Source organism: Pezoporus wallicus, unplaced genomic scaffold (assembly GCF_028554395.1).
Source record: "Pezoporus wallicus isolate ANWC-B61680 ecotype Strahan unplaced genomic scaffold, APGP_CSIRO_Pwel_v1 contig_4788, whole genome shotgun sequence".
Taxonomy (NCBI): Eukaryota; Metazoa; Chordata; class Aves; order Psittaciformes; family Psittacidae; genus Pezoporus; species Pezoporus wallicus.
Genome location: NW_026638769.1, coordinates 2,739,544 through 3,027,901, shown reverse-complemented (window position 1 = coordinate 3,027,901; position 288,358 = coordinate 2,739,544). Strand labels below are relative to the sequence as shown.

The 288,358-nt window shown below is 39.4% G+C and overlaps 3 protein-coding genes and 2 long non-coding RNA genes across 8 annotated transcripts; 4 read left to right on the top strand and 1 right to left on the bottom strand.

The window, feature by feature from the left end:
• The first annotated feature begins 22,052 nt into the window (after positions 1–22,052).
• TTK (TTK protein kinase) lies at positions 22,053–45,685 on the top strand. The gene is made up of 22 exons (XM_057412505.1): positions 22,053–22,253; positions 24,394–24,538; positions 25,855–26,080; positions 29,264–29,370; positions 31,420–31,563; positions 31,842–31,947; positions 32,036–32,111; positions 32,195–32,286; positions 33,097–33,196; positions 33,657–33,747; positions 34,220–34,401; positions 34,526–34,662; positions 36,174–36,300; positions 37,328–37,420; positions 39,550–39,707; positions 39,795–39,946; positions 41,154–41,278; positions 41,593–41,673; positions 43,028–43,204; positions 43,848–43,938; positions 44,174–44,271; positions 44,962–45,685. Exons 2-22 carry the CDS (start codon positions 24,394–24,396, stop codon positions 45,049–45,051), a joined length of 2,598 nt encoding a protein of 865 aa, XP_057268488.1. The 5' UTR covers positions 22,053–22,253; the 3' UTR covers positions 45,052–45,685.
• Positions 45,686–69,018: 23,333 nt separating this feature from the next.
• On the bottom strand, positions 69,019–81,047 carry LOC130600843 (uncharacterized). Its single transcript, XR_008972538.1, has 3 exons — positions 80,664–81,047; positions 79,015–79,181; positions 69,019–69,698 (listed from the first exon to the last, which is right to left on the bottom strand). It is a non-coding gene; the product is annotated as an uncharacterized LOC130600843 (long non-coding RNA).
• Positions 73,689–78,319, top strand: LOC130600842 (nuclear receptor subfamily 0 group B member 2-like). The gene is made up of 2 exons (XM_057412480.1): positions 73,689–74,304; positions 78,069–78,319. The coding sequence occupies exons 1-2, from the start codon at positions 73,737–73,739 to the stop codon at positions 78,317–78,319; spliced, it is 819 nt and encodes a 272-aa protein (XP_057268463.1). The 5' UTR covers positions 73,689–73,736.
• A 16,096-nt stretch (positions 81,048–97,143) lies between the features above and the next one.
• On the top strand, positions 97,144–213,619 carry BCKDHB (branched chain keto acid dehydrogenase E1 subunit beta). 4 transcript variants are annotated; one of them, XR_008972533.1, is made up of 12 exons: positions 97,144–97,362; positions 100,033–100,110; positions 103,781–103,849; positions 122,607–122,740; positions 123,386–123,541; positions 127,800–127,908; positions 137,048–137,145; positions 140,678–140,788; positions 168,482–168,568; positions 208,165–208,317; positions 209,714–209,755; positions 213,282–213,619. XR_008972533.1 is itself a non-coding variant. In XM_057412443.1 (11 exons), exons 1-10 carry the CDS (start codon positions 97,194–97,196, stop codon positions 208,303–208,305), a joined length of 1,152 nt encoding a protein of 383 aa, XP_057268426.1. In that variant the 5' UTR covers positions 97,145–97,193; the 3' UTR covers positions 208,306–208,317; positions 213,282–213,619. The 4 variants fall into 4 exon arrangements, 3 of the variants coding, with proteins under 3 accessions (XP_057268427.1, XP_057268428.1, XP_057268426.1); XM_057412443.1 differs by lacking the exon at positions 209,714–209,755 and having other exon boundaries at positions 97,145–97,362; XM_057412444.1 differs by lacking the exons at positions 168,482–168,568; positions 209,714–209,755.
• Positions 213,620–259,180: 45,561 nt separating this feature from the next.
• LOC130600858 (uncharacterized) lies at positions 259,181–266,614 on the top strand. Its single transcript, XR_008972542.1, has 3 exons — positions 259,181–260,624; positions 263,918–264,090; positions 266,449–266,614. It is a non-coding gene; the product is annotated as an uncharacterized LOC130600858 (long non-coding RNA).
• Positions 266,615–288,358: the final 21,744 nt, after the last annotated feature.

The following is a 288,358-nucleotide window of genomic DNA, read 5'->3' as shown; positions in this document are numbered from 1 at the left end:
GTCAGGCGCCCCGTCTCTGCTTCCTCCCGGCTTCCCCTCCTCCCTGGCAGAGCATGAGCCTCACAAAGTCCTTGGTCAGGGTAAACATCACTTAGCAACAACTGAAAACATTGACTTCACCAACACTGTTCTCAGGCTGGAAGTCAAAACACAGCACTGCACCAGCTAACACAAAGGAAAAACATGACTGCTACTGCTGAACCCAGGACAACCAGTCACCAGAACTATGCCCTTTTGAGATGTCATCAAAGAGGTAAGGAATGGGTAAAGCTGAACTGCAGCTTTTTAAGAAGCATTTCCCTGTGAGGGTAGTGAGACACTGGCACAGGTTGCCCAGAGAAACTGTGGCTGCCCCATCCCCAGATGTGTTCAAGACCAGGTTGGATGGGGCTTGGAGCAACCTGGTCTAGTGGAAGTGTCCATGCCCCTGGCAGGGGGGTTGGAACTGGATGATTTTTAAGGTCCCTTCCAACCCAAACCATTCTGTTACTCTTCTATGAGTGCAATACAACCACCTTTCTTAGAAATATGTTAAAAGGGAATTGTAACTGAATATTCAGTTTATTCCTTTAGAACTATTCTGGAGTTCTTGAACCTCTTTGAGTAATTTTGTAATGTAGCTTACTTTATTCTTTGGTTTTGCTCCTTATGATACAAAATTTTGTGTAGGTCTTGCAACAGTTATACATTCACTGTTCAACAGAATGGACGCTTATGAGAAAACTGCCTCTCAAAAGTCTCATTTTAAAGTTGTCTTTAGCAAATTTACCATTCCACAGATGGACTAGAGAAGAAATAGGACTAAGGTGCATAGTGGTAGAAACAGGACTGTCATATGAATTACAGCCCCTATACAGCATATGGCAAGTAATTTAGGAAGCAAAAAATAGCTAATAAAATAAACATGACAATGCATTTTATAGTTCTGGAAAATTTATTTAGGACAAAATAAGCCTCATAGTCAAACTACATTGTTAAGAATGCAGAGTTATGTACATGCACAAATAACTAGCCAACAATGACAAAAAAATGGACATAATTCCATTCTTTTTATACACACGGACTGAATAATTTTCTTTTGCAATACCATCATAGTTTTACGTTTGCTGTCCTTAAAAAATACATATATATCTCAGAGTTTTCCAGGGTACATCAAGGTTCTGGGGCAAGGAAGACTTTCCCTTGGTGGACAAGGATCATGTTAGGGACTAGTTAAATAAACTGGACATATGCTCTGGACCTGATGGGATGCATCCACAAGTGCGGAGGACCAACCAGCTGGAAAATACCTTTGCAGGAAAGACCTCTTAATTGAAGAAATTTGCCTATTTTAATCATGTGGGAAACAAAATATATTCACTAAAGATGTTTCAGCCATTCTTCCTGTCCTTGGCCTTATTGAGGACAGCTGATTATTGCTGGCATTTTAGTGAGACACTGCAGCTTCACAATAATGCTGTGAGGCACTAGACACATTATTTATAAATTGCACACTTCAGTTACACTTAAAATTCACAGACAACCACATTTTAAAATAAAAATGTGAAAGGTCCAACCTATTTCAGACTTGCCTGACTTGCCAGTGGGAAGCTGTAGACAAATGAATAAAGTGATGCACTGTAACTGGGTTGTAAAAGGGGATATGAATGGCGTCAGGGCCAAATGGTTCTGCTGCTACCATGTTTGTTAGTGCAGCTCCAGGTTAGCATGGCTGCCTCTCTACAGTACAATACAGCAGTACTCCTTGGGGTCTAGTGAAGCACGTACCTTATAAATCTAATTGTTTTCTCTGTTCTTAGGTATGCCACTACCTTCAGTAGCTTTAAGTACTTGATTTTAGATTTTTTCCATATACTGTCATTTAATTTCTTGGCTGTATTCTCTTGGTTTTTACATTTGTGTCCCTGGTTGGGGAGTTAAAAAAAAAGGCAACGTCTTGATCCTGCTTCCAAGTTGCAAAACTAGTATAGAACAGGCTGTTTGGTAGACCTGATGAGTTAAAGAAGTCTTGCATTGCCAGAAAAAAAAGAAAATAGAATGATTATCTCTTCAAACATCCAAGCACTCCAAGAAGATGTCTTTGCTGGCTTTTCCAGGGCATTCTGTAACACATTTCCCCCCCAAAAGAGTACTTTATATAAAAAGATCAACCTGAAAATCTTTCCATAGATACTATTAGAAAGTATTTCATTTAAAGTCATTTGATTCTGCAATCATTAATATGTAGCTACCTTTATAAAATCACAGGCTAATATGCTATCTCTGTAAATAAACAGGGAAGGGTTTTACTTTGTGGATGAGTCTTGAAATTCACCTTCCCATTTCAAGCTACATTCTGCAGGTTTTCTGAATGCAAATAATTACTCTTCTCAAATGCAGTTACTGTTCCTGCCGCATAAGCAATCAGACTTAGGAGAACAGCAAATAGACAGACTGCTAGGCAGTAATCTAGGGATCTGAAGTCCCCACATGTCAGCCACCAATGAGTATCTGCCTACTCTCACCTTGTGGTAAAAGTGAGTTCAGTGAGGGGTGATCTATTTGCCACATTCTTTGGAGATTAAACCAGTAATGCATGGTAACACTGGCAATTATGGGAGACCTGATGCATTGTAATTGCAATTGCATACCCTAATTTAGCCTGCAGTTAATGGCTGATGCATTTATCTCTGCAGTTTACTTTCCTGGTATTAATATGGTTTCTTCTCAGAAGACATGTAAGATAAAGACTAGGGCAAACCCACATGTGTTATTGGTTGCTCTGCCAGTCTTCAGGCCTCCTAGTACAAAACATTGTGGGATTTTTAGACATGGGAAGTCAGAATCCAGTGAAACAGTCAATGTGGAGCATAACAGTTTGGTATGTGAGAAAATTTTCCTATGTCTTTCTAACATTAGCTGAGAACTCAACAGATTTTTTTAAGGTGCTTTGTATTTTTTGTGAAGAAATGCAATAAATCAGATATTCAGCTGCCATGGACTTCAGAAAGACAGCAGGAACTTTTGTTTTTTGACAAAATAGGACTCTATTTCATAGAGCACTCAGAATAATGTAAGTTATAAGGCACTGGATTTGTTTAACTGTGAATGCTTTTTTTTTCAGTTTAACATGAAGAACAAAAGTTTTCCTCCTTATCCACTTTGATTATGTTGGATTTGCATTGCTGCAGTGAATAATTCACTACTCTTGCTCTGATCAGTTTTAAAAATTTAGTCTCTATTACTGTAAATTATGATTTATTTTTGGAAGGAATAACACTGGTGAATAAGACAACTTTTATTTGTAATCTTCTTTTCTAAGGCTTCTTGAAAGTATTATTTTACATTTTTGTATGAAAGCACTGGTACTGAGAAATGAGACATGTCTGTATTAGTGGCTGAGTAGGTGGGAATACCTGCAAACACTCAGATGTAGGCTTTATCTCTATTCTCTTTACAGAAACGATAATCTGTTGAAACCACTGTCAACATCTGTAGGGTAGTCTTCCTTTGCATTGCTCATTAATAGGTCAGATTAATTGCTAATTCGAATATACCCTAGTCATCTTCTCTGCATACTTCTCCTTTATGCTAGCTCAGTCCTTGATCTTTGCTGCTACTTTGTTTAACGCTCAGGCCATCTTCAACGTCTTTAGTACTTTATGCATTTATTAATACTTGAAATCCTGGTGGATTTCAGTATTAATAGCTTTTTGGCATTCAAGATACTTCATTTCAAACCACTTTTCATGGAGAGTGTACAGAAGCATACACCGGAGCGCCCTTTGGCTACATGAGCATAAGGAACCTCTTCGCTGAGAATGAGGCTGAAAGTGCCAATGTCCTGCCAAGTGATTACTGTAGCTAATAATCAAATTTTCCTAGTATATATGAAACGCTAGCACAGGTAGGGTTGAAATATCAAATTTTTTGCCTACCTGTGACTGTACTTCAGTTTTGCAGGATTTAGTATCAGCAATATTAAGATGATTTGCTCACAACAGTGGTATTAAGGTCCCCTAAGGTGTCATCAATTTTGGATTCAGACTTTCCAAGGGAATAAGGTAATAAACTGGACAACCGGTGTGGTTTCTCCCCTAGACAGCATCAGAAAAGTGCACTGCCGTGATGTCTCCCCTTCCTTTATTCTTGTATTTTTCTCCCTGGGGACAAGTGCTCTTGTGATACACTCTAAGTACGGAATAAGCGGTTATTCTCATATCTTTCTTTTCAAATAGATTTGTCTTACCTCTAGGTACCTATTTCATGCACAGTGAAAACAAGGGTTACTGCAGGACTACAGCAAGTAGATCAGCCCTTCCACTGAGTCTGGAGTTGCTTTGCCAAGTTTAGCCCTCTGGGTAGCATACCCCACTGTCTCCACTGGCCTCTCCACACACTGGCTCTCCAACAGCATTGGTAATTACCACTACGTGGGCTGTAATCTGGGTAGCTGAGTTAACAACAGCGCTGATAATCATAACATCAGCAGTAGCCAGGGCCTTACAATGAATACAGAATACATTGGTTACTGGCCCACATGCTGCTATGTCTTGACTGCTATGTTACCTCTGCTTACTGGATTAAAGTAACATGTGCATGTCTATTTATGCTGCTCACACACCCAATGGAAAGCAGGGTGGACAAAGCCTTCTAATCTTTTTTTTTTTTATCAATATTATGTGTCTGGACATTTACTAATTCCTAATTTTAGTTCTCATACCTTTGATTAAATCACTCTTGGTGGTTGGTTCTTTTGTGCCATTAATCTATGGGTTACTTTTCAAGTAACTTCCTTCCTTGAGAAACCCTGGGAGGAGGTGCTGCTGCAGTAAGTTAACATCAGTACAGTTTGCTACCCAAGCCATGTTTCTTTTCCTAATTTTCTATGGCTTTCTTACCCCATCAAATAGAGAAGACTGCAGCTCAGCATGTAAGATCTGATTTCCGAGGTAGTAACTTCATTTTTCATTATCAACCTTCTTGCAAACCTGTCAGGACAGAATAGAGAATATGGCTCTGTACAAAATCATGATCATCTCTTAAATTAGATTCTTATGGAGCAAGCAATACCTTGTATCAGGCAGTAGTCTCTACTATGCTATATATTACAGGTATTCCTTAAAAATTGCTATTTGGGTACCAGAAGCAACAGTGGCAGCATGTGCAGAATAGAGCACAGCTTCTCAGCTCAACAGTGCTCAGCAATGTATGGGAGCCCACATTATTCTCTGTTGCTCCTCTTGGACTGCTTTCAATAACCAGGTTAGCTCATTTAAGGTGAGCTAAAATTAAGAACTCTAAAGAGTTCTAAATATCCTGAGGTGGATCTTTTGGCTCTTGTGCTGCTATTTACAGCTGTGATAAAAATCAGTTACATATTTATTCCTAGTAATAAGATCTTAAAATGCACCTCATGTTTGGCAGGCTTAGATCCCTTTTTGTCTTCTAAGTATCTCCTGAGGCTCCCTTCTGGGCAATCTGCCTAGTAACAGTTTCCACCAGCTTCACTTCATTGTGTCATCTTGAATCGCAATTTCAGCTTGAAAAGTCAGTTCCTTTTGTGGGAATACATCATCCACAATCATGATTTTAGCCTTTTTTTAAAAAAAAACTTAGTATTGGGGAACAGATTTTCTCTTTCTTTTCAATTTTAATTTCCTTCATGCTTTACAGAAACAGAATTTCAATCAATTTTATGCCCACTCTTAAATTTCTGCTTGGTTTTCTTATGCTGAAGTTTAAAATTTTTTTTTTTTTTTTTTTATTCCAGCAATGGAAACAATCCCTGATATTGAAATCTTACCATTTTTACTAGTCTCATATTAAGAAAACAAAAAAGCTTTTTATACCTATTTCCTCGGGTGCATCCCAAAACCAGCCAAAGCAGCACCTGGTTTCCTTAGATGCTTATTCTTCACTTGACCAACGTTTTCTTTTTTTTTCATTAAACAGAAACAAAGCCTTAATTTAAAATCTATCACACTTCAAAAACTTGCAGAGAAAATATTTATTAATGTTCTCAAAACATTAAAAATCAAACCACAAACTTCAACTCAAGGGAACTACTGGCTATTTAGAACAAAATAAATTGCGAAAAATAATTTCACAACAGAGGAAATCAAAGAAAAAGGTTTCTACACTCTATGCATTTTGTGGAGGGTGCTGATGGGATTATTTAACTGTATGGGTAATTAAAAAACAATGTGCGTAACTTCGGCTTAAGCAGTATCCACCAGCAGGTATTTCTCTAAGACTGCAACAGTTTGTATCTCAAGCTCTGTCTTCCTCTCTGGCAAGGTCTGATTAATCCCCATTTCCTATATGATTTGAAATAACAGGGTTCACTTTCCCAACAATACTGATGAATAGTAATTACAATCTACCCCCAAAGAGTGCTCAACATTAACAACAAGATGGTGCAACACAAAGCTAACCTATCTGTACAGTACTAGAATCTGTTCCTTATGCATGTAATTTTAATTATCAGTCCAACTAAAAACTACAGTACATGGTTACTTCTTGTCTGGCTTCATAAATAAAATTAATGCATTTTTGTCTATGTTATTTTTTACCAACTGCCTGAATCTTTTAAACTCTTTATTTTTTTTCCTAAACTCTTTCCAATTTGTAAATAACTTTATGATAACGTAATAACTTTGTGATAATGTGGTAATCAGAAGCCGCAGTGATGCTTTTGATGCAGTCTTTCCAGGGCGGTTAAGAAAAAGAAGACTGGAAAGTCTGATCTCTCTGTTAATTCTAGCAGCAAAGGTATGTGAATTTATATCCCTGCCATCCTAGCTGAAATGACAGGCTGCTTTGTTAGCATTAATTTGTGGTGTAGTTGTGGTTTGTGCATGCTCACAGTTCATTTACCACATGAAAATCTCCTGTTGAAATGATTAGATGAATGCTTCATGCCACTGGAATCTCTCACTAGTGCGTTGAGACGCATTAGGTCTCAACAAACGTTGAGACAAACGTCAAATGCTGCATATTGCTAACATTTGAGTTATTTTCTCATTATTATCAGAAAAAAAAAAAAAGTGAGAACTTTCAAGGTAGAAATAAATTGATCTATTTCCAGATGTAGGAAATGATTTTGAGAGTAACTGGCCTCGATGTTTTGATCATGCTGCTGCGAAAGGAGGAGAAACAGTTTGAAAGGCTCCATTCATCACACTGCCTGAGGTTATTTTCCCTGTAGCTGAGTGCATCAAAAGGAACGCATATTTCAGCTGCGCATTTCAGTCAAGCATCCTGCTTTCACTGGGATTGAAGAAGTGCACTGCATTCCCTATCTGCATTATGGAAGTAGTAATCTTCAACAAAAGAGGGAGAAAAGAGGTAAGGGTGAAAAGCAAGATTCTTGAGAACTCTGACAAAGTCCTTAATTGCTTAAAATGGCAATTGTTTTCAGGGGCAGTTATGACATACATCCTTGTGTAACAGCACCTCTATTTCCCTTGCAGCATTACTGATTGCCACTTAGTCATTCTTTTTGAATGCCTGCATTTAACTTCTTTTTTCATATATAATTTCATTTTCTCTTCTGGTTCTATTCTCCTAACGTTCTTATAAATTACTCCTATTTCAACTCTTCCCATTCACTTATTAATTTCACTGATATTTATTTTCTATTTTATTTCCTTCTTAAGGTCATCAATAAATATAAAGATGGGTCAGAAGTGCAATCTCTGTGGCATAATACATTGTTTGGATGCACTGATAATTCAGAGGGTGGAGTATTAATGATTGCGTATTTAAATAAATTTTGAACCATACTTCTACTATTCATGAGGGGACACTTAATTTCAGAACAAATCTATTATTATTTATGCAATAATAACAATAGTTGCATTTACATACTTGTAATAATATCTTCCACATGAGGAACTGCAATGATTACAAATCCATTATTATCACCAGTTTTCATAGATAAGGAAGAAGCAAACAAAGTAAAGCCCTGAGCCTTAGCTAAATGCCAGTTAGATGACATTTCACTTTCATTTGCTTTTCTTGTAAACAAAATACAAGCCTTTTCCCTATTAGCTTTTCATCAGCTGAGTTCTTAAAAATTGTTGAAGAAGTAGTTGGCAAGTAAGAGGTGGCACAGATATGGGGTCATACTCCTGAGGGGCAGAGGAAATGTTCCCATGTATTGGATTTAGTGTCTGAAGGTCTGACCCTGCCTAGACTGTTGGACCTTGATTGTGCCTTCTTGGATGTAGTCATTCTCAAAGACTTTCAATCTCCTTAGGTTTACTCTTTTTCCCAGCAGATGATTTCTGGAAATCAATCCTTCAGCTGTTTGTTTTTTTTTTTTTTTTCTGTTACTAAATATCACAGTTACATGTGCTTATAGAAGCTGCACATGAAACCAGTCTGATAAGAACTGACTTCTTGGTTAAATATTTACAAATCACTTCATTCTCTTCTGGTTACAAGTAGCATTTAGATTACCCAAACCTAGATCTTGCCATCACATTTTCAGGATCAAATTCACAATTATGTGTTAACTTTTCTTGCTTTCACTGGTTAGGGTAAAGTTGTCATCAAAGTAGATTCTTAACAACCACAATGGTTTCAACAGTTATAGAGTCTGTGGAGCAGCATGCCCAGTATTTTATAGATCTCTCAACCTTCTAAAGACCCCACAAAGTCACACAGACTGGTGAATTAGCAGCAGCAAATCTGAACCCTATTTTCTCTGCAGGGCCCTATGATCTGATAATAAAAAAAATGTGTTTTGGTATTTATGGTTTTTTGTTGTTTTTTTTTTTTTGTTGGTTTTTTTTTAGACACAGAAGATACTACAGCTGTATGTCAAACTATAGCTATAATGGTTATTGCTGTTTAGATGTCTGTTACACTTCTTTTGAAAGGCAAATGTTAAAATGACTGATGCACGTTATCACATTATGGCCTTCTACACTTTGAAATACTCCATGAAATGCTCCTTGAAATAATGCACTGAACAATGGTAACATGTTGTAATAACTTTAGGCCATGATCTGGTATCAAGAAAAAGTTCATCTTTCACCCATGCACAGTCTTAAATTTGTTACTTTGAGCTGCCCAAGTTAAACTACTTTTACTGAGTTCTTTCTGATAATCCAATTTTCTCCAAAACTTAACATTGGCAAAGTCTCAAGTCAGTCATTTATGAGGAAAGATGTCAAGAACAGGTGTTGAGTAAACTCAAGTCTCAGATTTCTTAAACTGTAAGGCATTCCCAGATGATATCCCTCTGCCCACACCCCTTATTTTCATTAAAACATACACTGCAGTGTCGTAGGGCTTTATAAGGGAGTGGTGAAAACAGATTCAAGTTTCTCCGGCCAAGCTTAAGATAGTTGTGTAGAAACCGCATGCAATCTAAGGGCTGTAGAGAGGAGCACTATGCACAAACTAGCATGTGCTGCTTTCTCAGGAAGGTTTCAGAGGACTGTCTCAGTGCAATAGTGTCCTTTCTGAACTGGACCTTGTCCATGTACAACTGGACCAGAATATGGGCAGAAAATGTTGTAACTTGTAGCTGTTTGACTAATTGCCCTTAAATGGCCACTTCTGCCAAAGCTTTAACCAGAGAAATAGTAGTTGGAATTATCTACACTTTTACAGGTCAAAACTCATATTTAAAATGTTAGTAATGAACTGTTTAGCAGCCAGTGTAACAAGTTTGATCATTTTAATTGCAGTTAATAAATATTATCTGACAGTTTTTGAAATATTCAAGAATGTATGTATATAAAATATCCTGCAGTGAACATGGCAAGTGCACCACGTTTAGCTGCTATAGGGTGGACACTCAAAATGAAATTTCCAAAAGATACATATCTGAAAAATATGCTTTATTCTGCTGTTTTGACATGGACATCTAACAGAACCTATGGATCCAGCATGACCCAAGGTTGTGAACCTGCACAACAGGCTATTCACATGATTTCTCAACTCTGTTCTTTTCTAGCTATTTCCAGCCCACATAAGTCTGTAATTCAGTTTGGCCACATATGAAGCAAGCTGCTGAACAGCACCAGCTGGATCTAATGAAATCGATATGTTCAGCTGGGTATTATCTTCCTACAGAAGGCACCACAACTCTCATATCATCATGGATTTCCTGTATAGCCAGATAACAGAACAAAACACAGGATAACTCCAGTTGCAAAGTCATCCATGTCAGGTTCCTAACTACAGAGTATGCAGGTGAGCAGTCATTTACTGTTTGTTGTACTCAGTGCCAAGCTGTAGAGACTGACACTATAATAGGTCTACAGATATCACCATGGATATATATGTACTTTTCCTCAAAGATTAGTGCAGCTATTGAGTGCCAAAGAAATCCTCAAATGAGAAAGTTTTTAACGTGCTGGAATTGTTACCAGGATCTCTAGCGTTGATCACTAGATTTGGTTTTGGCATCTTGTATGACTTAAGGTGTGCCACTCACTTTCCCATGCCTTACTTTTCCAGTAGAAGATGTGAATAAGAGTTCTCAGTCTTACAAAGGTGCTAAAACCAGAATTCTCAGATATTTTCAAGGTATTCTGATGGGCAGGCAATGCACACAAAAATATCTGCAAATGAAAAGGCACTTAAAGGATTAATATGGGTGTTTGGACTGTGTAGCAATCCATCATTGAGATATACAGGCTGTCCTGCTACTTCCAAGGAGGGTAAGTTAAAATCTGGAAAGCAGCTGATCAGTTGAGTTAAAGCCATTTAGTTTTTAACTTTAAAACAAAATACATATCATCCAGTGAAGAAGTATACCAATGAAGGCAGGAAGCTAGTAACAGGTCGGGAGATACAGCAGAGGAAAGGATGATGGGGGTTGGAACTAGATGATCTTAAGGTCCTTTCCAACCCTAACTATTCTATGATTCTATGAGGAGAAATGGCATTGCTTGTCAAAGGAAGCAATTCACTTTACCATATTTAATTGACTGCAAGTTATGCATTTAGACTAAGATAGCTGCAGAGATTCCCTCAATAGTCAGTGAGAGGAAGGAAGACACCTCCAGAGAGTCCCTCACCTCCTCTGTGGTCTGAAAGGAGGTAGAGTTAGATGGTTTCCCCTGTGCTATCTATGAAGGGAACATGGATCACTAGCTCTGGCTATCTATCTTTCAGATAGTTCAGAGGTGGTAAAATTAATCCTAACCTCCTGCTTTGATTTTTTTTCAACAGTACCCAAAAGCTTAATGATAGCAGTTATCTCAGATTGTAATAATGAAAAATGCGACACTGCACCACTCCATGAGTAAAGACATATCCTTATTATAAAAGAACTATAACTAACCCTATCTTTTTGATTCTCAGAGAAGTAAAGAGGGGAGTCAGTAGAACTGTTACCTTGGATTTCTGGAGGGCAGACTTTGGCCTGTTGAGGATCCTGGTTGCCAAAATCCCTTGTGAGGCAGTGCTGAAGGGCAAAGCAGTCCAGGAAGGCTGGACATTCTTCAAGAAAGAAAACTTAAAGACACAGGAGCAGGCCAATACCCAGCCCAACCCAAGCAGTAATCTGGGCCTTCCAAGTAATTCACTCCAGTTTATATACTGGGCATGATGTGGTATGTGCTATGGAAGACCCCTTCGGCTAGTTTGGGTCAGGTGTCCTGTCTCTGCTCCCTCCCAGCTTCTTGTGCCCCTCCTCACTGACAGAGCATGAGACTGAAAAGCCCTTGGTCAGAGTAAGCATTACTGAGCAACAACTAAAACATCAGTATGTTACCAGCATTGTTCTCAGACTAAAACCAAAACACAGCACTGCACGAGTTACTAAGATGAAAACTAACTCTATCCCAGCTGAAGCCAGGACACATTCATAGAAGCCTGATCCACCTGTTTGTTGTTCTGATGTTCCTCAGTGGCCCCAACTCTTGGGTACATGAGCATCTACATGGTGTACCTTCACCACCAGGTTCTGCACCTGGGCATCAGTATCTTGCCACAGTGCAGCAGCCCATATGGGTTTACCTCTGCATTGCCAGTTGCTCTGCTTCCACTGCTGCAACCACCCCCACAGGGCATTTGCCACCATCCATGAGTCAGTATAAAGTACTGGCCATTTTTCTCATTCAGCAATGTCCAAGGCCAGCTGGATGGCTTTCACTTCAGCAAACTGACTCGATTCACCCTCTCCTGCAGCTCCACACAGCTGCCTTCCATCTCTGATGCTCTTCTACAATACCGTAGGACTCATAAACAAACAAGGCATATTGCTTCCCACTTTTTGGTAGTTTATTGTACAGTAGGGCCTCCTCAGCATGTGTCATCTCCTTCTCTGGTGACAGAGAGGGCTTATAATCAGACTGTAATTTGGGATGTGCATTGTCAAAAATCTTTGCCCTCTGGCCTAAGTCATAATGGCTTCTAGGATTCCTCCACTTTCTGCTGGACTTTTACACTGGCCACATGGGGCTATTAAAGGGTGACTCAGCTTATGGATGGGAATCAGGGAGTCTTGGTTGGTGCAGTATTGCTGCCAATGCATCACTGATCAGCACCTGTTGCTCTTTGGCCTTCAGCAGCTCCATAACAGAAGGGTCCTCCAAAAGCCCAAGCAAGGTCGACAGTGGCTTAATTTCTTCTGTCTGCAAGGCAGCTATACCGAAAGCTCACTAGTATGTTTTGGGGTCCTTGAAATACCTTCTCCTGAGATTTATGGAGCCTCTGGACCAGTCACAATGGGGTGCTTTTGCCGCCCCTTCCTAGTCAGGCTTACTTCAGCCTTCAGTACAGTCAGCTCTTGAGATTCCCCTATCACTCCAGAAATACAAATAGGTTCTGTCTCTTGATGGTATTACGGTACATTGCACCAGTGTCTACTATAGCCTTACATTCCACCTGATCCATAGCCAGATAAACCTGGTTGTCCCTCTCCTCCAGCTGGCTGGGGGCAGGGCTCCCTTTAAAATTCTCCACATGCCTCTTGTATAAATGGATTAGAATTGCTGATCAGGAGTAAGATCAACAACTCCAGTCTTTCTGGGAAACTAACACTGGAGACTGAAGCAACAACTCTCATGGAAGAACCCCCACTTGTTGTTGTATTTCCTTGCAGTTCATGTACCCGTGCCTCTAGGCTTAAGGTTTTTTAACCTTTCTTTCCCTCCCCAGGTCATGAAGGGAAGTATCTCCACCATGGGCTCCGAGGAGAAAAGGTGCAATTATAAATAGTTTCCGATAGATGGCTCCCGAAGTACGGAGTCGACGGCAACACCGAGGACAAACACCGGATTATTTTGTCGCCCAGCAATTCCATTGTATCATAAACCAGTGTTACACAGTATAACAACATGATAACCATAACCCAGTTCCCACAAGTGATAAACGCACAACAGGGAACAGCAAGGTATTACATAATACAACTGTTAAGAACAAGCACAACAACTTTGAGAGCAAGCAAGTCAACATTGTGCCAGTGACTACTGAACTAATTTAATGAATGCCTACAACAAATTTGTTGTAACATGCTCTGGTCAGATCTGTCTTTATCTCAACCCTTCATGACCCATGTTGGGTGCCCAAAAGGACTGTTGTGGTTTAACCCCAGCTGGCAACTAAGCAGCATACTGCTGCCTGCTCCCCCAGTAGAATGGAGAGGAGAATCAAATTAAAAAAAAAAAAAAAAAAAAAAAAAAAAAGGTAAAACCCATGGGTTAAGGTAAGACCAGTTTAATAATTAAAATAAAAATAATAATTGTAATGAAAAGTAAGACAACAAAAAGAGAGGAATAAAACCCCAGAAAGACAAGTGATGCCCAACACAACTGCTCACCCCTGCTGACCGATACCCAGCCTGCTCCTGAGCAGCAGTAAGTCCCTCCTGGCGCCAAGTCCCCCAGTTTATATACTGTGCATGATGTGGTATGTGCTCTGGAATACCCCTTTGGCTAGTTTAGGTCAGGTGTCCTATCTCTGCTCCCTCCTGGCTTCTTGTGGTCCTCCTCACTGGCAGAACATGAGATTGAAAAGTCCTTGATCGGAGTAAGCATTACTGAACAACAACTAAAACATCGGTGGGTTATCAGCATTATTCTCAGATAAAAGCCAAAACAGCACTGTACCAGCTACTAAGAAGGAAGTTAACTCTATCCCAGCTGAAAGCAGCACTTAGGGACATGGGTTTAGTGGTAGACTTGGCAGTGTTAGGTTAATGGTTGGACTCAATGATCTTAAGGGTCTTTTCCAACCTGAACAATTCTGTGATCTTCTTCACAGCTCACTCTCACATAACTGCTAGCTATATTCTAGCAAATAGCAAAGGTTTATATCCAGATTAAGCAAGTCTCACTTGACAGATTTTGGATATTATTTGAGACCAGTATTCCTTAAGCAGCAAAGCAGAAAGAACAAAGAAAAAGAACATAATGTGGAGAAACAAGAACCATAGATTTATACAAAGGGTAAGAAGATTAATCGGAAATTATTCCTCTGGCCAAGAAGCAGATGCTATGAAGAAGCAAATCTGACTGAAAGAAACATTTTTAAGATGAGACCCATACTTTCCAAGCGATAAAGAATGCTGGTTAATTATTGAACACCGAGGATATGTCTCTCCAAGAGTCTTGTGGATTCGTGAAGTTCAAGGTGGAAAGAACCACTGGATTATCCAGCCTGATCTCTTAGTACAGTTTAGAAGTTTTCATGTAGTAGCTCTACTAAGGGTCAGAGTAAGTTATGCTAAATATAACATACTGTACTACAAGCTCTACCTTAACTATGAAAAGCAGTAAAACATATGCATTTCTTTCCAGAGCTTATCACCTCTTTTCCCATTTCTCGGTGCTTTTTTCACTGCCCTTGTGCCTCCCTTTTTCTGCTCCAGGTCTCTCAAATACAGAACCTGCCTCTAATCTCTTCTTCACTGCTGGTCCCATAGTTTTGATAAATCTATATTTAAATCTGGTATGGCTAGCACTGTTACTAAAGCAGTGATGGTATTCTGTTACTACAGTGGTGGCGTGGTTATGGAGGTGCTCCTGGTGTTGTACAATCATACTTCACTTTTCAAAATATTCCACTTCAAATACCTGTGAACTTTGCCTTTTCTTCACGTAGTCCCTCATAACCACGTGAGATCCAGCCACCTTTCACAGTGTGATCTGTAGCTTTCACCAGCTTCTCACAATGTTACATTCAGCAATTTCTCATCACATGCTCAAGATTTCCATGACTCCTCCATCTGCTTAATCTCAGGCTGGGACCTAGTCAACAGTCCAACCATTTGCTCACAGCCTTAACACCATCTTAGTATCAACTTTATCAGCAGCCATTTTGTATTACCAATACAGTACTCAAAATACATCCGTTCAAGCCAATCCTCAAGGTATCCTTCCAAAATGAACAGCTCAATCACTTCTTACTGACACTTCCTTTTTGGGATCTGTTGATTAGCCAATTTCTAAATCAGCATTTTGTGGGCTGTAAAATGCACAGATGCGCGTACGTCTACCTCGTCTTCTTTCTCCCATTCATTTTGATTTTGCCAGGATTCTATGTGGTATCCCAATTTCTCACCATAGCCACAGAAATTAAATGACAACTCCTTGCACCATTATTCACTCACTAGAACAATGCAACTTTCTTGTTCTTTGACCCCACCAAAACCTCTGCTGATAAATAGTCTGTGTCCCTCAAGTGGAGACGGAAGCAGAGCAGATTCACGGAACTTGCACTACCTCTTTCAATTTTCACTAGAATTAGATTCTAATGGAGCATCAAAGCTCCAATACAACAAAACTGTCAAATCTCCCCCAAATATGTATATGCAAGGATGAACAAGGCAATGCACACAAAAAAAAATCATCTCACTTACTTGTAGCTGAAAGTTATAATTGCTTTATTCTTAGTAAAGAAACAGACATGTCCATGGGATCATCTACTGCATTCTAAAATAGGTGGATGGACTGAATTTCTCTCTTGGAATGTCTCTTTTCCTTGACTGTAGAGTGATCATAAATCACTACATTATACAAGATAGTTAAATTTCAGATGAATGAAGATGAGTAAGATAAATTTCAATGACAGACCAGTGTAAGTATAATATTCTTAATACATCATACGCATTATGTGCATGGAATGATAATGGGTAGCAATTTATCAAATTAGTAAGGCTTATATATATATTTATATACACATCTCACATTTTTTATAGTGTTAAGATTATTTTGACAACATAAGCATCAGAAGAACCATATCACTGTAAAGAACACAGAAATTAGTATGCACAGCCAGAATGCAAACTTAGAAGCTGTTCTCCCCAGTGCATTTGCATTACTATAATCCGACCCCGAGAAAGGCCAGCTCAGAGAAAGAGCTGCTGTTAGTAGCTTTAGACCGACTGCAGATTTCGGATCAGCTTATGAAGAATCCGTCTGAGAAAAAGGTAGTGGAAAGACACCGTCTTAAGGAGGCGATCAGGACATACAGTCCTGATATTCTGTCACAGCTAAATGAAGCTCAAAACTTATCCAGATATCGCTTAAGACGGAAATATTTTCAAACACATTTTAAGTAAGTTCACATTATACCGTTTCTGTGCTCTGCACTTGTATAATCAAGAACTGAACGCGGGTAGCTCACGCTTCCCTTTCCACCCCTATGGAATCGGGTATAACGATGGAGCTATGCCAGCTGCCCGGACGGCGTGAATCAGGCGCTGCTTCTGCCGCCCCTGTCCCACGTTGTAGCGGGAGCTTCGTCTCCCCGCTCCGCGAAGACCTCCAGGGGAAAGAGGCCTGCGGCCAGCCAGACAGTCGAGAAAAACCCGCCACCACCGCTGAGAGAAGGCCTTCCCGCGCCCCTCCGGCACGAGCCGGACAGCAAGGCGCGGCCGGTGCCCTGCGGAGCACCGCTACAACCCCACCCAGGCTCTCTTCTCCCGGCAGAAACGGGCTACTGAGCTAACCGAACCGCTCCCCTGCTCCCTGGGACAGCTAACGGCTGCGCTCTGCACCCCGCCTGCGCACACCGCCCCACTCCGCTGGGAAACGATGCATAGGAAGGAGCACCTGCCCCCGTAGACAACACTCCACCACACCTCCCTCCAATAGCCGCAGCCTTTGCTGTTTGTCTTTTTTCTTACCAATCAGCGCTTAATTCCTCCCCGCCCCTTGAGCCTTTCTGACCAATGGGAAGTGAGCTCTTTGAGCGCCCGTGATATTCAAACTGAGAGCGGCGCGCGGGTACTAGTTTGGCTTGTGAAGGAGCAGCCGCGTAAGCGGCGGTGGAGAGGGTAAGTGTTGCCGGGCCGGGGGCTGCGGAAGGACGGGGAAGGAAGCGGAGCGGTTCGTAGGGGGAACGGAGGTGTGCGTTCGGCGGAGGAGCACGCCCTGGGTAGCCTGTGGCGACGGTGCCCGCAAGGCAAGCCTTGCGCCTGCCCCGCCCTCCGCTCCGGCCCGTGCAGCCGCCGGGAGGCCAGCGCTGCACCTCGGGGAGCGGCGGTGCGTGGGGCGGGCACGTGAGTCTCCCGCCCCGGCATGCGGGGTGGGCTGCGGTGGAGAACGGGGCCTGCGGTTCCGCTGGGCTTTCCGCCCCTGAGGAGGAGGAGACTTGGTGTCGCTTCTCAGGCTCTTCCTACTACTGCTCACCGTCTTCCTCTCGGAGTTTCTTTGTTTTTGGTTAACCTGGGTTTCATGAGGGGTTTCGATAGTGGGTTGGTTCTTCTGGGTTTGGGTTTGTTTTTTGTGTTTTTGTTTGTTTTTTTTTTTTTAACTTATTTAGGTTCAGTATGCTATGAAACTAAACGCAGAAGAAATTCTGGATAATACAGTTGGTTGCAGGCTTGGCAACATACAAGAGGATGAGGATATCAAAGCATTGTGAGAGTTATCCTCATTTAGGCTGAGGAGCAGCGCTTTCCATAAATAGAATGAAGCAGAACTGAGGTTGATATTAACTTATGCAAGCTATTTTGGATATAGGAGAGGCCATGTGGGCAAGGAGAGAAGAATCTTGGCATGGGTACTCATTCACCTTCACCTAGTGCAGGTGATAGAACAACGGGTATTCCTGAAATGATACCCTAAATTAAAACTACCTGTTTTTTTTTCTTGTTGCTGCTTGGCTATATCCTTAAGCTTATATCTTTACATAAGCTTTCAGAACTTAAAATTGTGTGCTGCTCTGTTAGCCTTTTCTGCCTCTTGGTAACTTACCTGCCCAAACCAAGCCTATTTTGTTTATGCCACAGTAGCTCACCTACTTCTCTGCTGTTCAACCTCTTTCTGATTAGCCCTGGTTTGTATCTTTGAGTCTTAGCTTTTTCACGGTTAACACTGGAATTTATTTTTTTTCCCCTATTTCTTTTCATAATGTGGCAAACTTTTAAGATAATGATTCTTCCCCCAATGTTTGACATTTTTGTTTCCAGTTAACAAAATCCTGATTTATGCTTTAAGACTTCTAAACAAAACCAGTGAAGGATTATGTACATATATGGGGTTTATGTTTTTTTTTTAAAGCCTGTGTAAAAGCTTTAGAAACACCATGTTTCTTATTATTTTGGGAAATGGTTGCTGGATAAAGGGGAATTCCACTAACGGCTGCACTAGGGAACAGCTTAGAAGTGAGTTACGAAGTCTGTCTTATTAGATAGCTGGCTAATAATCTTGTGACCAAGTCTTGTAATCAGGGTGTCATATGGGGCATGAGGGGAGATGGAGATGATTTGGAGGGCTTTGCCACTCATCTGAATTTAGACTTTGATGTCTGCTTATGGGAAGCTTTAGCTTGATTTTTCCGGTAACCGTTATTTAACATCTGTCTGGAGTAAGCAAATGTGGGATTTTAGAGGGCAGGCTTTGGCTTCTTCAGGAACCTGCTTAGTAAGTTTCCATGGGAAATAGCCCTAGAGGGCAGGGGGGCCCAAGACTGTTGATTGATGTTCAAGGATCACCTACTGCAAGCTCAGGAGTGTTGCATCCCAGCTAGAAGGAAGTGCAGCAGGAGGGCCAGGAGACCTCCTTGGATGCATAAGAAGCGGCTGAGGAAACTTTGAAGGAAAAAAAAAGAGGCTTATAAAAGGTGGAAGCAAGGACAGACAGCCTGGGAAGAATACAGGGATGTTGTCCGGGAAGCTGGGGACCAGGTTAGGAAAGCTGAGGCCCAGTTAGAATTAAACTCTGATAAGGATGTTAAAGATAACAGGTATTCTGTAGGTACACTGCAAATAAAAGACAGACTAGGGACAATGTGGGCCCTCTCCGGAAGCTCTCAGGAGAACTGGCTGCCCTGGATTTGGAGAAGACTGAGGTTCTTAATGACTTCTTTGCCTTGGTCTTCACTGGCAAATGCTCTGACTGCACCACCCAAGTCTTGGAAGGCAGATGCAGGGACTGTGAATACCTTAGGCCCACTGTAGGAGAGGATCTGGTTCAAGGCCATCTTAAGATCCTGAATGTATGCAAGTCCATGGGACCTGATGAAATCCATCCGCGGGTCCTGAAGGAGCTGGCAAATGAAGTTGCTAAGACACTGGCCATCATGTTTGAAAAATCATGGCAGTCAGGTGAAGTTCCTGATGACTGGAAAAAGGGAAATATAGCCCCCATTTTCAAGAAGGGGAAAATGGATGAACTGGGGAATTACAGAGCAGTCAGTCTCACCTCTATGCCTGGCAAAGTCTTGGAGCAGCTTCTCCTGGAAGGCATGCTAAGGCACATGAAAATCAACAAGGTGCTTGGTGACAGTCAGCATGGCTTCACTAGTGGGAAATCCTGCCTGACCAATTTGGTGGCCCTCTCTGATGGGGCTACGGAACTGAAGGACAGGGGTAGAGCAGTTGATGTCATCTACCTGGACTTGTGCAAAGCGTTTGACACTGTCCGACACGATATCCTTGTCTCTAAATTGGAGAGACATCAATTTGATGGATGGAACACTCGGTGGATAAAGAACTGGCTGGATGGCCGCACGCAAAGAGTTGTGGTCAATGGCTCAATGTCCGGCTGGAGACCAGTAACGAGTGGTGTCCCTCAGGGATCAGTGTTGGGACTGGTCTTGTTCAACATCTTTGTTTCTGACATGGACAGTGGGATTGAGCGCGCCCTCAGCAAGTCTGCCGATGACACCAAGCTGTGTGGTTTGGTTGATACCCTGGAGGGAAGGAATGCCATCCAGAGGGACCTTGACACGCCTGTGAGGCGGGCTGATGGCAACCTTATGAAGTTTAACCATGCCAAGTGCAATGTCCTACACCTGGGTCAGAGCAATCCCAGGCACAGCTACCGGTTGGGCGGAGAAAAGTTTCAGAGCAGCCCTGTGGGGAAGGACTTGGGGGTGTTGGTTGATGAGAAAGTGAACATGAGCCAGCTTCAGTGTGTGCTTGCAGCCCAGAAAGCCAACTGTATCCTGGGCTGCATCAAAAGAAGCGTGACCAGCAGGTCGAAGGAGGTGATCCTGCCCCTCTACTCTGCTCTCCTGAGACCTCACCTGGAGTATTGTGTGCAGTTCTGGTGTCCTCAACATAAAAGGGACAAGTGAACTGTTGGAACAAGTCCAGAGAAGGGCCATGAGGATGATTAGGGAACTGGAGCACCTCCCGTATGAAGATATGCTGAGGAGGCTGCTCAGCCTGGAGAAGAGAAGGCTGAGTGGAGACCTCATAGCAGCCTTCCAGTGCCTGAAGGGGGGCTATAGGGATGCTGGGGAGGGACTCTTCATTAGGGACTGTAGTGATAGGACAAGGGGTAACAGGTTAAAACTTAAACAGGGGAAGTTTAGACTGGATATAGGGAAGAAGTTCTTTAGTGTGAGGATGGTGAGGCACTGGAATGGGTTGCCCAGGGAAGCTGTGAATGCTCCATCCCTGGCAGTGTTCAAGGCCAGGTTGGACAGAGCCTTGGGTGGCATGATTTAGCGTGAGGTGTCCCTGCCCATGGCAGGGGTGTTGGAACTAGATGATCTTAAGGTCCTTTCCAACCCTAGCTATTCTGGCTCATGTTAAGTTTCTAATCAGACCATAGGAGCAGATCTAAACAAATATTTAAGCTAACAGTGTAGCCACAATGGTGTGGGGGTATAAGGAAAATATAGTGAATAGGCTAATATTAATGTCTTTAACTAGGTTAATCTATTCACTTGGAGAGAAAAGAGGCTGGGCAAGCTTGTGGACATCTACTTCGTTTGCTGTCCTTTACACCTCCTTGGGTAGAGATTCACAATATAGGTAGATTTCAGGGGCAGGAAGAGTGTACCTTTTTTCAGTAATAGAAAGGTATTTTTACACTTTCTCAAAGTCTGCATATGAGGGAAGACTGCATTTGGCTCCATTCTGAAACTGAACAAATATTGTAACACTGCAAATCCAGTATTTCAAGACTGGATGTTATTATCTTTATTTATTATCAATTAATATTCTTGGGTGTCACCCAGCATGGACTTCTATGGCTAATCTGTAATGCTGCTTTGTTTAAAACAGACTGCTAATTAGTCTTTGTCCCTTGGCTCCATTTTTAGTGGGTCTGTGTGGAGGGGTGGGGGTTGAAGTTACTTAAACTACTACACTTTCTTAGAGGTAGTTCTGTATCTTCCTGATGTTCTCCCTGATCCTTGATTCCTTGCCCCCAACCTCCTTTCCTGTACTGGTTTCTAGATCTTGAGTGTGCTGCCATGGAGCTATTGCACTTGAAGCTCAGTTCCTATTGAGTGCATATACAGTGGCATGTTGCTGGTTTAGGTCTTTGCTGTCTTGTCAGATTTTGAATGCACTTTACACAGATGATTCACAGCAAATGCTTTTCTAAAAGTAAGGATGCAGCAGATTAAGTCAAAATAAGACTGAATACTTGCTTACAGTTAAACTTTGGCATGAGTAGAGATGTTAGTTGCAAATCATGCCAATACACAGCTGAATATGCGTTTAGTGTATTGTTTATCTGAGCCTCATAATAAGCAGACACACTTGGAAGTGCTTGCACTCAGTGTAAAAATTATCTTTAAGCTTTTTTGTTCTGTTTTTATTACTGACAAGGAATAGTTTTAATGATAATTATATTTCTGGGATTTCATGAAGTTTAGGCAAGCTTTCAGGCTTTACTGAGATTCACTTACTTTTCAGTGTCTAACCAGTCCATTTCTTATACAGATGAACTTCAGGATGGAGAGCTACATTTCTTGCCTTTGCTGGATTCTTGGGATCATCTGACATAGTCTGACCTGCATTCACCTTACCTTTTTGACAAGGCATATCCATTCTTCAGGAGAGTTTTTTCCGTATAGTACACATTGAACCTTGAATAGTTAAGCAGCACACCAGAAATGTAAGTCTGATGCATACTGATAAAAGTTAAGATCAAATTTATGCAGAAAATGTTGCAGGGTGGTTTTGTTTGGTTGTTTTTTTGTTTGGTTGTTTGTTTTTTTTTGCCTACTATGTTTGACAAGCTATCATTTGGAAAAAGAATAATGAACTTTTTACATTGGTGAGGAAAATATAAATATTGTGTTTAAAAAAAAATAAAATACCACTGGGAACTCTTAGTAATTACAGCTGTAATGAGAGATCACAGTATCACTAAACATGAGGTAAATTTCTCTTGATAGTCTTGGTGCTTCAAGTTCTGGAGAAGCTGACTTTTAAGTCTCAGCTCAGTGAAGCATAAGTTGTATTTCAGATAGTACTGATTTAGCATGCTGTTTCTAGCTTTCATATTGGTGGGTTTTTTTTTTGTCTGTGTAGGGCTTGCTTACAGCTGTATTTGGGGGATGTTTGCTTCTGCATGTCTTAGACCACTGAAAATATTTCATTTTGTGAAGGAAGGAAGGAACCATTTCCATAACTTAATGCATTTTTTGCTTTTCTGCAAAGATATTTACAGTCATGTCTTCAACATCTCGCCAGGCTCCAGTCGCTGTTAAAGTGCTCCTAAGACCGTTTAGTAGTGGTAATACTAATGGTGCATTTGGCAGACTACACAAAAGCCACCATGTTTTGAACCTACTAAAGCAGCAGTTCTAGACAAGATCAGACTTAATGTTCTTGATGGCAGTTTCTAGTACTAGTTCTAGGACGAACATGAAATATTCTTGCTCCTGCTGTATAAAAGCAAGTTCTGTAAAGATGACAGTCTTTCTGGTTTATGGTCTCTGCTTGGGGAAAGCTAGGAGTCTGCTCCATTTTAAAGAAATGTAAACTTGAGATGGCTAATGCTCTAAACTTATTGTGAGACTTACTGGAAGTGGTGCCAACTTTATTTTTTAGATAGTGGAATTAGAGATGGAGGAACTTTTTTATCCCACTCAATTACATTGCTATCAATCATTCATCTAAATCAGATCTAATCTTTCTGGGCCTTCCATCAACTTTTCATTGAGTTGTTATACCTGAGTACAAAAGGAACAAAGAACAACAATTTACTGTAAAAATAAACTTGATTTTTTTTGAACCTGTTTGATCTGTACAGAGTTACCTTCCCTGTTTCTGGGTTCAGCTTCACGTAATTGGGAAGCCAATTACCCTGGATATGTACTTAATTCACCACAGTTTTTAATATTAGAATTCCCTTGTTCATTAGATGTATGGGACATTGATTAACATGGAAAAAGCTGTGATTAGTGTCTTTTATGAAAATGCGAAAGACTTTCTGTGTAGGCAGAAAAAGATACACGATATAAAAATTTGTTTGCTTTTGGTCTGCAGATTTGGCCACATCACGTGGGATGTAGCTATATTTCTATAATAGATTGCCAGATGTGTATATGCAGTAAGGAATACGTAAAGAATTGTGTTAATGTGTTTTAGTATATTAATAGATTATTGTGATGGGAAGGGGATGTGAGCTGGAAAGGTGAAAGTATCAAATGTGAGAAAAATGACATTTTTTCCTCTCAGGTGCTTGGCTGTGCTGCATTTGTTGATATTGCCAAGTGTGTGTGTTTTCACAAGCTCTATTGGGTAAAAATCTTTAAGCTTGATGTTTATGCCCAGCAGGCATTTTACTGTACCAGTGGCTTTCAGCATTTATTCACTGGTGGAGCTTTTAAGTTTTCTAACAAAGTGCTGGGTAATTATCATTTCAGTATAGTTTTATTTGTTGTGTCTTTGCTAGTCTGCGTTAATCGGAAAAGTTAAACCCTCATATTCAACAGATCAGTCTTGAATACCACTGTGCTATGATGTATTGAGACTCAATTGCAAACTTAGATTTAAATTGCCATCTTAATAAATTATTGCAAGCACATCACAATAGCATTTAATAGCTCATTTACGTTGGCTTCTGTGGAGACATTTACTTGTATAACTACATTGACAAAGCCTTAATAGAATATTTGTTGCATAATGTGATTGATTCTCAAGCTGCAAAATGAGAGGCTTTCCCATGATAATTCCAGTTAAGGTAAGCTATAACAGGATTCTTCAGTAACTTCATGTTTTGTTTTTTTTTTAACTTTATGCCACAGATGGAGGAGGGGGACCTAAGTGAAAGAGGATTGCCACAAATTGCTTCAATCATGAGTAGAGTTAGAGACTTGAAAAGCAAATACAGAAATGAAGATAATATCACAGATGAGCTTAACTGTACTAAAATCTCAGCTGACACAACAGGTATGTGTGTTTTGTTACTCTGTTGTCACTTACGCAACGCATATTGGAATCATGGAATAGTTAGAGTTGGAAAGGACCTTAAGATCATCTAGTTCCAACACCCCTGCCATGGGCAGGGACACCTTGCGCTAAACCATGCCACCCAAGGCTCTGTCCAGCCTGGTCTTGAACACTGCCAGGGATGGAGCATTCACAGCTTCCCTGGGCAACCTGTTCCTGTGCCTCACCATCCTCACACTAAAGAACTTCTTCCCTATATCCAGTCTAAACTTCCCCTGTTTAAGTTTTAACCTGTTACCCCTTGTCCTATCACTACAGTCCCTAATGAAGAGTCCCTCCCCAGCATCCCTATAGCCCCCCTTCAGATACTGGAAGGCTGCTATGAGGTCTCCACTCAGCCTTCTTTTCTCCAGGCTGAACAGCCTCCTCAGCATATCTTCATACGGGAGGTGCTCCAGTCCCCTGATCATCCTCGTGGCCCTCCTCTGGACTTGTTCCAACAGTTCACTTGTCCCTTTTATGTTGAGGACACCAGAACTGCACACAGTACTCCAGGTGAGGTCTCAGGAGAGCAGAGTAGAGGGGCAGGATCACCTCCTTTGACCTGCTGGTCACGCTTCTTTTGATGCAGCCCAGGATACAGTTGGCTTTCTGGGCTGCAAGCACACACTGAAGCCGGCTCATGTTCATTTTCTCATCAACCAACACCCCCAAGTCCTTCTCTGCAGGGCTGCTCTGAATCTCTTCTCCGCCCAACCTGTAGCTGTGCCTGGGATTGCTCTGACCCAGGTGTAGGACATTGCACTTGGCATGGTTAAACTCAGCCCACCTCCCAAGTGTGTCAAGGTCCCTCTGGATGGCATTCCTTCCTTCCAGTGTATCAACCGAACCACGCAGCTTGGTGTCATCGGCAAACTTGCTGAGGGCGCGCTCAATCCCACTGTCTATGTCACCGACAAGGATGTTGAAAAAGACCAGTCCCAACACTGATCCCTGAGGGACATCTCTTGTTAGTGGTCTCCAGCTGGACATTGAGCCATTGAACACAGCTCTGTGTGTGTGGCTTTATCCACTGAGTGGTCCATAAATCTTAGCCTAGACTGAGTGAAAGAACCGTTAACCAAAATACTTTAAGGTTTAGCATTTCTTCAATATGAATGATCACACAATACATTTCATCTCCCCTTGTTTCTTTAACTGTAGTGCTCTAATATTTAAAGTCACTACTCATCTTGAATGAAAGCATATAAAAAGTGTTTTCCTCTGTTAATAGTTACTGGAGTTTTAATCCATCTCCTTTGTCGTTTTTCTGTCAGATAACTCGGGAACTGTTAATCAGATAATGATGACGACAAATAATCCGGAAGATTGGCTGTGTTTTTTGCTTAGGCTAGAGAAAAAGGGTATTCCTCAGAAGGATGTTAGCCTCCTAAATAGACTCATTGGTCGCTACAGTCAAGCTGTGACTGCATTACCTGCAGAAAAGTACAGTCAAAATGAGAGCTATGCTCGCATCCTTGTGAGATTTGCCGAGTTGAAAGCGTAAGTATGAATGTTCAATTTGAGAACTCATTATTAAGAATTCTGTATTTTATTAGAAGCTGATAAAAATGGCTTGTTCTCATTAGTGATTTGTGCAACAAAGTATTTTATGTGGATGTTTTCATATTGGCTTCTTCAAACTCTTGACTGGTTTTGACTCATCGCTTATCTGTCATCTCCAGAATACTTGCATTTTTTAATATATGCTCATAAACATAATTGTTCAGAGTTATTTGATTTAGAGACACTAACACTCCTTTGGGGGGTTCTGTGTGTGAGGTATATAGAGAAATAGTATGAGACTTTTTTTCAGCTTTATACTTGAGCTCAAAAAAAAACTGTGTTGATAAAATCTGATATAACTTTTGGTAACTATAATCTGTGTATTAAACTGTGTATGTGGTAAGTTAGCATTAGTTTCCCTGTGGTGTTCTATGTGATTTGTGTGTGAGGCAGAATACTTGCTATTATCTAATCCATCTAGTCAGACCTTAGTGGTCTTATGCATATCTTGTCTGCTTTATCCCTTACCTAAGACTAATCCTAGCTACGCTAAACTAGCTGCCTTAGGGTAGGAAGAATGTCTTGGAACATCATTGAGTAATTCCACACTTATAAAATTAGTTTTGGTTGTGGTCATTTATTGCTTTATTCAGTCCAAGTTTGAACAGTGTGGGTTGTTCAGACATTTTCCGACATAATTTTGGACAGGGTTATAACTTGATTCTTTGGTAAGCAGTTCTTTCGTCACTTGAAATATTACAGCAAGTATTTTGATGAAGAGCTGTGTTTTAACTTGCAGCAATCCTTAAAAATTATGGTTGAGCAGGTGATCTTCCAGTGAATATAGCTAGTCTTTCTCACATGTATAACTCCAGAACATGAAATGGTTTTTGACTGATCAAGTCTAAAAAAGAACAGCAGTGTTGCATGTCTGTAGCTTTTGGAGATTAATGTTATTCAGTGAGTAGTTAGTTGGATCTTCCGTGTTTGGCATGTTTACTTATTACTTGTAACTTCCTTGGTGTTTGGTTTTTCCCTGGTGTTTCATACTTGCCTTCTCTGTGCCTGTTTGTCTAGTACTATCTATTTTGTCTCTGCTCAATTTTAGTTTCTGTTAAAGTCCTCTCATCTCATGACTCCTTAGAGTGCTTCCAATATTTTTTTTTTAAGCTATTGCAAGTGGAGTAACGCTTTGATACATAGGTGCTCTCATGATACTCCCTTTGGTGGGAAAAGTGCTTTTCATTAGACTTGTTTGTTCTGTGAAATATTTCACTGAACAGAAAAAACAAGTCAGTGTCAAGATCTTCAGAAGCAGTGACAATGGCTTGAGATTTTAGCATCTATTGGCATCAGCACTTTTCTTCTGATCAAAGCTGGACTATTCCATTGTTCGCATTGGACCTATACCGTTCTGGTATCTTCTCTAGCTGCAGTCTGATTATGCCAAAACCTCTTGACCTAGTATGATACTGAGTTTGTTTAAAGAATCATTAAATGTACGTGAACAGGCAGCTGCATCTGTGTTTATCTGTATTGCACATTAACCATGCCAGGCCTGTTTTCATGCAATGCTTCTGGCTGTAGCACAGTGCCACCAAGTGTGTGGCACTTGATGCCTGTTGCTAACATTTAGGTCTTGTGTACATATTCTTATCCAAGTTATTGCTGCTATATACAGGAACTTGATTTTTTAACCTGCTTTTTGAAAGTGAATGTAATTAATGTTACAGCTTAATTTCTGTTACTCTGACTTGGCTGCAGATGAATTATTCTGTGCCTGTCCAATTGGTTTGGATGATCAGAGCTTACTGGAGTTCAGTAACATGCCTAAACTGAGGCTTTTGTTGTTCTTAATTCCAGAGAATTCTACTGGAAACACATTCTCTTTAGCCTTGTATTGTATTTGTCTTGTATTTTTTTTTAAGCTATTGTATAAATTTTTTGCTGTCCCCACTTCTATGTGTTGCCTTTGCCTGTTGAACCAGGGTGGAATTCTGGAAGAAATTAATTTATTTCTTGGTTGTGGATTTTACTAATAAGTGTTTTTTTTTCTTTGTATTAAAAGGGGGAAGGGAGTCCAATGAAACATGACGTTAATCTGTTATTTCATAATGATATGGATCCAGGCCTTTTGTATCTTGGCTAGTATTTACTTAAGCTGCAGATCCTCTAGAATATTTAAATGTTGTACTGTGATGCAAGCATCTCAGTTGTCCTCCTGTGCCAGCTATAGCTGAATGCAAAACTAGAGTTAAAGTTTAGTAAAACTGTTAAATATGAAGTATCTTGTCTGGATTTTGTGGCACAATCTGTTTTTGAAGTATACCATGTCTGCTACTGCTGCTTCTGGTGTGTCTGCAGAAAACAGGCTCAAATTCACCTTTGCTAACAAATTTTAATAAGACTGTTACCTAAGAGTATGACAAAAAAGGGTGTGAATTCTGTACATCTTCGAAGGAGTTAGTGTTCCCATGGAACTCTATCAAGGATTAGGTGTTGGGTGAATGCCCATGTACTAGTTTTCTATAGGTATGGTAGTACAGATGTACCAACAAACACCTTCCTTCAGTGACCTACATCTCTGCTAAGGGAATCTGACAGTTTGGGTGCAGCTGAAGAAGCTCTTTGCAATGTAGAAAAGTTTGTAACTGTTCGCAAAATTTTGGAGTTCAGTATTGATTTATTATAATGGGTTGGAAACCGTGTCCATATTGCTGCAGGATATAACTAAGTGTATATAATGTTTCTTCTGACTGGTGAGATACACTTTTCCACACTTCCTGTATCTAAAGTAATCTCCTCCCTGTTCTTCTGTCTTGCAACCTCCTTAGTATAGGAGTGGATACATCTAGAATAACAGAGTTTTTGCTCTGGATAGTGTCGGCATGTAACCTGGAAGGGCTACAGGTGGGTGTTCTGAAGAAAAATATCTATGTTTTGCAAACGAAGTTGTGACACTTAATCTTCCGGTTGAGCACATTCTGGGTTTGGAAAAGTATCTTTCAGAGATTAATTTAAGACTCCTTGCTTATTTGTACTTTACTGATGACTCTAAGGAAAAGGAAAACTTCAGTTATAGATGGATTGCTTTTCTGGAATTACCTAAAACCATCACCTAGCATGTAGAACTTCATCCTTCTTACTCAGGCTCTCCACCTTCATGTGCTGTCTTTACAGTCTTCAAGATCCAGAGGAGGCACGGGACCAATTTCATCTGGCCAAACTGAACTGCAAGAAATTTGCTTTTGTGCATGTGGCTTTTGCACAGTTTGAGCTGTCACAAGGTACGTAGATAAACTTGTTTGGTGTTCTGGGTTTTCTTGTTTTAAACTTCTGCACTGTTAAATAGTTTGCAAAGAAACTGGTTTTGAATCAGAAAAGAAAAATCTGCATTTTCTTTTTTGATTGAAGTTTAGCAGGAATATGTTTTTAAGCCCAGTTCTTGGTAGTGTTTTCTTTTTTTCTTTTTAGAGATAAGATGAAAATTAGTGATTTCTTTTTCATCTTTGATCTCATGGTGGAAGTTATGTGTAAGGCTCTTGCTGCGTTTGAAAAATGATGCTCAAATTTGGATGGTAATTTTCCTTTATATACTTTCCACTTGCTTGTGGAAGAAATTGTCTCATTCCAAAGAATCTTCTAACTGGAGATGTGTTGGGTCTATGTTGTTGTGGGTTTTTTGTGGTATTTTTTTTTATTTGCTTGTTTGTTTGTTTTTATTTGTTATTTTTTTTTGTAATTAAACCAAAATGTGCTGTAATTTGGTCCAGTTAAATTTTTCCCTCTGCTACTCAGGTAGCAATTGGATTTCGATTGATTCTTCTGTTTCCTATTCCATTGTTGAACATTCATGCTGGGACAGTGGACATGGTTCATATCTTCTTTGCTTCATAAATGTTGTGGACTGACTTTGACGGTGTCATTCCTGCCCTGTTCCAGCTGGGGGGCAGTTTGTCAGGATGTAAAATAGAATGATAAGTCTTTGCTGTATAGTGCCATACAATGTTTTAGGCCAGCCATTCTAATATGAGAGTGATGTGTCTCATATAAGATTCTGGTTTCCTACTTTTTTTCTGTTTGTCTTGTTCCTTGGTATACTGGATCTGGTTTGGGTGGGATTAATTTTCTTATATGATGCTGTGTTTTAGACCTGTGACTACAACAGTGTTGATAACACACCAGTGTTTTAACTGTTGCTGAACAGTGCTTGCACGGTGTCAAGGATTTCTGTTTCTTGCTTGGCCTCTTCTCTTCTTGAAGGCTGGGCATCGGCAAGAGGCTGGCAGGGGATGCAGCTGGGACAAAAGGGGTATTTCATACCATATAGCATCATGCTTAGCAATAAAAAACTGCTAGGGTATAGCCTTTCCTCAGCAGCAGATGTTTGGAGACTCGCTGGACATTGGCCTGTTGGTAGGAGGTGATAAATGATCAGTTTTGTACCACTTGTTCTTTTCTTCCTTTTTCCGTGTCTTATTAAACTTTGAGGTTTTTTTCCTTTGCTCTTCCAGTTCCCTAGCTAGACTATTCTAGATTGAGTTATGTTCTAATATATCTAGAACAATAGGTCTTCAATACTTTGCTTCATTAGTCTGCAAAGCTCACCTGGGCTTATATCACTTCTGTCCTATTGTGTGTAGGGGATGTGGCTGTGGTCCTTGGTAGCAGGGTTGTGCTACCTACCCACAGGATCATATTTTTGTGTGTTGTCTTAGTCTTCCTTCCGTGGGTGATTTGAGCAGTGATCTGTTTCACTCTGTTTATCTCCTTCCTTTAATAGCTTGCTGTATCCAGAAAGATAAGCATGTTCCCTTTTAGAAGCTGTTTTCTTCTTTGAAAGAAGCAGCCTTGATGGGTATATTTTGAGGTTTTTGTGTTTTTTCTTCATGTTTTTTTGTCAGTATCATGCAAGTTGTTATATACTGTCTGAGAAATTATCCCCCAAATTAACTATGATAAATAATTAAAGGAGATTAAACTTCTGTTTAATCTGTAGTCTGTTCTACACTATGTGAATACATCTATGTACTATATGTACTATATATGCATCATATACTATGTTCTACACTATGTGAATACATCTGACTCAATATTGTGTTGTTTACTTCTGTTTTTTTATAGGTAAACTCACTACCAATGGAAAATAGACTTTTGGTCCAGTACTTTTTTTAAACTGTATTTTAGGATACTTTTTTGATGTTCAAAGTGTCTTATGAATCAGAGCCATTTTATTAAAATCAATAACTAGATGCTCATTTGTCTTTTCAGGCTTTTCATTACAGACTTTAATCTGTTTTTATTTCCTTGATTTGTAACTGTTTTTTACCGCTTAGGAAATGCGAAGAAGTGTAAGCAGCTCCTTCAGAAAGCTGTAGAGTGCTCTGCTGTTCCACTAGAAATGTTGGAAACTGCTCTGCAGAACTTTGATTCACAAAAAAAGCAGTTGCTTTCAGATGAGGAGAAAGAGAACATAGCAGGTAATTGCAGTTACTGAAGATGTTGGTTGAGTTTATGCATGTTTTAATTCTGGATTGGAAAAAGTCTAATGTTTATCTGTTTTAGATAATTCATAATCGGCTATTGTCTAATAAGCAGATATATTTATCTCTCTTGATCTTACTCCTTCAGTGCTTGGTTCCATTTTCAATGCAATAGCCTGTAGCTTGTAAGAGCTGTAGGATTTTTTTGTTTTTTTCTCTTGAAATAAATACAATCTGCAGTATTATCTGAATAATCGTAACTAATTTACCTATAGTATCAAGCACACAGGAGTCTGGACTTCAGAGCATATTTGGAAATCACAGAAGCATAAAAAGGAACGATTGTGGTGAAAATTCTACTGTTACCAGACTTTTGCTTGGGTAATGGCTTGATTTCTTAACTTTAATTTCTCAAAACATCATTTAAACCAAAACTAAACAATGTTGTGTTCTTTTTTCTTGCTTTCAGGGAGGAAAAATCACAGGAGCTTGATGCTGTAGTTAATTACCAGAATCCATTAAGACCACTAAACAAATCTAACCAGGTAAAACATGTAACACTTTGTTTCAAAATCTTAAACTTACCAACTTCTGCTTTACACAATTGATAACTTTCAATTCCTCCTAGATCTGCCCCTTTGGGAGGGTTCCTGTTAAACTAGTAACTGATGATGATGTGGCGAAGACAGATATACCACTTACAGCTAGTGTTATGAAGAGGTATGGTTGCTGGGTTAACTACAGCACAAAGCACTGTAATACTCATTTTCAACAGTGTTTTTATTGGACAGTGGGAATGTAAGATGTTAATGTTAAAATTGATCTAAATATTAACAACAAGGTCTTGTAATGTCAAAAAATGTTTAAATGCTCATTTTTAGCATAATTGCATGATAATGATTATATTAAGAAAGTGGTTGTACTTGTTTAATTGTGAAGTAACTGTTCAGCGCGGAAGAATCTACCAATTAAATTAGCACTCTGCTACATGTTACCTGACTGTAACAGAGCCTGAAAGTAAACAGGAGAGCTTTTTTCCCCCCAGTCAAGCCTGTTATGCTGACTTTCTTCCTCTCTTAATGCTGTGTGATTAAATTCATGCTGAAATAGGAACTCGTGGGAGAAACATCTAGCTAAAGGGTAAAACCCACAGACTCAAACTCTCAGAAGGTAACTAAAGCATGATATTCTGAATCTCTGAAAGTAGTTTATTAAGGTATTTTGCATAATAATATTCTTCTGTCAGGATATAAAAATACCACACTATTGGGGTTTAGGATCCTAGCCCATAGCTTATTGCTGTTTTCTATGGAAGACAACCAAGCCTGTTACTTCCTAGAATGATGTTGGCAGTGCTACGAGGGTTTTTTTTGTTTTCTCACTTGGCTGTCAGAGTAGATTTGCCTTTCTGTATATCTGAAATTTGTAGCCAAAAGTCTTTGTACAACTGCCTTTTTAATCTGGTTCACAAAAGGTAATCACTACATTATATGTTGGCATGCAATGTAATTAACAATGGTGTTTCAACAGGCAAATATCAGGCTCCAGGCTTACAGCCTTCATTGCACCTTTTCCACTATCAGAACCAAAATCCAGTGGGAGTGATTCATATGACCTGAGAGACTTGCAGGTAACTGGAATCTTATTTTAAAACAGGTATAAGGAAATCCACCTGACTGTCCTATGGTATTGGAAAATAACACTACTTTTTTTTTTCTTCCCAATTCAAGTGAAAATTGTACCTTATTTCTATTGTTAAGTAATCCGTTGTGAATAGAAATGTTGTAGCTTTTATGGTTGAAAACTGTTATGCATAATAAAGTCAAGAATAGAAAGCACTTAGTTCTTTATTATAGAAACTTTATGGTGGAATTTCAGAATGTTGATGGATTTAAAAATACTATCAGTAATACTTGTTTGTTTATCCTGAACTGTTTTCTGAAGTGTATTTGCTTTGTGATCCATCAGTCCTTAATTACCACAAGGAAATGCCTTTCGGACACTGTGCTTAAGGTCACCTTTGATTAGTTTTAGATGCTTTTTGTTTTCTTTAGTCCTCAAACAAACAGAAAAAATCTTTACATTTGCAGATGTTGGATGAGAGCAGCTCAGAAACAGCTACCAATTCAACTGTAACTCTCAAAGCCAAAAATGGTACAAATCTTGCAGTGAACAAAGAAGGTAACTATTAATATGTGATGTTCTTGTAGTTCTTATAGGTTGTCCATATTTTCAGAAAACAGACTTAAAATTGGAAGTATTGCGATAAGCCTATCATCAGCGCTTTACAAACCTGGGTCGTGTCCCCAGGATGTTGTAGTGCAAATTATGAATATAATCTTGGTTCTGTGTGTTGAAGGTAATAATTGAGTCTCTGTTACAGTTACAGTAGTATCCTAAGATTTTTCTACTAGTATCCTAAAATTTTCCTAAGTTGCCATGTTACTACACTGAACTGAATGTGAATCCTGAAGATCACATTAATGCCTTTTAATGCATGATTCCAGTAAGTCAATGGTGTTTGTTTATTCTGACTTGAAAAATGAGGTAAAAGTCTTCTAGAGACTGTGTGAGAAATCTGCCAGAAACTTTCAAGTACTAAATGTCAAGTCTTTTTAATAATCTGATTTTTTTTTTTTCCTTCTTCCTTCAGAAAATGAAGTCCAGCATCAGGAGTCGAAGATACCAGAGCTAAGGAGTCTGGAAAGTCAACAGCAGCAATCTAGTTCTGGTGAAAGCTATAGAAAGCAGTTGGATCAGATTAGATTAAACTGTGTTAACAGCAGAAAAAAATGGTCAAGTCAAGAAGTGACACAGACAAGCTGCTATAGAGAGGTAAATTAACAGGAATATGTAGTGGTTTTCTGGCTGCAGTAGCCTTCACCTGTTGAAAAAATGATTTCTTTGTTCCGAGTTGTGCCTTCTTGTGTAGAATAATATCATGCTTTGCCCACTGTAGGGAAAACAGTCAAGCCTTGAACAATCTGGTCATCCCGTTTCAAAAGGATTATCACCGCCAGATGCTGTTACAAAGAAAGGTGATCTGTTACATGTCTGTGGAACACCAAGCACCAGATACAGGGATTATATGGACTGGTAAGCTACTTCTTTGAGCTACACACTCATGAATGGTAGTCAGTCTCTGGCAAGACTTTAGCAGTTTTTATAACAGAATTTAAGTTTCTCTTTAGATAGCAGATGGTTTCTGAGTGTTTCCAGTACTCGATATCAAATGCCTGACTTAAAATTCAGATTGCATTTAGGGAACTTTGCCTTGCCTGTCAGCTTTTCAGCATTTGAAAATATACCATCAAATTATTAAATCCTTATTAGAACATTTACCTCTTTAATACCTGCTATGTGACCCTGTCTTTTGGATGCCTTGTTTTCTTGAGGTTGACAGGCTTTTTAGATTGATAACTGCATATCAGTCTAGTTCCCACAATGCAAGTGTTTGTGGGCTTAAAAAAACAAGCATAAGGAGTCTAGGTGCTTGTGGAATTGAGCACTCAAGTTAGGAAATGCTAGCATTTATTTATCTATGTAATCAGAAATAGGGCATAAACCCCTGTGTGTGCATTGATGAATCCTCCTAATTATATGATCAGTTACTATTTTGATAAGTCTCTGGGATGAATCACATAGGTGAAGTGGCAATGAGTAACCGCTGTTCCTGTGGATATGACCTCTGTAGCTGTGGAATTTAAAATATAGTGAATAAAGTACATCATCTCATAGTGGAACTTGATAAAATCAGTCCTTGAACAGGTTCTGTTCTTGCTTCTTTCAAACTTCTGGTAATACATTTTTTTTTTAATTAAGCTATCATTACACACAGTATATACAGCCCATAGTTAATATGCACAATTGTTGAGTGCTTTTGTGTTCAGTGAGAACATTGCTTTTGACTTTTTTTCCAAAGTTCATCATTTTATTATCTACAAAAAAAGTCCTAGGCATATGAATTATTTTCCAGTTCTGCTCTTATCATCACTTTATGTACATACTGTAGGGGTGGGGAAAAGTGTATTTGGTAACATAATGTACAGTAAATACACCAAGGGTACAAATTAAAAAAAATTCAAGGATTTCTTGCAGTCTAATTTTTTTAAATACATGATGTTTCTGCTTATATACAGCATAGCTGCAGCTCTCAAAATATCCTCTCATGATTGCCTCAAAGTTGTTTGTCTCAATATGCTCACTTAAAATTCTTCTTCATTTAAAAAGGTTTTGAGGAAAGAACAGTAAGCTGGAGAAAACTAACTGTGGTGCAAACTGTCTTACGGTCTTCTAGTTATATGGTGCTTTCACTTTCCAGTTTGTGGGGAATATCCCTATATCCACCTGGTATCTGGATATAGGGATTTAATTAGTGACTATGTTAAGAAAAAATTCCCAAGTATGTTATAGTTGAAGTGTACTTCTAAAGGCCTTCTAAGTGAAGAAGTTGAAGTGGTCTTAATGCTGATTATTGAATGTAGCAGAGGCTTAGATTTTTGCTAGTCAAATAGGGTTTAACTTTTAAGGAGCACTGTAGCCTTAAATTTTCTTAGAAAAACGTAAAAATACAACTAAATGCACACATTGTTCACAATTTCTTTTAGTTTCAGAACGCCAGTTGTAAAGAACAACTTTCTACCAGGATGTCAAATTTCTACTCCCTACAGCCAGCTCCCATATTTCCTATCACACACTCCAGCAACTCCATTTCAAAACCAAGTTGGTTTGCAGGTAACAGTTTTAGGCTGTTTTCTGCCATTTTTCAGTATGTGTTTTTGTTGGAGACTTTTATAGGTTAAATGTATGAATGCATTTTTTTATCTAAAGTACTGTTCATTTTTTTCTGGGGGAAAAACTGAAATACTCTGCTTATTCTCAAGATAACTGTTTCTTCATATATTCTTCATATGTATTCTGAGTTTAGGTTAAAATAGGTAGCTCTTGAAAAATCAGTTGTGTTAAAATTCTGAAGTCTTTATGTCTGAAATTTTGTCTGTTTCATTAAATAAGATATGAGAAGGCTGAGAAGTAGAGTGGCTATTTTTGTTCTGTTATGCTTTTATAGTGGTACTACCCCCTGCAGTGGAGTATCTATAAAGAGAAACAGCCTGTGTTTAAAAACCATGAGTCTGAGGGAGGTAAACAATGAAGAAGGAACATAACTCTTCATTTTAATGCATTTGTAGTGGCCTGAGATTATGCAAAATTGGTTACCTTAGATGGGTTGTACGTTCAGGTAGACAGAATCGGGGATAGGTTTAATTTATTTAAAGTTTGTGGCTGTTCTACAGCTTGGTGTAGCAGGTGTGGGCAATACAGCCTATTTCAGTTTCACAGCAGTGAAGTTTACTAGTTAGTAGCTAACTTCAAATAAAATAGTAGGTGCAGTACAGCTCTAAATATGCTGAGATTGAAAGTCTCTTAAATAATCTAGGTATGATAGTTTCCAACACCTCCTGTAAAGAGGGAGGTGTCTCTAATAAACTGAGAAGTCTTCTTAAAGAAGACCCTTTTCTTGACTTCCAGTATGAAAAGCATTGGTATCTTTTTATAAGGTCAATGTTAGATGCCAAGTGATGATCGTTATACGAATACTTTAAGCTATGATGATATTTAGCTTTCAGTTAGAGTTTAGCTTTATACACTTTATCTTGCTCAGAAAGACCAAGTCAACTTACTAACTTAAAAAGTAGTTTTACCAAGTCCTGCTGCATGTATATCAATAGTTATTTTCTTACTTCTTTCTGTATTTATATAGGTTCCAGCTTCTGTACCTTCACATGAATGTCTTGCCATCAAAGGAAAAGTTTATACAATATTAAAGCAAATAGGTAGTGGAGGCTCAAGTAAGGTAAGATGATTTTCTGTCCTTTTACAATCTCTCATACACTTACATAGTAGTAGTTGTATTGTAAGCATACATGTTGAAGTCATCTAAAGACTGCCTAGTGCTAACAAGTACAAAGTGTTTTATCCAGAGAACCTAGGCTTTTTTTCAATTCTGTGCTTAGACTTTATCCCTCATGGATGCAGAAGAAACATAGCACAAAGATTAGATTTGGTACAATGCAGTATTATGTGAGTCTTCAGATAGCCTGCAATAATAACTGAATTAATGTATTATTTTGAAAACTATTCTTCAATCATTACAGGATGTTAAGCACAGTACTGCTCACTTTAGTGGAGAAATAAAGTAAATCCAGGGAGTAGATAAAGGGGGTGGTATTGAAGTAAAGGATGAACAGTTAACAAAACCCTGAACAGATGTGGTCAGAACACTGAATGGAAGCTACAGATCTGGGGAAAAAGTGATCACCCAACTGTCAAGAGCATTTAAAAACATTTCACTTAAATCAGTAAGAAACGGTGGGAGCCCACTTCCTTTTGCCTTCTGCATGAAGGCCTGAAGGTAGATGTGTTGAATATAATTTCTGTGGTGGAGTGAGTATTAAAATTCCTAATAAAATTGGTTTTTCTAAGATGTGCTGCATTATTACTGTACATCTTAATTTGAGATGTTGTTGTTTAGGGTGATGTGATTACATGTTGGGAAATACATGATTTGTAAGGTTGATTTTCCTGGTTTGGACAGACCATCCCATGTTACTTCTGTAATTTGTGTGAGAAGTGGAGTTTAAGTGTGACTGAAGTGGTGAGTTGCTTTTTGTAAAGAAATTTGAGGCCATAGGAGCTTGTGTAACAGTTTTGGCAAAATCTCTTGTTCAGAAGAGAGAACTGTAACAAAAAACCAACACAGTTTTATGTTACTTAAATTTCTCTTCTGCCTCCCACACTTCTGCTTCACCTATTGCTTCTGTCTGTGAAGACTGTATTACTAACCACATGCACAGCCTAAGGATTTCTGTAAGGGAAATTTGCCGCATGCATTGATTAATCCTCACTAACAGCCTATGTAGTGCTTAATCTGCAGTACATGGAAAAATCCAGCTGCCTTCTGTTCATCCTCTAAGTGGGTGACCCTATCACTGAAGGATATAAAATCGGCTAAAAGGACTTGCCCCTTGTCAACCCATGTTGACTGTGCCTGATGATTGCATTGTCTTAAAAGCCTTTCAAGAGTACTCAGTATGATCTTTGTAATTTTGCAAAGAACTGAATTTAGGCTAACAGGTGTGTGGTTTCCTGTTTCTTCCCTTGTGCCCTTCTTGTAAATTGGAGTAACATGGGCTCCAGTCAGCGGAGACCTCTGGGAAGAAAAGCTTCCTATGTTGGCAGCGTACAGTTGTAGAATGAGACAGGATGCATGTCAGTTAGTCCAGTGGTCTTAAAGCAAGGCCAAAATAGAGCAGGTTGTTCATGGCCTTTTGCAGTTGAGTTTTGAGCATTGTCAAGGATGGAGATGCCACAGCCTCTGTGGATGACCTGTTCACCTGTTTGTCTACATGATAATAAAAAATTTCCTGATATCTAATTTAAGTTTTCCTTGACATTAGCAATGCCTGTTGCCTCTCATAATGCAATGGTTTAAGAGGAATCTGTCTTTTACATACGTGTCTTTTGAGTAGCTGAAGACAGCAGTAAGATTCCCTCTAGCCTTCTTGTCTTAAGACTGAACAGACTTGGTGCTCTCAGCCTCTAATGTGCTATGTGGTCTAACATCAGTCATCTTTGGTGTGATGAAATAGATGTGTGGTGGCAGGTCAAATTGTTAGCTCTGTGGGAGGTTTTATTTTGTGTTCTTTATCTTAGGAACATTTCAGACTTGTGATCAAATATGCCTAGTGTAATATAATGTGGTACCAAGATGGTTTCTGATAGAGGACTGTTTGTTGTAACTGGTGGCTTCTTTCTTAATTTTTTCCTTATGCTGCCTTGTATGAACTTCTTTGTAAATTTAGCATTGCTTCTTCCTTTTGATAAGGTAGTGTTTTCTTTGAACCTCTGGCTATGGTGAGGTAAAGTACCATAGTAAGTCAGAACTAGGATTGAATGAAGCTATTAACTGATAATGTTTTGCAGGTGTTTCAAGTACTGAATGAAAATAAGCAGCTGTTTGCTGTCAAGTATGTGAATCTAGAGGAAGCTGATCAACAGACTGTTGAGAGCTATAAGAATGAAATTGCTCATTTGAGTAAACTGCAGCAACACAGTGATAAAATCATCCGTCTTTATGGCTAGTGAGTAAACAATTTTATTAAACTTGTATCTTTTTACATAAAGAAGTTGCCTTAAATTTTACCATAAATATATTTATTTAATTTCAGTGAAATTACTGATCGTCATATCTACATGGTAATGGAGTGTGGAAATATTGATCTCAACAGCTGGCTCAAAAAGAAGAAAAAAATTGATCCATTGGAACGAAAGAGCTATTGGAAAAATATGCTGGAAGCTGTTCACACAATCCATGAATATGGTATTAAATAATTATAGGTATTTGTATAGGTTACGGCAGATGTGTTTAAATTTTGGAGGTGTCACTGCTTTAATTTTGGTGTAAACTTGGTGATCTTCAAAGATGGGTATTGTCTTATGAAAAATTTTCAGTGAGACAAGTAAATCTTGATGCAGAGGTAGACTGATTTTGCAAACTCAAAGGGATCTCAAGGTATTACCCTTGTATAATACTTTCTATTTCCTTGCAATAGTGAGAAAATAATCCTTTTTTGTATTAGACTACATTGTATGCTCTAAACACTGCTTATTCTCCATTAAACTCAAATTTCAGCCACTCGTCCTCTCCGAAAAGCTATCATTAATGTCAAAGCTTCATACACAGCTCTGTTGTCTTTACTTTGATACAGTGTATCAGCTTTTTCTCACAGTTCTTCAGGTCTTCCTTTCTTCTTTACCTGTGTAATTGAAGTGCATGCATATGTATTGTTTGGCTTGTAACATGAAGGAGAGCAGATTTAGATCCTTTTCCTACGTAAGAAAAAAAACGAAGAGACCTGCACATATAGCAGAGAACATCACCTCGTTACAGCACGAGAGCACTGGAACATTTAATAATACAGAAAGATAGCTAAAACACAGGCTACATGCTATTGTGGTGTGTCCTTGAAGCAAACAGTTGTGCAAAATATGAAGATGGATTGGTTGATTATATGGGTAATAACCAAAATTCATAATAAATCATGTAAGTAGGGTGTTTGAGAGGTCAGTCGTGTAATCCTCAGTGAATGGTACCTTTGAGATAAGGAAGTAGAAAATATCTAAGCAATGTAATTCTTTTAAGTACCTGCTTAGCTGATTATTGAAGAGAAACCTACAGGAGTTTAGAATTGCTCCAGAATGGCAGTTCAGGATGGCTGTGTACATATACAGCCTGTCCCTAACTGAGAGAAACTATGCAAGTCAAGTCTCTTGGAGTTATTTTGGGGTTCCTGCCGATCTGAATAAGTAATAATTCAAACTATAAGCTCATGCAAGTCTTAACTCCTTAAAAAGAAAGGAAACACCTGTGAAATTTGCAAAGAATAATTTGGTTTTGACCTGTTAAAACTGATCTGCACCTTGTTTGTATGCAAGTTCCCCGTAAGGGAACTGATCATTAAAAAAGCCCACAGTGGTAACTTGGACTAACAACCTGCGTTGACTTCAAACTTTTCTTTTTTATACAGGCATTATTCACAGTGATCTGAAACCAGCAAACTTTCTAATAGTTGATGGTATGTTAAAGCTGATTGACTTTGGCATTGCAAACCAAATGCAGCCAGATGTGACAAGCATCATTAAAGATTCTCAGGTGAAATACTTCTGGAAAATCAATGTACACTTCTCTGTGGTGTATATACTACTATACTACTTGCTGATTATGTTAATGTAGTAACTTCAATAAATGCTGAATGCTTATGCTGAATGGTTTTTATATGTGAATATAAATATTCATATATATGAATTTTTACATGTTTTAATCTAAAAGAATAACAATGGCCTTCAGCCTTACTGGAAACAAATGTTCAGGATGCTTTTCAGTGCTTTGGGACAAAAATCTTAACTTTTTATTGAGTTAATTTAAGTGCATTCTTTACTTGAATATTTTTACATTTTTATGCCTAGGTTGGCACAATGAATTATATGCCACCTGAAGCAATAAAAGATATGTCTTCCTGTGGAGAAAATGGGAAATCTCGATCTAAGGTAACACATGATCTTTTTTTCTCCTATTCCCTTTCTGTTAAGAAGAAAGTGATTCAGCCATGTATTTTAAGACTTAATTTTCTCTAAATCTTCCACTGAAACCAGAATAGAGAAGATCCATTATGCCACAGTGATGGGCAGAGAGTGAAGGCTAAGTTTATTCTTTTCCCTACCTAAAAACATTTTACAGACAGTGTTTAGAAAAATAAGTGCTGAATTAATCAGTAAAATTGTAAGCAAAACATAGTCGTACTTTCAAAGTCTTTTAAGTGAAAGGCAGGTTTTGGAAGAAATGTGTGCTACCTGATAAGGTCTTTTAAAAGATGATGCAATGAAGTTTAGTGTTTTAGGGGGAAACATGTATGAGTTCTGGGTATCTTATTTTTCTGTGCTACAGAGTACTGTGTCTTGTAGAATTTCTTGTAATTCACAAGGGCAATGGAATGTGAATGATGAGGAAAGTACCGAAGGAAAGCAGTTTCACATTGGAAGTCAAACTTCAGTTAAGGGGGGTACATAGTTTTATGGAAAAGTATTTTAAAAAAATCTTATGTGCATATGCACACTCAAAGAGTGACTTTTTAACAGCTAAATAGAAGTATTACTATGTAGTGAATCACAATCTTGTCTTTCTAAATACAAAATAGAATGGTTTATAGATGGATTTCTTTTGTTAAGGATGAGACTTTTTTTGCCTTTTTTACGCTTAAAAATTGCATGCCAAGTGCAGGCTTGTTCTGGAGCTTGGCTGATGTAAGCAGAAATCAACCTAACCATTATGTTCCCTGTGTGCCTCTTTCTCCACCTCCCTCTTCACAGCTCCCCCAACCTTATGTGCTTTTCTTAACGTGCTTCAGCTTCAATAGAAGAAGTGTAAAGTCCTTCTGTCACAAATAGCACAGGGGTGGTGGTTGAAATATGGATCTGAATCCATTAAACCCAGAGAAACTGAACTCTGGCTTCCCATTTCAGGGACATAGCTGAAATATCTCACAGGTTTCTGAATGCTTTTATTTGTATTTACTCATAAATCTGAAATCAGAATTCTGCTGTTAACAACTAATCATGATTTTAAGTTCAAGTAAAGTGATTTTCAAAGATGATAAAAATAGGTTTCTTGCAGAATATTAGTGAATGAAGACACATCACTCTCTTAGTAGATAATGGCATGCTGTCTTGGTAATTTTTGTGTGATAGTTACCAAGATCTGTTATGTTTAACATACAGGGTTAAGTGAAATGACTGTGTAATTGTATGATAAATTAACTGAAGGGGCAGTTCCTTAAGTAAGAACTAATCTTTTTTGTTTGGTGTTTTTTTTTTTGTTTGGTTTTACTTGTTGTTGCTATATTAGATAAGTCCCAAAAGTGATGTGTGGTCATTGGGATGCATTTTGTACTGTATGACATATGGAAGGACTCCATTCCAACGTATAACAAATCCAATGAATAAAATGCATGCTATTGTTGATCCTAGTTATGAAATAGAATTTCCAGATATTGCTGAGAAGGATCTTCAAGATGTGCTAAAGGTAACTGTCCCTTAAGATTAATTTTGTGTCAAATAATGGCAAGTTTTTTAAAGCATATTTTCATAAACTGAGTTATGCTTGAGAAACTTCTTTCATAATTAAATGCTCACTGCTACTTGTAGTGACAGGCCTTGTTCCAAAAGAATTAAGCTAGAACTGCTTCATACAGTTTCCATGGTAAAAGTTTGGCTTAACTCCCTTGGCTGAACAACATAAAGTAAATACAGTAGCTTTTGTACTGACCATCCCTTTCCCTCACCCTGCATATCTGCCTGCTTTTAAAACTTGGTTCATGCTTTTACTCAAGCCCTTATTGTGTTGCTCAGCAGATAATAAACTGAAATCCATAAAAACTTACTCCCTTAACTCTCAAATCTGTGTCTTTGTCATTTGGAATAAAAGGCTGTTGTAAGTTCTGGTCTTCACCTTTTCTAACGTTGCTTGAGTAAAACAGGATTCTAAGCTTTAGAATAAAGATAATTGCTACTGGAAGCAATTAGGTTAATTTGGGTCTTTGAGTATGAATTTTAGCAGTAAGTAGTTCTGACATGCATCTACATGGTCCTTTAGAGATACTCACTGTTAATTAGTAGGAAAACTCTTAATTTATAGGCAAAGCATCTTCCTCTTTCTTCATTTGCAGCGCTGTTTAATAAGAAACCCTAAACAAAGAATATCTGTTTCGGAGTTGCTGGTGCATCCCTACGTTCAAATTCAAAGTCATTGTCAAACAGGTACATTTATTTTCAAGTATGCTTTTATTAAATAATATTTATAATTCTGTTTAAGAAAACAAAATGCTTTACTCTTACATGCACTTACCACCTGTTGGTGTAATGGTCTATTTTGTTTGCCTGTGTGTGTTTCAGAAAAAACTTCAGTATTTTAATTTTTAAGGCTCTTACAAACTGCCCTGGTAATTTATACATAGTTGTGTACAGCTTTAGCATAACTGTAAATTAATTGCAGGTGCTCCAAATGCAAAAGGAACAACAGAGGAAATGAAACGTATCCTTGGCCAACTTGTTGGCTTGAATTCTCCCAACTCTATTTCTAGAGCTGCTAGGGTAAGTAAATTGTTTGTGTGAGACTACATGTTCATGCAAAGGTTAGGATATTTGATAGTGAAAGCTGAAGTAATACATCCACCAGAGCATTAACTACAGCTGGAAAAAAATTGCACTCGTAGTGCTTTTGTTTACAAGCATGCAGAATCTTCACACCCTTCTGAATGGGAAGGGTGGAAAGGTTGATGGTAATTTTTTTTTTTCTTTTCCACCTTCTACTGCATCTGTAATGCTTTATTTCCAAGTCCCCCACTGCTCTAGCATCTCCTCGCTAAAACAGTCCTTACTGTGCAGCCTTGCTTTTAAGCTGCCCAAAGCTCTAGTAGGTCTTCTAATTTAAGAACCATTATTATGTGGAAATGATCTAGTGTGCAGGCTTTTGGACTGCAACTGTTCTTACTTCCTGGAAGTCGCTGAATTTTTAGCACATCACTATGTGTAGATCGGTCCCTGTATATTTAGGTATTCGAGCCTCTGCTTACTGCCTGAAAGTAAAGCTTAGTAACTTTTTACCAGCTTGGTTCTTCCCACCTAAGTTGTCTTAAGGATGTATACATTTTCTGATTTTCAGAAATTCTAGTAGGGGTCTGGAATATTTCAGTACATGGTGACTTATTTAAAGTGGCAATGTTTGTTATAAAGATACAGTTTGAATGCATATGTGATACACCTGTTTTGATTAACTTTCAGACTTTATATGAACAGTGCAACAGTGGTAAAAGTCTCGATGTATCGGCATTTGCAAAACATGAGAGTCAAAAATCGTGGACCACAAAATGATGTACTACCATTCAAGATGCAACAGAGATGTCTGGTCTGTTCAGAAGATATTTTGTGCTGCTAGCTTTTAAAAGGACACTCGGCATAAAGTTTGCGTTTTTAAATGTTCTTTGTATCTTCTGGTAACACTTGCAGATCATTACAAAGAATTTGAGTGAATGCTTTTTCACTGTGGGCTGTTTCACTCTTTTCATGCCGCAGTGAAAATTACTAGTTGGTGATTATGGTCTTTGTTACTTCCAAAGCACAACAGTATTTGGAGTACAAAAACTTGTATGAGAATCTTCAAGCTGTTATCCCCCTGAAGCTAAAACAAAGAAGTTTGTAAAATGCCAACTGGTGTACATGAAAAAAAAATCCAAGTGTGTTTTGACATATCTCCTATGGTATGAATGCAGGGTATTATGCTCTTCTGTCCTTTACCAGCAAATGTCTGTTTATATGGGGTCAGTTACAATGCTGATATAAACATGTAAATGTCACCTAGTTTTTGAGGTGTTCCTGTGGTTAAATGACATGGTGGAATTGCTGTTCTGAAGCTATATGAATCAAATGGCTTTTGTTCTATTAAAACTGCTGCTAAAAATCCAGTATATTTTTCAAACTTCAGAATAATAGAACACCCATCAAGATTCATGATGGTCAGGGATCACAAATTTGGATTTTTAAAAGCACTAAGTACTCTTTAAAATGTACCAAACAGCAGGACTGGTTTTTATGTGATTGTTAGTGGGTTGATTGGGCATTGTTTTAAGAGTTAAATTTCTGGTGCAAGTGTAAGAATTCTAAATTTACCTAATTCAAAGATGTTAAAATATCCAGTAGCTTGAAATTGGGGAACAAAATCCCTTGCCTTCAGTTTCATGACAGCTGCCATGCTGCCCTTTGCCTTCTAAAATGGAGTGCTCTCTATTGATCAAGCATTTTGAACAGTCTGCCTATCATTCATAATAGCCCTGCTTATAAAGAGCCCAACTTCATTATTAAAGTGTCTCTTTCATTGTTTATCTATGTGAGTTAAGAGTATGACATACTTCTTGATCAGTGATGGCAAAAGCTGGTCAGCACAAGGGAAACTTTCCTTGACAATTTCTGCCTCTTGGATTACTCGGGTCGTGTTACCTTACCTTCAGATGAACACTGAAATATTTTAAGTCTTTGTGATAGCTTCTGTATTTTGTGTTTAAGTTTGGATAACTCCAGTTGGGAAAAGATGTCATAATGTAATGCTTCACAGAGACTGAAGTTGAGGGAAGTTTGTCTTTTATTGTAAGCATGTATTTAAATAGTCACTTCCCCCTTATGAGTCATTTTTTTCTTTCAGTTTTTCTGGATTCACAGTTGTTTTTTTTTCCATTTTGATCTTAATGTCAGGTTTCACTGATGTGTTACTGCCAGTTAATTTCTGTACCTTTTGTTTCTGTGACTCGTGAAAGATTGAGGCTCAAAAATCTGAGTGGCTTGGTGCCACTGGTTACCTGTGAATCTGAAACTGGGACAGTACTGCAAGATCTCCATAAGGCCTCTGAGTAAGGGATGTAGTCTAGTTTACTCTGCCAGGTTTTGCTACCTGACATTATGCATCCAAGCACTGGAGTGCAAATCAAGTGCCTGGAAGTTTTTTCTGCCTTGGCAGTGGAGGTGCGTGTTCATAGCACTTTTGTCATCCCTATGCCATCGGGAAGGTCAACTTTGAGCATCACAAAACACTGGGTAGTTGTGGTTGATATTCTGAGCATGTGAATATTGTTCTTGAAAACTTTCCTTTTGACCCTGTGAAAGGTGAATTTACCCTGCCTTTGTCATATGTATTAGCAGGGCTGAGATACTTTTATCTTCGCTTTGTCTAGGTAAGCTTGTCTTACACCCAGAGTAATAAGCATATTGTACTGCAGGCTGTAGTCTACTTTCCCTTAGTGTTTATAAGGGATCACTCATTACTGACACCTTTAAAAGATAAAAAAGTACCTGGAATATTTGGGAAAATACTTAATTTCTGTGTGTTCTTGTTATCTTTCCTCCCATTGGTTTATCAATTTTTTTTTTACTTGGCTGCCCTATAAGAACTGAGGAATGAGAGAAGAATAGTGCACACTTTGTCAAATGGTAAAAGAAACTTGGAAGTATTGTATTCTTCCCCAGACTTTTGCTTTGATTTTTAAATAAAGACTTCAGAGCATGCTAATGTTAATAAAAGCACCTCTTCCTAGGTGGGAAACTTTGTTCTCAATTATCTCATATTCAAAGCAGCAAACTAACTCTTCAAATAATAAAAAAAGAGTTCTTTAATGAAGAACAGTATTTGTGTAATTTTATCAGGCCTCTGCTTAATGTCTGTGTTTTAAAAACCTCTTAAGCCCTCCCCACCTTCAATTGCCAGGTATGACTATCCTGCTGTGACAGAGCTGGCTCTTATAAAAGAGTGTTAAATATTCCAGGGTGTGTTCCCGTGGCTGTGCAACATGGGCCCTCTTTGTTTCAGGTTAGCAGTGGTTCTCGGGGTTACACAGGGATAGTGATTAGGGATGGGAACTCCTCCTGCTATCCGCCCTTCTCAGCCTGTCACCGGAGGAGGGCAGAAGCAGGGGCCAGAGAGTGTGTGCTCACCTCAGTGCTGGGGCACACACAGGAACAGCACATCTCTTGTAAGGACAAACGTGGAATGATAAACTTTTATCTAGTTGTTGTCAGATGAAATGGATTGTGGAGTCTCAATTAGTCAACAGTGGGGGCTATCCCATATTTCTAGGGGAAAAACTTAAAGATATGTTCCATGTACTGGAATTTTTTTAATACCCAATGTCACTACTCCCATGGAAGTTCAGTGATATTTCAAGTACAGTGGGCACATACACCAGTTGTACCCCACTTCCACAATAAATGCTAAAGCTTGAAGCTACTGAAGAAAAACTACTGCTGTTCTGCACCTTTCATTCTTGACAGTCTGGGAGACTACTTAATGGTGCAGGAACTGAAACACTACCTCTGGCTTCCTCTGGAGGGAGGTGAGAAGTATGAGCCTATTCAGAGGAAGATCTTTACTCTGCAGAAACACCTTTTTGTGAAGTGTTACTGAAATACGCTTCTGAGGTGGGCTGATGCCAACCTCATGGAGTTTAACCATGCCAAGTGCAAGATCCTGCACCTGGGTTGGAGCAATCCCAGGCACAGCTACAGGCTGGGCAGAGAAGAGATTCAGTGCAGCCCTGCAGAGAAGGACTTGGGGGTGTTGGTCGATGAGAAAATGAACATGAGCCAGCTTCAGTGTGCGCTCGCAGCCCAGAAAGCCAACCGTAATCCTGGGCTGCATCAAAAGGAGTGTGACCAGCAGGTCGAAGGAGGTGATCCTGCCCCTTTACTCTGCTCTTGTGAGACCTCACCTGGAGTATTGTGTGCAGTTCTGGCGTCATCAACATAAAAAAGACATGGAACTGTTGGAACAAGTCCAGAGGAGGCCACGAGGATGATCAGGGGACTGGAGCACCTCCTGTATGAAGACAGACTGAGGAAGTTGGAGCTGTTCAGCCTGGAGAAGAGAAGGCTGAGTGGAGACCTCATAGCAGCCTTCCAGTATCTGAAGGGGGGCTATAGGGATGCTGGGGAGGGACTCTTCATTAGGGACTGTAGTGATAGGACAAGGGGTAATGGGTTAAAACTTAAACAGGGGAAGTTTAGATTGGATATAAGAAGGAAATTCTTTCCTGTTAGGGTGGTGAGGCACTGGAATGGGTTGCCTAGGGAAGTTGTGAATGCTCCATCCCTGGCAGTGTTCAAGACCAGGTTGGACAGAGCCTTGGGTGGCATGGTTTAGTGTGAGGTGTATCTGCCCATGGCAGGGGGGTTGGAACTAGATGATCTTAAGGTCCTTTCCAATCCTAACTATTCCATGATTCTATGATTCTTTAAATGTCTCTTAACTACTTGTCTATAGATTACAGATCTTGAGATATTTCTGCATCATTATTATCATGTTATAGTTGTTAATTTTCACCACATTATTTTTATGGTTAGTGTGGAATACGCAGAGAAGCAGTGCTGCATGTCTTGGGTTTTTCTTGTTGGAGTATAAGATTTATCAACCCTTTCTCTGATTCCATGGTTGCTAAAGAACCCACAGGAAATAGAGCTGACATGAGAGGGAGCTTATGAAAGAGGACTGGGGCTGATGAGAGGCAGTGGGTTGTTATCAGTCATCCATTTGTAAATAAAAACTTCCTATTGCAAATAGGCAATTGATTTATACTCCTTCCCTGCCTCGGTGATGTGCTACAGGATGCATACCTATTCTGGCAGCTGCTGCTTACCAGCCCTTTGTCTATTAGTACTGGGTTTTTTGCTTTACAGGCAACCCATCACCCTTTTCAAAGTACAGGACAGTTATGCATGAGTAGCTTTAAAATTCAGAAAATACATATTAAATGTTGGGTAACAGGGGTTGCTGCCTGGCGCTTTGTTGGGATGACAAAAAATCCATCATCCATTACTGTCACCCTCAAGGCCACAGCTCAGGACGTTGTCTATGTAAATGGAGAGAGAAGATGTCTAATTAAATTACAGGATGTCTGCTGTGGTCACTGTTACTGGATACATGTATATGAGATACCACAACTGCATCAAGAGCGGAAAGGTAAATGAGAACACATCAGTAAATTACCTGTTTGAAATGGGATTGGAAACTTACACCTTAAAATCTAATCTTGTCATCCAGAAAGCGTTTAATTGGCAGCTAGCACTAAGAAAAGCTGAACTGCAGAGAGATGGCTTTTATTATCAGATGGATATAGCATTACTTTGTCTGAATAGCTGTATATGTAATTGGAATTCAAAGACTTAAGTTTGGAGGCTCTGGTGTTATAGTCTGACTTGGTGTACCAACATCCAGAACTGAGTTCTGGGCAAGTGCAAGAGGAGCCTGCTCTCTTATGTAATTCCCTGCTTTCAGGAGGCTTGCCCAAGGAGCACTGCAAGTCTGCCCCCATGGCCCTGCAAAAGTCAGACATCTGTATATCATCTGGCTTTCTTGAAGGCAGTCTAAGCTCCTGCTGCTGAACAAGTAGCTGGGTGGGAAGGGAACCACAGAATGGTTTAGTCATTTCATCTAACCTCCCTGTCAGGGCAGAGACATCCTCTACTGGACCAGGTTGCTCAAAGCCCTGTGCAACCTGCCCTTGAACACTACTGGGAATGGAGCATCCACAGCTTCCTTGGGCAACCTGTGCCAGTGCCTCACCACTCTCATGCTAAAGAACTACTTCATTGTATCTAATTTATATCTGCCCTCTTCTATTTTAAAGCCATTCCTCCTTGTCATGTCACTACATACCTGTGTAAAAAGTTCCTCTTCAGATCTCTTGTAAGCCCCCCTTTAGATACTGGAAAGCTGCTCTAAAGTGTCTCTAGAGCCTTCCTTCTCCAGACTGAACAACTGTGCTCTTGGCCTGTATTCATAGGAAAGGTGCTCCATCCAGCCTTCTGAACATGGTTAAATCCTCAACAGTAGAGAGGGTATAGCAGGGTGTGAGTCTGAAAGTAAGGTGTTAAATTGTCATTCCCTTTTGGTCCCTCCTGTGGGTTTCTGTTCTTTAAGCACCTGGTAGTGGTTTCATGCTAAACAGGTAATTAATTATGGGACTGGTGATGACCATCAAATTCAAAAATTAAACAGTTGAACTAAACCTGAGTTTTAGTCCACCTTGCACAGTCAGTTTGCTCCTGAGCTCCTGAGCAAGGATGACAGGCTAAGGTATCAGCTGTGGCAAGAGCTGAAAGCTATTTGCTGCTTCCATCCTGTTTACACACCTACTGTCTTGCTGCTCCCTCAGCAAGGGTAAAACAAATACTTTTAAATCATTTTTCTGTCTTGGACACTGTTATGACTAAGACACAACCTGTTCCTGCTAAGTATAACCTGGTAATTCAACTCTTCCCTTCCTGCTTGGTGTGTGCATCGCCTCCCAACTCGGTTATCTGTGCCCGCCTGGCAAGAGCCAAAGTCCGTCTGTCAGTGAATTTGCAGAGTACGTATGCCCTTATTTGCTCAGTGCTTCACATAAGAGAGGAATCCTCTCGCAAGATAAAGGCTTTAAGGAATGGAGCAGGCACTGTAGGGTGATTCCTTGTAGGATATGGAGGTGTACACCTGTATAGAAACAGGAGTCTTTATACAGCCTCCTTTCTCAACTCATGGGAGTTGCTGAAATGAAACCTGTGATAAAAATCTGACTTCTCACCTCAATTCCTCCCTTGGCAGCTGGAATATCCGTAGCTAAACAGTGATGCAATGCCAAGATGCCAGCTCTAATCAGATGAATTGCTAAAATCAGAGTGCCTTTGCAATGAGAGAGATGACTAATTTAATGAGGAGTAGTGGTGCCACTATTTTGAACCTTCAATAAACACAAGGAAAAGGTTAAAGCATCAGCCCATTGGTCTTGATTCTTACAGTATTGTAAAGACCTGTGGCCTGTTTCTGTACCCACTTACTGTGCACATTATGTGGTAAGTAAGTGCAAGTAAACTTTGGATACATGCTTGTTACTTTGTCTACTTACCCAGTTATTTTCCTGTTTTACATAGCTGTTGAAAACCAATTAAGATACAGCTAAGTAAGTATATTTAAGGAAACATGAATTAGGTTCTTGGCATTTAAACTTGCTTCCTGTGTGGTCTTGGAGAGGATAGCTTAGGTTGGAAAGGACCTTTAAAGTAGAGTTCAACCATTAACCTAAGACTGCCAAGTGAAGGGTGAAATACTCCTTTGAGTTTTTGTTCTTTACATTCCTTGTCTGCTTACAGTCTGGCAGAAAGCTGCTTTGTACCATGAGTCTGTGCTGAGCTTGTTGAATTTGGTGACTGGGGGATGGAGGTCTTTATGGTGCTATTGCAGAGTGGCATCAAGCTCTGAAATACTTAGAACAGGTATATAATTCATCATCCACGTGGCATTTGGATGTTCATACAATGGGGGTCTGATTTACAGAATCACAGTTCTGTGCAGCAGATGTCCCCCCATGGTGGCTGAGGGGTGCAGAGCAGGAACTCCTGAGCCCTCCACCAGGAAGCACTGACCAAACTCTGCTCCTCAGGCAGAGGAAGGCCTGCAGCCTATGTGTTTCACCCTGCTGCTGCATGTTAGCTTTTGCGCTGTAATGCAAAGCACAGCTTCCATGGCCACCTCTGCTACGTGCAATTTGGACACAGCTAGTGGCCTGGGCCCTTCAAGGGACTCAGCTGCTGAGACGGCTTTCAGATTCATGATGATTTGGGTGAGAGGCAGCCAGGTGCTCATTTCTGACAAGCCAGTGACGCCTGTTGGCACAGGCAGTGGTGGCACTGTAGTGCACCGGTGAGTTACAGGTGAAAGTGCCCACAGACAATAAGGTACCTCAGTAATGAGCCAAGCAGGAATTTTAAGTCTTGATCAGGACTTGGATGCTTGACTCAAAGGTGAGTGTCTGCCTACTTCCCATTCAGTCTGATCTTTGGACTTAGCAGAGGTCTGGGCAATGGCAATATGAACAAAGAATCTCTATTAGGGAGAGCAGATGAAGACATAAAGAAATCTTGGCTTTTGGTACATTGATCACCTTGAGTTAGAGAATGCTCCTGCTGCTGCTCCTACTGCCCATCTTCTCTTGGAAGGCTGTGACAGAAAGGCAAAGTTGTTTACCTGCATCAGTGTTCAGAGCAGATGAACTCGAAAGTTTTCATGTCAGAGCCTTGCTCTGTAAGAGATTAGTCCAAGGAACTATTTGAAATTGATGTGCCAGTAACAGCTTTTTAGGGCAGTTGATAAACTCCAGGCCCAGGTGGTATTGACTGAAGGAGTCTAAAGGAGTTTGCAATAGCTGTGCTAGACATTTACTGTGTGATTCTTAAATTAGCTTTAGGAACACAGAAATGGAAGGTAGTAAATGGGGTACTGGTCTTCAAGAACGCTGCATCCTGCAAATTGGACTACCAAGTATGACTTCTGTAATAAATAAATCAAAGGGAGAAATACAAAGAGAACAGAATGAAGGGAATGGCTTATGAATTGAGAGAGAATCTTTTGTGAAGAGATAATGTTTAGAAATCTTAGTTCTTTCCAATGAGTTCATGAGCCATGATACTTGTATATCATTTATTTGGGTTTTCAAAAGCTACTAATGCAAGGTCCTTCAACAGCTTTTAAGAGAAGTTAATATGCCAAGACAAGGCAAAAAATCTCGAGGCTAAATGGGTGGGAGAAAGCTATGGAATAAGTGGTCATTCTCACCTAAGGACAAATAACAGTAAGGTGCATCAAGGAGCCCTGGTAATGCGCATTTCCAAGTGACCCTAGGGTTAAATAGCAGATTGGCTGTTGATACAGGTCAGTTCAGAAAGATGAAACTTAGAGCTTCCTGTGGGGAAAACAGGTAGAAGAATCTCATATTATTGATGAAATGGCAGAGGAAAGCCTACATTGGCAGAACACAAAGGCATTTACATGAGAGGAAAGAATCCTAACACACGAGTAGCACAAGCAGCTTCAAAGGGTATTTGGGGAAAGATCTTCTGCAGTATGCATAGTTCTCTGAAACCATCTGCCCAACCCTTGTACTAAAGGAGTCAATTAGAATATTAATTAATGGTAGAGAACAAACCAAGACATCAGTGTGCTGCTATAGAAATGTATTTGGTTTGAATGTTGCCTGCAGCCCTTGAAAAAGATCTAGTAAAACCAGAGAATATGGAGAGAGACAGTGAAGGTGTCCAACGAGATGGAGCCACTTCCACACAAGACTGCAAGCTGTGTGACTCACTTAGGAAACTATCACTGTGGCAGAGTGCTGGAGGGGAGAAATCAGCATTGCATGGGGCCAGGAGCTGATGAAATGGTCCGTCAGAATTATCAAATGGATGAAAGGAAGATACTGGGGTTTAGTGTGCGAATGGATTACATGTGAAATAAAGCTAGTGGGGGATATTGTGGAAGCCAAAGGTATATGCATGTTCAGAAACAGATTACATGCATTGAAGGAGGTTAGGATGATCCTTGGCACTGAGTAGAAGTGGTGGGGATGTAATCTCTGGTTTGGGAATTCCCTTTAAGTATCTGATCCCAAGTGCCTGGGATGTTTTGCCAGAAATGGAATTGCTTACCTTGCTGAAAGGGTTCATGTTGGAAAAGAGTATCAGAGCACACCTCCTCTTGCTCTGACCCACTGTGGCAACAATTTCATTCCTTCATCAAAACCCCACATTCGGGTTTCTTTGGGTACAGGACACTTGATTTCAATCTCCATGCCTGTCAACATGACAATTTCTGCAAGCAGCTTTCAATTGCATTTATTCAGGTACATCAGTGTCAACTGGAAAGCAATTGTGTTTAGTAGGCGTTTTGTGAACTGGCAATAGCTTGACCATACCTGTATGATGTTATCTGGCATCTCACCTTCACCTTCTACCTGAGCCACTGCCTCAAGTACTCATGCAGGTCTGGTAACTTTGCTGCTGAGATCTTTTACGCTGTACCTCAGAAGGGCACCTGGAAGCTAGGATCACAGCAGAGGCACTTGCCTGGATGCAAGCTGGGAGCAAGGCTACAGGAAAGCAAGTAGCAGAGTAGCCAACTACCATGCTTTGTAGTAGGAGCAGAGGTTCTAACAGCCTCTTGTTAGAGGTTTGGTCTGCAGGTTTGCTCTTATGGGTTTGCCTTTATGTCCTGTGCATGCACTATCATTTTCTCAACTCAGCTTGTAACCACATACTGACATAGTTGGCACTAGGCCTGCTGATAGTGCCGGCAGCAATTCCTGCTGGGAGCGTAGGTCTGTGCGGGTGGTGATGTTCCAATAGTCAATTTGGCACTCTGGTGGGTTTTTTCTACATGGGTAGGTCTATAACCAGTCCTGTGAAACTTGTTTAACTAGCCCCTTCCTTTGCATTGTTACCCCATAAGCTCAGCCTTCCCACAGCGCCTTGCCTCACACTTTGCTACATGCAGTCCCTGTTCTAGGGCAATACCTGGAAGCTTTCTGGTAGCGGTTTCATGGGGAAATGCCAGTTCAAGGAGTTTACAGTTTTCCTTTGAAATGCCTCTGGATTTCAATTTTGATGAGTGTCTGGTACACCCTGCGAAGACTCCTGCATAGTTCCCAGCATGAGGCCTCCATGTCCTGAAGTTTAAGTCCTTTCAGGATCTGGAGTAAGCCTGCTGGGAAAAAAAAAGCCCCACAGTGTTTCCTCACTTTGTGTTCCTTCATTATATTGGAGCACTAAATCTTGCCCCTTCAGCCTCTGGGCAGGGGTGTTTTTGAATTCAGGGAGGTTCTGGTTCATGGAAGACTAATGGAAAATAAACTTTTGTGCTTGTTGGACATCCTTCTTTTGACCATGTCTGGAAACCTCTATCCTCCCAGAAGAGATGTGCATAAAGACTGGTTGTGTAATGAATTGATCCATAAACATTGCTAATGCATGAGCTGTGCATCCAAAGCTACTGCATCCAAGCACATTTTCTGTAACACTTTATTTATCTTACTTGCCTACAGTAAACAGTAGTCATTGCAAGTGGTGACTTGCTCATTCGGATCAAACAAAATATTGTATCTTTCTCTCTTAATTTTTCAATTATAATAATAATAACTTGAAGCCTATATTGAGGTAAGTTATCACAGAGGTTAATTGCTTTTCATCTCAAGCATCCCTTAGAACATGAGTCTAAAAATGAAGAATTTTCTTTCCCTGACACAGGACAAACATAAAAGAAAGATGAAGGTATTAATGCAGGATTAGATGCAGCATCCACTTCCCTCTGCCCATAAACCGTGCTACAGTACCGTGTTTACGGTACCGCAAATGGACCCAATTTTAAACAAGGGGCACACAACAAAACAAACAGAGAAGTCCAGCCAGGATCAGGGAGGTGCTGTGTCTGCATTGTTCTGCCTTGTGAGCTGCTGAAAGCCTCCCTGGAAGGGTGAGAAACCATGCGGTGCCCTCCTGCTTTCTCCCAGCCTTCCATTTGGCTGAATGAGGCTTTTCTGTGAGCATTTTCCTGACCCACACAGTAACCCATCTTTGCCCTTTTGCACATCCTGGTTGTCCGCTTTCAGAGAAGATGAACTGAAAATGAAACCCTCAGAAGTCCCACCAGATGCCTTTTAGAGGGAATTGTTAACAGCGCCTTGTCTTTTCAGTGAACACAGAGTACAATCCCTAAACTGCATCTTTTTTATTGGCTTAAGCAGTCATGATCAATAACTAATAAAAAACAATTCCCTCTTTCACCTCTGACTGTTAAGCTCACAGCACACAGGTGAAATTCTTTGGCTTTAGTTCTAGGTGCTTGACCTGCTCCTTGTACAACTGAGTTTATTGCAACTTATTTTTACTCCTACCCATGAAAACAACCACCTAGACCTGAATTACTGATCCTGAATTGAGGACGATAAAGGCAGAGGTAATGGTAATTTTCATTAGAATGCTGGTCATTTGTCACTGATAAAATGACCTTTTTGTCACTGATAAAAACGTGAGTTGTGATCCTTAACCTCGAGCTCTAAGAGCCTCTTTTCAGCCTACTGAAACTGGTCTTGCTTTGCACCAAGCTCTGCAGGCTTCTGATTTCCTTATGACCAGCAAGGTGACATCCAAATCCACATGATGAGCAAGACCAACGTTAGTACTGTTGTATTAGATGTACGTTCTCATCTGTCTTAATAGTTCACTTTTTCCCATGTCAATCAGTGAGAAGCATGTTGTGCCAAAAGCTGTATGTGAAGATATATGCAAACACTTCCTGATCACCTGACTGTCCAGAGGAAAGAAATTCTATAGTGGGTCTGATTTGTCATTAACAAGCCCAAGCTGTATTTTGTGTCACTTCCCGCATTAGTATTGTTGCATATTTGTAAATCTAGATGTAGTTTTCAGATCAGACTAATTAGTCTTGCATATCTCAGCACATTTTTGCTTTTTTTTAAACCTTGGCAGTCTTCAGACAGGTAACATTCACTTTAAAATGTGTCTCCCTCACCTGCAATTTCACATGCCAATCCACTTGAAATTACCAAGGAGCAGCTTGTTGGGGTCAGAATTCAGATCCATGTAGTCTATACCTTGTCTTTGACCAATACTGGATATTAAGGAAAGAATTGCCTAGGGCAAGTGTGCAGTGATGTTTCTGAGATGGTGACCAGTGCCTTCCCTTGAGCACAAATGAAGTTGCCCTTCCAATTCCAAAATAATGGAGTTGTGCAACACCACGTTCAGTTCCAGTGGCCCTCCTGCCTTTGCTCCATGGAGACATTATGGTCCTCACTGAAAACTGAGGCACAAAATTGGTTTCTTTGGGGGTTATATGTAAAATTTTCTTTTAATTGCTTAATGTTACATTTCTGCTGTAACTGCTGCTTCCTGGATGTCCTTGATTTAATGACTGCCAGCCTTTGATGTGTGTGGTTTTGACCATACCAAAATCAGATCTGTACCAGCAGCAGCCAGACTGAAGGTTTGCTTTCTTTGTGGTTATTTGACTGTCCCAGTGTCATGGTCAGAACAAAGCAGTGCCAATGTGTGGGGTGGTTTTCTCTTCATAATGTTGTCAGGTACTGTCCAGGGGTATGTTATGGTCAGCAATGATGTTCTAGAGCAATAAGTCATTGTCCAGTCAATGTCAAACTGATACCAGCACTGGTATCAGAGCTGGTATGCCACTGCCACCATTCTTTTCTGCTTTGCATGGGCGTGTATTTTTGGCATAAACTTGGCAGGTCTTGATAACGTCTTCAATCCACCTAATTCATTTCAGGCTAAATCAAAATGATTTCTACCCTTCTTAGGTCTCTATATGTAAAACGATTTTATTAGTCAGAGTTGAGGTGCCCTTAAACAGGTTTCTACCTGTACGGACTGTTTCCTCATATGCCAGTAGGAGGATGTTCATCATCTTTTGTGTTCATAGCTCTACCTCTTTTGGGTATGGTTTTGTTTTGAGTTCCAGCTGTTGTAATTGTTGTCTGAGCTGTACAATACTTCATTGACACACCACTGGGCTCTTAGCTGTGTTTTAGGTCACTTCTCATGGATCATTAGGGAAAAGCTTCTGACATTGCCAAATCTCTCCCAGATTGACATTTGAGTTGCAAATTACACTTGTTGATTTCAAACATACAGAGCCTTTTGATGATGTCTGAAAGGTATAATTCTTCTGGCCATTGACTGTAAATGTGGTTTTTTGTCCACAGTCAGACAACAGTGGTCTGCCAGTGAACAGGCCTAAAGTTTGTTATGGTTCTACACTGTGACCAAACCTACTGTTTCTGCTCAGACACGCTGGTCACTGATACCTATTGGTACCTAGTCCACGTACTTCTAACCACCCCCCTTGGGCTGAACCACGTGCTGCTGGTGTTTTAGGAGTACAATGCCCATGCACTTCTTCAATGTCTCACTGTAATCAGGTTCTTTAACTCCTTCAAAAGTTAAATCTTTACAAAGACTTGTGTCAGTGTGTTGGATATTTCTTCATGGAAGTGCTCTAAAGTAGCTGATTTGGAGAACTAAATGAGGTACCTGTTTCTGAACTTATTTTACTGTTTCAAATAAGTTTGTATTCCTTCCTGCTCTGCTAGACAGCTGTTTCTGCTTGACTCCTATTGACCATGATTTCACTATATACCTAAGAATGCTCCTTCTAATAAATATAGTTTGCTGTAGCTCTAGTATTATATTTCTAGTTCTTTCTACAGCTGCTCAGAAGATTAAGTCACACTTGAGCAATCTGATTACCTTCTATAATGAAAAGATTGGATATGGGGATGAGAGGAGAAGAAGAGGTGACGTTTACCTTGACTTTAGCAAGCAAGGCTTTTGACACTACCTCTCACAATACTCTTGTATCCAAGGCAGGATATTAGGGACTGGAGATTGTTCTCTTTCTGCCCATCTTCTGCTGTAATTGTGAAGAGCTGTGATTCTGGCATCTGTTTCCAGTTAGATGCTGCAGTGTCTCCTGATGACAAGCAGCACACTTGGCTCAGGACTCATGCTGGTTTCACAGATCTGCTTCATGCAGTCCCCAGCTTGCACCTTCACCCTTATTATGTGATACAGACCCCCCAGGGGAGCAGCTTTGCCTCAGTGGCTATGTCTGCTCTGGCAGGTAGAGCAGCCCCAGGCTCCCTCCCTGTTCCTGAGGGCTGGGGCACTGCATGGCTTGCATCCATACACCTGAACCCCTTTCTGTCCTAGTCTAAGGTCATCTCATCCAAACTTCCTCCCCTGAGCTTGTGCTGTCCCTTGAATCTTCTGGGAAGGCAGTAGTTGGCTCCAGCAAAGCTTCTGCTGTGTAGTTTGCCACCTGTGAAGCAGTAAGGGCAAAGTAGGGTGTTCCACTGGCACAGTGAGTTGACTGGATGGTGAGGCTGGTGTCAGGCAATTCAGCATCAAACACTGCATTCCAGAGGAAGGCAAACCAAGCTGCATCTGGGGGAGGCAGAATCAAGATCTTTGGCACAGGGTCTGTGGTTGGGCCCCAAAGCCTCTTGGATTTCTGCTTGCTCCTTGCAAGCATCAGGAGGGTCATGCCTCAACCATGGCGCATGTTGGGTTTTGTCGTAGATCAAACCATTTCTTGAAAAAGAAAGTTCTTTTTATGAAGTGGGAAACTTCTGGTCTGGCACTTCTAATGCTGAAGTGCATTTATGCCTCTGGCCTTGCAAAGGGCTCTTAGGGTGGGTTTGCAGTCTGGGGTAGCAAACCAGAGAGCGGGGACCACCCTCAAGAAGAGGACATGGAATATAGCACATATCTAAGTGTTTTGCATCCACTTGAGGGCACCACTGTATTGCGATAGCAGATTTTTTCCTAACCACATAGTTGACTGTTCCCTGCATATTAAAGGAATATTTTTTGAGGAAAAAAAAATACAAACCAGTTAATTTATTTAAAATTACCACTATCTTTTAAGAATGCCTGCATCTGATCTGTTTTATCTTCCCCCAGATTATAGGCATCCTGTGCTAGCACACAAGACCCTCTGTTGTGGTACATATCTTATACCAACCCTTTCAGTAACTCCAGACAGGGAGATGAGCTTTGTGGGTGAACAGACTCAAAGAAAGAGGAAATGAGGAGTAACTTAGCTCTGAGCTGTTGTGAGATGTGACCTTTGCTTGGAGAGCCCGGGTGGTGACTACTCATTCAATTGAGAAGGGCAGGGAAGATGAAGGCAGCTGCTGTGCCCAGCATTGCAAGGTGGGTCAGGCAGGCAGCCCCCTGCGCTGTTGCTCTAGCAGGCAAAGCCTCCTCCACTGAGATGCTGAACTTCTTCCTTCTTCTCTATCCCTCCTTTCCCATCCTTCCTCTCCCTTCACTGCTCTAATCTCAGCCTCTGATGCTTCCAGCTGCAACCAAGCTAATGCAGTCGTGGTGTTTATTACCCCTGCAACATCCCCTGCAGGCAGGGTTGAGTCCAGAACTGGGTGCAGCTGCATCTGCTCAGCAAAGAGTCCCTTATACCAAAAGGTCACCTTCATGTGGCTGCTCAGGTACACCTAGTATTGCACAGCTCCTGAGAGCAGCAGAGGATGAGCAAGCCCCAGGACCTTGAGTCTCCCTGCTTCCATCTGCTCTTGGTTTTGTGACTTGAAGGAGGGGGATGCTGAGGGTGGCTGATGGACTTGCGGGTTTTAAGGGAGTCTGAATTTTGCCAGAGAGGGTTAACTGGGGGTCTAACTAAACTGGAAAGGACAAAAGAGTGGTCTGCTCTTGCCAGGGACAATTGCTAACCATGCAGGAGTGCCTCAAAGCACTGCAGAGAGCCGCCTGGGGGAAACATGCTGAGGGGTACTTCAAACTTAAGCGTATTACCTTGGAAGAATAAAAAGGAGGAGGTGTGTACTTCTCTGGCAAGTGCTACAGGCCTTGGAGTTGTGCCCCAAAAGTGTTTCTGTTGATATTTCAGAGGCTGGGCTGCTTCAGGCTTGTCAGCACAAGAACAGGCTCTCAAATGCATAAAGCTTCAGTAGGAGTGTTTTGCCCTACAAAGCATGAAAGAGCGTGAGTAGATTTAATTTGTGGCTCAGTCCAAGACTCCAAAGGTCCCTGGCTGGCAGGGCACCAGGCAAAGATCAGGAAAAATGGTTCTGAGCCTCAAATCTACTGATGGGCTCTGTGGCAAACTGCTTGGCTTCTCTGAGCCTCAGCTTCACTGCACTTCCTTATGCTCAAATTCAGTGGCCTAAAATGCAAGGGTGACATTGCTGCCTAGATTTGTTTTTGTTATTTATGGTCTTGTTGAGGACCTTATCTTTCTCAGTGACTCATCTCTGCCATGCAACAGATGAAATTTCACCTGGATAAAAGGCTTTAGGCAGGCTGGCATTGCTCTAAGGGGTGGGAAAGATGAACGCCTCTCCTTACCAGGTCAACTGCTTGCTCACCAAATATTTATCTCTCTGAGATTTTAGCTTTGTTGAAAGAGGTTGGTGATCAGGCTGTGAGATTTGGGTCTGCCAGTTATTCTGGTGAGCTTGTGCCATCCAGGGGTGAGGTGCATCCGTGTTCTCTAAAGAGGTTGCAAATTGGACAATGGCTGATTTTTATGATGTGTTTGGAGAAAGAATATTGATAGGAATAAATCCATGGCTTTCCGTGGTGACAACCCAGGTGTCTCCCCCTTACAGGGCTGTCAGACTGGGAAAGCTGCATGAAGGTCCCTCGCCGACCCAGTCAGTCTGTGGTACCAGGACTGTCTCTTGCTTCACATGTTCCAAGACAACCTGTGGTTTGAAATACCAGGGATCAACTCCACAGGTTGTCGTGTCCATCATCTCCTTCCTCTGTCAGGCTAGCTACTCAGTGATTTTCTGTAAAGAAGTCAAACTATGAACTGTGAACGCTGACTCCAGGAACATTTCTGGGTCACCTTGTCCTTGTCAAAGCAGTTTGGTATTGGTGTCAGAAGAAAATTGTTCTTGTTCACCATTATCTAAGAGATTACTATTTGCAGGCACCTGCACAGTTCAAAAAGGCATTGAGGCTTGACTGTATGCTTTTGTGGCTGTTTCTACCACCTTTGGAAGCCTGTAGGCCCTCCTCCAGCTGTCTATGAACTCTGCACTCTCCCTTCAAGGTGCTGGGTAGCTCAGCTCTGCTTCTCAGTCTTCAGATCTTTTCCTTTCCTGCCCAGTTGTTCCATCCATGCCATGAGGAGTGCTCACCTGTAAATCCCTCTTGATCCTTCTTTTCTTTCACATGACAGTCTCCAATACGTTTACACCCCATTTTCTCTGGTGCACGTTTTTCACATCAGTTCTTGCTTTGTCACTGGAGATCCTCCTACCCACCACCTCTGATGCGGTGAGATGAACATTCCATCTGTGTTGCTGCAGAGCGGTCTTTGCAAACCTGGTTTGTATTTCTGACTCCACCTCATATGGCAGCACTTCCCAAAATAACCTTTGCCCCCCCCCCCCCGTTTTTGCATGGAAATCTTATTAATTTAAACTGAAATATTTACATGCAGTGGAACAAAGGGATGCAGGATTTTGTCAATAAATTTAGGTGGAGATACACAGTTTGCCTTTGGGTTTTTTCTCTGCCATATGCCTTTTGCGAGTATAAACTGAAAAATTATTATTAGAATTGCATCACTGGTAAGGCATGCAGCAAGAAGGAATCAGTCATAGGTGATGCTAGCTTGGGAAAGCTGCCCCTGAACTTTCTCCTGCACTGCTCTAAAACAGGGCAAAGCATATGTAATAGCCTGACTAAAGAGGCCTGCTTGTGCTGCATGTGTAAATTATGATTTTATTTTGACACCCACACCCTTCCCCCCCCCCCAGTTTGGTGTCTTTGCAAAATTGACATTAAAGCACTGGTTTCACAGTGTGAAGTAAAGACAAAATCAAACCAATCCTACTTGAGGCTTGGTGTGGAAAGGTACTCACTGCACAGTGGCTTTATAATCTATGTGACACCAGAGAGTAATGTTTTCCATTAATTTTACTTGTTGAATACACAAGTTGGGATTATGCATATTTTTGCTTCTGAAACTGCATATTTAGCAAGCATATGCTGCTGCTGGATCCCAATTAAAGGTTAACTACACTCAGCTGTCATACTGGTCTCTTATCAACTGTTTTCTATTGTGAAGTCAACCTGCATATCATTCTCTGTCCTTGGATTCTGCAATTGCATCTGGGAAGTTCGGTTTACTTTTAAGGCAGAGTGAAAAAAAACCATAAACTCCTGGAGATCATGGTCAGACCAAAAGCCACTGGGTTCATGCAAAGAAGTACCAGGTGTGTGGTCATCATCCTGGTCGTAGCTAACCTCTCTGCATGTTCAGGGACTCAGAAGCACTCCTGGATTTGTCAAGTGATGGGGTGAAAAACAAGAACTGTTGGAAACAGAGTGACAGAGCAAAGCTTCATAATACTCTACAAACAGGGAAGTATTTTTTCATCACTGCTGCTCTTGCTGTTTGTGTTACTATAAATAGCAGCTGTTGCATGTGATACACGGACATGAAGGTTTATCTCGGCAGGTATTTTAGAAATAATGAAATTTGGTAATCAGGGTTAATCTGCTTTCTGTTTTTACTTTCACATTTAGCAATGTTATGGGGCTTTTGGAGAGAAATGAACTAGGATGAACCTGCAAGTTGCTACAGTATGTTTACTTCTTATATTTATTTGTTTTGTGATGACCCCAAAGAAGGTCAACGTCCACTTGTTTTACCTGCTCTGCAAACACCCACTGATAACCAGGCACACACCAGAGAAGGCATGAAGGAAAGGGTGGCAGAAAACAGTTGATTCTAAGGGAAGGTAATGCATATTTTAATGTATCTTCAATGCTATTATTTCTTTTAGCATGTCTGAATCATACCAGCTATGTGCAGCTGAGGTACATCCAAAACTCAAGCACTTTTGTGCTTTCTTGTGAACATCCATGATAGAAATGTCTTATTCACATGGAAAATTTATTTTGCTATTACCAAAGAAAAATAGAGGGAAAAAAGAATCTTCCTGAATTCCTGGTTTTTATCTTCTTGGTTATTAAAACTTGCATAGTAAACTCCTAGCTCAGACAGTGAACTGTTGTTTTATTAATAAAAAATATCAATGACAAATAATAACCAGTAATAGTATTTTGTCCAGTAATTTCATGGTTTGGGTTGGAAGGGACCTTAAACCTCATCCAGTTCCAACCCCCATTCTATGGGCAGGGACACCTTCCACTAGACCAGGTTGCTCAAAGCCCCGTCCAACCTGGCCTTGAACATTTCCAGGGATTTCTTTTATTTGCTTTCTCAGTTTGCTTACTCAGTTATTCTCTTCTTCTAAACACCTCCATCTGTTGAGATTTCAGCGTCAGGATTTAATATGTAACAGAATGCAGGAAAACCTTGCTCTTAATCTCACCCTTATCCTTTTCAGCACCAAAGCAGTTGCGTGACCAGGTGGCATCAAAACACTTTTCATGGGTTTACTGTAAATGGCAGAGGTGTAATAAAACTGGGAATGGAACACATCAGCACTACTGCAATGGTGAAGTCATTCACTTTGATGACATTAACACTTTTGCATATGCTGTTCTGCCAAAATGTCTTCAGATGATTTTTCAGAAGAAAGTTTGGTTTTCCAGAGACTTCTTTCTCTTCTGTTATTATGATGGGTGGGGATCTTCTATGTTCTACTCATTGTTTATTGTTCTCTTGCGGCCCCAAACAGTGTTTTGGGTCTAGATATGATGCTGTATTCAAATCTCCTAATCCTCCCTGCAGACTAAAACATGAATTCATACAGAACGGGTGGAAGGCTAGCTTATGGAACACCTAGACTCTGCTTGCTGTTTCTTCAAACCATACAGCTTGCTGTGGATATAGTAGAGAAGTTCTCACAAAAATAAATACTTTTAGCTAATCTATGTGGCACTTTTAATATATTCTACATTGTTTGTTTTAGCCTTAGAAGAGACATCTTGCTTTGTCATTTAAAATAAAAACAGAGTTACATTTTTCCCCATTTGTTTTGATTTCATTATTGCTCCAGATTTTGGGGGTTTGAAGGTGACGCTTGAAGTCGCAATAAACTGAACATCTCATGTTGACAGTTGCTGAAGAGAAAAACGTGTGTGAAACTAAAAATTCTGCAAATTTGTTTCCACTGTGTTTTCCATTATTCTCTTTGATCTGAAAAACAAGTCTGTTCTTTGCCGTAGTTCATATTTTATTAGCAAAGTAATGCTAACATGCACGACAGCAAACAGAGCAAACATGAATTCTGTCCTTCCAAACAGACCTTTTGTAACTGAACAGGCCACAGATTCTGGCTCCCATGCTCAAAACAAGAGCATGGCAAATAAAATCACTGGTGGATGCCCTGGGGTGGGAAATGTTGCTGCTGGCTGTGAGTGAGACTGAGTAGGACAGGGAGCTGGAGCAGGATCTTCTCTTCCAGCCACCTCCTACAGGTCCTGACACATGTAAAGGTATACAGGACCTTACTAGTCAGGTTAACATGCAGTAAAAATCAGCATTACTGCCATGACAAAAACATAATTTCTCTCTCTCATTTGAAAACATTGCAGTAAGAGGTGTTATCTGTCATTGCTGAAATACCCATGCTGTGCACAGTCATCATTTCCATGTCCCACATAACCTGAAGAGTTGGACGGAGCCCTGCTGCAATGTCCTGGTAAGGGTCTCACTTGAGCTGGTGAGACTCCTTCTTCTGAACCAGACACAAGGTTTTTGCACATTCAGCAGTCCAGCTTTGCTCTGCTCTCTCTTTTCACTGATGAGCAAGTTCAAGGTAATTTTCTTCTCTCTGCAGATGACTTTTCTCCTGCTTTCCAAAGCAGGTAAGACAAGCCGAGGAGTCTGGTGGGTGCAGAATTGTGTGGGACACAGCAGGAGCATAAAGCTCTGGGGGGGTGGCCTCCTATCCCAGGATGCGACCTGTTGGGTAAACTTAGTACCTTTGTCCCAGAAGCCTCTGCAAACACTGAGCTGGCAACTGGGCTGAGGTACCCTCCAAAATACTGTCACCTCCACATATGCAGTTGCCATCAACTCTAGTCTCAAATGAGATCAAGTAATGAGCTATGTTATTTGTTCACACTTAAGATATTGTATAAAACAGGGCTCATGGGTACCAGATTAGCAGGGTACATGGTGAGGGCACAGAATAGGAGGTTTCACATGAAACATTTGTATCCTAGGATATGGCCATTTCCCAGTTCAGCTCTATTTTACAATGACCTGAGAGCTTGTTAGGGGTCTTGGCCAGTTATGGGAATAGCTGGGACCTGTTCAGCTCAACCCTCCAGCCCTGTCCAAAGGAGATTCACATCTCCACAACCAATGGTATCAAGTACTGGCTTGATGGAAGGAAGTGCTAGAGACTTTCCTGCTTGACCTAAAGCATGAAGTATATGGGGCAGGAAGAGAGGAAAAGGAGGTTTGGACCAGCATGACCGCCACTGTTGGACCTGAGCTACAAAGGGAAGCAAGTTCTGAAGGTATAAATGCTTCAGTCCATCCAAGTTTGAATGTACCCTCCTAAAGGACTGCTGTGAAGCTCTTACCATCTTGTCACAGGAATTGGGGAGTCTAAAGTGTTGTTGGGCATTAACCTAAATGGCCTGCAGACACATGCTCCTCTTGGTCTTTTGTTTCCTTCTACATGTTCACACAAACCCTGCAGCTCTATTGACTGATCTGGATTTTCCACCACTCTCAGTTGCTTTCAGATGAATCTTGCCTTTCTGAAGATGATTTCAAATACATGGCTGGATTCTAAGCTGTCTGTTCCCTTCAGGGGTATATAGGGATATATAGGTTTGATACCTAGTTATAGGTCTCAGACACTCTGGTCTCAGATGCTCTCTCAAGGACAATGCTCCTCATACATGTGTTTCAAAGTGTAACTAGAGGAGAAAAAAGTATGTCTCCATTTCAAAGGCCAGTTTGAGAGGGCACAATTTTCCTCTTAAGGAAAAATACCTTTTGTTAGCCACTGCAAGCTGGGAGCAGTCACTGGCATATTGCATGATAGGATCACTCCTGAACTGTGTGTGTCCCAGAAGGGAATTTTACACTAAGAAGAAAGAACACACTTGATTTCTTTCCTACTGTTTTATAATGTGTTTGAAATCACTACATTGCATACATTTCAATTTCCATTCCTCTAATGATCTGACGGTTCCCTGAAACACTTTAATGGAGTTTCCACTGACCTTAAATAGTATTTTTTAAAAGTGCTTAAGCGCAGACTTCTTGAGACAAATGGAGCCAGGCTTCTTTTCAAAAATACGTTTTTTGCAAATGTGCTTGCATCTAAAAACCTCAGAGCTGTTTTTCAGAGAGACAAGAATAACATAAATGCCAGAGTGAGCAGCAGTTGATCTCAGAAATGCCAAAATCTCAATACTGAATGAGTAATGCATTCATTTGCTACATACAGAAGTAGGTCTAGAAGAAGGTTTGAATGTCTTTCAAACTGCCAGTGAATGGTGTGGAAGTGCTTGTGTCTTGTGGCCACTTTTGTCTCCATGGGCAACTCACATCTTCATATGAATATTTGCAAGTAACATTTACCTTGTAAAAATCTGCTCTTATTAAGTGTGCCAACATTTATCTTCTCATCATTTCCCTCCCTTCAGTTTTTAATCTGTTTAGGAAGAATCAAACCCAAATTATGTAGAATTTTCTATCAGTTTTTAAGCAGCCCGAGCTGTAAGGAAATCCAAATTTTGAGATAAAACTTCTTTCTTCTTTCCCCTCTCCCCAGTCTGAAGAGATAGATATTCAACTTAAGAGTTACAGATAGAGAAATTATCCTGTGGCAAACAGTAAGGGAAGTTTGGGCATGTTAAATTTTGTCACAGGGAAGATTCAATGTATTAGTCTTATACCTCTGGTTGAAGTTAGTCACCCCTCATATATTTCAAATAAAATGCAAATGTCTGAGACTTAGGTTTTTGGACCACAGGTTACTTGGTACACCCTTGCTCACTCCATCATAAATAAAATGTCTAAAGACAAGACTAAAGATATACACTGCATATCAAACCTGCCATCTAAACTTCACTTGCTAATCACTAGATTAGACATTTACCTTCAGTGATATAAGACAGACTTAAGTTTAGTATGATAGTGGGCTCCATATTACACTGAATATTTTACATCTCAGCCACTGCTCTCAGCAGGGAAGGCGTCCGAAGGGAGGACTCACTTTTCAGTGCCACTCTGGAGGTGGAACTGCCAACCAGGAACATTTTCCAACATTGCTTTTTTAAAACTGTACCCGTTCTCTACATTGCTTTCCAGTATTTTCCACTTGTAGAACAATAATAAGTGGTGCACCTATCTACATTTAAAATGACAGATGGTGCCTGTCCCAGTGCTGATAAGGGTGACTGTACAAACACCGTCTCCTTGGTGGGGGAGCTGCAGAAAAATGGCACAATCTGGTACAAGGTCATTTCTAGTTTATTTTACAATCTCTACATCCCAACCCCCAAGGTGTGCCCTTACAGAAATTCGCCAATTTGCCCTCATAAAAGTTCACCAATTTTTCTAATATGAAGAAATCGAAAGATTGGTGTTGGGGAGCTTAAAACTTACTCATATCTCAAGATTCACACCCCTTTAAAACAAACCCTAACCTTTAATCAAGGGAGAAATGGCCTAGTAACCAGGTTTTTTATCCACTTGCATACATGGAATCCATTGTTGCTTTAGAAGCAGACGTGCCTTTTCTCTTGCTTGGTCACCAAAGGTAGACTTAAAACAGACTTAGTTTCAGCGATAGACACCATTTCACTGGAGGGCCTCCTGGGACAGCTACCTCTATTAATTTGCTACTTCTATTCAAATGGCTATCATCAAAAAGAAGTTGATTTTACCAGCCCTCATCAAGTAAAGTATTTTAAGGACACATCAATCACTTGAGAAGTTCACCCATGGGCCTTCAAGATAGATAAGCTAAACATGTTTAAATTAACTGCATTTATAATTTACATACCCTTGCTTCGGATGTAAGGCCAGACTGTAGTTTGCCATGGCATTACCTGTTGGATCATAAGCTAAAGATGCTGTTTCACAGCTTGTTTCAAAACTGAGTGGGCTTTAACTGCGGGGTTATACTTTCCTCTATTTGCCTAGTGAAAGTAGGTAGTCTGAACAGCAGCTCTTGGCTCCTCTAGTTTAGAAACAAACACCTTTATTGCTCAAGAAAGAGGGTATGCAGCACAAGGTAAGTAGGAGCTGGAACCCTTCTAGAAAGACATCAGTTTTATTACTAGCTGCTTTTGTCATCATTAAGGCTGTCAGTGAATCAGGTGTCCTCAAAAGTACCAGTGACATGAGATTCACCCAGCGCCTCCCTCTGTATAAAACTCTCAGAGAAAATCCTGTTCTGAAATCATGTAGATGTTTATAGACCAATTAAATGCTTGTTTTTTTTTTTTTAACAGGAGATCAGAGAGATAAGAGATCACTGAATCAAGCAATACGTGCATGTATCAGACTGGTGTGACAGGATGACCTCAAAAAGGCTGCTGTCAGCTTCCTAGGAAGATGTTTCTTTCTTGTAGCCCATATGAAGAAATAGTGTCAGATTTTTCTCCTCCAGAAATGCATCTTATGCAGAGGATGACTAGGGCTGCCGGAAGAATTGCAGAAGAGGGTTGGGAAAATCATCAAGTAGGTGTCAAATGATAACTCAGTGTATGTATATGGCAAAAAATGCACATAAGATAAAACACTCCTAACTACACTTCTCACTAAGATGAGAGCCTCTGAGCTGATGACTGTCACTCAGGAGTAAAACTTGGGGGCTGTGAATGTTTCATGGCAACAACGTCTCAGTATTCAGGAGTGACTTCTGGGAAAGACAAATCAGAGGACTTCATCTGTCCTTGTAAAAACCCATGTTCTCCTGAGTCCTAGATACTATGTCCTGTTCTGATACTTTTCCCACTTCTCCTTAAAGAATATCTTAGAAAAGATGTAGGTCTAAGAAAGGTTCAAAGAAGGGCAACAAGATGATCAAGGCACGGTACTACTCTAGAAAAACACCTAGGTTTGGAACCTACATCTCTTTAGTTTGGACAAAGCATGACTGTGGGACCCTTATCAAGATTTATAAAAGGAAGCAAGATACAGAGAAGGTGAAAAGGGGTTGACCGATTCCTTTTTTTTTTTTTTTCCCCAGTGCCAGCAACAAGACATCAAATCCAGCAAATGTTATGTTTGATCCAGTTTTGTCTTACATACAGCATCCACAGAGCTCCTTGACACAGGCTGATGCGGATGTTCATGTGGCTTCAGGAGCAGACTGCATGAGATTATAGGGTAGAAATAAACAGAGAAAATCACTCATGTTCAGGAATTCCATAAGTTGTAAATGATTGAAGACAGGAAAAGTACTCATGAGAAGAGCAGTATGTATGTACCTCTTTTCCTTGAGGACTCACATTTGGCTACTGCCAAGGCAAGGATGAGATGGCCACTTAAGCTCCTGTACTATCTGACAAGTCTCTTCAGCCTTCCAAGTAATCTATTAGGCAGATATGGGCTAAGAGCCAAAATCACTATATGCCTTATGCTTTTGCACCCGATAGGATATATAAGAAAGCGCACAAGTCACTGGGTATTTAATAGTAACAAATATCCCTCAGCTCCGGCTGACTTCGATACACTGACCCTGCTGTTACACACTGGTCAGAGAGGGTAGAAGCATGGGACCATCTATTGCTAGCAGGCAGTTTTTGCAAACCTGAGAAATACTGGGATTTTAGGAAAAAGTTTGCATTATGGGTGAATCTCCTAAACAGCAAAGACAAAGATCTGTATTTATTACTTGTAACAGTAACATACACATGTGCAGAGCAACATTACTCAAGGGAGAGATGGAGATGGCAGCCTTGCTTGCAGCAGGGCAGTTCCCAGCAATAGTGTGAATATCCATAAGCTGCCTATAGCAGTTTTGTTTGTGAACTTAGGATACAGTTTCTTGTTGTGCAAATGGTGGCACTTGTGCCTGGGGAGAAATTCTGATGGCTTCAGAGAGCATATGGTGGCAGCAGGTATTTGTGAGGATGTGCTTGCTTTCCTACTGAAAAGGTGTATAAATTCAAAGCAGAAAAAATAACACTGATGTGGCTGTGTCTCACTGTTCTCAAGGCATCATGCTCTAAACAGCACGTATTTGTACAGCATACTTTCTTAACATTTGAAAGAAGTGTTACTACTGTAGCAACAAGACTGTAGATGCCTGGTATCTAAGTGCATGTGCTGGCAATCATTCTATAAGTAAGATTTAGAAAGAAAAATAACTATAGTCTAATATATAAGCATAGAGGTGAATTTTAGCTGTTGGTCCTCTACATTTGAGAAGATCAGGTCACACAGAAAGCTCATCTCAGGCAATTTTGGATCAGGACCACCAGAGTCAACTTCACCTGCAATTCCATATTGACTCATGATTCTAAGTAATCATTCTCCCAGAAAAAGCTGATGATATATTCTTAGCAATTGTATTGTGGCAGTAACCTTTACTCTCTATTTCTGGTAAACAGTCATAAAGCTATTATAATATACCAGGAATGCCTGTTAGAAAAATATCATTTGCTTTTCCTTCTTAGAAATATAGACAATCGAAGGAAATCAGTGATGACAGATAGAAATGGTATCCAATGCCATCTGTTACTGACATCAGGACTCTGCATGTGACTGACGCAGATCTCAGAGAAAAAACTAGGGAAGGAACTAATTTAACCTGGAGTAGAAATTTAACAAGCCCAATTAATAGGAACTATGAATGATGACATGAATCACGAGGGTGAAATGATAGTGAACAGTGAAATGGTGCTGATTTCAGCTGAAGTCAAAGATTTTTCTTCCTTGGAGTAGAAGATTACTGAAACACCATCAGGCTCACCTGCAATTAGGAGACAGAACTACTTTTCACAAGCAATCTCTGGGTAAGAATGGTTTCAGCAAGCTCAGCCATTAGCCAGTCTATGTAACTCATGAAGAACCTCAGACAGTATTAGCCCTGCAACTGGAGCTCATTGCATTGACCCTCTGCCCAGCTGGAATTTTACAGTGAGAATAAGAAGAATGAGACTTTCTGGGGACTTCTCTGTTGCTGTGTCATTTAACCTAAAAATGTCTTGAAACCTTAGCAATAGACAGCAGTTGAATGGATGGAGAGGTGAACAAGAAAATCCCATCAGGTGTTCAGTGCTCTGGGCCCCCTGACCCAGCAGCACTACACTTTCAAATTGCTCAGCTTTGAAGCAGTCACTTCTTCCTCCATTTTTATCTCCTCAGAAGGGGAAAATTTTGCAACATAAATATAACGGAGAGGCAAATAAATGGGAATTTTTAAATGGCCCAGCATGGAAAAAAACAACCAACTGTAGCAAAGGACAAATTTGTGGCTATGCATCTGGTGGCATGGCCTTTACACACCTGGGGCCTGAGACCTAACAGAAGTGGCTCTTGGAGCTGTTGTTTTTATGCTCAGTTTTTGTGAGGACATGCTAATAGCCCAGACGGTAGGGATGCATAAACATTATGCTTGGTGAAAAATAAACATTTTCCCCTGTATAAGAGCAAGCAAGAGAGAGCGAAGTAAAAAAACACTTGAACTATCGATTTCTTCTTATTCTGGTCAATTTCCTTGTATTCCTGCTACTTAATGCTCCCTGATGTTGGCTGAAGAGTAATGTAGCTCTTGCTCTGCTACAAAAGTTCCTACGTACAACAGTGCAAATTGCCATTTTGCTTTCTTTCTCCATCAGTTTTATTTCCACAGCTTGTATGAAGAGCATTTCATTACACAGTGAGTCTGGGAGAATTCCATATGTTCTGTGTTTGAAATTATCGTATGCGAAATGCAGGAGATAACATTGTCATGAACTATAGCAGCTGACTTTCTTTGAAATTTCTCTCAGATCTCCCAGCAATGTTAAGTAATTCCTACGTATGGGATTTCCATCCCTGGGACTTTCAACTGTGAGCTCCTTGACATAGGAGCCACATCCTGTTAGCTACAGTGTAAAGTACACACACACTGTTAAGTGGTCTGTGAAAAGCAGTGTTAGATATCCAGTGTCAGACATCCAGTGTCTCCAAGTAGCTCCTTTCAGCAGGAAATTAAAGTGTCTACTCAAGGTCCTGCCAGCACAGCATCTTTCATAAGTATAAAAATATTTCTGTGCATCCCAGAGCATTAGCTAGCGGGCAAGGCAGGTGGATCAATATGAATATCGACAACTTGCTCCTTCTTCCTTTATGCCGTTGCAGTTTTCACTGGGCTTCCCCTCAGGGGCAGGCTGTATGTGTTATATGGCTGTAAAAGTGCCAGTGGTGGCGGCAGCAGCACAGAGCCACTGGCAGAAGGCTGGGCACAGCCTTGCTTCACCAGGCAGGTGGTGAGCAGTGCCCATGCAGCCGGCCCGTGGTCCGCGGCGCTACCGCAGCCTCATGCGACTCCAGCTGCCTGCAGCCCCACCTCATATGGTGCAAATAAAGTTCAAGGTTGCTTTACAGATCAGGGTCATGCCACTTTTCACCCGCCTGTGTACATAAAAAGCACACAATGGCTCTCTTCGTGGCAGGAATGCTCTTCCCTGCTTGTTGATGCACAGCTCCACACGAGCTGCTTCCTTCCACAGGGACCTCTGGCTCAATGGCTACCAAGATCCCACCCGAGAAATGCGGGAAATGTCAGTGTGAGACACACCATGCAAAGAGCATCCTGTACCAGATCCTTAACAAAGAGCATGGAAGTGAGACCAAGTGCCAGCTGTATTGCAGCCCCCATGACTCCACAGGAAGTATGGGCTGCTCTTGTGCAGACAGAAGAGTTGTCCTAAAAATGCCAGAAGCCACGTGGAGAAGAGCCTCTGAAGTGCTCCTGAAGACTTTAAATTTCATTAGGAACTTGCCTTCTTTTTATCATGTGCCTTGGGAGGATCAGCTCGTCCTCATACAGCAGAACTGGGCCCCTCTTTTTGTCCTGGGCATGGCACAAGACAGGGTGGATTTTGACCTGAGAGAGATTTCAGCCCCTAGCTTACTGAAAAAGATCCTCCTCAATCAGTCTTTGACAGCTAGCAATGAACTGGACAGCTCGTCACTGGGAGCATCTTTCGCAGAAGTACAGAAGATAAAGAGTTTATTGTGGAAATTCTGGGACCTGGACATAAGTGCAAAAGAATATGCCTATCTTAAAGGAATTATTCTTTTTAATTCTGGTAAGTCCTCAAGGAAATCACACAGCTCATTATGTGTATAGAAGGACATTTTCATAGACAAATGTTTAATTTCATTCTTTCCTATGAATGTAGCAAAATGTGCTTTAAAAAAATCTATATTCCACAGTTTCATGATTTTCTGCCTGAAGTAGTTTATTTAGGTTCCTTGGATAGTCACCCACTGTAAGCCAAACAGCTTCTATTAAACAAATTTTAAGTCATAAAGAATTAACTGTGTCACTTCAAATTGATTTCCAGTACAGAAGCCTCACCCTTAGTACAGCAAAGGAGAGGTGGTCCATGGGTATGTATATGATGTATTAGAAGCAGTTTAACAAAGACATCCTCTGTAGCAAGAACACTGGAGAAGATGATAGCATAATCTATATCATCTGATTTTCATCAGTGAGGCAAAAGGATTCTGCGTTGAGGTGACACAGCTTTTATTTATTTATTTATCCTTTAGTACCTCTACATTTGAAGTCTGGGACAGCAGTCACAGAGCACACTCAGACTGGTGATTGCATCCTCTCACTTCTGGTGCCAAGTTCAGCCTCCTAGGAAGGAAGGTTGCCTAGGTGAGCACCATGGAGTGGGTGAGTCACTAAAAGATGAGCTCTAAGCCCACTAAAGTAAATGGAAAGACTTGCTGACTCCAGTCAGCTCAGATCCCCAACTCCTTCCATTGAAATCACTGCTGTTGGCTGCACTGTCAGCAGAGTGCTGTACTTGGGATTGCACCAAAAGGATATTTGAGTGCTTTGGTTATTCCATGATAATTCTTGTGGTGAATGGTTTATAGGCTACTTAAAGGCTGTAGTGACTTTATTTGTTTCCAATAGGATTTAAATTATGGTTCTTGAGATGTAATGTCATCCACATGTTTGTATTGTCTTGTTTTTTGATGCCGCAGCATCAAACCAGTGGAGTTCCTTTCAGTACAAGTTAGTTTTTCACAATAAAATCAGGCTGAAAAACCCACCGGTTATGGCCAGGGTGAGGGTAAGAGGAGAAATCCCTCCTCTGCAGTGGCTTACACAGTTTAACAAGCAAGCATTTTTATTATCTCTGTGGATAAAATACATTTTCACTTAAAGAAACAGAAGCAATGTAATGGTCTGGATTTGTGCCTTCCAATGCCTTCTCCTTCCCTGGGGTGCTGTATGAGAGGCCCAGCAGCCCTTCATGCTGCAGACAACATCCAGCGTTTCAGGTGACTCCCTAGTTCTTAGGTGGGATGACCCCATTTTCTGGCTGCAGAAGGAGGCTGGGAGGGCTTCAGCTAAGCCTAAATTGCCTCCAGATGAAATGAAGAGTTGCAGTCTAACTCTGGGCTGAAACAGGTAGTCAGAGCTTGCACACAGCCCAAATTACCCTTCCCCTACCTCCTTTGCTGCAAACAAGCCTGTACAGCTATTATTTCACAATTACTATTCTTAACAGTTTATGAACACTTTCCACCAAACTCAGGAAATGTTTTCTATATACATGCAGCACATTTTCAGCTTAGTTTTAGCTTGATGTTTGGCCAAATATTAATATTCTGCAGGCCTCAGTTCTAAGAGAATTTCAGGGAGCACCACAGTGACTTTAGGCCCTCTCCTGGATCATGGGTTACCTTGTGTGGGCTTCCACCAGGAATGTTTCATTCCTGTTAGGACCACTAAAACTGGCTGAGGCAAAGGGGAAGGACCAGGCACAGAGCAGTCCAGAGCTCAGCCACAACAAGGTGCCCAGAATTTCAGCTGTATCAGCACAACTAGGCCAGCGCTTGGGCAAGAGGCATGATGAGCAAGTATGGCAAAGCTTAGCTTGTACCCTAAATGATCTCATGTGACATAGACACTGTGCTCACCATCATAAAAAAACCTCTGGGGACACGGTGGCAGGCAGCATGGAATGTAGGTCCCCCCACTAAAGCACAATCTATGCAGTACTTCTGCATGGGAGGCTCTGTCTGGGTTACTGATTGACCATATCTGGGCAGGCAAGAACCTGTGAAAGAGTAAGTGTCCCATCATTCATGAACAGCACAGAGTGAGGTGAAAGTGCTATTGCTGCTTTTGACACTTGTCTGAAAATAGGAACTACACAGTGAACAGATGGGAATCACGAAAAATATTGCCATTATTGTATCAGTGCCATACATGTATGTTCATGGAGTGTGATATATATGTATTTATCTCCAACAAGACTGCGACAGGACTTCTGTTAAAATAGGTGCTTTTAAGAGGTTTACAGTTCAACTCGGAAGGTGTTTGACTGAATATTATTACAACAAATCTCAGAACAGTAAGTTTTTCATTATTTGAAATGGAAATTGGTGTTTGATTAGAAAAAAAAAAAAGAACAAAGGGGGAAATTACGCAAATTTGAATGGATATAAGCAATAATTGCAATTTCATCCTGAATGTACAAAATCCTGACAACTTCCTTTCCATGAAAAATATAACACTTGGAACCATTTCACAGCTTGCAGCTGCTGGTAATCATGTGGGAGAAGATGATTTTTCCAAACCCTTAATTTCTGGCTAGCCTGGTTGCGGCCTTGCTGAGGGTTCTCTGGCAGTGGTGTCTAGGGAGAAGAGAGCTGCTAAACACTGACAAAGGGCAGTCAGCCACAGACAAAAAACCCCAGCCAGCTTGGTTTTGCCCTGCTACAGGGCACTAGGCAAGAAGGCAGAACCTCCCACACTTAAACAGATAATCCTGTCTGAGACGTTCCCATCTAAGCTATTCAGACCCCATAGCAGGGAGATATGGGATCAGTCACTGTAAAAGATGCTAAAAGGGCCTGGAGTGTATGTTGGAGGATAGGTTAAAGAAAACATCAGAGGTCAGAGAGGCAGGAGTCAAAATTTGTGGATTCATGTGGCCCCTGTCCAGGCTGCAGCAATTCTAGGAAAGAAAAGATGGTGTTAGCCTAAGGCAGTGGAGACAGGAGGGAAGAAGTTGATGAGAGCTACATGACAAGGTGATACCACCAGAAGGAGAGGATGAACTGACCCCTGGCAACCACAAAGACCCTCAGTGAGCCAGAAGGTTTGAAGTCACATGCTATGGAAGGTAAGTGACTGAAGCTCAAGGCCATGTGTCCATAGGGCAGAGACCTCTCCCTCTTCAGAAATGACTGAGGAATGGGAGTAGAAGAACAGGAAATACAATTATCTATCCTACTCCTGTGGGTCATGATACATCTCACAGAGAACCTTTATGCTCTTTTTAGACTGCAAATGAAGGTATCTAGATAGTAGGGTGAACCATAGTGCCCCAGCTTAGTCTAGCAAGCAGAGGAAGGAGACAGGGCTGGGTAGGCTGTAAACTTATATCTTCAGACTGCCAGCCTGCTTGCTGCTTTGAAGCACCACCTCTATCTTCCTGATATTGCCTCCCTATTTTAGATTAGAACTGGCAGGTTTCCACGTACTCAGACTACAGTTTCAGCATCAGCTGGTGGGTGGACGACACTATAAAGCTTCTTCTCCATCTGTACCAAGTCAAAGTTACCTCCTGTTACCATTTCAAATCTGGATTTAATGTAATGGGCTGGATTCCAATGTGCTTATGATGCTGCACCATCCTCCTTCACATGACTGAACTATGCATACCAAAAAAAGTATGTTTAGAAATTGTTTAGAAAATGTTTTTATTGTTTTTTAGAGAAAGTAGTACTACAAGCTAGAAAGCCAGAAATCCATCATTACAAAGGGCACAGAATTAAAGCGTTCACGCAAGATTTATTATTTTGATATTTGTTTTGACAGGATGCCATGCCCTAAAATGTCTCCCGTATGTACAAACACTGCAGCAGGAAGCTCAGCAAGCCTTGATGGAGTTTATCTCAACAATGTTCCACAGAAATCTAAGCAGGTTTGCTTGGATTCTTCAGCTAATAGCCTCTCTTCAAGACATTGATGCAGATGTTATTGAAGAGCTCTTCAGGCCCATCCTAGGGGAGGCCACCCTAAATATATTACTTCTAGAAACTCTGTATATCAAGCCGGACTGGCTTTGAAAACAGATGACAACTGTGCTCTCAACTACCTGTTTTTGAAGAGATGAGAGGATTTTATGAGCTAAACACATTTCAAACAAATCATTGATTCATCTTTGTAAGCCATACATATTTTTTGTATGATGAAGTAATTTTGTAACATTTTAGAATTAAAAGCAGAGAAATCTATGCCTTTTATGATTCTGTGTGCTTTTGAAAACCATTAGTATAACATACTTGAAGACTGTCCAAGGGCACCAGCATACTTTCCAGTTGTGCCTGGTATTATTTCTAGTGAGCATCTTCATAGCTTTTCAAAACTATATGCTTTGGTTTTACAGAAGTTTTTGCTTTCAGGAAAAAGAGCAGTGGTAAATATTATTTACCAGCTGAAGATGAATACATACATAAAAAGCTGATCAATGGTAAGATCAGTATAAATCCTTCCTTCTCTTGGGATGTTATTTCCTGATCCCAAACCCTCTTCTGTTCCACTGTAAACTCTAGCCCTTGGCTGTAATTGCTTGATGAAGCACCCCCTTACTAATTGCTTTCTTACAGGTTCCTTTCCTAAGTCTTGCAGTAAACTGTGGGCATTAAATCCTTCTCCCATTATTCACCATCATAAGCAGCACAACTAATGTAGCCCAGTTTCCTACGTATTTAAGACTTTTTGCCTTTAGCCCTCCCCCCCCCCCGCAGCCTTCTATAATTACCCTAATTTCCCTCCAAACAGATGTCAGATGTTCCTTGGACAGCAGAAATGCTGAAATATAGTTTCCTACAGACGTGCACAATCTGTTCATCCCTCTCTCACTGCAAGAGTTCCACGTCTCCACCTCCAAGTGTGTTGTGGCATCACCTCTCGCTGTCTTCTCTCTGGCTGGCTGGAAAAGAGGCAGCACATGCTGCGGCTGGTGCCAAGCTATGTGTGTGCTGACTGGTTATCCATCAGGATAAAATCACCATTAAGTTTACACTTTAGCAGCATGAAGGGAAGCTATTTGTATCTCTTCTCTGTCCCATTCCTCTCCCAAGTTTCCTCTAAGTTTCCATGAAAGAGAAATTAATTTTTGATTTTTTTTTCAGTAGAGGGTCCACTCTAGTTTTGTTTGCCAAGGGGGCTCAAATTCACCAAACAGGGACTGACAGGCAGATACACAGAAAGGAGGACAAAGGGTATGATAGTGTAATCCACACTTCCTTAGAAAATCAAGCTAAAACCATAAGAAAAAGACTCACATATATATACATGCACACATCAACACGTATTTACATAGAGATGGATATTCAAAGGACTTTAAAAGAAAGTCGACCAAGGGAAAAAGAAGTTTAAATAAGACAAAAGAGTTTACTACCTACCACTTTTGACCAAGTACCACACGTTTCTCCCCTTCCCTCCCCCTCCTCTTTGTAACTGAGGACTAAATTGTAAAAATAAGAGGAAGAAAGCAAACCCCAAACAAGACAAGAAAGACAACTGAGCCCCTGGGTATCAGTAATCATGAAAGTAACAACCTCTACAGTAAACATAACTCACCTTCTTGTGTTACAAGCTACCCAAACCTTTCAGAAATGCAGCTTTTTGGACTGATGTTTTCCATGGAAAGCCTTCAAGCTAGCAGTTTTCAGTAAGTTTTTGTTAAAATGGTTCAATAGTATTGACACAGATCAAGTGGTAAGTGGTAAAGGTATTTCATAGTTGCTTGTGTTAGTTAATGGAAACATTAGTTCAAGAGGTTTGCATTTTGTCTGTTCTTTATAAGATTCACCCAAGAAGTATACGTCCAAAACCTTTATTTTGGTATTGACAATACCATATGGTAGTTGACACACGAGTTTCTCTCAAACACTGCCCAAGTCCCAACAGCTTCCAACTTCTGGCTACTATAAATGCTCCACTTGTACAAGTGACAGTGGAGCACAGGCCAGGGCTGCAAAAGCAGGACCCAGCTGGCATGCAGCAGCTTCTGCAATAAGAATGGGAGGAAGATCCATGCTCTGATCTCAGTGCTCCCACTGCTGGCGTGGAGACAGCAGGGAGAGGAAGAAACACCCCCAGTGCAGTGGAAACAGTGAGGAATTTTGGACAGAGGTAAAAAGTACAGAACATGTCAAATGAGAAATTGTCATGGGTGGTTAGAGACAGGAGCAAAAAGGGAGGTCAAAAAAAAAAAAAGCAGGAGAGGGGGAGAGAAGCAGCTTATTAATAGAGCCAATTTCTGTGTAGTGTCCAGTTTACCTTCATAAGCCAAAGGGCCTACCCAGTGATTCACGAACAACCTGAACTCAGGATGAGGTTCATGACTCAGTAGCCTGAATTTCAAGCTACTGAGAGCACATCAGTCTATGCTCAAAGCTTTACTTATCAAAATCTGCTTCAAGGTCTTGGGCTTTATCTTCAAGATATACAATGGCTTCAATTCAACTTTGAATTGGAAGGCACAATGCCACCAAGTTCCCATGGCTTGGCTCACCTGGAAGACAATGCTTTATTTGCTGACTACTCTGTGTCTATGCAACCAGCTGTTTGGAAAGAATGCCTAGTGCTCCACAGTGAAGATCCTGGTCAGCATCTTGAGTTTTCAAGATGGTGTTATCTTCTACCACAAAGGCAAATACTATGTTTCAAAGGGAACTCTCACAAGATCTGATATGCGTGGACTTCACCTCACTGTGCTCTGAATGCAAAATTCAGTCCTTCAACAGGCCTTTAACAAAACACATCTTTAGTACTTATGCAGTTAAAGAAAAACAACCACCTTTAGCTAAAGCTCTATGTAATCAAACATTCTCTATCTCATAGACATCACAAAGAAAGCATAAATATTAGCAATAATTTGCTTGATATACTGTTTAAAGGGGCTGACATACCATTGCTTTGCTGAGGACTGAGTAAGAATCTGTACCTAATGTAACTAAGCTGCTGCATATGACGTAGATGCTGTGAAGACACAAGAGGCAGGCAGGAACAGGAGAAGTGAGGGATCATGAGCAGAGGTTAGGAGCAAAAGCAGGAGCTCTCTCTGGAAGAAGGAAAGGTACAGAACAAGACAGCCTTTAGAAGTGGAGGGGAATAACGCATAGGAATGGAGAGGCAGAAAATAACAGAAGGCAAGAGGAAGATAAGGGAAAATTCTCTCTTTCCCTTCTACCCAAAGAACAAACAAACAAGATTAAAAAACAACGAGGAGAGAAAGGTTTGTCACCACTTAAGGAATTATTACTTCTGCTTCTGGAATGTAAACCATTTCTCGTCCTGCTGTGAAATCCACCAGCAAATCATGTGCATCCACCCCCCCTAGTGCCCACAAGACGACAGTATTGCCACCACAGAATGGAAGCTTAGCTGACGGAGACTTGCCAAATAAATTACCTAGCACTGCTGATAACCCAGGCAGAGCTTTCACTCAGAGGCACCTCTCCTTTCCCAGCTGGTGACTGCTGTATGACAGCATTTTTAAGTTGTCAGAAGAAACTTGCATTTGCAAAATCAAGAATGAAAAAGTAAATTTATTTTGCTTGTGAGACCTTGCTCTAGCCTCCTTTTGAATGTTATCATAAGCTCTTTTAACAATCTGATTACAAACTCCTGTGGTTTCCTCTCAGGACTCCCTACCTTACATGGGGCAAACAATTGCCTCTGCTGTGGGGTTTTGTTATGACTGTGCCATGGAGGAGCCTGCTGTCTGCTAAGACTCAGCTGCTTTTGTTGCAGCACCGACATTGCAGAACCTGGTTTAAAATGGGTCTGCAATAATAGAAACAATGCCCTTTAAAGTTAAATTGGATGAATGACTCCTTACAGAGTGTGGGGCAACCATGTAAAGTCAAGAGACATTACTCCAGGCATTCCAGAGTGGTATGTGTCCCAGAATAAATCTGCTGCTAAAAGTGTTAACTGGAATACATGCTTTCTGTTTTCGTCATGGCCAACATGGGGCTGGGGGAAGCACGGTTTGTAGAACTCACAACATCCAAATTGATGCATAGTGCTGCAAGCACTGAAGAGTCAGTCTGTACACATCCGAAGCGCAGGAAAGCTTTCAGTGGCTCTAGTCTTTCTGCTTTTCATTCCCTCGTTGTCAAAAGAAATCACAATATTATTGTGATATCTGTTTTGTGACACATCTTTGAAGATATTAACCAGTGTTTTTAAAGAGCTAACAAATGCTCTACCTGAGTACCTAAGAAAATCCCACTGAAAATGAGTATTTCTGTGTTCTATGCTATATTCAATATCACACAGTAAAATAATGTGGAAGCCTACACATTACAGGGAAAGAATAAAAAGAGAAGATACTGAAGAAGCACTAAGGCAGCAATCCTATGGCAAAAACAACATGCCATTTGCTATGGAGGGATCTACCTTGAAAGTAAGTCGCTCTCTCTGTACAGAACAGACATGAGCATGCTCTGAGGAAGAAAAGCTTCCCTTCTCTTAGACACCTGCCTTAGGTTTGGATGAAAGCACTATGACAAAAAAAAAAAAAAGGATCTCATTGAAGCCAGTGTTACTAATTGTACAGATATCCTCAGTCTTTTTGAGTGGGTCAGGAGAAGGAGGGTGAGTCAGTAGTTCTGTTTTGCTTGGGCTTGTTATCAGTTGTTGTCCTAGGTGAGGTTGTGATTTTGAAAGTACAAGTTGTCATTCTTCCTGTGGGCTTGCTCTCTCTCTGCCTGGGGGGGTAGCAGAAATGTTGCAAGATGACGCACTCCACATCTCACCTAAGATAAGAACTCCTTCATCAAAGGAAGACATGGCCACATCTATCTCTAGCAGGTAGTCTTAGGAGCCAAGAATACAAAGTTTCAAGTAGCGTGAGAATAGTCCCATTTCAGTTACAGGAGAAACAGTGCAAGCCACGCACAGTCATGTAAGTCATAGATGTTTACTAGGAGCATAGAATGGAATTTTAGTGTGGTTGTGACAGTAGTCAGGATGTCAGAAGAGGAATTTGCAAAATAAAGGTCTTCTTTATGGAGATGACCATGCAGTGAAGGGTCTAACGATCTATCCCCACCAGACCTTATTAGCAATTAAAAATAATCTGTCATATGCCTAATATATACAAACATTTGTTTCCAAATATCCAAATGTCAGTCAGTGTACTGAAGCATGACTTGATGCAGTAGATGGCTGTGGCCACTGCAGCATGAGCAGTGGGCTGTACATTTGTCGAGGAGCCACGTAACTTCTGGGAGCATGACAAACAAGGAAGGGATGCTCTTACTAGGAGAAACAGTGGCATCACCTCCACTGCACAGTGTTGTCTAGGAACTCAGCACAACTGGGAGAGCAATCAAAGATGTAAGTCATCATTACTGGTGATATGTTGTACACAGTGCTGGTGAATCAGACTTCACCAATAAATCAAACACCACACTGTCGTACAGACATGACCAGAAAGATGTTGCATGCACCCGTGAGCATGCCAGTGCGGTACCCTGGATTACTAGATGCTGCTACGATGTTTCTTCTGGGATCTCAAATCACTTCAGCCCTGATATATCAGCTTGTACAGTCCTAACCTAAGTAGTTTTCACACTTTTTTGAGGCACTGAACATAAGCACCCAGCACAGCCCTCTGAGTGTGTATGGATAGGTGGGGACTCCCTCGCCCACACTTCAAGTTAGGCAAAAGTAAGCCAGTTCAGATCTGAAAGTTATATATTTGCACACATTTAACAACTTGGGTACACCCCTGCGCCACTCCAGCTACACAGATTCCAGATGTGGGTGGCATTTAGTTGGCTTGGAAAGTGAGGCAAATACATGTCTGTCTGCACCTGCCATGGTCAATAAGCATGAGTCAACAGCATCATTATTAGGAAAATAAGATTAGGGAAGGGACTAGGAAGGTCCTCCTACAACATCCAGTCTGGTCTCTCTCATAATGGATATCAATCTCGTATATAATTACATCCCCAAATTTATCAAGCTCCATCTGAAGATAATCTAGGATGTGTCTGCATGCTCTGCTCCTAATAGGATAGTATGTAGAGCCTCCTGATCCAATGGTTAGGAACTTTCTAATTCCAATTCAAGATTATTAACAACTAATATATGCAATTCCTTTCTCGTACCAACATTGACATTCAATTCATTCAATTCAAATATCAATTAATTCAGTTCATTCAATTAAAATATCATCTCCAAGGTGGTCATCCAAGATACATCGCAAATAAAAGACAGACTAGGGATAACGTGGGCCCTCTCTGGAAGCTATCAGGAGAACTGGCGACCCTGGATTTGGAGAAGGCTTGTCTTCCAAGTCTTGGAAGGCAGACACAGGGACTGTGAGAATGAAGACCTTGGGCCCACTGTAGAAGAGGAACTGGTTGGAGACCATCTAAAAAATCTGAACATGCACAAGTCCATGAGTCCTGATGAGATCCATCTGTGGGGCCCGAAGGAGCTGGCAAATGAAGTTGCTAAGCCACTGGCCATCATATTTGAGAAATCATGGCAGTCAGGTGAAGTTCCCGATGACTGGAAAAAGGGAAATACAGCCCCCATTTTCAAGAAGGGGAAAATGGATGACCCGGGGAATTACAGACCAGTCAGTCTCACCTCTGTGCCTGGCAAAATCTTGGAGCAGCTTCTCCTGGAAGGCATGCTAAGGCACATGGAAATCAACAAGGTGCTCGGTGACAGCCAGCATGGCTTCACTAAGCGGAAATCCTGCCTGACCAATTTGGTGGCCTTCTATGATGGGGCTACGGAACTGAAGGACAGGAGTAGAGCAGTTGATGTCATCTACCTGGACTTGTGCAAAGCGTTTGACACTGTCCCACATGACATCCTTGTCTCTAACTTGGAGAGACATCAATTTGATGGATGGACCACTCGGTGGATAAAGAACTGGCTGGATGGCTGCACACAAAGAGTTGTGGTCAATGGCTCAATGTCCGGCTGGAGACCAGTAACGAGTGGTGTCCCTCAGGGATCGGTGTTGGGACCGGTCTTGTTCAATGTCTTTGTCGCTGACATGGACAGTGGGATTGAGTGCACCCTCAGCAAGTTTGCCGATGACACCGAGCTGTGGGGTTTGGCTGATACGCTGGAGGGAAGGAATGCCATCCAGAGGGACCTTGACACGCTTGTGAGGTGGGCACATGCCAACCTTATGAAGTTTAACCATGACAAGTGCAAGGTCCTACACCTGGGTCGGAGCAATCCCAGGCACAGCTACAGGCTGGGCAGAGAAGAGATTCAGAGCAGCCCTGCGGAGAAGGACTTGGGGGTGTTGGTCGATGAGAAAATGAACATGATCTAGCTTCAGTGTGCGCTCGCAGCCCAGAAAGCCAACCGTATCCTGGGCTGCATCAAAAGGAACGTGACCAGCAGGTCGAAGGAGGTGATCCTGCCCCTCTACTCTGCTCTCCTGAGACCTCACTTGGAGTATTGTGTGCAGTTCTGGCGTCCTCAACATAAAAGGGACATGGAACTGTTGGAACAAGTCCAGAGGAGGGCCATGGTGCTGATCAGGGGACTGGAGCACCTCCCGTATGAAGACAGGCTGAGGAAGTTGGGGCTGTTCAGCCTGGAAAGAGAAGGCTGTGTGGAGACCTCCTAGCAGCCTTCCAGTATCTGAAGGGGGCCTGTAGGGATGCTGGGGAGGGACTCTTCATTAGGGACTGTAGTGATAGGAAAAGGGGTAGCAGGTTAAAACTTAAACAGGGGAAGTTTAGATTGGATATGAGGAGGAAGTTCTTTACTGTGAGGGTGGTGAGGCTCTGGAATGGGCTGCCCAGGGAGGTTGTGAACGCTCCATCCTTGGCGGTGTTCAAGGCCAGGTTGGAGAGAGCCTTGGGTGATATGGTTTAGTGTGAGGTGTCCCTGTCCGTGGCAGGGGGGTTGGAACTAGATGATCTTAAGGTCCTTTCCAACCCTAATTATTCTATGATTCTGTGATACTTATAGACAATGATTGTTCCCTATCCACCTGCTTCTGTTAGCCCCTCCTGTAATGCTTACTCTGATAATTTTCAGCTTTTGGTCCATATCTCATTCTCTTGGTTTTGACCTAACATTACATTCACTTGATCTGTTTGAGTCAGGGGATGAATCTCTGGTAAAGAGGTGAATCTCATATTTGCTTCCATCTGTTCTCTCCTACACCTGGAGGTTGCTTTGTTTCCTGGTTTATGTCAGTCTCATGTGTGTCTTCATTGCTCTGTCTTAGGCTCCACCTCTTTGCTATCTCAATCATAGCTTCCTCTCCTCTGTTGCAACTGGCTTCCCTAATCTTCTCTTTTGCTGTTCCATCATCTGCTTGCTTTTTCACATCCTTTTCCTTTACAGGAGATTCATTTCTCAACTTTTGTACCAGCGAGTCTTTTTTACTTTTGTTTTGCAACTGCAAACTTTTTCCTCTCTTCAGGTTCTCTTCCTAGATCCCTGCCTTAAAGGATGAAAATCCCCAGACCTCCTCCTCCAAGTTACTACATAAACCACTCTTGCTGATGGTTTGTTTTGGGCAGGCAGAACATTGCTTGCAAGAATAGTTTTTCCTTCAGTGTTGTCTGTAACAGTGTTTCACAAGAAGCTGAATGTGTGCAGCTGTATGTAGGCAGTTGCTTTGACAGTACATATGAAACCACCAGTAAGTCTTGTAGTACCTCCTGGCACACTTGAAGGAAAACAACCCCAGGCATTCATCTACTGCAATGTAAATCATCCCCGTATCCTGCACAACTGAACAAAAACACCCCTATTTTCTATCTCATCCTACTTCTCAGCATGCTAAGAAAAGTGTACTAAGAAAGCGTACTTCTCTCTTTCCGCTAATCTCATTGCTGGGTGATGTGATAAGCCTAGCAGGGAAGACAAAGCAAGATAGTATAGATCATGAGTCTTCACAGAGTAATCACATGCCTAGGAAATACACACTGTCCTGCTGCTCTCCAGAATTTTTTGACTTCTCCAGCTTCTACTGTCAGGCCTGAGAACTCCCTTTCGAAGGAAACTCATTCATTAACTTGAGTTAGTTCAGATGAGGGATTTTCCTTCCATCTTACAGTGAAATGCTATCCCTTCTTTGCATTCTGAAATATGTTTTAGTTTACTGGGAGCTTCTCAGAAGAAAGTACTGGAAATTACAAATTTACAGTTTATTACTTAGTTCAAGAAAAACAAAACCAATGTTTTGTTTGATGCTCTCCACAAAAGGAGATGAGACAGAATAGCAATAAAAATTAATATTGGGGTTTGGGTTTTTTCATTGCTGAAGCAGATAATTTGTCATGTTCTTGTCTTTATTACATTCACCTCAGAAAGTAGATGGAAGATACAAAATCCTGCAAAGGGGGCTGACCTTAGTCCTCTTGGACACAGCTCAGGAGAAATCAAGGACGTTTGTGGCCATAACTCCTGAGGAGGATGCAGTGAGACTGAATCTTGTTTAGGTCCTTGCATTCTCAAATATGACAGTATCTCAGAACATGTTTATCCTTTTCTGGGGCAGGCTTTCATATCTGACTGTAAAACAATGAAAGAACCAAAGGAACAGGATTTGGGCCCAGCTGAGTAAGCAGTTCTTGACATTTCTCAAACAACTATGAAAAAAATCATATGGAAAACAGCCCGATAACAGATAAACAGTCTTACCTGGCTTCAGCCATTTGGTAACCCACATGTGAATCATACAGACTAAAAAGACCTTTTTTTTCTGGAGATCAAAATATTTCATACAACTTCTATGTTTTAAAAATGTAAGGCACAATAAGTGATCACCTTGATCTTTATGATTGTTCCCCCCTTTTCCACGAAGGTAAGTAAATCACCTCTTTCCCAGACCCAGTCAACAGCTTTAACCAATGTGCTGTTAGGCACCAAGCTGCTGAGAGCACAGCAGCATTGTTAGTATTTACAAGTGGAGATCACTTCATGTGAAAACCAAGGCAGAGGCCACAGTTTTGCTGTGGGCTTCAAAGGCAAATTATAAAGTGTACACAGCTTGCACTATGTATTGCACTGCATGACACTCAGAAGTTCCCAGCAGCCTGTCCTTCCTAGAGCATGACCAACCCCACTGAACACAGCCCCCATGACAAACACACTTGCCTAGTGACTCCCGTTTTTCATCAGGTCTTTCAAAAACAGTGATTTTTGACTGTTGAATGGCTCAGGGCACAGTAGAAAAAGTATCGCTTGTCTGGTTTCACACAGGGTCCAAGTTCAGCCTCCTTACACACTGCAGCTCCTCTCCTATGGGCTACACTGCATCTTTCCTAGACTAGGACATCCCTAATCTAGAGAGTTACAAGGTAGAAATAGGGCAGGGTGATCTATGGATCAACTGTAGCACTAATCCATTTGGACTAAGACTGCTGTCAGATGCTGAGGCTGACAGCATGCTGAATTAGCTTCGATCCATTTGGCAGCTTTCTGAAATCTGTGATTTATTTGTGAAGGAAAAAAACGGCTTGTTGAAGATGACCCATGTTTTATGCAAACAGCCATGGTGCCATGGGACTGGGATGTCCACAGGCAGTATTTCTATATTTCTGTAACTATATTCAAATTGATAGGATCTGTTACTTAAGTTATCCTGTGGTACCAGCATTATCACTGGGCTTGGGATTTTTAACTATTAAAGATTCCTGTTCGTATACACAGTTACCCACAGGATTGCCCCTGTCTGGACTGGGCAGATAAAACACACTGACAGAAACTCAGCAACTGAGATAAAAAATACTGAATCCAAATCCAAGTAGACATGTAGACCTCACAAATACTAAGACTACAGCTTGTGTGCTTACTGTCAGTGTTCTCAGGGAACACCGGGGGGAACAAAGAACTCCCTTCTTCCAAACCCAACTGCATGGAACAAAAGAGATGCACCGCAAGTTGCTATAACACATTTTTCTGTGGATAATAGATTTCAGTTGCTCTGCTGTCACTCACTCAGACACATTAAAACTGCATTGAGCTGAATTTCTCTGCATATCAGACTAGTCAATAACAAATCAACAAAACATCCCTCCTGTGCTTTTCCTCCTCTCAAGTGTTAGCTTAACAAACGGGTATGGTGAACTGCAGCTGTAACATATTTTGTGGAATTGCTACTTCTTTCTTTGGCATGAGTTTGTTACGTAAACATACGGAAAAAACTGCACTGTGACTTTCCAGTGAAGCACATGTGATAATGTCTATGGCATGGCTCCTACCAATAGCACTAGAAGAATTTAGGAAATAAGAACAAATCTCTTAGGGGAGACTCCTGCCAGGGACTTGATTCTACATCTCTGGGAAATGCTAAGCATAAGCATCCCTAACTCCTACAAAGCCACTAGTAGCAGAATTAACTTCCCATTCATCAGTCATCGAGTGAGTTATCAAGGGGCAAGACTTGCTCTGTGATTCTTGCTATCTACCCTCTCACTCTGCAATTCTAAAATCAGCAGTCAGAGAAACAAATGTTGCTGGCAGTATAAGTTTGCTGTGTTTTTACACCCACCTGTCAGCCTACCCCTTAAAACCAGTTTAGAATCAAGATTCCCAAAAGAATAATAGCTTCTTGCCTCCCACTAATGCCTTCTTGAATTAGCCTGGCCTAGGAGCTACTTCCAGCAGTCAGATTTAGCCTGACCAGAAGCAGAAGTAGAGGTTAGAAGTAAAGATACAACTGTGGTGAGGTTTAATTTTTCGAGATCTCCCAGGAGGATGAATTGTATTTTCTCTTTTGACAAAAAGATTGCAAAGAAATGAAATCTGAAACAGTCTTTCTGTAAGTTGTGAGCCCTGTTGGTAAGTCATTCAATAATTAACTACACAAAGCTCTTGACAGTTCACAGTTGGAAATAATTCTGATTCAAAAAGGGTGGAGAGAACAATCTGACAGATCTGTATTTCAACATATGTATGACATTTCAAGTAAATCTTTATTGTTCCCTGCCACCTAATGGTGTGCGTGAAAAATTACAAATCAGTAAGACTCTTCTCAAGTTACGCTACTTCTAATAGACTTTGATATTTAAAGAAAGATCAAGGTTATGGATAAAAATGTGAATTACTACCATTATTACTATCACTGGCTTTCAGTGGGATCCTAACTCAGTGAGTGCCTTATTTAGTTTAAATTCTGCATGTTAGAGAAGCTGTATTTCTACATTAAATGCCTGTGCTGCCAATGGGTGCCTCTGAAAGCCTGCTACAAGCTATTCTGTTCATCTAAATTACACTTATGCAGAATTTTGTCATATACCTACTTGAAACAATTCTTTATATAAAAAGCAGGAAGTATAAATGTACAGCACTGCCACAACTTAGTTGTTCTTTTTTTTGAATGAGGCACAAAAATGTTGAACTGATCTTAGGCTTCCCCAGAGCCATACAAATTGCATGAGTGTTAAGCATTCCTGCTTTGAATGGGAAAAAAACCCAGAATTTGCAGGGATACTGTAGTAATGAAAACCTGTAGTCATAGCATATAAAAAGATCCACACTTTAAAAGTTTAATTAAAAATACACCTACAAATTTCTTCTAGCATGAAGAAAATAGTAAGAAAATAATAATAATAATCATAATAATCATCACCACAATCAGCTACTTTATTTAAAGATGGCTGCAGGTGGGTTGACTGCATTGGGTGCAGATACCAGTGCAGCACTGACTTCAGCATTAAAATCTGAATATGATCCAGTATGTGAAAACTTTGTAATACAATTAGCTTAGGAAAAAAAAAACCAACCTAGAACATCTCTAACTTTAGAGATGGTCAAACTAAAGGGGTGAGGTACGTAGAAGGAAAAGAATATGCCATTTGGGTTAAATATAGGAGAGCTGATAGCTGAGTAAGGGGTTTTGCTTTTATAAAATTAGTAGCATAGGTGTCCCTAGAGTATGATCTAGTTTGGGGGAGTTTTGATTATTCACATCTTGAATACAGTTCTTTTTCAATCTCCTCATGTTTGAGAGCAAGGAAATGTGGGCCTGGATACTGCACTGAGTTGTGCAATATTGCCTTGCTGGCTATTCAATAAATGGGCAACCGATGCATTGAAATTGATATACTTGCTGGTAGAGTATGAATCCCGTATGTTTACATTACAGAAATTACTATTAACATTATGGGGTGAGATTTATTATTTTCATAACGGATTACAACTCCCACTCCGATCAGCAGCACAATGTCAGTCTGGCAAGGAAAATGGAATCTCATACACTTACTTAAACCTATAGAATGTGTTTCTTGGTACATGGTTATCTCTAGAGCAGCATCTGCTAGCAGCAGGCAGAACACTGTGAAAACCTGTAGAGAACCCATGGGATCCAAAAGTAACTTCTTTAGATCATATGACCATTACTTAAAGCCAACTAAACTGAACAAAACTGTATCTTCTGATAAAAGATAATTCATGGACAGTGGATTTTCCTTTTTATCTCCTCCTTTAACATACTTCTACCTGCGCATGTGGTAAGGTTTACAGATGATTATTATTTAACTCAGACCTCACAATATTGGTCTGAATAAAAAAAGCAGATAGTCCTCTAATAAAAATAATAGCAGAAAGAATAAAGAATTACACTTTAGACTTAGGTACAGAAGACAAAATGCTTTATAAAGGTGGCTCAATTGAACAGAAATGTGAACTTCAGTGTGCTCTAGGGGAATGACTAACTATGGGAAAACAGTGAGGCTTTGGCTCAGTGGGTTCCTGGGACTTACTGACCCATCATACTTTTTCATTCTCCCTTTTTTAACTTTGACTGAACACAACTATACTATAAGCTGGCCAGTATACTGTAGTATATTGCCAAAACATTGGAGAGGCATTCCAGCATGTTTTATATATGATCTGTTGGATGGATATGTTTTATCACAAGAATTCTGAATATGGGTGTCCTGGGTTCAGCAGTAGCAGTCATTTTTTCTTCTCCTTCTTAGTAGCTGGTGCAGTGCTGTGTTTTGACTTTCAGCCTGGGAACAGCACTGATAACACCGATGTTTTTAGTTGCTGCTCAGTAATGTTTACTCTGACCAAGGACTTTCTGAGTCTCATGCTCTGCCAGGGAGGAGGGGAAGCTGGAAGGAAGCAGAGACAGGACACCTGACCCAAACTGACCAAAGAGGTATTCCATACCACAGCACATCATGCCCACTATATGAACTGGGGGCAGTTACCCAGAAGGTAAGGCAGATCACTTCTTGGTCAGGCTGGGTATCGGTCGGTGGGTGCTGAGTTGTATTCTTTTCCCTTGTTATTTCCCTTATCATTATTTTCATTGGTGGTAGCAGCAGTGATTTGTGTTATACCTTAGTTACTAAACTGTTCTTATCTCAACCCGTGGGAGTTACATTCTTTCGATTCTCCTCCCCATCCCTCTGGAAGTGGGGGGGAGGAAGGAGGGGAGTGAGACAGAGACTGCGTGGCTGACTGAGTTTAAACCATGACAACAGGACTTCTGTGTACTTGCTTTTTGACTACTGTTTATAACATCAGTTTTAAACATGTATACATATATATATCTGTGAAGAATTCATCTCGCTGCTTGTTTCTGAATCTGAGATTTTTTGGCATACTTTCCTAATCAATCAAATGGTAGTTCTTGCTTATTAATGAACAGCAACAGATATTTTAGAATGGGAGGTGTTAATATTATTTCATCATGATGTCACCCAGTAGTTTTGGTATCAAGATCATAATTTTGTTCGAGCTACAGTACTTCTTCTACAAAGAAATATAGCTACTATTTGAAAAACAGAAGTGATGAGAATTCAGCATGTTCTCAGATAAATTGTTCCTACATTTAATTATTCTCAAGATAAAAAGTGTGGTTCTTATTCCATGTACAAACTGGATTTCATTATGACTTTTTTTTTTTTTTTTGTGTTGGAATTATGAACTTGCAACTATTAGAAAGCATTTTGCTGTACAGGTATTTCTAGACTGAGTCACAGTCTAGAATACGCTCTGTGGTTTTTCAAAGCAATTAAAACTAATTGAATTAAACAGTGGAGAGTGGGATTGTTTTCCCATAATTATGAAATACCAAAATGCCTTATAAAAAACAGCTTAAGAACGTCTCTGTGGATAGACACCGCTGTTTCTAGCACTGCTTCACTTAAGGTTAGGAATAACTCATATAATTTAAAAATAGGATTGTCTTTTACTCAAGTGTGATCATTCTGGTGAAGTGTTTAAAAATCTAAGAAGCAACTGGGGATGACAGCCACAGTTACTATTCTAGACTGACAGGGAAGCACCGTGGGTGATATGGCAGAAGTAAGTGGATGATTTCTGATGCTATGTGCAAATGCATACAAAATCACTTTATTAAAGCTCCTTTTCCTTTTTTTCTCCTGCTCTCTGCCAGACTACAACTTGGATGTAGTGCCCCTGGTCTGGACTGCTTTTTATCAACAATATCTAAAATAATTTCTCTGCTAAACTGCAAAATGGTACCAGGCATTTATGCTACCTAAGATGAAACCATTCACTTCTAAGTCCCTTTGCTCAAAACCACTGCTGCTCTGCTTTTGTTCAGTTTGTCTTACTTGTTCCTAGGGGTAAGACTATCCTTTCCATTAACATGTCTAATCTGTACAGGACTGACAATAAAAGCAGCCAGGCCAAAAGCTGCATCTCCTCATTTCCATAGTGTACTTTAGAAAACAGTTCCTCAGTTATACGTACTGAAGAAAGAGATGACAGTCTAACCAGCAAAATAACCTATTTGCGTGAGCGAGGAAGTAGGGACAGAGGAGAAAACAGATCCAAATTACCAATAAATTACAGAAAAAGAAGGATGAAGCAGATCATAATTAGGGGAGGAGAACAACAAAAGACAGCAAACAAAGCAAGAAAACAGCTGCAGTGCCAAGACACAGTATCATGAAAGAAGTGCTTACTAGGAGGTCCTCTAAGAGGGAATGAATCAGCTAATTGACTGTTGGCGTGGAGAACATGCTACAGAATTCCTTCAATAAAACACAGAGAGGTGAGGAAAACTTACAGCAACACTACAGCATGACAGACAGAATTGATAAGAAAGCAACAGTGAAACTACGCTTGAAGAAATGCAACAGAAATCACCTGGATGCCTTCTCATCTACAGAGATAGAATTTAAATAAAGCAACATACTGGGAAACGTGGCAAGCTCAGAAGGACTCCGAGGTTCAGTTGCAAGCTATGTCCAAATTTTGAGAGATTTTGAAGTAGAACAGTAGGCATAGAGCCATATGCTCATGTCAGAGTCCAATACTTGCAGTTTGCTCCCAATTAGCTTCATGTCAATCAGAGGTAACAGCATGGACTTCAAAGGAGTTACATCTGATTAATGCTGGCATAAACTTGTCAGTAGGGTCTGCAATCATCATCAAATCCTCATTAATTGCTGTGCATGATTATTCAGAAATAATAATAATGACTGCCAGGGTTTTTTAATGATTGTCAGCAACACTAAGGATGCACATAATGACTAATACACACAGATGGGGAATGTAGCTGATTTCAGCTCTTCAAAGTCTGGTGTATAGATTTAATAGAAGTGGCCCTAAGTGGCTGAACAACTTCCAAATGAGAAAACTGTCTTCAAAATGTAATTGAAGTTGCTGGAATATGGTAATGTATACCAGGAACAACATGGATATAATTATGACCCCATCAGATCTGGAAAGACATGAATGCTAGGACTCATCTTCACTAACATACTAGTCAGCCAAAATACATCTGGATAAACCTTTTTGATTGCCCATTCATCCTGGGTTCCCTTTTTAGTATCAGTGCAAAATCCCAAGGCCATGTGGACAAACTACTTTCTCTACTCAAAAGGCAATGATAATTTACGTGGCAAGTCTCATCTCCAGACACTTTCTCTCTTTCACCTAGGTTTGAACAGCAACTGAATGGGTGTTACTGAAGGTATTTCTTCTTTCCACCCTTCCATCATGAATGCCATAATGTCTTCTGTAGGATACTGGGCTCCACAACCATTCTTTTGCTTTTCAAGTTTCATGGGTCACCAGATGTAGGAGACAGCAGTCACTGAATGAAGACAGCAAGAAGAATCCTTTTTCTGCCCATGTTGAAGACTGAAGCATCTCCTGGAATATCTGACCAAGGTTATGCCCACATTTTATAAATAATACAGCATGACAAAACTAACTGTACATAAACCAAATATATCGCATAGTTTACAGTCAGAGTTTAGCAATACTCTTCTTTCATCAGAGAGCCTGCTTGTATTAAAATTCTCATGTCCTTTAGATAGTCATCAGTATTTTGCTTCCATGGAATATACTGAGGCATGTCAGAAGAACTTGTTTGATCCTATCATCTTGGGTGCTTTGTCAGCAGTCTCTAAAGATAAAGGACATGTTAAAGAGCAAGTGACTGGTCTTCCCAGCCAGTAGAAAGAAAGGCTTTTCTCTTGCATAAATCCCAATAATGAATAAATTAAACATGATTTTTTTTTTTTTTCACACGATACATAATGAAACAATGGTCTTCACTGCCACAGTCCTGTGGTCATTAAGCGGGATATTCCATAATGGCTTGGAAGTCAGACAGAAAAAAAGAGTATCTAATCATAATAGTAATATGTATTTCATACTAAGTACGAAATCTTATATTCCAGTGTTTAAAATAAGATCCTTTCCAGACTGGGTTACACATGAGCCCCCTCATTTGAAAGAGGTGATGCCATATATACATTATTCTAGTTTCTAGTCTTTTTCTCTGAGGCAAAGTTTTGGAATTAGAGTTCTTGGAGCAGGGTAAAAATGCTATCCAGTATGGTCAGTCTTAGAGATAATATCAAGACAGACAAGAACTGAAAGGGGATTGTCACAATTTGTTGGAGGCTGCATGAAAGGTGTTGATGGAGAAGCATGTGTATGGACAAGATGTGAAGCACTGGTAAAAGTGGAAGGATTGATGTAGAGGTGCCTTTCAATAGAAGCAACTGAAAGGTGTCAGTGATGGACATATGGAGGAAGAAAGGCTGCAAAGGTAGAGCAAGAACCTTCACCTGGGCAATGGGAGCATCTGGGGAAGGAGTGTGAGGTGGTCACTTTGCTAAGAACGTTAGACAGAATGTTTTATAAAACCTTATAAAGAGAATACATAAGAAACTGTCATTTCAATTGCTTAAAAAAAAATTAATTATGGTATGAGCAAGAGTGTGAAAAAAAGGACCTTGGAAAAGATGAATAATTAAATATGAGGCAGAGGTTGGATGCGCAGTTGCGAGGCCGTTTCAGGTCTATCATTTTTTATCCTTCCAGGACATCTGCTGGGGTAGAATTTGAGGATTTCTGACATTCGTTCAGTATTTCTCTCTGCTGGGATAGCAATATGAAACCCCCAGTGGAAGAAAGCATGTTTATGGGAAAAGGTGAAGCCTTTTGTTTCAGCCACGCTTGTAACACTTCTGTGAGAGGCGATGCCCAGTTTCGCACTGCCCAATGCGCCCAGTGTCTGTCACACCGGTATCCGCAGCACCATCGGGCCGGTAAAAACACCCGCTACCCTGCTCTGCGCATTCTGCGGGGCCGCCCTTGAAGGATACAGACCCAACGCCCCTCACACAGACCCAACGGCAACGGCAACGGCAACGGCAACGGCAACGGCAACGGCAACGGCAACGGCAACGGCAACGGCAACGGCAACACGCGCAGGACCCGTCCCCAGCGCCCGACGCGCGGCAGCCGCGTGCCCAGCACGTACCCTCACCTCCCTCACCACTCCGCGGCCGCGCCCAGCGGCGCGCCTCCCGCGCAGGCGCACTCAACCCTTCCCCTGCCCTCCCACCCCTCCACCCACCGCAGAACGGCTTCTGATTGGCCCGTCCTCCATCCGCCGCTGGCCAGTGAGGAAGCCCTCCCAGGACCCCGCCTCTCTACTACGCGCGGCGGCTGCGGCGGCCCCTGACTACGGTGGCGATGGCGGCGGCGGGGCTGGCTCTGGCGCTGCGAGGGGCGCTCCCCTCCGGGGCGGTGGCCGTGACGGTGCGGTGCCGCGGCGGGTTCTTGAGCCGCCTGCCCCCGCCCGCGCCCCGCCGGTCCGCGGCGCACTTCTCTTTCCAGCCGGACCCGGCGCCCACCGAGTACGGTGAGAGCGGGGCTGGGCCGGGGTCCACCCTGAGGGCCGGGCTCACGCTCAGAGTGCTGCCGGGTCCGCCCCACCGCCGTCTTCTTGGGGAAGTGCCCGGCCGCGGTGTGGCCGTGGGGAGGGAGAAGGGTGGGCGCTTCCCGCCTCCGCCCCCTCGGGCGGCACTGCCCCAGCCGGGAGCGGGGTTGTCGCGGTGGGGTACTGGTCAGCCGCAACGCTGGGGGCGAGACCCCGGGCGGCGGCGGCCTTGGCCTGGGTGTTTGTCCTCCGCTGTGCCTGCGGCTGTTCTGCCTGCGAGTTTGGTGTGAAAAAAACCTGGTTTCTGGTGAGAAGGCCCCGGAGTACGGCTGGCGGGGGTGCCCCAGGCCTGTTCGGTCCCTCACGGCCCTGATGGAGTGTTTTTGGGCAGTCAGTGCAATAGTTGCAATAAGCCTACCTACCCATCATGAGCTCAGACCTGCAAGCACCTTCCCTGACCCTCTTCTGTTTCAGTGGTGAAGCTTCTAGTAGGAACTTAATGACTTAATCCCTCCCAGTGTGTTATTGCATGGTTAAGTTATCAATGTGGTGATAAACTTGTCGTTAAGAAAGACTGCTGTATAGTGAAAACTTGGAGGTAATTGCCGTGATCATAAGACTGGGAGTAAACACGGATCAGTTGTAAACAACTAGCTCAGGATGAAAGTTGGTGTTTTTGTGTCTGAGATGCAACCCTGAAAATGAGTTGTGCTGAGTTCTGGAAGAAGCCTGCCAGCTGCATAATAGTGGTGTCTCTCGCGTGAACCACACTGTCTTCTAGACAGGTGCTACTTGACTGGATGCCTTTGGTCTTCCAGCTTGGTCATTAGGTCTGAGAAAACTCATGTCAATTTCTGTTAGTCACTGGGGGCTGGAGGCATCCAAGGTGTCAAGGTGTAAAGGACTGTGTCCTTCAGGTCCCTGCTTGAGATCATAGTAAAAAAGCTCTAGTGGGTCAGGCCAGTTTTGTTGCCCTATATCAATAGAAATCTATTTCCTTCCTTTGAAATTCTGTGAAAAACAGTGAAAGTGAAATAAAGTTAAGCTGCTACTCAGCCTGATTTGCTAAGATAATGCTTCTCCAACTCCATAGTTCAAATCTGAAGGACACAATTAGTTTCTCCTTTCCCAGGATGCCTTTATTATAAGTAAGAACAGCAGATCAGGACAGTCAGTATGAAGACTTTCTGACAGTTGCTAAAGCATTTATTTATAACAAATAAGCATTTATTTATAACAAATACTGGAAGGTTTGTATGTTATGGAAAAGATAACCTAAATACTAATGTGGATAACTTGGAAAAAAGAGAAACAACTGCTGTTCCCCAGCTTTCTGTCCCTTGAATTTGTAAATGTTGATTATCTGTAGCTTTCATATAGTTTGAACAGTTTCACATAACATGTTATTTTTTACAGTTTCCCCTTCTTAAGGGGCAGTGTAAAGTGTAACAGGTGAAGCTACCAAGTACAGAAACATATGGGAATGCAGCTACTCAGCCCTGGTGTGGCATGACATAAGTCTTGAAGAAAATTTGCTAATGTTAATTAGCAATACAGGAAGAAGGAAAGCTTGAGAGATAATGTCACTACTGGAAAAAGAATATTGTTTGCCTGTCTGATTTCTAACACCTGTTCTCATGTTTGTGTGGGATCATCACCTAACAGTTACTTTATTGTTTGTTTGTGTGTGTGTTCTTTTTTAATGTTTGTTTGTTTGGGATTTTTTTTTTTTTAAGTGCTGTGTGTGCTGGTAGGTAGGATTCTGCTGGTCTGTGGCTTCTAATCATAGCTTAGATAGAGGTTTTTTGCCAGTTAAAGAGCTACCAAATATCAGCCAGGCAATTTCTTACTCACTTAGTTTCTGGAAAGGCATTATTTTATTTCCTTGGAGAATTTGAGTTGGTCACAGTAGTGGGGACAGGACTATTGTTTTATTCCATCTTTGCATTTAGGCCTGTTTGTTTTTCCTTGCAGTGCTTGAGTGGAGAAGGGCATTTGGGTCTTAAAGGTTTTCTTTCAGTCTGCGCTCTGGAAGACTTTAATACGACAGTCTGGTGCATTTTTTTTACCTCTTTTAAGTATAGCTGTTCAGCGTCAAGTTATCTTTCTTTGCAGTGTGGATTTGATGCTTCTGACGCTTTCTAACTGCAGTTCAGAGAGAAGGCTGATTGGAAAACTTCTGACAATAATATGAGTCTGTAAACAGGAAAGGCTGGAGCTTTAAAAAAAAAAAGTAACGAAAGAATGATGAATTAAGCTTAATAAGATCTGGTGGATCTTAGTAGAAAGGATCCCAGTCCTCAAACAATAAAGTTTTACTATGGTTTCTTCCTTTGAAAGACTGTTGTAATAGTCATTGTTCCTAGTGTTTGACTAAGCATTGGAAAGCTGCATTTGCTCTAGCCAAGAGCATAGTTTTTGTAAAAAGGTTTAATGCAGGGTAGTAGACTTATAGTCCTTGGGATTGCAAAGTATACCATGCTCAATCCCCTCCATATCATAATTTAAGTTTACTCAGCAAATGCCTCTCGGGTACTCCTAACAGGGATCTTGTTTATGACTGTTAACTAAGTTTTTAGTCGTGCTTTGTGTTTTCTAATATACTTTGTGTTTTGAACGAAATTAAATTGTTAACTAATCACTTTCACACAGGTGAGACACAGAAGATGAATCTCTTTCAATCCATAACAAGTGCCTTGGACAATGCTCTAGCCAAAGATCCGACTGCAGGTATACTGCACTTATTAGTGTCTTTTGCTTTCTTCAAATTTCTGGTTGTTTTCCCTGATTATTAAATGCATTTCTTGTGGCCTTTAAAGCTTTCTAGCAAGTTATTTCTACACTTTGATCTCAAATCTTAAAAATATGTTGTATTAACAGATTATTAAGGGATTATAAAATCTAAGATGCAGTTGTGTAACATTTTTGAGTGACATGGTGTCCTGAGTTCAGCAGTAGCAGTCATTTTTCTCCTTCTTGGTAGCTGGTGCAGTGCTGTGTTTTGACTTTCGGCCTGGGAACAATGCTGATAATACTGATGTTTTCAGTTGTTGCTAAGTAATGTTTACCCTAACCAAGGAGTTTGTGAGGTTCATGCTCTGCCAGGGAGGAGAAGAAGCCAGGAGGAAACAGAGACAGGACACCTGACCCAAACTGACCAAAGAGGTATTCCATACCACAGCACGTCATGCCCAGGATGTAACTGGGAGTTACCTGGAAGGGCTGGTAGACGGCAGGGTTGGAGGAGGTATGGGTCAGTGCTTGGTCGTGCTGGGGGGAGGGCGAGTTATTGGTCGGCTGGTGGTGAGATGTTGTATTCTCTTCCCTTGTTATTTCCCTTATCATTGTTATTATTGGTGGTAGCAGTAGTGATCTGTGTTATACCTTAGATACTAAACTGTTCTTTTCTCAGCCCGTGGGAGTTGCATTCTTTTCAATTTTCATATCCAACCCTCCGGGAGCAGGGGGAGGGAAAGAAGGTGGGGAGTGAGTGAACGAGTTACCTGACTGGGTTTAAACCACGACACATGGTTTAGTGTGAGGTGTCTGCCCATGGCAGGGGGGGTTGGAACTAGATGATCTTAAGGTCCTTTCCAACTCTGACTATTCTATGATTCTATGTGTCTTCTGTGGTAGCTGGGTTAATTTCACTTTAAAATCGGGACAGAAAGATACATTTCTTAACATGCTTCTGGTATTACTGATGTGAACTGTAGTTAAGGGCAGTTTATTTAACTTAGTTAAAGGCACTAGTAGGTAAAGGAGTTTTAAAAATGTAAATCTTATTTTTTAACTCCTTCAACTCTCTATGCTCAGAAAGTTTTCAGAGACTATATATTCCTCACTTTATCCATTCTTCCTTCTCTCCTTCCTGCCCTTCTTCGCCCCTGCTCCAAAATTCCTTTCCAGGTTTATTGATTTCTGTTCATCATCATGCATAGGCAATGTAAGGTTTTTCTAGGCTTTTGCAGTCTGGATAACCTATAACTTTGAAGATGCTAGTTCATCATAGCTTGATTTAAAAGGTTTATCCTAAATTCTTTTGCACAAAGCTATTTACTCCACTTTTAATTCTTATACATAACAGGTCTCTTGCTTCTTTTGTTGTAACAAAGGCATGATGGTGGCCAGATATCTGAAAGAGATGTTTATTTTTTTTTTTTTTTTTTTAGTGTGTTAGTAACACTTTTTGGCACTGCTTGAACCACTGCTCAACCTGAAGTCTGACTAACTATCTCATCTGTTACGGAAAATTCTGTGTTATCGGTCCAGTAGTATGCCTGTATACATTTCCTCTCAATCTACAGTGTTATTATCACCTTTATTAAATTAAAGCTTATACAAGCGAGGGTGTGCCCTTGTCTAAGTGCCAAGAACAGATTTTCATACGATTTCTGTAGAATCAGCCATATAAAAATAAATAGACTGTTAGTAGACTATTAGTTCAGCAGTTAGTCCTCTGGAGGGAAGGAATGCCATCCAGAGGGACCTTGACATGCTTGTGAGGCGGGCTGATGCCAGCCTTATGAAGTTTAACCATGACAAGTGCAAGGTCCTGCACCTGGGTCGGAGCAATCCCAGGCACAGCTGCAGGTTGGGCAAAGAGGAGATTCAGAGCAGCCCTGCAGAGAAGGACTTGGGGGTGTTGGTCGATGAGAAAATGAACATGAGCTGGCTTCAGTGTGTGCTTGCAGCCCAGAAAGCCAACCTTATCGTGGTCTGCATCAAAAGGAGCGTGACCAGCAGGTCGAAGGAGGTGATCCTGCCCCTTTGCTCTCGTGAGACCTCACCTGGAGTGTTGTGTGCAGTTCTGGTGTCCTCAACATAAAAGGGACATGGAACTGTTGGAGCAAGAATATAGGAGGCCACAAGGATGATCAGGGGACTGGAGCACCTCCCATATGAAGACAGGGTGGGAAAGTTGGGGCTGTTCAGCCTGGAGAAGAGAAGGCTGGGTGGAGACCTCCTAGCAGCCTTCCAGTATCTGAAGGGGGCCTGTAAGGATGCTGAAGAGGGACTCTTCATTAGGGACTGTAGTGATAGGAAAAGGGGTAACAGGTTAAAACTTAAACAGGGGAAGTTTAGATTGGTTATAAGGAGAAAGTTCTTTACTGTTAGGGTGATGAGGCCCTGGAATGGGTTGCCTAGGGAGGCTGTGAATGCTCCATCCCTGGCAGTGTTCAAGGCCAGGTTGGATGAATCCTTGAGTTCATGGTTTAGTGTGAGGTGTCCCTGCCCATGGCAGGGGGGTTGGTACTCTATGATCTTTAGGTCCTTTCCAACCCTAACTATTTTATGATTCTATGAATCTAAACTCACGTATAATCCTTAGCCCTTTAGTCACTCTGAGGTTCCAGTCTTGTTCCTCAGCTTTCCCAGGTTAGATCTTTGCAAAGCTCTTTGCAAGACCATGTTGGAGTTCTGCAGTCCAGCCTTGTCAGTTGTCAGTATCACCCTGCTTACTGAATTAATGAGTATTTCATGCAATAGAAAGCATGTTCTTCATATGTTTTTAGTTACATTGGAATTGATCAACTTTTGTTTAACTAGTGGAAATCCTCATATTTGTTTTGATGCGAATGGGAATCTGTCCAGGAAAATATTTTCAGCAGCTGACCAGAATTGCTAAATCCAGGCAAATTTGCTGATATCACCCTTAAATAGGATTTTCTTTTTTTTATGTCAGCTGGCTCAAAAGTGAGTAGTCACGTGGTCATGGAAAGGCCTTACAAAGATTTTAAATACATAAACCCTGAAACAAATTAATATTAAAAATGAATGGGGCACACTTCAGTCATATACTCCATGACTGCATTGTTTTTTACATCATTATACAAGTTGTTTTTCTTTAAGTGGTGTCATTTACATGATTTTCAGAAGTGTGTTAGCCCCTTTTAGTGCCTCCCACCAGAAATGTATTTAAACAAAAATAATATTTGAAGGGTAAGGAGTCTAATTTATTCTTTTTTTTTCCCTTTAGAATATCTAGGATATCGAGGGATTTGGGAATTATCAGAACTGATCCCAGTTCATGCAAACTGCTATTGGTGGTACTGCTGCACATCTCTTACATGCTTAAAAAAAAATTGAAATGGGTAATACTTATTTCTGTGAATCAAATAACAACACTGTATTAAGAAAAATTAAACATCATTATTCCATAAATTCAAAGGAAAAATAAACAAGCCCAAGATTAGTTGATTTGAAGCAAATTTTAAGGGCAGTTACTTTTAGAGATAATACTTTATTGGCTACATCACCTGCACTGTAAGGTTAGTAGTTTGAATACTGAGAGTTGTGCTGGTCTTATGTTAGTGTCTCAAAAACCTTTGAAACAAGTTCATTAAAAGTGAGATGCATTGGAGTAACATTAGCCTCCTCTACTGTTCTTATTTTTCAGTAATATTTGGTGAAGATGTGGCCTTCGGTGGAGTCTTCAGGTGTACAGTTGGCTTGCGAGACAAATATGGTAAATTAACTTTTAAATCTGGCATTTTGATATTAGCCTGTTTGTTCTTTTGTACCCCTCTGTGGTTTGTGGGATAAGAGAAGAACATGTGGGAGAGAAGCCCTGTAAATGAACTTCTGTTTTCCTTTCTGTCCTTGGAAAGAGAAAAATTTTGAATGTATTGGCAGTTATGTAAGCTTTCAAAGCTTTCAAAACTTGCTGACATAATTTCTGGAGTTTTATCATTATTCAACTAACTTTACCGACGTAACTTTGTATTTTTTTTAAACTGCAGTTGGACCGGATATTCATAATGTGGCCCCATGTAATTACTGTAATCAAATTAAAGCCTCTTAGCAATGATACAGGGTGATGTTTTTTGTCCCATCTGTCAAGAAGTGAAAGAATTACATTAAAACAGATTTAAACTCTGGAGGACATGAGTTACTGCCAGCTTGGAGATCACCATGATCCACATCTTTCTTTTGGAGTGACCCATAAAAGGGAGAGGAGAAAGGCTACACTTTTAAGATGGTTTAAAAACATAATCACATTGTTGTATTTTTTTTCTGCCTCAGTTATTATATAGATGTTTTCTCACGCTGTGTTTTATATGTTAATATTCAAATAGTTTGGTTGTGACTTTTATTAGCAACGATCATTAGCGCTGCATGTTGAGGTTAAGAGTTCTGTAATTCTACTTTAAAAGACAAAAGGAATAAATTTTATATTGTTAGGCTGTTGCTTTGAGGGTAATTTGTTGGTTTTCTTTAACGTAAGAAAGTAATTTAATATTGGAATGAAGGACAGACATTATTTAATTCCTTTATAACTTTTTATTGATGGTGTATTCAAAAGTGCTGTTCAAAGTCTCTGTGATAGCCTATGCCCCAGTTTGCACAGGCTACTGTTGAGATGTACAAAGAACTATTTACACTGAGTTAGTCAGTATGATAAGCAACAGTTACAGCCTATCAGCAGTTTAGCTAGAATCAGGTTTATTTTGTGGGTATAACAACAAAGGATTTTAGTAAGATCTTTTAATAAGATAAATCATTCATAAAATGCCTTTGGGGATATTTGGAAAGAACTTTATGAGAGGTAACATGAGAAATTGTAGAAGTACTTAGATGAACATTGAACAAGGGCTAATGAAAGCTAGTATTGCTATTTATAAAAAAGGGGTACTGACCTCTTTATGTTAAATAAGAGGATAGATTTGATAAGCAAAAGCTAAGAAATGCTCTTGTTTCATGTGACTGTAAAATACAGTGGGTGGGTACATAAAGTGCTGGTAAGATCAAATTAACAAGGTACAGAACTGTCTCCTCATATTCATTCAGAGCATTGCAAAGATTATGTTTGATAGAGGAAAGTGTGTTAGCTAGATGAGGAGAAATTTGAAAAGGTTTTGCTGGTTTCTTACTCAAATAAAAACAAGTTTGTCTTACAGATTCATTACAGAAAGATCTTCCTAAGATCCATTTGTCCTGCAGATTCTGAGATTTAGGTCTGGATGAGAAGTGAACTGAAGATGCTGATAGTGTTTGAGAGAGAAGGGCATGGAGAAGGCATGAAAAAAAAAACAAAGAGTTCTTATGCTGCTAATTAGATGGCCAGAAGTTAATGAAAGCAGTTATCTGAAATACAAGTTTGGACAGAGAACCCTGAAGGTAACATCAGTTTAAGGGTTATTTATATAATGGTAATTCAGCTTTAAGGCAGGTCAGATGACACAGGTAACTTGGCTTCTTCACGAATAGCAAAATCCAGTAGAAAGCTGCAGTGGCTGAAAAGGGAATGGTAAAGCCGAACTAGAGAATGTACTGAAAATGCAATTACAATACTGAGAAGAACCAGGAAAGACAAAATGCAAAAACTGAAGGAATCCAAAGTTTTGAGAGAGGAGTGGCTGTCCATGTAAGTGTTGTCCTAGAGATTAAATAAGGTCTGAATGCAACACTTGTTTTATGCAAAAGCTAAGAGTCCATGTAAAATGAGGAGGAATTCCAGAAGGAATAGATGAACAAGCAATGTCGTGGATCTTACCTGTATGAGGAAGATAACATACACTTACTGACTCTTCTTTCCTCATTCCCCTCCTGCATTTACCATCAAAATAATAATAATAGGAGATAAGTGATATAACATTGTTTCTATATGTTCATATAAAATATGAAGGAATTATTATTTTTTTCTCTTTTCTTCTGGAAGAGGAAGGTTGGTGGTCTGTTCTTCTCTTTTTTTTACTCCCCACAGGTAATAAAAATCACTAGGTGGCAGTCTATGCCTATAAATAGCTATTTTGATACAAACGGATAGTCCCTTTTCAAACACTTTTATAGAGGTCAAGGTCTAAATATCACCTAATATTATAGTAGGGAGAAGTTAGGATGTTAATACTCAGTACTATAGAGATGTTGGTTGCTATCCAGACTGTTACTGGAGTGTCTGGGGAGATAGAGAAGAAATTTGCTTTTAGAATACATCTGTCATCAAATCTAAACCCTTTTTGTTTATTTATTTATTTATTTTTTGACAGGAAGGCAATTTAAGCCTGAGTGTAGAGTAGTGTTGTAATATAAACACAGATAGAGGCCTATACTACTAAGTGAAAAAAGGCTCATTGACCTTGTGAGGAAATAATACCTAATATTTGATCGGATTAATTTTTGACATGCTGACTGGATTTTGTTTGAAAATGTTTAGTTGAGGAATCATGTGTAAACACGTCAGTATGTGGAAGTTTATTTTGCACACTAGCCATGACTTAGGTTAGTATGTTTCTTCCTGTACATCTGGTGTATAGGAAATGGGCAATTCCATTCTTTTCTGGCATTGCTTTGCTGCTCATGATCCCTTTGCATTAACTGAATGCTTAGAAATCCATTGCTGTATAATTCTCCATCCTGAAAATGAGTAGAGTCCCTGATGTTTTTATGTGGAGAGTTACTTTTGGATAAGGGAAGGGAAATAAATCTTGTACAGTCTTTTTCCTTTGTCCCCTCTCTCTGCTCTTGCAAACTGGAAAGCATATTTTTGTTTTATTTCTTGTCTCCTTCTCCATCACCCCCTGCCAGGTTTTTGGTTGACACCATTTTGCGGAGGTTGCATACTCTAACCTGTAGAGTATCTTTATTGAAGTAATAAGTGTCTGCCATTCCACAGTTCTGCTGTCTGGAGATGTGTCCTGTGTCTGTAGCAGATGTAAACTGCAGGATTGATAGTCTGCTTCCTTGTCTACTGTACTTTTGAAGAAAATGCTATCTGAATGAAATAGCTTGTACATTTGTCTTTGAGTCTGCAAATGTATTTGAAACAGTGATGTTGGAGTGTGACTACATGTCCTATTGCTCTAGCCTGAAGTGTGAAATAAAGTTGCAGCATGTAAAGATCAGTATCGTCCACATGACAAAAATAGAGAGGAAATCAGAGTTAGGGATTAGATGACAGGAGGTAAAGAAAAGGGAGAAAAAATGCCAGAGGATAAGGTAAAAATGGAGAAAGTGGGCAGAAGGAAAGCCTGAGAAATGAGAATAGCAGAAATAGTGATTGACAATAAAGGCTACTTGGAAGAATGACAGAGCAAGTGTAGTTTTGCATTTTTTTCTTTTTTTTTTTTTCTTGTATGGGTTTTTTTTTTTGTTTGTTTTTGAATAATCTGATATTCTCCAAACAGTCCTTGAGGACTTCCTTACCTAAAAGTGCCTCTGTGTAGTCATCTGCCTTAGTCAAGATGTATCTTTAATATTATTCTGGTATATGCTTGAAGGGAGGCTCTAATGTGCACTTATTGCAATGTCAAAAACCTTTTCTTAGCGAGCATAAAGATCAAGAGCTTTATGACTATTTCAAAGCTTAATATTCTGAGAATGTGTAATAGGAGCAGTCTTTTCTCAGGGCTCTGAGGATCCAACAGAAGTGAGATTGGCTTGGTAGGTCTTTCCCTATAACAGTGTTTTGGAGAGACTGAGTTTATTTGTTTGTGTTCACTTTTATAGATGAGATTTGGGTATGTGATAGAAACCAAACTCAGAAGAATTGGAGTAATTGAATTAATTTTAAAAATTGGAATCTTAGATTGAGTTACTGCCCATGCTTGTTATCATGTCAAAAAGTGATACACATCTTTAGTAATTCATGTCTCTGTGCTAACAGTTATTTATGTATAGGCTTTCCAATATTACAGCTGTTTGTAGGTCTTACCAATTACATGCAGATAATACTATAGGTGCACGAATGTGTATGTATGTGTTTGGATAGTGTGTTTCAGTCAAGCTACGTTTCACTCAGATGCTGGAAAGTTACTATTCTTGCCAAAGTTTGCACTATAGAGAGGAAAGTTGACCTAGTAAGGAAACGTGAAGGACTAAAGCTTAGTTTTTCATGTTGCTAAGATTTCAAGCAAGTTTGAATAGCCAGGGAACCAGCAGTTTCCCCTTACAACAGGAATAGTGTTTGAGCCTTGTATCTCTTTAACTAGGCAGATTGTAGTTTATTTTAGGAACTGTTTTTGTATATGTGATGTTTAGAGTTCATTAGAGCTTTTCATGTTTCTTACTCCAGTCACTTCCCTAGTCCTGCGGGCTACGCTATCTCTGATAGAAGCCAGGATGCCTTTGGCCTGCTTGTCCACCTGGGAGCAAGCTGGCTCATGTTCAACCGACTGGCAGTCAGCATCCCCAGGTCCTTTGCTACCAGGCAGCTCTCCAGCCACTCTTCCCCAAGCCTGTAACATTGCACGGGGTTGTTGGAACTAGAGGATCTTAAGGTCCTTTCCAACCCTAACTATTCTATGATTCTGTGATTCTAAGTGCAGGAACCAGCATTTTGCCTTCTTGAGCCTCATACCATTGGCCTTGGCTCATTGGTCCAGCCTGTCTATATCTCTCTGTAAAGCCTTCCTACCCTCAAGCAGATCAACACTCCCACCCAACTTGGTGTTGCCTGCAAACTTACTGAGTGTGCACTTGATCCCCTATCATACAGCAGCCTCCATTTCTGTTTCATGGCATGTCTTTCTGTTTGAGACCAAGGGAGTCTAGGTGTCTGCTTAAGTTAGATTTGGATGCTTGATTAGATTACCTTATAAGTTTTTGAGCTATTGGATTTTTTTTTTAAGTGAGATTTTTGTTTTTTACTTTTCAGTAGAGACGTCTTGGATAATGCCATTTTAGTTCATTTGCAGCTATTTGAAAATATGGCTAGAATGTGAATGCTTTCAATGGAAATCTTTATTTCAAAGATTCTCTCAGTTCCTGGAAAATGCCACTGTCATGTTTCCCACCAGAAGTAAGTGCTTGCCCAGGGCAGAAGACACTTGTCCTCAGTTCTGTCCCTGGGGAGTTTTGAACTTACTCCCAAAAGAGTTGGCTAAGGTATCAAAGCTGATCTCTGTAAAGATGCAGCAGAAAGAATTTTGACAGCAGTTGGTCTTTTGAAACATTTTGGAAGGGTTTTGTCTTTTGCTCATGTGATTCATTTGTCACTGTTTGGGATCTTCTGTGTGATAGCAGAGTGAACAAGAGGAAGATAGATTTCCTCTTTTCTGCATTAACGTTCCATTACTGGTTGGCCTTTCAGTCATGGCTTTTATTTTTGTCTGTTCTGGTTTCTTTTAGCTTTTCTGTTGGTCTCTTTTATTGCTGTCCTCTGTTTGTCAGTGCTTACAGACGTGTACTGCCCACAGCAGCTTATGGTACTCTCATACAAAGTCAATTAGAACAAAATGGTTTTTATAAGGTTTCTGTGTAACATTGCTAATATGTTCTGCAGTGATGTTTGCTGCCTATATTAGCAGTATGGTGTTAAACGTCAGTTTGTGGCATGCTTTAGTCCCCAAGTCCTTTTCCATTAACTGCCGTGCAGCCAGTAATTGCTTCTTTTCCAGGTGGACAATTCATAAAGTGAAACTCAGTAAGAGCAAGCATTCTTATATGTAGGATAAAACAAAATAAATCTCAGATCATTTCCTTTCAGGTAATTCTGAATGGTTAGAGACATTCATACTTGCAGACAGTAGTAAATGAGGAGTAAGCATCTAAAATAAGTTTCCTTACATGGAGTAGAAAGGGTGCAGTTAAGTACAAAAAAGTAACTTGAAGTTTTATTGCTTTCTTGCCCTATTCTGTTCAAGCATATAGGCTTGTTTTATAAATAATCTTCCTATGCTGTATTATTTTGATGCAGCTAGAAGTGTAGATAAAGTTGGTAGGATTTTTTTTTTTTCTTTCAACCCATATTTAAAAAAAAAAACGAAAAGTGTGAAATAGATGGGGAGCAGATTGTAAACAGTAACTAGTGTTTGTTCAGTTTGTCCAGGATATCTTCTTTCAAACTGGAAAATCATGGGGAAAAAAAAAAGGAAAATCAAGAGAAGAAATAATGCTTGTATTGAATCCCATGAGGGTGGGAGAAGTTGAGTCCAAGATTTCCCCTGTGGAAAATTTCCAACGCATCAAAAAGCAAGTGATCGAACTGCAAATGAAACCAAGAAAATAATACCTAATGTCAGAATGACCTAGTCACATTAGCAATCAGCAATCAGCTGGATGCTTTAAAAATGATTTTATTTATCACTTCCATATTTGTTTTCCTCTACTTTCTGCCTGCCTTAGAGAATTAGAGCTCTGAAGTACAGGGCATGGTTTTGAACAGTTGGCAAAGGCTGTTTCTTAGCCTTCAGTGATCAAGATTCTCTGGCTTCCCTACACACACAGTCCCAGTGGAGGATTATTATTATGGTTTGAAGATTTTTTATTACTGGTTAGTTTTCTCTGGACTCTGCTTGCTGACACCGCTGGATATGGACCATCCAAAACTGGATACTTTGTGTCTTACTGAGTAAATCCCTGTTATTTACAGCTTTCTATTGATACTTCTCACAATAATGCTAGCTTGTTTTGTAGCAGTAGTGCTTATTGACAGTGTCTGATCCACTGTAATCCCTGGTTGTTATTCTGCAGACTTTGTGCCTGAGGTGTAAACACCTGTGTGTTTTCAGGGAACACTTCATTCTCAGTAAATGAGTTATTTGTTTATAGTAAAATAATTCAGGTTTTTTTCTTTATTTGACCAGAAGATGGCTGTACCTAGCCATGCCCAAGAAACATCAGCCTTTCTGAAACTACAGTAGTCATTCTTTGAAGAAAAGTACTTACGTGAACACAGTGTTATTTTATGAGCTTAAACTGCAGAAAACTCCTGAAGGCAAGTTTTGTGTTTAAGTGAAATGGCTATGGAGGAAAACATGGGTGAGAACATAAGGTTGTCCCCAGGTTGTTATGGCATTTGTTGAAATTTATTGGCCAAGGATTGGATGTGCTTACAAAAACTGCTTAATGTCCTGATGGCTTTTAGTAGCATGAAATAGTGGGGGAACCAACCTTTTGAAACTGAGCTAATATTGGTAGAGATAATGTGGTTTGGTTTTTTCTTTTTTCTTTTTTTTCTTTCTTCTTCTAATAATTTGCATCAAAATCTATAAAATACTTTAAAATGTTTATATTATAAATCCCTTCTGTTAATGATTCCAGGAAATTGTTTATTGTGGAGACTTCACAGCATGTTACTGTCAAGGGAGCAAAGATCTGTCAGTGGAGGTTCTTTGTTCTTGTGGTGCCAACATTATAGTGCAAGAAGTACAAGAGCACAGTTTGGATGGGTTGGTTGGGGCCTGAAATGCAGTGTATTAAGGTAGTGTGTTCTGCCTCCCAGGAGTTATTAGTGGGTTGGTATTAACTTCAACAAGTGGGGAGACACACTGGGTTTTTTCTTTGAGATTTTTATCAGTAATCATGGAGTCTTTTGCATGCTTTAAGAACATAGGAATATGCTATTATAGGGAGAGGAAACTCAGCACAAAGTAGCATCAGGAATAAGTGCTAGGGGTTTATTGAATAAAGAGGAAAGCTTAGTGCTTCAGAAGCAGACTGAAAGCTTGTTGGAGAAGCACTGTGCTTCCTCTTCTATGCAGATGCTGGTCCATTATAATGTATTGCGCATGGTAGAATAAAGTAGCTCAGAATTTTTGACATGGTGGATTTAAGGTGAGGGTGGAACGTTTTATTCAGAGTTAAAAATTACTAGTTCTTGTGTACAGATTGAGGAAAACATAAGTAGTCTGGAGTTGGATTATCCTTGTTTCTTTGTGGATGGATTTAAGACGGAGAATTCTGCAGCTTGCTTATCTGGTTCTTCCAGAGCAATTGGCAAGATCTGGATTTTGTTCTGATTTATATGAATGTCTTTGAACACTAACATCTGTAAAACATGTTCCAGGCTCATTCCACAATAGAACATTTTGTTCATTTTGATCTGAAATAGCCAATTCTTAAGATTACAACTAGGAAAAAAAAAAAAGTTGAGAACTTCATACAATGTCCCGTTACACTGTTTGTATCTGTGGCATACTGATAAAAACCAGTTGGTGTCAGAACTAGATAGATTTTTGTTTTTGTTTTATTCTTTTATTGTTCTGATAGTGTGCCTAGTATGACAACGTTTTATTTCTTTGGGACTAACTAATATTTATTATGTTTCTTTTTATATATTGTAAACCTGTTTGAGAGAAAGGTAAAGGATGTAAGTTTCAATATAGAACTTGATACTCAGTACAGGGCTTGTCCTAACACATTTTAAAGGTATTTCAAGATTCATTGCTGGGCAAAAGAGTATGTGCCACTGAACTTTACAAATGGAATTTTCCACTTCAGAAAATACTTGCAGTGAAACATGTAAAAGTAATATTTTGTAACACAGTGTTAAGGAGGATGAAACTTTATGTACTAAAGGCACAAGATGGAATCAATGAACGTAAGGTATTTGCAGTCTGTGTTAATACCAGGTTTGCAAGTACAGGTTGTTTACCTTGTTTTAGATATCAGTCTTAAGGCCTTTACTGTTGCTTAGGTAGAATTTAGTGATTCTCAATTTCTTTGGATAGTCCTGTGATCAGTATGCTCTGTTTCATTTGTGCTCATCAAGTGGCACTAATTTAGCATGTCTGCTGTTTTTTCTACCTCTGAGTGTAGTGATACGAGTGTATTATCATCACTCTGGTTAAAAAAGGTGCTGCAGACTTGTTTATACGGAGTAGAGCTCTCAGTTTTCTTGGAAGTAATTTTCTAGAAATATAGAAGGGTCAAAAAAGGCAAGTCTAAGACTACTATCCAAGTCCAGTCAATTGCCTAAGCAGGTTTGCAACAGAAGCACCCTGAGGAGCTGGTTAAACTTCGTTAAACTTGATTCAGAACCATCTTCCAGTGACCATGTTGACATAACATGCTAGTCATTTATCATAAAAGATCTCTTCTGTTTTTTTTTTTTTTTTTTTTTTTCTGATTTGTAGAAACATTAAATCCTCAAAGCCTGGTAAGGAGTTTTCACACTTGTATAGAGCCCCAAGTATAGATCAATTGATTGATTTTTCTCATACATGCATTATTAAGGGCTAACATGGCTACAAGTGAGATTCTTGAAATGTTTCTCATTTCTGCAGATTGCTGCTTATTCAGCACTTTGTTCCTAAGTACTTCTTTAGCACCATTATATCCTTGCTATTGAACAGTTGTTTCACCATTCAGGGTAGATCCAACATGCTTTCGAATTTCCTAGAAAGTATTTCTACACTGCTCATACCGAGTAGTGTTTGAGTGGCTGCCTCATATTTGACACAGTTTTGCTCATTCCTCAGTTTGTCATCCAGATAGTGTACCCGGCCTATTACAGGACGGTTTTCATTAACACCTTGTATTATTTAGCTTTGGTAACTGTTACATATTTTCCTGTTGGATATCTTGTCATGTCATGTAGTGTTGGGGACCTAAGGCTCTTAACCAAGGCACAATATATCAGCTTTATTTATACCCTTTATATTAGCCTTGTTTATCAGCTTTATTTATACTTATAAACGTATAAGACTTTGGTAGATGTTGATTTTAAGGCATATCTTTGCAAGTAAGCATTCTGTCATCTGGTGTAGCTTCACCAAGAACAAGTCAGTTATGCTTTTCTGTAAGTATGCTTCTCACACAGCAGTTTTTTTTGTGGTTGAACAAGGAATGTTATTAATCACAGCTGGAGTAACACTTGAATGCCTTGGTGTGGTTAGGCACTGCGCTTTTTTTCTTTAGGCTGATACAACTGGGTATATGAGCCAGATGATCAGAAGGAATTCAGTGTGGAGTGAGCTACCTGCATCGTCATCAGTAAAAAGATTCTGGTGAGCAGATCTGCCACTTTGGTGTAAGCTGCTTATTGAATACTTTTCTAGCAGTGTGGAGCTGAATCAGCTCTATTTTATCAATGTCATGAAATGCTTCCATCAACAGGACAGGCACAGACATAAAAAAATTTGGGCAGTCAGCATGTAACCCTGTTTAGGACTGTTAATGAGTCATAGAATCATAAGGGTTGGAATGAAAAGACCTTGAAGGTCATCTGGTGGAAACCAGTACTCAGCATAGAGCTGGTTTAGGTTGTTTGTGGTCTTGTCCAGGTGAGTTATGAGTATGTCCAAAGAAGGAGCATTTGCAACCTCACTGGGCAGCTTGTTCCAGCATTTGACTACTGTCATAATTAGTTTTTTTCTCTTACCTCCTCAGTTTCCCTTTCTGCATCATTCTTTCACTGTGTACCTGAACGGAATCTGATATTCCCTTGGTTATACTACTGCTTGGCTGCTTTTCATGATGGAAGGATGAAATGACATGCAAGTTTATCAGCATTTGAAGTTATGCCAAAGCTTTGCATCAACCTTACCTGACCCTTACTGTTCCCACTTCTTCTCTGAGAAAGGGAGATAATTAGATAATACATTTTAATATTTCTGTTTTTTTTTTCTTTACCTTTCAATGGGATGCTAGTTTGTTATACATGTCAGGAAATCTGAAGTGGAGGAGAGGGTCAAAAAGCAAATTTTCTATTTGCTTTAGGAAGGTAGAGCTCTTTATAAATAAATTCATGGGTCTTCCCTCATCCAGGAGGCCATAAGATAGACAGTTGAGTAAATGCTTAATGTTATGTTCATGCTGTGAGCAACTTTAAGAATTTACTAAGTTTTACTAGAAAGCAAGATTCCTTTCCAAACCCACAAATCAGTAACTGTGCAGATTATATGAACTTGTAGATAGTGGAGGACATTGCTCCCCAACCATGTTAACATTTTCTTTATACTTAGCAGTTCTTCTGCCTCTGAGATTGTTTAGGGTCTTTGAGAATGAGGATTAAATGAGAATGCAATAAACATGCTTTTCACCTCAGGCAATCTTGGAGAAGAGGAGGTGAAAGTGCAGTTTGGATCTGTGGAGCTCTCGGGGGAAAAAAAATGCACTCTCTTGAGTAAAAGAATGACGTGTTGAGAACACTGTGAGCTAGAACTGTTAGTTCAAATATGTGTGTCTATTCAAATGTATGAATGCTTTGGAATTAGTAACTGGAGGAGACTTGAAAGGAAAAATTGCCCTTCAGCTGTTCTTAATTTCTAATTTATTTGAAGTACTCATCAGAAGTATGGGTTATGTCAGTGGAATAAATTATAAACCTGAGGAATTCCTGTTCTTACCAGTTACCTGTCAGAACAGGTGTCCTTTTTTTTGGGCAATACTGTGGTGATTAGTGCTTCAGAAGGGTGCTTTCTTCTGTGCAAGTGATTTTATTTTTATTTTTTCCTCCCCAAATAAAGCTTTATTAAGACTCCTGTTAACAAGTGAAACTGAGTAAGAAAGACTTATCAGTGATTTGACCTTTATAAAACTTTTGTCTAGAATATGAAGTTGGGTCATTGATTGCAGAGTAGAGTATGATAGCAGCTTTAGCTGACCCTGTGCTTGGTGGCTCACAGATTTCTGAATTATTAACTAATTTATGTATCTTAATTGCCATAACTTGACTTTTTGGAATATTTAAGGAAAACATAATGGCATTCCGCCATAGAATTAGTGGCCAATTAAACAAAACTTGAACAAATATTTTATTCAAAGTAACTAAATGTTGTCATTCTTTTCGAAACATCCACATAATGAATTTTGTGTGTGTGTGTATATGTTTCTCCTACAATTGACACTACTCATTGCACTTGATTTGTAAATTTTTACATTGACTTCAGTGAGAGTTGAGACCTGGCTGCTCAGCTGTATAGGCTGCTCTGATCTACACCAGAGGAATTGGTGAATCCTTGAAGTCTGCTGTGAGTGTATTGGCATATACAAATGGTCTTAGCTCAGTCTGTACAGCTCTTGTAGGATACAGAATTGGGAAAGAACAGGAAGGGAGTAAAGCTCAGTTCTGTAAACTGTGTTATTTTACACACAGTAGGTAAAATTCATCATGAGTTTTAAGCTACTTGCAGATGAAATCCTTTTCATTTCATACAATTTTTATCTGCTAGGTAGGTGAAATGATCTATTTTAACATGGGCAGCTCTGGAAAAAGCAGCTTTTTAAATGACATGGCACGTTAGTGTGCAAGGGTTCGAAATTAAGAGGTAAACCATCTCTGTATCTGTGAAACAGAAGCTCTGCTTTGGACTTGTAGGTTTGAAATTTATATATTAATCTGGAAAGCTAATGTGTTTTTACAGATGTTCACTACAGAGGAACAGTGCCCATTCCACACCCTTTTTTTAAAAGCTGAAGAACTGTGACTATGATATCAATGGAAGTGGCAGAACAGATTGATTAAAATGAATAAAAAATTACTAGAACATTTTAGTGTTCAGCCAGGAGCTGTACAAGAGCTGAGTTGTAGCCAGACTATTTCCTCTGATGCCTGCCCTCTCATATAGCGTTAGAAAAATGAAAGATGATGTGTCACCAATTGTGAAACAGGGCTTAAAAGGAATTGTGGTACCAAGGAAGTATGAATACTGGATAGAATATGTTAAATTATGTTAAATGTATTGAATTAGTAGACTTGTGTGGACTACAGAATTATTAGGGTTGGAAGGGACCTCTGGAGATTATCTAATCCAACTCCCCAGACAAGGCAGGGTCACCTAGAGCAAGTTACGCAGGAATGTGTCCAGGTGGGTTTTGAATGCCTTCAGAGAGAGAGACTATGCACATCTGGGAAAGAATCCCAGATACTGTAGGATTAGAGCAGGTTTTTAAGGTAGGACTGATTCAAAATCAGTGATTTCTATTTGAATTTTCACAAAGTACTCCAGTGAGAAACAAAGAGCCCAATCTGCTGGGACTTCAGTTTCTTTTCAGTCCTGTGTTTCTCTACATGCATCCACGTTGTTGCAGTTGAGGACAGAATGTATTTAGCTTCTTGGACTCTCCTGTTGACTTCTAGTGGATGCTTTAAATGGAAATTACAGAAATTATGGGCACAAATACAATGCTGTCCAGGAGTGTTGTTAATACTACTCAGTACCGACATCTTCTAAAATGTCTTTTTTTTTAATACAAGTGATGTAGAAATGTATAAAAAATGAACTGAAAACCACCTTCCTTTGGCTAGATCACCAGCAGTACTCCTTAAACTACTCAAATTGTTCAATGTATACTCAAAGTGATGCAAAATTACCCAGAGTTGGAGCCTTGGGTGGTGTGCTAATGTTACAGGGGGTTTGATATTGTTTGGATATCTCATTTAACTTTTTGAAGTTAAATTAAGACAGAAACATGATTCATTGCAGATACCAAACTCTGAAATACTTTTTTCCTGATGGCTTGGAAAAAGTAAAGATGAAGCAGGCCAAAACCTTAATGCACAATAATCAACTACGTATGTCTGTAAACATGTTCTGTTAGGTTGCTATGAAACTTTTTATTGCTGGTGAGCAAGAAGATGACTGTAAGGCTGCCTTAAAGCTGTTGCCCCTTAGGCAAAGGGTTAGTGGTAATTTGAACCTTTGTAGGGTACTTAACTCATTGTTCCAAAAGTTGGAGAGATAATTTTTTTTTTTTTAATTAAAAAATAGATCAGAGGAGGATGAAGTAATTGTTTAAAAATTGTTTCTAATCAAATAGTGCATTTTTCTTTTAATCTTGTCCGGTTTACCTTATTCAGTGATACTTCTAGTGTATTTACTCTCCTGCTTAATGTACACATCTTCTTCCTGAGTTACTGGGATAGAAAGATGAGAAGAATCATCTTTTATGTGTTTTTTTCACATAGCCCTGTTTGCTACATTGCTTCCCTCACTGCTTGGAAAAGGGCACCAGCCTGTTCAGGTGGCTGAAGCTAGGGATGTTGATAAAGCTGGGCAGGTTAATTGAAATGGACACGAGCATAACATCTTTCTTCAGAGACTGACACACCTGGTTTCAGATAATGTGGAAGTATTGCTTTCATTTGGAGTGACAAGTCACCTTGTGGAGTTTGTGTAGCTTGTTTTGAGCTGCTGATGCAAGTAATTGTTTTGGTTGATGCATGTAATAGGAGAAGAGTACATTTTAGGAAATGTTTCTTCATTGCTACGGAAATGAAATATGGCAAGACAAAGTATCTCTGGGTTATTTGCTTGCTGCAGTCAGATTTCAGCTGAAATCTGACTCAGATGCTTTGCAAGGGATGATGTGAACGGCAGTTTATCAAAATTGACTTCCTTTTTCAGATTTTGAAAAAATGTGAAAAATAAAAAATGTGAAATAAAATAGAAATACATAGGCTTAATGCCTTTAAATGTTCAGTGATTACTAAAACCAAACAAAATATTGAATGTTTTTCATACTGTACCAATAACAGTAAGATGTTAAAGGCATGCCATACAATTTTTAATGTTCAGGGAAGTTAATAGATTTGTTTTAGCCCAATGATCTACATATCTTTTTGTCCTAAAGAGCTAGATTTTATGTAGAAAACCCCAAGACTTTTTTCACCATCTAGGGAATAGTAAAGTGCTCTAGGTTTTGCTTTTAAGGGTGTTAGCATTATTGTTTTAAATGTGCAATCAAGGCCATTTCTCACTAATAAATATCATTCAGTCACAGTTACTTGTCTCTTCCTTTTACTATTTAAGCCATAGTACTTCAGGATTGTGCCTTTAGTTCTAAAAGTTCGAATTAGGTGCTTCAAGCTGATCCTGTTGTAGGTGTCATGTTGTAATTCATGTTTGCTTTTATTGATTCTCCCTTCATTTGCTTCATCATAGTCCATTGGTAACAGCATGATGCCTTTAATACCGCAGTAGTATTTCAGCAGTTTTAGTAGGGTGTATTTTATGTTTTCAATCAGAGTGGCACACTATTGTGCTTTTAAATTCGTCTACCCCAAATTGATACTAAAGAATTGATTTTGAAGTTTTTATTAATTATTATCTAAAATTGGTCATTTTACAGGACTGAATACATTTAATTTTTTCGTGATGAAATAAAATTATTTATGGGACCAATCTGTAAGGCTATTTCAGTGTACTCTGAAAAATCTTGTTAATAAGGAATAAGGCTAGATGTGCTTAGTACGCTCTGACTTCAGGGCACTTCTCAACAGTCTGAGCTTTTTTGCTCTGCTAAGAGTAAATTTTGTAGGCTATTTGGTAGAGTCTTAAAGCAGACATCTGTATTTCAGTAAAGTGGTATGTGTTAATGAAATAGAAATGCACATGGATGGAAAAAAAGGGCCAATTTAATATTTTCATTTCAATATAAAATGCTATATTTTTAAAGTTATTGTGAATTTAAGATTTTTTTTTTGTTAATTCTGTCTCTTCTGTAGTCTTATTTTTTTTTCAGTGTTTTCCTTGCTGTTTATGTCCTATATAAAAATGTAATCAAATGAAATGGAATATATTGATCTGCCAATAGACTTTTAAGAAGTAGGAAAGAGCAATATGTCTTGGTAATGTTAATACATTTTTAGTTTATTAAAATCTGAGATGTTTTAATTTGAAAAATGCATCAGTGAAAGAGACAGAAAACAAGATGTGTAATTCATGGTACCCTAAATTAAATAAAAAAGAGGGAAGGAGAGGTTTGTCAAGTGAGAATAGTCTTACAGATGGATAAAAGTACAGGGACAGCTCTTGTGGTTGCTTCCTCTTGTGGTTGCAGGGCTTCCTCACCTTCACAGGTGGTGGTAAAGCCTGGGGTAACTATACATTGGCATAGGCAGTTTATGTTCCTCTTTCATTGACCATGGTGCCTGTCAATGGAGGGAGCACACCAGAGGACACTGTATAGCTTGGGAACTGTGATTACAGCCATCATTCAAGAATGAGAAAAATTTACACAGTATGTATGCTCTCTAGGTTAAAAAATAATTGTGTTCTCATTGTTACGGAAGTTCTTTTGTCTTTGCATGGCATTATTTTCCTTCTCCATCCTATGGATTAGTTTACTGCTCTATTTATTCTGTAGAAATGGGACTAAATAGCCCTGAAAGGCAAAGTTTCTTGTTCTGGGTGGGAGAAGCATGGTACTGATGTGACTGAAATCCCCTTTTGTCTGCTCTTAAGGGAAAAGATGATTCTGTGTGACCCTTTCTGAACTCATTTTTGTTGTGCCTTGGGCTTTAATTAATTGATATGCGTCAGAATTTAGTATAACTTAATTATAGGACATGAAAACAAGTTCCATCTTCAATAAATATCTTCCCCAGTTCTAGGTCTCCCAGAGCATCCTCTCTTTCTGCTGCTTTGAATGAAAACCTGTCAGGGCTGGGCTGTTTTTATGTAGTGACATTGCCAGATGCATGGGTAGTACTAGTAAAGAAAGAATAGAAATATGCAAACTAGTACTGTTACTGCAGCATCCTGGTAAAATAAATGCCTAGCAAGAGTAAGTGGCAGCACTGTGAAGTTGCTGCCATTCTTACTTCCTATGCCATCTTCAGTGTGAATAACCTTTGAGTACACTACCTGTAGAGATTATTATTTCTCTTCCAAGAGATGGAGAACAAAGTACAGATCGCCCACATCTAGAAATTACTGAGGTCATCTTGCGCATTTACCTGGGAAATGAGAGCTAGCAGATTTTTCTACTTGTAAAATGTTCTGTGATCTTCAAGGTGCTTTGCTGCATTTCATTGTTTATAGGGGTGTGTTTGACATCCAGACAACAAAATCCTACTTTCTTTCAAAAGCTATGCAATAATTTTATTAATCTGGAACTCAGTTTTAATTTCTGAGCTAGCTGTGGTAACATTTCTGTTCTTCAGCAGCAATAGCAGGACTTCTGTCATAAAAATTTAAAGTTTCTTGGACACTTATTTCTAAACATAAACCAGCCCAGTGTGTATGTATCTTAAAAGTATTGTCTCAGGGATTTTTGTTTCAAACAATGATTTGTAAGAAATGAGTAGAAGTCATAGAAGTTTGGAATGACTAATCGGAGAAAATGGGACTTCCCCTCTAAAAGGTGATATTTAAGGTGCTTGAAAAATGTTTCTACTGTTCTGTATGCAAAATCATAGAGTGTCCTACAGTTATGGACTTGGCTTGGTTTGTGTAGCCTCACTGACACCACCAGACTGTAGTATCATGTGTTAGCGTGTGGCTTTTTTTTTTTTACTTGCCATAAATGAATGATGTCTTTGTCATGTTCGTGGTGGAGGGGAAAGAGAGTAAGGCAAAAGGAGAACCAAAGACTAATTACTGATGACATCTCAAAAAAAGAAAATCCCCTCCAAACTGAGCGACCAAACAAAACCCCGAAACAAAACCCAACCAAAAAAAACCCCAACAACCCTAACCAAAAACCACAAAAAAAACCAAACCCCAACCCAAAGCAAAGTAACCCTTGAAGCAGGAAACTCAAAACACCATATAAAGCATGCGGACAGGGTATAAGCAGTGACAGTGGTGTGCTGGGTGATGTGTGAAGATGAAAGAGGTGTACTTCAAAGATTTGTAAAACATGTCTCCGTTAGTGTATTGTAAATACTGCTGTGGGCAGTGGTTCTCCTCTTATCATCCCTTTCTAAAAACTTTTGTTATCTTCCTTTTCTCTAGTTTGTTAACTTGCAGCTATTGAAATTAGGAATCTTCATAGTAACAACTTGTATAATTATAAATCAATTACTTTAGTTTTCTTTTTAGTTCTTTATTTGGTGGTTATTTAGTTATTGCTTAATTTATTTCATAGCCACTTGTGTGCACTGTGATCACTTTTTTTCCCATCCAGTTTGAAGTCTTAGCATATTCATGCATAGTGGACTCCTGTCTATTTCCCAATATTCTAAACAGAAAATTTAATAGCATAAACTAGGTTCCCCTGCTTATCTGCCGAGGGAGAAAGCTGGCAAATATTGTAAACATGTCTTGTAGAGGATATTGTGGTTGTGTTTGAGACAGTATTGTTTATGTGGAGTGTGGGGAAGAGACAGTGTACTTTCATACAGATGCTCTTGTAGATCCATCTGCTTTGAGTATGGACAGTGCATTTTGACTGCCTGAAAAATATTGAAGTAATGGTACTGCTTTTTATTCTAAGCTTATTTTAAATGCTTGTAAGTAGTCTTTATTTCTCCCATATAAGCATGAAGGGTATGTGTGCTTATCTCTATATTCATCAGAACAAATGATTTTCCTTGAAGCATTCAGAGCATTTTAAGTTACAGAAGCTGTTCTTATTTTGTTTCTCCTTGTCTTCCTCTGAGCTGTTACTATTAAAATGAAAGTACATTTACCTGTAATGGATGTGTATTGTTCCTACACCCATCTAAAGAGCCCATCTAAAGAGCCATATGCTTAATTACAGATGACTTGTTTATAACTTGAATGTTTCTGGGTTGTGTTTTTGACTTGCTGGCTGAGCTTAAACCATGACAGTGTGTTAAAGGAATGCTATTTATTTATTTATTTATTTATTTATTTATTTATTTATTTTAATAGGTAAAGATAGAGTTTTCAACACCCCCTTGTGTGAACAAGGAATTGTTGGCTTCGGTATTGGAATTGCTGTTACGGGTGCTACAGCCATTGCAGAAATTCAGTTTGCAGATTACATTTTTCCAGCATTTGATCAGGTTAGTACTAATAAATTTGAGAGAAGTAAAAAGAACTCTTGTGACTGTTTAAATTACTCTTCTGTTGGCATTAATACTTGGTTTGAATAAGTAAGATTTGCAAATATATCCACAGCTGTATTACTAATATTTATGCATGCTTTAAGTAAACAGGAAGGTACCCAAGCCAGTTTGAAGGCTCATTAAATAATGGAAATTAAAAATGTGGTTTGAAGCAAATGTCTCTTTGTTTTCATTTTTGGTTTTCTGGGTGTGTTGGCTTCAGCAGCCTTAAATTTGTCAGCTGTGTCTTCCCAGCACCACCTCTCATTTTTCTATGCTGCTGCAGTTGGCCATGTGTCCACAAAACAAACTACAGATTTAAAGTGGGCTGATTGACATTGTGGGAATGGGGAAACAACTGGGTTATATGGCAACTCCCGAGGCCTAGGCATCTAACTTACACACGCTGCATTATTGCTTCCTTTGCCTTGGAAATGGTTTGCCTTTCCACTGTCTTACAGGATTCCTTTGCTTCTAATTTGGTCCTTTGAATCACATGCATGGTGCAAATGATATAGTTGCATCTCATGTATTATAGAGGCTTAATGACACATAACTAAAGGTACTGGACTGAATATTACTTTTGTCTATAAATCTTCCCAGATTGTTAATGAAGCAGCAAAATATCGTTACCGCTCTGGAGATCTGTTTAATTGTGGGAACCTCACCATCAGAGCTCCCTGGGGCTGTGTGGGTCATGGTGCACTATATCACTCTCAGAGTCCAGAAGCTTTTTTTGCTCATTGTCCTGGAATAAAGGTACAGTAACTCATATTTTATGAAGATTAACTTTGTTAGTTTGTTTTTTAATGGACCTGACTAACAATGAGTCTGGGTGCAGGCAGGGAAAAAAGAGTGGAAGTCAGTCCTCACCAAAATATCTAAATATGTTAATTAAAAACTCTTTGAGAAGTTTTCAAGTTATAAAATCTAAACTGTGTTAAGTGTTTGAGAATTTATCACCATTATTGAAGCAATTTGTAGTAGATTTTAGTAGCGGTAATAGCATTTTGTATTTGTGTGCTTTTTGCTATAAGAGCATGCATTTTTAATCTGTGCCTAGTATAGCACAGAAACTAAAAGCTAACAATAAATAGTACTTTCCTTTTTTTTTTTTTTTAATTTCTGCATCCGTCATGTTAAGTGCATTAATAAGTGAATAATCAAATTCATTTCTATGACTGACAGTGACTGGCAGTGGGCACAAACTGAAACAAGAGATTCTGTCTGAACAAGGAAGCATATGGCATAGGTTGCTCAGAGAGGTTGTGGTATCTCTGGCCTTGGAGGTATTCAGAAGTTTTTTTGGCAGCTGGCTCTGGGTGACCCTGTTTGAGCAGCAACGTTGGACTAGATGACCTCTGGGAGTCCCTGCCAACATCAACTCTTCTGTGATTCTCTTATAATAACTTTAGAGAGGCTTTCTGTGCGAGATGGTGGCGTCCCTTGAAGCTAAGATTCCTGGGAATTAGATGGATAACTTTGCTAGAGAAGAGGGAGGGGTGGGATTTTCATATTGAGAGCACTATTTGCCAGCTCTCCATTTTTCTGGGTAAAATTTTGCCTATGGACTTGAGCTTCTGGATTGACTGGCATCCAGTCCACTGAGAAATGACTCACAGCTTGATCAAAGTGGAAGACTTAAGCAAACCCAGTATTTGTATGCTGAAGACACGTGTTCATTGTTTATCTGTTTAGACTATTCTCTATATATGATTTTGGTATTCTAAAACTCCAGATATTATTCATTTACAGGAAGGCCATAGATCTCCTACTTGTTTCTCTTTACTTAAATGAAACATCTGGTATTATTCATATTTCATGGTATTTGAGAAAGAATGAGTTTTTGTCTTCGGGTATTCTTTAGGGTCTCTGAGGTGTTCCTATTTTCATCTTGAAAATGTTTCCCGATATAGACAAAAGCAGTCTAGAATGTTTTTTGCCAGGTATTTGAATCAAATGGTTTCTTGAGCTTGTTTAAAAACTAGAGTAGTTTACCATCATATGGAAGCACAATATAACTTATATGATTAAGACACTGATGCCAGGTCTAGCAAACTTATTGTGATCTTGTTGGTCAATCTCAAACCTTTATGTACTGAACCAAGTGCTGACATTTAGTGGTACACTCTGGTAAGTTAATTATTTAATCATTTAATTTATCTAATTCATAGTGAGCTAGTACTACTGTGCTTATTCTTCTAGTAAGTTAACAAGTCAGAATTTTATTTAATCACTTAAGGTGATTTAATTTCTTTGCTCTCATGTCTGATCTTTTGTCTTGTTGATTTTTCACTTTCTTTCACTTTTCCTTGAGTAAAGTGCTGAAATAGGTTGCTAGCTGTAACATCTCATTTAAAGGTATAGGGTACATTAAATTCTGTGAAACTGATGGAATAATATAGAATCATAGAATCATAGAGTAGTTAGGGTTGGAAAGGACCTTAAGATCATCTAGTTCCAAGCCCCCTCCCATGGGCAGGGATGCCTCACATGAGACCATGTTGCCCAAGGTTCTGTCCAACCTGGCCTTGAACACTGCCAGGGATGGAGCATTTATATGCTAGTTTTTGATGCACAGAGAAGTATTTCAGACTCTTATCTTCTGAATTTTGTATTGTTGTGAAAATAATGTTGTTGCTTTAATATTTTTTTGCACAGCTGTTCATTAATAGAGTTAATGTTTAAGGCCTTATATTCAAAGTTGCAGGTCTTGTTTTGAATGAATCCAAACCCAGCCCTTAATGTATGAATCCAAAAGTGCAAATGGACTTGTGGTTCAGATGCATTTGCAAAAGTCTCAATCTGTGCATATTTTCTCTGAATTACAGTAGGAAAGGTCATGTGTTACAAGCTGGGAAAGGTAGGGGACATCTGGGGAGAGAGGTTTTCAAAAGTGCCCTCTTTATTAAACTCTGACCTAACATTTTTTTTTTGCCTTTCTTAAGGTGAAGTTTGGGTATTCCAAGCAAAAGGGAGTTTGTATAACTTTCAATGCTCAGGAGAAAGACTGTAATCATTAGTACTTAGTACAAGGCTTATCAGGGTGACAAGGACATTGCTAGGTGGTTGTATCTTTTGTTGTGAGGATATATGTCTTAATGAATCTGACTGATTTCCATAATCACTGTATTGACTCTCATCATTCTATTGTTCCAGAATATTTGCTGTCATGGCTGGAAGCTTTCTTTTAGTTTCCAGTCTAAATTTATTCCTGACCAACTTATGTATTTAACATCACTGTCTTTTATCTTCCTGTTCATATACTAAGAGAACAATTGTTTTCCCTTTAGTCTTTGTTTTATTAGACTAAGGAAATCAAAATATCAGAGAGATGTTAACAATTTCTGAAGCTTTATTGGCACCTTTTTCAAATTTTCTTCCAAAACAGTTGATATAGTCATGAAGTATTCCAGCTGAGTTTCTAGTAGTACTGACAATTCCTTGCCTATATTATTATGCTTTTTTTAGGGCTGCATGGCATAGTGTCCTAGTCATCCTTTGAGCAGATAATAAATTCAGATCTGAGTTTCTACTGCTGTGTTCTAGATTTGTAACAAAAATGCAGTCCTTAACTGTATGACTTTTCAGTATGTGTTGTTCATTTTCCTTGTGCTTTCATCAGTCATGTTTTCAGTGTGAACTAGGTCGTTTTGTTACCATCCTCTGTAGTGGCTGTAGTGGTAGTGACTCTCAGCTTTTGAACTGTTTTCTTTGCCATGTTCAGACTTAACGTCATGAGTGAATAAGGTAAATAAAGTCTGTCCTAAAAATGATGCCTAAGGAGCTGCAGTAGTAATATCCATGGGTAAATTCTCATGTGTCTTGTTACCAAATACTTTGGTGAAATATTAATAGACTGCTTCTATCCCTTGCTTACAAAAATCATGTATTAAGTTAATTTGATGTGATAGCAGATTTAAGTTGTATTTTGACTCTTTTCTATTACTTTCCTGTAATTAAATGTTCTTACTCTCAAAAAATATTTTGAAGCCTTCAAACTCCTGGAGGCAGTCAGTTACCGTGTCTAGTTACATGGATTTATTTACTTTTTTTGCTTTAAACATGTGCTGCAACTAATGCTTTTAGTCAGAGGAGTTCACAGAAGAGTTCACTTGTAACTTCGCAGCTATAAAAAATGTTTGCTAGTAGCCTTAATGCTGTATGTCCCAGCTCTTGAAGATCTCTGAGATGTAAATTAGCTGGACCTTCTGGTCTGAGGGAATAGAGTTCTTGGGTTCTATTTTCAGTTAAACTGTGACAATTTGGTAATATTCTGTTCATAAGCAACATTCTGTTAGATCATCCAAAATTAACTCTTCTGTTGGCAAGTAAATTATACTTGTCCTTCCAAGTATTCAGATTACACATGGAGGCCTTGCTTAGTTTTCTCTTTGTTTTATAATAGTTTAAGGCATTTTTTGGTATTTGTTCATTTCCGGAAATGAACATATTTCAGGCTTCCACCATAAGCAAAGGAAGTCAACTTTAAATAGCTATTTATTTTTTAGTCTTTAAAACTTACTGGACTAAGTCTGAATATCTTCTGGGTCTGCTTTGATGAATCTTTACCCAAGCAACTGAGGATCACTGAGCTGATTTTTTTTTGTTTGTTTGTTTATTTGTTATACATCTACCTTTATTTTACTAAACTCGCGACAATATATATATGTATATATATATTCTGATTCTATATATAGTCTGACCTACTTTCTTCTGTTCCTTCTACCTCAAAATGTGGTTGTTAAGATCCTAGTTCTACCTTATTGGAGGGGAGTCTGTTAGTATTTAAATCATGGTGTAGAGGGAACTATTCAAGCCTGATGAATGAATAAAGTAAAATTAATAATTTTGAGTGTATGTCAGTAACATCGCACTGATGTTACCTCACTTTGCAAGAATTGCTCAATCTATACATAGGTTTACATAAAGCAAATAATTTTTTTTTTTTTAATTTTTAATTCTGCTTGTAGCAGAATTTCGGTTTAAAGAAACTATTTTAAAAATATTTTTACAGATTGTTATTCCAAGGAGTCCTCTTCAGGCCAAAGGACTGCTCCTGTCATGCATAGAGGACAAAAATCCATGCATATTCTTTGAACCTAAAATACTTTACAGAGCTGCAGGTAAGGATTTATATATGTATTTTCCAATAAGCAACACTTTTTCTTATTTTTAGTTTTTCTCACAGATATATGTTGATAGTCACAGTTAAACCAGTACTGTAGCAAAAGTCTTGACTTGTTTATAGCTATGTTTGGGTGTTGTTTTTTTTTTAGAGGAATTATGAAAACTGATGAAGATCTCTGAATTTGGCTGCAAAGATAAATTAACATTAACAGTGTGATTCATGCTCAGTTAACTTTGGAAGTAGAATACTCTGTCCAGTCTTGGGTTAAAAATAAAAAGAATAAAATAAAAGAAATAGAACTAAGGCATTATTCCTTATGAAACTAATATAAATTTGACAGAAGTTAAACTGCCTTATTTTTTTTAACTTAGATACTAAAGTAAATTTCTACATCGTTTTTTAGTTTTCCAAAAGAATTGAACATCTACATCACTGTTCTTGAAAAGTTAGATTTCTTTTAAATGCTGTCTAAAAATCTTCAAAATCTGCTTGATAATGCTTGAGTTGGTTGTAACAATCGGGTTGTTACTTCTTTGGGCTAGAGAAATTGGACTGAGAACAGATAATGGATGAAAACAAATTTTGCATGTGGAGATAGGCAGAGTGATCTACAGAGCAACTGCTAAAATAGAACTTCAGCCATCACTTACCTTCAGTGTTTCTGTGCCTGTACCTCTGTATGCCAACTATACTTGAATCTCTCAATTCAGTTTATAAATTGACTGAAGCTGAGGGAAGGACAAAATGCTTGTATCTTACTTTGAACCTTTTAACACTGCATTTCCATTTATCCTCTTCCTAGAGAAGAGATCCAAAGAATAACAAGGGAAAGAGAAAGCAGACATCAAAGCTACATAAAAATAGCAGACTAACTTGGGAGCAAATTGGATATGTCCTGGAGAAATTGCTAATTTGCTTTTATATTTTCAAACAAGACCCAGAATACATGTTAGCAATGTATTTTTAAAAGTGCAGCTATTTTTAGTGTGGGGTGGTGTGATGTACCCAAAGAGTATTGCATTCCTTAATTTTTCAGTGTGTTTTGAGAGCTTACTGAAATTTAGCAATAAAGATGTCTGACCCTTCATTTAGATGAGGTAATTGAGAAAATGAACTTGGGTCTTTGAGTCATGTTAAACAAAGAAAAAAAAAAGTCCAAAATTCTTGTCTTTAAAAAAACCCTTTTCCTTTTCCTTTTTTCCTTTTTTCCTTCTCCTTCTCCTCTTTCCCTTTCTTTTTCTTCTTCCTCCCCCCCCCCCCAGTATTTGCAAGTCACAAAACCAGACTGGAGTTAATAGAATGCTTGCTTTCATAGTGGAATGAATGGCTGCGCATCAGTATCACACAGCTTTTGGGAATATAGGGAGGTTTTTGTGTCTGAAGAAATGACTTGTAAAGCAACTGCTGGAACATCTAGTGAACATAAATAAGTCTTGTGACTGAAATCTGGAGTGAAGATGTGCTGAAATAGTGGCTAATGTGGTTTATGTGCTGGTCAATAACCAACCTCAGTGTTGATGCGAGATGATGTTGGTAGTTTCTGAAAGCCTGTAATTTCCTCTTGTGTTCCAATGGCCTGATCGTCAGAGACATTCTCTACGTTTTTGTCTTAAAATTTCTAAGAACATCAATTAAGTGATGTAGGCTGAAATTTATCCTGCGTTTGTAGCAACATGTTATGAAGGTTATCATGACAGGTAGCTTCCTTTTTGGATATTAATAATATGACATAAAACCCTACCCAAGATTTGGGACCTCATTGTTCCAGGGGAAAAAAAAAAAAATCATTATTTCTATGACAATGGCTAAGGCACTGAATAATGGAATTATATTGACCCTACCATAAACTTTTTTATTCTAGCTTCAAGGGGACAGAGAACTTTATGACTAATGTTACAGTGGGTGTGTAGGAACTTCACTGAAAAATTAAGGTGTCAAAGATGATAATGGGAAGTAGTTTTTTCTGTCTGTAAAATTAATGTAGGCATTTGAGCTTCATCATTCTCCTCTAATGGAATTTTCTTTTTCCCTATGAGGCCTCTAAATAGCTATCAATGATATTTTGTTCACAGTTGTTAATATCTTTGAAAGTTTAGCTGAAAATAGGCTATAGCTGGGATAGTCTTAAAAACACAGGATAACTGTCCTTGTTCATGCGGGTTGAAGCTACTAATGCTCTGTTTAAAACAAATAAACAAAGCAAAACAAAACAAATCAAAACTGACATCACTCCCCACCACACCCCAACCAACCAAAAAGTGATACCTTCGATTTCTCCTGCTAAGTATTGCTGTTATTGTTGAAATTAGATGCTGGATGCTAATGATGGAGGATAATATGCATCTAGCTTAGGATGTATAACCTGAAGTTACTTTTTGAGAATGTTAAGCTGGGTGCCAGGGTAGGAGCTATGTAGGCTCACCAATTGCTCTCATGTTAAAGTGGAGTTTTTATGCTGGTAGATTTTTTTTTTTTTTTGGGGGGGGGGGGGGTGGTGGGGAGGTGGGTGGGTGGGTTGTTTGGTGTTTTTTTTTTTTCCTAAGATTCAAGTATGCTTGTACAGAAAAAGAATTTTCAGAAGTGTTTTGAAACATAAGTCTGGTCTCCAAGGTAAATCAGAGCTATAGCACAAAATATTTCAGTGTGACTATCACATGGATGTTCTGATAGCTTGCTGTTTTTATTGAATATTAAATTTAGCTGGATGTCTTCCAAAATGCATACAGATCTGCTTATTCATATATGTTGTATGCTTATTCAGACATGATGTAAAACTAACCATGTTATTAAATGAACATTCATTTCTATATGAATATTTGTTATCCAAATGTGCCTTTGCCCACAGAAGATACAAGAATAAAATTAGGCCTTATACCTTCACCCTAGTTATCCCTGGAAGAAAAGTGGATATCGAAGTAGCAGTGCCTCAAATGCACTGCATTGACACTGTGATGAATAGAAGAGAAAAGGCAGCTTCTGAAGTGAAAAAAAGCTTTGCAAGAAGATTTTGAAGACATTTTCCAGTTCATTCAAAAGTCACTCATACCTTAGATATGAGAGCTGTGGTAACAGCAAAAGGAGGGAGTGGACTTAAAGCTAAAATCTGAAGCACTGCCTAGGTGTATGTTAATAGTAAGTTTTAAAAGTTACAGAAAGCATCTATTTTGTTTGAATTAAATGCAGTTGATAAATTTCATATTCTGCATTAGCTCTGATGTGCAGCCAGTTTGAAATTGTCCCTATATACAGATATATGTGTTTATATGTAGGTACATGTAGCATGTTATTTATGTGCATATATATGTATATATAAATATATATGTATGCAAGATATATGACAAAGCAATAATTAGATTGGAAAGAAAAAAGTATATTTAGCATGTGTACTTGTACCTAGTAATTGCAGATTTCTTCTGCCTATGCTCTGAAGCAGCACAGTGCTGCATCTGTGGCTAAGACTCCCAGTGGCCGGACTGCCTATTTTTCTTGCACAGTCACCCCAGTTACTAGCAGTTTGTTTAACAGAGGACTTGCTGTTCCTCAGTGTGCCTGGGCTCTTCGGTGTGCTCATCTACTCTTTGGTTATTTGCTCAGTTTTGGCAGTGCCACTGCTAGATTGGTTGTACGTATGTGGGTGGGAATGACAGTGTTTCTTCTCCTGGACAACTCTTGAGTGGAGGATCTTAGCCAGTCTAGCAGCATTTCATGGCTCCCACAGGAGACAAAACAGCCTTTCACTTGTCTCATTCCAGTCATTGGTGGTAGCTCTTGTGTGGGATACATGCTATTACCTCCCCTGTAGCTGGTGGCTAAGACCCCCACTTGCTCCTGTAGCTCACACCACAGACCCAGGGTATCTGCAATCTGCTTTGACTCCCGTTGCTGCTGGCCCAGTGTCTTGTCTTCTCATGCTGGTCTCACCAGCAGCTGGCATTTAGTCCTCACAGCACACACCCCTGCACAGGTTGGGATTTCAAAAGAAGCTAGTACTGACCACCATGATGAGGCACAGGTCTCAGCCAGACGTGCTGACTGGCTCCATTTTATGTGCAACCGGCTCCTTCTACAACCCTTTATTTCCCACCTTGCTCCTCCCCAACGCCCTTCACCTTCATATGCCTTCATCTGCTGGTGTAGTTCCACACAATCCCTTCCAACACCCTGGGCCCTCAGGTTTGCATGCTTATCAGTTGCAAAGTCCTGATTTGCTCATAGTTACCTGATAGCTCGTCACTCACTGTTCCCGATCAGTTTGTTTCTTGGTTTTGTCTCTTTATGCTTATCTTCAGGTTTGTGTCTCTTGATATTTTGTTTATAGCTTTTCCTTTTTCTTTATTATCACATATGACAAGGACTTCTGTCAGATAATCTTACTGAAAAAAACCACTCCCACATTCCCCATCCTTATCAATAAGTGAAACTGAGCAGGTTTGATTCTTCTTACTGCCTCCCTCATCGTTTGCTGGCTCAGTTTGTGTCCCTGTGTATTCTTCCTTATGGCTTCTCCCTCCTGCCATTATCCTCTTTTGCCCTGAAAAAATCCTTGTCCAGACATGCTTAAAGGAGCAGATGTTCTCTCCTTCCACATCATAACCTTACAGTCATCATCAGAAGTTTTGTGTATGTTGAATTGCCTTGTATAGAATTAGAAAGGAGAAAAGAAATACAAGCCTTTTCTGGGTAAAAGTCCAGAGGTAAATATACAAGTACTCATACAGAGAGAATTCTGTTGCTGGCTAACTTATGAGATTATAATGATATTGAAAGTGCTGTGGGGACATCCCCCTAAATGTCAGGGATACTAAGAAAATAGCTGAATTAAAAAGAAAAAGGAGGCTTTGATTTATAAAAAGTAGTTAACAGTCTGTGCAGTGTCAAGGACACATAATGATTATAAATCAAAGGAGAAGATGAGTCACCTTGACATTATCAGGTTCAGACATCTTGTGGAGAACCTACTCTGATGTTTTTTGACCTTTTCAGTTTCATTTAATTGTACTATATATGACATTGGTCATGTAGAAATAAATACAACTTGCATCAGTGGTTGTTATAGAGACAAGACAGGTAAGATGAGAAAACGTGTTTTCTTTCTGCTGTTCAGACTGGTCTTTTAGAAAAAGCAACAGATGGTGCAGCCTCTTAACTTGTGGTCCTTTTTTCTCTGATAATTACAAGTTTTTGTTAATTGCTTTGTTTGAAATCTATTTTGAAGTATTTTATTTAAAATATTTTGTTTATCTTTACTAATAAATTAATAGGCTGCTTTCTATATTAACATTGTTCTGGTTTGGTTAATTACAATGGAAGAATATGCATAGAATAGTTTAATATGCTACTTTTCATCCTTATTATTGGAGTTTCATAAAGCATTTGAATAAAATTCTCCCAAATCTAGATTAAATCAGTGTAATTTTTTTGAATTTTGCAATTAAAATTATTAGGAATCCTAGGTTAGCTTATCCAATGGCCATCTTGTTGCAGAATATTTTAGTATAGTAAGAAATCAGTTAATTTATGTAATTTTATGTTATATTTAATTTCCATGTGTGGATAATACCATGACACAGGAAGGAGCTCTTTTTGTATTCATGTACACCTTCCAGTTTTTCCTCTGGAGCATCTCACTGTCACTTCAAAACCTTTCTAGTCATGACAGTTGCCCATGATCCCACTCAGAGGTCCTGTGGCATCTTTATAAAAGGTTCTTTTTCTCTAGGTTTCAGGTAAATGACCATGAAAAAGACAATTATGCAAGGCCAATTAGTACAGTTGTGGGTTTCATTACTTTCAGAATCACTGCTTTCTTTTGTCTGAGGGTTTTTGATGTGCAAAAATCCTTAGAAGCCTGGCTTGCTTTACTGCCAACCAGTAATGTGCAGTGAGCAAGGGCTGGATGTACCTTTCCACTCTTTCTTTCTCTGACCTATATTCCTTTAGCCACTTGTTATTCAGATAAATTATTACAGGAAGACACTGATATTTTCATATATTAAAAATGCTAGCTTGCAAAGAGATCTGATTTTGTGCTATGCTTAAAAGCACCTTGAGTTGAATTTTTTTTTTCTTTTCTTGACATGTGTTGAATTATGCTGGAAAAAAACCAAAAATATTTCTGCTTTGTTTTTAGGAAGGATGATTTAGTTAATATGTACATCTCTTCTGTGTCTGCGCGGGTGAAGTGAGATATCTCTAACTGGCAAAAACTTTTTTTACTGTGAGGGTGGTCAAACACAGGAACAGGTTGCCCAGGGTGGTTGTGGAGTCTCTAGCTGCGGAAGTACTCGAAACCCAACTGGACATGGGCCTGAATGGCCATCTCTAGGTGACTTAAGGAGGGGGCTTGGACTAGGAGACCACCAGAGGTTGCTTTTTACCTCAGCTATTCTATGAAATTTGTAGTACTTATGCATCATTGCTGGCAAAAACCAAGCCAACCAACCGAAACCAAACATCTGTAATTACAGTTAAAATAAATAAATAAATAGATAGATAAATAGAATTACTTGAGTTATTAGAAAGTTATGTTTATAATTTGTAAGCCAGGAAAAAAAACTAGGTCATTCTACTTTGTATTGGAACATTCATACCAGTGAAGGAAAAATACAAAACACTTTATTTCTCCTGATGGTATCATTCAGTAGGATTCTTTACCATAACTTCAAGAAGCAATTTTGTTCAACAGGAAGTCAATAGCTATTTTATGAACTATGAAATATGTTAACAAAAAACCCCTAAAACAAAACCAAACTCTGCCTTCTTTATAAATTAGTTTTGTGTGTTTAGGGAGTTGAGTAAGATTCCCATACACTTATCATTACAACTTACTTTAAAAACTATTTTTTGACTTTCTGGTGCAGAGACAAGTTCACCTTTAGATCAAAACAATGTTTATTTTAAAATATTATATATGGATGCCTTTTATCACCATTTTAATCATTAAACATGTCAATGTATAGTGTGTTGGATCGTTGCTTCAAAACAAGCACAACTGACCTAATGTGTTTCCATCTGAAAAGTGGTAAATGGGTCTTGAGTGGAACCACCTTAATGCCTTTTTAAATACTCTCTCATTGTGATGTATTTTAGGTGAATAGATAACTTTTTTTTTTTTTTTTCAAAGCAAAAGTATTCAGACAAATTAAAACTGTGATCACAAGTTTTTGATGCCACTTTCTGTATAGGTCCTGAAAATTTTTCCTTCTATTGAGACATCAAACTGTGGAGCATCATTCTTTGCAGATATCAGGAGGGTGCTGGCACAACTTTTTCTTCTCATCTGATTATTGAAGTACACTTTCAAGGCTTTCTTTTTGCTTATTAAAATTCGCTGCAGTGATAACTTGAGATTTTTTGATCAATTGTAGTTTTGTCCATCTCCAAAACTGATGCTCATATTTTGGCTTGGGACACACCAGGACTTACTATCATTTTTTGTGTGTATATATATATATCTTATTGCTGTGATATCTAACGTAAATTAAACACTAGAGAGAATGTGTTTTTAACAATATAATTAAAAATCATGATTATAATGAAAAAAACCACGGCAGTCAGGTGAAGTTCCTGACGACTGGAAAAAGGGAAATATAACCCCCATTTTCAAGAAGGGAAAAATGGATGACCCAGGGAATTACAGACCAGTCAGTCTCACCTCTGTGCCTGGCAAAATCTTGGAGCAGATTCTCTTGGAAGACCTGCTGAGGCACATGAAAATCAACAAGGTGCTTGGTGACAGCCAGCATGGCTTCACTAAGGAGAAATCCTGCCTGACCAATTTGGTGGCCTTCTCTGATGGGGCTGCAGAACTGATGGACAGGGGTAGAGCAGTTGATGGTATCTACCTGGACTTGTGCAAAGCGTTTGACACTGTCCCACACGACATCCTTGTCTCTAACTTGGACAGACATCAATTTGATGGATGGACCACTCGGTGGATAAAGAACTGGCTGGATGGCCGCACACAAAGAGTTGTGGTCAATGGCTCAATGTCCGGCTGGAGACCAGTAACGAGTGGTGTCCCTCAGGGATCGGTGTTGGGACCGGTCTCGTTTAACATCTTTGTTGGTGACATGGACAGTGGGATTGAGTGCGCCCTCAGCAAGTTTGCCGATGACACCAAGCTGTGTGGTTCAGTTGATACGCTGGAGGGAAGGAATGCCATCCAGAGGGACCTTGACACACTTGTGAGGTGGGCACATGCCAACCTCATGAAGTTTAACCATGCCAAGTGCAAGGTCCTACACCTGGGTCGGAGCAATCTCAGGCACAGCTACAGGCAGGGCAAAGAAGAGATTCAGAGCAGCCCTGTGGAGAAGGACTTGGGGGTGTTGGTTGATGAGAAAATGAACATGAGCCGGCTTCAGTGTGCGCTTGCAACCCAGAAAGCCAACCGTATCCTGGGCTGCATCAAAAGGAGCGTGACCAGCAGGTCCAAGGGGGTGATCCTGCCCCTCTACTCTGCTCTCCTGAGACCTCACCTGGAGTATTGTGTGCAGTTCTGGCGTCCTCAACATAAAAGGGACATGGAACTGTTGGAACAAGTCCAGAGGAGGGGCACAAGGATGATCAGGGGACTGTAACACCTCCCGATTGAAGACAGGGTGGGAAAGTTGGGGCTGTTCAGCCTGGAGTATCTGAAGGGGGCCTGTAAGGATGCTGGGGATGGACTCTTCATTAGGGACTGTAGTGATAGGACAAGGGGTAACGGGTTAAAACTTAAACAGGGGAAGTTTAGATTGGATATAAGGAGAAAGCTCTTTAGTGTGAGGATGGTGAGGCACTGGAATGGGCTGCCCAGGGAAGTTGTGAATGCTCCATCTCTGGTGGTGTTCAAGGCCAGGTTGGACGAAGCCTTGGGTAAGACGGTTTAGTGTGAGGTGTCCCTGCTCACGGCAGGGGAGTTGGAACTAAATAATCTTAAGGTCCTTTCCAACCCGAACTCTTCTATGATTCTAAATACTTTGAATTACAGCAAAACCTTTGATGTAAAGGCTTATACTCAATGTGGTTTTGGCCTATTGTTTTAGATGGCATTAACATTTAAGAATTTTTTTATTGTGTATTTTTAGGGGATAATACAGATTAGTAAAGTAATCTAACCCTTATTTCTCCCCTTGTTTTATTTTACTCAGTGGAACAAGTTCCTGTGGATCCCTACTACATTCCCCTGTCTCAAGCTGAGGTACTGCAGACGGGCAGTGACGTGACACTGGTTGCTTGGGGCACTCAGGTCAGTAAGGATCTTACAAGCTATTTTTCATCCAGCAAAGCCTAGGCTAAGTTTTAGGTGATGTTTGAATTATGTTGCATTTGGTCTCAGGTGCCAGATAATAAACTGCGTTCATCTTCCATCACTGTATGCTTGAATAAATGATTACCAGTGCTTATATTTATATGAAACCTGCTTTTTATGATGTAAGATTTTACTTGATTTTGGTTCAAGCTGACTCTGGAAATGCAAAAGAGTACCTGCGCATGAGGTTAATGATTTATCCGTGATTCTGAAAGTGATATGTTTAAAATGGGGCAGAGATATGACTCTGAGGAAGACAATGGGAGAGTTCAAAGTAGTATGCTGAAAGAAAAGTACAGATTTTTACTATATCATTTAAAACAGTGCAGTCTGGGGTTCCCTTTATATAAAGAGGTAAAATCCACTGAATATTTAATACAACTAGGGATTGATATAGTTTTGATTCAAACAGTTATATTTGAAAGCTGTTTAAGAAGGACTGGAAAACCCTCGTTCCCCCTAATCCCCAAATTAAAATGTGCAAATATTGAAAAATGTAGTAAGAAAATAAATGCTCTTTTTCAAGAATTGTAGAGAAGAAATTTGAGTCTGGTTTGCAATTAGCAATTTTTTATTGCCTTTAACCAATAATTAAGAAATTGCTGTTTTCCTGGCCTATTTATATCTGAGAAGCTTTTAGAGGAGGGAGTGTTATAACTTTTCATCATTACAAGGGTATTGAATTGATCGCTGTGTTGTGCCTTTTGTTTGTTGTGTTTTTTTTTTGTTTTTTTGTTTTTGTAATCTATAATCTTCAGTGCTTTTCTGTGATGCTTTCCTTGTTCTCAGACTTCGTGATCTGCTTTGTGATCTTTTCTAGCTATAGTTGTTGCTACTAGTCTTTGGCATTAAATTATGGAGTACTTCAGTATCTTTACTTGTACTCATTTCTCCAGCAGAAAGCAGTTTCTATAGTTCTCTGTGTTCCCTTTTGAAAGTGCAAATTTCTCTACATATGGGTGAATTCTTAATGTTCAAAGTATTCCCAAAAATTTAATTGATAAAATAATGGCTTTAAAGCTGGCTATGGAGACTTAAAAATAATCTTGAGTTTACCCAGTAGGCAGTAGTGCAGAGAGAACTTGGAGTGACATCCGTCAAAAAAGATGGTGTGCTTTGGAGCTTGGAAAATATAGGCCAAGTGTTCAAAGAGGCGGTTCTTTTGATGTGAATAGTAATAGGACAGATGTTCAGCCCTAATCCAAATTTGGGAGCTGACCAAACCATGGGTGTGGCGGTATAATGCAACACAGGGACAGATGCTTAGTGCATGCACAGTAAAACAGCATATTCTGGTTGTGTTGAGCTTCTGCAGATCAAATATGTTCAGTGAGTTTGTGCTGAGGGTGTTTGCAGGCTGTGTACATAAACTTGGAACTTGATTGCTAAATGTGCAGCCAATCCAGAGTTTATTGTCAATGGGCTTAGTGATTGCAGGTACTCACTGGTTACTTCTTGTGTGATTTCAGACATTAGGTAGTTGCTTGGCAGCTGCTGCTCTGGTGGAATGGCCTGATGCTTGCTTTTCTGGGTGGTACTAATGAGGAGAGGGGCAGTAAAGGCTTTTAGTCCTTCTGCAGTTGTGCTCAGTCTTTTATTGTCATTAAGTAAAACTTATCCCCTGTGAAGTAGGTAAATATTCTCACTTATACTTCCAGAGAAAAAGCAAAAATATCTATCCCATGTGTCATGTTAAAAATTCTCAAATCCTTTTATTACAGTCGCAGAAGTATTAGAAGTTTAAACAAAACCACTACTGCAAGTGAGATGTCATTTTATTATTGCAATGCTTGTATTGATTTACCTTTTAAAATAGTCCTTTGGTGTTTAGTTATTCATATTTGTGTTTTGTGGATGCATATTTAGATACTTAATCATAGAATGGTTTGTGTTGGAAGGAACTTTAAAGATCATCTGGTTCCATCCCTCTGCCACAGGCAGGGACACCTTCCTCTAGACCAGGTTACTCAAAGCCCCAAGCAGCCTGGCCTTGAGCAATGCCAGGGATGGGGCAGCCACACCTTCTCTGGGCAACCTGTGCCAGTGCCTCACCACTCTCACAGTGAAGATTTTTTTGCTAATGACTAATCTAAATATATCATTTTGCAGCATAAAACTATTCCCCTTGTCCTAATAATCCTGTTTCAGCATAGATTTTTGCTCTGTGTAGAAATTAATACTTCTCTCTGACCATCAACCACTTGACACTCTCTGACTGTGTCCATTCTGTTAAAATCTGTGGCCTTCCAGACCAAGATGACCTCCATCCAAATTTTTTTGGGGGGATGGTCCTTGGCCTCCAACCCCTTGTGTGTGCATAGAAGTTGCTCAGTGTAGGTCATCTGTCTCAGTCCAAACCTGTATTATTAGATGTTCTAACACTGAGGAAAATATCAGTTTATTTACAGTATCATCTGGAAAAGTTCTTTTTTACCCCTATATCTCATGAGCAAATACTTTTTGCAGAGGTAATTGTTGAGGGTAATCTGAGTTGTTATAACAGTTGTTACTTTCCATGTTGCAGCATTTGCTTGCTAATGTTTGCTTTAGGGAAGCCAATGTTTACAATATGTTTTGCTTTAAAGTGTATAATATAATGTCAGGATACAATTTTAAATGTATGTAGTATTGCTTTCTCTTCATATCATAACGTCTTGTGAAAAGGGTACTGATGGATGTGGGCTGTTTTATATCTACATTGATGCACTTACATACGCTGCTAAATACATTCCTTGACTGATGGATAGTAAACAATATATATTCTAATTCAGTACAAGCCTCTTACTAGAGGGGAATACTTTTTTGTTTTAGTAAAATGTTAATTATAATAGATAATGTAACATTTGTAATGTTATTAAACTGTATTATTTATTAATTAAAAGACCAATGAATGGCCATGTTGTCAAATTGCCAACATGTTATTATTGTAGGGGTTGTGACTGGATGTTTACAGCTAATTTTTTTTTTATGTAGTACTTACTATCTCTCCTAACTCTTAATAAAATAATGCTTTAGAGATGATCACTTGGTAATCTATTGCATTTTCAGTAGATTCTAGTAAGCTTAGAATGCTTCTTGCAGGATTCCATGCTACTGCTCCATAAAAATATGTTGATACATCTGATACAGCTGCTTAATTGCAGTCTTAAATACTCCTTATCCTAAACCCCAGACTGACTAGAAATATAAAATAGTGATACTGATCACTGCAATATACTTTTCTAGATAACAAGTTTTGTTTTCAGTGATTCTTCACTGAAGTTAGTTCTTGAAGCACTCCTAAAATACTAGGATTAAGGAGTAAATAAGAATGAACTGAATAATAAATGCTTATTAGATTACGGAATAAAAGCATTTGTGCTAAACATGGAGGTATTATGTTAAGTCCTTGCTTGTATTCAGTATGCATAACTGAGAAAATCTTAAACAAATTAAATGTTTACTTGGTGATAATACATTGCCTTTTCAGGTACATGTGATCAAAGAGGTGGCAGCAATGGCTCAAGAAAAGCTTGGTGTGTCCTGTGAAGTTATTGATCTGAGGACCATCTTACCCTGGGATACAGAGACCATTTGCAAGGTAAGGAAATGATGCATATTAATTTAAAAACACAACAAACCAAAAATCCCCATGAATAACAGCAATTTAAATGTAAATAATGATGACCTTGTTCTTTAATTTTTTTTTAAAGGCCTACGTTTTGTTCTCTTGTGCATATTGGTCTGTATTTTCTGTTCTGAAGAGTAAGTACTCATTACATGGACGAAACATTTGCTTTAGCATTGAAAGAGCATTATGTTTAAGGGTTCAGAATAGTGTTAGAACACATGCTCTTTGCATTGAAACAAAGAGCAAGATTTAATCAGTCTTGTGCTTGAAAACTGCATTTCCACGATTTCTGGTTCTTTCTGAAATCTTTGCTGTTTTGGGTCTGAAGAGATCAAGTGAGATCTTTTATTCCCTGATGTTCTATACCAAACCTTTATCTAGTTTTAGGTCTGTAATAATGTGCTTTAGTTTTGTTTATCCATATTTCACAAAAACCAACAACAGCAAAACCAAACTGGAGATCATTAAAGCAAAACCTTGTATCTGGAAAACTTGATTTCTCTCTTCCTGATTATTGTCTAAGTTTTTTTCTGTTTTCCTGAATTAGAGGTTTTTTTTTGGTGCATTTACAAGCCCTATAATCTTCCTCCCCCCTTTAATTTTTCACTTACCCATGTGATGAGGCACTTTTAACATTATAGATATATGAATAAACTTAGATTTTGCAAAATAAATGTTAGTATTACTGCTTTGTGACCACTCTTATAGCCAGGTCTTTTCCATAGCTACCTCATGAAAGTTAGTCTGAAGTCTCTTCCATGAAAAGACTTTTTACCAAGCTACTTGAGAACTGTAGGAGAAGAGAAGCTGCCTGGCTGCCATCCAGCAACACAAATGCTAGTGAACGTGCTTTTGGACTGCAGTGCTCCAAAAGGTTGTGCAGGAGTTGTTGTCTCTGATTATTTACAGCGTTAACAATTAGAGATTAGAGCATAGCTGAAGTTTTACTCCTTACTTTGTTAATGGCTCCCTTGATTTAAGCTTGGACAAGTTGTGTGGGTTAGCAGAATGCTTGCTGCCTTCTGATGGAGCTGCAAGTTTCCTTCAGCTGGCAAATCCACAGTCCTACAGGAGTGCGGCTAACAACTCATTGTGTCCTAATTCAGTCTCTGTACACTAGCTCATTTTATGCTGCTGATCTAATCACTTTGAAACTTGAGAGATGTCTGCAGCTTAGTTAATTCAGGCCTAGTAACTTTAGCATACTGAGATAAAATAACATAGGGAATGGGAAGACCAATGGGCTTAAAAAAGATGTGTAGTTTCATCAAGTACCTTCTGTGCTTACAGTTTATAATTTAAGACAAAAAGCTATAATATCTACTGCTAAATTGATTTCTACATACATTTAAATAGGACAGACTAGACACACCTTACTGACACACTCTCTCTATGTAGAATATCTTAATCATGTGTTTTGTCATTCTATAGTTGCTCAGTAAGGGGCTTGCTCTTGGAAAGGTAAAGTATAAACAGATTAAGTGTGATAAAGGGAAAGATAAACCATTGGTCTGCTACTCTATGGTAAGACTTGTACTTCTCCATGGTATTAATTTTACTGTTATATTTGTCTGAGGGGCTGCCAGTGGGGCTAGATGGAGCAGATTATGGGAGGAAAGATCCATGTTGGACATCCACTATTGGCAATGTCCTATTGTCCGGTTATGGATGTGTAACAAATTGTGTACTTGCATACATAGCTATGTGTTGCCTCATATAAATCTGATCTTTTCAATTGAAGTGTTTTCAATGTTTGTTTGCAGTGTATTTCACATTACTTGGATGTACTATCTGTAAAAATTGAAATGAGTTGTCATCAATAAGAAGAGAATCTTTGGCAGTAATAAATCCTTTATAATCCGTTATGAAGAAGTAAAGTTATTCCTATTTTCTTTCTTTTTTTTTTAGCAAAGTTTTTTCCCACTCTTTAAAAATTTGAGTTGACATTCTATGAAAACAAAGTATCTTTTTGAAAGAGCCATTAAGTCTGTTTTGTTGGACTGGACCTGCACTGAAATGCTGTCAGGAAAAAACACAGCTGTGCTTAGGTAGTGCAGAGCTTTAGTTGTACAATGTTTTGCAAATCTGTACATTAAAAATATATATTCTGTGAAGACTTTCATCTTATGTTCCATCCTGAACCTCTTTTAAGGTAACTGTGGCATAAATAGAATAATGGAACAGATAGACCTGTTGCTTTAAATCTGTTAATGAGTTACTATTAAGAATTATAAGAGAAATAAAGTGCACATGTCTAGGCAGCTGTTCAATAATACCAGATAGTGAATGTTTTTAGCATTGATCTTATGTTAGTATGTCTGCAGGCTGCCCAGTCTGGTGGGAAAAAATGTTAAATTATCTACTTCTGTAGATCTTGTATGTTTTCCTCAGTTGAAAATAATCAGTGTTTTGCATTTGGTACTATGCAGCACTTAACTTTTTAACTTAATTTGCCTCCTAGATAGCCAGCATAAATAGAAGGATGGAAACTATAGCTGTAGCTACTTGCTGTAGCCTCATCCCCAGAGGAGCTGCTTGGTGTAGCTGTTGGAGATGACAGTGGCTTACAGGTCAGCTCTGGTGACGAGACTTGTTTTCTTTCTGAGATGCCAATGTCAAAGACCAAGAGAGCAGTACAAAAGCTGGCCATGCCAGAGAAAGTCCTCTGCTGTCCATTGGTCTACTTAAGTTCTTTTTGGGCCTCTTAAATGATAATGGGATTGCTTTTACTTTTGTCCAGCCAATAAGCAAATCATCAACTGTTACAGGCTGTCCTTTGCCTTAGATGATTACTTATGTCAGCCTCCATAAATCTGAGGACAAGTGTTTATGTTTTTCTTTGTCTTATATGTATGTTTGAGATATATCTATAATTTATTTATCCTCTGAATGCAGAGGAAAAGGATGGTGCATGTGATACACTGCAACCTTATTGCTGTTCTGCTGGTGCTTGGGTGCATGATCCTTTGCTGGTGGGAGTCTGTGCTGTGATCTTGTCAGAGAACAGGACTTTGGGTTTTGACATAAAGATACATCTCTCAGTCTTGACAGCTGTGGTGTAGGCAAGAAAGTGGGTGGCCTGAAATGGTTAGGCCTTTGGAGATGAGCAGTAATGTCAAAATTTTCACTGAAAATCTAACTGCTAAGTCTGCTGTCTGTAGCTGTTGCTATATAGAAAATTATGTCATCAAAATAGGTATTTCATAAATGTGCGAAGTTATTATTTACAACTGCCATCAGAGGCCTCTTTAGCCAAGTTAATCAGCTGCTTTGTCTTTCCATTGCTCTTTTGAGTGTGTTTATTAATGTATAGCTGTGAGTGAAACATAAATATAAATAATAACTTATAGTGAACATAAATAAAAATTGCTGCCTAATTTTAATAATATTTTCTTTGTGTTTTTAAGATTTTTGATATTATCTTTAGTTTTGAAATAGGTCAGCATTTGTCATCTGTGAGACAAGTAGATGAGGGTGCATCTGCTTGTAGCAGACTGCCATGGGCTTTGAATGGATCCCAGGATTAATTGAAAACTTCTCACTGGTACAATTCCTAGGACAGGTAAATGTGCAAACAGGGTCTAGATTTTTCTTTTGTCAGTTTTCAGATGCTTGAGTACCGAAGTTTGAGCTAGTTACAACAGCTCACAGACTACCTCCTGGGGATCATTTATCCCAGCTGTTTCAGGAGCCTATTCTGGGGTGAGATAAATTTGCCTCTGGAAATGCCTTAGTTTAAAAGTTTGTTTTTCTTGCCTTTTAAAAGAAAAAAAAAAGAAAAGAAAAGTTAAGGGAGTCCTGATTGAGTGCAAAGTCAGGTGAGATAAATCACACCCTCATTGAAGGTGACACCTACTGCTGACAGAAAAGATGTAAGTAGTTGCCCTGCTAAAAAATATCTGACGCCTCTTTGCTAGAATAAAAAGAATCTCTGTGTATGTATATTTAAATACTTTTATGTAAGGTTTCATTACTATTTAACTTGGGAAAGCTTCTTGTGAAAAAAAGATATTGTTCCCTATTAAAGGCAACAGATACAAACAGTTCTTTGCCTCAGAAAATTGATCTAGTCTGTTTCATGATTCTCTAGCATTCTTTAAAAAATAGCATTCCTTCTCTGGATCAAGATAAATCCCTGATTTCAGAGGCTGACAGCTTAAAAAGACATACAGGAAATATTTTAAGTCACATAAATTAGTTTAGACCTGTATTTTATACATTGTTGCTTTTCACAGAAATCTAGACAGGTAAAAATTTGAACTACATAAAGTGTAGTATGTTTCTTAGTTGTCTATATTCAGTCTGAATTTGTCATTTTGAACATATTTCAAACTGCTGAAACTATGACTTCTGTGCATATGTTAATTTGATTGGCTCAATGTGAAAGCTTGATATGTGGTCTCTTCTGAGGGTTTTCATGTACTTAGAAAAATAACGTCTGAAGTGATTATTTTTCTGACTTTTGTGAAGTGTTTATACCAGAGAATTCCTCTTATTTATTTATTTATTTATTTTAAATCCCTGTTTTTTTGTTTTCTTATGCTGATGGCAAGGACTGGTTTAGGTTTGAGCTAGGGTGCTTGTATGTCATGATCACTTAAGGTTGGACTGTTCTTCTCAAAAGATTCAGATCACACTGAAAGTGTCAGTAGTTGAATCTGCCAGAATCTGATACCTTTTAAGGTCTAAAGCCTTTTAATAAAACACAGCACTTTGAAGACAAAGATGGGAAGCCAAGACCTTTTGGAGAGTAACCTCCTTACAGGAGTGATCACATTCCCATTTGTTTTCTCTCTTACTGTGGTTTGGTGCTTATTCTGTGTGATTTAGTGTAGTAACAGCAATAGAATATGAGCAGGCTGATCTCCCAATTTAACCTATAATTTGATAACAAGGTCACACCCTAGGGAGGATGAAGATTGGAGTGGAGAGCCCTTGTGCTGACAAGGGATTGAATCCAAGTCTTGCTCCTCTTCATGTGCCCTTACTACCATCTCTGATTGAAGAGTTGAGTACCTAATGAGCTTATGTCCACAGGGCCCTGACAGTTTGCTGTCAGTTCAATGTTAGCAGGTTATCAGCATGCAGAAAGCACAGTTCAGTCTCTGAAGGATATAATTTATTGTGGTTGCTTAAGCAGTGGGTCCTAAAAGGCTGAGTGTATGAACTGTGTGTTTAGGTTCTTAAGTAAGTCTTTCATCATGCCTTAGTTGAGAAGCACGGATCTACTGCACACTTGATGCAATAGATGTCATATCTTCCTGTCTATGTGATCTGCTTTTGTGCCCATGTCAGGTTGCTTTTTGCTCTCTTCATATAACATTATAATGTAATTTGATGTACTGTGAGATACCTGGGTGGTTACATGTAATTATTTTAGGTTACATGTAGTTATTTTGACTTTAGCAGGTTTTTTAAACTTTTTTTTTGATACATTTTTGCTCAGTCACCATAGCCACTTAGTTCAGCCACATGGAAGAAATGCAAGATCTTAGTAGTATAATACAGCTGTCCTTATTTGTAGATATGTTCCTAAAAGGAAGAAAAATAGTTGTATTTATAATTCCTTTTTCATGATGGATGTTGGAGATTTCCCTTATGGAGGTGGGGGCTCTAGCCTTTTGCGAGGGAAGTCTATCAGCGGTTTATTTTTACTGAGTGTAGAAATAATTTTATGCACAGACTGATCTGTAATCTTTCTAAAGGCTTTCACAAGAAAAATGGAACGGGTTGTACAGGTTGTATGTGCATAGAGCTCTGGTATAGTGTTTCTGAATGAGATATAATGTGATTCTTTGTGCTTTAACTCTAGAGGATTGAATATAAATCAGTTGAATATAAATCAACTCCTAAAATGTAGCTAAATAGATCAGCATAAGAATTGTGTCTTAGGGAAGTGACATGAGGCTTTTCAAAAACTATGTGTTGCCTCTGCTGCCTCCTTAATAAACGTAACAGTGAAGGCTGTCTTTAGATTACTGAGCCTCTTGTCTATATGTACATTCTCAAAGCACTATGTTGTTTCATGGACAAGTGAAAAATTTAGTAAGACCCGTGTTTACTTTGACTATCTTTGCTGATTTCTGACTAAAACTCTTTATTCCCTAGGGCTGGAGTACGAGTGATACAGTGGTTGTGATTCAGAGGAGTTAGCTGTTCACAGAGTGGGTTACTTTCTTTTGAGGGAGGGAATGCATGCCCTGTGCTTATTGTAACATCAGCATCCTGCATCTTTGTGTTTTATTCATGTATGAGGGAGCTGGGATCAGGAGTGATTTCTCCCCTTTATACCTTCAGCTGTAACCTTGAATATCTGAAACTCGTGCTTCTCAACATACGCTGCTCATAAAGAAACCTCTGCCTGACCATGCTCTGCTGACTCCTCAGCTGTTGCATGTGGATTCAGATGTCTGCATTTAGTGCAGGCACAGCAAAGTGTGAGTTCCTACCCAGGCAGGTAACATTTTGCTACTATTTGATTGATTAGCTGTGTTTTTACTGGAAGGCTAAGCTATCACGAAAAATGCTGCTCAAGAAACTGAAACATGAGATGTATATGAAATATCTATAAAATATTTTACTTTACAACCTACAGAACTGTTTAAAGATGTTTTTTCTCCCTTTGAGAAATCAGGCAAAACTTTTTTGCCTTTAACATGCTCAACAGATTTGCTTGGAAGCTTTGGAGAGTTTAGTCTGTGTGGATTTTTCTGGCTATGAACTGTTGGGTGGTGTGGTATTGATTAAAAGCCAATGGAACACTTCCCAGTGCTTCAGTGGTCACATTCAGAGTAAAATTATGTGTTTGTAGTGTTTTTTTTTATGTTGAAATGCATGTATTACTGGAAGTAGGAAATCTATTTCAGGAATAAGCACTCTTAAGGGATTGTGTGAATTACTGCATTTTATTCACCCTGAATTGAATTGAGCATGTTATTTAAACTTTAAATTTATTAGTATCAATTTGCCATTTTCACTTTTGCAAGGGAAAACTTTCAAATGCATATTTTTGTGCTGTTGTATTACTTAAAAGGCAAGTATTTGGCACATATAATCATAAAGATTTGCATTTATTACCTAATTAGTCATCCTAACTTTCTGTGACCTGTTGCTACTGTAAATGCAAAGGAATACTGGGAACTATTCCTTTGTGAGTTCATAATAAAAGCACTGTAAATTGAACTGCAGCATTAAGGTTGACATTATCACCAGTAGTAATTCTGAGGTTGCTTTTTCAGGAGGCTATAGCACAGCCCATTGAAGGGGTGTAAGTTCTTCTGGGCTCTTGGTGTTGCTTTGCTCTTCTGTAGGAAAGGTTCTGTAGAGGTCAGAATAAATGCTCAACAGGCTGGGAAAAATGTCTGCTTTCTCACTGGAAAGAGCAACTCTGAGCAAAAGAGAAAGCAGCTGCAGTGAGAAATGGTGGGTACTACAGCACTGGGGAGCAGATTAGGGAAAACTCTCTGCCTGTTTTCTATTAACCCTATTTGCAGGGAGCCATTACACACTGTAGAAATTACAGCATGTATTAGAGCTTTCTCCTTAATGCACAGGTACCATTTTTGTCAACTTTTGTCGTGAGAAAGGTGGAATAATTGTCAGTTGTAGATCTTTGGTGTCCTATACTTAACTGGCAGCATGTTTTAGGAGATCAATTGGTCTACCAGCTTGTTGTTCCCATTCTTTTAAGTTTACTTCATCTAATTGGACTGTGAATAAAGGAAAATCAAGTTCAGTGAGCCTGATGTGGGTTTTTATGTATTAACTGCCCTCACCAGGCATTGAACTGAATTGGAACCAGATTTATGTTTCTTTGCTATCTGTTCTTGATCTTTTGCCATTTTACATATTGCTCCTTGGATTTCTTACTGAATGGATCTCATACCTCTAAAACGTGATTAAAGTTGTACTTCTTGCATGATGACATTTAACTTTGTCACTGTTTCCATAAGAAACTCCTGTCTTTTGGTCTTGTAGTTTCATGTTGCTACAGTGTGCTGTGGACTGTTGCTTGGCTTCCAGAAGCAGAACTCTGGAACCGTGCTTGCAGGCAGCAATGTTAAAGTTATGAGAATATATGTAACAATTTTAGAAAGCAGTTACTCACATCTTTTGCTCTTCTATATTTCAGGAAAGCTTTGAATGGAAGCCTTTTTATTTGGTCCCATGCATCTTGTTTTAGGGAAGTACTTCAACACTGAGGCGTTTATGTATGTGTAGCTCTGTTTTCTTCTCCCTCCCAGTATAGAAATAGTCATCAGTCTTTAAATCCCTGTGTCAGGTTTTCATGTACGTATTGGTAACTGGTACTTGAAAAAGAGGCTGACTATTGAAAACCTTGATTAAATAAATAAAGGCATTTCTGTGTAGTTTAACTATGTGTATAGTGCTGATATGGTCTGTGAATTCCTCATAAAACCTTTTCGCCTTTGCCTGCGATCATATTACAAGCTTCAAATTGAAAGGCACTTATTCACATAAATGAGTAGTGACATGTAGACTGTGTTTAGAAGTTATTTTATAGCTCTATAAATATATGATAATAAAAACATGATAAATATATTTTATAGCTCCAATGTATGGGTTTTTTCTTTTCCATTGCAAGTGGTGCTGATTGAATTCTAATGGTACTTGGAGTGAAGTTTCACAGTGGTGTAATAGTGTAATGCATTGTATTTGTCTTATTGTAAGTATTTTTCTTTTTATGGTGAGCTTTCTGTGAAGGCAATCTGAAATTCTTGGAATATGAACATGGGCTGCAGAAATTGCCAAATGGAGGTGTTTGATTTTTTTTTTTCTTTCTTAAATTTATTTTTTGAGTAATGAGTAGGTTTATTTTTCGTTTTTTTTTTTGGTCGTTTTCTTTTTTTTTTTTTTTTTTCTTGGGGTATATGTGTGGGTTTTTTTCCTTTTTTTACAATACTTACCAAAAGTCTTAGACCTGTGCCTAGTAGGATGACAGGCTAAGTGCTGACCTGATAGATATATTGATTAGGCTTAGTTTTCATTATGCTATTACCCTTTCCAGTGCTACTAATATAGAACCGGGCAAACCATTTACATTCCCTCCTATCTTTTTTCTGTGCTAAAGAGCCTGGACTTATGGACTGCTTTCAATTTCGGTCTGCCACACAACAGTGCTCACCAAAATCGAAGGGTTTCTTCTAAATAAACTCAATATATTGTATGATAACTTTTTCTGTTAAGCTAATATGGAGTACTCCTGAAATCCCCCAAGTCTTGAAGATTTTTTAGCCTGTTTGCCTCTTTCCCCCTGCAAATCTGGTGAGTTGAATTAATGCATGAAATCAACATTGTAGCTTGTGAACTAGAGGTGCTGATGTTATATGGTTGTTTTGCAAGTTTATTTAATTTTTTAAAAAGGTAAGATTTTATTTATAAAATTTAGTTACAACAAAAAAGTCTTTAAGAGGGATTAGTTCAGGTTGTTTTGTCTTTGATGATAGAATACGAAAGATAACATATAAGAAGAAAAACAGCCAGAAATTGAATTAGTAAAGTACGTCTTTAGCAATCTAAAATAACTTTGTTAAGCATTAGAATAATCTTTATCACTTTTTAAAATCGGGTGATGTGAGGGGAATTGATCATTCACCAAGAGAAGAGACTGCCAGTATTATAAATACTTACAGTGATATCATTTTCAGATCATGAAATTCATTCTTTGTTCTGTTTGAACTCTATGTGAGGTATTTATCCACTTGCCTGAGAAATAGTCTGTTTCAACTACAGTACATTACTTAGATTAGTAGTGCAGTCTAGTGGAAGTTGAGACTGCACTTGGGTTTATGTCTTGTAGCTGAAGACTTGCAATTGTTTACAGACAATGCTAATCAAACGTTCTGGATGAGAAAAACACTAAGTGGTAATTTAAAACCACTTGGTTAGAGTATAATGCTTGTGCTGTAAGTGTACATGATTTTACCATCCAGCTGGGAAAAAAAGCATATTGACAGTTTTGTTAAGTAACTTGGTCTGCAAATGACAAAACTGCAAAACCACTGTTTTAGTGTGTGTTCAAACATTGCCGCTATGTACTAATGTATACTACATTATCTCTGGAATTTGTGGTGCATTGAGAGACTCAGTGCTTTTATAACTAAACATTAGAAATGCAGGAGTATAGAGGAAGAGATTGTGATTTGCATTAGTCAAGTGCCTTACAAGTACTTTCTGGCACATGCTACTTAGGATAATTGGTTAGATATTTAATCTCTTTGTGCCATGGTCTTACCATTTATAAAATACTTATAAATCTCTCATTTTTCCTATGTTGTGTAGTGCAGATACATAGTTTCATAGTTTTAGGCTTCCAGTAGCTTTAAAGATTTAGTACTTTGTCTAATTTTCTTGAACACACTACAATACAGTTACGTAGTCCCTTTTTCCAGTTTTCTGAATTCTGCATGCCAGCTGTTTAATATCTGCTTTACCAGTTCTCCTTTGAGGAAAATAAGTGACATCAAAGACTAAGCAACAGTCTCTCTCTAAAATTATATTTTATTCTAAACAATTTTACCTGAGAAATCTAGATGCTGTGATGAATCCGCTCATGAAAGCCTTTCTGCAAAAACAGAGCTCTAAAGAATGTCAGAGAACACAGTTTTTGTTACTAAACAATAAATAGATGAGCTTCTGTGAATGCGAGTGTATAGTGGTTTTCTGTAAGCAAATGCAAATGTTGCTCAGAGTAGGAAAATGGTAAGAACAGTAACCACATTTTGTTTACCACCTACAGTGCTGGGTAACTGGTCTTCCCTCTAGCCCTTCCACTGCCAAACTAAGTTTTATAAAAATCTGTAATAGATCGATAGCTCTGCTAAATTATTTTTCTTCAAGTATGTATTGTCACTCTTGTCAATACACTTGACATATTTGGCTGTGCTTTTTTATTGTTGTGCTCTGAGGTGTACAAAGCTTCTTGGTATTTCAAGGAATCCATGTGTAGTATTTTTTATCTCTGGTCCTTGCATATGTAGGGAATTTAAATGGGGAGATCTCTACAGGCATTTCAGTGATTACAGTGATACAGAATTAATTTCTGACTCAATGCTCAAGGCCAGGTTGGATGAGGCATTGAGCAATCTGGTCTATTGGGAGGTGTCCTCACCCTTGGCAAGGGAGTTGGAACTAGATGATCTCAAGGTCCTTTCCTAACCATTCTATGGTTCTGTTCATTATCACTGTGTTAGGAAATCAAAGCTTCAGACAAGAAAGGCTCATGTGCACCATGTATGGTTTTTACACCAACTTCATGGTTTTCTGTTTGCATCATATCTGCCATAGAACATAAAGATTTACTTAGGGACTGGGAGAAAAATCTTCCTGTGACACTTAATCTAATGCTAATCACATTTCAAAGTGTTTAGAGTAAACACTGTGTCTCAGATATGTTAATAATGAGCAGAAAGAGGGAACAAAGACTTTATTCAGCAGTATTCAGAACTTTGAAGTAAATGATTTACTAGCTTTGACTATTCTGTCACATACAAATATGACTTGTCTTTTAGTTACCAAGCATATAAAGGGTCAACATATCTTTTAAGTTGTTGCTTTAAGTGGAAAATTCTATTTTCTGTGAATCATTGAATACAAGAAATGAGAGTTGGTTCTTTGAGGAGCAGACAATAAATAGATATGGAATATTATAAATGCTAAATGCTGATAATTTGTTCATGTTGATGACTTTTTGATGCTATGGTGATCAGTACGATGGAAAAAACGTATATCAGTTAATGGAAGCAGGCTGTTTCTCTCAGGTTACTTTCACGATTTTTTTCAGGTCTTAGAATCATAGAATAGAATCATAGAATAGTTAGGGTTGGAAAGGACCTTAAGATCATCTAGTTCCAACCCCCCTGCCATGGGCAGGGACACCTCTCATCAAGAAAGGCTATTTAAAAGTAAAATGTTTCTTGGTTTATAGATAGGCTTTCTTTTGTGTACATTTTAAAATCACTATAAGTAGTGATTCGTGGGCTAACACTTGAATCTGTTAAAAGATTCGGTGAAGCAATTAAATGTAGCTTTATTGTATGTCAAGGTCTGTCTCAAACATGAGGCTTGATTTGGTGTTGTCCTGGGTTCAGCAGTAGCAGTCATTTTTCTCCTTTTCGATTCTCCTCTCCATCCCTCTGGGAGTAGGGGGAGGGAAAGAAGGGGGGGGAGTGAGTGAACGAGTTACCTGACTGGGTTTAAACCACGACAGGTGTTTGTCGTTGAAGAGGCTTCCATTGACGTCAATGAAAAATGCATATATTTTGTGGCAGCTTCTAGGTCACTTTGTATGCTACTACTTTATTGTTCTGTGCTAATTCATCAAATGTCATTGGCTTACTGGTGCTCTAAGTAGCGTGTTACTTGTGCACAAAGACCATTAAACTTAATGGAAATGGAGAATGAATTTGTTTGAGTATAAATAGAACTAAAAGGCACATGATTAACCTTTTAAATGTCTTTGGCATTGGGAGGAGTTCTTAATGTAATGTAATGTTTTTATTAGTTTTAGCCTGAATATCAAGACAAGTTGATGGAACAAGCTGCATGATTTTAGTAGTAGCATTTGCCAGAAAATGGATTAATAGGTTATGAAACTCAAGTTTATTTGTAAAGGAAATATTGCCGAATCTCAACCTTTGTTTACATCATGACTCAGTCTATATAAATTTGTAGTTTTTACTGAATTGAATGGGGTGATTCAAAAAGATCAAAGTGAAGTTATTGTAGTAGAAGCAAAAGAGATGTTACTTAAATAGAAAATAACTATTGTTTCATGTTTCATGGTATTTTAACGTAAATTTAAATTAAATGTTACAGGCATATTACTGAGTGATAGCTCTGTGTTAATGATTTAAAAACCCCAACAACATAGTAGAAATGTTCTGTAAAATGGAAACCTGAAAAAAAACCCCACCAACCAGAGAACTCTCAGAGACAGGTTCCATGTTTTGATTTGGTCTTTCTATCTTTTCTCATGTGGTGCTATGAAGGCATAGAAATTCATTAATTTTTTTACTTTGGGTAACAACATAATGATAAAGAATGAAAGATAATTACTGCATAAGTAATGAAGTCTGGTTTTGTCTGGATTTATAGTTATATATTTATATTTATACCTGCCAGCATTCCATATTCTCTATTTACCTACACTGGGATGCTCAGCTCCTTTCTAAATGGCTGCCTAGACAGAAGGTAGCAAAAAACCCCTAGTTTATTGGTGCTTCCTGGTTGCAGAAAGATCTGTGGGAAAGGTAGCATTAAGTGCAGTTTATCTTTTATTGGATTATTACTAAATTAGTAGGAGTACTGATCTCAGTGACCCAGAGACACTGATTCTTACCAAGCTTGCAGGAACTTAATATGTTTAAGACTTTCATTTGGCTGCAAAATGGCTGTCAGGAGACTGACAAATGGGCAGAAAAAGAAGATCAGGTTGCAGAACCCTCATTTCCTTGGGCAACAGGCTGAAAATGAATATATACTTCAAATGACTATTCATTCCTCCGTAAGTTGAAGTAGGTCAGATACTGAGTGTGTGTAACTGATGGAAAAGAATGGAGATCAGAGAAGAAATGAAGGTTTCTTACATGGTTTTAATGAAGAGGGAACAAAAAAATTGAAGGGATTGTAAGACAAAATATAGCCCTGAAAGAATGAAAAGGGGAGTTGGTTGTTGCATTAGAAAAATTAATTTAAATGGGAAGTAGTGTTCAGAAAAACATTAACAAGGGATACAGTAATTTTAAAAATACAGGTTTATAAAATATTTGCCACAATGTTCTGTAAACCATCTGTATTATTTAAATATTCATCACATCCATCAGAGACCTGCTAATGCTTATTTTTGAAAGGAGTCAAAAATGGCACAGGTCTTCTTTTCAGACATCTACTTGACCATCTTGGTCTACTTCATATTTTTCATAGATTATGTCATAATTATTTTGCTCAGATCTTTCCATTTTATTGCCTCATGCTTTCCTGTATAAGCCATGTTAGTAATTCAGATGCTAAATCCAAGTGGGATCAACAGCTGCAGTGAAACAGATTTATCTGTCTTGTCCTGAGCTGTATGAATTTGTGCTACCTGAATTGGAGTTAAGTACAGGAAATAAAAAAGAAGCGACTGCTGTATGCATAAATGCTGAAGCTCTTGCTTTCTGTGGAGTTTTAGTGCTTCAGATTATAAAATGCACTAGCTTTCCCATTGAGCATACATACTGTAGTCTTCCTTGGTGTGATTCTTTAAGTATTTCTTGAAAAAGACAGTTGCTGATATGAAAAGTGTCAACAAAATGGTTCTCCCCTCACACTTGAAAGACATCTTCACAGATGCTTATTGGTGTCTAGAAGCTTATTGATGTTCCCTTCCTCTGTGTCTAAAACATTTAGTGAACATATGGCAACTAGAAAACAGTGCGTTAGGTCTGAGTTCATTGTTTTTGCCAAACTCTGGATATATGAAAGTTTGAAGATCTAGAACAACCTTTTTTAAACACCTGTGTCTCTTTTTGGTTGAGAAATCTTGTTTTAAATCAGGCTAATAGTGGACTTCTGTGTCCTGAACAAAAGTCTCGTTGCTGTCCTGGTCATGCTAGAACTCCAGTATGAAGCAGAGTGAAGAACAGACAAGTGTTATGCCACTTTTCTCTGTTCCTTTTACTTACCTTCCAGAACCCAGATCTTTTCTGCATCTTGGCATCTCTCTTGCCTTGGCCTTTTCTTTTTTCCTGCTGATCATTTCTTCATTTACATTTCTGCACTTCTCATTTTCCAGGATTCAGGTTTTTCTTCTGTCTGTTCTGCCTTTAAGTTCTTTTCTTTTTGTTACAGTTTTTTATATTCATTTACAGCTTTTAAGAAACAGCAGTTTCATTTTAATCTTTCTATTTGGAAAATAGAGAGTGCCCAGGTGGTAAATGACAGGTTAATGGCAGTAAATTGCAGGTTATCTTGTGTCTATCATCTCCTGTTGTTCTAACTGCTGGCTTTCAATCACATGCTACACTGTAATGACTTGATAGCCTTTGTATGAGATGTGTGTAACTTGCCATATACTTTTTTCATTACAGTTTTAATGTAGTTGTACCTGTGACTGTTAATAAACAATATGCCCATAATTTCTGAAAGGCAAAAGGAGGGCTAGTTAATCTGAGATTTAAATATTAACTTATTAATAGAATTATAACTTCTGAGACCTAAAATAAATGTTAGTTTTGAGCATGAGTATAGAAAAACTGAAGAAGCAAGATAACTTACGAAGAGTATTTTGTATGTTCAACAGTGTAATTTAAATGGTAAGAGAATAAAAAGCCTCAGAAGAAGACTGTGGAATGTCAACTGAATGTTGTTATGCCATACAAACTTGAAGGGGGTCTTATATGTCCATGATGATTTCTGGGATGAAAAGGATCTCTTTAGTGAAAAGGATCTGTTTAGGGCAGGCAGCATTGTCTTGCTGTATTTGCCAAGACTTGCTGCTTTTGCTTTCATTAGTAGGAAATTAAAAAGTAGTTTTGAGGGGAGGGAAGGTCAAATTTGTCCATGGTGTGCTATTATCTAGTGGTCAGACTGGTGAAGTTTAGAGGCTGCTGCTGAAGCTCTTGGTTTCTGAAATCTTTACTATTAAGTTTTATGTTTTAGGCTACACACTCGGAAATTCTTTATATAGATGTATTTAATTGTGGTTAACTAGGCAAATACGGTTCAAAGTATTGAGGAATTATGAGTCACCAGTCTAGCGGATTCATGAATATTTTACATCAATTCAGTTGCCTTTATACTTAAAAAGATCATTTAAGGAATCTGCTCGTAATTATTTCAGACAACGACTGGGAGATTTAGAGGCATTTGGCCAAAAGCAGCTATTTTTCCTATTCATGTTACGTATTTCAGTAGTGTTACCCAGGTTGTATGTAGTGTCCTCAGAAATAAACAGGGAGTCCTTGCACCAGATTAAATATTCTCACTGTTAACAAGAGTTTCTGGCATCAGAAAACAACAGATGTGAAAAAGTGGAGGACAAGAATGCAATAAAAATCAGTATAGTGTAATGAAGTGATAAGAAGAGCCAGGTGAGTTTTATTTTCAAATTTACTCTTTACTTTTGAATCAGTTTTCTTTCCCAAACAATTGATTCTAGTGCATATGGAGCAATTTATCTTAAGACTATTAAGGGGTCATGCTATGAAATTCCAGCAGTAATCTTTCTTTGCCTGTCTCTTACTGAAGTTGGTTAGTATGTTCCTAAATATTTTTAGGTTAAGCAGGAGTATCTGTCTGCACAAAATGAAACTTTTCTCTACTGTCTCCACATTCTCTGACCATTATTAGCAGCTAATGTTTTCTTAGCAATTTACTGCTCTAGGATATATAGAGTGGTGTTATGAAAGCATTACAAATGGTTTGATAGCAGCAAACTGGGGAAAAGATCCATCCTGATGTGGATTTCAAAGTGGCAAGATTGTTGTATGTTGTATGTTATACAACATCAGCATAATAGCATAAACTATGCAGTCCTGTCACATGGCATCACTGAAAAGAGCCTGGCTCTGTCTTGTTTGCACCCTTCCTTTGGGTATGCGTGTACACTGGTGAGATCTCTTAATCCCAGTCACTTACAAGAGTAAGTTTACTGCATGGCATTAGGAAGTTAGTTACTGGCTGATAGAATATCAGTTTAACACTTTTCTATGAAACACTATACCAAACAGTGTTGAGATGCACCCTGCCATGTGTCATGTCTCTTTTATCTTTCCACAGTCTCGGCTATTTAAATTGAAAGTTGTTCTGGAGAGGAATCCTCTGCTACTCTGTATTTTTATGATGCCTAACACATTAGTAAACTGTTCTCGGCTCTTGGCTTTTCAGGAAGCTTATAAATCTCTCTTGAACATCTCCGCTATCCCTTGACAATGCTGTGTAGGACGTAAATGCCATAGCTGTTTTATTACCTACTCTCTTCATTGCTTCTTAGGATGTTCTGCCTAGCTCTGTAGCCAGCCCTTTTGGCTTTGACCATAATGTATTAAACTTTTCAGGCTAGTTTGAATTACTTGTGTGTTTGTTTTCATTTCTTATCATCTCGCTTCACTATCTTCACACTACGGCATTATGTTTTCAGTGCTGTGCAGGAAGAAGCCACGTTAGTATTTCAGAATTTTTTTTGGCATTTATAGTGTAAAATGATACATATTGGAATAATAAAATCCTGGTGTGTTGAGGCAGTAAGTTTTATGATTGCACTAAAATTTTTCTGCAAGACATTTTATATGTGCATCCCAGCTGTGGTCAAATTAGTTCTTTATGAACTGTTTCTGCCATATGTACATTTTAAACTGGAGGAAAGATCCATCCTGATGTGGGTTTCAAAGTGGCGAGGTTTAACCAGTATGTTATGCGACATTAGCATAAGAGCTGATTTAGAATATAGCTCTGCTGTATTGAGATAGCTGGGGTGCTCTTAGCTATGGGTCCTCTTAGTGACAGCACTCAGACTGCTTAAAGATGCATATCTCTTGCTTCAGTGAGCACTCAGTTGCCTTTCTGTGATCAAATTTAGGAAAATGATGTAAATTCATAAAATAAATTATACATTTCATAAATGATAATTCTTAAAAGAATTAGCAGTAAATTCCTTTCTGCTGTTTTTCATTGCTAAAACTAGTGTTCTTCACCGAGACTGAAAGTTTCCCATAATTTCTGAACATATAGAGGAGAAGAAAAGTATGATCTTACTGAGGCTAACTCATGCTCATCCAATGTGGTTGCCTTCTGTGATAAAAGTATCTGGATTTGTGATCAGGGGGTGAGCAATGGATAATAGGTACCTTGACTTCAGCAAAGCTTTTGATACTGTCTCAGAATACTCCTGTATCCAAGTTAGGATGCACAGCTAGCTGGGTAAAATCCTATTTGTGTGATTGGGCTTAGAGGGTCATGGTTAGTGAGGAGAGTATGGTATACTGCCTGGAGGTCAGTGACAGGCAAATGCTGCAGGAGTCTGTACTAGGACCTCTCCTGTTCAAGCATCATTATCAGTCATGTGAGGAGGTGATGGAGTGGGCCCTCATCAAGCTTAACAGATGAAACAAAACTCTGGGGATTGATATGCTTGAGGGCAAGGCTGCCATTTGGAGAAACATAGACAAGCTGGAGAAATGGGATGATGAGGAATGGTCTGACGAGGAATGGGCTAACAGTGACTTTATAAAATTCAACAAGGTCAAATGGCAGGTCCTTTACCTGTGAAGGAAGAGCTTGTGACAGCAGAGACTGGGAGTGCCTGGCTGGAGAGCAGGTCAGTAGGCAAAGCCCTTGGTGGCCCTGGGAAACAGCGAGCTGAGCATGAGCCTGCAGTGTCTCTGGCAGCAACGAGGGCTGACAGCATCCTGGGCTGTGTTAGCAAGAGCATGGCCTGGTGTTTGAAAGCAGAAATTGCCTCCTTCTACTCAATAACAAGTCTTAGGGACCCAATAAAAGAAAAATATTGATAAGGTGAGCAAGGGCAGTCAGGATGTCTGGGGGCTGGAGCCCTTGCCCTTAGGTAAATGGGCACAGTCTAAAGGATACAAACGCTGACATAAATAAATGGGGCAGGCAGACCGTTACACCAATGCTGATGATTTTATTTATAGTCCTTCTTATGAACAGGAGTTGTTTAGTCAGATGTGTTGCTTGGAAAATGTGCTCCCATATAGGAGGAAATTGGGATGAAAACCTAACCTGTTGCATGGACCTCCCTTGCGCTTAGAAATGTTAAAGGCTCATCTGCTTAATGAAGGACCATATTTCTTCCTGGGAACTGTTTTTATTCTGACATGAGAGGCTGTTTGGGTTTGAACAAGAGCACACTACTAAATTAGTTAAGCGGAGCTAATAGTCAAACTGGGAATTAGTTGTTGGATGTCTATTTTTATACAACATGCATGCTATTTATACTGAGTCTCAGAACAACTTGTGAACCTGAGCAAAATACTTTTATTGCTTTGGTGCACTGAATTTGAGCTATATGTTTTCAGAGGTTTTTATTTGTTTTGTTCTTAATCTTCTGAGACATTGGTGTAACAATGCTGTAACAAAAGAAATAAATATATAGACATATGCATCTGCATATAGATAAGTAGGTAAAAATATTAAAGCAGAAAAAGTGCAGAGAAGTCTCTTAAGTAACTTTTTTGAAAGTTTGGCTGGCACTCTAACAATTTATCAACTGAAACGCTTTTGAACTTCCTGTTCATTGTTCACTGTAAGAAAATGAAGCATAAAAAAGAACAATTCTACCTATTATGCTGATTTTCTCTCTTTCCTGCTTGGTCAGAGTTCTCAGAGAATTGTCTGAAAATAGTTTTTGAGATTTATTGCAAGCCTATTAACTTGCTTTCTCACTCCAAGTCATCTAGTAGAAATACAAAGTTATTCTGTAGAATGTGCAGGTCGATTTCTTGACCACCAGCTCAAATGTAGCTGAAAATCCTAGAAGTGATTTATTCACAGCCTTTCTAACAATAGAACCAAGGGTCACCAACTCCAGCAATAGGTGATACACATGTATGGGCATGGGAATGTTTACTGTCTTTGGGTCAGGTGAGTCATGGACGTATATGCACAATCTATATATATATCTAGAATTATATCAAATGGTAAACCTTACAAATTTATTATGAATCTCTGCTTTGTTTAACATATCAGTGTGATTTCATTTGAAGTCTCAAACTCTTAAAATTCCCTGGGACACAGAAACATAATGTTGCCTTTACTGTATAATTGATTTTTTTTTTTCCTACAGAGAACATTATTTATAATATGAAATCTTTCTTGATACTTTAAGCTTATTCTTAAACATAATTTTAAAGACATGTTGAAGGTCAGAGCTGTGATGGACACCTGGCTGTTCCTTCCTCATCATGCTGTTAGCATCCCCTCTTGCCAGTGTCAAAAACGTGGTCCAGCTTTTCCCTGTGTTCCAGACTGTTTGTTCCTTTCCCTTCCTTGGAGCTACCATCGGGATTTTCATCCAGCTATATTGCATTTATGCTATAGATTTGATAAAAGGAGTAGCCAGGTGAAAATACAGCAAGACTGACCTTTTAGGAAGAAGGGATTTAAAGTGGCCATGTAAAATTAACTTAAGGCCTTTTCTTGGAGCTTTACTCCTTGTTAGAAATCGATATTTGAATGCACAGTAGTAACTTTAAAAGAGCTCAATGGACAGTAGGACAGCTGTATCCAACATGCTACACCGTAGTACATGTTTTGATAATTATTTAATGTTTTTTTCAATTTATTGTTTGTTTTCAGGTAAACAGCTCATTCGGCAGCAAATGCATCTCTAAGACTTCTCTTAATTTTCCTAGGTTTATTCTTACTGTGATACTTGGAGTTGTAACGCATTATACTTTCGAATCTTTATTTTCTGTAATAGCTGGTCTTCTACTCCGGTTTAAAATTAGTTGGGGTTTGTTTGTTTGTTTGTTTGTTAGGCTTTGTTTCTGTTTTTAGCTTTTCCATCAGAGAAGTCAGGTAAGGATGTAGACACCACGTCAGAGACAGGTTGTGCAGCAGGACGGCCTCTCTTATCACCCATGTGCTAAGGTCGCATGCTGTGTTGAACACTAGTAGAGGGCTGTTCTCTGTTCTTTCCCTTGTTTCTGTTTCCTGTTAGTGTTGTCTCCTATGGACTGTGTTTTGCTTCTCTGTTAGAAACCAGAATCAATGCCTCTTCATTTCTGTGCACTTTGCAGCCTGTGAGCCCAAGTGGATCTGCCCATCCTTGCTATGATGTTGGTTATCGCAGATCCTTTTGCTTTGCGGAAGGTCATTCCGTGCTTCTGAAGCTGGCAGTAGGTCCGAGCTCTATTCTGGGCCACAGCCTGCAACAGGAGCCTCAGCTGTGCCATCTGCAGTCAATGAATTCCAGGCTTGTAGGTCAGAAAACACAAACCTCAGCTGTATCAGCTGAACAAGCAGACAGTGATGGATTAGAACCTTGAAAGACAAAGATTTGTGCTCTCCTAATATGGATCAGTTAAAATGATTGGCAACTTGTTAGCTATTTGTGTCAAGCTAAAAAGAAATCAGATTTCTTTTTCATTCTCTGCTGTTAATCAGCGTACTCATCTACTATAAACTGCCCATGCCATTTAATTGTATTATTTGAAAAAAATTTGTTTCCTTTCCAAGTAGTTTTCTCTTTGATCTACATACATTGGTGCCAACATACTGCTAGGATTCTCTGCTACATTATTGTAATACTGTGATATACTTACAGTAGCCTTACGAATCTTAGCAGAATGAGTGTAAGGCTGACTGTCTTATTACCGGCAGTTGTGAAATCTTGTTCATACTTTGAGCTGTTGAGCTGTGTGTGATGAAATAATGGTTTTTCTTGTAATTTGTTTGTCTTCACATCTTGAGTTGACTGATAAATGAGTTTCAACTTTTGGGAGTGTAGTGTAGACATCACGACATAGTAGATTTTAAGACTCACTCTAATTTTTCTTCTCTGGGAATTTAGTAGTGTTGAAAACCACACCAAATGATGTTATTTTATTCTGTTTTAATTCAGATTAATGATTTAATATTTTTTATTCAATGGTAAGGGTTATTTTTGTTGCTAGATTGGCGCTTTAAAGAGTGCGTACTATTCCTAGCTTTTACTGCTTCTAGGAAAAGGTAGTTCATCAGGGCAACTGTGACAGTTGTAATTTGCAAACTAGATCATAATCCTTAGGAAGTTACAGGGCTTTCTCATTTCCAGGTTATTAGGACACATCCTATTTCTCTTCTATTCCTTCTTTTGGCACCCTAGTAAAAAATGTTCTTCAGGATTTGTTTGGTTTTCCAGAGATCCCATAACCCCAGTAAGAATCTGATGTCTGGAAACTGGGAATGCAATAACTGCATTTAAGATTGTCAGTATATCATGTGCTCAAACAATTCACTGTATCTGGGATGTGTCATCCTATGGATATTTATGTGCTAAGTAAATGTAAACCACAGTGATTCACCTGTCAGGTTATGTTATGTATTTCTCTAGGGAAAGTGTTGACTAGAAATCCGGGATCTTCTGTCCCTGTGCTTATGGTGTTCAGTACAAAGAATGCTGCTATGCAATTTCATTTGTTATTGAAACATTAAAAGGAAAGTAGCCTCCCTAAGGTTTTACAGTTTCCAAGCACAGATTCATTGAAGCTGATCTAAAAATGAAAAAAAAAAAAAGTTTTTTTGAGGCATTTGTTGAAACTTTACCAAGTTTGTTTTTTTTTTTTTTTAAGCTTCTGTATTTGGGTTTCTTTTCAGGAAAGACACACATCAATGCTCATTTTTGTGTAATTTTATAATTGTTTCATACATGCTTAGTGCAAAATGGATATAATAACAATAGAATTTCAGTGCTTTGCCAGCTTCTTTACAATTATTTTAGAAAGCAAGTTTTTCAGTTATGCAGGATACTTTTACACTCATAAAGGATACAGTGAAAAGTATGCAAAAATTTAACTGTGAATGTAAGCATCAAAATATTTCCTTTTCTGTGAGAGATGGAAATCTTTTATTTCTGAGACAATTTTCTTCTTAAAACAGGCAATTTGCCATTGTGACACAATGACAGCCATTTATAATAAAATGCTGACTTTGATAATTTCAATAAGGCCGTTGCTATGTTAGTGAAGCAGCTGGTTAAGCTGGAAGTAGTGCTGTTGCTATGTGTGGAGAATAATAGTGTAAAATGCAGTTTACCGTCAAACTAATTTTGGTTTAAGTCTGCTTTTTTCTAAGTAAGGGCATAGTATGTTATTGGTAGTGTCAGCACTTAGATTTCAAAGTGCCTGGAAGAGCCAGACTTGTGTTGTTTTCTTCTGTCATCAGTGCCTGTAGGAGGGGGGAAAGCGGCCAACACGTGAATTGAGAGTTGAACAGAGAAATGATTATAGAAACTCTTGGATAAAAAGTGTCACCAGGGAGGTTGAAAATAATTTGCTCAGCTGCTTCACTGCAAAAATCCTGGGCTGCAGTTCAGAAAGCCTTCAAAGTGCACTCTGAAAGCACTAGTCTGGCAAAGTCACTAGGTTTTCTTTTACATTTCATTATCAGGGTGATCATGCCACTAGCCTTTTGCTCTGACACAAAATCAGTGGCTGTCCTTGTGGATGACACTGATGTAAACCGGTCCTGACAATGAAATTGAGGTGGAACGGTACCTTCAGTATTGGTTTCTGGTTTTGTTTTAGGGTTAATTTAGTAGTTGAAAGCCCTAGAGTCTTTTCTCTTAATAACTGGATATAGCACAGGTGACAGTGGTGTGCCATGACCTGTGTGTCAGCTGCCTTCTGGAGAGAGGGAGAACTGCTGAAGTTTTCATGAGCAAATTCTGATTTGCCTTTGATGTCTGAATCTGTCTCTGGGGTGGTGGCTGCTGCTTTGTGCTAACTGTCCACTGCTGCAGGATAAATCCAGTTATCTCCTTCAGCTGGTTTACCACATGGCCCTTTATTGCTTGAGGAGATGTCAGGGATGGGCTGGGAACAGGAGGTTCTGGGTAGGGTAGGACCTCTCCCTTATGGGAGCAACCAAGGTTGCATCAGCTGAACTTAGCTGTGAAAGTGCGGAGTGGCAGTGACACAAAGAGGAGCTGTGCTCTCTCGAATGTCTGGGTGTTGTTTTTTGCTTTCCTCTATGGTCTGTTATTAAAGATGGCAAAAAAGTTTTTCCATTTTGATTTAATTTGAAGTAGGTTATACCTACAGAATAACTTAGTACCCCCAGAAATATCTCTGGACTTTAAAGGTCAGCAAGCAACAACTTCTGATTGCGCATGTAAAGAAGGAACGTTTTTATTGATGCCGATCTCCTATGCCATACCATATTTTTTTAAGATGCATTAAAAAAAGTATTCTACATGAGCTGCAGAATGTTCATACACTTCAACATTTTAATCTTTTATTGAGGTAAGAAGAGTGTAAAGACTGGGGTTTTAGCAGAAAAAGTGGGGATGTTGGGGAAATGGAGGAGTATCAAGCACTTACAGGATATGCAACAAGTTGTGAGGGGACAAAACATGCCATTCTTTAAAACACCATCCTTTTCTCTAATTAAGCCGAATGGAAAAGAAACCCACTCCAACTACCCACCTTTTTAAAAGGTGATAAAATGGTAAAATTATGTGCTGGCAAATTTGTTACACTGATTTACTCACTGTTTTCTCCAGTTTTATGTCACTGCTATTTCCCATGAATTTTGAAGGTTGAGAATGCCATTAGATAATGTTACTGTGCTGCACTTATTTGAACTGTAAATGCTCTTCTGAATATTGGGCTTCAGTTGGGCTGACTTTAACTGTATGGCACAGAAAGGCAGTGTTGGTGAATAGAAATACTAAAGTCATGAGGTCCTGCAGAGTTGGACTTTTAACCTGTTTTTCAATATTTCTGTACAAGATATAAAAACTTTTGAAACCATTATTGATAAAAACATAGAGGTAACAAACAGCTGGAGAAATAGATAAAATAAATAGTTACTGGTAAAAAGGAGATACACTCTTTAACTGAGTTGCGTTCTGGCACACAGTGTATTTTTCAACATATCCAAATATAATTTTGTATCTTGAAATAATAAATGCACACTGTATTTCCATCTTTATTCCAGGAAGTAATTATCCTTCAAGGACAAACCCCTCTGTCCCAGGAACAGGGGATTGCAGTCATCAGTTGAAGCTGGACTCAGTGTTGTTATGTTTTGGCCAAAAGGCTTCACGCATCCAAGAGCTCCAATATTGAGGTTATATTATCTCCATATTTGGTGGTGGTGTGAAAAAGTCTGGAATGCTGTTTCCAGATGGGTGTACTTCAAGAAGGATATTGAAAACTGGAGGTGATTCGGGATATGGTCATAAGAGTGATGAAGGAATTGGAAGTGTGCTGTTTGGTGAAAGATTTAGAGCTCAGTGTGCTTTGTTTAGCAAAAGTGTGGTCAAGATACCATTTGATCACAATCTTAATGTATTCATGTAGGAAGCAGATACGTGCTGATGGATAGTTTCTCCATCTAGCAAACAGAAGAAAAAGAACCAACAGCTTGAAATTGAAGTTGGCCAAATTAGTCTGGAAGTAAGGTGCAGAATTTTAACAGTGAAGGCAGTTAAACACTGAAACAACTTACCAATGCATTTGCAAATGTTGGAAATACCATAGCTAAGATTGCACGTGTTTCTGAAAGACTGACTATCATTTAGGAGCAAGTGTTAATGTGAAGTAGAAATTGATGCAGAGGAGCCTATAAGACTCAGGAATTGCAATACTTGCGTCCTTCCTTAAAAGTTCAGGACTGTATTTGCAGTGCAGTGTAGTGGTTAATTTCTGCTTCTTTTGATTCTGGTTTAACCAGTGGGAGAATTTTTATGGTATTTCTGACTGGTATGATGTCATGCAGGTATCCATGCTGACCCTAAACAAGCTATGATAGGTACTAAAAACACCAAAGCTATGCTAGTTTTCCAACAGGAGTGACAAACAGTGCTTTTTTAACAGGGCTGAGATGCTTGTATACAATACTTGATCACAGCTGCTTACTCATTCTTAACAAGCTCCTACAGGTAAGGAATCCTTGAAGCCTTGGGAAGTTATATGTAAAACTAAGGCTTTCTCATATAGGAGAAGCAGGTTTCCAAACTGAGATTTTTCTTATTTTTATTTTTTCCTTTATTGTTTACATGTGTTCAATTTGAGAACAGGTAAATTAATACAGGAAAAGTTACCAGCTACTTAGAGCAAGAAGCTGTACTGGACTCAGGAAACCTGAGATGTGAAAATAGTTGGAGGTTGAGAAGCTGGGAAGGAGCACATTAAAGATCCTATTTTTACTCTTTCCTAAACATCAGATTATCTCCATTGTGTAGACAGGATACTGGACTGCTAGATTACTGGTCTGATCCCATGTGGATTTTCTTATATGAGTCCCAACAAAGTCTGTTTCATACTACTAAATTCTGAGAAACCGAATCTGTAACTTTGATGATAGCTTGTAATTTTTCAAAGAAGTGTGAACCTCTCACAATAAACACATGCAAAATAATATTTGTTTAAGAGGATTAAAAAAAATCTTTGAAATTGATTAATTGTATTGTTTTTCCCATGGCAACTGAAAACTGATTGTATCAGTTATATCAAATTAAAACTGGAGTGTACATTTTGTTCACTTAACTGTCATTTTAATTTATTGGACAGACTTATAGTGCAGTTAATGTCTCTGCTCTTTACATAGGAGTTTCCAGTGCTGGCAAAAGAAATTCAAGAAATGGGCCTGCATAACTGCGGGTTACTTTCCAACTGTTGAAATGCCTTTTCCTGCCTTGTTTAGCTCTGAATGTTGTCAAACCACTTCATAGTACAGTATATGGATCATCTTGTTTATAGGCCTGTGACTTGCCAATACATCTGTGGATGAGCTATGTAGAGCCATTGATTGAGTCATAGCTAGAAAAGCAAAAGAAATAGAAAAGTACTTGAATCAGAAGGAGAACTGTACAAATTAAGGCATTAGCTTTGTGAATTCTATTATGCATGCAGCTGCCTGACTGGAAATGTGCTGGCGTAGACATTAAATTGAAGATCACAGCATTAAAAAAGTGTGACCTGATAGCCTAGCACTGTCGTGGGCTTTTGCACTTGATGACTAACGGTGCGCCAGCAGTACACTCTGTACTTATCTTAAAAATCAGACTGTAACTGTTCTTGAAAGATTAACATACACATTATTCTGATTTTTTTTTTTTTCTGATATATGTGTCTCTAGAAGTTCATGAAACTTTTTTATGCACCTTCTGACTATATGTGTATTATGAAATGTGAGATGTTGCTGCTGTATTTCTGACCAAAGGTATCTCATGTTGTTCGATTCTAGGCAATTTAGCATGTAGTTGCAGTAAACTGTAAGATATTTGAGTATGGTGAAGCTTTATACTCCCGCCAGATTAAAAATATTTTTCTTCCATTGTTATGTTTCATATGAATACTTTTTTTAATTAAAGATACTTAAATCACCTTCTATGTATATTGTGCTATGTGATTATTTATAAAGTAGATCACGTAAAAAACACACAAACTTTGAGATCTGAAATTAGAAAATGTTGCTTCTAACTGCCATGTAAAACTTAAATAAGCATCATGAATCTATATAATTGTTTCCTTCCTGAAATTTTTATTCGATAATTTTACTTTCTGAATAGTTATGATTCATAACTTTACCTGGGATCTGGTTGTGCAGAGATATGTGTCAGTGAAGGATTTCTTTACATGTTTTTCAGGATCCAAGTTTTTATCAATGACTTGTTAAAATCCTTGTTCTCCTACAGAAAAGTTACAGTTTGCATTGATAGGGTGAATTCATAGTCAATGGAATAAATTTTTATTCTTGATATTTACTTAAAATGGAAGATGGAAACACTTTTACAGGAAATATAAAAGCATCCTATTAATTACTCAATTTAGACTTTTGATTTATCTTTCAGTGAAAAATGCAAGAGGGGAGAAATAGCTGCATTCTAACACTGCTAATAATGACATATTTTTCATATATTCCATGTGCAGTACAAGTAATAAATCACAAGAGCTACAATTTGATTACATTTTTGGGGTTTGTTTTTCCTTTCAGTCAGTGGTGAAGACTGGGCGGTTGCTGATAAGCCACGAGGCTCCCTTGACAGGAGGATTTGCGTCTGAAATCAGTTCCACAGTTCAGGTACACAGATCATTTGTATGAAAGTGTTCTGAGTGGATTAATATATTTACTTATAAAAGGAATATTTATTACTACATTAAAAATTGAGGTTTTATTTTTTAAGTTATTCTTTTACATTTTAATTAGATTTCAGTTTTGTGGATGTTTGCAATACTTACCTCAACATCTGAGAAACCATGTACCAACCAGGCACTGTGCATAGCTTCTGCTGCAGTAGAAATTTTAACTTTTAGTGAAAAGCAGGGAGGACGCACTGTCAGATGCAAAGGGAAAATCTTTATGTATGGTCTGATTTTAGCGTACTTTTTTTACTTTTCTCATATTTTTATCTCTAAAGCTTCTTTAAAATACATTCTAGGAAAAGTTGAAATCTGACACAGAAAAAGCACCCAAACCCAGTGCAGTGTAATGTGGTGTTACGCATAGTGTTCAGAGATTCAGGAAGCGATTCATGCATAGTTATGTAGATGCTCACACTTGTGGAGAGCTTGTATGCACAAGACAGCTCTGTAAAGTTGAGGTGCACGTCACTAGCAGTTGTTTGGAACATTAGGCTTTAACTTTTCTGGAAGTCCTTTTGAGCTTTCTGACATGTTTTATACCTGTACTTGCATACAGATTTTCACCCTAACTTGATTTCTTTCCTATGCACATCAGTGATACTGATTTATAGAAACATCTAAACTAATCGTGGCCATCACCATCTGATTAGCATTTTCTGATAATTCTGTTCTTAATTTAATTATAGGCCTAGAGAGAAATGGGATTCTAAATTTCACAAAATATAAACTATGGTTTATATTTTGTGAAAGTAGTAGTAGTAGTTAAAGTCTGGGAATTAGCCTTTTTGTAGGAAGGAATAGAGTTAATTGTTCTGTGAATGTAATTTTGAATTGCATATGCATAAGGAGTCAGAAATCTGTTTCTTGATCTGTAGTACAATTTCTTTTAAAAAGTAATTGTATTCATTTTAGTATCATTAAATGGAGGTCAGTATTTTTTTTTTCCTACCAAAATTTTGTCTCTGTTAAGAACCAACTATTTATCATCCTGTTAAATAATTAATATTTGACCTCCTTTCTCTTATAGGTAGCCTCTTTGATTAAAATAGGTCTAGGAAAGTCATAAGGTACTGCAAAATGTTAAAAGTAATGATTTTGCTGAAATTCTTACAAAAATGTGAAATAAACTCAACCAAAAGAACCTGACTTTCAGTGTCTTGCATTATTAATAACACTGGAGGAGAAAACTTTTAAGCCGTGCAGTATTCTCATAATTTACTGACATAGCAAAGAAAAGCATATGTGTTGGAGAAAAAAAAGTGAGTTGAAAATTAAAAATCCTCATCAGTAAATATTACTGGAAGAGTGCAAGATGCGAAATGTGTTGCTGAAACTACAGAATGAAGGTTTAATCTTCTCAGACCTCCATTAAGAAAGTTAATTACCTGATTGATCCATCTTGGGGGTGTTTTCATATCAGAGGTATATCTTGGTATACCACTCAGAAAACAGAAAGGAAAGCTTTAAATGCTTTAATAAAGAGCCATTTATTTTTTTTCTATTGAAAACAAATATTTGTTTCATGATAGCTCATAATTTTATATTAGTACTTTTTAGGAAAGCAGGATTTGTATCTTGAATTAATTTATCACACATACTACTTCAGAATACATTGGAATATAACTATGGCATTGAATGTATCCATAGGGAGATTCTTTCATATAAATTGCTTGACTTGAATCTATGTTATAACCATATTGTCATTTCTCTTTATACCCATTCTTGAAGATTTTATCATCTGTACTAAAATTTTGATACCAGTTATTTTTAATAGTATTCATACTGCAAAAGAGATTAGAATAATATTTGCAAAGCATTACAACTTTTTCAAGAAGAGTATTGTTTTAGGCATAATAAAGACCTTGCTTTTTTTGTTCAGTTAAAACTCTTGATCTCTAAATGATCGAGATAAGTCCATATGTCTAATATTACGGGGCTGTAAAAATGAAAACAAGAAGTGAAATTCTCCTGCTGGATACAGTGTGTACTGAGGATGCCAAATATTGGGGATTGCAGTTGGCTTTAGTTTCTTCTTGCACATGGAAGTAATAAGGCTTCAATAAAGTGTGTCCAGTTGGATTAGATGGTTAGTTTCCATATTGTTATTCCATCCTTGCTGTGGGGTCTTTTATCATAGAAATAAAGTGAATAAAAGTACATAAGTTATTTTGAAAACAAACTGTCCCAAACACTTCATGGTGGTGTACACTTCAAGGAAAAGAGTATGAATGGAAATAATGGCTTTCACCCATAGACTGGATGAAAAAACTATATTGAACAGTTTTCTTTTTGCATATGAGAGATTAAAAGCATTGTTTGGAGAGCATATTAAGTAAGATTTGTTCTGTGTCAAATAAGGAACATTTGAAAGGGCCACATTATTACATTAAGTAGTTATTTACTCTGATTTCTCACGTACATAAACCAGAACAGGATGAAGTGGTGTAGTTAAAACGTTGTGATATGTAATCTCAATGGGTATTCTGAATTGAATAACAGATGATTGGATTCAGCACAGGTGAAGTTAATCCTTTGCATTGATTATATTCTGTATAAAAGCTTGCAGACCTGTCATGCTCAGCAGTGAGGGCACTAAACTTCTGCTTAAGGCATATGGTTGGAGCACAGTTTGAGAAGCCTTGGAGAAGGGCCCACTGAGATGTCACTTCCAAAATAATGAGGCACTGGGTGTGGAAATCACCAGTACATGAATCATTTGTAATATAAAAGAACATAAATCCAGTATTTGTGTCCCTGGCCTTCCAGAGAGCTCAGTGTGTTTCCTAGAGTTACATACAGGTTTCAGTCTTGATATTAATCAGAGGATAGATCCCAGCAAATTCAATGGAATAACCTGTTTCTGAGGATTGAGTTACGTGATGTTATTTCCAATTCTTCCGTTCGGTGTCTAAAAATTGAATAAAATAATATTTGTCTATTTGGATTGGTGGTGCTTTAGGTTTCCTCCTGCTGCTGCTAAATAGGGCCTAATCTCCAGTAAGTATTGTAATTTCCTACTAGTGGCTAACATTAGGAGAAAATATTAGATAAGCTATTTTTGTCAGAAGCATTTCAGGAAAAGGAGGAAAGGATACGTCTAGGAATATCTTTCAAAAACATAACAGTTTTACAGCAATCTAGTTCTAAAGCAAGTTACCATAGACAGAATGTGCCAAAACAAAAAAAAATCCTGAATTAAAAAAAGTAATTCAGTGATTTCAACAGTATGAACATTCAGAGTAAAATGGCCCGAAGGCTGATATTGGACAGGGACTGTCAAACTATTATTTTACAGAGTCCTAAAAACAAAAATCATCTTTCTAACAAAAAGCTTTCAGAATGTTTGAACTGAATAATTTTTCATATCACTACGTGTCTTTAGAATCTGAGATGCTGAGATATTCCAAACAGTCCCATTATTTTTGTTTTCTCATGAGCAGAAATTAAGGTGGAATTTCCCAATGAGCTGTGACAGTCCATGGCTTTTTGTGATACTTTGTGGAAACAATCACAAGACAGTACCCCAAAATATTTTTGAGACCAGGTCTGAGCTTCAGTTTATGCATCTGTGTCTGTACTTAGTGCAAAAGGGGCCAACCAATAACATGGTCTGTGGGATTTGTTTTGAAATTATGGTGAATGATTAAACTATTTAACTTCACCACGTCCGCTCTTTTAGCCCATCTGAGCAGGAATCACGAGGTCTAAAAGCCTGGCTTTATATATCATATCAGTTTCTGTCACTAGGAGTATGAAATAGGAAATGTGGGTAGAGTATATAGAGGAAAGCTGGAATAAATACATGGAAGTAAATTCAAGTTTGGCATAAAGTGGATAGTAATTCCATAGAAAAAGAGCAGTGAACTGAAGGAAAAGAAAATCAAAAACGCATCGAATAATGAAAAAAAACAATGTTATTTCAGAAGTAAGGAGTTGGGAGTAGTAAGGGAAGTATCATCAACATAAAGTTGCCAGCCAGTAACTTGAGTCAAAGATGTATGTGAAAGGAGAATGAAGATGTTCCTTGTGTTTATAAAATAGGAATATAGGGAGTTCAGGAACCTCCAGTTTATGGTGGAGCATGTAGTAGAAGCAAATTTGCTATGCAAGTCTGAGTCTTACATTGTGTGGAATGTCACTGGCATATTTTGATAAGCAATGTAGAAAATAAAAGTAAATGGACAAAATGTTACAAAACCAAGATTTCTCAAAGGAAATAAAATGATATTCATAAAAAAAATTAATTTTGTATACTACAAAAAATGTTATAAAAGATTTCCCTGCCCATGGCAGGAGGGTTGGAACTAGATGATCTTAAGGTCCTTTCCAGCCCTAACTATTCTATGATTCTGTTTACCAGTGATACTGAAAAGTTCAGTAAAATCAGTATGAAAAAAGGATCTTTCATATTACAAACTTGACTTGCTAATTATCAAACTAGCAGTTATACTGTGTCATAAAGAGCTTGGACACAGCAATAAACACTCAAACTTTTCTGTTTTCTTTTGTAAACAGAAGAACCAGTTTAGTGCCTGTACTTCCCTGTGTGTCACTGTTTAGACCTCTGCGCCTTCTTGCAGCAGTGCTTGCACAGTACCTGGGGCTTGGGAGCCTGGCTCTAGGGTAGCTGTTTTTTTCTGGCAAAGGTGGTACTTTTCTGAACCTTTATCACTTCTAAAAAGAAAGCAAATTTGAACAAGGAATGATGGTTCGTAGGGTGGTGCCTCTAATTTCTCCACAGTAAATTTTTGAGGCAAAAAATTGTTCTTGATGTTACACCCAAAGGCTCTTATTATGGTTTGACTCACTAGGTGGAAGTATCTTAATTTTTATTTTGTCTCATGTTCTGATGCCTGTGACCCATATGGAAGTCTTGTTTTATAGCTATAAAAAATGCAGCACAAGATGGATGGAATTTTAAGAAGTTTTGTGTGATGTTATCATGTCATAAACTCTATTTTACTCATGAGACTTTATGCATGCTTAGTGTTGGTGGGCATAGGAGGAACAAATTAAAATGCTAACTGAAAATCATTTTAATAGGGATATGTGTTATCAGTTCAGGATACAAGGGGGTGTTGTGTTCCTCTAGGTTGGAATAAATTCAGTCCTGAGAAGAGAAAAATGATTTAATGAATTGCATATAGCGAGATATTAAGCAGGATACACAGTAACCTGTCTGTACTGTGTAAAACTCCCAAATACATTTCTTAAAACAAGCAAACAACCCTGAAATCCTAAAACAACATTCAAGTTGGAAAATGAAGTGCTCAAAGATCATGGTGGATTCTTATAAAATCTTCCCTGAAATACATACTCTAAAGTTGTAAACACAGAGTGTTTACATGCCCAATTAGTCCAGTTCTAGACGCAACAAAAATCAAAATGTCTTATTCATCTGCCGCTCAGCTTGACGTTTCTTCATCTTCTGTGAAACTCTTCATGGAAAGTTCTATGCAGGAGTGGGCACGTGTACTAAGAGATGTCCCAGGCATGGGGTTGCTCATGCACACTCTTGTTTTTGGAGACGGTCTCATGCCCTGCAGGAGGGGCAGCACAGACCCATGTCCTGTCTGCTCTGCCTGCGGGCTGTGTTTCAGGCAGCTACTCGTGGCATATCCATCTGATGGCAAATGATTAGCCCAAGCTTGAATCCCACTGGTGCTGATTTGGATGTGGGTTTCTACACAGTAAGTGTGTGCCCTGCCTACTTAGTTTTGGGTCTGTCCTTTCTGAAAATTATGGGTTAGAGTAAGCTTTCCCATGCACTGAGTATCCTTGATGCTGGCAGGAGTGAAAGCTGTTTCTTTTTTATTTTTTTTTTCTCTAGAAATACAGGGGCAAGAATGAGACAGGAGCTTGGCAGTTCCCATAGGCACTGAAAGAGAAGGGACAGTAAGTGGTGCCTCATTAGGAGTCTTTTATAAGTGAGAGAACAAAGCTACCAGTAAGGTTTTGAGGGGCCATTTCCACTGTTTGAGAATGAATGCCTGCCCTCTTGGAGTATGTGATACACACCAGATTTGCTGCTATGGGAGCAGAGTTCAGACATAGAAAGGGTGGGTAAGATGACAGGTATGTGCCAGTAAACAGCTGGCAATGCATGGGGCAGAGAAGGCTCAAGACAACAATCAACTTGAACCTGCCTGCTTCTCTAGACAGGCATTTGGGTAAGCAGTACCTAACAAGATCAGGCACTTTTTACAAAATCATTCATAGAGAAACAATATTTTAAAAGGTTGTCATTAACGTGCATGCTTTCTATAGATTTATTATTTTCAGCTAACATACTGAATAAATGCTTTTGGCACAGCAGCAGAACAACCTTCTCCTGTCCCATTTTCAGCTGTGCTGACGGTTAGACAGGGGCAGCATTTCTGCCAGATGCATCAAACCCCATTTATCTTCTCCTGTTTGAACTGGTTTTCCTGCATTGGTGGGGTATGCAAGTGTGGAGCCAAGTACTCTTTCATTCTTTATGCAAATTCATGAAGAGGCAAAGGAGTTTATCCCAGGACAATACAAACTGATAAAGTGGCAGAATACACTGAGAGTCACTGTGGTTCAGTGAAATCAAAAGTTCTGGCTACTGCGCGAGTTCATTGTTGGCTTCAACTTAATCAGTCAAGTGTATAGTGTTACGTATGCTCTTACTGAATTTACTGAGGATGCTTTTTCCGTGTTCTGATATTTAATTTGACATGCAAATGTTCATATGCCAGAGGCTGAGCTCCAGCATCATTGTCCTGCTGATGCATCCGTGTTTATTCATATTCATTGTGATTTATAACTTTGAACAATGTGTTTGGCCTTCCATACACTAATTCTGAAAAAGACCAAAACCATGAGCACTGAGGCAGAATTAAAATTTTCTTTGTTATGCACCCTTTCCCCACTATGTGCATGTTCATCTTTCTAGCTACTAAAATTGTCCTTCTAAGAGAAGGAGATGTTTTTTATTTATACTTACTCTAAGATGCATTTTACAGTTTAAATTCAAACTGCTTTAATTAGAACCATGTTGTGATTCTGATAGCCCATGGAGATGATAGGAGTGAGATCTTACTACAAAGAGTGAGGAAGGCAAAAAACTTTGTGGAGTGCATATCTAATGTTTTCTGGTCTGTGGTATGGTGCTATTTTTCCATTTTAATCTCCAATTCCATGTTAGAGTTCAGTAGCGTCAGCATTTTAAACTGGTATTTAAACATAACTAATGATGATTTAGGAGAACATCAAAGCTATGAACTTTCCTACAGCAATTTTGTGTGTTAACGCTGTTACTGAGCAGGCCTTTATATTATGTCAAATTACCAACTCCTTGCTTGATTCAAATTAATAAGAAAAAATCCCTTCCATCTTTAGTAGCTTTTACAGTGCTTTGTAAAGGTGATCTGAGGCAGGACTCTAGAATAAGGCAACTGCAAAGTAATTGCTAACTCAAGGATATCAAACTTCTGCTTGACAACCTAACAATATTGTGTTTAACTTGCTTTATTTTGTTTGGCATTATCTTTTCCTCCATATGAGTTATGAGTCACTTTAGAATGCCAAATGGAGCTCTGGACAACAGTTTGCAATGGCGTGCCCAGGAGTGCCTCATAAAAGTTTGGTAATGACCTTTCTTCTAATTTAAAGCTATAAAAACCTTGGGTGGTTGAAGTCACTCAGCCTTTCTCATCTTTTCTCAAAACACTTCAGTGAGATGCTATAGAATGCTTTATTAGCCGCAGGTATAGCAGTTCAGTAAGTATTAAGGCATCTTGACAAGTCAGGGTAAAGAGTAATGTGGAGTTTTTTAGTTGTGCTGTATGTCAGGTTTACTTCTTTGATGCAGACAGTAGCTTGTCTTCTTTACTTAAAAATTTAATGGGTTGATTTGGTGTTGTAAAGTGTTGACTCATGAAAGCATATTTTTCTGGGTTTTTTTCCCCCCCTTTTTTTTTTTTTCCCCTGTTTTTTCATAATATGATATGGCCACTAGAAATGGTCTGGCTAGACTGTCAGTTTAGAACAGCAGATGCAGTCAGAGTAGTTTCACTGGAGTAGTCTGTGGCATATAAAGATCTATGCAGAATAGAGTTAAAAATATAGCATGAAACAAAAATCTGTGCTTTCATGTTAATGTCTCACTGAAGTTTTTAAAATACTATACATAAGGAGTATTGCTTTTTTTTCTTTTTGTACAGGTTTAATTAATACATAAAAGGCCTGTAAACCAGTGTGTATTTATTGATGTTTTATGTATGCATACAAGATCAAATTATTTCATTTCCGTACTGAATGTGTTCATAGGAGAGGATGTAAAAAGAGCCTCTTGAACCCTTCTGCGCTGCTGTGCCTTTCCAGCATGCCATGAATGTTATACTGTTGTTGTTGGCTATGTTAAGATCTTTAATACTGAAGAGAAGATGGAGGCTGCTGTTTTACTGCCTGAAAAAACAAGTCTAGCAGCTTCTGCTGCATCCTGGAGACGGGAACTGCCTGCTCTCCCTGGGGACAGATACAGTTTGTCAGTGCCTGAGTGTCACCCTGGCTTAAGGTCTCATATGTTTGCAGGATATGTTATGACAGTGCTGAGTTTCCACATGATAGTTTAGGTAGGCACAGAAGAAGAAATTTTGGAATGGTCTATTTTGTTCAATAGTCCTTTTGAATGTAAATGGACATATATGTTCATTGCTGTCATACAGGGATGCAGCAGTTTAAAAGCTGTAATTAGAAAGCTACAAAAGCAATTAAAACTGATTAAGAATTCCTGAGTAGCAGTTGTAAACCTGCAATTAGTTCCTGAGAAAAAGAAAATTTCTAATTTCAGTCATTTACATGAGAAGAATAGCAACGCTGAGGGACAGCCCTGCATGTTCCTTCTGTTTCCTGTGGCCTTATCTGAGACAATGCTTTAGGCTGCTCAAGGAAGGTCTGTTATATACTGGTAGCAGCAGTATGAGAGAATGAACATGAGTTATTCTCCTAGTTGTTGATATGATTCATATGCTGTATATAGGCAGCGCCTGTGATGCTTTATGTAGTTGTGCTGTATTTGCTACCACAGTGGGATTTTGAAAGGCAGTTTTATTGAAAGAGCAGTAGCAGTACGGGCATCTGTCTACTTCCAACTGGAAATGTTTGTTACTGTTACCACGCTTAACACTGAACATCTAAGCAGGAAACAAGTTGCAGGCTCACATAGCACATATCAATCTACTGACAGTCATCACAAGGAGCAAAAATTGATGAGGATTTAATGCTAGATGTGACTGAGTGGGGAAGGAAGGTCTGCCTCCAATGTACCAAACAGTGGTGATTTTATAAAACACCCTTCAAAACTGAAAAATTTTATTTAGCAAGAGCCAAACCCATCTTTTATTAATCTATATATGGAAGTTTCTGACTTTGGAAAAGTTGATATATGTGGCTGGAATAGTTCCTAAGATACATTGGCTTGGAAATAATTCTTTGCTCCCTGTCATCACTGAATAAGTGCCTTTTGTCAGTGTTATGGCAAGTGGAGTTCTGATCACCCAGCTCCATTTTGCTGAAGCACAAAGCATGACCAAATGACTAGCACTGCAATAACTTTGATGTTCAAGGAGTATATTTACTTGGATAGAAGTCATAAGTGGGAGGCAGAAATACTTTACTCTCTCACATAATTTGGTGAAAAAGTACAATTTCTCCTGTATATTTTAAAGAAATTGCTATTCTACGCTTGGGGTAATACAGATTAGGAAGAAATATAGATTAAATGGAGCTTTTCTATTACTCAAGGTAATATAAAATACCAAGCTCTTCAGTGGGGAGGCAGTAGGGAATGTAAGCTACAGAGATTTCAGAGGCGTTGTCTGGATACTGTATGCTCTCCCTTCCCATGTGTGTCTGGCACTATCAACTTGGCCTCAGCTCACACCGGGTGAAAACATAGGTCCAGGCGATGAAGTCAGTGGAATTAAGATTTTATTCTGAATACCTGTTTTTATAGTATTCCATGTGGAGAGTATGGTTGGCCCTAAATGTCACCTGTTAATTTTTTTCTTTAACTGATTGCACATGTGTAAAATTGGAAAGCTCAAGTTCTCTAGAGCAAAGCTGCAGTGCTTTGCTTTTTCATACGTTCTTTTGTTCAAGAACATTAGTTGTATTGTGCACCGATGAATAACCTTGCAATAAGTAAATCCCTAGAAAGTGCAGTGTTTTTGAGCAAAGAAAATACCAAGAATGTTTTCTAGTATTAAAGTGTTATGAGTAATATTACCAATATATTGTAAAAAAAATGAATGTCACCAGGTCTTCTAGAAAGGAAATATCTCCTGGTTTTGCTTTCTTTAGTTTTGTGGATTTCAGAAACATTTCAGAATCTTATGTGGCTTTGTACATTATGTTACATGAAAAAAACGAGCTTATAGTATATTAGAAGAGATGTGTGAAGCTGTTTAGCAGCTAGCTATTAAAGTAAACTTGTAGCTTGGACACACTTATTTTAAGCTATATTAGTCAAACTGTTACACATTCTTTGAGAAGACTTGGGTTTTCTCAAGACAGTGATTCAGTTCAAAATTGCACCCCTGCTACATCAACAGGTAAAAGCAACAGTAAAGAAGGAATCCTCATTATCCATTAGTCCTTAAAAAATGCAAGTTAACTATTAGAAGTGTGTTTTGCCTTGCTGGAAGTTATGAAAGGCAATGCAGTGCATTTATAGACATCACACAAGTCTCTGAAATATAGGCCGCAGTTACAGTGGGTTTGTGGTGGAGAATCAAAAAAGGTAATTATATTTTTTGTCACCTTTGGTCTTAAAAGCTATTTGTGAGACTATAGTTTTCCTTTTTCCAGTTGTCGACATAGCTTTCTTTTTAAAGGAGTCTATTATTTTTCTTTATATGATACATGTAGCAAGAAGTCTGTATTTGGTTACCTAAATATGTGGCCTGACTTATAAAAAATCTTCATCTGTCCTGAAGCTTAATGAAACGTTCCTGCTGGCTTCTTTTTCTTTGTACTTCTCATTCATGAAAAAGAGTGATTGTTCTATAAAAAAGGTAATCTAAATATCTCCTAGTTCTTCTTTTTAAAGTTGATATCCCATAAATCATCTGCTTCAGAAACAAGGGGAAAAAGGATGTAATCTCAGTGATACTTTTTCATAGGAAAGTGCTGAAAGAAAAAGGAAAGAAGCATCATGACTTAATGCCAGTGACATTAGTAATTGCTATTAATTTATCTCAGGTTATCACTGAGATCAACAAGTCATTAGTTAACTTTGGTAAAGCCAGCATTCACCAGTCTATATAGAAGCTTTTCTAGAATAACAAATCTTTAGCAAGGTACCTTTTGAGAGAGATCAGGTTTTCATGCAGGAGCTTTGAATTCATAATTGTGTGACTGAAAAGGACTTAGGTTTTGTATGCATATGCCTATTTATTTTCTGGTTTGAGAACATGTTTGAAATTTAGAGTGCTTTAAAAATAAAATAAGTAACTTGTTTAAAAGGTTCTCATAATACGGATTGTAGTTTAGGGAGTATCTTATTTCTTCCTGAGACAGCAGCGCTTTCATGGTTTACAAGTTCGATGATGAAATTCATCTTCCCAGGGACAGAGATTGATCCTTAACTTGTTCATGTGTCATGCTAAGAAGTACAGAATTCTACTATGCTAATATAGTGAGAATTGTTTTTTTTTTAAAATAAGAATATAATTAACATTTTGAATAAAATAGATTTAATTTTCTTCCCTCTGATTTATTTCCTCATCTATGGGCTGAACTTGCCTCAGAGTTGTATAATGAGTAGGTGGGATGGCTTGTGAAAAAGGATAGCTGAGAATTATTGCAAACTGTTTCAGGCATCTTTCCATACTAAATTCAGAATTTTCATATGTCAGGGATGTGCACCTTTTAATGACTTAACTTGTAGAAAGTTGTCTAACTTCTGTGATTATACGAGTACATAATTTTGGCCTCTGACTGTTGAAAGACTTGCTTGTTCAGGAGCTGGTTGACTTAAAAGGTGCAGATGTAATCATCTCTACTATGTACCTAACATTTGTTGGACAGCGGAATATCCACTATGATAAAATGTTTTTTTTTCCTGTTAAATTGATCATACATTTTACATTTAATGTGTGAGAATAGTCTAATAAAAATTAAGCAGAAATAATTGAAGCTCCATTCTGATCCCATGGTGAGGGTATTAGTCATTATTGTTTCTTCTGAGTATCACAGTTAAATACACTCTAGATGGCATAATAAAATTGGCTGCTTGTAATTTTGAGGAGAATGCCACATACCGTTTTTTAAGTGGAATACAGAATTGCAGTGATACATGCTAGAGTTGTCCTAGGAAAACTCTTGAAACTCTTACAGGCAAGTGACTTTATATTGGAAAAGTAAATTTATGGTCTGCTTTGGGGTAGTACATGCTACTATTTGAATTGAAGGAGAAAGAAAAATATGCTTATGAAACTTGGGTTCCAGTGCTAGTAGCCGATGCTATGATCAAAATAAAATGTATTTCTAAGCATATAAACATGTATTGCAAAAGAGAATCTCAACACTAATCTTAACTGCAGCCTGGTAGTTAACTAAAATGGCAGAATATCTTAAATAAAACAGTTTTACAGTGTTAAATAAAACGGAGTTTTGGTTTGTTACTGAAATTTACGGGCTGCACAGTTTTATAATTACATGGGTGATTTTTCTTTAATCAGCTTTTAAAATATTAATTATGCCTATGTTTCATACTATTAAAAATAATTCCTCACTGACATTTTAAAATATTTTTCTGGGGGAAAAAAAAAAAAAGCTGTTTGGCTGAATATGTTCCAGTGTTTTTACTGTGGGATGCGGTTCTGTGTACTGTTAGCCCTACTCTGAGTCATTAGCTGGGAGCTCTGCTAAAAATACGATGATGATCATTTATACCTGTGGAAGTAATTCAGCTTTATCTGACTTGAAAAGCCCATTGCAATATTAAAAAAATATTGCAAGTGTGAGAAACAGTTCTCTATTTGTGTGCTAACAGGTATTGTGCCAGCTTCAGTTGGGAGCCCAGTGCTCTGCGCTATGGGAATTACCTGGCACTTTAAAATATGAGAGGTATGAGTGCTAATTATCAGACCTTGTGTAATGCGAATCTTAGCCCAGTCCTGCTTCTGCAATTGTTAAGATTGGGTAGGACTGAGACACATAAAAATAGTGCCAGTGACTGCAGTGTTTCAAAACAAGGCTGAAGTAAATAATGAAATATATAAGGGTCAATGTATAGGTTACTTCTATTCTTGACTGAATGCAACAGTGCTAGCATCACAGCCAGGACTGCAGCGAATCAAGTGAGCCTTATCAATTTGCTTGGAAATAGCTGCATTGCACAATAACTTTATTCCTGGTAACTGACAGTTTATGCAAAGGTGTAAAGGCAAATTCCTGGCTGTATTCCTGGCAGCCCTACTGCTTAGGAGATTTCCACATTCATCATTCCTTCACCCGTAAGTTTCACAATTTTCTAATCTGTTCGCTTCTAATTTTGTCATAATTTATTAATAGTAGGTATATTAAAACAACAAAGCAGTTGAGGAAGATGGCTGATGTAACGAGTTTTCAAGTTACGATTAATTTTGTCTTTATAGCTGAAGAGATGAAAAGCAATACTCTTTTTCTCTTCAGTGAAGTGGCAATGTTTGTGCTTTCTAGAACCTTAGGGTACACAAATCAGAAGGAAAAAGAATGAAGAAGTGTGGCTGCAGATTTTACTGGCAATTTTCAAGTTCAAAAAGAAACAGTGAAATAAATATTATTGTGATGTGCTTTCAAATGGAAGAATTCCTCTTATTTTTTTTTAACTGTAAAAAGATTCCTTAGCTTTTTAGGAAGGCCTTGTTCTTCCCAAGATTTCAATTGGATTAAGTTAGACGAATTATTGCTGTATAGTTTCTTTAAGGCTGAAAAGTTTGTGTTCATGCTACTGTTCTTTTGGGCCTTTTTCCCTGCTTTCTCATGTGTGCTTGGCAATGTGGGCTGCATCTCTCTAGAAGATCATTAACAGATCTCGGGGACATTTTCACAGCCATGGCCACTCTTCTGTTTTTGCGTGCCTTGGCGATGGACACAGAAGGCAAATAATGGCTCTTGATTAAACAGAGAAATACATCATCTTGTACTCTGTGTTTATGGGTTTTACATTATATTGAAATTCAAGGATGTTATGTTAGCAGAAGGCATGAAGGCTACTGACAGGCAATGCCTGGGACTGTGCCTACCATAGCAAAGAGTGTTAATTAGGGAACCCAGGGCAACAAGGGCTTACGGCCATCTCGGTTCTCACAGTAAATCCGTATCTGTTATTTTAGAAAGATTCAGATCATGAAAGCTTTTTGCAAAAGGTTGTCCAGTGTTTAATAACCCTACAATACTGATGTCAGTGACTACGCAAGCAGGCTTTCTAGTTTACTTTGCACTTCCCCATATACAATGCAAACAGATAGCTAATGACTGGGTAAATACAAAGGAAATGTACTTTGTGCACTGTGTGTTCTGAGCTTGAGTGTTTTGGTCTTTATTTGGTTTGCCTATTTTTATATTCTTTCACAAGCACATTTTGTAATGATGGAATATTACAGAGTTCCTAGTACAGTACAGAGGAATAGCACAAGGAATGTATTGTGCTCACTCTTTTAAAATCTGAAATCTTTGCTGATGCCAATTATTTTTGGCTTTCATTCTTTTAAACTAATACAGCATGAACAGGGGTTATGTGTTATGATTCTTTAGCACGAGTGTTCATTCAAAGCAAAAACATCAGACAAAAACATGTCTGTCAGATTATAGTGTATCATTTTCTTTCTTACCTTTTCAACTTATTTTTCTTTTAAATGAAAATCCATAAAAAGTTTAAATGTGTGAAAGAAATGACAGTGGGAGCTGAGGAAAACATCATTAGCTGAAAACTACTACCAGTTGTAGTATTAACCCACAAGGATTACGTTTGAGTCATGCGAGCAATATGATTTACAAAACCACAAAAGACAGACATTGAAAGCAAAGTATTTAAACTCAGGATAATCTTGGACTAGCTAACACAGCCCGGCACACTGGTCCGTGCTGCTGCTGGAAATGCCTGCTGCTGCCTGGCACGCAGCTGCACTGCCCAGCAGGATTCCCAGCTTCTTTTCTGCAGAGCTGCTTTCCGTCTGGCTGCACACAGTGTGCAGTGGTGCACAGGGGCTTCAGAGCCAGGGTGCCGGGTTTGTGCTTCATGAGGTGCCTATCAGTCCTTTTCTCTGCTTGCCGAGGTGCTACTTCGTAGCTACTCCACATTGCAGCTTACCATTCCTTTCCCCCTAGTTTGGTATCACCTGCTGTCTTCCTCTGGGAGTGTATGCCATCCTATCATTAAGATTTCTAATAAGGATGTTGATGAATGTTGATCCCTGAGGAACATGTCTACTGACCTGCTGCTGGCTGGATTTTCTCCTGCTGATCACCAGCCTCTGAGCCTGACTGATCAAGCCAGTTTTCCACCCATGCTCACTTTCTCAAGGTGTGTTTCATCAGTTTGGCTAAAAGCGAGACTATGGGAGGCTGTTGATAGCTTTGCTAAAGTAATGGTAAAATGGCATCTGCTGTTCTCCCCTTGTCCATTATGAAGGCAAGGCATCTTAGAAGGCAACCAGTTTGATCAGGCAAGATTCTCCCTTTTTAAATTCATGTTGTCCTTTCCAAAGGACTATATAAACATGGCCATTCCCAAACAGCTTGTAGCCCTTGGTGTGCTTGGACATGGCATTGAGGATGGCTTGCTCCATCTTTTTAGGAACTTGATGTTAAGGCTGACTGGCTTACAGCTGCAGTCACATTTCTGCAGATCCTCCTTCTTGCCCTGCATGAAAATGTGAGTTAATTATGTTGCTATGCCTGACTGTGTCTTGTTCCTGAAATCAGACTGGATTTGAGGAAGAAATCGCCTATTATAAATCTCTCTCTGGTATTAGAAAGTTCCTTATGCAAAAAAAAAAAAAAAAAAAATCCACCCTGTGTCAGCTACTTGATCTGGTTTAAAGGTTGTGCAGGGTTTTGTTTATTCAAAGGCAGTGGCCTGAACAGAAGGGGTTGGCAGAAGTGCATGAGCTAGTCTGTTCTTATGTAACTAATTTTCCAAATTATTTTAGAATATTATGGTGGAAAGAAAGGAAAACTAATGATAGCATTTCTGTGGAAAAATCCCACCCCAGTGCCCAGCAGTTATTGTGTCAATATGAAAAGCTGCAGTGACAGTGTGAGAGCAGAGTGCTTTTGCCCACATATTGTGTTAATCTTTCTCACTGCCTAAATTACCTGTCATATGTCTGTCAAGCCCAGCCATCATCAAACAGGTCAATTTGGGTTTTGGTGTCTCCTGACATACTTATCTTTAAGGTTCAAGCAGTGACGCTTGCAAATAATTGGAAAAGATAAGCTAAATGAATATTTGATCTGAGAAAAGGAAGGCATTTATTTTGGAAGTTTTGCAGGAAGTTTTGAATCCTGGAGTGAAGCCTGAGTTTTAGCATTAGATTTCTCTGAAGGTTTTTTGCATTGCAAGCGTTTGCACCAGCTGGAATTAGCCTCAGAAAGTGGACAAATGGAACAGTCTCTGAAGAAAATTTGGAAAATTTTCTTTCCTAGATTGCTGTTTTGTATGCTCCTGGCTGATTTAGACAAAACTGAGCTACAATTTGGAAAGTTTGGAAGCTTGTGATGTCTTTGTGTGGGAATAATCAGCATCAAAAGCACAGTGTTGCAGTTTGGGTGTTTATCTGTTACTGGGATTACTTGCACATGTGTCTACTGATCAGTTCCTTGATGCTGGATAAGCCCTGGCTGCTCTTGACAAATAGCTTTCACATTGTCACTTAGATTTTGGGGTAAGAGAGTTTCTACAGAGATTTAGTGCTTGAATTCATTTTAGGTTTGAGATTTCTGGAAGCTATCTGTGTGAAACATAATTGCTTCTTCTTTATGGGGCAGTGGACTCGATGTTCTGAAGAACACTTCAGATCTCCACACTGTTGAGTTAATATGGTGATGTTACATAGTTAAAGAATTGCCTTTGTTTTCTTATTCCCTGTTTGTAATATACCTTTTTCATTTTAATTTCTGCCTTTTCTCAAATTCAGCACTGTTCACTTATTTTAGCAGCTCTTTCAAATGTTCTTGGATGGGAAGCAATCATATGGTCTCATTTACAAGAAAATATTTTGAAATGATCTAAGGAAAACCTGTAATGGTAAACCGATTTGTTTTTAACTCGGGCCATAAAAAAGTAATTAAAGACGTGTGTTGAAATTGCAACTAAACCTGTTATTGTCTTAAGATGAATTGCAAAGTAAGCATGTTCCATAAGGGATTTTGCAGAATGCAGCACAAAATATTTCTGCAAATCATAGAGGTGCTGTGACTTAGAATAAAGGATATGTCTCCTAAACCTTGGCAGTGTGAGCAAGCAGATAATTGATCTTGCTGAGACTGCTGCAGTAGGTGGGTGTTCATGAACAATTACTGTCTAGTTGTATTTAATTACTATTTAACTGAGCTCCACTGCTCATCTAATTTACCTCTACTTGGCATCAATGTAATCCAATAAAAATGTAAATAATTGATAATAAGTTCCTTAAAATTTCAGTTGTACAAGGTTTGCTAGCTTCAGTTACAAATGATAACATATGGTCTTTGCGGTTCAGCTCAAAGATACATTGGTGTGATTGGTGTACTTGCTCATTTTGTATTACTTAAAACAATTAAATAAAATTTTTAATAAAATTCAAAGATGTTTGATTATATAAAAATCAATAATATATAGTATGTTATAATATGTATGCTACATATACCTATGCTTGAATGTGAATGTTCTCCAAAGGCAAACATGCTGCTTCTGTAATTAAATATTAACGAATAGTTTTAAGTTGCATTGTGGATAGTCAGTTTCTGAATACAATCTACTTTGACAGAGGTTTAATCAATTAATGTCAGTTTTGTCTCATTTTTTTTTAATAGCAGATGAAACAGACTTTTAAGGCGAATAGCTGACCCTTTACAGAAATAGATTGACATATGCAAAGGGTGTGTAATCTCTGCTGTGTTATATAATTCCTATCTAAGGAACTTTGATGCTAGGTTAGTTAAGATGCCTGACTTAAGATGAAGTTAGGCAGTTTGACATATAGAGGGGAAGATAACAGATAGCTGAAGTAAACACACAGCACAGGACAAACTACATTGTTCAGAAAAGACGATTTATGAATTCTGTGTCTGGTAGGAATTACATGCTGAAAATCTCAGATGTTGAGGAAAACGTGCTGATGTCATCTATTCAGACAGTTCATAGACATTTAAAAGACAGAACATTGATTTCAGAAGTATTTTGCTTGGTTTTATTGTTGAAAGGCAACATGGTAATAATAGTAAATTATTTGTAATTAGCACTTGGAGACACTCAGGTTTGTCAATTTAAAGTCAAACAATTTATGTCCAGAATAGACATTTGTTGCCAAATAAAAGAGGACTATTACACTATTTCAAAGGACAGTTGTACATTTAGGATACTCTCAATATTTTTAATAAGGTAGATAATGCATTTAGAACTGAGATTAACATGCTTATCTCTGCAGGCCAGGTGTGGAGGAGATTAGCTTTAAAATTAGAGGCCATTAAGAGTTTTGCGCTGAAGGCAATATCTAATAGGAGTAAGACATGAGCTATAACGTGAGGAACCTATTAATAAAATGCAAACAAAGCAGAAGGAGCAGCTGCCCTTTAAATATATGTGTGTATATATATATCTTTTACTGTATCTACATACCCCTAGATTTCTGTAAAATAAGGACTCTCAGCTATAAATCTCAGTGAGGGAAAATGCTTTCATGTGATTAGTGTGTGAATAGGTATTTATGGGACCAAAACCCAATCAAAATTACAATTTAATTTACCATAGCTTTTTCAGCGAGGTTACACGCTACATGATCTAGCAAGGTCTAATTTCCTAGTATCTAGAAGGCTTAGTTGTGTATGATAGCTTACTGACTTGTAGGAGCACCTTGCAATGGTATCTATGAAAAGGAAGAATTAAGGGCTAAAGAAACTTTTTTTCTGAAAATGACTGCAAAACCAGTCCCTTCCCCGATAACAGCAAGTATTCAACATGAAGTTTTTAAGCAAAATAAAATTAAATTTTCAAATGTCAACCTTAAATTATTCTCCCAGAAGGGATCACATAGCCTTTAAAACATTACTTGCTTGATGAATGACAGTTTTGAAATCATTCATAAGGAATAAGCAGTAGTGTTTTACCCAATGCAGCTGGGAAATGTGGGGTTTACAAGTTTTTGAAAATGAATTAAATAATAATTATCTCAGAATTTATAATACAAGAAGTTGAAATAGGTCTGTCAAAAATGTGACTGATTTAGTATAATGCCATGGACAAAATGACACTTTACCAAATGAAAGTAAGCAATTACTACTTAAAGTCTTTAAATATTAGTAAGAAACAAATTAACATTGTGAGTTGACACGTCTGGTACATTTGCCGGATGCTCGAGTTTTCAGATCTCCTGAATGAGTGACTTGGAAATCTGAATTTCTGTGGGAAGCAATTACTCTAATTCTAATTCTTACTAATATTACAGAAAAGGTATATGGAGTTGAAAATGGAGTCCAAAAGTAGAACTGACTTTGGGGAATTCAGGAGTGTTTGCAAAGTTCAGAATTCATAATGAGAAAAGGAATGGACACACAATCAAGATGATAGTCTTGAAAATGACAGATGGCATTAATTTTGGAGGACAAGCATATGAAGCACAGCAAAATAAGTGTGATTGAAGCGATGATATGAAACTGGATCTGCCCTTGATTTATTAGCTTTAGTAAACATGTAGACTAAGAGGACTGCGTACAGAAAAATATTCACAGAATGTATTTAAAATGGAAGTGGACTGTGTCAAGTAAATGTATTCCATTGTTGAGATGTGTTCTTTCATCTTAGGCTTTTTTTCACAAATATTTTATTTGGAGAGTTGTTTCAGTGCTTATAATGGTTAAATTCTGTTGACACTTTTCTGGACTTTCAAAATGTGTTTTTTTTTTCTCAGTTGAGAAGCACAATTTTTGGAGAATAAGATTAAGAATAAAACGTACTTGATTAAAACTGTGAAGGCTCTTATTTTTTGCTCAGGTTCATAGGATCCAAATTTCTATGCGTGTGCCAGATTTTTCAAGTGAGCCGTATTCAACAGATTTAAGGCTAATCTTTTGTAGCTGAATTTTTGAAAATCAAGGTATTTGCAGTAATTTGCTCTGCAAATGCCGTTGGTGCTGTGATTCAATCATGTACTATAGTGTCTGCCTACTTAGTTTGCTGGAAAAGCTGATGCAGATTTAGCAGAGCAAAACATTCAAGCCGTTTGGAATCGCTGACAGTTTCAATTCCATAGCTGGGAAATGGTGAGCAGCCCATTACTTGTCTTTTCCCTGCAAGTCTTCACCCTTGAATATTAGGGAGAGAAAATTCCTTCTCAGCTCAGGAGTGCTAGATATTTATAGCAAGAGAGTTGAAAACAAGGATTCTCAGCTGCAAAATGTGGGACTTTGTATTAAACAAAATGAGGCCAGAGCTGTTAATTCCGGATAGATTTACTTATTATCTAGACACTGAGCGATGCCATAAAATGGTCAAGTGCTGGAGCTGGTGTCTGACACTAGAGAAGTAGGAAAAGAGTTGATCTTTGATATAAACCAAGTTAGTTTAAGACGCTGCTGTGCAGATAAGCATGCTGATAGTCGAGTGTGTTACAGTGGTATAAATTGCTGAATATTTCAATACCACAGAAGTATTTTTATACTTTCCTTTTACGCTTAGCACTTTTTGGCATGTGGGAGTTTTTAGTCCTGGTTGTTTGCATTCTTTGGCTGGACAGTTTTTAGCTATTCCTCAGTGGCTCTCTTGATTTAAGACCTGCTTTATAGTGACATCTAGCAGCATGTATTGATTTATTGCTCTGTGTGAAAAATAAGGATATCACTTCACTGTGTAAGCAACCGTTGGGATGACCAGGGCTCATGGTAATTGTGTACACTGTATATGTAGTTCTGTGTGTTCTTTATGGCTTGAATAACTTAAATTTGGTGTTGATAATTTCTTTTATAACAATGATGCTTAATTTTTGATATAAGTGTTGGCTGACTGGACAATTGCCTGGACCAGATTAACTGAGGGCTTTGAGAAGTTTTGCTGCCGTAACTCCCACTGCAATCGTAAAGCAGAAGTCTCGGTCATGCAGAGCTCTCAGGGACTGCCTTGCCCCTGCAGAGGGGGGCTTGCCTTCTCCCTCAAATTGTGAGGAGGTTTCAGACAACTAGCTTAAACCAGATCCTGGCTCTAAAATAGCTAACTGAGGTTAGAAGCTGCCCACTCTAATGGACTGATTTCAGACATTTTATTGATGAAACAGTTTTGAATTAAATATTTTAATGTCCAAAATGCATTTTTAAATTCTTTCAGGTAATAGCTGCGGTTGCTGCCATTTCCCTCTGGGTAATACAGTAACACAAATTTATTCAGTGGCTTCTGAGTAACAAAACCTAGTTTTAGATGTCTTAAACCTGCCAAACTGGGGGTGCAGTGCTTGCTTTGCAGCTTCAGGGACCGAATTGTGCCACCTCTGGCAGTTTGTTAGAGAGAAGGGGTCTGTCCCCTCTGGCAGTGCTCTAAGTGCCTCCTGAGCAAGGCGGAAGTTTTGGGTCCGGAAGTCATTTCCCTGGAGAATTCGCAGAAGGTGTTTGCCACTTGAACTCCGAAATAAATATGGAGTTGGGCACACAAAATTTACTTAATTGAAGCAAACTTGTGATGAATGGAGCACCCTACCATTGCCTTCAGGGCCTTACTTCCAGACAAGTGGTTGTAGAGGACTGATTGCTATATTCCAATCAATTCAATTACAATAATATAAAGTGTTAAGCATAAAGCAAAATATTAACTATTATAGTATTAAACAAAATCATTATCTTAGCTTTTACAGTTTTTGACCAGATATCACAGAATGAATATTTGATAGTGTGGATGTCTCTTCCTGTATGGCCAAAACACCTGTGGTGCTGAACTGGAGTCCTGCCTGAGGACACAAAAAACAAACCAGGGAGTTGTTTTACAAATGTTTCATGCTTTAAATCCACAGTTTAGTGGGCTGTAACATGTTCAATCAGTAATACAGGTAAAACCAGGACTGGTTAGTACATTAACATGTTTTGTAAGGTTTCTTTCACAAAAAACCCACACCCAACCATCAAACCCAGCCCTTTGTGCTGTTTATTTATTTGCTCACTGAGAGCAAGCAAGTGGCTGCGTGGCATTTACTTGCCAGCTGGGATTAAACCACAACAATATGGAAAGGGTTTCACAGTTTGACTGTGTACTAGACTTGTTACTCTCTATGTTAACCTTTTTTTGACAGTTTTGAGCCAGCTCTTTTGTTTACATAGCAGGAAGAATTAAGAATGGTAATCAGTGAAAGTAAGAATTAAAGAATTCAGAGTGTCTTTCTACATAAATAGTAGTAACAATTATGAAATATATTCCAGAGGAAATGGATGGTTTTGTTATATTTCTTGGCATAGCGTGACACTAAAAGATAGTAAATTACCTCTAATTCTCTTTATGTATACAAGCGTATTTACAAATTATCACCGTTTCAAATCAGTATTTTTAAAGCTTTATGTTCTATAAATACAACCTAAGATAATTGCAGTTTGAGTTAATTGCTTCCATGTGCTCTGGTTTGTAGTTGCACTTCAGCTTTAAATTCTGAAAGCCAGTCTCATGCCTTTTTCATAGCATGAGATTTTACAGTCGATTATGGAACATAAATACAGAACTGAAATACAGGACTGCAATTTTAAAATATATTCTTTCCATGCTAAATTAATCTGTTTATTATTTAGCACTTTTTAACAGATTATTAAAATTAATTCTAAAGCTCAGGAAAGTGTTGAACATATTAGCATTAGCTGTTCAGAAGAAAAAAATGTTTATTTTAGAAAACACCACTGGTCAATACGTAATAAACCTGAAATCTGAGTTTTCCATATGTAGAAAGTATGATATTAATTATGGTATTGTACCTGCAGCTCTGTATTTTTAATGTTATGGGTTATTTTTTTTTTTTTAATACAATTAAAGTAAAATTTCTCAATTTTTCTAGAGCTGTTCATAGATTTTTACGGTCAAGAAAAGTTCTGAATAATGCAATTAAAACTTCATGGGCCTGCATTTGTACTTTTGCCAAATACTGTAATTAATCCAGTGAAAAAAATACATTAGGGTGTAATATAATTATAAAAATACACAAACTGTAAAATGAAGTGCAATCATCTTATTTTGAAACAGTTTGCTGAATGTGAATTGTCTGTTAGCTGAAGCTCAAACACAAGTCTAGTTCCACGTGCTTCATAATCTGATCTCAGTGTATAAAATCTTTGGAGCAATATAAGCGTGTGCAAATGAATTGTTTTAACATTCAGTGTTTGTAATATAATTGCCTTGAATCATGAAACCTCAGAACCAAGATGTTCCATCAGGAAGGCAGGAATATTGGTAACAGTGAAATCCAAAATTCATACAAGAAACAGCTTTTGGACTTATGAGTCCAAAGACAACTCATGTGGTATTCCTGCAAAAACTTAAGGGGGGAAAAAAAAAACCCAAACCAGCAGAAAAAACCCACTCCTTAAATCCTGCTTTATAATGTGAAAGCTGCATGCTTTTGTTGGACAGCTGAGACGATGAATCCTAAAGTATTTTAAGATTGGCTGCTGTTCTGAGTATAGTCAAACTTATACTGTTCAGGATTGTCACACAAAATAAGTTATCTGCAAGCCCAAGTTTCGGTAATTAAATCCTGGAAGGCCCCTTGGGTGGCTAGCACTGACTGGTGTAATTCAAGAGCAACAAGCATCGCATTTCATTTATGGAACACTTGGATAGAAATATAATGTATCTGTCTCTTTGTCTAACATAATTTTTGATTTTTTCTTTAAGATGAACTGTAAAAGATGTGCAGGCTCTTAGATGTGTCTGTAAGTCATAGCTAGATCCAAGGCAACAATGATAGGGAAAGAAGACACAAAAATTCCGAGGACCATCCAATTCCAGTGTTTTGGGGCTGTTGCTATTTAGTCCCTGCAAAGCTATTATTTCAATCAAGCAGGAAGCTAATTACATGCAATGCTTTCATCCTTTAGCAAAAAAGATAAAGACCTCTATTTTAGGACTGGCTGTGAATTTTTTGACAAAATATTGTTCTGTCAGAAAATGCCAATGTCAAATCTTTTTGCTGCTTTACCAGGCAGTTTGTCAAGAAGTAGTTCTGTCTTTCCAGGTGGAATGTCTGACAAACCTGATGTTCTTCATAGAAAATTTGAGTTTCTTCCCTGGGCTGTTCCTTTGTTTTGCATTTGCAGCTAGTGAATAAAATGTATGAGTAGGAAGAGGACTTCAGGAGCTGCCATCCCTGAGTTGAGCATCTTGGCCACCGGGCAGAAGTGTCATACTTGTGTTCCCTTCTTTGCTGTTTGGTGACACTGCAGCTTTTGGGGTGCCATAAAGAGAAGGCTTCTCTTTCTGCTTTTACCCTCCTCTGTAGCTAGTTACTAGGGTGGTTCTGTATTCATGTGAGTACTTCAAAAATAATTGAAATGAAGTTATAGGAGCAACTTCAGAATAGCTTCCACAATAATTCCATTTAACTGTGAGAATTTGTCTTATCTCTGCAACTACCCATGTAAAGATGACAGCTGCTGCAATGAGGTGACACGGATTTGAGTTTTCTTCATAATTACTCAGGATTACTAAAAAAATTGCATCTCTAATCCATTCACACTAGGACTCTTTCCTAGTCAGAGTAAACATCTTCAAAGGGTGGCATATTTCATTTTAGAGTAAATCTCCCTATGGAAAGATTTGGAACTTTTTAGCAGTGATTGAGAATTAAAGATCCTGTTGAATGTCTCCTCAAGTAACTATCTCCCTTACAAGAACATCAGTAGCATTGCACATCCATCTTCTAGTTTGTCAGTGCAGATATATGGCAATTGAGATTATCCACTTTAAATCTGCTCAGCTGTTCTGCAGTGTTAGCAGACTGTCTGCAAGGTACATTGCAGTTGTCTTGCAAACTATTCTAAATCGCCATGGCATTTATGTATTTTTTTTTTTTGAGAATGGTATTAAAGTTTGGATTTGCTTTTGGGTTTAGTATGATTTTTTTTTTTTTCCAGTTAAATCAGTTCACTCCCCAAAGTACGTACTTTTTAAAAATTTTAAACAGCTTATTGCTCTGTTGTCCTGTTGTTCAGACTTATTAGTTGTCCATTACCTTATTACTATTCTGCAGTTTACTTAATTAAAACCACTCACACCCTTTGAAATAACCCATCCTGATCGAAAGGGACAAAAAATTCTGTCTTAATAGATTTGTTTCTGTTCTCAGAGAAGCTGAATGAATGACATGTAACAGCATGGAGAAGAGTATTTAAACACTGGTTAGAGCTGAGAAATTCAGATACATATTTCATATTCCCTTTGGGGGGGGGGGGGGGGAAGAAATCTTGAAAACAGCTCTTGTAAACTGTAAACAGCAATAATTCAGAAAAGTTACACCAAATAAGTAAGAAAACCTTCAAAATATGTTTGGCTATTGCAAACCATTGTGTGCAATAAGAAAACTGCAAAGCAGCAGCTTGAATTTCATCATGCTTTGGTCACCATACTACACTAAACCTCAGCCATTGCTTTCTTTGGTCAGAGGGTCTTGTAGGCTCAAGTTGTTTATTAACCACGAAAAACTAAGCTTTTCTTTCTCTGTATTCTTTGTGGTGACCACTAAAATAAGTAGAAATATCTTAAAAAAAATTTGCACAGTGTTCAGAGGAAGCTATTTAAACCTCTGGTTTTGTAGAGCATTCAAAGTAATATTGATTTTATGATGGATAGGAAACTATGCAGCCAGCAAAACACATAATTTCTGGAATATCCCTGAATTCATAGCCGATACAAACCATGAAATAGTGTGTTACATGTGAGCTTTATTTCTGTGGCTGTTTGTTTTTTACTTTTTACGAAAGACACTTGAGTGCGTGTTTCTTGTTTTGATCAAGACTAAGTACAATGTCAGATGCTTAAAGCTGAATGTTCAGTGATATAAACCCATGCCTGCAGTGTCTGCAGGATTCTTTCTTATATCTGTTAGCACAATTGGTTGACTGTATTTATTCTGGCTGACACATGAAAAATACAAAATTAATGCAGTCACCAAACACAATGATGAAAGCCCCAATACGCCTTCTGTACCACTTCCATTTTTCTCAACACTGGTTTTCCATCCAGTGTTCCCTCCAAAAAGCATCAAGTACTCATTTTCTTCAGTTACTGTATTCTGATAAAAATTTTTGTCAGGCTTATGTTTTCTGAAACTTAATTTGTTATTGAATTTGCTGGGCTTTATAAAGCAGGTTTGTGTTGTGCCAGATTAATTTGACAGATTAACCCTAACATTACAACATTTTGACAGTACAAGAACTAGAAGTTATATGATGAAGAGACTGTAGTATGTTGGGCTCTCAAAAATGTCACCAAGGCTACTGGTAATGTTTCTTCAGACTTGGTTAGATCTTAACACTCTCTTTAGTTTCTTAGTTACAAAAAATAGAATTACAAAAAATAGAATTTGTGAGTCATAAAGTCACTCTATTCTTAATATAATAAAAATTAAAAGTCTTGTAATGAACCTGGATGATTTTGTGAGTCTCAGGAGCAGGAATAGAGTACAGTCTAATCAGGTAAAGTACAAGGTTATAATGCTAGGAGCTAATAACTTTTTTTTTTTTTTTTAACATAAACTTATAGTCTATTAGTTGGGCAAAAGAGGAAGAGCTGGTGTATCCTTTGCTTTCTGCACCACTGTGAACCACCACTATCATGCGGTCGGATAAAAAGACAAATGTGTTTGGAGAGGCCTTTACTGTAGAAATAGCAAGGACTTATTTTGTTGTAGAAGACAGTGGTAGGATCTCCTTTTGGAGTATTGTGTGTAATTGAGATCAGCTAGTTTTAAGAAAAAAAACATTGAAACCAGATGATGTGAATGAGGAGCTAGTAGGGTAACCAGAAGCTGTGGAGAGCCTGCTGTATAAATATAGCTTAACAGTGCTTGCCTTCTTCCCACTATCAAAATGAAGGCTACAGGAACATTAAGTCCTGTTTATAAATTTACTGGGGAAACGAGCAAAGGTAATGAGCAGAAAAGGACCTATTTTACTAAAGTAATGCTGGGGAAAATGGTATATGAATGAATTTAAAATGAATGGCTTGAAATTAGAAAAAGGGTTTTAAGGTAAACTGTCATAGAGAAGGAGTGTGGATAAAAAATCCCCAGTAACAGCAATATCCCCACAGTAGAGAATACACAGTTAAATATGATCACTTTATGGTAGAAACTATGGCCTTCAGGCAGAGACTGTATTTGGATTCTGAGACCTCATCAAGTCTTGTGTCTTTATGCTTTCTCAGAAGTCCGGGAAAGGAAAACTTTATCTGGACATGGCCTGGCGGTCTCGTTATATTGGTAGGAAATCAGATGCATGGGCTGATGGGCACAGGAATTTCCCTGATTGGATAACTGTTGTTTAAAAATGTGTTTTGGTTTTGTGGTTGCACAGCTAGAACAGCACATCAGTGTCAGTGCACCTAAATCCCTGACTTCCAACCATCAGTAGTGACTTTATGTGATGGAAAATCTGATTTCAACGGCAGATTGCTGTTTGGCCACCAGCAATTGAAATGAACCTAAATAAAGTCTCAGACTTCCACAGAATTCCAATTTTGGCTTCTTTCTTAATTCTTCCTCTTTTATATCATATATTGCAGACTGTAATTGGAAATGGCTAGAGTTTATGCTATGGTATAATCACAGTACTGGATACGGGGCAAAACAAGAAGAATGATGTGTTTCAAAGCATATGTTGAATATTGAGAAAAAACAGCAGACATAGAGACCTTTAATTCTTAAATGACCCTGCTTTAATATATTAGCTTTGGATTTTCTTTTTTTTTTTTTGGGGGGGGGGAGGTTGTTTAGGATTACTGTTTACTAATTAGCTTTACAGAATCAGAGCTTGTAAATATGAAAACAATCTCTATTTATACTGTAGTTCTGTTTTATATTTGTCATATTGAAAGCCGTTTGTTACTGGTCTACAATCCTCTCGAATGCAGCTTGTGTTGATAGAATAATCTCAGCATAAATTTTAGGTAGTGAATGAAGTGAGAAAGAACTTCCTAACATACTTATATGGGGGAAATATTTTGATTTTTACAGTTAGCAGTCACATAGGGGGAAAAGAAATCTCAGCTTGAACTTTCCTTTTTGCAATATTACCGATAGCTTAGTTTTACATGTCACTCATGGCAGCTGTACTTTAAGTGCTATATGTAATTTAAAAGATGAAAATTATGCCAAGTGCTTCATGGTAATTTAAGCTATCTCTGTAGGTATTTTACTTTTTACTCAGTTTCTTCATTAAGAAATTCACTATACAGCTGATAACATAGGTGGAAAAGATAGGCTAGGTTCCATAAAAGATTTATAGTTTTGGCTTTAAAGCTGAAAGTTCATTAGCGGTGTGAAAATGAAAATTTAAGGATTGATTTAGTGTAAAAGGAAAGTTCATATCACCGAAATCCTTGTAGCTTGATGTCTAAGTTTCTGTATTCAGTGTAATACTAATTTAATTTGATATCAATTATACAGTGAAATACTAATTTAATTTGGTATCAATGTAATCATTTTAACTATGAAAATTATTTAAGTGGTCAGTTCTGAAACACAGACCAAGTTAAATACTTGCACTTAATCCAATGAAAACTTCAGTAAGACTCCTAGAATAGACAGTTAACCTCTACCTGTATGTTTCTCTAGTGTATAAAAAAATATGTATTCTGTTATTTGTATTTTTGTTCTTACATGTTGCTGGGTATTTCACAGGTCCCATGCATTTGTTTTTATATATGCAGTTCATTGACTCTTCAAAAGGAGGTCAATAGCTTTAAATCATTAATTCTGGGAAAAGGCAAATAAAATTTCATAGCCTCTGAAATATATTATTCCTATTCTTCATTTTGAGACCAGCTTTTTAATTAACATATGCAATTGTAGTGGGTAGATAGTTTCATTAAACGGTTTAAAATGAAAGTACATCATTGGCAGGTTGGTCTTTTGTAACAGACTTACGTTAACTTTTAATAGTTGGAAAAATTAATAAAGTGTTAATTTTTTATTATCTTAGACCTTTTGGTTTGGTTTTGATTTTTTTGGTTGTTGTCTTTTGGTTTTTATTGTTTTATTACCACTTTACCATGGAATAACAATGTATCTGGTTTGTTTAAAGAGTCATTTAGGAAAGCCAGTAAAAAAATGGTCAGAACTATATATGTATATATAAAATACATTTCTAGAAGAGAAGCTAATAATTGTAAGAAAGTTTGGCATAACTTGGTATAAAAATTTAAAGGTTTATGATAAAATATTCTTCATGCTTTTTAAGTCAGCCTGTACCCAAAAGCTCAGCCTCCAGTATGGTACATTCAGTATTTCTTAGTAATTTTGTTTTTTATAAACCTTTATAGTTTCTGTAAATCCTCATTGCATTTCCCTCCATTCAATTGTTTTTATTTTTTCTGTAAGATTTGCCTCTCTATATTCACCAGTCTGTAACTGTTTTCTAACTGTTACTTTTGCCTTTAAATGAGAGAATATTTAATATTAGTTGAAGCTTTGCACTAGAGTTCTTCTACCTGGGGGTTTGAATCATCAAGCAGCTTCCTATAAATTGAATACTTAAGTAAAATGGCAACTCGGTTTAAGGAATACACTATAAGATTCCTCCTACATCTGTTTCAAGTAATCTAATATTTTTCCTCTGCTCCGAGTCCATTTCACAAAGACCATAATGTTAAAAAATGCTGTGGAAAAAACCTAGATAAACCCCAACCTTTTCATGGGTGGACAAAGATATTTCCTTTGTACTTGCCTCTCCCTGTTGCCTGGCCAAGCTGAGGGTTTGTGCTGGGGAAGCATTTGGTGATGGTCAGTCAGAGTGACAGCATCATTCTCACTGTGCTTGTCCCAGAGTGCTTTGGTATAAAATGGGAAATATGCTGGTTTAAATTGTTTAATAACAGGAGTTGAAATTGCATTTCCTTTGAATTTCATTTGTATGTGTTGAGTGAAGTACTTCTGTGAGGATTTTACTGTGCCAGATATGTATATTGAAAAGGCTGTCTTTGCAGGAATCTCTCAGCTGCCTAAACAGCTGTAAAAATAAAAATACCACTCACTGCTATTAAAACTCTTAGCAGCAAATCCTTCCTGTCACTGCTGGCATGCTGTGCTTAACCAGAAGATGTTTTTGCAAAATGCTTGTTTAAGTAAGTAGAGTGGTAGGTGATAAATGATGATCTACAAGTTTAAATCTGATTATATTGCTAAGATATTTCTAGGTTTGTGATTAAAAGGTGTAGTATGTAATTAGAAGGAGGATAATCCTCGCTTTATCATCTTAACAAATATTTATTCTATCGCTCATTCATGCAGAAAAATGACTTGTGATCTGCAAACAATTTCTCATAAGAATGATTTTATGCAGGCATATTAGCTCCATTGATTTCACTTAGATTATTGTCTGTGTTAATGTATGTGTAACAGTTTGCAGGATCATTAACTGAATGGATGAGTTAGTAATGCCACATAACAAAATAAAGCAAGTATCTTCAGATACTCATGGGTCTGGGAATTAATTCAAACTGTCTGTGGGGCTTTGGGCATGCTTTTAGAAAATATGTGGGTCCCAGTGCAAGTATTCATAATTGATGCTTCAAGAAATGAGGGTAAACTTGGAATATCCTATAGAATAATAATTTGTAGTGAATGTGCTCTAAGGTTGTTTGCTACTCTAAAAGGATAACTTCTATTTGAAGAATTTTGTCATATTTTGGGTATATAATGTATAGCATAAATCAGTAGGAAATACCTTGGATAGTTTCAGATATCGTGTAGGAATAATTGCTTAGAAAAAAACAGTATTTCTCATACTTGCAGAGAAAAGATGGGAAGTGATCACCTAGTAGATTACAATTAAATAACAAAAAGCCCTACTTGCCAAAGAGTGGTGTTATGATTTGTTTAAGGCTATTGTGTATTCCAGCAACCTGGAAGTCCTGTTTTATCCCCTGGAACATATCCATCTTGTGCCAGGTTTGGTTTTTTTTTTGTGGAGAAGAAAGATTCCGGCTGCTGCCCCTCATCCCTAAATAATGCAAATGATAAATTTACTGGGAAGAACTTGATTCTGAATTAAATATATTGCAGTTCTGATCCCAGCATTCCACCAGGCTGGATTTAAATTGTGTAAAATTTTCATGGGAAGTTGTAGCCTTTTGAATAAAACATAGGATGAGAGAGAATGAAAATTACTTTTTATTTGTTTGCCTCCTTTTGTGGGAAGGATAAGCTCTTTGACATAGACAGAATGGGGTTTTTGTTTGTTTGGGGGGTTTTTGTTTGTAAATACTTTGAGGATGCAGTGGCGATTTTTAGTTTTGCCACCAAGAAAATTAAGACACTGACCAAGGCTCTAATCCCAACAGCTTCAAGTTAATATTGTTGCTGTGAATGTTTATTGGTGTGGTTGTGTTATAAGCTTGATAAAGAAAATTTAACAAGTCATATCTGTCTTGCATTGGGTTATTAAGCCCAAGGTTTGTTTGTGAAGCTGAAATGAAAATTGAAAGCAGTCTTCAAATCCATGTTTGAATGAGAACCTCTCTTCATTTTTTTACAATACTTAAATTTGACTTCATTTATAAATATTGCTTTATGTGATTCAGTTCTATAAAGACAATAATTACCATTAATTGCTTTTTAGTGGTAACAAGTCATTGAATTACACTCCCCCAAAGTGCTTCTTTATTTTTTAATTGCTGCTATATTTTTTAAGTAAAAATATTATCTGTTTTTGCAACTGTAAGATAAATAGTTTTAGCAGTAAACTATTTCTTTATATTTGACAAGATACTAAATCTGCAAGTTCAAAGAATTGGTAACAAATAAAATCTCATTATAAGCTACGCTGAGTTCTAAAGGATTGTTTTAAAGTGATCTTGAAAAGGAGAAAACTCTTTGGTAAAAGTTAAACATTTACATCCAACTGGAGAGTTCTCTGAGGAAAAATTGTATCACTACTGTAACTATCAGAAAAAGATTTATAAAAGTATTTTAAGATGAAAATAGCTAAGCTGTTGGAAAAAAAAATGTTCCCACTAAAAAGAGATATATATATCTCAACTTGAAAATATCTCATTGGTGGATAGTCATTAACTAGCTCATAAAAGTGTTCATAGGAATGTAACATATATATGTTGTCAAAGCAAATTAGGTTTAAAATTTGTAGCATTTAGTGCTTGCAGCTGTCAAGGAAAGTACAGTATTACAATTGAGACATGAAAACTGCAGATGTTTGACTTTTCTTGTATTGCAACTATTCAAATTAGACTTTTTAAAAATTTTATTTTTATTATTTTTTTTTAGTAGAAACCAAAGGAAAAGACCTTTAATCTGTATCTAGTGTCAGCTTTATTGCATGAAATCCACCTTTTATAAAGTGGGAGTTGATCAACTACCTCTTTGGAAAGTTTGTTTTGAAAACAGTTATCTAAGCTTTGGCTTAAAAAATAGTTTTTGTTGTAACTGAGAACTTCATGCTTAGTATTAAGTTATAGTAATCTTACCTCATTCTTACAATAGTAGGTAATTTACAGTTAAAAATCCACATGGGGAAGTAATAGAGAACATAAATGTAACAGAGACCTACAAAGTGATACAGAATAAGTTTGAACCCCACACTTTAATTTATGACAACATAAATCAGAACAAAGATATCAGAAAGTGAAACTCCAATATGATAAGAGTTTTCTCTCTGAAAAATTATTTAAATATGTATAGTTTTGTTTTGTTTTTTTTTTTTTGATTTTAGAATCTATAGATTAAATGGCACAATTCAAAGTTCAAATTGACAGAAACCACAATTAAATTAAACCTTTTCAAATAGTCACTAAGTTCCTGGGTTTAAGTTTTGTAGCTGTTGTCAGCAGTGAAATAAACAATCTTGCCTGAAAAATATTCCTACAGTTTTCCTTGTGTAATGGACCTGAACCTTGTGTTTCGTGGTTTTCTTATGACAGCAAAAATACCAAAAGAACTATTAAAATTTTTATCAAACTCTACCTATTCATGTTAGTCTTTAAAATTGACTTTTTGTTTGTCATCTTACAGAAAGTTCCCATACTGAAAAAAGGAGTTGCAAAATCAGTGTCCTTATGTAGGAGCTCTGAAGTCATATGATACTCTTATAGCTCTGAATTTTTTTGAGAACCTGTAGGGTTGCAAAATAAAAATAGCACAGAATAGACCCCTGGGACAAAAAATGTTGCAGCAAGAATTGATTTTTAAAGGAAAGTGTTCTCCCCTTAGGAAGTATTCTGCAGAATAGTAGAATTTAAAAATAAAAACTATTTCATTTTTACTGATTTTAAGCCATGTCAGTCAGAGGGGAAAAATGAAATAGATCCAAAAGGTACAGAAATAAATAGAATAAGACCAAAATAGGGGCAAAATACCAGTTAGTAGTGTCTGTCTTGCTAGCTGCATGTTAAATAGTCTCATTTACAGGTACTTACAAAGTGTTTGCATATGGAGTTTTTTTTACTGTGAATATAGAATGATAGAGATTATCTTCAGAGGAAGGATAGTCTGGAGGAATAAACTCTATTTTCTTACTGGCCAGATGCCTAAAAGCACTTCCCCTAAACTGCAGACCAGATTGCTTTATTTTGATATGCGTTGCAGAAGGATGAGTAATGTTTTCTTTCAGTAGTGCCTGATGGTGGATTTTTTTCTTATTTTGTCCTTTTTGTACAATTGTGTATCTCTATAAATGCCTGCAATTCTCAGTTGTATTTTTTTAAGAGTTTTGCACTCAGAACTCTGATATAGCAATGAGTAGCTGAATCTCTGATATGAGTAAATTATACACATAAATAAAGCAAAAATAAACTTGGATAAAGTTCCCCATGTTAGCATGCTAGCATATTATAATTTGGGGGAATAGAGGGAGTATACCCAGTACTAGAGGATGCATTTCAAATGCGACCATGTAATGCCTAAAAAGTCCTTGATTTTTAGCATCTATTCTAAGAATCAAGACGTAAGATAATTTTGAAGTGGTGTGTGTGATACATTTGACTGATTGCTATAAATTTCAAGAACAGATTTTTGGTGGGACTTGTGCTTTTAAGCTGTTTGAAAAGTCTTCCCAAATGTATGTTAAACATCAAATGTTTAGGTGAAATAGTGCGACCAATTAAAATGCCTTTATAGAATATAATAAGATATTTTCCAGGACGCTTAGAGGGAAATTCAGGCAAATGAAGGCAATTGGCAAAGGTCATATTGAGTAACTGAGGCCAGAATTTGACCTCTGCAGTTAGGAAGCAGTAAGATCAATGATTTAATGCTTTGTTTTGTTTTGTTTTTTTTTAATTAAGACAATTTAGATATATTAGACTGTTAACTGTATCTGTTCCTTTATAAGCATTTTTTTTTTCCTAACAAAACAGTAATTTTTTTTACTCCTGTTGAATTTTGGAAGTTCGTGGATATTCTACTGAATAAGTGTGACTTTTTCATACTGATTTTCAAAACTGCATTTAAAATATTTTAGTCTGAATCAGAAATCCCATGCCTACTACTTTACTTTTGAAACCATTTAATTTTCAAGTTTTTTCCTAAGGTCTTTCCTTAAAAGATGTCAGATTGTTTAAGCAATTCATCTGAAACTTATTGAAGACTGTAAGTTTCCACTCCCTTATTGTGCAAGAGTGCTTTGGGCCAGTACCAGCCCTTATATGCCCAAGTAGTATGGAGTAAATCCACTTAAATTTAAATTTTGATTTTTTATCACTCTCTTAAATACTGTGGTAGACTTGTTCTGAAATCTTGTACAAGGGATGTCTGCCAGTGTCTGTCTTCAGAAGGGCTGGATGTTGTGTATGGAATAGTCTCAGTACTGTTTTTCTACAGTGTGGCTGTACAGGTGCTAAAAATCTGGCACTGCAATATGTACAGCAGATGTGGAAGTATCGTATTTGGGATGAAGTGGATTCTTGTTAGTCCTGCAGTCTTTTAGCAGCAGGTGTGAACAAAAATCTGTGTAAGACAGGCTGTTTGATGAGCTCATCACTAAACTGCTCTTCAAGCTCAAAAAGGAAGATGACTTAGAAATACTTCCATAGACTAATATTCTTTTTATGTTAGGGTATAAACCTTATGCAAACAGGATTTTTCAAAGTCTAATGCCATCTAATGAAGAGTGCAATCTTGTTTGCTCAGATTATGGCCATTAATGCCATCAAGCAGGCAGTTTCAAATTCTGTAACTTTGAAGAAGTTTGGTTTGATTTGAGGGACACAACCGAATAAATTGTCCCATAAACTAGAACTGATACCAGAGTTAAATCAAACCTCCATGAACTGATAAACTTTTTAGTTGTTTTTTAAACAAAACTGGCTCCAAACGTAAATGGAGACAGCTACAAGCAAAGACCTTAGTGCTACAAAAAACTTGCTGCATACCTAGGTGCATCCAAAGAACACCTAGTAAAGTAGTAGTATCTTCTATCAGACCACCTTACATGATAAAAAAAGAAGGATTTCCCTCTGAATCATCTAGTTAAGATATTTAAGCTTGTTTTTGGTGTGTTCAAGGCCATGTTGGACAGAGCCTTGGGTGACATGGTTTAGTGTGAGGTGCCCCTGGCTATGGCAGGGGGGTTGGAACTAGATGATCTTAAGGTCCTGTCTAACCCTAACTATTCTACAGTTCTATGATTCTATGTCTCCTTATGTGTAAAACGTGTGGATTTGTGAATTTTGTTTTTTTTTTTTTTTTGAGGACCAAATACTTAGCATATGGTGGGAGTATCAGTGTGTTTCTGTGAGTAAACCCAGCTATCCTACTGTAAGCATGGTGAAAGTCATAAAAACGTTAGCTTTATTATGTTTTGAATAAGAACCAGGATGGCAATGTCAAGAGTTTGCCATGCTCTCAGCAAGATCAAGACTTTTATCTCTTTACTTCTACATTGTAAAATAAAAATGCATTTTCTTGATTGTTTTTGAATTATTTTTGGATTATAATTTTATTGCTACTCTATTAAAACCCCCAAGTCTTAAATGCTTTGATTCTTTGCAATTTGCTCTTATCAATATTCTTGCAATTATTTTCAGTAAATCTGAAAGAATTTAGTGTCAACTGAATCATCTTCATATTGCTAGGTATGCAACATTTCTGTTGTTACTGTAGTCATTGAGAGACTTAACTCCAGTAAGTTCCATAGCCAACACACCACCTGACCCAAACCTGCATTTGTAAAATGTATGTGTCAATAATCTCACAGTCCACTGCATAATAGCATATACACTTGTGTAAGATTTATGTATGAGTTCAGGTATGGCTGGTAACCTAAAAAATACATTGTAAGATGATCTTATAATGGGGAGAATGGACTAGATGATCTTGGCAGTCCCTTCTAACCCAAACCATTCTATGATTCTGTGGTGGTAGAATCCAAAAATCTAAAACCTGTAAGCAGTTTATTCAGTGTGTTGTTATGCAAATGTTGTTACTTTGCTAGGAATACTACTTTTTCCATGATAAACTATTGCAGTGTGAAATTCTGTGCCTGGCATTATTAGAGCCACCTGGGTTTGAATCTCTCTGAAACTGTGTTGACTTCAGTCAGGTAATGTGTAAGTAGAGAGTTTCCCTCATGGGTTTGACTGGTGGCTTGGGTCTATTTTTTTCTGTCTCTGAAGAATTTTATAATATTTTATAAAAATATAAAAATATTTATTGCACTCATACAGTGCAATAGCTTAGTTAAAAATCTGCAAACACCCCCCCCCCCCCCTTATCTCCAAAATGGTAATAGTAAAAGAGTTATGTTTGTATGCATACACACAGAGAGTAGCTCAGACTTAAGAGCTTTTCCACCTTTATCAGGCTGTCATTCTTGAATGGTGCGTGACAACACGATACTGCTCATCCCAGCTGCACTCTCTGACTCCCCCACTGACGTAAGGGAGTCCCCGTGACTCCCTGGAATCTGTACGAGTTTCAAAGCAATAGGGGTATGCTTAAAGTGAAAGCTGTTGCTGAGTTTTAAAACCCCAGAAGGGGTGCTTGTAACAGCTGGTTTGTGTTCTTGAGGAGAAAAGTATTAAGTGGAATTTTGGAAAGTCTTATGACTTACTTTTTACTCTGAATTAACTATATTAGTAATAGAATTACTAAATATGCATGCTTGCAACTATTCTATATGGCTCGGGTTTACCAGCTGAGATTTATATTTACAGCCAAGCCCTTGGTGTTATTCAGGGGTGTATAGCACCCCACCTGCCAGTCACGGCTGACATTTCTCTGCTGCTTGGGCTGCTGAAGATGCAGTGCTGCTGTCTGCACGCATGCCCAATGTATGTGGAATAGTGCAATAAATATTTTCAGTGAAACTAATGAACTTTCTCTCTAAGCATCATTTAGGATGAGCTTTTGTCACAGATCTGGGTATGATGTAAACTAAAGGTCTCTCTTAGGCAGCGGTACTGTGTTGGGTACTCTGAAGCAGCAGTGCAGAGTTGGAAGGCTGTGGGTCTAGAATATACTTGTATGCTTTGGTGTAATGAAACTTCACAGATGGTCAGGACAGTCAGTTTTGGGATGGTATGAAAACTACTACTTTGTTTTATTGGGTAGTCACAACATGGGAACTAAGGATTGATTAGTAAGACAAGTATTCTTGCCAGCAGGGTACAGAAGGACATCATGATCTACCTCATGGGCAGGTAAAGAGTTAATACACTGTACTGCACAGCATTTTGTACTGATGTGAATCTTTCACTTTACAAAGAAAAGCAAAGATGTGCCTGAAAATGGAGCTCAAAAAGTCTTTTAATTGCACGTATTTTTTACCTCAGACCTATTTGGACTCTCAGGTTTTCTAGGTGAATTAGTTCACAATTAAAGGTAATGATACAGTACATAGCCACACAACTTCTTGGACTTGCAGGAATCGTGTAGATTTCTGTCTTACAGAAATACGCCACTTCACAATGCACCAAAGTGGTAGCTGGAGCGAAAGGTTATAATCTCAGTGTGTTATGAGTACCTTCTATGCTGCCAAATACTGTGTTGTATATAAAGCACAGTAAGTTAGACTTGGGCTGCCATGGACTGCAAGGCACGTGCATTCAAAACAGTTCATCAGTCTGAGAAAATACTTAGCACTTTGCTGCAGAAAAACATAGCTCTTTGTGGGCCTGGTTTGCCTTGTGGGCCTGGTGGAAAAGGACTGGTAGATAATTCTTCACCTTCGGTTTTGCTGAGCCAAGTGCAGGGGAAGTTGGCCAGGATGTCTCAGTTGCTGCAGTCCATAAAGGAGAGGCCAAGAGGAGATGTGTTTTGCCTCTTCATTTGTCTTCCCTGGAAAGCAAATACGTATGCTAAAGATAGGGGGAGAAAGGGTGCTTATAATTAGTGTCACCATCAGTTTGATCTGGCAAAGTTATTTCTCTATCTACTTCTTGCAGATTTTCATAGTCTGTGACTCCTAATACTTGACAGTAGGAAGATTGAAACGTCACTATTTATTTAGTTATTAAAGCTGATAATATTACACCTATTTCCATAGGTTTCTTTCAGATTAACATGGTGCATTTGTAACATTTTGTGTCCTACTAGGTCAAGTAATGAAACTCTCACAGTCATTGCCAAATCTGATCTCCAAATAGAACACAAATTGAGGGGTTTTGTGTACAGCACGGATTTGACTCAAGGGTGGAGATACAGAAATCCACTTGAGTTCAAATTCGTAATTTCCTAACTGCTTAATGCTTCTCAAGCAGTCTCAATAAGGTTCAAAGAAGTTTGAATCTGATGTTCATGTATCCAACACATAATATTTACTCTTAGATTATGTAATTTTTCTATAAGTTTCAAAGTGGCACAGGAAAGAAACTCTTATGCCTTTTTCCTAAAATATTTGTTTCTTGGCAGCATGTGTCTGGATGTATAGCAGACGTACTAAATATAACCTGCGTATGATTTAATGTAGCACACATGTAGAAAATGAAAATAACATTAGTACAAGTTGTTATTTTAATATGGACCTTTGGGCAAAAGGAGACACTGTTCTGGTCTGGCCTACTTATGCTGTGATATAAATAGAAGGTTTGAGTTGCCAGGACTGTCAGTCTGGCAAAGTTCATTCGACCGTAATTTGTGATGCAAGACTCCTGAAAATAATGGCCTCTCTAACATTGTTCTGTGTTTCTGTTAATAGGAGGAATGCTTTTTGAATTTAGAAGCTCCTATTTCAAGAGTATGTGGCTATGACACTCCTTTCCCTCACATCTTTGAGCCTTTCTACATCCCAGACAAATGGAAATGCTATGATGCTATTCTAAAAATGATTAACTACTGAACAGCAGTACAGGTGAGAAATAATGTCCTCTACTCACAGTTTGCCTGTAAGGATTCTGTCAGAGTCACTGTAAAGTCTGGGGATAAGGTGCTACTTTTTTAGTCAGTTATAACAAGAATTGCCTCTTATGGCTTCAGTCTTAAAGGTGTCTGAAAATTTTTATGTAGTGCCATTGAAGTCAGTGTTTAAAATTAATTACCTTGCTTAATCAGTCTGAAAATTGTCTTGTATCCTGAGAAGTGAAAAGAACATAGGGTGAAAGTAATGCAGAGAGAATATGTATTCACCTATAACAGAAGACCTACAGTTACTTCATAGGCAAATCATAGTGTTAAATTTTATAGTTTTTCACTCTTCAGGGTGGCCTGTAATCCTGTGGGGTATTAATAAGGCCCACTTTACACCAAATACAGGCACTGCATTGCAAGCATACACAGAGCATTGAAAATACACAAAGTATTGGTAGTATCTTACTGCTCTGTTAAAATAAAATTATAAGGCTTCCATGTAATATTTATTCTAAAAGTATTTTTTCTGTATAATTGTTTCTGTAATTTGGTCGCGCTTGCAGATTTCTGTGTGCCGAGTGCATCAGGCACCACGCCTGTGAACTAATACATATTTCTATTACATGACTAACAGTCTGTAACATCCTTTTCCTTTATTTCATTGTAATATAATACTAAGTAGCATTAGACCATGCAGTGGCATTGCTGTGGAAGAACTTCTGGTGTCTAATGACCAAAGTTTAATGATTAGGAAATATGTCAATACGTTTTATTCTCTACTTCCTTTAATTAAATGAATCAAGTAGCCTAGTTTTTGAGATTGAGTCTTGGTAAGTCGTGTACCTCTGAACTAAAAAGAAAAGGTGAAACCGGCAGGCCTGTTTTCCTTTGGAACGAGGAGATCAGGGGGGTTTTAGCTGTTGACACCAAAGATGGGAGATCCAAGGTGGACCCTACATTACAGGTGCCCTCTGTTTTACCTATGCATTAAGCCATGAATTAAGTTTAAGGCCAGGAATAGAAAGAAGGTTGTTAAGTCATTAATGTTAATCTTGTTTATATGCATACTTACTTTCAGGATGACTTTTTGCAGTTCACTCTCCTTTGTTCCCCGTGATAGCTGATAGTGGGGTGCCTGTATGTGAAGTAGGAATGCTACCAGTGAGGCAGTGTCTCTGAAAGTTAATGTAGTTCCACTTAAAATACTACTCAAAAATCACCTGTTACTGACAAACTAGAGCATTTCCTTATGATCAAAACTGAAGAATGTAGTGATCTTTTTTGTAGAGTGTGTGATAAATGCTCTCTTTTTCATTACAGTTGTCCTTGCCTTTGTGTTGAAGTAAACTTGTTAAACATTTATTTTCTTTTTTTGTTTGGCACCTCTGTAATAAATTCAGTGAAGCTTTCCTAAAGAGAATGGGTTGTATCTGCTCTTTGAGGTGAGTTACTAGGCCTTGCTAGGTAGCCTCTAATCTGCCCTTTCCAATGCAAACTAAAGGACAAAATATTCTTACCTCTGTGTAAGGAAAGACCCAGTTTAAGTGGGTTCTGGAATTGCATTGAATTTGTAGATGCTTTGAGGTGTCCTGCTCCTGCATTGTCTCATCCACAGGTCACAGTTCCTTTGACTTGGTTCACACTGGAGTTCCAACCTGTCCAGTACAGCATCACAGGAACAGTAGTGATGCCCTGTCCATACAGCAGTACAGCAAGGAGTGAAAACAAAAGGCAGCCACTGACAAGTACTGGATCCCAGCAAGCACAGGAGCCTTCCAATTAATATCTAAACAGCAGTAACAGCCATAAATTCTATATGGCATATTACAATCAAACCTGGCATCTTGAGCTCTTTGAGGCCATGCTGGGATCCAAAAAGGACTGTCGTAGTTTAAATCAGTGAGCAACTAAGCATCATGCAGGTGTGCTCACTCACTCTACCCAGTGGGATGGGAAAAGGAATCAGAAGGGTAAAAGTAAGAAAATTCATTGGTTGAGATAAAGAGAGTTTAATAGGTAAAGCAAAGGCCATGCACACAAAGCAAACCAAGGAATTCATTCACCACTTCCCATGGGCAGGCTGGTGATTGGCCATCTCCAGGAAAGCAGGGCTTCATCATGCCTAATCCACCCCCCTCTTCCTCTTTCCTGCTTCCTTCTTCTTCCCCCAACTTTATATGCAGTGATATGATTCCCTTCCTCCCCTTGTTACTGGATAATACCAAGTTGTGTAATGTTTCGTGGACTGCCACTGTTTGAACATCCTGTACAGATCTGGAAACAGGTTCTAGATGCATGGTGATGCTAATTCCAAACTTATTTATACCAGTTACAGTTCTTTAAGTTATTTGTTGTGTTGAAATCTTTCTGTCCTTATTCACACAAGTGTTTCTCATTTAACAAAGAATACAGCCGCATCTCCTTTAAAAAACAAAAGAATAAAACCCTCCCTGAAATATGGTCAGCTGTGTGTACAAATGTACCTCATACCCAAAAAGATTCTTGTTAGGCACCTGAAGTAACTTACTGCTTTGTGTCTAAGGTTAATGTGGGGTTTCAAGCTGGATGCTACAGTTAGTCATTTCTAAAGTTAGCCTTATTATCTTAATGTACATCTGGTTTTATTCAGTCTGTGTTGACAGTGTCTCACACATGCTTAGTTGCTTATCTTGAGGTTGACAGTATAAATGGATTTCCTGCTCAAAGGCAGTGTTTGACAATGCATACTGTATACCTCACCAGTGAGACAGGCAAGAGCAGAATCTGTATCTTTCAGCAGCTTCTTAGCTATTAAGATTTACATCTATGTTAGGTATAAGAGAAATAGCTTCCAGGTAGGCAGCTGTGTTCCAGATAATTCTTTATAGCTGGAAAAAAATAAGAGAAAAGAAGCAGTGAGATTAGAATGGATATACATTTCTTGGAGAGATGGAACAGTGTCTGGCTGTTTATCTGGGGAGGGATGGGGTGAAGATAAAAGAAGAAACAGAAGAAAACAGCCATAACTTTTATAAAAGATACTCCTAGGATACAGAAATTTATTGAGGGGTGGCTGTAGCATAGAAATATCAAATAGCCAAGTGCTTTCCTGTTTTGCAGCTTTCTCTACCACATTTGCATATTCTGTTTTCCTATCAAATTCTGAATTCTGGGTGTCCTTGCCAGGTGATGGTTTACCTCCATGAGATTGTGTGTGTTTGTAGAGACACCATTACTATTACAAATTTGGTCTCTAAAAATACAAAGTTATCACACCAAACCTTGTTATGGAACTATTTTACGGAAAGCTTAATCTTGGTGCTTAAAGGTTAGGCAGTGTTAGGGGATGGTAGGGTGTTGTTTTAAATTGGTTTTTCTTTCCAAGAATGTATTTGAAGTTGTATTTCAACGTGCTATGCAGTTTGCTCAAAACCAGTGCTCCAGTTGGGAGAGACTTGCAAATGACAGCAATGCTTTTCTGTCTCAACCAGTAAGTTGTGCTGGGAAATGGGAAGGGACCTGATAGATACTTTGGTTAATAATTGTCTGTTCTTTGCACTCCTAGTTATTAAGCATGGCTTCATACAGGTAACTCAAGGTACAGGAAAAACATAATTGCTCTCCCTGTTTGGTAAATAAAATGAGAGACTGTGCAAGATCATTTGGTTTTAACCTAACAGTCGGGTTTTTTTTCAGCACAGAATCCCAAGTGTAGCAGGCTAAACTGCCTGCCTTTTGTAATGCACTGTCTGTAACCCAATAGAACAGCCAACCTCCTGTGGCTTGAGTAGGGCACAGCATTCCTGGTTTATAATGTTTTCCTGCTGGATGGTGAAAGTTATGGAAATGGCCAGTGAATCATGTCTTATTCACAAGCAGTGAGTAGTCCAGATATGAGAGTCTATTAGTGCTATGAATTAATCTGTTAATATGGCCACTGAAAGTCTATATTTGTATACAAGCCTTGACGAGAACTCATGCAAGATCAGGAATAATTAAATTACCTTAAAAAAAGCTCTAAATAGGAAAGGTATTGACTATAGGTTTTTTACAAGACCCCTCTTCACTGTAACAGTGGATTGATGGTATGTTTAGTAGAGCTGTGTCGTGGTTTAAACCCAGTCAGGTAATTCGTTCGCTCACTTCCCCCCCCTTTCTTGCCCTCCCCCTGCTCTCGGAGGGATGGAGAGGAGAATTGAAAAGAATGCAACTCCCACGGGTTGAGATAAGAACAGTTTAGTAACTAAGGTATAACATAAGTCACTACTGCTACCACCAATGATAATAATGATAAAGGAAATAACAAGGGAAGAGAATACAACACCTCAGCACCAGCTGACCGATAACTCGCCCCCCCAGCCCGACCAAGCTCCGACCGATACCTCCTCCAACCCTGCCGTCTCCCAGCCCTTCCGGCTAACTCCCAGTTACATCCTGGGCATGACGTGCTGTGGTATGGAATACCTCTTTGGTCAGTTTGGGTCAGGTGTCCTGTCTCTGCTTCCTCCTGGCTTCCCCTCCTCCCTGGCAGAGCATGAGGCTCACAAAGTCCTTGACCAAACCAAAACATCGCTATCAGCTCTGTTCCCAAGCTGAAAGTCAAAACACTGCACTGCACCAACTACCAAGAAGGAGAAACATGACTGCTACTGCTGAACCCAGGACAAGCTGTAATGAAACAACATAGCAGAGTGGGATGGAAGGCATCATAAAGTTTTTGCATAAATGGTGATAATTAGTATCGTCTTCACAGTAGATATCAGTTGCAGCATTTCTAATTTCCAGGTGTCTACCCTGGCAGCTTTAAAAATTTAATGTAATTTTTAATATGTATAAGTAATTATTTTGCTGTAATTCACAGACCTTGAGGTTAAGAAAAAATTATAAATGTAAAAAGTAAGATTGCCATGGAGGGCACTGTGTGTTTAAGTTGTGGATATTATTTTCATCCTTAAGATTTGTCATTTATTTTGTCATCTTCTTCTGCAGAGATGAGAACAACAGGGAAATACGGAAGTTGCCTTCAGAACTCTTGACACTTTACTCATATCTTTTGGGTTTGGAATTCACATAGCAGACTGTTTTCTCTTAACTCAGCTATCCTTAATAATCATCTTGACTATTCTTCAGAAAATTCAAATCTTCCTTAATTATGAAATCAGTGTTGGGCAGGTGATTGCTATAAGAAATAGTTTCAGATGTATTTAAAGATATTCCAGATGTCGTATGAATGTTGCACCTTGCCATGTTTCACTAGGTTACATCTCTAGAATTCACTGTGTAAATATTGGAAGCAGGATTTTATTGAATAAAACATATCATGCACATGTTGTCTCTTGGTTTTTGTTATTGTTTTGGGAAACCTGAAGAAGTTATTTAAATGTGACTGTATTTTCAATGAAATAGGCAGCCAGAGCAGCTTGTGCATCTGGTCTGACAGAGACCTTCTTTAACCACTGTCATTAGCTGTCTCTAAGTGGAGTGGCTTTATGTAAAATATTACCAGATACTGATTTTCCTTTTTGCAAGGGAAATGAAAACTCAACTTGTCTTGCGAACAGAGGAGATACTCTTTTTGCAGTGTTGCTGTAGGTGAGAACCTCCATTGGTACATCTTTCCTGCAGTATCTTATTTAAAAGTATGTTTAATCTAGATATAGACTGTGTTTGCTGCTAAGCAGCTGTGCAAAATGTGCCAGTTTGTTGAGGAAAGGTAACAGTACTGTGGCATATGCATGCTAGTGGTGGGACAAGAGGCAGCGCACATTCATTTTCTGTTGGTGAGGACACAGAAATACAAAATTACCAAAAAGACTCTAGTCTAGTGTAAAATTAAACCTGAATGTTTATTTTTCCTGTGCTAATATAAAGGGCACTGAACATCCCTAAGTGCAAAAAGAGGTCCAAACTTTCAGACTGAAGGCTTCTGACCTCAGTTGAGGTTTGCTTAATTTTCAATACTGCCCTTCTTTTCCATATGACATGCCAAGGGCACAGCAAAAGCGTTGTGAGAATTATCCTCTCTTGTCCTACATTCCAGCACCGCTCAAAGGGCAGCAGATCTTCCAGCACAGTAGTTGCAAAGCTTATTACTGAATTCCTTTGGTACCAGCTCTGCTCATTTTTCCACCAACTAAATTAAGTGTGAATTCAGCAGTTCATAGTCTTTTTGTACAGAGAGCAAAGCAACCGAATCAATCTCATGCTGTGTTGCTTCTAACTACATGGGGGAAGGAGTGAAGGGGGTGGGAAGATGTATGCCAGTAGCCAGATAACCACACTTCCGTTATTATTCAGGGGGATCATTCAAGGAGAAGGGTAACTTTGTACACAAACCTGCGTAGGGCAGTCCTTAAGTTAGTGGCTAAAACACAGCAGGGAGGAAACTCAGGAGGATAACTTCACTCTGAATATCAGTGGATATTACCCCCATATCCCTCCATCATCTACTTTGATGATTTGTGAGGTTGTTAATGAGGTGATCCACTGAAATCCAAGCGAAATATGGCTTTTGATTATGGGTGCCCAAGTGCATACACTTGCACCTCAAAGTGGTGTGCTTCTCAGGGCTCTGAGGCAACTCGTGTCATGCTTCCAAATCTCAGGAGCAATCCCTGTAGTGTGATTTCAGTGTTTGTAGCATGGGGCAATTCTTGTGCTCCAGAGAACTCAATGCAAAAAGGACTTGTACAGGTGGAAGGTGCTAAATGATCATCTTCTCAGGGCCTGCTACTATTTTGTGTAAGACTGCCTTCCTAGTTCATACATTGCATGCAGAATCCCACAACTTGATAATGAAGCTGTTAATGTTTCTAATCAAAGTAAAATGATATTATTAGTCATCTGTCTGTAAATCTTCTGTAAATGACATGTATAAAACTTTATTATTGTTTTAAAAAAGATAGATGCATTATGTATTTTATATTTTTTGTGCTGGATGTAAACTTTTGGTTTTATGAAGAAAAATGGTTTAAAAATTATTTCTTCCTTTTATGAAAATCAGTAGATATTTGAGCAACTATCTTCTAAAAATGTACTGTTACTGCATTTTAAAGCATATAAAATAGATACAATTATAGTACTGCCATAGTAAAACATGGTTTCATAATTAATATCCTTAATACTATACACTTTGAGGTTTTTAAATTTAAAAGCAGTTTGTAATTTAGTGCAGAGCTTAAGTTCAAGTTGTGTGTATGGAGATAGAGAATAATGTATTTCTTAATAGACATGCAGAAAATATTTGCTCTTAATGTAGACTACTACAGTCCGGTTGAGGGGCTGGTTTTGCATTTCAGTGAGTGGTGATGTGTCATTTTTAATAGTATAACAAGTTTTCTTTTCTTCTCCGTTTTGGATGATAGAATATTTTTTCCCTGGCAAAGACAACTGGTGTTCTAAAACAGGTGCTGCTCCCAGCAGCCTGCCTAGATGGCAGTATCCACTCACGTAACTTGTGCTCAAGGATGGCAGCTGTTTAAAGTGCATATTATAGAAAAATGACATATAGTTCTAAACTGGACAGGAAGGCCTATACTGTTAGACACAAATAACTGTTTCTCATTAATTTCTTAATAATAAAATCCATAGATAAGTCATATTATCTGTTTTTTAACTACTTAAGTCTCTTAATTAGAGTATGCAAAAAATTTAACCTGGACAGTGATTGCTTCCCTTTAAGTAACACCTTCTAAAGCAAAAACCATGTCAGTACTCCTTGCTGGTCGTCCAGAAAATTAATAATTGATCTAGTCATGCTGGAAATTGCTGGAAATAATTATGGTGCATAGTTTAATGCTGGATCCTGATACCGGAATTCAAGAAATACACAGGCTTATTGGGATCCCAGATTTATTAACTGCAGAGGAAAGACTTGTATACTCTTTGCCTGTCATCTAGCTAAGTTAAGAGTGTAGTGCTGTAACAACTTCATCATAATAAACAGTGTACCAATTAGTGAAAATTGGATTTAAATCATTAGAGGTATTCTCCCTTGTGGAAGTGCATGTGTTTATAAGAGGATTAGCCAGTAGTACATTTCTGACTGCAGTAGCCAGGAGCCTTGACAGAGCCTTGACATAATGACCTTCCTCTCCTCTGGTCTGATAATCAGTTCTGAGTTCGTGAATCTTTTCAGACAGTTCTCTTGCTCCTGTAGCTAAAAAACAGTGTTCCCGGTGCACTGGTGTATTGCAGAAGGTCTGTTCTAGCCACATAACTTCAGAGGCAGCAACTGAAAGGAATCCATTCAGCAAGCTGGCAGAGATTGTTATCACAGCAGCTCATGGGGTTCAGTGAGCATTATAGTTCATAACAAAATAAGCTGACACAGTCTGCAAGCTCTGCCAGATTTCAGTAGACCTGAAATAAGGATGTAATTCTTTTGTAGCTCTTTTGCTGCTTAGCTGCTCTGCAGAATATATGTTTGTTAGATATGGGAGACATACATCTGACTTCAGTATAAACAAGATTTTTAGGACTTAATTCGGTTGCTTATACTTTGGCATCAAGTACCATTTGAGACACCCTGGGGTAGCCTGCGTGGTCTCCACGTCTCCAGCTGCTGCTTCCATAGGCCCTATGTGATATCTGCCAACCCCATGTGTATCTTGGGTGCCTTAGGGCATCTCACATGGCACAAGATGCCTGCATTCAGGCATCTAAATGGAGCCCTTTGTTTTCTGAGGCTTGGATACCTGATGTCTGATGATTTTTCTGTGAGCTTGTATAAAATTCTAGCACTAAGATTGGTGCATGCCTCAATTTTCAAAATAAATTGCTCAAATCCCCAGGAAGTACATGAAGTGGGATATATAACATGTTGTGCATGTGAAAGAAAGGATTGTCTCCTGGATGACAGGCTGATGCAGAACTGTTAGTTCCTTGAGGTGAGTAATTTAGAGCAAAACCCCAGCCTTATAAATGTCCCATGGCTGGAGTTGGCTGCTGTAACTCACAAGGTTTCTAATGAATATCTGAAGATAATATGTGGGCAGGACCTGGTTGTTCAGCAAAGCCATGAACAACAGTGGTGAGTTAATGGGGGATGAGGGAGCTGCAGTCCCCTCACTTCCTGCAGGAGCTGTATGTGGGATTCTGCTCAGGATTAAGACACCTAAATTTAAGTGTCAAGATACAGATGTGTATGGCTGAGCAAAGCAGGTGAGCTAGCTAGTAAGTGCCTTTAGGGTAATCTGACTCATTCTGTAGGCTGAAACTGACTCTACTGACTGCCTCGGTTTATTGTGCACAGTGCCACATGAGTTGCTGTAAGGTATGCTGCCTGGCTTTCAGCTTGTCTAGAAGTGTTCAGATCTCCCATTGGTCCTCAGTCATACCTGCTAGCTCAGGCATATCTTTCATGGAATCACAGAATGGTTTTGATTGGAAGGGACTTTAAAGCTCATCTAGATCCAGTCCCCTGCCATGGGCAGGGACACCTTCCACTAGACCAGGTTGCTCCAACCCCCGTCCAACCTGGCCTTGAACACTGCCAGGGATGGGGCAGCCACAGCTTCTCCGGGCAACCTGTGCAGTGCCTCACCGCTCTCACAGTGAAGGCCTATATCTCTCCTCTTTCAGTTTAAAGCCATTCCCCCTTGTCCTACAGTCCCTTGTAAATAGCCCCTCTCCAGACTTCCTGTAGGAACACTTTAGGCACTGGAAGCAGCAATAAGGTCTCCCCTGAGCCTTCTCTTCAGAACAAGCCCAACTCTCCCAGCCTATCTCCAGAGCTGAGGTACTGCAGCCCTCTAGTCATCTTTGTGGCCCTCCTGTGGACTCACTCCATCAGGTCCATGTCCTTTTTGTGTTGGGGGCCCTAGGTCATCTTGGGTTTTGTTGCTAATGCTTGTGTGGGCAGCAGGATCTAATTCCCCGATGGCTGTGGCTGTCATGGGATCACAGCCCAAATGTGAACATTAGATGGTTAACTTTTCATTGCCTGTTCCATCCTTCTGACACAAGGGGAAGAGAGTGGAGAAGCAGCATAGTGTTAGGCAGGTGCTGAGGCTGTGCACTAACTGGTGCAAGAAGCTAGGAAAAGATCATCTGAGCAGTTCAACTGCTACAAACATCAATGGCCTAACCCATACTTAACATCACCTTACTCATCCCCAGCCCTCTAACAGAAAAAAACGAAGCCTCCTTATTAATAATACTGATTAACTTGATTTTTAGCTTATTTCATATTATAAGTGCAAAACTTAATCAGCACCAGCTTTGGGGTTATGTTATTTGCTTTGAAACTGTTTTATGGTCTTTGGTTATGTTTTTAAACCCTTTATTAGGGTAGAAAACCCCCAACATTATTGTCTGTCTTGGAGGAAAAAAATGAAGCCAAAATAACTGAACTACATTAAGAGTAGAAACTAGTGTCTGTTCTTGCTCATGGAGGTCTGTGGCTAACTGTTCTACAACTGACAGTAATGCGCCACCAATGTTTGAGAAGGACTCCCTGTTGATTCCTGCATCTAATTAATTACTTTTATATGATAATTAAATCATTCCTGCTTACTTGCACTCCGTTTGCTTGCAGCTGAGTACTTGCTGAAAACAGCAATTGTATGAATTTATGTTGCCTGTGCGCTTCTTGCAGAGTTTGTGAGCTCTGCCATGCCTGAGCTGCTGCTACTTTCAGTTCTGTGTGGTCTCGGGCAGTGTTGAGGTAAGTGACCCAGCCTGCAGGCAGATGGTTTCTTTCCAGTCTTTCCACCGCACCTCTTTCTGGTATCCTCCTTAGCCTGGGTGATGAAGCAGCACAGACAAGCACAATTGTTCCCCCTTCAGGAAAAGCCTCTCTGGTTAGCTCCCACTATGTATTTGGGCTGCTCATGCCTGACCTGGACTCATCCCAACCTTCCCAGGGGGAAACCTGAAGGACGAGGGAGATGGTGGAATTGCAGGGCTTCTCCAGTGGCTGGTGGGGAGCTGGCAGGGAGAGCAGTCCCCACAGCCAGCACCAACTGCAGGTCAGTGAGAGACCCCTGCATACAATGCAGTTTGCTTGGCTTCCCAGGGCTCTGGCATGAATGACAGGGGTAGTAAAGCTGATGTACCCTCTTCCCCTCTGCTTCCCTGCCCATTTAGGCTGTGCTGACCACCTTGAGGCAGCCCTTGCCAAGGGCCTGATGAGTGGAGGGCACCATGGGTTTGCAGAGCAACTCCAGGATCCCAAGTAGCTTTTTTCTTGGCCTGAGGAGAGAGCAGGAGCACTGCCATGAACCCTCCTCTGTGTGAACTGTGGCAGCGGGACCATGGGGGTGACACAGGGACTGTGACATTCAAGGAAAGGGAGAAGCAACTGGTGCGAGGGCAGGTGATGGCAGCGTGGGCAGCAGCTGGCACGCAGACGCAGTGGTGCATCCCTCCAACATCTGAGTCAGAGCATTGTGGTGCCCGACAGGAGCAGTTTGGTACATGACAGGCAGGAAATAAGCCATGACAGGAGACAAATGGAGGAGCTGGCTCACCCCTGTGAGCTGGGTCTAGCTGGTCTGGAGCAGCGCATCCTGGAGATAAGTCTCAGTGGTGGTGGCACAAAGGAGACATTAAAGAGATTGTTGTTCAGTGACAACCTAGGACGCAACAGGCACTGCGTGACTCCAAGCCTGCATGCATTTGCAGTGTAGCACCTCAGCTTGCCACAAGCTCAGGTAGCTCAGCCTTCTCACGCTCTTTATTTGCTTAATCCAGGGGTTTGCAGGAAGGAGACAGCCTAGAGATGTTTAAAATTTTGGGCTGGTTTGTGAAGGAGACAAAGGGAAGGTGCCTCCAGCAGGACCCATGGCTGCAATGTATTGCTATAGGCTCTCCTCTACCACCCAGCCTGATGCAGGGCAGTGTCTCAAGTCAAAGCAGAAGGTGCTTGAGCAGAATGTGTCACATAGTAGAGTGTTTGTTGGTAATTATTTATCCCATAAACCCCAGGAAGATTGTGTCTGCTGTGATGATAAAGCTGCAATGCCTTCTGGCTTGATCTTGGCAATTTTCAAAGATGCCTCTTGAGAGAGCAGTGAGGCAGTGGAGGAACAAAGTGCAGCCTTGTTGAAGTGCAGCTCCAGTGGCTTAATCACATCTCACGTTGTAAGCCACTGGTCCTGTGTGTTATTCACAATACAGAATTTAGCTTGGGAAGGAAAGTGCGAGCCGGTTGCCATTCAAATGTTGATATGCAGAGAACAAAAAGGACTAAGGACAAGGTTAGAGTAACCATAACTCTTACTCCTTTCCAATGATTATTTTTCTTGTCATGTCCCCGTCTCTGCAGTAGAGTTTTCCTCCTCCCTTTTTGCCAACAGCCTGGCTACTTTTTCAACTACAGCACTTAAACTTTTAAAATGACTTCTGTCTCACCTGTAACAAAACCAAAGTATAGGTTATTGAGCTGTCCTCAGTAGTGTTTGTTACGCTTGAGACAGAGATGGCTGAAGCAAAGGCGAATGATTGTTGAACTGCCTTGCAGTGCAGAGTCAGTCTGAACCCCACGCCTTCTCCCTCAGTCCTTTGCTTCCTGGCTTTGCTCCGTGACACAACCAGCCTGGGTATGGGGGTCTGGGGCTGAGCTGGGGGAGGTGGTGGAGCAAATACTGCAGCAGTGGCTGCTGCTGCTGCTGCTGAGTGAGGAGAATGAAAGGGTGAAGAGGTGTGCGGTGGGCACTAGCATTTCATAGCGGGGTCACAGCCCTGCCTGCCCTCAACCAGTGGTCCCAGCTTCCCCGGGCTTTCCTTCTGCTGTTAGTGTTAGCCCTGGCCCATCCGGAGAGGGAGCTAGCCTGGCCATCGCAGAGTGTGCATCTGTTACCTGCCTGCAGCACCCTGCCTGCTACCATCGCATACCACCCCGTGCATTCGGTCTTGCTCCTCCTCCCCCAGGGTGGAGGCAGTTTTGGTGATCTGCGGCTCCTCACTGCTCAGGACCATCAAGATGGTGAAACACTCACTCAGGCTGTGATAGGGTGTTGTCATGTGCACAGTGTGAGCCTTTGGGAGATGGCGCTTGATCTAATTAGCTTTTAAGAGAGAACCTGTGATTCATCTTGTGCTACGAGCAGTGACATTGCTGAGAGTTTCGCTGCTGACTTTGCTAAATGAGCCCTTAGCTACCCTAGTGCTGTGGGTTAAGCGAAGCCTGGCAAAAATTTGCCTGGGTTTCTGCTGTTGCCACACCAGCTCACTCTGATGCTACCTCTGATCTTGCAAAGCCGTTTTGTGGCGGTGCAGGGACTGCCTGTGTTCAGCCTGCTGGTTTTGGGGAGGAGGACGTTCACGTGATTGACATGGTTAAAATAACCTCAGTGAAGCATAGCTGCAAAAGCAAACTGGTATTTGTATCTATCTATGCACACTGAAATGGATGAGACTGCTTGTGAAGTAATGTCTCCCTGAGGCTGAAGTTTAAAGTATTTTTCCCAATGAATTTGATGAATTTTACTTTTAAGGACAAACAGTCCTTGGGTTTTAGTCATTTCCTTCTGCTGTGTCAGTAACATCTGTCCATATCCATAATGAAAGCTTACAATCCATCTAGGTATGAAATACGGGGACATTTTCTAAGCAGGTTCTTTCAATGTATCTGCTTATTTTTCAGCTATGGGGAATGGTGGAATTCAGGTGGGCTTTGTTCCTTTATTACCTATTTATAAAGCTCTTTAATCCTTTCATTAACCCTGGTGCTGCGCTGTGAAATCTGCTAGGCAAGCCTTGCTGCAGGCCCTTCCAGCCAGGTGAGTTATGGCTGCAAGCACTCCCCTTTCACTGCCAGGGAACTTATGGACCTAATGCTGTATCTGAGAAATAAAGTCACGACTATATTGTCCTGTGCTCCTGGAAACCATCAGTGTTTGCCTCTCCATCACCAGACCCTGGCTGCACCAGCTGAGAAGATGACAGGGCTTGTGCAGGACCGGCCTCCCCGCAGAGTGTCCCTCTGGGTCTGGGAGGATGCTGAGGGTGCTGCGCGCTAGCAGGAGCACCAGATCAGAAATATTCCCACGTGCATTCCCATGTGAATAAGTGGTTCAGGTCAGGGCCACCCCCACCAGCTACCTGTGGTGCTTACTGAGGCTGAACAACGTTAGCTGCTCTGCTGATGTGCTGTGAGCCCTCACTGGGATGCGGCTGTAGGCTTGCTTTCTGCCCACCAAACCCATGGAATAGCCAGATTTTAGGCTCCCATTTGCACATAAACTCTCTTTTCTTTCCAGGTCTGTTGAACCGTGTGGGTGGCTTCACCAGCCGCTCATTTCCTCTGCCCACAGTGGAAATGATTAGGTGTCCCTGAGATGGAGGATCCTTGCTTTCTAATTTGCCAGTCCCACCATGACAGGAGCAGGCCAAGCCTGGTGGCACAGCACATGGCTCCTGAGGCAGCGTCCCAAACCGGTGCTCAACCCTGGAGGCTGCCACTGATGCAGAGCTGAGGATTGAGCTCAGCTGGGCCGGTCTGGGGCTGTTTATACACTCCTGATCGGTTTGGTCAAAATATATTGGCAATGGAGATCAGTGGGGTTGTCCCCATCCAGCTGGTGTGGAAGTGCATGAACTTTAGGCTGGTGGAGCAATGACTACTGGCTGTGTGTGCATGTGTTGTATATACATTTTTGGTGAAGAGCGTTATTTAGATACTTGAGTAACTTGGAGGAAAATAAAATACAACAAAACACTGCTCATACATTTTTAAGAGGCTGTATACAGTATGGCTCTCTAGCTGCATCCCATTATCTGAAATGGGATGTTCAGAAACATCTCAGTCAAGAAACAAGAAAGTGACAAAATGTGGTGAAGAGTATAAATCATAAACTACAAAGCAAGCCCACATCTTGCAACAAAAGCTGCTTTATTCAGGCAAGGAAGTGCACTTAGGCATAACTTTAAATAGCATGCGTCAGAAAAACTCTCAAATTCTATATAATTTGACATAATTAAATGTAGGTATTTCATCCTACTACAATTTACTGCCGTGCCCTTGTGCCTACAATGTTGATATTCAGCATAGGCTCGAGCAGTTTATTTCAGTGAAAGCTAACCCACACTTGCAGAGCCTAGATTATAATTATCCTACTCCAAAGCGCCAGGCACGATTCCCTCTGTTGCCCATCTGAGTACTGTCAGGTCCAACCCCAGGCAGGGGCGTTCACAGCTCAGCGGATGCAAGCTCATGCAGACAGATCCCCAGCAAGCTCCTGCCTGCCCCATACCCTATCTTACTTCTGGACTCCTGTTTTCAAGGCTGCTCTGTTTTCCTCCTGGTTTTGCTCCCCTTCTCCTCATTATAACTGGAGCACTGCCTTTTGACTGCTGATGTCCGGGGTTGTCACATTTCTATGAGAAGAAACAGTATAAACAGGATGAGAAAATCCTGAAACCTTTTTTGTGCTGGCTGTAATCTTCAAACCAGGGAGAGCCCAGTGATGGCAGCTGTGAGATGCACAGATGGACCACGGCTTCTCCTGGACTGGAGAGCTGTGAGGGTTTGGTGCAGGACTTCACAGGGCTGGGATATTAAACATGGAAATACACAGGCCATGGGCATGACACAGTGGCACAGGGGCCCCATTTCCGGCATGTACCCAGGAAGAGCTGCTGGCTCATGAAAGAGTGCAAAGCTCCCCAAAGGCAGTGTGAGCGCTCAGGGGTACGGAGGGCATGACCAGAGCACCATGAGTTTGCCTGGAGTGTTGTTGGCACACGGAGAGCATGTTTCAGCAGGGGTGACATGGATATGCCAGTGCCTGCAGCAGCTCTTGTTTGCATGGCTGATGGGCAGGGGTTGGCGCTGAGCAGGCAGGCAAAAGCCCTGTTCTGCCATGCGGCTGGGAGCAAGAGGCCATTACCCAGCCCTAACTGCAGCCACAGGGTCACTTGCTGTTGCTGGTGCAATGCCATTGGAAATGTTGAATGACATCCAATGAGCAGGATAAGATCCTCACCTACTCCTGCAACTGGGGAGGCACAGGTACACCAGGAAACATGTGAGGAGCTTTTCCCTCAGTGCTGTCAGCACAATCACCTTAAAATCTACCTCATCACTTGCATTTCTAGTTCAAGCTTGCCATAGTATTTTCACCAGATGTTGTATACTGGTATATGTCTGTATTATATATACTCAGACTGGTATACACTATGAGCCTGACTATATTTCCTGGGATGGAGTCTGCACATACTACCAAGGTTCTGCTTAATTCCTTTGTTTCTCCTTTCCTTGCTCATTGAATTGTTTTTGGAAGGGAAAAAATGACCAAGAGGTTTCTCCAGTGATTTATATGGAGAACATCCAAAAGCTGACCAGCAATAAACTAAATTAATTCTCTGATGTGGACTTGACACCCAGATCTGTGTTTAACAGAATGGAGTTGCTTTAAATTCTGCTATATTAGAACTTCACCTAACACCCCCCTTTTCTTTTCACCATTACTTTTTCTTGCTTTCGTAAATGTTTTTTGTTGTTTTTTTTTTTTAATCTTGCTTTTACTTGTGTGAGAAAATATACCTGAAAGAAAAGAACCAAGTTTCTGCCACTGTGCCAAATGCCAGAGATTCACCCAGGTAAATGCACTGGAAGAGAGGGATTAGGCTTTGGTTTGTTTGCTGGGATCTGGTTTTATCTCCAGAGACTTTAAGGCAAGGCCTTGTAGCAATGGTAGCTAAAAATACTTCCATGCAGATGTAAGATTTCCAAATTAACACCATTTCTTTAACAGAAAAAAAAAATAAATGTTTAAACAAAGCCCTTGATTCATTTCTTTTCTTGCCATTGCCTCTCAGACTTGGCCACCCTCAGCTCGCAACATAGGTACAGCTAAGGACAATGAAAAACACGCAAGAAAGTGTGATGGGGGTTAGCTTGCTTGTTAGCCATTCCCTAAGCAGCACTGGCTGGGCTTTCAGGGAGGGATTACCATATCCATACGTTTCTATTTTTACATCCTGCGGCAAACATGTCATTGCCACTAAACTGAGAAACAAAACTTCAGACGTCGCCTCTCACACACCAGAGGAAACCAGTGTCACGAGCCCCGCCAAGGGGGGTTGCAGCATGTCAGCTCTGGAAGCAGTGGTGGGAATGGGATCCAACAGGAATGCTCGACCCAGGGAAGCTTGCTCCTCACTTGGCCCTGAGAGAGCCTCAACCTCCTCCTGCCCCGCCTGCGGCTCCTGGTGTGGGAAGGGCCCATGTGTGAAAATCAGAGCTGGTTCTTTGTTTTCCATGTAGGCTGGCACCTGGACTCAAACCTACTGGAACCCGCAGGGCTTTGCAGAGAGTAATAACTTTTATCAAGACCTTTGTAAGTTTTCTAATTTGCAACTATCATGCAGGCCAGTGGTTTCACTGCACAATTCAGCGTCCATGATTAAAGTCTTGAGAGTGCTGTTGAGCTTCCAAAATAATAATCATAATTAAACCACTTGCTGGGCTTAAACCACGACACCGCTCCCCCCATTTTTCCTATTGCATGAACATGCCAAAAGATACAGGAAACCCATGGCAAGATAGCTGGATTTTTCATTTTGGCAGATCCCGTGAGATTAATACACTTGCTGAAAAGCCCTTTTGCAAGCAGTATTCATGCCAAGCATTCCCTTCTGAAGCTCACAAAACATATAAAAGCATTAAAAAAATCCACATTCAGTACCTGTATGGCTTCCAGTTATAATAAAGTCAGCCATGTGGCAGATATGGCTGAGCTGATCTTTTGTAGCGTTCTGGGGTTGTTTGCATATTTGAAGTTTTCTAATTCAGATCTCTGTGCCAGAAACATGAAGCAACGTTTTCATGCCGAAATAGTTTTGAAGTATTATTTTTCACTGTGTTCTCCCACAGCCCCACTTCACGCTTTGAGAAAGGCAGTAAATGAAAGGTAAAACTGGGCGTGATGCTCACCACAGACGTTTGCTGAGGTGAGCTGTCCTGTACGAACCATATCAGCTTTCCTCTTGGGACCTCCTTTGGGCAAAATCATGTTTGTGGAAATATGGTGCCAGTTAACAGGAAAACAACTGTGGGTCCCAGAGGAGCGTTTTCTGCAGTGGAGAGCACTGTGGCTTGGCCAAGCCAGAGGCACATATGCTAACTGTAGTACTAATAACTGTGAATGTCTTGATTCCAATGAGATCTCCAACCAGCAAGACAAGCTTGACTTTATAGGAAAGGACACTGGCTGCCAATGGGGATAGATGAGAAGGCTTCAGGGAGGGGAGGTCATGTATGGAGCAAACACAGATGCTAGCAGAGACTCCAGAAAATGTACTAGAGAGCCAGGGCCAGCAACAAGCTGTACTGCCTTGGCAATGGTCTTCTCACAGTTGTGGTGGTTTGAGGGCAGCTCAGGGAAGGTTATAGCACCTGGGAGATGTCAGAAGAAATAGAAAAACAAAACTACAACTCTGCACCTGTGGTGAATGCATGTAAAGCCCCAAACCCAGCAGGCTGGCTTAAGGTAATGACAGAAATTGGGCAAAGGTGATGGCAATTTCCTCTTGGTTTTTTTTGGTGGGCTAAGGGATGCCTCAGGAAGCAGCACTCAGGTGGTGCTGGCTGATGGCAGCAGCCCTGGATGCTCAGGTGAGTAGATGCTGTGCAGCACCTACTCCTGGCACGTAGGCAAAGGTGCCAAGCAGTGTCAACACAGGAAGGAGGCCTGGATAAGTCTTGATTGCTTTTCACTGGAGGAGAACAGCAGATGCAGCTCAACAAGAGAAAGTAAAGGTCAGTGATGCTGAGGAATTTTGTTTCCTTGGTGGGCCCATATTGATATGGCAACAACAGAAAAGCCAGAGGAAAGGCCAAGGAAAGAAGCTGGTGAAAACCCTTCAAAAGGTAAAACATTGAAGCAGTGAAGAACCAGCACTGCTTTCTGGTGGAAATAAATATGGATGGTAAGAGTTAAAGCCATTCACTTTGTCTCATAATGTCGACAGAGGTTAAGAGCTGAGAGAACATGATGTGTTATGGGTCTGGAAATGTCTGAGAGAGCTGGACCACAACCAGTAAGCTATGGTAGGAAAGCTGGTTAGGCACATAGTGGAAAGCTGGCAGGGTCCTGTGGCCAATATGGGTCCAGAAAATGTTTGGGAAGAAAGGCCATGGATGACCAAGAACATTGTGTCAACAAAACATTAATGAAGATCTAAATGGAGCTGAAGATCAGCTGGGAAGAAACATGAAAGGGCCGACCGCTGGGGTTTTGGAGAAATCATCTGCTGGGCTTATGAGTCACAGAGACCAAAACCAGACAGGAACAAGAACTAGGCAGTCACAGTTATGGTCCGCTGGTTCTGGGATGAACCACTAATTTATTTTGCATGTGTTGTATTGCTGATTCCCTCCATGCCTCCCTAAAAATTAGGGCTTTTTACACCCAGAAAAATGAGCAACGGTTATGAACTTAATTCATACCACTTGCGTCACTGCTTCAATGAATCTGGTGGCCAGCAATCTCAAATGTACGTGGGAACCTTGGGCTGTTCCCTTGCTTTCATTTCATCTATTTACAACATCTATGGTGAGACACTGAAAGTGGTGATGAGCACTGCAAAACCAGGTTGCTTTTGCTGGATCCCACCGCTTTGCAGTTCCAGCTACTTTCCTTTGCCATGAAGCCAGCGAGTCCTCCACCAGTGCAGAGCTTTCTGTCCCAGGGCAATAAATAGCTGGAGAGGTGACAGCTGTCACACACTCATGGCCAGATGCGTGCACACGGCTGCATGTGTGACAGAATGGGATGCAGCAAGTTATGATGAACTGTGTTTTTTCAATGTGCTGAGCTTTTGTGGAGCCTGGCTGAGGACAAGCCTCTTCTGTCACATTCCTGAGAGCCTGGGGCAAGGTTTCTGAAGGCCTTTTATGGGGTGTTACTGAAGGCAACCATGACACAGTAATTTAAGTATGTGACAGTGACTGTTTCTCAGTCACTAATAGTCTCATGGTGCCTGGCAGAGGGATATACCAGCATGACTGATGTATCTGGTGTTTTCCATTAATCCTGATGTTTATTGACTTTAAAGGGGGAGGTCTCCAGTGTGGTCGTGGTTTCCTCTTGTTTGTATAGACAGTGGCATATCAAATCTTGTGATTGTAATTTCTAATAACAGGAACAACCACGATAAGCCTATAGTACACACAGGAAGAAAGATGGAAGAAGAAACACTAATGGTGATCTAGCTGGGTTCAGTTTCTACAACTCTAGTTGACAAATTCATGATTTACCCCCACAGACAGAACAGAAAGTTTTGTCAAAATATCTTTTACCTATTGGAGGAGGTCAGATCTGGTTTTATCCTGAATGAGACCTTGAGTTATGGGATGTTCCTGATTACTGCAGTCCCAGAAACATAAGTCACATGGTTCCTTCACAGGTCATTTCAAATAGTTCAGCTGAGCAGAAGTTTGGCTTTTTGCTAGAAAAGGTAGTTCCCTTTTCAATTGTCATTCCAAAGTAACGCTAGGAATGCGGTCGGGCAATGCTATGATGTGAACCTTGGACTGGTTTCAGAATAAGTTCTAAATGTGTTTTCTGCATAACCATTTCTGCTTAGGCATAGACTTTTCTTTCCTCAAAACTCTGATGACAGTTTGGAGACCACAGTATCTCTCTTCACAGTGAAGTAAGTGCAGTAAGTGCAGTAAGCTCCTAGCCCACAACTTCCCAGAGTCTGCCCTGTCAAACTTACTTGCTCAAATCCCATCAAAGATGCCTGTAGCTCACTAAAGAGCTCCATTTTGGTTACATTTCCATAATCATGCAAGGGGCACAGGATACGTCTCTTCCAAGCACACTTATTTTTCTGCATATCAAAGACACTTGTTCCCTTGTTCAGCTCGAAGACACTTCTCAGTGTTAGAAGTTTCTTACTTTAAGAACTAAGCTGAACAATTACAACACACTTGATACCTCTATCGGTCAGTACCTCGGTATGTTCATTACTTTTTACTTTGTGCTCTCTCTGCTGTGTTTACTTTTTGTTTGTTTTCTTTTACCCTCAGAAGCACAGCAGGGCTGCCACAGCAGCTTTGGCATTCCTGTTGTAATGTAGTCCTTATCTTAGGGAGTTTTTTTGAGTTTCATGAAGTGCTTGGGTATGTATTCCAGAATGTTATGACAGGTATTTAAAACTGGACTATGGGCTCCTACAGATAACTGTATTAAGCTCCAGAGTGGAGCCTTCAGAACTGGAGCTAGGGGAAACACCACGTCCAGGAGCCTCACAAATTGCACAAGGAAGTCGTGAATGCTCCGTCCCTGGTAGTGTTTAAGGCCATGTTGGAAGGAGTCTTGGGTGACATGGTTTAGTGTGAGGTGCCCCTGCCCATGGCAGAGGGGGTTGGAACTAGATGATCTTAAGGTCCTTTCCAACCCTAACTATTCTATGATTCTATGAAATAGGGACTAAGTGCCCCGCCAGGTGATGTGGAGCTTGAGGGAGCTGTTTCTTATTGCAGTGGGGCATATTCCTTGGAGTAATTGCCTCTATGCCCTTGAAATTGCTCTGAATGTCAGATCATATGCACTTCCAAAGCACAAAACTCTTCTTTGCTATTTCCTAATTGGTCAGAAAGCTCTGCTAACAGGGTTAAGGAAAAAAAAAAAGGAATCAAGTGGGGCTCTGCTGTCTTTTCTCCTTCTGTGGAAACTGACTAAAATATACAGAGGTGGTTTCAGCACCATGGTCTGGTGAATCAACAAGACAAGTGTATATTCCCTCTCAGCACTTTCCTTACCAAGAGGGGACAGGGGAGAGAGGATGGGATCTCAGAGCAGCAAAGTAGCTGTGATGTCCCAGAGCCTTCAGGAAATCTTTTGTGACTGGGAGCAAAAGACTCAGACTTATGGGAGTTGGTTTTTGAGACTCTTCATTATTTTGGCCTCCTGATGATAACTAAAAGCGAGGGTGGTTTTCCTTCTCTTTCCTTCCCATGGTGCCCACGGACACTGTTCATGGAAGACCCCAGTGGGTAAAGTCCCTGAAGTGAAATATGAAGTGGGTGCTGATCACGGGACTGCTAGACATACAAGAAGCAAGGAGAGCCAGACTCCTTGTGCGTCTTGAGCAGTCACAGCAAGGGAGCCCAGCTGCAGGAGACCTAGAGGCTGCAGACAAAATGTGGTCTAAAGAGAGCTGAAGTTTTAGGATGAGACAGACAACATCTTCTCAGTAGATATGGGAAGAATTAGCAGTGCTGTGCAAGGCTTTATGTGTGATTTTGTTTAGAAAACTGTTTCCAGCTCTGATTAGCTGTGTTTTAATAACAGATAAACTGGAACACATGGTGAAAGGCTTTAAGGGTGGTGGAGGCAGTGGGAAGTTTATCTTCCTTGTGGAGATTGAGAGTGACTTGTCTTAATGATATGAATAAAGCAGGACCTTCATGCAAAAATGATGAAATCATGGGGAAAGAACAGAAATATTTAGGTGAAATGATAGTAGAAAAAAATTGTTGTTGAAGAAAATCAGGCCAGAAATGGAAATTGTCTGGTCACCCAAGGAGAGGCATCTATAAGGAGCTTTCTAAGAAGATGGAGCAGTGAGGAGTTGAGATGGCTTCAGAAGGAGGTTGCTATGTGTACAGAATGTGACAGTGGGGATGAGCCTTCACCTTCCACAGATATCCTTGAACCCTCCTGGTGCAATGACATGCTTCTTGCTGCCCCATGTATTGCAGTCCCTGTGGGGCACTGAAAGGACAGTTGCTTGTTCCCGTACACCCCTGAGCTTCTCTGGGTACTGTAAAAACTCCTGGCCTAAGGCCATAGGTGCTGCCAGATGCATGTTATGTTTCATAGTGATGGGCAATGCAATATCCAAATCTTTCTGTGGCTCTAGCCTTTGGTCTCTGTACTTGCTATAAACCAGAGCCGTCACAGCTGGGGTGCTTAGCAGAGGCGCTGGGAAGATCAATGCGTGCAAGACAGTGAGGTGCTCAGCTGCTGCAATCATGAAGGTTATGGGAGTATGTGTGCAAAGCAAGCAGGCTGGAATTTCAAAAGCTTGGAGGAAACTGCTGAAAGCCAGTGACACCTGTACTCCTGCATCCCTGGGGAGCTTGGAAACCCTTCTTTCTGACAGACAAACCTTTCTGACACTTCTCTTTTGCAACTGCTCTTCTCAAAAGTTTAGTGGGGAGAAGAGAGCAGGGATGCACTACCTGGTCTGTGGTTAGCATACTCTGAGCAGTTCTCCCACGTTTCCGTATTCCACTGCTGTATACTCCAGATCCTCACTCTGCCCTTCAGCATCGAACCATTTCTGCTCAGATTTTCATTCCTCCATAGACTTGCAGAGCTGCTTGCAGCACGCGGTGCTTAGAAAGCTAACACCTGCCAAACAAAGTTGGTTTCTGTCCTTTGCCTTTTGGAAGATTGCATTAATGCCCCTTCCCATTCCCAGAAAGAAATCTGAGGCTAAAATTATTATCCTCCAGATGTTCTCTCCCTCTGGCTGGAGGTCAGTCCCACAGTAATCAGCTGGTCTAAGTTTATCTGTACAAATGTATACTCTAGTGTAAACAGGAAGCAAAAGTGACACAGTGTTTGTGGTGTTTGGGTATTCTTTGCAGGACTCCTGAGGACTGCTAAAGAACCATGGCAAGTAAGAGTGGGATGATGATTGCTCCAGTCTGGTGGTGATCTTCAGGATGCCACTTGCATGTTTCTGTCAAGCACCTATGTGAGGATTACACTGATCAGAACTTATATTTGGTGCTGGTTAGGAGATACCAGGAAAGGAAAACAAAGGATCAAAACTAAATTGTTCCCCAACAAAAAACAGAGCAAACAACCTGGGACAGAGCTTCATTCAACTGAAGCAGGCAATGCTATGCTGCCACTGTCCTATTTCTTGGATGTGAGATGAAGTAGCCCAGAAAGAATATCTCTTCCCCTACCCACCTCCTTGGGTTTTCTGCTTAATTTTCTGTCTGAGAACTAGTTAATGATTTTCACCTCACTTTTGACAGAAGATACATACCCCACTTGCGTGGCTCTGATTCCTGTTTCATTTATCTCTATGTGTATTGCATCTGTCACTTTACTGAGGTTATTTCTCATAGTACAGGTCCTGTGGTGCTGTAAATGTTACCCAAACACAGCTCTAAGGAATTAATAGCGAATCTAGTCAGCAGCCTAGTCAGTTTTGTCACTTTGCTCTTCAATCAAGACGTGTTTGGGCTTAGGGGGTTGTTGTTTGCTGTTTGTTGCTTCAGTTACTTCTTTGATCTCTTCTGAGAGAAGTACCTGTAGCTGAAATCCTCACTCACTTCGCCTTGGACATGAGCAAAGAACACATCAGCTGCAGAACTCTCCTTCCTTCATTTCCTGGGATCACAATAGCAATGTGAAGTGTGTACTTATTTGCACACACACCGACTGCATGCCATTACTCCCTGCTGAGGGCTTTCAAATGCAAGCACAAGTTGCCTTTTTGCTCCATGAACCCCAGTTATCTTCTGAGCACCTCTCACTTCCCCACAATGACACAAAACTCTCCCAAAGCTTTTCCTCAGACCCCACAGCTGTGATGTGCTCTTCCGTTGCAGTTGCATCGGATAACACGAACACGCAATGTGCCATGATAGAGACCAGTGGTCAGATTTCATTCCGGATAGAGCCTCAGGAACAGCAAAAAAATGGGTTCCCTGAAGGAACTGCAGGCTCGTATTTCAATAAAACTCCAGAAAATGAGCAGTTTTGAATACCCAGACAGCAAGTCACACAGGGCTGCAATGGGTGTCTTGCAGAAGATACAGGCTTCTCTCAGGCAGCTCTGGCTTGTTTCTCTCTCAGGGCATTCAAGAGCGCAAGATTTTTTTGCTTCCTTTTGAGGACATAATATTTGCACTAATATTTGAAGGAGACAGCTAGTAGGTTCAGCTTCTGGGACCCTCTGAACTGGATGGCAAGTATAACAAAGATACGTATTTTTTAAGTCAGAATGTCTGTAGTACCTAATTATTTATTTTTAATTAGTTAGGAGACCCACAGCTAGCTGTAGCTATTTCTTGTCTTGGTTATTGTGTTGTCATATTGGTGGATATGATTTTTTAAGCAATAAGGACATTATTGTAACACATTGATCAGTGTGGTGAAGAAATGCTTAAAAATGTGTAAAAAAAGGCAAGAAGATATAAAAACACATTTAAAGAACTAGGTCTTCAGTGATTGTCCCCAGTCTCATTTCTGGACTCCATGCTACCTTGCTTTTCCTAAGCGGTGTGAAAATAAACAGGGCAAACAGTGGCACTGATTTTAGCTATAAGAAACATTCATCTCGCATCTTGATGTACATTGAATGAAACTATGGCTTTGTAGGGCAGTTATGTTCTGTTCAGCAATAATCAACTCTTCAGTAAATCTCATTTAAAGTCAGTCTGACAGTCTGCAGTGCCCTAACCATGAAACCAGCCCATCCGAAGATTTCTGAGCACATCTCCACCCTACCTAGCTCTTGGTTGCCCAGCATGTTGCTGTCCTCATGGACATGTCCTTACCCGAGGTTCCTGCCTCTGCCTTCTCTTCTGTCTCCCCAGAATTTCTGGTCTATCTAAACCCTTCCCACATTTCATTTGCACGGGGCTGTTACTCTGGCCCCCTCCCAGGCCCTGAATTAACCTCTGAGAAGCTGGTCCCTGTAGAAGTGTAAAAAAAAGCTCATGTGGAAGGCTTTTTTCTGCAGGGATTTTTATTCCCTGGTCTGCAAGCCTCATTTTAGCTTGAACTCAAGTAAACTCCAGAGCTATAGGCAGGATTTTACATGATTAAAAATAATACTTTTCTGTTACTTTCAGCTTGTAGGTCTCCCCATTTCTACGGTAAATTGCTATTCCATCTATTTTAGTTCATTTTTAATTCCCTCAGGACTCTGGGACTCATCTCACCAGGTCCTATAGACTTACATATGTTCAGGTTCCTCAGGTGGTCACAAACCTGATCTTCTCCCTTAGGAGGGACTTTGGTCCCCCAGTCCCTGTCTTATGGTCCATCCACTCACGAGGTGTGGGAAGAGAAACTGTCAATGAAGACTTGAGGCAAAAATGTTGCCTTAGCCACCTTCTTGTCTGTTGTTATGAGTGCACCAGTCTTGCTCATCAGCGAAGGCATGCTTTCTTTGACCTCCCTTTTTGGGCTGACATACCTTTAGAAGCCCTTGTCAGTCTTCACATCCCTTGCCAATTTCAGCATCTGTCTCTTGGCCTTCCTGACTCCATCCCTACATAACCAGGCAGCATCCCTATACTCTTTCTAGGATACCTGTTCCTGTTTCCACTGCCTGTGCATTTCCTTCTTGCCCCTTAGTTTGACCAGATGGTCTCAACTCTGCCATGCTGGTTTCTTGCCTTTCTTACCCTATTTCTGACACCTGGGATTGTGACCTCGTGTGCTCTGTGGAAAGCGTCCTTAATGATCTGCTAGCTCTGTTCTGCTCCCTTGTCCCTAAAGGCAGTTTCCCAGGGAGTCCTATTGACTAGCCCTTTGAAGAGCTAGGAGTTTAGGAAGTTTACTTTCCTAAAAATCAGGGTCTTGACTTTACTCTTTGCCTGACCCATATCCATCAGGACTGTTAATTCCACCCATGTGTGAACACTGCAGCCCAGGCTGTCTCCAATCTTGACATCACCGATTAGCTCACTTGTGCTGGTGACCAGCAGGTCCACTATCATATCCCCTCTGATAGGGCTGTCTGTTACCTGGCTTAAGAAGTTATCCTCAGTGCATTCCAGGAGTGCCCTGGCTTGCCTGTAGCAAAGTGTGGTACTTTTCCAACAGATGTCAGGGTGGTTGAAGTCCCCCAGCAGGATGAGAACCTAGTTTCTTGCAGATTTAACTGAAAGACGTATATATTTTTCAAATCATTCAAATCTGCATTTTAGAATTAACTCTGTAGAGACAGAACTGTGTAAAAGGTATTGTCTAAAAATGTAGTTTAGACATGATTTTAATTTAAGAAAAATCAGAAAACATAACTAAATGAAGAGTTGCAAAACATTATTTACTCTGGAAACATACTTTTCCTGAGATTTCTACATGTTTATGCAATTCTTTGCCTACAGAAATAATCTGTAATTTATTATTGAGCTGGGGCATTTTAGAAGATTGTACTCACATGATAATAAAACATACTTTATGTTTCACTTACAGGTATCATCAGAAAATACTACTGAGCTGAAGATGCTCATGACACATTTATGATTTTCAGCTCCAGGTTCAAAGTGTTGAGGAAATATCAAGTATATGTTTTAAACATGTCACAATCAGTATCCTGATTACCTTTTCTTTTCCAAAGTCATCCACTTTCTATCTATCGGACTCGATGCTACCTAAATTATGCTAAAGGATGTAATGGCATTGTAAAAGTTGTAACTGATGATTTTGCAGAAAGAGTTATGACTTTCTTTTCTGCGTGTTTAAAAGAGGAAGTTATAATTACTGTAGGCAGCAAGAGAGATTTATAATTTCTTCATCAACAGGAAACTCAACAACAGTGGAGCTTGGGTGTGCTTCATTAAGTTTACTGTGGTTTCAGTATGTGCTGAACAGTCAGAGTCAGACCAGCTCCAGTGACACCTTAGTGCAGTTGTCTCCATCAGAGAAATCTTTCACCTTATTAATTTACTCAATAAAAGGTAGGCTTGCTGTGGGTTAAATGCTGCCGGTGTGATGGAAATGAAGCATGTTTCATTCCCTGCCCCTATCCCTTGTCCCTCATCCCCATCCCTTCTTCTGGGGCCACAAAGGAGGAGCCAGGATTTGGAGCCTGTCAGTGGGAGGGATACTGCAAGTGTCACCTCCAGAGCTGCCTTTTTGGGAGGCATTATTCACAGCCAATTTCATTGCATTTTTACACACATGGTCTTTGTAAATTAGGACATAGACTCACTACCTTAGTGGGCTTTCTGAAACTGGGGGACTATCTATATTATTTAATTTTGATAAGGGATTATGGATGTAATTAGCCCATTAGCTTTTGTTTTATTTCTGTTTAGAAGTGAAAGGTGTTTGCTGGCAGCAGTAGACATTTTGTTTGTCAGTAAACAGTTGTGTTGTTTTGGGTACTGAGGGTTAAATCAAGTTATCTGTCTGGGCTGGTGCTCTGAGGAGATCCTGCATGTCTGAGTATTTTTCAGGATGAAGAGAAATTACAGAGGAGATGGCAAAGTATTGTATGTATGCATCACTGTGATTACTGTGATTGTCACCCTAGGCTGATGTCTGGCCCCAGGGGAGACAGTCAGCATTTTAGTGATATCTTTGTGGATTTCAGTTCTGAACTGAGATCTGTGTTTGTATGGTGTCACAAATGGAAACAGACTGGTACTCTCTGCTGAGTCTCTCTTAGGCATTTTTCCAAATCAAGCAGCCAATGAAGATTTAAGCCAATTCAGTCCATTTTTTCCCCCTTCTTTAAGCAAGAAAAGAATACCTGAAGTAAATATTTTATAAAATCAGTGCTGGCAACATTGTGTTGCAAAGTAAAATATTCCATTACTTCCTATTAAACAATCATGACTATGGTGTTGCAAAATGGAAATATCATAACCATGCTGGGTTATTTAATAGAATATAATGAAGGATGTTGTGTTATTTAGTTCATGAAGCAGGAACTAAATAGATATCCTTTATAGGCTGTTCTTAGTTAAAGCAGAGCTAGTGGATATTTAGGAAGGTCTTTATGGAGCCAAATGTCAAAGCTAATGGCTATATACCTGGTTGTCACTGTTTTATCTACACACACTCACCTATGTAACACTTTTTGTCTGTTCCTCTTGCTTGTAAATACATTCCTTTGCTCTGCTGTTTATGAGGCTGGTTGAAAGTGTTCCCCTGTACACAATGTACATGGGGTCACTTTATGGGATCCCAGTTTTTGGAGCTATGTCTTGCTGCAGCTGGACGGAATGTGTGTAAAACATAACTGCAGACTGTGAGCTTTGGTGGCATTTGGATGTGCAATCTGTGAAACAGCAGGCTGATAAACTTTGATCACATTTATGGGCATTTTGCTTCCGTCAGAGAGATACTCCAGAAATGACCTTTCTTTCCCCTGATGATTTCGTTGTGTTTGTTCTTCTTGTCAGCACCTCTGATTTCATTGGTCTTCTACTATAGAAGTATTTCATGTGTTTGCTTGTACCATACCCTAAGATACCATTACTGCTTAGTTAAATGCACAACAACCAAACATACCTATAAAACTAGGTTTTATTCTAAGTCTGATGAGTCTGAAACCTAATGAAATTATTTTAGATGTATGAATATGCATTTATGCACACAGCCCAATCAGTTACCTGATATTAAAAATCTCCATCGGAGGAAATGCTGACTGTGCCCCTGGGGCTGCCATGGGCTGCACTTTGGGGAGGGGCATAGAGATGAGTTTGAAGTCCAGCTGGGACGAATGGCTCATACAGTGCTAAAGGATGCAGGGACACCTGCCCAGCATCCCTGCCTGTGGATCCGAGGTGGACCCAGTCTCATGGGTCAGCACACTGCTGAGCAGTCCTTGGAGCAGTGGTGCCCCACAGTGTAATGAGAGATGTGGAGTTCAGCAAAATGCAAGTAAGGATGGCTCTTGGCTCTCTCTTAAACTGTTTATTCCCAAAGTGCCTCCTTAGCCCCTATCGCTCATTTGAATCCCTGTTATATTTTTAGTTGCAGCTGGGAGCATTTTGTGCATGAATTTAGAGGAACAAGAAAAAAAATTTAATAAGGAAATTCTGAGAATGCTCATTAATGTAAATGTTTGGATGCGGGCAGTTGTTTAATCCTTTACAGGGAGCTTAGACATTTGTCTTTGACGGCTATCACAGTTTTGCTGGGAAAGAACCACCAGACAGAAGTGGGAGACCTGTCAGCAGCTCCTCAACAGTGTGTCTCTGTCCAGAAGCAATCTGCATTACCTGATGTAGCATTCATGCCTTCAGCAAAAATCACCCTTCCTAAAAAATATGTAGGTATTGCAAAACTGTTCATGTGTGTGCATCGTGCAGCAATACCTGAGCGGCAGTGGCCATCAGCACAGGCAGAAGTGGGAGAACAGAAGAGTCATTTATGTATCTGTGAAATATGTGCAAAAAGCTGTACAGCTCCAATTAAATTTAACCTCCCAAATGCACTATGACACCAGCCCTGCTCTGTGCAGCACTGGTTAAACTAGGAAATGAGGCCCGCTTTGGAAGTGGCAGGTAAATCAATAAAGTGTTGTCCTGCACACCCAGTCCCATCAGAGCTCCAGTGAGATGCCAATGATGACAGAGCAAAGGGTGGCTCTATCACTGCACAAGAAGGGAAAGAAAGAGAATCAAAGTGCATCAAGGAGCACAGTTTCTTGACACAATGGGAAAGATCTCTCATCAGAAAATAATAAATCATGGCTGTCTGTGTATAAATAATAAAAATAATAAATTAGAGCTATCTGCAAAGTGGCAGATGCTTGTACAAGTGTCAGAGGATGAACTCTGAGCTTTCCAAAACCCAGTGACAAATGTGCTGCTACTGAGTGGTGAAGGCATTTCAATGACAGCAGGGCCCAGGAGCCAGTGAATGTGGGTAGCAATGTGTGTGCCTGGGGACAGGTTCCCCCCTCCTTGCCACTTCCAGTCCCACCACCTGTGCTCAGGGTGCAGGACTGGTGATCATCTTCATGCACAGCAGGAGCAGCAAGTGGGCACAGCAGAAATCCTAAAGCACCAAAAGTGTCTGCTCAATACCCTGCCCAAAGTGTCTGCGGAGGCTATGCAGTGTTCAGCTGTGCAGCTGCAGGATGTTTACAGTAAGCTGACTCACCCTCTGAGCTCCATCTGTAAAGGGATTTCAGGCATCTACTTCACCAAAAGGCACTTAAATTTAGGTGTATTAACCTTGAACTTCATCCCAGCCTAAAGTGTTTCCTGTAGGAGAAACAACGGCTTCATGCAAGTGATTCTTTCTTCTCTGTCTCTCTAAAATGCCTTTGAGCTCACCCAGGGGTGAAATCCAATAGCAATTAAGTAAAGCCCAACAGGAAGAAACAATTGTGATGAACGATGACTTCTAATGACTGCCTGTAACCAAATAATTTAGTCTCTAAGTAAGTGGACCAGTTCCTTTCAAAGTCTCCAGTGCAGCTGTCCAAAGCTCCCTTCGGAAGAGGTGAAAACAGAATAAAGAAACCTCTAGGAACCTCTAAAGGAGCATTTTCAGAAAAGTCAGTGAGGGTTTCTAAGCTGCTGCACAGTTGAGGTGAGAAGAAGGGAATGGTGGTTTTCAGGCTGCAAGGAGAAAACAAAGTACTGGATTTCCAGAGGTGCTGAGTACCTGCACTGATTTTGCCTGGAACCACATGTGGCTGGAGAGTTTGCATCTCTCCAGGGCCATTGTTTCTATGCCATGTGAAGTCCATGAAGTTGGATAGTGGGTAACAGTTGTGTTTGTGTAACCTGCTAGCAGGTTGCACAAAGTGAGTATTACCAGTACTGTGCTGCTGAGTAAAGCCACAGCACCCCTTCTGTTGGAGCACCAGGTCCTTCACCTGTCATATGGGATTGGGACAAATTCTGGCTTCTGGTATATACGCATTAGCTATCCATTTCTTTATCATTGCATATTTAAGGATCCTTAAACATACAGTAACAGCCATAGCCACACATGGCAATAAAACTGAAATGGTGAGCTCTGTTTCAGAAGAGCTTATACTGAAATTTCATATGGCAAGAGCAGAGAAACAGAAGAGAAGGGTGAGGAGCATTGGGGTTACAGCAATAAGTTCCTGCAGTTATTTGGTTTGAGCAGGTGTGGGGAATGTCCTTGTTTCTCTTCTCTGACAGCAATGACTGCTGCTGTGATTAACCCCCTTAAAGGACAGATCCTCTTCTGCTTATGGCCAATAGCCCACGTCCCCGTGACACCTTGTACTACCCAGACACTTCCACATGTCTCATGTGAGTGCCTGAATCCTGGCCAGCGCTACGCGGTGTGGCTTGTACCTGCCTTTAACTTGTTTTTTATAAGATGTCTTCACTATAACATTCTGATTAGATGCACCCTATATTACTTTTTTTTTTTTTCCCCTAAACCCTGCCTTATAGCTTTTTTTTTTGTAAATTTTGTATTTATTTTTTTAATAATCTGCATCTGTAAGAAGAGTGGAGCTGCAGGGCTGCATGTTAGATCTGCTTATTGCTGGGGAAGCACAGTTCAGATGGGGCAGCTGGTGTGTTCTGCGTACATCCTGGTTGCCAGGCACCTCGGCACACTGGCTCAGCACCCTTGCTCAGCTTGCAGCAGCTAGAGGCTCTGGTGGCATGTATCGAGGCATCATCTCAAACATCTGCCTGGTAAAGCTCAGGCTAAGGCACCCTGATGGATGCAGCCCCACTGTGGTGGTCCTCCCTCACCACCGCTTCCTTCATGTGCTGGGTGTAATGGCTCCTCTTCACTGCCTGACCTCATATCCCTCACAGCAGGACAAAACCCAGACAAAAATATCACCTTGTTCGTACATAATAAAAGAGTAATTTTCACCCTAAACTAGGACTGCTTTTGCTCTAAAGCTGGCATGCTCTCAGTGGAAAATGGGTCTGATACTGCTTTAGTAAAATGTGCAGAAGTGAACCCATTTGTTTATAGTGAACTAGGAAAATCCCTTTACTTTGCTGTAGTTACAAATGTTTTTCACACTACTGTTCAGGACTTCTGTTTTTCACGTCTGGCCTAAAAGACAACTCTCTCCATCCATCTAGTACTTGTTAACCCCGTTTATGGGAAATGGTTGTACACTGAGTCAGAGGGAAGAATGACACTTATTGAATCACCAGCACCAGTGTCCCATGGGTTTTCCTTGGAGGACTCTCAACTAAATATTAGCTAGGAAAACACAGGGCCATAGGGACTGCTGCACTGACTGCAGCCAGTGGCTCACCAGTCATCATTCTGTCCACACAGACATGCCTATAACCGATGGAGCCCAGGCTGTGCTTTGGCATGAGGTCAGGTACCACAGGTCTGCATCCAGAGCTCGCGTCTTACTGCACGTTCATTCTTTCCAAGCAGTGGATGATGTTCTATCCTCAGCAGCAGCCGGCTTGCTGCTCCCTGACAGCAAGTTAAAATGCTTCAAGGCAGTGTTTCCTGCCTCACCACCCACCCCAGCTCTGGCTATGGCAGGGGGTGACAGCACCAATAAACAGAGCTTCCCTGACCCTTGCAGCCCCAGCTTTTTCCTCTGGGCGCAACGCTTGCTAAAGCTGTCCTTTCAGCACGGGCTCTGGTTGTGGCACCCCAACACATCTCTCCCCCTCCATCCTTGGTCCCTTCTTCTGAGGAGGTAAGTTATGGCATTCCAGAGCTGGGAAAAAAAAAATGCAGCACAGTGCAGCTAGTGCAGCACTAGCTCATAGTGCATCTGAGACCTCAGGGGCACAACTGGTCACGTTGCAGGAGTCCTTTGTGCACTGAACTTGGCTTCATGCCTGACAAATCTGAGCAAATCATAACCAAAAGAGGATCGTGGTGTGTCTCTGAGTCCTTTACATACTCATTTCTTTCTGATCTTCCAAGAATTCAGGTGCTCAAACTGTTTCAATCTCTGACTCAGGTCTGTAGTAAGCAAGAGACATTTCCATGGCAAAACAAGCTCTTTCCACCATCAGAATGGCAAAGCTGTCTAGGTGGGATGTGTAATTGCAAAAGTGGGTGCCAAAATGCATATTTATCAATAATTACTGAGAAGAAAATGTTTTTCTTTACCTGAGATCACAAAGCAGTATCAAGTTGATGCACTAAAGAACCTTTTTATCCTGATTTTTTAGAGTAAAAACATTCTTAAAAATAATGTCCTCTTTGCTACTGACTTATGTGCATCTAGAAGTTTGTTATTTTCTGCTACATAATAAAATGGGTAGTATTTGTTATTCTGTCACACAGATGCCTTTTACAATTTCTAACATTTAAAAAGCATGATGGCAGAAGATATTTTATGCAGTCTGGATGCACCCGTTACACAGGAGATGTATTCTGTAGTCTCTTATGTAGGCTTTGCATTCTTTAATTCACTTGAATATGTTTTAAAGTGCAGACAACAGCATAAAAGACATCCAGGTGAAACAAAGACTCTTTCTGTGTGTGTGTGTTTGAAGATAAGGAAGAAATGGAGAAAAGACGTCATTGACAACGCTTTGCAGGTGTGAAAACTGCTCAGGTCTTTGCCCAGATCCCAGTTGCTCCCAAATTATGCCAAAATGCCACCAATCACACAACTCAGGAGTGCTGAAGGATGTTGTGGGACTGAAGACTACAATATTCCTGTTGGCCAGTAATGAATCAATTCATCAGCCTCTGTAAATCCCAGCAGGAGATTTCAATGTGTGGTCAATAAATGCCTGATCCAAGCCAAGGTCCTTGATGCAGCTGATATTCCTCCTGTCTCCTAGAAGAGTCTTTGAATATGGCTCTGGTTATGTTACTAATTCTCTGGCAAGGCCAGGTGTTTCATGGCTGCCCTCTGCCAAATGGAGTTTATCCTGATAGAATACTTTCATGTGCAGACATTACTGTCTTCTTTTTCTTTAAAAAGCCATCACATAGTACTGGCAATCCAAAATTACTTTTCCAGTGTAGCTCAAACCTGGACACACTTCAGTTGTTTGTGAGGTTTTTTAGTACTCTCTCTTATGAGGTCTTGTTCTTAGGCACCCGAAATTTTGTTAAATTTTAACCATTTGGTCTGACATATTCCCTTATGGGCATTGGCCTCAAGGTTTTTGATTTGGGTTTGGTTTTGGTTTTTTTTTGTCATTTTTTATAGGAAGGTGAAGGAAGAAATGGAAATTTCAGTGATTTGACATGATTCTTGGGCAATTGTTTCCAGGAAGGAGGCTAAAGGGAAAGATACTGATTTACCAGAGGGATGTGGGTGGCAAAATCTTGTATCCTTTCCCCTGAATGAGTGTCATACCTTTGGGATGGTAGCATTGGTACAGGCTGGTTGAGAGATGGTACAGGAGGCACAAGAGAGAGCCAGGGGTTGTGAGGAGGAGGGTTGGGATCCTTCTCTGTGCTGCCATATGGAGCAAGGTCTAAGCACCTTGGCGAACCATGGTCTCATGGACCCTATGAGGATGGGAAACATATGCTTGTTTTTCTTCTGGGAGGACCATGTCCAGTTATACTTCAGAGCTGCTTGCTGTCTGTATTTTACAGTCTTTTTCCCCAACCCCAGCTTTGAACAGTATATTCATAGATGCTAAGCTTTCAAGCCAACAGCAGTGTTTTCACTGATTTAACATAGCCAAGGTTTAAAGCCATGTCCAAAAAGATAAATAAGAGGGTTTTTCTCTCAGTTCAACAGGAGCGAAACCATAGCATCTGGAATACTCCCATCCCAGCCTCTCTGTGGACTGAAGGATTGAGCATATGTTGTGCAGAGTTTAAATCAGACAAATATTATTAAAAAATCTGTTGTGTTGGCTGTTGCTGGAGAATGATAACAAGCCTGGGGTATGTAACCCAGGGTGAGAAAGGGTTTGACCTTGGCTTCCAAAATCTGATACGCCTGTGGTCATAATGTTTGCAACCATTTATTGCAAGTGGTCAAACAGTTAACTTGTTTCACAAGGCAAACTTTAATAGCACTGAAGAGCAAAGTAGCAGTTTCAGGCCTTCTCTAGCAGGTTAAGGCAGAGCTGTTCTCCAGGAAGCCCTGGTTGCGTTGACATGTTCCCTCTTTTTTGTTTCGTTTTTCTGTTTTATGATTCTTCCACTCTGAGACTGTGCAGCAAATCCCGTTGGCTTCGCTGCCTGACTGGTGCATCTCCATCTTCTCATCACCCAAAGCTGATGGGCCATTTTACCTCCTGGCCTTCTCTTCATCACATTGGCTGGGATCGTTATGTCCAATGTCTTTATTTTCCACCTCTTTAGTAGCTAAAGGTATAGACGGTGTTATTATCTCATCTTTTCTGTGATCTGTGATTGTTTTTCCTTTTGTTTAGCAATGGCTCCAATCTTTTTCCCACTTTCTGCATGCATCTTTCTTACATTTAATTTCGTGAAGAAGGAAATTATTTAGTTGAAGTTTCTGTATTTAATAAAAATACTTGGGTGATTTGTGATGACTTGGGTGTACCAGAGATGATACTAAAGTCTCCTTTGGAGATATTTTCAATGGAAGTACCCACATAAAAAGAGGCAGGCCAGCAGGGAAAAGTTGTGTAAGAAGGTAGGAATAACCGTATTGGGTCTGACTCTTTTTTCAGCCTAGAGACCCTGCTGGAGACAGAGTACTGCACCATATAGACACCTGGCCTGGTCCGGCATGGCTGAGCTCACATGTACTTGCACGCAACTTATCGTAGAAGGGACTTCTGTAGGTGAATGACCTGTTGTGCAAATAAATGTTGGCTTTTATTTAGCTTCAGCCTGACCCTTTCTCCTCTCAGCTGATGGTCCTCAGTTCATGTATCGGAAGAGGTGGTGAAAAATTTATCAAGTACAGTAAGAATAATCAACAACTATTGAAAAGTTTTAAACATAAGAGTCGTTACCATTCTGTTTTAATAAATTTTTGATAACAATATCAGTTTCAGCAACATTTCCAGAATCACAGACACATCTTAAGAGTTTTCAAGATTCAAAAAGTAATTGAGATAACTTCTACCACAGACACACATCTTGATTATTTTGTTTACAGTCAATGTCTGTTTAACGTCGGTGTGCCTATGGACTGGGGCTCTGCAGGCAGCAAACTTAGCTGTTGTTTAATCCTTTGTCCCCATTTCATCATATATTCTACTGAATGTGCAGAAGAGATACAGAAACAGCAACCAAGGTTTCATTTCGGGCTGAAATGAACAGCTTATATTTCATATAATAGCTCATGAGCTCATATGACTACATGAACTCATATGGACTACACTATTTTGTTCAGTTTAAATTAGTATTTTACATTAAATTACTTACATATAGCGGAAAAGTATGCTTCTCTACAGGTCTGCCTATTTGCCTTTTCTGTACAAACTACCCTGGGGAAGCGGTTTGGGAAATATAAGTAAAGGTTAAGCAGGTTATTTCTACATTGTGTAACTACTCTAGATCAGCGTTTCTCAAATTTATTTAAAAGGAGGTCTGCATTGCTTTCCTGTCACTCATAAATATTGACAGATAGTATTTGGCTAAATAAATAATTAGGACAATCAATTTCACTTTGGAAACCAGCTGAAGCTGCTCTGGCTAATCTCTCATTAGCTAATAAATATGGGCCAGCTGTGTTTGGCAGTGTCTTAAGAAAACCAGGAATGGGGGTATTTCTGATTTAATGCAGTACAATTCCATTATTCTGGTTTAGTTGTCAACTTCCCATGCAGATATTTTCATCAGTTGGTAAGGGAAATGCTTATTCTTTAGTGTTGCCATTTGAAGTACTGTCTGTCATCCAGGGGAGCTGGTTTAAGGAAACGTAGGTATCTGGGGCAAGGAAAACAAATAGGTTCCTACGTGCTGCAACAGTGGAAGAAGAGACATAAATTTCTCTGGTCATTTAGTGTTCTTATGGGGCTTCCCCTGAGCTGCAGCAATCCATACAGCTCAAGAGGTGGCATGTGTGAGTTTTGGGAACGTGGGTATGTTACCCTGGGGTATGGCAATATGGGGTTTCAGTGCATGCTATTTGATCTATAACACCCATACATACCTTGCTCTGCCTTTAATGTGAAATAACTGACTCATCTTTTCCAGGAAAAATGGCTGGGAACCAGCTTATGAGAAGTATCTTGGTGTATATTCCCCTTTGTGCCCTTATCAAATAATATTCCTTCTGTCCTGGATGAATTTAAAGTTGCCATAGAATCTTGAAAAATTAAAGATTTTTTAAATAATAAATAAAATGAATAATCTTGCCAGGCACTTGTTCTCACTAAGAAAGTCCAAGCCCCCTCTTTCTAAAACATTTGTTCTGATTTCAATCGCAGCCTTCCTTAACTATAACAGAGTTCTGGTGTTCAGCTGCAGCTCAGCTCTTAGGAAACACCATTTTGCAGCTTGACTGCCATCTTCCAGGAATAAAAAATTCCCCTGCTGTTTCAAGAAGTAAAGCAAATATGTATCTTTACTGTTTGCACAGCGCAAACTTTCATTTAGCTAGCAAAGAAAAAGAACCTGACAACGCCAACTTCCATTAGAAAAAGAGTATTTAAATTAAAGCCAAAGTAATTAGTGCAAGTTATCTCCCCAGATCTTCTATGCTAAAGTCAAATTCTGTGGGACCCAAAACAACATAATAACATTTTCTAGTCATTTCTGCCATGGACAAAACCTCCGAAGGAGGACTGTTTTGTGTTTCAAGGAGTGCAAAATGATATTCTACTTCAGGAATGTATTTAATAAATAAGGAGAGGTTTACTGTGAGTCATTAACCAAATAAAATTTCTGTTAGAAGAATGGGTTTTGGGAGGTAATATCTATTCTAATTTGGGCTTAGGTTATCTGAAACCATACTAGGGTATAATATGCTTTACTATATAGCATATATACTATATAGTATCTATATAGTAGTTTCTTCTACTTGCTGGAAAGCTAAAGCTTTGGTAGGATAGAACAGGGCTCAGGTTATTTGGTTCTTTGAATTTTTTTGAACAAATCTGAATGGCATGATAAAGGCAAAATAAGTGTCCAGAGAGAAATCAGGAGGGAATAACTCCCTCTGGTCATTCCATGTGTGTGTCCCCATGGTGGACTCCAGGAAGAGGTAAGAGCAATTACATGGAAAGTCCTGACCAAGCTGCATCAATCCACTATGGAGCATGCTCAGTGAAATACATTTTGGAATAGTTTTGTTGCCAAACACTATCAAGTATTTGCATTTGCCTTTTTTGTCTTCAGAGCCATAGCCAGATGTGGGCAGCTTTTCTTGGGCATATAATTCCTGCCCACTGTTAGTTCAGTCTATCTGCCAAATTTCAAGCTTTCAATATGGGAGGCAAAGCTAGAGATTTTCAAAAATGGACTATATTATCACAGAGTAATTCAGGTATAGGTACCGTTTCCAAGACATCTGAGTACCCTCCAGTGTTTTCCAAATCTTTGTTGTTGTAGTCAACCATAACTTTTTTCATTAAAATATTCTTTTAGTGCTTAATTACATACATCTGCATCTGAATACACACAGATCTATCTGTTATTTTTTCTGTTTTGGAAGAAACTAAACTTGATTACAAGTGTTTTATTCCATTCCCTGTACATTTTTAAAGGCAGTGCATGCAGTTCTGCATGCAGTGAGGTGACAGACATATATTGTCTCAGACATAAGCACTTTTTAAATGCGTATGAAGGAAAATACTGTCTTCACTGTCAATATAGTGTTGAGACTGATTGTATTTTAATTTGATGTTTGCCACCTGCATGTCTCATAAAAAGCACTTAACACCAAACCAGTAGAGAAAGAAAAACAAATCCCTGACTTCTTGCCTTGCCATAATAGAGACGGAGTTATTTCAAGAACATGCTGGATTGGTTTTCCCTGGGACTTAAAAATATACTAGGGACGGTGGTTTCCAGAAAAGAATTGAATGGAACAAAAAGCCAGCGCTGGAAGAAAAAGACCCTTCTCAGACTCTGGGTTGTTTTTCACTGGGTTATGCTGGTCTGGACCTCTGGAACATGGCGTTCCACTGACTGCGCTAGCTCCTAGCTAGTCACACATCCTCATCTCCCAGGGAGAAGAAAGCCATGGAGACTGAAAAAGATTAGTCTCTGAGAGCAGTGTGCTTGTTAGAGAAGCACAATATAGCAAAGAGGAGCATCCCTGTCACCAGCCATTGCTTACACTGCTTTTCACCAGGAAGGGCTGATAATGATGTACCAAGCAGCATCAGGTCCAGAGCATCGTCTCTTACCTTGAGTGAGTATGAAGAACAAACTCAGGATGACTACCAGCAACATAGGGTAGGCTTTCCTAATCATAATAGGGTTACTGATAATCTTTCTCCTGTTAACAGAAATAATAGAACCTCATTCCTTGAAATTCCTTACCATTGTTTGAATGCTATATCCTTTGCTTCAGCAGTTCTCCTCAATTTTTGCTAATTAAATGGGCAAAACCTGAGCTCGTGCTCTTCTTCTTTCTCCTGATGTGGGTAAAATGCTGCTGACAGTGAAAATGGTGGTGCTGTATCTGGAGGGTTTAGGGGTTGCTTGTGTCGCACACATGAAGATGCAGGTCTTATTCCACCAACTCTGCCATTATCTTAGAATCATAGATTCATAGAATAGCTAGGTTTGGAAAGGACCTTAAGATCATCAAGTTGTAACCCCCCTGCTGTGGACAGCTTGTCCCAGCTGTCAGCCACCTGAGGTATGCTGACTATCTCCTTTCATCATGGATGTGGTAATAGTAGCAAAAAAAGGAAACCTATGCCTATGTACAGCAGAATCTGCTAACACAGGCAGCCCTGACATGGATGATGATGTTGTATCACACATTTGAGATAAGATTCTCTGAATGCATCAAAACCAGTACAGTGGATCATGCACTCCTTGTGTTCCACAAGAACATAAACTCTCTTACTTTGTAAGATGGTTATCTCTCAAGATAAATTTAGAAGTTTCAGATTATAATCCTTTTGAACCTGGGAAACCTGATGCTGACTTGTCTTCATCTTGTTGTGATGCTCAGGACAGCCAGTCATGGGTCTGCATCTCATTTGAATAAGCACTTTATGAATATAGAATAAACAGCTTCTAAGTATGAGGCAATAGATGGATACAGACTGAGCAGGAATGCGAAGATGTACCTTAGCTTTATAAGCAGTCATAATAGCATTGCCACTTTTTTTTCTTTTTTTTTGTGTTGGCAAAAGACAGCGTAAGGAAGGATTTGAAGGATGATAATGAAGTAACTATCAATCTGCACTGTAATTACAAGCATGCAACGTAAAACCACAGGACTCCTTCATTCTAGCGGTTTGGGTTGTCCAGTGTCTGGAAGAGAAATGTCTTTGTTGTGTCCCGAGCTTTCCTAAAATCTGTGACTCCGTCCCAGACATCGTGGTTAGCAGTCACTGTTTCAGCAGAGGGATTCCTGACATGAGAGATCTGACTTTTGCTTATACAGTGGCTGATGACTGATTCTGTGGTACTTTGGGGTTCAACTAGGTTAAAGCCCACAGACTGCCATGGATTGGGGCTAGACCCTGTTCTCTGCTCTGTTTCTCAAGTCAATGAGTTTGTTCTCAAGGATTACATGGTGTAAAAAGTGTTACATGTAAGTGGGAAGATAAGGCAGTCCATTTCTAAGGATAATTTTCCAATGAATAAGCACTGAGTAATTTAGAATTCAAAGGAAAATAAAAAAGGCCAAATTTTTTTTTTTTTGGGGGGGGGGGGGGAATGCAGAAGTCTTGGGGAAGGAGTTTCCATGGGGCAGAGAAGACCTCAAATAAGAAAAATTGTCAGCAATTTTTTTCCTTTTGTAAGCCCAGTGCTTTATTTTTTTATTATTTTTTTTAAATCAGATGGACTGCACTTGGGTTGGTTTCACTGGAAATAAAATTCCAGAACAAAATAATAATTATTTAGACTTACTGTTTTGCAGAACTCGGTAAAAAAATATCTAAATACCAAATATGCCAATAATAGCAGTACAGTATGAAATATCCAACAGAAAACTCCAAATCTCCAAATCCTGTCTAAATATTCCATGTAATCAAGTTTGCCAAACTGACACAAAACTAATTGTACCTTAGTAATTTAGTGGAAACAATATCGGTGCCCTGTAGAAACAGTTGTGTACCAGGTGCGATGTTGTGCGTATAAGACTGCCTGGTCATGTCTGGTGCATTTGTGCACTTGCTGGATACAACTATTCCATGAGTTTATCTTGAAGAAGGAAATCTTATTTTTAACTGTTGCAAATACCGAAGGAAGTGAGTTTTTTGGTTGGTTGGTTTTTTAGAAACAATATGTTTCAAGACTGCAGTGATTGCCTTCGTCTGGATGCAACATAGGCTTTCATTCTGAACTGAAACTACTCCAGAGCAGTCTGTACAGCTTTATCCTGCATAATATAAGCAAATTGGAGGAATATATCTTCTCCTTTGGATCATAAGAAATTCTAGAATCTGGAGTAGCAATCCTGCCTCTTTGGGCACAGGGTTGGTTTGTATCCTGACCGATGGACACTGAGGGTTTCGTTGCTATTCTGTGTGTCTGCCTGAGCCTACTCCATAGGGACAACATGTAGATGGAGGGAGATTGAATTTTATCTTCATGTGCCTTGTTATGATCAGCCAGTTTTGCTGCTGTTACACTTTTGTTGGTGTGGACCAATTAATACCTTTTCTACGATATGTTGTCTTAAATGTGTTAGGATGGAATGTTTCATAGAATCATAGAATAGTTAGGGTTGGAAAGGACCTTAAGATCATCTAGTTCCAACCCCCTTGCCATGGGCAGGGACACCTCATACTAAACCATATGATCATGAATGGCTACAGAGTAGAAATGAAAAGATGTTTTCTGGGAGCAAAACAACAAAACCCTTGAAGAAGAGATAAGTAAGCAACCTTGGTTTAGATTGACTTAAAAAAAAAAACACAAACCAAACCAAAACAAACAAACAAAAAAAAAACCCAACAGGATACAAGAAATAATTATTTTTATTTGAAACTTTTTGGGGTTTTAATTTTTTTGGGTTGCACCTTCAACAAATAGAAAATTCTTTATTTTGTGAAGAAAGCAACACATGGTGGATTTTTGATATTACTTTATCGAACTGAATGACTGCCTTGGGTATTCTTATTTTTCAGAATCACTTCTGTGGGAAAACATGCATCAGGAAATAATCCTTTGCAAAGCTGAAGAAACAAACTTGGTCTCCTGCTCTTCTTTTTTCTGATATGCTTCATTTTGTTTTATTAGTCTCTTCAGTCTCATTTATGTAGTTTTCCATTTCCACCCCTTTCAGACTTTATTGTTCTTGTTTTTTAAAGTGTGTAAACATAGATGGAAGGGCTGGATTCCAGTTGCTAGTTTCATTTATCAAAATGTGTGATGATAGTCGAGGATCCCAAAGGATATGATTGAAATCAAACCTCTGAAATGATTTTAAGGCATTTTTAACTAACTGCTGAACTGAAATTTATGCGGCTGTGTTGGTAGATTTCTCTTGTGGTGTCAAGTCAATGACACGGTGCCTTAAAGAAGATAAACCCAATTAATTTAATTTTTCTATAATAATACTTTTTAGAAACAACAGTGTTTAATAAAATATTGTTTAGAGGTCTTTATATACAAATAATTATCTAATGGATGAGGATCACAACTTCCCCCCTCAACCTGGAATGTAGATTGCCTTGGTCTAACTCAGATTCCTGCCTTAAAAATCTATATAAACAGATACCAATGAGGTAGTGATTCCTAAAATTTCTATGATGACAAAAGTCAAATAAATTACAGTTATTTATGAGTATTTTCTGTTCTCATCTAAAATTGAATTTAGAGATGCAAATAACATACGAAAAATACACCCATTCCACTCCCTTAGTTTAAAGAAGGCATTGTACGTGAAATTCAGACCCTATGCAGAAGCTCTCCAGTTTTATCTGAAGAATGAGGTATTGTCATGGTTTAAGCCCAGCTGGCAACCCAGAACCAGAATCTTCAAAATTTGGAGGAAAAAACATCATCTGTTTTCAGCAGAGTAGTGGTATCTAGTATTCCTATGCAATAGCTTCCTGCACCCTTGCCTCCTTTAGTTTAATTTTGCAGCTTCGAATGTATGCGCATTCCCTGGCTCTTCCTCTTGGCTGATGTTGAAAGACCTGAATGTTTTCCTGAGTAGGTGCCATTACAAGGGTAGCAGCATGAAAATTGCTGTTGATAGAAATGATTAATAACCACCCTTTTGTACTATGTATGTCTGTAACTCCAATAGAAATGAAGTTATAGATGTTACTTACTGTAAAGGATTTTTTTCTTACATCACAATACATTTCTTTACCAGTTATTTTCTTGGCTTCATTTGTTCTATGTTCTCTGCAAAGCAGGCCAGCCTCATCCTCTGGTGCAATTTCACAAAAACTTGAGCTTTCACAAGGGCTGAAGTTGGATGGTGATCAGTCAGACGGCGTTTGATTAATATCCTACTCAAAGGCTTGAAGAGATGCAAGACAAGGAAAGAGCTACTAGTGGGACCAAGAAGTTTATTTAATGCTGTTGACAGATAGGTTAGACTGCCCTGTCTTAGGTTCTTCATCTATTTGAAGTATCCAAAATACATTTTAAGTGCAACAAAGATTTATGACAGCACTCAATGGGCCTAGAAGAATGAGAGCACAAACAAATGGTTGGAGTACTGCAAAGTGGTGAAAAGCACAATAAGACCACTGTGAATTTTTATCTGAAAGATATGGTTCTCTCCAGAGCAGTGACCAGGTTGAATCAGCATTGGAAGTGGCAGGAGAAATGTCCTTGTATCTAATGAGAAACAGTTCTTCCAAATGAACAATCTCATCAGCTGTTTCCACCCTTCCTGAAAAGATCTGTGCAGGACTAGGATTTTTATTCTTGTTTTCCCAGTCCTCTTCCCTTTCCTTCTTGGCACACTAGAAAGTTTTCTGAAAGCTCAGACTAATGAACGTCTCTTATAGATTAAAGTGTCTGATCCTAGACATTTGCAATATATTTTTGGAGGTGGGGAGGGAAGGGGTCAGGGTGAAGAATGCAAAGATTATATCAGGTTTGCCTAACTCATGGGCCTGTGATCCTTGGAGTCAAATTAAGGACTGTCTGTGAGGAATCCAGACTCCCTATCCATGTTTGGGAAGAGAACATGGAGAAGTGGTGATAGAATAAACACCTTGTAAAGTGGCATGACATCCTTAATACTCCTGAAAAACATAGAAGGATGTGAAACTCTGCTTTATTTTCTAGAGGTTATGCATACAAAGCATGGTCTCAGATTCGTCAATCACAGCAGACAATTCCTGAAGCACTCTTCAGTTACTGTAGCTAATGCTACCCTGCTATATATATGACTACAGCATAGCATCGATGTCCTAACTCAAGACGGGAAAATACTGCTGAACAGCAGGACTCCCTTCTATTATTTCTGTTCAGAAATGTTTCTCATGATGAAATGTCATCTTGGTTATGAAATGTTGACATGATGGAAGAAAAAGGCTGAGCTTTTGGTGAATTAATAATGTCAGAAACCCGTTGCCTGTGGAAGGGCTCTTCAAACTCCAAATTTTGATGCTGTTTGGTGCCCAAATTGAATCTCCTGCATTTTGGACTTCACAAAATTTTACATGAACAAGGGACAACCATGAAAGCCAGATCAGCTCTTCCACATCATTTACCACAAGACCCTACCTATTACTGTCTCTCAGCGAAACAGCTCTCATTTGATTACTGTACCTTGTGTCATCCTTCCTGTGCATATTATTACCCTGCTGGTGGGTCTGATGGGGTTAAAGTGTGTTTTGATCCAAATTGATCTAACTGTTGTATCCCCCAAATTATTTGTGATTTTGCAGAGAGCAAAATTATAAATTTAAACTGTAAACATGATTTTTCCATTTTCTCTCAGGTTAAGTTTAAAGATACTGAGAATAAGGATGCTGAGACTAGAGCAAGTTATTGCTCATTATCTGGAGTAGCATTCTGTTATGTCTGAGAAGTCTTTTTTTTTTAATAGGAAAATATATAGATTTTTTTAACTTTCTGCATTCAGATACCAAGGTGATGACTGATGTAAGGGTTCTGAATAGAATAGCCTAGTATTATGAAATATGCCATGTGGACAATGTTTTTAATAGTCTCAAACTTGGGAAGTTTAAGACATGCTGGTTTATGTAGGAATCATTTCCAGATATTAAAGAAAAGTGTTAGTTTTCTCAGAAATGTTCAAGTAAAGTTGGCTTTTATATAACTGTGAAAAAATGTGCTTCCATGTGCAGAAATCTTTAAGAAAAGTGCCAATTTATAGGTCTTTCCCCTAATATTCCTAAAATGGTATTTATTTTCTCAAAGAAAAGAGCCAATATGTCTGCCTTGGCCAGAAATATTTATTTGAAAGCACATTTTGAAAAGTAAATGTCTTGATTGAATCAATACATTAAATTAACTAGAGAAACAACAAGTTCAAATGTTAATAATAATGATTATTATTATGATAACAACAAAACTCCAAACAATATAGCTGTCATTAAAATTTAAACCCTGGTGAAAAGTTAGAGCTTTTCAAGTGAGAAAAGACACCATGGTCTGTGCAAACTGTGAGAAAAAGCAATGTGCTGGGATTAATTTATTTATTATGATATTCATCATTATTGGGATGTCCACATGCAGTGGAATTCACAATTGATGAAAAAGGAAAGATGTCTGCAACATGATTTTTTCATTTGAAGATTCATAATGGAAATGAACTTGTTTTTCATCAGTATCCAGATTTAAGCATTTGTCACTGATTCAGGGATTAGAAACAGTGCCATATGGTTTGAGTGGCCAATCACACAGCACAAATAACAATGAAAACTGGTCAAAGTGAACATCTGGTGAACATTCTGAATCTGAAGATTATCCTGATTATTCTATGAATATTTATGAGTAAAAGCAAATAATAATGAACTAGTCTATTAGTCCATAAGCTGTTCACAGTGAAAAGAAATAATTACATAAGCAATCAATATTATTTCAAGTGAATAATTGAATCAGCTCAAATTTAACATACTTCTGGTTATAACCAGCCTTTTTCTCTGCTGGAATCTGAATCTCTCTGAATATGGAATCCGGAGGCAGTCTCTGCCAAGAGATTTTAAACCTTTCTTTAGATTTTGTTATATATTGTATTCACAAACAGTGCATTGCTAGAATAGAATTAGAAAATTTGTTTCAGTGTGTTTAGACTATATCTCATAGACTCGAGAATGCACCAAGCAGAACAGCAAAACATAATTGTACACGTTAAAATGTGCAATAAATTAAGAAGTTCTTGGATTCACATGAACTCAGTATTTTGGAAAGCCTGATTAGGCATACTTCTTACAAGATTTCCTTCCATGCAGAAAACTTGAGAGATTAGAGAGACTCACTGAGTATTGATAAAAGTTGTTTGATTATAACTTTGATGGATGGAGTATCATAGTCTTCAAATTCCTTTTAGAGCCATAGAATCATAGAATGGTTTGGGTTGTAAGAGACCTTAAAGATCATATGGTTCCAAACCCCTGCCATGGGCAGGGAGACTTTCCACTAGACCATTCTGCTCAAAGCCCTGTCCAACCTGGCCTTAAATGTTTCCAGAGATGGGGCACCTACATCTGGGCAACTTGTTCAAGTATTTTGCAATCTTCATCATAAAACATTTCTTCCTTACACCTAGTCTAAATCTATCCTCTTTCAGTTTAAAGTCATTACTTGTCATCCTACCGCTTCACACCCTTGTAAAAAGTCCCTCTCCCTTTATGTACTGGGAGACCGCTTTAAGGGGTCCACTGAGCCTTCTCTTCTCTGGGCTGAACCCCCACCTCTCTCAGCCTGTCTCCATAGGAGAGGTGTTCCAGCCCTCTGACCATCTTGTGGGTCTCATCCAGACTCACTCAAACATATCCATGTCTCTTTTATGCCAGGAGGTGTGTGTGTGGGGGAGACAGAGCTAAACACAATACTCCTCATGGGGTCAGGGTCTCACCAGAGATTTTAATTCTTAGTCTGAAACTGGTGAGAAATTCTGCCATTGATTTTACTGGGCTAGGATTTCAGCCTTGCTATTGTACCATCACCATATAGACAACACATCTTCTTGGGCAAAGCATTGCAGCGAGGGTTAAGATTTTAATTTCATCTTGTCTCAATTACATATCTTGTGTAGGTCACTCCTCCCTCTATAAAATTTGTTTTCCCCATCACCTAGCCTTCGTGCTGCTTGTTCATCTCAGACATGAAGGCTTTGGAACAGTGTCTCACTTTCACATTACATTAACCCGAGGTTTGAAAGTAATTGAAATATTTAGATGCTATTGCTATATGAATAATAGCAATTAAAATGCTACTCTTTGGAGAAATCCAAGCTGACCTGCTGAATGGATTCAACTAATTCTTTATAAGAGCAAGACATACATTTTTTTAAGTATGTTTAATTTTTAACACTGGCTTTAAGCTGTTATTACAAGTCTATGCACAAATGTATATATTCTGAATTTCTACAAAAATAAGTTTGTTTTCTTTAAAAATAATGAGTTTATACTAGTTATTTTTGGTTATGTTTCAGACCAAAATAACACTATGACTAGCTGCAGAAAGTCTTGTGGCTCACACCACAGCAGGTTTTAAATCTTATGGAGTCAATGGTGCAGTTTCATTTAGAAAAATAGGAGAAAATAAAGAGCTTCCTAGATTTGTTTTCGCAGGCCAGGATAGAGGCGTGACCAGCCTAAAGTAGTTTCTGCAGTCAAACACTTCTTTTGTTAGTAGAATAATGTTGAAATCTATCAAAACCACAGCATTTTTCTTCAAAAAGGTGCTCTTATTTTGTTCTGTCTGCAGTGTGTTAAGCAGCCACAAGAACTCCATTTGAAATTGATACCTCTAGAAAAATTAACTGGGGGTAAAAATCCTCCAGTAATTAATTCATATTCTACAAATGCAGTGCTGTCAGTAAATTTCAATATGTAAAATGTTTGAGAAATAAAATGTTTCTGATGCCAGTATTTCCAGAGTAGTCATTGGCTCAGACTTTATTCCATACCTTCTGCCATTCTGGCAAAAAAATAAAAGAGTTAATGTGATCAAGGTGCCACTGAAGTAGATTTTAAATCAAAATATGTCTCTGAGCTGGTAACAACAGTTCTGCTCTCTTTTTATTTAGATGTCTTTAAAAATCCAGACTTTATGATGATCCAAAAAAATGGGAAATATATTTCATAGTTGTTTAGAAATACTTGGTTTTCTACTCCTTCATGATGCACAGGAAGTCTCAGGGAACAGCAGTACATAAAGTTCATACTTGATTTTTCCTTCCTGCTGAGTTTCTCTACTGTCAACAATGTCACCACGTCACATGTACAAACTGCTGCAGGTGGTAATCTGTTTTTTCGTATCTCTGTTTTAAAGCACCTTGCTCCTTCCTGGGCATTGTCAAATAAGCAATAACAAGTTACAATAATTTCCGTGGGAACAGAACCTTGTTGCTAAAGGAACACAATGGTGAACTTGTTTCTTCACTTTAAGGACCATTCAGAGCAGGTATTTTTTAAGAGCAATGTTCAGATGGACCTCGAGACAAAGGAAAGCATTTAAGAAGATTTTAATTCAATCTGAATATCTTGTAGAAGGTAGTCTCTAACCCTAGATTTCAGCATCCCCAGAAAGACCAAATTATGCCTAAATTTAGTAAAAGTCTCCTGTAAGATAACGTGAAAGCCTGCCTTTCTAATTGCAAGTTACTCAGCTAGCAGGTGAGTGGAAGAAAGGTGATCTATGTTGTATAAGAGAGAATCTGAACCAGAAAAGCCTGAAATGGTGAAAACAAAATTAAAGAGGATTAGACTTCATATCCACCAAGAGAAGAACTGCCTGAATCAGACAGATGTCATTCAAGCTCTTTCTTTCTGCTTAGTATTATGTTGCAGCCTAAGCAGCAACAGAAATAGAGGAAAGGACAGAATTAGGGATTCTGGTGTCTGCTACTGTTTTTAGCCAAGCTCCCTCGCCAGTTGCACAAAAAAGAATAGAAATTCCAAAAGATTCCTGTTGTCTCCCAAAAGCTAAGCGGCCAGGTAGAGTAGAGAACAAGACGTTCCTGTCAACCTGTGTTTATTACACATCAGCAACTCACACAAGAAAGCAGCATTAGAGCTCTCTGAAACTGGAAATATTTTAATGGAGTATTTAGAATTGGGGGGCACCAGAAAATTCAGTCCTGAGAAAAGTGAACACAGGAAATGTGTTTGTTAGCGCCAGTGCCCAGAGAATTACTTGTTTTTGTTGTGTTGGTAACATTGCCTTGTGAGGGCAAATCTTTTACATTTTAATTTTTGCCTCTGCCTTGAGAGCTTCACTTTCAGGTGAGTCCCACTCTTCAGCTGGTCAAAGCAAGCTGCCATGTTAATCTCTACAGAGACCAAAAGGATTTCTGGTGATGGCCAAGACACTTTAGGACCTGGAGAGCTCCTAAACTCCTTTTTCACAGGATTTGGTGGTTGATAACCACCTGTTGTGTCCCCACTCACAAAACCTGTCATTTCAAGTTAAGCAGATGTGCTTTTCCTGGCCAATGATGGTGACAGCAATGAAGGTGATGGCAGGCCAGAAGTTCTACATGAAACCAGTGCTGCTTAGTGCTCCCAGGTAATTTTAAACATGAGGAAAAAAAGAAAGAATAAAAGGAAGCAGGGGCATCCTATCCTACCCATCTTCTGGTGCCTCCAAAGACCAGAGGTCTTGCTTGGCAAGGGAGGCACAGGATGAATACTCTCCTGGAAAAGACAGTCTGAGGCAAGAAGGTCTTTTCCCATTATGTCCACCAAAAATGAGGTTTCACATGGACAGAAACCATATATGATGGTGGGCTGAATGCGACAAATCAATGACTAATAAGATATCTAAGGGCAGAAACATTAATATCCTTAAAAGAAAAGAACTTCATTTCTGCTAATAATTTTTCATTTATTTTTGTAATGTTGGTTTCTGTTTTGATTTGGTTTGAACAATTTTTTTTTTAACTTTCTTGATTCAGCCCCAGATTATAAACTCTATTATTTGCTGAGCTCAACAGAATGTAGTTTATAAAGGGAAACTAAGTGAGTTATAGGCCTGTTGGTCCAGAAAAAAATATGTTTACAGCCATTGCAATATTTCACTTGGATAATGTCAAAACTGCAACATAAAAAAATGAAACATGCATAGGAATATAATGCTAAAATTACAGTCTAGGGGTTAAAATAAAATAATGGAAAAACTGTTGAAAGGCAAAATTTTGCCATAATAAAATAAATTTCATTGACACTTGAAAAGTTGGAACTATTATTTTTTATTGCCTCCAATTATATACTGTCAAAGTTAACACAACTCCCAAATTTCATACTTGATAAAACCACAGTTTTTGCTGTAAGATGAAGCATTTTTTTTTAATACTACTGGAAGCTTATAATTACAATAGCATAATATTGACCTGCTATGATCTGTGACAATCCCAGCTGTATTAAAAAAATATTGAAGTGGGATTCAGTTTTTTTCTGTGCATCTTAGAAGGGAAGGGGAAATGAATACATATGAATATTTTACAGTGGCAAAAAACATTGGTGAAATTAAATGGAAGCTGGCAATGGGAATATACTCTGAAGCAGATGGCCTGGGGCTGGGAGATTTGAGTACCCTATTACAGGAAGAAGCGTGATTTCCTGCAGCCTTAATCTTCCTGGGGTCACCAACTGCACCTCTCCACACTCATCCTCAGAAGATGATGGGAACTGAGTAACTGGGCACTCACCTGTATTTTAAAGTGCTCTATCCACCACCAGACTCCTATCCAGGACAAAAAAGGTAGGAGAAATTGGGAGGTAGAAGGGAGGAAGTGGCGGCCTTGAGGGTCATGCCCTATAATAAGAACAGATGTGAGTTAACCCATACCACTTGGTCCAGGGATAAGGATTTAACCTATGTGTTGTGGAAACACTTGAGAGAGCTGGGAGCCCCAGTCTTCTGTCCAATTTAACTGAGCTCATCCAACAGCTTCAAATTACTGGACTGGGAGAGAATGGGCTTGTGGGTCTCTGAACAGGGACATACGTGCACACAGTAAATGCAAGTTGAATGTAAAATAAATATAGAGAACAGTTTGTGATCACTTTTTTTCTTTGCTATGTGTTGCAGTGACTGTCAACTGACATTGTAAACTTAATGAGGTGTTAAAAGTCTTAAGACATAAACTTGCAACATGGAAATCCCAGCCATTTTCCCCTAGCTTTTCTGGGAAAGCAGATGGAGGTGATGAAGGCACTAAGCCCCGCTTCCCATACTTACACAGGAAACTTAACCATCGCCAGTAGTCATGCAGCATTCAGTGAACTAGAGAAAGAAAAACCACATCTACCCTTGGGATCCCAAGCTCCCAAGCACTGCTTTGCCTTCTTTTCAGGGAGTATGTGGCACACAGATGTTAGAAATGACAGGGGAAATAAACTTGAGCTTTTTCTCACAGGGTATCTGGATGCAGCATCTTCTCTAAGACAGCCCACCTAGTGTGAGTGAGGAGAAGTTCAATCTGTCTTTGTGGATGTCATGGGTATGACTTCATTGACCAAGGCTGGGAAAGGTTGGACTGGATTGCCAAGAATCACATTTGGTTCAGAAACATCAATAAGGTTGTGGGGTAAGAGCCTGTCTCTTCCTATGTCAGCTTCAGTCATGTTACTAAGGTGGTGGAGGTAAATAAAATTCACTAAAAACTTATAAAATAGTGAAAAAAAAATAGGAAAACATTTTGTAAATTGCATTTGTCACTGATCTGTAAAAAAAAAACCCAAACAACTCTGTGAGCCTATAGAAACAAATGTACAGACAGAGGGATTTTGTTGTACTATCCATGTATAGGAAAGCAGTCACACAACTGCAAGACTAGTAATGGGAGTTAGAAATCTAGAAATAAGAAAAGGCAAAAAAAATGTGGCTCAGTTTTAATTGCACTGACTTTTTTACAAGACACCAAGATATCAAATCACTCCTTTGTATTAGCTGACATTTAGACAGGAGTCTGGAGGACTAGGCCTCCTCCTCCTTTTTGTTTTGGGAGCAGACTTCAGCCAACTTGCGTTTGTGGGTGTGTGGAGGCCCAGGAACTAGGATGCTCACTGTGGTAAAACCTTGGGTGGCTACATGGGTCCAAACTATTCTTGTTGCACTGTTGCATGTGTGGGAAACAGCATGTGGCACTGTGGTGCAGCAGGCAGTCAGGCTTTTGGAACTTGTGTGGTAGTGGAAAGATTGATGTGCATAGAGTGTGCACAGATGATTTTTGTGCAGTCCTTAGTGATATGAAGAAGGCAATCACTACAGGGTACAGTGCTGGTCAAAGCTCTGCAATGAAGCAGTTAGGGCCAGAAGGCCCACGTCTGCTGCAGTAACATAGGCATGCAAAAGGTTCTTCGACACACCTGATCCTAAATGGTGGGTTTTTCTGTCTTCCTCACTCCACTCTTCACTTAAGTGCTGAGGGGAAAGATGATGTTGATCATATACCTGTGTCCCATCAAAATTGTTTTTGGTCTAGTCTTGCATGCGCCCCTATCAGCATGAAGTGCAGTATGCAGCTACATTAAGCCAAACCCATCACTAAGAAAGTGTACCACCAAAGAGATTTTTTATTCTCTTGCTTTTCTTATGAAGTTTGCCACTGCCACATAAACAGCTCCGAGCACTATAAAATTGCTAATCCTATGTGGTGACACAGCTGTTTTGACTGATCCCATAGAATCTCTATCCAAGACATCTAGATTTAGAATCATGTAATCATAGAATGCTTAGAGGTGGAAAGGACCTTAAAGATCATCCAGTTCCAACTCCCCCTGCCATGGGCAGAGACACCTCCCACTGGACCAGATTGCTCAAAGCCCTGTCCAATCTGGCCTTGAGCACTGCCAGGGATGCAGCATCCATGACTTCTCTGGGCAAACCGTTCCAATGTCTCACCACCTTCATAGAGGGTGTGTATATATGCATATATGTGCACTTAGGTACACACACACTTACTTGTGATTATCTTTTCATATAAAGTCTTCCTGCTTATTTTTAATTTGTAACTAAATACTTTAAATTGCTTTTATGAAACACAGTTAAAGTTCACAGAGCAGTAGCTGGAATTCAGGCATTTCTACCTTGTAACTGTGGATCCTTACTAACACAAGCTCACAGTATCCTGACACACTCCATAGCCTGATGTTCTGGGGCAATATTTCCCCCCAAAGTAAAATGCTATGCTTGCATTTAGTTTCATGGGCCACCAGAAGCCTGTGTGGAAGAGAGTTTTCCAGTGACTTAACACAACACTTAAAATCTGAGGTTCCCATGGGAGTTAGTGATGCACAGCCAACTGGAATTACAAACAGCCTTTGAATAGAACGTCTTAGGTGGAACGTATGACTAAATATGAATACCTTTCCATAATAATCATAAATATCATCCTGTTTCAAGCACAATCTTCTTGCTTTCAGTCATTGCCAAGAAGTGAGATGCTTTGAGACCGCACACTGGCTTTGAAAGAATGTCTTTGACATTTGTTGGATTTGGTTTGATTGGTGATCCTTTTTATTATGAAAAAAGGAAGAAAGTTAAGAAGTGGAATGTCAAAAGCTCTGGGCAGCAAATGTAACTGAGGGGTTTTCTTAAATGCAGGCTGAAACCTGAAAACAAAGTTGGAATCAACATTTAACCATCAGGGATTAAGTCAAACCATTTCTGTGCCATTTCACTTCCAACTAGTGTGATTGACACCATCTTTCTGTTTATATTCTTTAGCTGAACTTCTGGGATGCTGATCTTAGAGAAACCACTTAAACCACATTTCTCATCCGCTTGGGTTCTAACCAGCTCCTAGGATTAAATGACAGGCTTGTTTTCTACTAATTGCTCCTTTGCCTGTCATGTAATTTGCCTTATATACAGTACAAGTCCTTCAGTATTTGTCTAAAATCCTGTTTTCCTTCTCTCTGTTAATCTATCTTTTGTTTTTTCTCACCATTCATTGCTTCAGAATGCATGCCTATTTCTCTGCCTCTGTCTGGTTTATGAGTGTTGCTCATGCAGTGCTTTTTTTTTTTTTTAATACATCTTTTCTCAAAGCCTCTTTATTATGTGATATTTTTAAATATCATCTTTTGAATACACTTTATTTGTAATGTCTTACTTTTTGGCTCTCCTACACTCTCACCTTTTCCATTTGTAGATATTTATTTCCCTTGATTCAGTATTTACAGCTCAGTACATTTTCTGTTCCCTGGGGCTTCCTGTATTCCCCTTCTCTGTGCTCATGCTTTTTGGTCTCTTTCGTCAGTCATTCTATTTTTGCCTTTAAAGATAATTTTTCAGTAAAGTCTCTTGGTCGTTCTGTCACTAACCTCTTCAGACTCCATTGTATTTAAGAGATCACTATTTTTCTGGTGCATTATAATAACAATGACTTAGTTCATGTTTATTTTGCAGCCACCAAAGAGATATGCTCATCATGCAATAGCAAAACTAGAAAAGAAATCTTATAGATTTTATTGCAAAACAGAAGCAGAATATCAAAAAGATCCTCATTTTAGTCATGGTTTCATAGTAGTGTTTAGCCTCTTATCACCATCAGGACATGTACCACCTAATAGCTTTAGTCTGATATTTCTGTATTCTCTCAATGGTAAAGGCATAGAAAATGCTAAAAGAAAAAGTCTTCCCAGATTCTGTGGTAGGAAGTAAATAAAGAGAGTTTTTATTAATTGTCATTGGGTGCTTGCTTGCCATCTCACTCTCTGTTCCTTTGCCACAGAGAGTAGTGGTGTTTGTATGGCATATCCACACAGATAAGAGTATTCCTCTGGCTAAAGCATGAAAAGTCTACTGTTGCCAATGAAAATCCTTGGTGATGGTGAAGGCATATTTTTGTGAGCCTACATTCTGCTCTCATTTCAGACAGATAAAACCTGTGTTCCTGAAAGTCAAATGACAGGTAATCTGTGCTTCCACAAGGAGGTTGCATTATGATCCCCCTGTGTTTGCAGGAGTTTTGCTCAAAATACTTGGGACTAATCTTGGAACAAATCTGCAGAAACCAAACAAGTTGTTTGAGATACACATCAGAGCAGGTAAGGAATAGAAGCTTCCCATTTTTCCAGATCTCAAAAGCAATCTTGCCCTCCTTTGGAATGGTATTATACCACTTCTTAGTCGTAAAACCGAATTATATGAAGTTCCTTCCCTAGTTTTGGTTTGGGCTTTCCATTTTTCACATCCTTAGTTTGAAATATTTTTCTAATATATTCATATTTATTTCCAGGCATCCAGCCTACTGTTATTCTGGCTTTTGCATCTTTTTTTCCTTCTCTGTTTTAGTCCAATGTAAACGATTCCCTTTCAGCACACACAGTACCCTGCCATTTATTTAAGTTTGGAAGAAGGCAGGAAAACAGTTTTCACATGCAATTTCTAGGACATCTCCAATTTTGTGGCATGTTTTGGGCAGTCCCTAGGTAAAGACCAGTCATGGTCATCGGCAAAATAAGTTAGTGTGTGTGGCTAATAGAACTTCTCTGCAGAATAAACCGCTTTGGTCTAATCGTAGTCGTATTTTAAGAGTTACTTACTAGCAGGTTTTTATGTACTATTTAGTTGTATTTGAAAACAAGTGGTGCAGTGTTGTATTCAAGTAATTTTATAGTCAACTTTTACATTACCTAAATTTGCTTTTCTAGGTATGGGGCCAGCCTGGCTCTTTGGAAATCACCAGCACAGAAAAAATGCCAAAGAAAAAGAGAGTTCTTTTGATGTTCTTTGTTTCCAAGAAAGAAAAGCACATTGTTGTTTGATAGAAATGCATGTACTCATTTTCATGGTCAACCTAAGTTTTACAGCCTGGTGTTGGATACTTCCCTGGTTTTTTTTTTGGGGGGGGTGTCTTTTTGATTGTAAAAATGTATAGATGGTTTATTCGTTAGGGTAAATTAGCTGCTGCTCTGCAGTGTGAGTAATCACACTAAAGCCAGTGGGTTTCTCAAGCTTATGTCAGGAAGGATATTAGTTCTGTTTTTATATATCATCCATTACAGTGGGGCCCTGGCCCACAGATATGGTTCTGAGGCTCTGTAATAAAACACAAATATAATAGTTAGTAATGCTTTGGCTCCTTGGGTGGAACATCTGTCTGACCTGCACTGTAACCGAATTCGGCTTTCTTCTTTAGAATAATACCAAGATTGGAATTTTGTCCCTATTTGTTGCAAAAGTAGGTTGTACCCACATATTTTCTTGAGGCATTAAAGACTTTAGTACCAAGAAAGAATTCTGTTTTCAGAGTTCTCTTTATTGTAATATGTGAAAATAACACATGAATTTTCTAGGGTTCCAATCCCTCTTTCAGCTGGATTTGCAAGGTGGGTATTTAGGTATCTATTCATCTGCAGGGGTTCAGAAGTGAAAGCTCGGTAAGCCAGCTCTGTCTGAAGTGCTTCAGGGGGATTTTGGCATCCCAGCTGTGATCTGAGCCCACATAAGGCAGAACATGGAGTTCTGTCTGGGTAGGAATAAAATGGAAAACACTCAAGAGAAGAAATGATGTTTATACTTTGCCCCTGTGTTTGGCATCTTATCCAAGATGTCAGAAAATTGATATCCTACATGCAGAGTACTTCATGAGTGAGCAGTCATTTCCAGGATGGGGCTGACAGAAGAGGCTGTCTATTGTACATTTGCTAAGCAGGCAAAGAACTCCCTTGGCAGGTAGGAGACTGAGAGGATTCAAAGATGTGGTGGCACTCAAGAGAGTACCCTGGTCCCAAAGGCAGATCCCAACCCCTCCCTGGAACATCTGGAGTTGTGAGGATGCTCTCACCTCCCCCCTCTTTATGGAACTGGGCCAGTGTTCGTGAGGCAGAGCAGGTCCCTATCCGGCAAGCTGTGGCATTAGCAGGAGGGTGTGGTAAATCAAATTAATGAAAAGTTAAACAGCATCAACTGACAGGAATGGTAACATCTCTTCCCAGCTCCCTGCTCCCTCCACCTGGGTAGAATACCCTCTGGCTCTGTAATTAATGCGCTCATGAAGGACTGAGATGTGGGTTTAGATCCTAGTTACAGATATCTCACAGCTCTAATTAAAGATTAGAAATGTAGTCTTCCTTCTCCCCCTGTTGTGTTGGTGCCACTGCCAGACTTGGCTCAGCAGGAAGAGTACCGGTTTGTGATGCTGCCTTCCATTGCTTCGTCCTGAAAAGATGCTCAGCACTGCCAGGACAGAGGCACTTCTGGAGACACTCCAGTGCAGGACTCTAAATGCTCAATATATGCTGGTATCAAAGAAATAGAAAAATAGTTATCTACCAGGACCACAAAAAGCTGCACAATGCTTTTGTAAGTGGATGGTTTTAGCATGAGTACCTAACATGCTAAGTCAGGTCATAGGTCTCCTCCTTAAATCCTTCTGGTCCTGTGCTGATTTTTTTCCAAAGGGCCTCAATCCTGGCTCACAGACTTCTCGGTACCCTTGGAAATCTGGCTATGGGTATTTCCTGTGAGTTCCTAACTTTAAGACTCCTACAACATGAATATTTAAATTTTTGAGATTTTTATGAGTCCTGTCAAATTTCTCCACTCTTCTCCTCCTTTCTGCCTCTTATTTTGGAAGGTAAAGCAATTTTTATACCTGAGGAACTCAAAATGTTTTTGCATCTTTCTTGTGTTATATTTCCTTCTCTAGACTCCACTAGAGCTGCTCAAATGTACTGACAATGTCTGTAGGATTGCTTTTCTCCATTTTAATACATTTAGCAGACCAAAGATTTTAGCTGTTATGTCAGTTTGCTGTGCCAGTGACTTTAATATTTTTAGCTCCCGGTATAAAGAATGTGTATGACTGAGGATGCTTAAGAAAGTTCGAGGCTGTCTTTGGCAAGAGCACTGAAGACTGAAATTCCTATTACAATACCTTAGCTGAGAAGCAAGATAAAGTTAAATCATCTGTATGTGACACCCCCACAACCCTTCCCCCCAGCAGGTCAACAAAAACTGAAGAAAAGACTTGGCTGGGAATCTAAGGGAGTGTGTACATGTGTGTCAGTTGATGCTGGCATAGGGCGGTTACAATTTTCCTGTGCTCCTGATTCCATTCCCCCTTTCTTCTTCCTTCTCCCACTGCAGCAGTGTGATGAAGATGTACTTTTAGAAAGATAATTCACTTTCTTTTTTTTTGCTACTGCTGAGCACAGTGCAACAGAACGCCCCTCTGGGCATGGGTCTTGGGTCTTAGGACGAAACCGTAGTCTAGTCCTTACTGATAGAGCCAAACTCTGTGTGTTTGTTTGTTTTAAAAGCATTTGCTACAGTTGTGTCATGAAAGGTTGCATAAACCGTTCATTGAAAGTAGCATAAACATGCTTAATGATCTATTAGCAAAGACGGTGGGGAAAGCTGATGGTGGGAGAAAGGCAGTTCAGTTAGTGCTACAGCTGCATTTAGTATTTTCCTTAAAACAGCCTGAAAATGAAACTCTTCAGTTTCTATCCTAGCAGAGAAGAGCAGTTCATAGCATCATAGTGTAATGCAAGCGTGAACAAATATCAGGAGGTCTCCAGTCCAGCTTCCTGATCAAAGCAGGTTCAGCTATAAAATTATGAAAGGTGATGAAAGAAGAATCAAAGATGAAAGAACTGAGTAGAGTTCACACATTCAGATAAAAGGATCAAATCTCAAAAAAAAAAAAAGAAAAAAAAGAAAAATGCCGGGGTATACACAGGGAAGCAACGAAGTAGTTACTAATATATTGGCTCAACAGAGAGTCATAGCTTGCAGAGGTGTTGATCCAAAGTCTGTTACAATCCCCTGAATGATTTGCAGCAAAGTGACTGAGCTATGGATTAGGTCCACAGATTGATAGTTCATGGAAAGACAAAGGAGTGGCTTGTAGTGCAGTTTGGCGATAAGAATGCATTGGTAGGCTTGGTAGGTTTTCAGCAGCATTGCTACATGGTAGGGAGAATCTAACCTTGTTTCTCATTACAGGCATGAGGAAGGGCACAAAGCAGAGGTCTTTCCCCTGTCTGGGAGGGAAAGAGCCAGCTCTGAGTCTCTGTAGCTGTGGTGTGCATCACAGTCATTCTGTTCTGGGGAGTCCAGCAATTCTTTGAATTTCACAAGATTAGCCCATTCCTCCAGCCTGTCTAGCTCTGAATGGTAGCCCTGTTCTTGAGCATATTGTCTGGTCCCCCTATGTTGGTGTCAACTGCAAATTTGATGAAATTGCACTCTGTCACCTCCTTCAGATTACTTATAAGGGGACGTTAAACAGGACAAGTTCCATTATAGACCCCTGCAATGCTGGCTTGTCACTGGCCACCAGGTAGAGTACAACCCATTAACCACTAACCTGTGGAATCAATTGTCAAACCAGTTTTTTACTCACTTGTTTTTCCACCTATCGAGACCTTAATGTCATAACTCGGATACAAGATTATTTTGGGAGACTTTCCTGGGTTCAGCAGTAGCAGTCATTTTTCTCCTTCTTAGTAGCTGGTGCAGTGCTGTGTTTTTGACTTTCAGCCTGGGAACAGCACTGATAACACCAATGTTTTTAGTTGCTTCTTGGTAATGTTTAGGCTGGCCAAGGACTTTCTGAGCCTCATGCTCTGCCAGGGAGGAGGGGAAGCCGGGAGGAAGCAGAGATAGGACACCTGACCCAAACTGACCAAAGAGGTATTCCGTACCACAGCACGTCATGCTCGCTATATAAACTGGGGGCAGTTAACTGGAAGGGTTGGATCACTGCTCGAGTTGGGCTGGGTATTGGTAGGCAGGTGGTGAGCAGTTGTATTCTCTTCCCTTGTTATTTCCCTTATCATTATTATCATTGGTGGTAGCAGCAGTGATTTGTGTTATACCTTAGTTACTAAACTGTTCTTATCTCAACCCATGAGAGTTGCACTCTTTCGATTCTCCTCCCCATCCCTCCAGGAGCGGGGGGGAGAGTGAGAGAGCGGCTGTGTGGCTGACTGAGTTTAAACCACAACAGAGACAATGTCAAAAGCCTTGTTGGAGTCAAAGTAAACAACACTCACTATTTTCCTCTCAGCTAGACATCCAGGAAATTTATCACAGAAGGATAACAGATCAGTCAAGTGTGATTTACTTCTGGTAAATCCATGCTGGCAATCTGCTTTTGCTTCTCCATGTGCCCAGGACCAGTATTTTGTGTGGATCAGGTTTTTGTCTGTAATCCCTGACTTGGTCCTCATACTGTGCTGTTAGCAGCTCTCCTCGCTGAACTCTTTCACTTAGCACAGAGGCCTGGGAGAACTTGTTGGGCTATGACATCGTTATATGCAAGCAAACAAGTTATTAGGTACATCAACTTGTCTGCTATTACTCAACCACTGCTCTGTTTAGCAGCCTCTTCACATTTACCAATTCAGCCTTTTAGTACCGATCTGGTTGCAGAAGTTCTTTTTGTTGCCCTTGACATTCCTTGAAAGTCTTGACTCCAGCTGACCTTTGACTTTTGTGACACCTTCTCTGCGTGGGGCAATGTATCCAATTTCCTCCTTAATATCCTGGCCCTGTTTTCCCTTTATGTTGCCTTTTTGCGTTGGAGCTGTCATGACTTTCCTGCTAAGTCTTATCCTGATAAGTCTGCTTGTTTCCTAAGGATTGTGATGAACTGCTCTTTAAAGACCTGCTAGCATCTTTGATCAGCTCATCCTTTTTAGTGAATCTAACTGTGAATTACCCTTAGTTGCCCATCTTGTACCTGAGGCAAGAAGTTATCTCCTTCCACAAGCCCCACTGTATAATCTTTCCAGCAGCTGCCAGGAAGGTTAATTTCCCTTTGAGATCCATGGTCTGTGATCCAGAGGTTTCCATACAGTTGAATTACTGCAATGATAGAAATACAGTGCTGACCAATGAGACGTTAGTGCAGATTGCTTCAGCTATAAAACTGTAAATAATTAATCTTAGGACCATAGGATCATTGAAGTTCAAGTGCAAAAGGACCTCAGGTACCATTGCCTCCATCAAGGGCACTTGTGAAATCAGACCATATTGTTCAGGTCTTTATCCATATGGGTTTTGAAAATGTCCAAGGATGAAGAGTGCACAGCATCTCTGGGCAATCTATTCCCATATTTGACTGTCCTCACCTTCTTATGGTTAACAGTAAACAAGCAAAAAAAGAGTTAGAAGAAATGGATATGTTCATCATCATTTTGTGGGTGACAATTTAATGCACCCACTAGCAAATATTCATAAACTTATTTTAATAACTAAGAGATCATGAAAGAAATTATAAACCATTCTGTGACATAGCAATTGAAAGATAAGTACAATTGTCTTCAACAAATTAGTCTTCGTTTTAAGATGTCATCAGAAGAATTTTAGTGTGTCAGCAGCTTCTTTTCAGAGGCTCCCTCCATCAGATCTGCAGTGAGTATGGTCATTGCAATACTGCACTGTATAATAAGTATTAAGACATTTTTAAATTGAGCCTTATTTTGCTCCTGGGGTTTGAGGTTACATTGCCACAGACTGCGGGAGGCACAACATTGTAAAACAGAACATTATCTCCTATCGTATCAAAGGCATATGTCTTACAGTTACAGTGTCACCACAGAAATTTTGTAGAGTAACAGAATGATATTGCATTGCCATCATATTAGTACCAGTTGCACTCTGACATAATTTTATACCCTCCTTTTCCCACCAGTGTTTCAAGTCTGGAATTGGTATGCAGCAATTTGGGACATACTTCAGTAATGATGTAGGTTTGCAAAGACCATAACATGGATGATTCATGCAAAACTTTTTTCCTCTCTTTTTTCCTTATTTCTGGACAACTTCTGGCAAAACTTCCAGAACCAACCACTAATATAACATAAATATAGAGGATACTTTTCTATTTCTAGAGGTAAATGTACTTGAAATGGGGCTTTATTTTAGCACTTTAAGGGCTGCCAGCGTGCAGTCATGTCCTACCATCTGGAGTCATACTCACTTGGAAAGCAAAGCAACGTCCATTTGCAGTCGTGACTGTTTGTGCTAGTTCCTACTTCCCCTCCCCAAGATGTTTTGTTTTTGTTTCTAACAATGGCCATTTTAGCTCCAAGAAAGGTATGCATTTCTAACAACAATAAGATCCAAGAAGAGACCTCACCCTGAAATGACTGAAAGTGCTCTGTGAAAGAAGTGGTGACCCTCCTTATAATGAGACTCTCTATTAAGAGGAGAGAGGTTTGGCAAGGCTGAGGGACAGGCTGAACAGCTTCCTCTGCGTGAGGAATTCACCCCTTTTAGTAGGGAATAGGTAAATATTCTCCCTGGACTGGTGCAAACACATGACATACCCCTGCACCACTGAAAAACAATCAGATATGAAGCTGTGACCTGTTCATGAGGATATGCTGTAGCAGAGGAGCTTTCAAAAAGACTCTAGTTCTTTTTTCTATGTTCTTCAGCCTGGCCCTGCCTCTGCTCCTGAGCTTACCTTTTGGGAAGATGGGCGAGTTGGAGAGGGCAGGTGACAGAAGGCATTGCACACTAATCTGAAGAGGTATGCTGTGCCAGATGCTTTCCCTTGGACAGTGTGTACTTGACTGAAGCTGTGCCATTTCTTTGGTGCTCCAGAGACCAGAGGCTACAAACTGCACCACTGTAACCAACAGTAAGAGAGAAGAGTGTCGACATGTGTCAGCTGCATCTGCAGCCACCATTGAAGCGACTGATGGGCAACAAAGGAGCTGAAGAAGGTTGGGCAGAGAACCAGAAACTTTTCCATCTTACAATCCAGACAGATATCCCAAATATCCTGCTGCTGGCCTCTCTGAGAGACTGGTGTTTTTGAACTTCTGACCTCTTCATATGGAGAGGTGAACTGTGAAATATTTGAAACAGGGAGCTCTACCAGGCTCTCCCACATTCCAGCAGATGCCTTTTTTTGGTGGGCCTTCGCTCTGTTTCTGTGTGGCTTGTAACTGATCTTTTTCACAGATATAAATCAGAAATGCAGTGGTGCAGGCTTCCATGATATTTAAGTTCCTTCTATCAAAAATTAATCAGAGCACTGATTCTCAACTATCAGATGTACACTTTTCCATGTAGATTTTTGTGAATACTGGCTAAAATATGATCTATTCCAATTTAGATTCTCAGAAATAGGTTTTCACTGCAAACCTGGAACTCAGCACAAATCCAGGCCCTGCTCACCAAGCCACCATCTGCTCTTTATTTAAGTTACTTCAAAACCAAATGCTTCTCCCATGTTGCCTGCAGTATGTGAGCTGATTAACGTAAGTAAAATAAATCAGTTAATAAATTTGCAAGTACCATCAGGACATGCCTGTGTAAAAAACTCATGAGTACATAGTTCTTCTGACATAAATTTTATTCAGTTTCTTGCTGTCCCTCCCCTTACTTATCGGCGGCACCTGGCACATCCCACATGACAGAAGTCTACTTTGTCATAAATGTCAAAGCACTGAACTAGTAATGAGCCACTGCACTTCCAATTTGATGCTTGCATTTTGCCTTCTGTTAATTTCAGTAGGAGCATCATCCCCTGCAAACACCGCAAAAGCAAGAGGCAGACTCCTTCAGAAGGCTATTTAGTTTCTAGGGAAGCTGTGTTGTCATCTGATAACCCTAATTTTAATGTGAGGTTCTTTAGAGAGAATCTGTGTTAACTTGAATCTTAATTTAGGATCCATTGGTTAGATGAAATGACCCCGGGCTCTCGGTAGGACCTGAGTATGTAAGACTTTGAGGATTTGAGCTTAATCTTTTTGTACAAGAGCAAAGTCAAATCTTTCCTATTTGCACTTTAATGCCTGACAAATTTTGATTGCTATTTAAAAACAGTAATCTCTGATAATGACTCATTTGTAGAAGTTATTACTTGCCTCTAGTTTTCTTTCAACAGAGCTAGAGAAAGAGCAAAACTGGATTATAATATTTTTATAACACAATCTTGTTTTTTATTGGATTTTTTTAAAGCAAACAAATCCAGAAAATCTGATGTTCCATTTTAATTTGAAATGCATGTATTAATGGAATTAGGTACAGATCAGAGTTTAACATCTTGAATTTATTAACATTTTTGCATTCCTTTTTACTTACTTAAGTGCCTTTTTGGCTAACCATGTAGAACTGAAATGGGGAATTAGTAATTACACAGAGACCTGGAGTATGGTACACAATTGCCCGTTATCAGATAAGAAAACCAAAGCCACAGAATGAATATAGTTTTTGCAAAGAGATATTTGTTTTTACAGAAATGCCTGTTTTGACCTGCTGGTTTGGCAGATAACCATTCATTTAAAACAAAAGATAGATGAAACAGCTTCTCTTTAATCTTGCTCTAACGTCTAAAACAGCTGTTGCTATGGGAAATGTATTTCCTGTGCAACTCTCCTGAATATTACATGGTGATCCTAATCCTTACCTTATGCACACATTCAGAAAAGAGAAAGGTGGTGGGATTTTGTGTGTCCTTCCCTTATGCCCTCTGTTGCATTTGATCTGTTCAACCTGCAAATGTACTGCTTATTTCCACTGCATTTCACTCTATAGAACATGATACATCTTTTAATAAGCCGCTTTCCTGCTATCTTATGAATATTCAGATTACATTTGAAATCACTAGGTGAAAAAAAAGGCAAGTTAAATACCAGTACCCACTTGGTTAAGCTGTCATGCTATTGTTATATTGCTACAGAAATGCCAGCCAAATTTCCCAGGTGTGCTTTCCACATCTCTCACACGACATCAAAATAAAACCTTTGCATTGAAATAATGCATACAAACATACTGGTGTTTATCAGGAAAAAAAACCCCAAAACATACATGCTGTAAGTTCATCCAAAAGAAACTACATTAAAGATCTGGTGTGAGACACCATTTTGGATGAGCTCTAAGCAACTTTTCATCAGCATGGTTCTCTGAAGAGAAACACTTTCCAGTGTTGCTCCTCTTTATAAATGAACTAACTTCAGACGTTACCAAGCATCCAAGCAACTGGGCTGTTTCAGACTTGCAGTACATTAATAAATGATGATGTTTATGAAAGATATTGCAGACATTTTCAGGGCTGCGCAAAGCCCGAAAAAAGAGAAATCCAAAAGAAGTCTCTAAGGTCTTTTGTTTTTTTTTTTTGGGGGGGGGGCAAGGACATACAAGCTTAATGCAGGAAGTCCACTATGAGTTGAAAGGTCCCTGCCGACTGCCTGTGATCTTGGTGCTAGAGAAAGAGCAGATGTCCTCAGAGCGAGCACGCCGGCTGTCTGAGCTGGCAGCCCTGTGTTTGTTTATTTGTTGTGGCAGTTTCTTCACCAGTAGCTCAGCAGAAGGTTGCTAAATGCAAATATAATTAGAAATGTCTGAAAATCCTTCACTGTAGAGCCTAAGCAGCAGAGGGAATGAGTAAGCAGATCCAGAGGAACAGGCTGTGTATCTCTTCAACGGACTCCTGTCAGAGAAGGTGATACAAATCCTCTCACCTTTTGTTTAAAGTCTCATCACGCAGCTTTGAGTGAGATTTCAGATCACTCATTACGTTTAATGAATGGGATTGTTTGTGTATGAAGTCATCAAAATGTCACACCTCAGTTAATTACTGCAATAGGGCCTCTGTGGTGGAAATTAAGTATGAATGCATGAAGAAATCAAGCAGCAAAATACAGTTATGTGTGCATGCACACCTACTCTCTCGGCACTACCTGTAGTTTTCTATCTTGCTCAGTGACATCTTTCTTCTGTGTGCTGTGGCTTACTGCCCTCAGTGCCATTGAGTGTGCAGAGACAGACAAACCTCTAAGGAGCAGGTATGTCTGCAGGTCAATCTCACACATTTCTGGTGACCACCAAGTGCCTTGGAGCTTCCCTGTTGCTCTCTCAGCCTTCTGTGGGGCTATGTGCCTTGCTGTATGGTCTGCAGCAACCAAATCACAGGTTTCTCATGAGATACTTTGGTATATAGTTGTGTTCTAGCAGGTTCTGATATTGCTCTGACAAGCTTTAAGTGGGGATTTCAGAGGGCCTTTAAAGTGCTTTCACAGGCCTTTACTTCATCTTTCTCTAGCAGCCCACCTATACAGCATGTCAACATTTTTGGTAGCTTTGGGTTCTTCCTCAATGACTCTATGACCAACTGACAGAAATTAGAGCTAGAGAGGGGGTACACATACCAGCACCATTGCTGTGAAATAGAATATCAGTGTTTGTCAAACACTCATGCAATGGATGTGCAGAATATGAGTTAGGCAGACATGATGAAACAGTTCAAGTTGTTGGATTGGCAACTATGCAGTTTCCAGGAATCTGGCTTATAGAAAAAAACAATATTCATGTCCTTGCAAGTGGCATTTATTCTAAGTGTTGTACTTGCTCTTCACTCCAATTTTGCAGATGACCAAAGAATGAAGATTTTAAAAGGAGAGAATTTGTCATCAATTACATAGCATGTATGAAATATATGTATTTTCAAGTTGTTAACAATTTACAAGAAGATCTTTGCTTTACACGTGTTCAGGACATTGTCTGTGGAGTCATTAAAAGAAGAAAAGTTCTAGACTGAGGGATGCATAAAAAGCATGTAATGTAAATTCTTTTGTGGTGTTCACCGTCCAGAAAACAATCCACTCAGTATTCAAGACATGCATCTTGACAAGAAGGGAGAGGAGAAGCAGTGGAAGACAGCAGTCATCTGTAATCTTGTAAGACAGCAAACACATCACAGGTGACAATTTGTCAATAAGCCCAGATGCAAATAGAGGAAAAAAACACTAAGGCTATCACAATATCAGAAAAGAGAGGGCTAGAGGATACATAGCTTAAAGAAATGTAGTTTATGTGAAATGGGGAAATAGAAAACAATTGCCTGAACTGAGACATGTGATCTTTTAATTCTGTTCCTTCTCTTGATAAAAATATCAGGCTAAATTAAGCTCTGATGTAACTGCCACAGTCAGTGGAGTTACACTGAGTATAAATTGCTGCCATAAATTGTCAAAATCAATGACAATTGTGTCTTCATGCTAGAAATCAATCTGGTCCATTACAACAACAATTTTTTTTGACACCAAAGCTAAATTGAATTTGTTTTCTATGTAACAAAATAAACTTAAGCTTTGATATGTAAAGAAGTGCCCATGTCCTGGCAAACATACCTCCAAGCCTTAATTTACCAGCTACTTGTATAAGAGGGTACAGCATCCCCTTTCTGCCATTCACTTTCCCTTCATGTGTGCCTGGTTCCATACCACCCTCCTGCATCTGCTTGGAAGGCAGGGTTTTTGGAGTGCATGGAGGCAGGTGTGAGATAAGGAAACATGCACGCTGTACTGTGCCTTATACCCTGATCTTGCTTTGTGCAAATACACGCACACCCAACACTTGGTGCATCCCTAGAGTGGTCAAATAAAATTTCTGTTCCTCTGCGTAACAGCACTGTAGGAGGGTGTATGAATGATGGAAGGGAATGGGAATAAAAGAAAGGAGTTTTTTGTGCTGTCTCAGATTTCTCATAAGAAATAAGCTAACATGAAACAAACCAACCCAGCCGAAGCAGGGAGCCTTTACGTTTCATTCAAGTGTTTTAACGGGTAGGTTAATCTGACATGCTCTTGGACCTTGCCTCAATTTGTTGCCATGGGATCCTCCTCATAAACAAAAGGAAAGACCATTCCTGCACATGAGCGCAGTGGTAGATATGAGATGGACAGAACTGGAGATGAGAGTCACTTCTTAATGTGGGGAACAGGATGTGAAATGTTTTCTCGTACTTGCTTCACAATTTTGACTTCAGGGTCAAGGGTGAAGGGTCAAGTGTGGCACAGTTCTTACTCTTCTGGTGTGTACAGTGAAGATTTGGGTATGCCCTCTGTCCTCATTTTCTCCCTATTCTGCTTTGCAGGGGGAACTTATGTTTTTTTCATATCTTGCTCTAGACAAATCTTCCTGTTTTTGGAAGAGACGGGTGTTAGGAGCTAATTATTAATTTGCTACTCCAGATAATCCAGTATTCACCAGACACTTGCACTGTAATGTGCCCTGAAGTGTAACTTCCTCCACTAGCCTTACTCCTTCTACAAAGAGGGATTGACCTTAGTGACAGCAGTCTCCAGGTTCTCAAATGATTTAGTACCAACTCCACAATTATACCTTAGAATCATAGAATCATAGAATAATTAGGGTTGGAAAGGACCTTAAGATCATCTAGTTCCAACCCCCCTGCCATGGGCAGGGACACCTCACACTAAACCATATCACCCAAGTCCTCGTCCAACCTGGTCTTGAACATTGCCAGGGATGGAGCATTCACAACCTCCCTGGGCAACCCATTCCAGTGCCTCACCACCCTAACAGGAAACAATTTCCTCCTTATATCCAAACTTCCCCTGTTTAAGTTTTAACCCGTTACCCCTTGTCCTATCACTACAGTCCCTAATGAAGAGTCCCTCCCCAGCATCCCTATAGGCTCCCTTCAGATACTGGAAGGCTGCTATGAAGTCTCCACGCAGCCTTCTCTTCTCCAGGCTGAACAGCTCCAACTTCCTCAGCCTGTTTTCATACGGGAGGTGCTCCAGTCCCCTGATCATCCTCGTGGCCCTCCTCTGGACTTGTTCCAACAGTTCCATGTCCTTTTTATGCTGAGGACACCAGAACTGCACACAATACTCCAGGTGAGGTCTCACAGGAGCAGAGTAAAGGGGCAGGATCACCTCCTTCAACCTGCTGGTCACACTCCTTTTGATGCAGCCCAGGATACGGTTGGCTTTCTGGGCTGCAAGCGCACACTGAAGCTGGGTCATGTTCATTTTCTCATCCACCAACACCCCCAAGTCCTTCTCTGCAGGGCTGCTCTGAATCTCTTCTCTGCCCAACCTGTAGCTGTGCCTGGGATTGCTCTGACCCAGGTGTAGGATCTTGCACTTGGCATGGTTAAACTTCATGAGGTTGGCATGTGCCCACCTCACAAGCATGTCGAGGTCCCTCTGGATGGCATTCCTTTCCTCCAGGGTATCAACCAAACCACACAGCTTGGTGTCATTGGCAAACTTGCTGAGGGTGCACTCAATCCCACTGTCCATGTCAGCGACAAAGATGTTGAACAAGACCGGTGCCAACACCGATCCCTGAGGGACACCACTCGTTACTGGTCTCCAGCCAGACACTGAGCCATTGACCACAACTCTCAGTGTGCAGCCATCCAGCCAGTTCTTTATCCACCGAGTGGTCCATCCATCAAATTGATGTCTCTCCAATTTAGAGACAAGGATGTCGTGTGGGACAGTGTCAAACGCTTTGCACAAGTCCAGGTAGGTGACATCAACTGCTCTACCCCTGTCCATCAGTTCCGTAGCCCCATCATAGAAGGTCACCAAATTGTTCAGGCAGGATTTCCCCTTAGTGAAGCCATGCTGGCTGTCACCAAGCACCTTGTTGATTTTCATGTGCCTTAGCATGCCTTCCAGGAGAATCTGCTCCAAGATTTTGCCAGGCACAGAGGTGAGACTGACTGGTCTGTAATTCCCTGGGTCAAAGTGTGATTCTTAAGAAGAGTGATTCTTAAACTTTCTGACTGGAACTTGAATTCCAGATGGAACACCCCCTTCCCTCACTATGCCACCCCAAACAATCATATTAATGATTGTGTTTGTCAGGCTTGCAGCTTCAGTTGTAGCTGCTATGACCTTAATGGGAGCCAGCTACCTCAAAGTGGGGGAGTGACTACATTTTCACTTACAATAGTAGGGGAAAACTCAACTCAGGTGGCTGTGTTTCTCCCACCCCTCTGGTCAGCCAGTGATGGCTGGGCATCTCTTTTCCATTTGTGGGTTAGAAAACTGCCTTCACATGGCATACACCCAACATCTCACCCCTTAGATTGCACACTACAGACACGGTGCTGGCGTTGTCTACTTTACGAGTCACTTTGAGAAAAAAAGTATTATTTTGGCAAAACAACAACAAACAGTATTTGATGTAGCCTTTGTCTTTTATCGAAAACAATAGCAGAGGCAAACTGAGATAATGTAGGTACCTGATTTTTGTGTGCATGTGTAAGATTCCAGGTTAAGTTAATTCATTCTGTTTCTATTAAAAACTCTGCTAGTTTGAAAGGCTTCATTTACATTCCAGCTAAAGTGAAAGTTTTATTTCTAGCATGAATCTCACCATTAATCAGAGCTAGATGCAATTTACACCACCTTCAAAGAGCCTGTAAAAAGATAAAGAAAAAAATATTAATCAAATGGCAAAATCCACTGGGAAAAATTAGACTCAGAAATAAATTGTTTCAGCATGCATGATTTCTGTAGCATTGCCAATGTAAATCTATGCAGTAGGTCACCACAGTGGAGTCCATAGTGGCTAAGTCTGAGGTTTTGCTTTAAATATGTTTTTATAAAAGCATGGCTATCTAGCTGCAGAGTGTTCTGGGGGAACTAAAAATGTGTCTTTAATACCCTATATGCAAAACAAGCCAGATTTCTTTGCTGCCATTACTGAGATGTGCATAATGAAATCATACACATAACTTCTCTAATTTACTCCATTGTACTACTCCTTAAAATCTCATTATGGTCTTTGTTGGTCATAGCCACTGTTCATTTGCTAGGCAGCCTTTCTTCACAGTGATTAAGATAATGAAAACAACATTATAAGTCAGGCTTTCTAAGGACAGCTGAGTTTTACAGGATATTGATTATGTTAGGGTTAGATAGATATATATTTAACAAATTGCGCATGTGTTTTAAATTACATAGACACAAAATTTAGAATAAAATTTTAAAAATGAGTTTATTTTTATTATTTATAACCATTTCAACCCACAACTGTCTCCAACAGTGCACAATCTGCTTCAGGTTCAAATTTTTATTGCGGATTTCCTATAGGAAAGAACCTGTGGGATGTAAATACTGAAATGAAATCAATTGAGAGACCGCTCATTAAAACAAAAACAAAAACAAACACAAACAAACCAAAACCCAATTACTATGTTTAACAAACAACCAAAGCATTTCCTTGTATGCCTGGGTTTTGCAGAAAGCCTATGGGCCTGCAGCAGCTGTAAGCCATTCCTGTGCTGGCAGACCACGAGCTTGCTGAGGTGCAGCAGTGTATGGAGACACGCAGAGCATGCTCAGACTTCCTCTAATTTATAGCGGCTGTGGGCAGTTCTTGGATCCACACATCACAGTATCACAGTATCACAGTATGCTAGATTGGAAGGGACCTCAAAAGATCATCTAGTCCAATCCCCCTGCCGGAGCAGGAACACCTAGATAATGTTACACAGGAATGTGTCCAGGCGGGTTTTGAATGTCTCCAGGGAAGGAGATGCTCCACACTTCTCTTTATCTTAAATATAGGACAAGGAGGACTGACTGGCAGCAGCGAGTAACTCCCCAGCATTTATGGCTAATTTAAACTCAAAGTAAAAGAACTTCAACCAGATTGACTAGAAAAAAGGTGCTTCAAATAAAGGCTATAAATACCCCTGTGAACACAAGTGTCCTTGCTGACCTGGATTTTTGGTAGTTAGGCGTGTTCAAAATTTAGATGAATTAACTTATTTGAGATGCTGAACATATTCAGAATATCACGACAGCACTCTAATAGTACTGCAACATGCAATATATTACATTATATGTACCCTGATGTCATTACCCCATTGACTTCGGAAATAAAAATTGTGATGTGGAAGTGACAGCATTTTTGCACACAGGTGCATTTTATTTCCCTGGGAATAGGAAATTTGGATGCATATAGGCATTTTCTCAGCATCTTGCCCCCAAATTTCTTCCTAAAATGCATGTGTTGTTGCCATCACAGCTCATGTTTTTAATAACTGGAAGCATCAAACCATTCAAAATAAGATGCAAAATAAGCACTCCTAGGTTATGTCTTTATAAACCATCAGAAGAAAACTGCAAGCTACAAAGATGAAACAAAAATGTCCTGTTATTTATTATATATGGTGATGACATTAGCCCCCAAATGTAAAAATGTAATGGTCTTGTATTGAAAATTATTTTTAATGTGTTGCTTAGAAGGGGTGAAATAGATTTCTAAAAAAGCTGAACCTTTAAAATGCCAATTTTAGGTATTTATATGAAAATAATAATAGCACTTATTGGATGCTGGCAAAAGTCAGGGGCTAAATTAATGAATTACATGGTTTGTAACTGTTTTGACATTAATTTTGCAAATTTGTCTTTGGGTCAAGATGTCCCTGGTTTGTGCAGTCTTTGCAACTCACTCTTCCTAGTAGAGAAACAAAACCAAAACGTGAACACTTATACCTGAAAGTAAATGTTTTGAAGAGTCTTGGTCTTTCAAGGTCATTGATGTGGTTTGGAGGCCTTACTTTTTTTCCTGTATGATACAGTGCTAGCAACCCTGGTTTTGTTGGGCTCCCCTGAATGCCGAGAAAACGACCACTGTGGGTTGTATGACAGACCTGGAACAGCTGCTGCCAGCTGAAGCACTGTGGAGCACTAGTACTACAAATTGGTTTTTCCCTTCTTGCAAGATGGTGATCTAAGGCAGCCTGGGTATCCAGAGGGGCAGATGATCTGTTACAAAATGCGATGTTTGCCATTTAGAGCTGAAAATCCCATCTGTTGGTGGAGGACAGAAATGGAACATCAAACTTTCCTATGCTGCAATGTGAGGTTGTTTTGGGTTTTTTTTTGCACTTTCACGCACATTTTTCTAATCTGAATTCAAGCCTGATGTCATTTGCCTTCCCTTCCTCAGAGCATATGTGGGTTTTCACACACGCTCATCACTTCAAGGACAAAAACACCAGGGAGTGGATCCAAATGGCTCATCCATTTTGGCGAAGTTGATTTATCATCAGGATCAAAGCAAGTCTCTGCTTCAAGATATTTTCCCTGCTGCTTCCCCAGCTTCCCAGGGACTTGTTTCTCCCCTCTGTGCTTCTGGGGAGGTACACCCTAAACCCTCCTTTCCTGGTTCTGTGGTATCTTGGTTTCCTTGCAGCAGCTGTGGTGGGTATGGCCTGAAGCCCAGGATCTTGGTGGAACTGTTCTGCCACTGGAGTTTTCTTTGTCCTGTCTGGGACAGTCTCCCTGGGTTTCTAAACTTCTTTTTGTCTTTTCTGCTAATATTAGCATCACTCATGAGTGTCATGTCAGTGTTTTGAGAGAAAAAATTTTCTTCTGCAGAGAAGTCCTTGCATTCCCTCATGTGTGTACTGAAGTAAGACCTAGCAAATTCTGCCATGTATTTGCTAGGTAAAGGTGCTTTTCCCAGAAGCAAGCACAGGAGTCTGCAAGGCCGACCTATGTATCCTAGTGCAGTAACATGCAGACTGCATTAGGCTGACCTTTGCCATGCACAACTTCTTAAAACCTTACCTCTCTTTGTTCTGTAGAGATATTTTTATACATGCCATTTGTGAAACTAATGAAGCTGTGTTGTGATGATGAGTTAAATTTTCTAACTAGCACACAGTAGCTACGCGACTGGCTGGACTGGTTTGTCTAGGTCTTTGTCCATGTGGAGGTTTATTTTTCATTGGTAGAACCAGGAATTCCCTGTGCAGCAAATAGACACTGGCCACTTTTAGTGCAACCACTTTGCAGTAATCTACGTTCCCTACAGAGCTCACTGTGGGCCCTTTAAACAGTTCCTAAATGATCTCCTGGGAAAGTTTAACACAGAAAGATCCTGGGATATGCTTATATCCCTCCACAGGGGAAGACAGGACTATTATTCCCCAACATTCGACCACCTGCTGCAGTTTCTGTGCACACTTTCATTTTAGGGGTATGAAGTCACCTAATAAATTCCAACAGCAGAGTTTTTGGGTCTGCAAACAGGAGCTTTGCACATAACTGCTCGGTGTGTGTAAAGTTCTTCTCTGCACACACTATAGAGATGCTTTTGAAAATGTTCTTGAGGTTCACCTCAAAGCGCCATTCAATAAACCTGTAAGTCCTGGTTAAAATGCTTTTGTATTACCATTGTCATCCTCTCACTGTGTTTATCAATTTTAGAGGGAGAGAACTGATAGCCAGTATATACTTTAGAGTAAATACAGCAGATGATGTTGAAAATGAAAGGATAGGAGAGCTACCACTAGAACTAGTGAGAAAAACTTATAACTTTTATAACTCCTTGAAACTTTTGAAGAATATTTTCAAGCAATTCTATCTATCATCTGTAGCACCATGGTGTATTTAATACTGAAATAGGAAACCACAGTATCACACACCTCTGGGAGATAATCTGTGGCAAGCATACAAATCTGAATGTTGGCACAATATCACTGATTAGTTGGACTAATGTGTCTATTGACAGGTGTCCATATAATGTTTGTAGTTGCCTATGTAGGTTACTGTTAGAGGAATTGGTACAGCAAAGATGCTTATCACTTCTAACAGCTATGTCACCGTTGAAAATAAGTGCTAGCTATCATTCTGCTCATGTGTCTTAGAGATAGGAAAATTTTTCCCAGTCAAGTACAGGTGAATAGGGCAGCACAGTCTGCAGTGGTGGGAGAAGGAGTTCAGTCACTGATAACACTGTCTGTGCTGCTACTCAGGGAGCAAAAATGAAGTTCCTCCACTCCAGAGGGAAAAATAGAGTTCCTCCAGATTTCAGGTATCTGTAGCAGCCAAAGGTGGACTGCTTCTGCAAGTATACTTGCCAGTGGAACACAAGTGAAGATGCTTCTATTGAATCCAGTGCACAAATATTAAGAAATATTTTTGTCCAGTCACAGAAGGAGAGATGGAGAAACATGGGAAAAACTCCTTTTAATCAAAAAGGAGACCAATTTAAGTTACTGTATGTAAGTCTCTTGATGTAAGAATATATACTAGAATTCTCTGGTCATAGGGTAGTTTTATTCCTATAGTTTGGTGTTCCTACTACAGTTCCTGTAGTCCCATTTTATAGTGAAGTATTTAGCTGACAAAGTAAAAAAAACACTAGGTTTTTATCTTTTGTCTTTATTCCGGTTATTACAGAAACATTAATACAGTTTGTATCCCCAAAGAGAAAAAATATGTGTACACAATGTGCCAAAAGCAAGTGCTGTGTTCTTTAAAAGAAGAGAGAAATGAACAGAAAGTGTTGCTTTGATAAAAGTGCTAGAAGAATTTAAATGAAGGTATCTAAATTACTGTTTTACTGAAAACAGAGAATTAAGTGCATAGTTAAATAGGTATTCCCTGGCATTCACATATCTTATCAAGCAGTGATTTGAGTAAACACACAAAAATGTTCACTCTGTAATGGCACTATGTAGTATTTTCCTCTAGTTCTAATTTATTTTGTCATGTTCCATTGGTATGAACAAATTAAATACCACACATATCTCAAATGTCTCAAATAATTAGATTTACCTTGGTTAATCTTGCTAACTATCTGTTCTTCTGTCTGACAATATCAGGTCGATGCTCGTGAGAAGTGGCATGTAGTGGGAGTACCATGAGCTAAACAGATCTTACAGAAATGGAGTTGGGGGTGTCCCTTGAAGCTGTTGTGGATTTTCAAGAGGGAAAACCAGCTTCAGAAACAGTGACAGTCTGGGAAGTTCTGTTGAGACTGCAAGGACACAAGCAGGTCAGACAAGGCGTCTGATGCCTGGAACAAAAGCACGTGCAAGTTTTTTCAGACCTGGAAGGACACCACTGTGCTAACCCTAGAACACTGCCAGAGGCAGCCTTCCAGATGTGGTGTCAGTACATGTTGTTATCAGTGAAATTTTTTTACCATTATGTGCAGGGATAATCCCTCCTGGAACTATCTTCCTGCTTAATCCCCTCTTAGCCTGGCCTTTCAGTGCAAACCAGCAATGTGGCCCAGATACTATAATTCATTCTCTGAGACAGAGTGACCACCATAAAACAAGGTAATAGCTATGTTCTTACATAAAAGCACATGGCTTGCTTTGTTTTGTTTTAGTTAAATCTGCTCTGCATGGGTGCTGGCCAGTGGTTGATTATTGTCTGTTTCTCTCTGCAGAGTGTATTGGCAAGACCCCGAGACATGCAGGCACACCAGATCCAGACAGAAATCTTACTAGTACTTGAAAAATATGAGCCAAGTGACTGGCTGTGTGGTGCCACCATGTTAGGCACCAAAAAGGACTATTGTGCTTTAACCCCAGCCAGCAAGTAAGCACCATGCAGCCTTTCATGTTGTCCCCTCCCAACCCAGTGGGATGGGAAAGAGAATTAGAAGAGTAAAAGTGAGAAAACCCATGGGTTGAGATAAAGGCAGTTTAACAGGTAAAGCAAAAGCTGCTTGCACAAACAAAGCAAAACAAGGAATTCGTTCACCACTTCCCACAGGGAGGCAAGTGTTCCGCCATCTCCAGGAAAGCAGGGCTCCGTCATGTGTAATGGTGACTTGGCAAGACAAACACCGTCACTCCAAACAACCTGCCTACCTTCTTCTTCTTCCCCAGCTTTATATGCTGAGCATGTCACCATATGGTCTGGAATATACTTTGGGTCAGGTGGGGTCAGCTGTCCAGGCTGTGTTCTCTCCCAGCTTCTTGTGTAACGCCAGCCTATTAGCTGTTGAGGTGGTGTGAGAAGCAGAGAAGGCCTTAATGCTGCATAAACACTGCTCAGCAGTAATTAAAAGATCCCTGAACTATCAACACTGTTTTCAGAACAAATTAAAAACTTTGTCCCATAGAAAAAAACCCACAACTTTCTCAGTCAAAACCAGGTGGTTCTGGGCCAGAGCTGCAGGGAGTACTGTGGGATTCCCTCCGTCTCATAGCACAAGCACAGTGTAGAAGTGTTATCCCTTGAAAGCTGAACAGATGCTACACATTACTGTGTGGGACCAGGAGTTGTGTTACCAGCACACGGATGCTCAGGGTGGGCTGGCTGCTCAAACCAGGGCAACCCCTCCAGCAGGAACGGTGCTGGCTAGCAATCCTGATGCTTCCCAATGGCCTACAGATGGGTCTGAAGGCTGCTGTGCAGACAGCAAAGTGTGAACCCTGCAGCTTCAGTGTCTTCACATAACCTCAAAAAGAAGCTATTTTTATTCCTACAGCCAACAGTGTTGCTCTGAAAGGTCAGTAAACACTGGCCTTGGCTCAGTGCCAGTAAAGTCAGCAGAGATCCAGATAAAATGAGACAGGTTTTGAACAAGATACTGTACTTTTTTGCTGTGTAATGATCCATAGTTGCATTCATACAGACAGCATGGGTTGTCAGCCAGCTTCATGCATGACTCACTGCCAGCTCTGAAAATACAGACTGCTGCCTGGTGAGGTGCTCTGGTCATCTGGGCAGTAGCGAAGTCATCAGGCAGGGGTAAAAATGAGCACTGGCTAGCTGGAGAGTCCAAGAATCATAGAATCATGGAATGGTTTGGGTTGGAAAGGACCTTAAGACCACCTAGTTCCAGGCCCCTGCCATGGGCAGGGACACCTTCCACTAGACCAGGCTGCTCAAAGCCCCATCCAACCTGGCCTTGAACACTGCTAGGGATGTGGCAACCACAACTTCTCTGGGCAACCTGTGCCAGTGTCTCACCACACTCACAGAAAAGAATTTCATCTTCATGTCTAATCTAAATCTACCCTTTCAGTTTAAAGCCATTCCCCTTATCCTGTCACTACAGGCCCTTTTAAAAAGTCCCTCTCCAGCTTTCTTGTCAGCTCCTTTAGGTACTGGAAGATGCTCTAAGCTCTTCCCTGGGCCTGCTCTTCTCCACTCTGACCAACCCCAGCTCTCTCAGGTGGTCTTCATAGAAGAGGTACCCCAGCCTTCTGATTATCTTCGTGACCCTCCTCTGGACTCACTCCAATAGGTTCAAGTCCTTCTTATTTTGGGGCTTCAGAGCTGGATGCAGTACTGCAGGTGGGGTCTCACAAGAGCAGAGTAGAGGGGGAGGATCACCTCCCTCAGCCTGCTGGTCATGCTTCTTTTGGTGCAGCCCAGCATACAGTTGGCTTTCTGGGCTGTAAACACATGTTGTCAGGTCATATTGATCTGCTTGTCAGTGAACACCCTCATGTACTTTCCATCAAGCCTGCTTTCAATGCGTTATCATCTGCCCAGCCAGCAAGTTCCATGACTCATGGAAGTTTGTTTTCAAGAAACTCAAAAAGCACTCATAGATCTAGATCCAGCTCCTAGACCTGCAACAGATTTTCTGCTACATTTCAGTCATCTGCTCCCTTGTACCTCAGTTCTCCATTTGTGCACAAAAAGGGACCAATAAAACCTAACTTTTGTTTTGCACTTAGCTTAACTTTTTTTTGTTTGTTTTGTTTATGATTCTTTAACTCATCAGAATATTGCAAAAAGTTTAGAAATAAAATCTTGCTCTACTCCTAGCAATTGGAATTTAGTCAATAATTTTACTACTGGGATAAGGTATTTGGCCTGAACAGAAAGATCACTAAAACTACCACTCAGGATAAAACTTTGATGCAGATGTTAACTCCAAAACAGCAATTGAGTTCATTTCCCTCAGTCCCTGCTTATGAAGGAGCTGCAGAACAGCACATTTTCACAGACAAGATGAACTAAGAAAAAAATCTGAATTTAGAAGAAGAAAAAGAAACTGAAAGATCAACCTAAACTAAATTAGGAGGAAATAGGGAATATGATGGGAAAATATAGAAATTTAAAAATGCTCACTTTAGAAAACAGAGTATATGGGCAGTATACCATGTGCACCACATTTTCCACCTATCATTCAGGATAAATGGAGGAGGGGGAATAAAATTCAGAGCTTCAGGTAGATGAAATGAGAGAGTTCCAGAGGTGCAGGAGCAATCCAAGATTAGTCAGAGATGGGGTCAGAGGGAACATAATGCAAAGATAGTTTGTGATTTTTTCTATTGGGGGAAATGAAAAAGTGCACGTGTGTTAAAAACAGAAGCAGACAGGGATCAGAGAGATAGTTGAAAGCAACCAGTAAAACCAGTTATCTGTGATGGAGGGAGACCAATAACTGTAAACAGGGATTGCTTCCTCCCTTTTGATTCCTGCTATGTTCAGGGAAAGAAGACTTTGTGCATTTATTTTTCCAGTGGCACAGCATCCTAGAAGAATCTGGTTGCATCAATTGATTAATGATAACATATTTTTCAGAACATCCTCACTGATACCTTTCCAAAGCTCCTGACAATTGTAGACACACAGCATCTGACAATCAATATTTTGTTATACATGACATTAAGGGAAAAAAAAGTGATCTCATTATGTCAAGGTGGAGAGTATCAGTGGGTGGGTACTTGGAAAAATATTATTCTAATGTTAGTTTTAAAAATCAGCACATTTGCAATGTAAGTTGTTAGACCATGAAGATGATGTTGTGCAGAACAGGATGCTAATTCCAACATGGCCTGATGAAATAACATTTTTA

Bases quoted from the DNA above. Each gene is read 5' to 3' on its own strand.
- TTK (XM_057412505.1), top strand. From the start codon at position 24,394: ATGGAGGAGGGGGACCTAAGTGAAAGAGGATTGCCACAAATTGCTTCA. The intron at 29,371-31,419 runs GTACGTAGATAA...TTTACCGCTTAG, and splicing joins ACAGTTTGAGCTGTCACAAG to GAAATGCGAAGAAGTGTAAG. The intron at 44,272-44,961 runs GTAAGTAAATTG...ATTAACTTTCAG, and splicing joins CTATTTCTAGAGCTGCTAGG to ACTTTATATGAACAGTGCAA.
- LOC130600842 (XM_057412480.1), top strand. From the start codon at position 73,737: ATGGCTACCAAGATCCCACCCGAGAAATGCGGGAAATGTCAGTGTGAG. The intron at 74,305-78,068 runs GTAAGTCCTCAA...TTGTTTTGACAG, and splicing joins AATTATTCTTTTTAATTCTG to GATGCCATGCCCTAAAATGT.
- BCKDHB (XM_057412443.1), top strand. From the start codon at position 97,194: ATGGCGGCGGCGGGGCTGGCTCTGGCGCTGCGAGGGGCGCTCCCCTCC. The intron at 97,363-100,032 runs GTGAGAGCGGGG...ACTTTCACACAG, and splicing joins CCCGGCGCCCACCGAGTACG to GTGAGACACAGAAGATGAAT. The intron at 127,909-137,047 runs GTAAGGATTTAT...TATTTTACTCAG, and splicing joins AATACTTTACAGAGCTGCAG to TGGAACAAGTTCCTGTGGAT.